The 244,925-nt window shown below is 33.2% G+C and overlaps 3 protein-coding genes and 1 long non-coding RNA gene across 4 annotated transcripts; 3 read left to right on the top strand and 1 right to left on the bottom strand.

Annotated features, from left to right (window-relative positions):
• Nucleotides 1–7,499: 7,499 nt before the first annotated feature.
• LOC126748330 (leucine-rich repeat-containing protein 4C-like) lies at nt 7,500–197,882 on the bottom strand. The gene is made up of 4 exons (XM_050457481.1): nt 197,567–197,882; nt 87,153–87,247; nt 23,583–23,781; nt 7,500–9,450 (listed from the first exon to the last, which is right to left on the bottom strand). Exon 4 carries the CDS (start codon nt 9,420–9,422, stop codon nt 7,689–7,691), a length of 1,734 nt encoding a protein of 577 aa, XP_050313438.1. The 5' UTR covers nt 9,423–9,450; nt 23,583–23,781; nt 87,153–87,247; nt 197,567–197,882; the 3' UTR covers nt 7,500–7,688.
• Nucleotides 74,807–75,590, top strand: LOC126748332 (uncharacterized). Its single transcript, XR_007664699.1, has 3 exons — nt 74,807–74,858; nt 75,135–75,265; nt 75,322–75,590. It is a non-coding gene; the product is annotated as an uncharacterized LOC126748332 (long non-coding RNA).
• Nucleotides 180,788–184,456, top strand: LOC126748476 (uncharacterized). The gene is made up of 3 exons (XM_050457727.1): nt 180,788–182,276; nt 183,467–184,022; nt 184,082–184,456. Exons 1-3 carry the CDS (start codon nt 182,227–182,229, stop codon nt 184,454–184,456), a joined length of 981 nt encoding a protein of 326 aa, XP_050313684.1. The 5' UTR covers nt 180,788–182,226.
• On the top strand, nt 184,493–186,546 carry LOC126748331 (uncharacterized). The gene is made up of 2 exons (XM_050457483.1): nt 184,493–185,805; nt 185,862–186,546. The coding sequence occupies exons 1-2, from the start codon at nt 184,579–184,581 to the stop codon at nt 185,997–185,999; spliced, it is 1,365 nt and encodes a 454-aa protein (XP_050313440.1). The 5' UTR covers nt 184,493–184,578; the 3' UTR covers nt 186,000–186,546.
• Nucleotides 197,883–244,925: the final 47,043 nt, after the last annotated feature.

Here is a 244,925-nt window from a genome sequence, read left to right on the forward strand (position 1 = left end):
TTTGCCTTAGAGCTATGTTGGATTCTACAGGGTGTTTCAGAACTATGGGATCAAACTTCTGGGGGTTGTTCAGTGCAACAAAAGAATCCATTTGAGTATAGAAACCCATGTCCGGAAATGCGTCACTACGCCACTACGGCCCTAAGACGCGTTAAAATTTATAAAATATATTAATTACCTAAATAGGATCTGCTGCATTTCTTTTTAACTTTTGTACATGATACCATAACAGCAATTGTTTAAAATCAATCAGAAAACTTTACCAATCAAGAATTGGCGGATATGCATTTGGCATATGGAGCAACGTGCTTCAGCGAGTTGCCGATGAAATAGCAAATCAAATAGCACACGTGACGTCGCTAAAAATATGAATGCGAGTAACGCTTCTGTCTGGCGGGTACTACACGAGTAACAACTCCATCCTTACCACTTCCAGAGAGTTCAAGGTATGACTGCAGCCGATTATCATCCTAGAGTTCAATTTTGTCGATGGTTTTTGGATCACATCATGGCACAACCAAATTTTTTACGATATGTTTTGTGGACCGATGAAGCCTCTTTCACAAGAGACGGTATTTTTAATAGTAGGAATAGCCATGTTTGGGACGAAGAAAATCCTTATGCAATTTTTCCAAGAAAACATCAGAATCGTTGGTCTGTCAACGTATGGGCAGGCATTGTTGATGATTATTTAATTGGGCCATACGTTCTACCGGAACGGTTAACAGGACCTATTTATCTGCGTTTCTTGGAGGAAGTTCTCCCAGAACTCCTTGGAAATGTTCCACTAAACGTTAGACAGCAAATGTGGTTTCAGCATGATGGAGCGCCGGCTCACTTTGCTGTACAAGTACGCGAGTATTTGGCTCAGCGGTTTGGGCACAGTTCGATTGCCAGAAGTGGAGCAGTTTCTTGGCCTCCTAGGTCACCCGATTTAACGTCGCTCAATTTTTTCTTGTGGGGACATATAAAGTCTTAAGTCTACGAAACTCCAGTAGAATCAGAGCTAGACTTAATTGGACGAATAACAGCAGCATTTGAAATAATTCAAAATGAGGATCAAATTTTTAGTGTAGTCCGCCGAAATCATATGCGGTGTTTAAATCGGTGTATTGAGGTTAGAGGAAGACATTTTGAACAATTGTTGTGATGGTATCATATACAAAAGGTAAAAATAAATGCATCAGATCCTATTTAGGTAATTAATATTTTTTCTAAATTTATACTCAAATGGATTCTATTGTTGCACTGAACAACCCCTAGAAGTTTGATCCCATAGTTTTGAAACACCCTGTATAGACGACATCATTAATCCTGTTTACTACCGCATATGGACCCTCCCAGGCTGGCGTCAACTTTGGTGATTTCCCTTTCTTTCTTTAGGGCCAAAGCTTCCAAAGCCATACTTTATCACCTTGCTTGAAATCGTAAATAGTTTGCTTTAACTATTGTCATCCGTATGTTTGCAATCCTTAGTCGCATTCTGAGCAATTCGTGAACATCTTGCAGTTTCATTTTTATATTGTCCACATAGTGCTTAAAACCTGGACTGATGTTAACCCATTTGTATCAACCGCAGACCTATAGGCCAGCAAAAACCTTGGCAAGTAAAGATCACAATTCTTTTGATGCTTATCCATCACCTTAAAGAGATGAATGAATGAATCTTTACACCATGTTATCGGATTGTAGATTTAAGGCAGTTCACAGAGTTTTTAAAACAGCTTAGATTCGAAATTCCATAATTTGATCAGAATGCAGTTCTAGAGGGACCTGCTAAAGAGATTGTTCACTGAAACCTCATCGCACACCGCGTCTTGATTGGGGAGAGCAAAGACTTCCGGTCATTTACTAAAATAATCTATGGCGACCAGGATGTACTTATTTCTTTGTTGATCCCGGGAAATGGGAAAGGCTATATCGATACATCTATGATATTACGTCTATGATCTACAAACATAGACACAGCTCCAATACCAATATATTATTTGCATCTGTAGCCAAAATTAATTTTCCTTATTGTTGTAGGTATTCTAATAAGGGACTGAACATAAAGTAGCTATTAGCCTTTGAAAAGCAAGATCGCATTCCGTGTTCCATGCAAAACTGGACTTGTGTTCTGTCAACCTATACAAAGAGGCAGCAATATTGACAAATCTTCGGTCGGCCAAAAGACCTTCTTCACTTATGTTTAACTCTTGGTCGCGGCCAGTTCTTTATGCTTTCAATTTTTTCTGTTTTAATTTGTATTCCTTCTGACGATACCACATGCCCAAGAAAATTCACTTTCTGTTAAAAGAACGAGCACTTCTTTGGGTGCAATTTAAGCTGGACATTGGTTTTGGATGGATTTTGTTAAAAATTGCTTTTAGGTTTTCGAGGTATTTATCAAATTTTTTTCCCATTACGAGAACAGCGTCAAGGTAAACAAGGCATATCTTCTATATAAGTCTTCGTAGTACAAATTCCAATACCCTTTCGAACAGCAAACTTGGTCTTCATACAGCAAAGTTTCTCATTATTTTATACATATGGAAATTGGAAAAATTTTTATATTTTATTTAATATTTTAACAAGCATGTATAATTGTTAATTTTGATTGTTTAAATTGTGATAATTTTTTCTATAATTTCTTTATAATATATTAATGCATTTGTGAATTTTTATCTTTTGTTTCTGCTGCTATAATGTTTACTTGTTTCTCTTTCATTGCTAATTTGTAGATAGATTTATTATAAATTTATAATATTTACTAAGGAGCATTACTGGTGAATTGAATATGCAGTCTTTTTTTGGTCATTTCATTAAATTTTTATTGACTTTTATACATTTACTATTACCTTTACATTTACTATACAGGGTGTCTCGAAATTACATCGCAATATTTTACCAGCCGCATCTTTGTCTAAAAATAAGACAAAAAGTCCATATACAGTATGGTTCAAAAGTGCATCGTTTTTAAGTTACAGTGTGTTTTATGAATCATGTTAAAGATGGTTTTTTGTTAATATATCCGGAACGCCTAGTTGTAATCTTTTGAAATTTTCAACATTTACTATTGGTTTTATTAAAAACTGATATTGCAACCATTTTTGCCAAAATGTATACAGGGTGGTGTAAAATAAGTGGTCGGTAAAGTTTAAATTGTTAAAACTTTTTTTCTAGCAACTCCGTGATAATTTTGGAATTAGAATTGAAAAGAACAAACATTTTTACATAAAAAAGGTGCTCTTGTTTAATTTCGATAGGAGCTTCCGTTTTCAAAAAAAATTAGATGTAAATGTTTTGCAAAGAGAACGCGTAAGTTATTTTGGTAACAGTTAATAAAATTAAAAAGCATCTTAAAAATCCGTTGGGGATAAACATGACCTAAGACTATCACAAATACTTTATTTAAGATCAAACATTTTTTTTTTGCGAGTTCAATTATTTTTTTTTAATGTAATTGAATAGGTAAAAAAAAGGAACAATTAATTTATTACGTAAAAAAAAAACATAAAAACACCAAACAAAAAAGCACGAATTACAACAAATGTTCAAAGTGGTTTCCATTTTGCTGAAGACACAATCTTGCCCTACGCGTTATTGCGCGAGAAGCCCTTAAAACAAAAAATGGATTTCTCTTTATTTCATTAACAGCCCAATTAATCCTTTGCATCAGTTGTTCACGGGTATTTATCTCCACGGCATATACCAACTCATTTAAATGTCCCCATAAATAATAATTTAACGAAGTTAGATCTGGAGATCGAGGAGGCCAATTTATAGGACCACCTCGACTAATCCAACGTTCAGGAAAATGGTTATTCATCCACTCACGCACATTGCGACCAAAATGAGCAGGCGCTCCGTCTTGTTGAAAAATTATATTTTTGGCGTAAGATAAGAGGAACTTCCTCTGCTGAGCCTTCCGCCTCTGGACCTTGTTGTGCAATTCGAGGCAATGAGGACTGCGTACAGGCTATACGTCCTCGGCGAACTACGTGCTGGCGAGACCGGTCACGCAAAAATTTGGTCACGGGCCATACAGGAATGTCCTCTCCTTCTGATGGGCAGTGACTGCATGGCTCCAGTGACTGTGGACTGCGAGGGATTCGTGACGCACATTGTAGGCAGAGAGGAGTAGCAGCATTCCAACAGACCTGCATTGCTAAATAGGGGAACCATCTGGTACACAGATGGCTCCAGAATGAATAACAGAGCTGGATCAGAGCTGGATTAGTGGTGGGATCCCACATACCAGTAGGGCATACTCGCTGGGGGAGCACGCCACTGTCTTCCAGGCCGAAGTATTCACTGTATTAAAATGCGGACAGAAAATCCTAAGCAGCGGACACCGCAATAAAGTTGTATCAATATGCTCGGACAGCAGAGCTGCCATTAAGGCTATCACGGCCGCAAAGGTAAGCTCCAAGCTTGTACTAGAGTGCATAAAAGTCCTGAAAAAACTGGTACAGGTTGGATGCAGGGTCCAGCTCGTCTGGATACCTGGCCACGCTGGCCATGCAGGTAATGAGGAAGCGGACTCTCCCGCCAGACTGGTATCCGCGAATGTGCCGATGGGGCCGGAACCCATAGTTGGTATCGCCAAATGAGTTGCGGTCGCGTCAATAAAGGGTCTGCTGGACAAGTGGACCCACCGAAGATGGACTGAGTCCCCTGGTATGAGACAGGCCAGAGCGCACATAGGTGGGCCCTCTGCCTGTCTCACCAAAAATCTACTACGCCTAAAAAGACGCGAAATTCGGCTAGTGACAGGTTTTTTAACTGGTCACTGGCACTTAAGAAGCCATCTCCATACTATCGGTATTGCGGACAACCCGAAATGCCGATGGTGTTGTGAGGAGGATGAAACCGTTGACCATGTAGTCGGGGAGTGCCCAGCACTCACGCGCACCAGGTTCAAATACTTGGGTAACACTTTCAGTGTACCGAGCTACTTTAAGTCCTTCAGACCAGAGAGCCTTATCGGTTTCTCTAAGGACGTTGGGCTCTGGTAACCCCCGGTGGGGCATGACGGGTCCATCAGGAGACCTATATGCACAACTGCCTTGGCAGCCCACTGTTTCGTCAATTCAAGAGGAACTTCTTCCAGAAGCTCCACAAGATTATTTTCCAGCATATGAAGATAATTCTCCGAAGTTAGCCGATTGGGTAATTCTATCGGGCCAATAAGTTGGTCCCCGATTAATCCCGCCCACAAATTTACCGAAAACCTTATTTGAAAATTACTACGCCTTATGGCTCATGGATTTTGATCTGCCCAAAAATGCATATTATGCATGTTAAATGAACCATTTCGTGTGAAAGTGGCTTCGTCCGTCCATAAAATGGAAGGAATTAAGTTTGGATTATTAATTACCCATTGACAAAATTGGATCCTTAATGGAAAATGGTCTGGCTCTAAATCTTGGACCCGCTGGTAATGAAACGGATGTAACCCTTGGGATCTTAGCATTCTTCCAATCTAATAAAAATTAAATTACTATCGTAACAATAAGAAATTTTTTTTATTACTTACTATAGAGCGATGGATATGTGTGGCTCTTGACACATTTCTTATACTTGCCCCCGGATTTTCTTCAAAAACATTTAAAACATTTTCTAAATTATAATCTTCTTGTGGCCTGCCTTGTCCACGAGCTCTTTGAAAACTTCCGTTATTGCATAAATTTCGGTGAGTGTTTATAAAAACTTGACGATCTGGAACATGTCTTAGGGGAAATCTTCGGCGATACTCACGGACAGCCGCTAAAGAACTGACATTGCACAAACCATAAACAAAATGCATGTCAGCTAACTCTTGATTAGTAAATCTATCCATAATTTTTGAAAAATTAATCACAAAAAAGAACTAATTTACTTTGCCAAAGCAAATTTAAAAAATGTGAAATGTCAACAAAACGTTAAACAAAATTTAACAAATAAACTAATTGTCAACAAACACAGCCAACTATTATTTTACAAGATGTTATTTGTAGTTACTTTTTGAAATACCAATTCATGATTTATTAATAATTGATTTTTTCGAAAACGGAAGCTCCTATCGAAATTAGACAAGAGCACCTTTTTTATGTAAAAATGTATGTTCTTTCCAATTCTAATACCAAAATTATCACGGAGTTGCTAGCAAAAAAGCTTTAACAATTTAAACTTTACCGACCACTTATTTTACACGACCCTGTATACATTTTGGCAAAAATGGTTGCAATATTTTTAATAAAATAAATTTTTAATAAAACCAATAGTAAATGTTGAAAATTTCAAAAGATTGCAACTAGGCGTTCCGGATATATTAACAAAAAACCATCTTTAACATGATTCATAAAACACCCTGTAACTTAAAAACGATGCACTTTTGAACCATACTGTATATGGACTTTTTGTCTTATTTTTAGACAAAGCTGCGGCTGGTAAAATATTGCAATATAATTTCGGGACACCCTGTATAACCTTTTGTAACACCTTAAATAAACCCTTTTACGCAACTTACAACATTTGATCTTGATATAACCAAGTTTCCAATTAAAATTATAAGTTTATACATTAAAGAATATGGAAGAATTTTTATATTTTTAATGTTTTAACAAGGGTGTACAACTGATAACTTTTATTGCGTAACATGTGAATTTTTTGCTATAATGTCTTCTCGTTATATAGTAGTACATTTTGTACCTATGATGACGTACCTAACCCAGACCTATGATGCATCTAGTAGGAAATGTATGGGTCTTTCAGAAATTATAGTACGCAAACAGAAAAAGGGACAAATCGAGGAATTTATTTAATATGAGGACAATAAAAGTCCCAATTTAACACTTTTTCAGGCAGATTAAAAAAGTGTTTTTTGTTCCTATATTAAATAAAGTCTTCGATTTGTCACTTTTTCTACTTTCGTACTATAATTTCGAAAAGAACCTCGCATTTGCCGCAAACTTTAACCGCACGGTATAGTAGAGCGAAATTCAAATTTGGCGCCATAATCAAATTTTAAATTACTTGCTATTATGACGTCGCAAACCCATTTTCCCTTCCGGTTAGTACTACTCGAAATCAGGGTGCGCAAGAGTCAATCTACGTTCAGTGTTCTATTTGCTCTTACGGGAATTTCCTGCCTAAGTAGTATTAATCTATGGTCGTGTGGACTACACAAGTCGACACGACTCGACGTGTTGTCTTTGAGTCGTGTTGAAAACAGTACACGGAATGCCAAAATATCAAAAACGATATGTCGCCTAGAAGTCAAGAATACACGGAATTCGCGCCCTGGACTGTTCAAAGGGTCAATTCGGAGAAACATGGTTGTAGGCCGGATACGTTTGAGAAGCATTTGCCCTACAGTAGACTCGAACAGAGGTTGGTATTCTTTGTTTACTTTCATTTTTTTAAGTGAATTGTTGGTCCAGTGTATTGCTATTTTAGTATTTCCGTCAAATTAATTGGAATACCTAATTATGTTGGGGTAGAAATAAAATTTTTACTCCTTTGTTTATATTGGAAAGACATAAACATTTTTATTGCATTTCCTTTAATTCATTAATAATATAAATAATATATAAGATTTTTTTATTTTCCAGTATAAATATTTTAACTAATAATTAGTTTACAACCCTTAGTATCATTTTTTATATGAAAAATAAATGCAATTTAACCTATTTTTAATATATTACAGTATAATATAAAAATATTTACACATAAACAATATGAGGTCGACTACGATGATCATTAAGTTGTTCATATATATTACAATTTATACTATGCGAACCCTGTTCATATGGGTCCCAAAAGGACGAATGTTGATTTTCATGTACAGTTTGAGGCATACTAATATATTTTTCGTGCTGATGGTCATGAATATTTGGTAATATTCTTTGAGGCTGTGGAAGTGGTGGGGGAGTATTATAGTTGCTTTTTATAATTCTAGAAGGTTCCCAGTTAGTGTTTCTCCTATTGGAGCTTTTTCTAGGTAAAAAGAAAAATAGCCCAAAAATTGCACCAACAATAATGATAGTAGTCAATGTTATGGATATAATAACTGCCCAACTCATTGAGCAATCCATTTGGCTTTCAGTAGCACTTATTAGTTTCCTATTATGCATCTCTTCAGGACTTTCACAAATAATATCATTGATATCTAGCTTTAATTCATTTTCAAGCCTTACAAGAATCTTAGAGTCGTTGAACGGATCGGAATAATCGCTACTGTTTTCATGATTTTGAGGTTTTGATTCTCGAAGAATCATCCAGAGCCATCCCATTGAACAGTTACACTCAAGAGGGTTTCCACCCACTCTTAAGTGTTCTAGTTGGTCGAGAGGAAAATGTGAGGCTACTAAAAATCTTATCGCATTATATCTAATGGATAGGTATCTTAATTTTCGATTACCGTGAAATAGTCTGGAAGGCAATGATTTTACTTTATAATTATAATCCATGCTAACTTTTTCTAAATTTATATTATCTACAAATGCTCTCGAATCTATGGTCTCTAAAGTTTCAAGTCGATTTAGCATCAAAAATTTTAGGTGGAAAAGTCCTCTAAATGCAACTGGAGTAAATTTAGTAAATTTATTTCCATTAAGCCTAAGATACACAAGTTTATGTAATTTGGATAATTGAAGTGTAGGTAATGTTGTTAAATTATTGTCGCTTAGATCCAAGTGAGATATATTTAGCATATTATCAAAACCTTTAAATGTAATATTCTGAATAAGGTTTTGATCTAAGATTAACGAATGCAGCTCTTGGAGATTGGGCATTCTTTCACCTTCAATGATCTCAATTAGGTTCCTTGACATTGATAGTATTCTAAGATGGGTTAAAAAAGTAAGTTCTAGAGGTATTTCTATAAAAGAGTTGTCATTTAAAAATAGTGCTTTAAGGTTTGGCGTTTCTTTAAAAGTTTTTTCTTCCAGATAATCTAATTGATTTCCATCCATTCTAAGGATTGTTAAATTGCTTAAATCTTTAAAAGCACTCTGTTCAATCTTTTCCAGTCTATTATTGCTAAGATTTAACTCCTTCAGTTGCAATAAACCTTCAAAACATGATTTATATAAAATATCAATTAGATTGTTACTTAAATCAAGTATCATTAATTCTCTTTGGGTCTTGAAATTACCGCTTCCAATTACTTTGACCCTATTATTTGAAACATTTAAATATTGAAGCTTTTCGTAGAACGTAAATGTATAGTGCAACTGGGTGATTTTATTACGTGATATATCCATCACATGTAATTCTGGATTAAGTTGTATTGGTACCACTGATAGTCCCGCTCCCGAACAATTGGTTTTAAGAATCTCATTTTCGCAAGTACAACCACTTGGACATATTGTACAATCAACTGAACTAATAAAATACAGAAGACATGCTATTTGAAGTAGAGTTATCCACATCGGATGCGCTTTTTCATCGCCCATTGCAGAAGCACAACATGGTTAGTTAAACCTGAAAATAAATAAAATATAATTAAAGCAAAGTCATATAGGATTGTCATATTTAATTAAAAAATGCTAGTTGTGAGCACCCAAGGCAATTAAAAAAATAGGATTGAGCTTTTCAACTTTTGATGTTGGAGACTGAAATAAACTATTTACTTTCGAGCAAATCCATAGTTGCAGTGACAACAAACATTTAGATTAAAGGTTTTTGGACACCGATACATATTATTCTCCGCCATTATTTCACGACAACCAATCAAAATATCGAAAATTAATTATTCTTAATAATAAACCGAAATAATCTTATGAAGGTTTGTAGAATTTCAAAAGAAGTAATTTTATAATCCTTTTGATAAGGGTGTGTTTGACCCTAAAGAGTAAAAACGGTTCTGCCCCTTATCATCTTATTAATTTTATTGCACTTAACAAAAACTATTTGGCCGTTTTACCAAAACATTTTATGTAAACTCTCTAGATACAAATTTCAGAAAAAAAAATTGTGACATGGTAGAGTTGTCTGGCATTAATACAAAAAAGTAATGACAGATTTTGACAAGCTGTCAACAAAAATGACGTCAGGGACTTATGCTGGACGGTAATCATAATCATGGTTAAATAAACCTGAAGCTAGAATATATTACTTAAACCCGCTTTATAAAATTATCAACTAGTTGTCACTCCTACTATGGGTTAAGCATTCATGGAGTGAAAGACTAAAACCTAAAAGATAAAAAAAAATCTACCAATATAAAGCTGAGAAGTATCATTAAAATAACACTGATGAATTCGTTTTTTAATGTGGTAGACAGTGAAGAAGTAAAACTAGTAGTAAAAGTATGTCGGACTTGCATTGTCTTTATTCGTTAAAGATAACATGACGTTTCGGTTGTCACGCCTCTCCAAGTATCAGCTGTAAACTAATAGTAAAGGTTATCGAAGAGGTTATTTCAAATAAACTTTCTAATATTTATATTTAATAAATACCATACATCATCTTTCTGCTTTGGGCATTTGTGGGCAAAAAGAATGATCTTATTTTAATTTATTGTAACGATATTGGCAACGCCGCGTATATCAGCAGTTCTTTGTCATTCCAGAATCATCGGGACATCTCTAGAAACGCGTGGAAGGATATATATTTTTACATATGAAGTTTAATTGAAAATGCGATGTGGCTTACAAATGCATTAAATTGCATTATACAATGAATAAAACACTTACATCTATATTTACCAATATTTAATATTCTAAAAGACTCTTCAGACCTAGAATGGTCATCGTCAGTCCGAATTATTATTTGGTGTTAAAACCATATATTCATTTTCTATTTTAATTACGTATTCTAACCAATTTTTTCTTGCATCACTTTTGAATTCTGCAATGTTGCACTTTCGAAGCTGTTTCTTTAATTTACCTCAAGCTAATTCAATAAGATTAAAGACACAATAAAATTGAGGCAATCTTTAAACAGTATTGTCTATTCCTTTGTCAATAACATACTCATTTTTTAAGTTATACCCTTTAATTATTTTTAACAACTCCTTTTTAATAGGATTTTGTCAGGAACAGGAATTTTCTTAATTTTCATAAAAGTTATGAAATCTTGTTTCTTGAAACTAGTATTTGGTATTTTATTTCAAAGTCTATAACCGCAAGGTGTATTATCCATAAGAATTTACTGAGTTTAGAGGAATGTTTGGTAAGAGCTGATTAGAAAACCATTTTTTAAATAATATCGCAGTTGTAAAATATCCTAAGTTAATTTAATATATTTAATAAACGTATATTTTATAAACACCCTGTATTCGTTTAAAAGTGTCTCAACCGCCCGAGAATTATCTTACATCCTTGAAAATCTATACCCCAAACATAAATAATAATATAAGCAGAGATTGAGAGAGACCCAAATAAATAAAAGAGACAGGCACTTCGGCTTATAAAGAGGTTTGTATATAGAGTGGTCATAGTTGACCACTCTAGGGTTCGTGAGGTGTGGTGGTGTTTCTCCACTAGGTGGATATTAGAATGGTTCTGATTGTTTTGTGCACAGTTTAATCATGTCGACATGTGAGTAATATTTTATATTGTTGTTGTATAAGTCCATGGTAGAGTTTTATGGTATACTAGAGTTTGTCGCTGTTTAGCGAGGTATTACCAGGTTGTGGTCGATTGTGTAGCAATCGACAGGGATGCCCTCTGAGCGCGCAGTTCCTTTGAGTTGGTCTTGTGAGTTATAGAGGGCTCTCACTTGTCTTCTCGATTGACACATTTGGATTCTAAGATCTCGGTATATATTATCTTAGTTTCCGAGTGTTGAGATGTTTACTGCTTAGCGGCAGTGGAGTGTCTGGGGTAGCCCGAACTATTTTAGGGGACACTAGCTAGTCGTCGAAGAAAGAGGATATATATATGTAAATTATTAACAAACATAAAGTAACTATGTTGATGGTTGTTGGTATGACTGGATCAAGGGGACTGCGGTTCCCCGGTGAGTAAACTTAATTTTTATTAGATGAATCAGTACAGTAAATCGTAAACATTTTTGTTTCATGGTACTCTCAGCCTCTTGCTGTATACATGGTGGAGCTCGCTGAATGAATTGCATTGTCAATACTCACGTAAGTTTAATTTTAAAATACCCAAATTTTACAATCAGGTGTGGAGTGCAGCAATCAATTCTTTTACGAGTTCATAATGTACAAAGAAGCAATATATATAACGACGTTAAATATAATTTAATTTGAAATACTTATACGGTCACACCCTGTAGCCTGGTTCATATAATCAATACACAGGCATATTTTCTTAGAGTGGGCACTTGACAAAAAGGATGCAAAGGCTTTCGAAATATGATATTTAAGTTCGAAAAAGGTTTTAAGAATTGTACCTAAATGAACAAATGGGGGTCTATTACATAATTCAAAATAATCATCCATTACTCTCAAAGAGACTTAAGTATATGACCAAAGGAGGGAAAAAAGTAAACTCAAAGTCCAAGTCCCATAAATCAGCGTCTATTAAAGCTTACGCGTTTTGCCGCATTAGGAGATCATCAGACTTATCGAAATACAAAAACCACACACTGACTCACACTAACATAAATAAAAAAAATATATATATAAAATAAAATACGTTTACACCATCGTGCATCGTATGAGTCAATAACGATCAGACGAGTCAGTTTGTGGTTTTTGTATTTCGATAGGTCTGATGATGCCCTAATGCGGCGAAACGCGTAACCTTTAATAGACGCTGATTTATGAGACTTGGACTTTGAATTTACTTTTTTCCCTCCTTTGGTCTATTACATGTTTAATGTTCGTGTTTTCTTGAAAAAACAAAACTAAACGGTAAGAGGCATAAAGGTCGATAATAAAAAAAAAGTAATTTATGACTCTAGAAAGACAACTTAGGTAGTGATTTTGATGAAAGCAACCAAAAATATTTGGTGTCGTTATCACCTGTTCTTAGTTTTGAGCGTTTATTTCACAGATTAATTTGCGGGTATAAAAAAAATTATTTTGTGTAAAAGTATACATTGATTGGACAAGTTGTTTGAAAAACTTTAATAATTAGTGACTTAGTTAAATAGATTTGTTTGTGTTATTGGAGTTGAACTAACCTAGCTAGCTGAGTTTTTTTTTAAGCGATATAATAATTTGTGATAATATTTAATTATAGTAATAATAATTTATGGTGGTAGATTGAGATTAGTGTAGTCAAATATTCTTGTTTTATTTTTAAAGAAAAGAAAATGGATCAGAGGATAATAAAGAAAAAAAGAATCTGTCAGGTACTTTCGTCCTCGGATGAGGAAGATGTAGTTATGCCTGGGACTAGCGAAAACTCCTCCATAGTAACGTCACAATTATCAGCATCGTCTTCTGCGATGCAAGAAATTTTATTGTTGACTGGTGTCGTAAAAGATTTGGTAAAAGTGCTTCAAGTTAGTAACAAAACAGATCAACAAGTAACGAGGGTTTTTAATTCTCGAGATAATGTGGTCCCTAACTTTAACCCAGAAGATCGTCGCCAGTCAATTGACAAATGGCGTCAACGGATTGACGAGCTAAGGCATTTATACTATTGGAATGATGAAATGACCGTGTATAATGCTTTGTCGAGATTAACTGGCTTAGCTCAGATTTGGTACCACAGTTTGCCAACAATAAATTATTCTTGGGAGGAATGGAAGGTACAGCTGCAGAGAGCTTTTCCATCAAGACAAGATTTTCATGATATTCTAATGGAAATGGTGCAGCGCGTCAAACGGTCGGAGGAATCGTATTTAAATTATTATTACGAAAAGTTTGCTTTATTAAGCCAGTGCCAAATATTTGATAAGAGTGCAGTGTCATGTATGGTAGGAGGCATATATGACCCTACAGTAAAAGCAGCTGCTAAAGCCAATGATTTTCAGACATGTGAAGAGCTTTTAAATTTTTTAAAGACCTGCGAAAAACCCCAGCAAAGTGGACCTAATCGCGAGACAGTTAAAGCGCCCATTTACAAGATTCAAAATAAATTTCACAGAAGGAATTTTATAAAGCATTAATCACATACCAAGACATCAAATGGAAGTTGTTATCAATGCGGCTCCTTAGGGCATTGAGCACAAAATTGTGTAAAGTCAATTAAATGTTTCAAATGTGGGAAAATGGGACACAAGAAGGAAAAACTGTGCATCAAAAGGAACTAAACAGTCTGGTGCAGAACAAGTATTATGACTGGAGACTCAAACAAATAAAAAATATTTAAAGGATATTATTATTATAGATAATAAGAAGTGTAAAGCATATATTGATTTTGGTTCCAGTTGTAGTATTATACGCGAAAGTGATGTAAATAGATTAAATTTATCCATTGAGAAAAACTGTGACGTCATTATAATGGTCTATGGATTAAATCAGGTAAAAGCGTTAGAAAAAACAACGTTACCAATACAAACTGATAATGTACATAGAATTGTAAATTTTTTAGTAGTACCTGATCATTTACAAAAAGTTCCACTTTTAATTGGCCAGACCTTTACTGATCTGCCGGGAGTGATAGCGGTAAAAGACAGTAAACAGTTAAGATTTAGTGACAATTTTAAACAAGCTGCTTCGAAAAGCAAGATAGCTTTATGGTTAATTAAAGTCAACTGTCATACCTGCCGATCATATTGGCAATCTTCAAGTGATCAGTAAGGTGGACTATGAAGGAGACCTTCTTATAGAAGCATCTGCGAGATATGAACCTAGAAGAGAACATGCTATACCCAGAATTATTGTTCAGTTAAGTAAAAACACAGAATGTTATATTCCTATTATTAATCTATCTGGGAAGGACTTGGAGTTATCTGATAAATATCCACTAGTGCATGCATTTCATTGTCAACCAAACGAAACTCCTATCAATGAATTTGTGCTAAAATTAGATCAGGAAACTAAGCAGTTACCACCACTAGAGAGAAAAGATGTGAATTTTGGGACTTCCGATGAGACTATTCAAGACCAATTATTTCAGCTACTAGACGACTTTAGAGATAGGTTTGGGAATACCATTAATGGTTTAAGCATGGCGAAATCAGCTGAGTTAGACATAGTGCTGTCTGATGAAAAACCTTTTCGGTATAGACCTTATCGACTAGCTGAGACTGAAAAATAAAAAGTAAGAACTACAATATTCAGTTAATCCTAAATGCTGTGTCGATACAAGGGCAAATGGGCAAGTTTAAAGACTTAATCGAACAATTTTGTCCGCGCTTATGACTACTAGTACTAGGGAAGATACATGGGATATATCCATTGACCAAGTTCAATCTTCCATAAATAATACTGTTCACCAAATCACTGAAAAATCTCCCAATCAGTTACACTCCACGGTACTTACTAATGGGTTACACTCCACGGACCACAAGTGACGCAATAATATCTGCAGAATTAGGTTTGCCACAAATTAATAGAGATATTGATACACTTAGAAAAGAAGCCTCAAATAACATAAGGAAAAATCAATTAAAGCAAAAGAGACGATTTGATCAACATCGTAAGCCCGCAAGGAAGTATCAAGTAGGAGACCTTGTTTTAATATTAATGAATAAGACCGCGGATGGTCAAAGTAAAAAGTTAAGTCCTAAATATGCTGGTCCCATGGTCATAAAAAAGTATTGCCCAACGACAGATATAGAGTACAAGATATGCCTAATTCTACGCGAAGTTCTACTAAGAAATACGACAATGTGATCGCAGTTGATCGCATGAAGCCTTGGATACCACCTGGAGGAGTTTCAGATGATACCCAAAGCGAAAGTGGAAAAGATGGCGTTCCCTTGCCATCTGACTCAGAATAAAGTGGCGAGTTGCGAGGACGCAACTTTTTCTCAGGTTGGCCGAATGTAAAATATCCTAAGGTAATTTATTATATTTAATACACGTATATTTTATAAACACCCTGTATTCGTTTAAAAGTGTCTCAACCGCCCGAGAATTATCTTACATCCTTGAAAATCTATACCCTAAACATAAATAATAATATAAGCAGAGATTGAGAGAGACCCAAATAAATAAAAGAGGCAGGCACTTCGGCTTATAACGAGCTTTTTATATAGAGTGGTCATAGTTGACCAGGTGTGGTGGTGTTTCTCCACTAGGTGGATATTAGAATGGTTCTGATTGTTTTGTGCACAGGTTAATCATGTCGACATGTGAGTAATATTTTATATTGTTGTTGTATAAGTCCATGGTAGAGTTTTATGGTATACCAGAGTTTGTCGCTTTTTAGCGAGGTATTACCAGGTTGTGGTCGATTGTGTAGCAATCGACAGGGATGCCCTCTGAGCGCGCAGTTCCTTTGAGTTAGTCTTGTGAGTTATAGAGGGCCCTCACTTGTCTTCTCGATTGAAACATTTGGATTCTAAGAAAGCGGCAGTGGACCGTCTGGAGTAGTCTTAACTATTTTAGAGGACACTAGCTAGTCGTCGAAGAAAGAAGATATATATGTAAATTATTAACAAATATAAAGTAACTATGCTGATGGTTGTTGGTATGACTGAATCAAGGGGACTGAGGTTCCCCGGTGGGTAAACTTACTCTTTATTAGATGGGTCAGTACAGTAAATCGTAAACATTTTTGTTTCATGGTACTCTCAACCTCTTGCTGTATACATGGTGGAGCTGAATGAATTGCATTGTCAATACTCACGTAAGTTTAATTTTAAAATTCCCAAATTTTACACAGTAGTATCTTAGGAATCAGCTGAAGATTAAGAAATATTTTTAGCAAACAATAACGAATTTTAACAAATCCTTTTGTATTATTGGCATGACGTCGGCATACTATGTCATGCTTATCAAATCACGTTTCTAAATATACTTGTTTAAGTTAAAGCAAAACGACTTTTACATTTTTACCTTAGAATATCAAGATCTATCCGAAGTCGCACACCTCAACTTATCTAACAGTATGGTGCTTGAGCTAAGAATCATACATAGTAGTAATGGAAAAACCTAATAATTGTTTCAAGGGATGTTTGAACTTGAACCGTTTTGACGTTGCACGCTTCAAAATATTAAAAATGTCCGTTTTTAGACGCCACTTTCTTAAAAACTTTGGTTTTCAAAAACTAAAAACGATGCATATAAAATTAAAAGCCCTTTCTAATGAGGTATTGACCCCATTTCTAGGGAAAATTTTTTGGAAAAAAAACTCCTATTTAATGAATTAAAGGTTTTGTTATGTTTTTGACATCAAAAATTGTCTTCCCCTTCCCAAACAAACTTGATGTATGTTTTGATTTCGAAGAAAAGTTTTTTCCCTACCTGTAATGCCTTGTGGGAAGTCTTCGATGCGCCACCCTGTATATTCGACATCCGAATTTTTAATAGACTCTTCGATATTTCCGACCTTTTTTTATACCTGAGAATTCTGGAACAATGTTATTTTTATAGACGAAAAGATTTAGCAATCGACAATTTCGTACTAAGTAAAAGTTTATCGTCCGGATAACACCCGATACGATCCTAAATAATATATTTGTCAGAGACCACGAATGGACGATTCTCAGTCCATGCTTGTGGTTGGATGTCTCTGAATGGTCCTGGAGTAATTTGGCAAATAGAGAGCAATCTGATAGGAGATCAGTATAAGACCATTCTCGAAAATATGTTGCTGCCATCCGTTGATATCTATACCAATGTGTTTAAAATAATTCACGACAATTTACTAATTCATAATTCACGAGTTGTCAGGGAATGAGATGGGCGACAAGAAAATATGCAGATGCAACTGGACAGACCACTAGACATTTTATGCCATATTCATTAGTATTTTTTGGAATAATAATTTTGAAAAAAGTTTTAAATAGGGTTTTTTCAAAAACTTTTGCCAATCTGCTTTTAGAATAAGAAAACATTAAATTAATTACATATTCAGTTCTTACACAATTTTATTATTTCTAAAAATGTCTTTTTAACCTTAAAAATTAAGGTATAAAGTGTCTTATTTTATTAATCTACATAAAGATAATAAATTAAATGCCAATAACTTTCAGTATTTAATTATAGGTGGTGGGTATCGGCTTCTACAGTAATATCCTGTCTTAAAAATATATTTAATTATTATTGACATAAAAAATAATAGCGTTGTTTTGTAAGTTACACTATTAAATCGTCAAAACTCTGTCTAAAAACATATGGCGATATTTTTGACGTTAAAATTTGCCTACCACAAAAATTAATTTATTCTAACAGAGATACGGTCGTTTGGTGGGGCAAGTGAGGCGCAAAAGCAAGACGTGCATCTCGGCGCGGCGTTGCCGGTGTTGGCGTGCGAAACCGTTCTCACGGAAAGGCCTGAAACTTATTACTGATGGAACCTGTACAACATTTTGGGATGGGCCATACTATCAACGATGTTCTTTACAGAATAAAAAAGCCGGCGTCCATCTAGAGTCGCATTAGATATTGGATAAATTCACGGCGCATTATTCCAATAGCCGAAAGAGTCGATACGGCTTAATCTGTGAACTGCAGCATGAATTGTTTAGTGCTCCAATTAAGTATGCTCTGGAACATTGTGTGGCTAAGGATTTACGAATACCTGAGGTTTTCCGTAGAATGTTCAAAAAAATTCAACAGTTGAACCTGTCTCCTGGCTAATCTAAGTAGATGGCGTATCAAATATTAATTTTAGATAAACCGTTGTTCTTTAAGATATTATGTTTATAGCAACACTATGAAAGCTACTAAATAATATTAAATACCTATATTTAACACAATAGATTTTATTCGGATACTTAGAAATTATAGCATTTGTGCTTACACAATATTCTTGATTACAGCAACAATGTAGATTAAGAGAAAGAGGGAAAATGCAGTGACTAATGAAATCCTACGTAACTACTACGCTCAAAGAGCGTTACTCCACACGCTAGGTATTGCAGATAAACTGGAGTGCCGTTGGTGTTGGGATGAGGAAAAAATTGAAGATTATGTCATCGAGTGGTGTGCAGTTTCCACACGCGTTATGTTTAATATATGGGCCACACAATTTGCTTAAGAACATAACATTTGTCAGAGTGGACCGCCTTATTCGCTTCTCCAAGGCGATTGACCTCTGGTAATCTTCGGTCGGACATGACGGATTTATCAGAAAAGCTCTCTGGCGGTCTACTGTTCCACTTCACCACCACGTTTTCTGAATGACCTTTAAACGGTTTCTTTATTTGATAGTCAAAACTCAATAAAAATCTCACTCAAAATATACATCACATTTTATTTTCTTTAAACATATTGTAACGATATAGGAAACGCCGAGAATACCAGCTGATTTCTCCGGAATGACAAAAGTGGCACACCGTACGACATCTCTGGAGAGTGTATAAGATCAACAAATCTTCCGAAATCATGGTTGGCCGAGTATATAAGCCGCGTCACCGTTGGGAATCAGTTGACAGTTCAGTGCAAAGAACTTCGGACTCTTGGCGCACTATTTAAATTGGAGATAAATAATAGTAAATAAATACGGTGAAAATAAATATTTCTAGTAGCCGTAAGTGATCATACAAGTGTGTACATAAATGAGTTAACTATTCTCGTGCATCGATTATTTAAATTCACAACTTTACGAAAGGTAAAAACGCTACATTGGTGTCAAGTGTGGGGTAAGTATTGAAGGTTAACTGGACATTGCTGAAAAATAAATAATAGTGCATTCAAATAAATCGGCCTAAAATATTTGAAAATGCCAAAGCTGGTGGATTTAAAAATTGCTAAGCTGAAAAGGGTACTGGAGAGGGGCTGCTATATAACGAGAAATAATGCCAACTTGCGGGAGCGACTTTGTAACGCATTACTTCAGGAAGACGATGACCCGGACAGTTTTGTTTTTGCTGGTGCAAGCGATATCGGTAAATTGTTGCAAGGTTTGAAAAATTATTTGCCTAAATATGCTGCAAAGTTGCAAGAAAATTCTGTCAACCTGAAAGTTAAATTGCTTAAAAACACTGCAAAGGTGGAAGAAGGTTTGCAAAACGAATTGCTGCAAAATTCTTCCAACCTGCAAGCTAAATTATTGAAAAATTCTGCAAAACTGGAAGGAAACTGTGCCACAATAAGGAAGTATTATGCCAGTTTGGAGGAAAAGATTTTGGAAAAATAATGCTAATTTTGTGTAAGCTTAAAGAGAATTCGGCCAGATTGGATGAAAAGATTTAGGAAAACAACACAGAATTAAAAGACGAAATTCTGAAAAAATGTTCTCCAGTGGAAAAGCGGATTCTTTCACTGGTGGACAACAGAATCCAACAAGGTAAGAATAAAATTGCCCAATTGGATGTCAACACTATCAATGAGCTGCTGTAGACCTTCAGCAGTGGACCATAAGAGCGAGGTTTGTGCCAATACGGAATCTGTTGTCAGAGTGGCGATGCATGCTGCGAAAGTATAGTCTTAAATGACAATACCTTTACGTTTCACCTTACTGTCTAGCAAAATTAAGTGATTTACTCTGTCGAATACCTTATAAAAGTTAATATAAAATATATTTGACCAGACATTTGTATGGCGTTAAACAACATGACAAACGAATAAATTGACTGCGGCTTTGGATTGCACACCTTGAGCACTGCAAAATTCGCATCGCCCCCGCTTTTCAATAAATTTTAACTAGTAGTGACCTGTTTCCAAGACGAATATGCGATGACACGCTGTAGTTATAATGTCGTTTCTTCTGCGATATCTTGACGAAGAAGATCTTCTCTTTTGCTAATAGTTTGGAGCTTTGCTGCATAAATATAAAGAGACTTTTCTTCTATATTGGAACAAGTTCTAAGATTAGTAATATGTTTAGAAAATATGGCAGAATTTTTGTTAGATTAATAAAAGAGTCTATGGCATTTTTTTGGACCGCCTATCAATAGCATAATATTGGCGCAATTGATTAGTGGTCAACACCACCCATGAACTTATTGTAATAAGTCCAAGGTGTAGACTTTAATATGTGATTTATTATTGTCCATTTAAGTCTGACCTTAAGTAAGTCTGACCTTGATTTAAGTTTAACCTTGACCCTAAAGTAAGTTGGAGTTATTTCAAAACTACTCTCTTCGAACTTCTGGACTAGTATCCAGAACCCAGAGGAGCACAAAAAAAAAGGAAGAAAATAATTTTAATAATTTTATCACCTCTAGTATCAATGTAAGCACGAATTCGACGAAGTATGCTATCTATCACGTTATTAATTTCTCCTTGGGGAACATTTCCCCGTTTCTCTAAAACCACCTGTATAAGTTGGTCTGGGTTTTCAGGATTATTTTGATGAGCTTTATTCTTCCTTGCGATCTTTTTCTGTGCTCTATAGGATTAAGATCCGATGAGCGAGAAGGCTACTCCAAAACTACAGTACCATAATTTTCTAAAAAAACTTTTTGCAACTCTGCTGGTATGTGAAGGTACATTATCTTGCATAATTAAAAAAAAATCGCCAAAACCAACTCTCCAGAGCCTGACTACAGGTACAAAACATACCTTTGATTGGTTAGGATTTGTCGAATGGGAATTAAAGAAGTTCTTTCAATAATCATAATTCCTCCCAAAACATTACAGTACCTTATTTATATTTCGAGATAGGTTTGGCAGCACGGATGTAGCTTGTCATCGGACCGATTTTCATTTTATCCGAAAATAAGACATTCGTCCCATTTCCTAAACAGGGATTATATATACTTCTAGGTTGCAAAAGTTCCATTTGATGCTCTGTATAATATTTTGTAGGATTTCTTCTTGATATTTGGGCTACAAAGCGTTTCTGCCCTTCTGTAGTGACTCTTCCACGACTTCTCCTCGGTCTATTTTTTAGGACTCTTGTGCAATATCCGCAATTCCGATTTAAAAAAAATCTTAATTTTAGAATTGTTCATATTCTTGGGTATACAATTTTATCGATGATATATTTCCACTTTCTTTCCACAGCTGGATTAGTAACCAAATTTTTAAAAGTCCACATCTGCCTTCTATGCCGATTTTTTTATGTACTTCGTCATCTATTTCCCTTAATGTTTTAACACATTTTATCAAAGCATTTAAATTATTACAATCAATTAAATTTTTATTGTTGTTCGAAGATATCCTTTTTTAGAACGCGTCACTTAGATTGTTTTAATTTCAAAAAATACATCAAGCTGTTCTTTTAAATTAGGTTAAAAAAGATATCGGTTATTGGTAGCAACGCGCAGTGTGCTATTAATACTCTGAATAGCTCTGCTAGATAAGGATAAGTTTGTTCCCTATAGCTGATACATATTGGGCAGTAATTGGTTTTGCCAAATTTATCTTCACTCCTTTAGGACTTACTACAAATTTAATAGGCTATACATTTCTTTAAGATAATACCAACTTATTTCTAAGGGAATTTTGAGAATGATTTGATGGATTATTTTTCATGAAGTTTCTTATTAACTGCTCTTTTTTTTAGGACTCAATGTTTTCTCTATATGGTCTTCAACATTATTATAAGTGGGCGAACTGGTACATGTATGATTTATGCCGCGAGAAGTCATGGTTAAACACGTTGAATAACGTAAAACTTTTAAAGCTTTTCACTCTTCTGATCAAATAAACTTGGTAGGCACGAAATTAAATTTACCTGAAATTCCGATACATTTCATATAAATAACAAATACATACTTGTGTATCAGCTGACCTTGTAATTATTTAATTCGTACATTTCCAATTAAACTGATCCGGTAATTTTGAGGATCCTTTACTGCTTTAGATCTTACTTAGTTCATTTTTTAAAAGTTTCCCATTTATTTGCAATATCTTACTACTTTTCTTTAAACATATTAAACACATCATGATCTTTAGATTATCACATTGATTTTGTTTGAAAGGTTACAAGTAACTGACTGTTAGTATGTTGTTAATACAAAAATTTAGTTGCTAAGATACTATTTACTCATTTCTTATTTTCTTTAATGTAGTCCTTTTAAAGCATGAAATCTAAAATATAAATATCTAGTTCTAAGATTGCAAAAACATGTTAAAATGATTTTTTACTGCGATATTCAATTAAATTTAGTTTATGCTTGTGAATGTAATGCATATGTTTAAAAGTAAATATTTTAATAAATCATGTATTTAAAGAATATTTAATTATTTTTAAAAAATTTTTTATACAATTTAATTAGAAAATAAATAGCCAAAAAAAATAAATTTTTTAAATTCTTTGAGAAAATAACCTTGAAAGAGGGTTTAAAAAACGGTCCATTTTTTGTTTTTTTTTTTGGAAATGTTTCTTGTAACTGCCATTTAAAGTTGATTCAAGCGCTCTGTGGTGGTTAATGTTCCAGACTTAGCTTTCAGAGTGATATTTGAAATATGGCAAAAAAATTTAGGAGAATAATAGAGTTTGTTTATATTTATTGTTACTATTATTACACTTATCCCCTGCATTCATTCAAACATAGTAAATTTATTAAGGTGTAGCTCACATACGTAACTAAAGACAGACTTAAACTTTTTGTTGAAATGTGAATTTGGTCGGAAAATCTATATATAGTGCAACGTTCTCATTGGTTATTATTACGTTGCTTTATTACTACCAACTAAGTTTTGGAATAACTAAAAATTAGCAACACAATTCTTAACTAAAAATTACCTTTTGAAGCACATGTAATGAAAATGGCTTCAGTAATTGGACAGTTTCCTTTGGTTGTAGTTATTTAGAGAGTAACGATTATTCTGGCCCCTTTTTCTTATTAAGTAGTTCTTACAGCTCTGCATGCGTTCTTAAAATCATCTTATGTCCAGTAGCAGTAAATCCTGAATTTTATCCACTGTGACTGCATATTCCTAATCTGCAAACAAACGTGATTTTTAAAATGTGAGGTTACTGAAATAATTATTATAAGCTTATAGCTACACGTACTCATATTAATCGACGAAATATTGTACGCTAAGGGACGCTAAACAGATGCCATCTGGATCACACTTATACCAGAAATACTAAAAGAAATATATTAAAAAAAAAATTATGTACTTAGAAAATCTAAGTTAAAACCTGAGAGCAAAATAATTATTAAATAAATTTTTTTGTATATATCTTGATCTCGAGGTCATAGGGCGCCTGGGTGGTTGTTGGTCGATGTTCCTCTTCACATGTTCACATTTATATTACTGAATATGTTATTATATATGCTTGTTTCCTGGCTATTTTTTTCTTTTTCTTAGTTTTTTTTATTATTTATTTTTCTTAGTCTATCAGTTACATAATCGTGAAAGAATCCTATTTTGTCCATATGTCAATTATATCATTATTAATAAGTTATTGTTATATTATTGTTATGCCACGATACATTGTTTTGAATTTGAATTTGAAACAAACTTTTATGCCAGGAACATAAACTATTTATTTAAAACGTCAGATTACAAAACCTTCACCTGACTCGCTTTCGTATAAAACGCAGTCCTTTTTACAGACCCATGGATTTCTATCGATAGAGACCAGTAATTTTAAGACAATACTGTCTGACAAGTGGAAGTTGTAAAGATTTTGGTTTTTTATTTAATTTAGCTTAACTTTCTGGTAATTAATGAAAACATCTGACTTCCACATAGTCTAATTTATTTCTGTTTTAAGCAGTATTACAAAGGTGTCAGTGTGTATTTGTGTCAATACTGAGAAATGCAATTATAACATACTTTATATTTACTGAATCGACATACGTGTGGTCTATAATATTAATTATTAAATCTACTGGATATTTTACCGCCACTTTTTCTGAATGTAAATTTCTGGAGACTGTAATATAAAAGTAAAACTCCTGTAGTAACTTATATAAAATAAAATAGAATAAAATATAATTAATCCTTTTTACCTTACAATTACTTCTATAAAAAAAAAACATAAAATGCTATTGCTAAAATTGAACCTAGAGACTTATTTTTGATAATATTGTTTAGTTCTATATTTATGAATGAATTACAATGTTTTTATTGTCCTTTACAATTATAACATTTGGAGATTCATTCATCATTTTAACTACTAAATAGGGACCCAAGAAACATGGACTTGAGAAACAATTGGCAGTGTTTATAATATTATTTTTATCCTCGATTTATAATAGGCGTACTTATTTGTTTTTTTGTTATTTAAATGTAAGTATTTCGGAAACAGTTGAGTTTTGAGATAAGATGTGTTATACGAAACTTGCTTGGAATGTCGCCTATATTTCATAAATGCAATAAAAAATATAGCATTCCATTTAAAAAAATGACCGATGACGTCATATCTTTTTTTGTTCCACCCTGTATACAAAAATTTATGTGAAATAATGCGCAACTTAAAATAAAAATCGACGGGTCCGAGCGTTTTTTAAAAAAATCATGTCTCTAATTTTTATCGAATTTATGCGGAACTTAGGCGGTCACTGTAGGTTCGTTTCACTATTGTTTTTCACTTATAATACGGAATGGGCTTGGTGGGGAAATAAACTGAAAACATTTCAGATACTGCTCTAAAACTTTTTCCCGCATAATGCCACTTAATTATGGCTATTTTCTCGTCGATTGAATAATTCATACTTGTTTTCAAATATCGATAGTCACTGATTTATTGACATTTTTCCTCAGGTCAGTGACAATATTCATTTTACTGGTGCCCGTTTGGTTTTACCCGAACCGAAAATTTGCTAACATTTAATTAAATAATTCAAGATTCGCTTATTAAAATTTTTTGAAACTTTGCACGAGGGTTTGCCAAATTGGTTTCTTCAAAAAGTTATCTTAAATTTTTTCTGTAAAATGTACAGGGAAGCCAATAACTGACCCCCTAAAAATTTACATGGGATTTCCTACGTTCTGCTCGGCGACGCACCACCCGGTAGAGTTAATCATATGTATAATAATATCTTCTATAAAAGAGCGACACATTTTTAACATTTTTAAATTGATTGAGTCTATACCAATAATAAAATTGAATGTATTTCCTGAGAAGTTGTTGTAAAATTATAAACATTATTGTTGTAGTATTCTATCTTATCCCTTCATTACTCCGGTACTGTTTGTAAAAACAAGGTGAAATATTTATTTATATTTTCAGCGTTTGATAGATTTGGCGGAATAGTACTGTTATTTTGTGAAGTAATATTTAAGTCTTGGAGGTTTTCCAAAGCTTAGAAGTATTTTTAAGTTGAGAAATATTTAATATGTGATTACTGATTTCTTTTCTAATACAAGATAATGTATGATTTCCTAAAGTCTTATAATAATTGTAATTAGTTTCCATTTTAGTCTTTTTATATTTTTGCCATGCTTTATCTCTGCAATTCACGAATATCTCTGGTAAGCCAAGGAGCTCTAGGTTTTGTTGCTCTTACCTTTCGAATTGGAGCATGTTTATCAAAAAGCGAAATGATAAGATCATTGAAGATATTAACTTTTTTTTCTATGCTTCTTTCCCAAAAAATTCTATGCCATGCTATTGTAACGAAATTCGGGAACACACTTTTATTGTCAACGTCAAAAACACTAACCTAACTCGCCTTGACTGTCGTTTAATTGTTTCCAAGGTAAAAACTGACTAAACAATTATTAAAACTGAATGAATTGTCACGAAGCGCGTCCTTTTTAAAACCCGGTGGAACAATTTCGAAATATTTAGATATTTATCTTCATTGTTTTTGCTCAAAAAGACCAATAATTTTAGGAGAATACTGACAATCAAAGCAAGCAAGTATACAAATTCTAGAAAATTATAACTACAGGGATTTACAATAATATAACCTAAATAACCTAAATTGGGGCCAAAATTGGGCTCTCGAACAAGATGAACTACTTAAAAACTAAACACTATAAATAAAAATAATAAACCAAGCGTAAGTAGAATCCTAAAGAAACCCTACGAATCAACTTTAACTACAGAACACTAATAAAATTGTACAAAAACTAGGAGAATAATTAACGTATTTACATTTTCATGATACTTTGTTTTGTAAATCATTTTTAAAAGGATTTAGATTAAAGTTGTCAAAAGTCCTACTTTATAAGTTTAATAGATATTTTAACAAAAAGAGAATATGATAATAATAATAACGTTTATTAATTCCCAATACAATTAATAATTCGATATTTACATTGCTGTAAAAGAAATAATAATAATATAATTGTGCGGTATTAAATGGCCTAATTTTCAGCATCATAACATTTACGTTGAAGCCACGAAGTAAACTGTTTATTTATTAATTTATTTTTTATAATTATATATATAAGAATATATTTATAAAATAAAAAGGGAGGAAGAGAGAGAGAGAGAACAGTAAGAGAGATCGAAAGAAAAGAAGGCGTAAAGAAGAGATGACACTATAAATGCAGCGCTACATCGTAATGTTTTTCCAAATTGATTTTCTAAATGAGCGGACTGACAATGTTAAATCACTAATTTTATACTTATTTATCAGCTTCGCAGCATTATAGGAAAAAGGTGATTTAAAAATTTCCTTATGATGTCTTGAAATGTCAATAAGATATCTTTGTCTTAGGTTTACATGATGTGCTGAAGTTCTTAGTTTAATTTTATTAAAAAGGTAGTGAGGGGTGCGATTTTTTTAAATTTTATAATAAAAAGAAACTGAATGTAGCTCTCTACGTCTTGCCATATCTAACCATTTTACATCTTTAAGCTTATAAGTAATACTGTTGCCTCTTCGTAAACCAAAAATAAATCTTAGACAGGAGTTTTGAACAACTTGAATTCGACGTTTTGTTTCATTATCCAAGCATGGGCCATAAATTGAGTCACAAAAGTTAAGGTGAGATAAGACTAATAAGGATTCGCATAATGTTTTTTTGTTGTTTGATTTAAATAATGTCTGTGTAGATAAATCATTTTTAGGGTTGAATAGGCTATTTTAAGTTTTGTAGTGATGTGTTCTTTAAATCGTAATCTATGATCTCTTATTAGACCCAAGTTTTTTGCACATCTTTAATTGAATCTTTTCATTTCCTATTATTAAATGTAGATCATTAACTATATTCATTCAGTGAATGTCACTGGCAAACACAATTGCTACAGATTTGGCTGGATTAAGTTTAAGCTGCACATTTGTCGATTTTTCGTATAAATACTGAAAATCACTATTTATTTTTAAATTGGCTTCCTCAGTACCAGGAACAGTGAAGCTGTAAATTAATTGGGTATCATCAGCATACATATGGTGATCACAGTATTGAAGGCATTTGTAGATGTTACAAGTGTAACTAGAATATAAGAGGAGGCCCCGAATGCTTCCTTGAGGAACACCAGCTGTTATTTTTGCACTACTTGAAACAGACTCACCGATCCAAACTCTTTGAAACCTATCTGTTAAATATGATTTAATTAGCCTTAATGCTATGTCAGACAACCTAATATACTGCAGTACTGCCAACAACAGTTCATGGTTTAAAGTGTCAAATGCTTTAGAGCAGTGTTACTCAAACTTTTTTCGTGACGGAACCTTTTTAAAAAACTCAATTTTTAACGGAACCCTAAACTCTAAGCTAAAATCAAAAGCAGTTATATGTGAATTGTTTATTAATAATCATACAAAAAGAGATAGATACAGTAAGTAGTGAGTTAGTAAACAAATGATAACACTAAGTTCATTTAATGCGAGGCATGTAATTGTTTTTTATTCCTCATCAACTGGGTAATGTCAGGCTTGATAGAAGAAAGTTAAATTCTCATGTCTGGTTCGGCATCAAGTCTATTGCGGTATTTTGTTTTTGTAGCTGTATATGCTGAAAATCCCGTTTTACACAAATACGTTGTTGGGAACGGTAGAAGAACATTCAAAGCTTCTGTGGCAAGTTGTGGATATTCATCACGAACCCTGCACCAAAAATCATTTAGTGAAATTGTTTTGAACAATGATTCCGTGCTTGTATCCGATGTCATTTCTAGAAATGATTCATAGATCTGATTTGACATATTTTCAGGCTTCTGCAATTTAGATGAAAAAGGGTTTTGAATCCATGAGTTTATTTTCAGTTTTGTATTCTGTTCTTCAGGAAAGTAAGATTCAAAAGTCCCTTGCAGATTATTGAGATATTGCACCAATTCAACAAATATTTTATTTTGAAATATTTCTGTATCACTAAGACTATGGTGACTAAGGAACTCACTTAGCAATGAAAAGCTTTCGATTTCTCTCTTACCAAAACATGTAATCAAAAAATCTAATTTTCTTTTAAAGGCAGTTATTTTGTTGTTAGCATTGAAAACTATTGTCTGTTCTCCTTGTAGTGACAGGTTTAATTCGTTGAGTTTTCCAAACATGTCTGCTAAAAATGCTAGTCTAAATAACCAGCTTTTATCGGACAAACGGTATTTTAAATTAAAAGGAGTATCTGTAAGAAAAGCTTCTAATTCTGTTCTTAGTTCAAAAAGCCTTGTCAAAGTTTTACCCCGAGACAACCATCTCACTTCAGTATGGAGCAATAGTGTTTTATGATGGCTACCATAATCTTTACATAATATTGAGAACAATCGGGATTGTAGTGGACGTGACTTGACAAAATTAATTATTTTTACTGACTCATCAAGAACCAATTTTAGATTTGGTGGCATTTTCTTAACCGCGAGTGATTTTTTATGCAGGATGCAGTGGCTGGAACTACAATTTGGCGCTTCCATTTTTATTCGTGATATTGCTCCTGCTGTTCTACCTGTCATTGCCTTGGCTCCATCGGCACAAATATCAATGCAATCATTCCAATCGAGTTGGTTTTCTTGAAAAAATATGTTAATCGTGTTAATAATGTCTTCTCCGGTTGTGTTAGTAAGCAGCGATGAGCACATAAGCAAGTCTTCTTAGAGTGAATGTTTGTATGGATATCGCACAATTACTAGCAACATGGCCAGTCCAGCAATATCAGTCGATTCATCCATTTGCAAGACGAATTTGTTATTTTGAAACCGTGAAACCAGTTCTTATATTATGTTTGCTGCGATATCCCCAATTCGGCGCGTAACTGTATCGTTCGAAAGCAGTACTGGATAAAGGTGCTTTACAGATTTTTCGTCGAGCATACATTTTGTTATGTCTACCACACATGGTTTTATTAGCTTTTCAGCGATAGTGTGCGCTTCTCCTGCTTGGGCAATGCGGTAACTAACCAAATACGATGCCTCCGTGGCCTCTTTTCATTCACAGTCTGAGTCGCATACGTCATAGTTTTTTGGCTTCTTAATAATTGTTCTTTTTTACGTAGAAAAAATTCTTTACTTTTGTTTTTGAAGTCGGGATGTACAGTTTCTAAATGTCGGCGCATTTTAGCAGGTACCATCGAACTATTAGGAAGGAGTTTGCTGCACAACATACAAAGAGGTGAGCCGTTGGAACCAACAAATCCGAGATTAATCTATGATTCGTCATACTTTCGTTTTTTCACCTTCAGTGTGTCATTAGATGTTTTACTACTTGAACTTGAGACCATAAAACTAGAACTTGACGCCGTCATATCACCTTGATTTGAATTTGACGCATCATTCAAACGAACCACATTTTTGCAACACCTTTAAGCCAGTGCTCCATTCTTCTTTAACACTAATTTGATTTGGTCAATTTTATGACAAATAGTATCTCTTGACGCACGAAATACAAAATTTTACAACCACTACGAACAAGAACAAGACAAACGAACATAATATACTGAGCGCGGTGTGAGTAAATTTTGCGGTATAATGCTTGATTAATAAATTCTCCGCGCCAAACAATCCTCCTTTATATTATACCCTCAACTATCGAATCATCTCGAATTCCTCAGAAACTTCGGAGAGCCAGACGATTTTCTCCGAAGTATGCGTCGACTCACGAGCACGAGAAACAGCGCGACGAACCGAGGTCATTCGATTGCTTATAGTCCGGGGGCGAATGGTGGCGTACGAGTAACGCTGTAACATTTCGATGTAATAGGTCGGGCATTTACTAAGGCTCGATGCACACGAGCGATTTCGTTCGCGACGTCATCGCGGCGAGATCGCCGCGAGAACGCCGTTCTACAGTGCACACGAGCAAGTTTATTTAAGAGAAATCGCGTTCAACGGACTTTAGCATGGATGGTTCAAGACGTGTTGCAGTGGCGTACCATTATTTGTACAAAAATTCAAAAAGAAAATATTGGGTACATCCTCTTGTCAGTGCTAGACTTCTGAAAGGAGCTTTTGTGACGTTATTTAGTGATATACAAGAAGATCCCTTAAAATTCTTTAACTATTTTAGAATGAGTATTCGGTCATTCAACGAACTATCTAATAAATTGGAAGATAAAATAAAAGGTGAAAATACAGTTATGCGACTTGCAGTTAACCCAGTAGAGATGTTGGCTGTAACATTAAGGTAAATAATTTTTGTTAGTTTGTCAATATTTTATTTCATCTCAACTCGTACAAATCATTTGAATTGTTTTATAATGAATATGTAACAGTAAAAGTGAACTAATACCTAACATTATGAAATAAAATATTACACAAAAAAAAATCAATTCTAGTTATAATGATTTACTTAATTGAAAATGACTAAACATACAGGGTGTTCATTTTAAATGTTACCACCTTGATTGTAGAGAAAATGTACATTAGAAAATTTTGAAAATTTGGCAACGTTGTAGGACCATTGGGCACATATATATAGATATCTTTGGCGATGAAGCGTTGCCTCTTCTATGACAAACCGGCAACGTCTTTGTTAATTTAAAAGGAATGCCCTGTATAATATGATTACATTTTTGGATTCTAAGCAAAATTTTAAGAATTTTAATGTATCACATTTCATAGTGTTATTCAACTGTTTTTAATATAATACACACCACTGATAATGACGCGAGCGCAAGCGACCGGGGCGAGCCGTGTGAATTGCTCAATGTTCCAACAAGTACTGCTTACCCGCAGAGCGAGGCTCAGCGAGGAATTTTGGCCGCGAAGTAGCAGCCCCCGGCGAGCGCCGGCGGTTAGCAGCGTCTACTCGGCGTATTCGCTGCGATTTCGCCTGCGCGTGAATCGCACCATTTGATCCTTTGCTCTGCTACATGCGCACGAGAAAACTTCGCGGCGAGCTCGCAGCGAAGAAATTTTGCTATGAAAATCGCTCGTGTGCATCGAGCCTTAATAATTCATATTTTAAATTTTCGTATATGTACCAGTAACACCTATAAGTAGGCGTTTCGTTTTGGTTGTTTATTTTTATCTTAGGTAACTTTATTCTTATAGGTTCCACTTTAATACATGCATTCATTTATTATGACTGCTGGCGGAGCCCTACCGGAGGTTTCGCAGAGCACCGGGGCTCCGCGGAGCACACTTTGAGTAACGCTGCTTTAGAGTAGTTTAGCATAACAAGAACAGATGCATTTTTCAAATCTGATGATTCAAATATTGAATCAGTGACCCCAGCAAGAGAGACGCCACTAAAAAGCACCCGATTCCCGCCGGTGATCGTGTATGTTCGGAGAAAAATTCGGTGGTTTGACGTAAATGACAAGAATAACGACACGAATGTTCCCGCTTTTTTTTGCGTTTGGTGGTTGTTTACTTTCGTAAAAAAGCTTTAACTAATTTGATCGATTATTGCGATTATACTGAACTTGTTTCTTTGTGAAATATTGACCATATTGTTGTTTATAGTGTTTTAAAATAATACCTGAAAAGCTGTATTAATTCCAATTCAGCGATTTTAGCTGTAAAGATAGACTGCCCTACTCAAAACCATCAGAATCAGGACCAAACTATCAACAAAAATATGTGCCACTTATGCAGTAAAATGTTTTCTTCCATTTCAGCTAAGAACAAACATATTAAAGTTATTCATAAGCAGCAGCTCCCAGATAACTCAAAGTCACACATTTCTTGTCCCTTATGCAAAGAGACTAAGTATTCTTGTGAGACTTATCAAAGACTTGAAGCTCATTTACAGGTAAGTCATGATACCAAAATAGAGTCCTCAACTTTTCATTTTTCCAGAGAAGAAAGATTTGAGGAATAGTTAAGAGAGCATAAAATAAGCACAAACTATGCACTTGTTCACACAAGGAAAATTGAAGACAAGTTGAAAAAGTATATTGTTGCAATCGGAGCGATTTTAGAGGTAATTTGTAGCAATTTCAAATGTTCATTATGGTGTGTGAGCAAAGGAAGGGAAGCGATTCTGTTTTACGTGAACTCCTTGGGGAATGTTCTTCCAATAATATTGATGCTAGCCATAGTCTAGAAATTGAAACGTTTGTTAATGAGAAGACGACTGAAAATCAACAAGTAGCAGTACAACGATTGAACAAGCAATCAACAAGAGAAATTGAAAGTGTATCAAACTTTTTAAGATCTTTAAATGATGAAACTTATGATATGTAAGTTATCTTTTTATAAAATTATATAAGATATATTAACATATACCTGTAAATGTCTAGGTGCATGAGACAACTGACATCAATGATGGAACAGATAAATAAGACAAATACAATTAAACGAAAAGTCGACAAACAAGTTTATTTTCCATCAAAGAAGAAGAAGGAGCAGTAAATAAAAATAATAAATTGTATATTTTTTTCTATTTATCAGTATTTTTTTATATAATAGTAGGTATATTTTTATAGGTTTAAATAAATATGTATGTATATGTGTATTATAATTTTTTATGTAAGTTTTAGGCAAATAATTGAAAAAACATTACCTATCTCATAAGTTTCTGGCAGTTTCTTCTTATGAGTATTAATCGAAACTGCGAATTGTAAATTAGTATTTTAGCATAAAATAATTAAGTTTCTTTTCAAATCAGTCATATACATGTGTTTGCAGCATTTATAAAATAAAACTTAATATATGATACATTTATATAACAGTATAACTAATTAAATCCATTGTGTTTTCACTTACCAAAAATTACCTCTCTACCTAGGTATAAAAGTTATTTAAAAAAATAGGTACTTATTTCAAAAAGATTAATAACATTTATATATTTAAGATTAAAATTAAGTACAATACTACAATATTTTATAAATTTTGTTTTCCTTTTGATACATCCACATATAGAGAACTTTAAAAAATAATAGTTATTTGTATAACAAAAGGGAGCAAAGTGCATAATTTCCTTAAGTGGATGAAGTTTGATCCAGCAAAAGCATCCACAGTGAGGAAATGACACTGCTCCTACAGTACTTCATATTCTACTTTCATTCTTATGAATAAGCACAATTTAATGTAAAAAATTAATTTTATAAAAAATAATAAGCAAAATATAGTCAAATAAAAAAATTCAATTATGCAGGGAAATAAAATTAAAAATTTTCTTATAAGGTAGTAGAAAAATAAAATTTTCAAATAACACTTTCTTAAAAATAAACTATAGTAATTTTAAATAATATTCAAAATCAAATAAATCCATGTCCGCCCAAAGAAATTTTTAAAAACATTTATTCAAAAAAAAATAATTCAATTTCCATTCCATTGGATCGTTCAACCAAACTGCGTTTTTTTGATATTTACATTAGGGTATTATGTATAAAATTAATAATTCAATTTTCTTGTTTGCAGCCTTTATTTATATTTAATTTATTTAAAGAATCAATAATTAAAATTATTCCAGAAACGCTATTTTTTATTTTAATTAAATTATTATTTACATTAATTCTTATTGCCAAAAACCGTTGCTTCTAGCAGCAAACATTGCTTTTTTGTTGGTTGCCCGCCATTCACATTATATTTAAATATCCGAATGGGACAGTCGGAGATAGCCGAATGGTGACGGGAATCGGGTGCTTTTTAGTGGCGTCTCAGCAAGAGTTGTCTTACAACTATGCCCTTGTCTAAAACCGGATTGTTTAACGGGTAAAATATTGTTAGAAATTACAAAAGTCTGACAATCTGAGTCTCCAATACTTTTTCTAAAATCTTGGATAAGCAAGGAAGGATAGAGATTGATCGAAGGTGGCTAAATTCCTTAGGGTTGTTACATTTGCACAATGGACTGAGTTTGGCTTGCTTCCATGAATCAGGAAATGTATCTGATATCAAGCAAAAGTTTACAAGATGTCTAATATGAGGAATTAAAAATGGACAACAGTATAAAATAAGATTTAAATTTAATTTATCTTGGCGAATTGTATTTGATTTTAGGTTATAAACTACTTTTAATATATCGCTATTTGCCACAGAAATAAAAGAAAATGAATTTGTAATATTGAGCTTGTTATTTAGATAGGATAATAATGTTTCATTATGTATATTTTGATTATTGGTATTCAACAATGAAAAATAATTATTTAATTCATGAACGTTGGACAGATGTTCTGGAATGTGGTTTGATCTATTTTTTATTATGTTTATTTTTTTAAGTTCTTGCCATTTCTGCTTAGTGGTACCTTGCTTAAAGACGGTATTCAGATAAGCTTTTTTTCCGGTCTTATGGCCGATGTTGTAAAATTACGAAATTCTTTATAGTAAACCTAGTGATTGGGGTTTTTAGTGGCTCGGAATCTATTAAGTGCTTTATTGCGAAGTTTTATTATAAGACGAATGTTATCTGTAATCCATGGTGAGTACGGTTTGGTTTTGCCATTGACACTGACGAGAGGGGCATGTTTGTCAAACAATCTTAATAAATTAAGGAAAAAGTCCATTCTGAAGTGGAGTCAATATAATATTGAAAAGTTAGTAGGGGAAGTCTTTTCTCCACAAATAAAATGCTAATCCTCTAATTTCAGGAGTGATGCATTTCGGCAAGTGTTCTTGCCATCATCAGACTCTAAAATATATTACAAACAGTTCAAAAACATATACGAACATTTTTTTCTTGACAGGTGACATAAAAAATTCAGATAAAATTATGAAATTGTAAAATACTTACTGAGTTACTTAACACATACACAAATTCTAAACAATAACAAATAATACTTGACTGGTACATTGCACGACATCTAGTGAACAGTTAAAATTATAACAAAATTGAACAATATGAGATTAGCAGATTTCTACTGAGTACTGGGAGCGAGTGAGAGAGAACTATCGGACTGTAGTGTTATAGGGTGTGAATAAATAAACAAATAAATGTGTGTTAATAAGTCAAATCAAATCAAATGTCAGTGTTACTGTTAGGACCCAAGGAATTAAAGAAAGTGTTGCTCTCAAATTGAGTTTGCTCATTAATGCAAGTGTAAACCGGTGATTTGATGGCTTTATTTATTTCCAGGATTTCCAAAAGATCTAACCTTAACCCCTTCTGACAAACATGGAGCACCTCGGTATCCGCCCCAGGCTCGAACCCATGTCCGATCTTAATAATACGATTGGCGAAAGGAGAAGAGGTATTGGTTATAAATCGGTTTCTATTCTTTTCAATGAGTTTATTATGTTCTTTGACTCTCGTCTCGATTCTCCTTCCGCTTTGTCCGATGTAGCACACATTGCAGTCAGGATGAGAACATTTTAGTCTGTAAACACCAGATCTGTGTGTGACGGGAATTTTATCTTTGGTGTTGACTAGAGATTTAGACGAATTATTCGAAGTCCTGAAACAAACACGCAACCGCTCATCGGAGTCCCTCGACAAACTCTTGGCAACCTGATGGGATATGTTTCCAAAATATGATATGCTTCTGTACACACATTACTGTAAAATGTGCCGGGCCATTCAAGTGTGGAATATTCAAGTACATGTTGTTTATTTTAAGGGTGGCATATTTTTATTATGTAGATTCAGTCTAAAGTCATAAACTGTCAAAAAGAAGGTAAAGATAAAAATTGATATTTTATATAAATCTAAAATCCCAAGGGAAACCACGGCAAGAACAAGAAGGAGTGATGCAGCTGGAGCCTTAAATACACACAGTCAACCGTCTTTTCCCAGGGCTTTTACAACAGCCAAGAACCGGCAAGAAATCATATTAAATAATCTATACAAAAATAAAAAATTAATTCTATGTTTATACAAAAACGAAAAGACCCAAATCTGAAGGCTTATGTTAGTACAGTACATCATACTCCCATAAACAGGGCAAAAGTTGGTTTAAAAAACAAATAAAAAGAAAAATTATAAAGCCCATTTTCTTATATAATCTTTAATAATAATCAGAGCAACAAATAAAAGTTTTAAATGGGATTTGTCCCTTAGAGTTTTTGAATTGAGGAAAAACTCGGTGAAAACAGTGAGTATAAATAATCCCAAGACAGCATAAAAAAACGAGGAAAATTCTTCAACACTACAATCTTAATCGACTGCAGGCACAAAATTTGCCAATTCCTGTCGCAGACAAAATAGACAAAGCTACACCGGACCAGTTCTTCGCAAGAAATAGTTAATATATGGATCTCTTCGTACTTTCTTTTGAACCAACTTAACATAAGACAAATGTATCAACACCAATAGAAGACGGTAAAGATCAAATAAAAAAAATCAAACTCGGAGGCAATAGACCTCCTTTATTTTCTCTTATTGTGATGCTAAATAAAATAAGCTAGTAGTTTGTGGACTGTATTTCTATATTTTTAAAGAGAGGACATTATTTATTTGTTGTTGACTGGCTGGCGGGCGTTGTGAGAGAGAGAGAGAGAGAGCTCGCTCTTGATTCTCGCGCGGCCTTACATAAAATGCGGGATTGCCAATATTCAAGAAAAATCTAATATTGCGAATTAGTACACTGCTACCCGAAATAACCGCCGGCCTTGAAAAAAAAACCTTTAGGCTCAAAGCTAATTACAAATAAGTTATGGCACTGGTCACTACAATCATTACCTTAACTCATTAGAATATAAACACCTTTGTACTTCACAAATTTAAATAATGGTAAATCAACTTCTATTCCTATAAGTATATGTTCATTAAAAAGTCAATTTTCGGTAATAGAAAAATGTTCGAGAGGATCTACGGGAAGAACACACAGCTTATGGATTGTTCGGCAAAAAACTCCGGTTGCTGTTCGCACACTGACAACACGTACTAGTCCGTCAGGCACTGGATGCACATCGACGACCCTGCCCAGCTTCCATTGTAGAGGAGCAACACCATCGTCTTTTAGCACTACCATGGTTCCCAATTCGACATTATCTGCAGCTCGCTGCCATTTAGATCGCTGTTGCAGCGTGGTCAAGTATTCTGTGGCCCAATGTGTCCACAGATCCTGGATCATTTGTTGTAATTGGTGGGGTTAATGATTGGACATCCTCAAAAGTAAGTGATTTAATGCCGATTATTCGCGTGATATGATATTTCACGGATTTTATCGCTGATTCCCATAATCCCCTCTGGTGAGGTGACCTTGGCGGAATAAATCGCCAATCTATGCTATTTTTCAACATAAGATTCGTTATAGCCGCATCCCTCTGAATCTTAGCTAAGTATCTTTGAGTCTTCAATCATTCGTTGCTAGCACCAACAAAATTGGTACCGTTATTAGAATAAATTCTCTAACATAATCCACGTCTAGAAACAAACCGTTTAAGAAAGAATGAGCGGTGAGATCGCTAACTGCTTCTATATGAACCGCCTTCGTCGAAAAACAAACAAACATACACAAATACCCCTTTATGATGCACCTATTTCGAAGCTTACCGTCTTTAACGTTAAACGGTACTGCAAAATCGATTCCACAGATTGAAAAGGGCCTATGTGGAGTTACTCTATCTTTGGGTAAATTGTCCATGTTTTGAAAAGAGTTATAAAAGACTAGGATTGACCCTAAAGCAAGTTCGGCACTTTAAAAGAACACTGCGAATTTTATTCCTTGCGTTAATAACCCAAGAAGTTGGTCTTAAAGCAACTAATATTGTTTGTATGCCCGCATGTAGGTGTTTGTGATGTTGGTCAGAGATAATTAGTCTGGTCAGTATATGTTTTTGTGGTAGTATTATGGGATGCTTGACACTATAATGACTACTTGAATGAGACAATCTTCCTCCTACTGAAAGCAATCCATTCGAATAAAATGGATCTAAAGACCTTAATTTACTGTTTTTAGCTACACAGTTATTATTATATAATGTATTATATAATGTTATTATTTACAGTATTATTTTTTATAAGGCTACGATTTCTGCTGCAAATTCTTGTTGCTGAGCTATTTTATAAGCAAGCTTAAAGCTTCATCTAATTCATCGATGCTTAATGATTTGTTTAAAGTCCATTTTGAATGTCTACATCTAAAATTTTTTGAAAATCTAACACACTATTTTCTTTAATTGAAACAGATTTCCTTTGATGCTAAAAATATTGTCTGAACGAGAAGTTACAAGAGCTATCTTTTTATTTTTCTTTTCAATTTCTGCCTTTGCAATGTCTAGTTGAGCTTTAGGCCAAGATTCTTGTGGTCCTTGCAGCCAAGAAGGTCCGTTCCACCATAACAGAGAACTAGGTAGTTAATTGCGCGGGACTAACTCCTCGAGAAATAATATCAGCAGGATTATCAAATGAGCGTACATGATTCCACTGCTCAATATGACTAAGAGATTAAATTTCTGCCACTCTATTGACCACAAAAATTTTCCAATTATTTGGTTCATCAGACAACCAGGAAAGAACTATAGTGGTGTCCGTCCAGTAGTTTTTACTATTTACAACTGTCTAAAGCCTTTTCTACACGGTCAAGCAAGCGTGCCAGCAATAGGGTACCACAGAGTATAGCGTTTTATTTTTCTACTCTTATTTTCACTAACGCTCCATTGATATTTCATTAATTTCAATAATTATATTAATAATTTCAGTCAACTTCTTTTATCGATATTTCTTTAAATTCACACTGTCAATGACACATTACTACTGTAACGCATCACTTTCCTGGTTTTATTATTCATGCTTTTTGTTGACGGTCCGTCACTCTTCTGGTTGGTCTTGATTGATGTTTTCTCTGATTGGATTGACATTGACAGCTCAGGCGAGAGGTGGGGTCGTAACTTATTTAGTCGATACTGCATCCATTTTTCGAGGACTTGTTCCCGTGTCGCAGGTAGAAGCGCACGTAAAAGGCCAGTTTTTTATTTTCGAAATTTGTGTAGCAGGGGAAAGTTCATGAACCTTTTTACCTAAGGCATATCAGCCTTAACCGAGTTATATCTACTTTACTATCAAAAAAGGTACTGAAAAATACTGAACAAAAAATAACTAAAATTATAGATAAGAAATTAACGTATTAAATTATGATACTGATTAAATATTTGTAGCAATAAATTGAAATTAAAAGTATATTAATAAAAATTTAAATAAGTGAGAAAAATCTATGGTTAGTAATATTTAAATAAATGGAATAAACTGGCCTGTATATTCCTCCAAGAAATGAACGGTTAGCCTTCAAAATCAAGGCTGTAAATGTGTGCCATTTGTAGCTTAGCTATCCGGACTGGGAATCTCTAATACTATCTCTAACTCTGGCTCCAGCTCCACTGCTTTCAGCAATTTCCCGGGGAAATCAACAGCCTGTAGCCATCAACAATTGAAGAAGAATAAAGAGGAAAACGGAAAAGTAAAACCCTAAAACAACGGTTGCCATTGTATTCACTGTCGATAAAAATGAATGGCGTTCAAAATGTGACACACTCACCTTGCTAAGTTTCATTATCTATCCATCAAAATCTCGGGCATCCTGCACCAGAATTATGAAATAAACAGTTCCCTAAAGGAACAAGATTAAGGACTACAAATTATAAACCATATTGGCCACTTCCTGCTTCACAAATTTCGAAAATAAAAAACTGGCCTTTTACGTGCGCTTCTACCTGCGACACGGGAACAAGTCCTGGATGCAGTACCGACTAAATAAGTTACGACCCCACCACTCGCCTGGGCTGTCAATGTCAATCCTATCAGAGAAAACATCAATCAAGACCAACCAGAAGAGTGACGGACCGTCAACAGAAAGCATGAATAATAAAACCAGGAGAGTGATGCGTTACAGTAGTAATGTGTCATTGACAGTGTGAATTTAAAAAAATATCGATAAAAGAAGTTGACTGAAATTATTAATATAATTATTGAAATTAATGAAATATCAATAGAGCGTTAGTGAAAATAAGAGTAGAAAAATAAAACGCTACAAGAGCTCCAATCTAGGTAACGAAATAGACTTAAGTGGAGCGATCCTAGATTTTGCGCAAAGCAACCTAATTCGGGTTTCTCCCACGATACTTGTTGACTTTAAATATATACAAGCTCACTAGCATCACTAAACCCATGCAATTTTAAGCTAGTAAGATTGCTAAGCAGACACATTCAGGGAATTTTAATTTCATGAAGGGTATTCAGTTGGTTACAAAAATTAATCTACCGAGTGTTTAACTCCACAGGAACGGATTCGTCCCAATCTAATTTCATATGCTAAAGCGTTTGCAGTATCAGCTTGGCCTGAATAACTACAGGGTCAATTAGACTTAACGGGTCAAATATTTGAGAAGTGAGCGATAAGATAATACGCTTGGTAACCTTACCGACTGACACCTTAGATAAATTTATTGTATAAATTAATTGATCCCCACTCGCAATCCAGGATAACCCTAGCGTCTTTTTAGTAGCATCATGATGACCTGCCGAGTCACTACTAGAAGCAGAGAGTGTTCTTGCCACGTCCAAATTAGTTGAGCACCATTTTCTAAGAGGGAAACAATATTGCTCCAAAATTTTAGATAACGATCTAGAAAGTTCTATGGCCTCTTGTACAGAGGGGACAGTTAGTGTAAGATCCGCACCAGCTTGAGATAAATTACGATTCTATAGGCTATCGGAAAGAGTATACGATAAACGATTATACCCCTATAAAACGGTTGCTGGGAACTAGAAAACTAGGGACGGATACTACTTACTGTGGCTTGTGCCCGCCGGCCATCATACTTTGAGACGTAAACACTACCGACACCACCGAATAATATCCTCAAAAACTTGCCTATTCGGGTCGATTGGGCCATAAAATGGGGGCAATAGATATCTCTTTTATTTTCTCTTATTGTGATGCTAAATAAAATAAGCAAGTAGTTTGTGGACTGTATTTCTATATTTTTAAAGAGAGGACATTATTTATTTGTTGTTGACTGGCTGGCAGGCGTTGTGAGAGAGAGAAAGAAAAATCTAACATTGTGAATTAGTACACTGCTACCGGACAAAACTCTTTCAACATCTTCCACCTAAATATTTCAAGTTTGGGTAAGCATTATGACGAATTTAAAATTATTTATTTTGAAAACCCCTTTCACGTTGTTTGTGTATCCGAAACTAGATTTATATACCACAAAAATAATTTTAAAATCCCTATTTATGAGATGTATTTTAACGAGAGGAGTTTATGCGATGGTGCAGTCATGTATATTCACGAGCCAATAGAGCATAAAATAAAAATAATAAATATAGGTGGAGTAAAAGCGATCAATGCAATTCGTACCTCTTTGAGTTGAGATCTTTCTAAACAATCTACCGGACGTTTAAAATAGTGTGTCAAAAAGCACCCACAACTTTTTTGAAGGAAATTTGAATTTTATTATTTTAAAACCACTGATGAGTAGAAAATAATATGTAGTACCACTGATGAGTAATTGATCCTTAGATAACCTGTATCAAAATGGCTATATCTCACTTATAAATAATGTAACACGAATTCAACATAAAACCTGTATTGACCATATTCTTTATAAGGATGAGATTCCAAAAAAAATATATAAATGCTATTATATTAGGAAACGACCTGACCGATCGCTATGCAGCAATATTCTCTGGCAACATATAACAAAAAACCAGGCAATAAAATACTAATAAACGAAAAAAATATAGAAAAAATAATAAAAGAGACAGCCTGAATTGACATCTATAATAGGCAATATGTAATAAAATAAATATTAAATTGACTGGTAAATACAGAAATCAACAAAAACAATTAAACAAAATTAATAAAAAAATGAAAAGATTGGATAACAGCAGAAATTTTACATGTCATGACAGTGAGAAATAAGCTCTATAGTAAACTTAAACTAGACTCCCAAAATAATCTTTTTCTTGATCAATATGATTAATTTCAAAATCAAATCAAATTACTCATCAAACAAAGAAAAATGCCTGTCTACCTATCAAATGTGACAAATGGAGATATTAAAAAAATATAGCAAATCTTAAATTTGGCAAAGCTACAAGATATGACATCGTAAGAGCAGAAATAGTAAATAAACTGTTATCACAATCATTATTACAATCACTCTTACATCATCCTCGAGTAAAATCTTTGAACAAGCACTTCAACCGAATCATAAACTATTTAGAAAAATTTAACATTTTATCAAAGAAACAATTCGGCTTTAAGAAAAAAACCTCAACAGAAAATGCAATGACATTTATAGAAGAACTAGCGAAGGCTTTTGATCTATAACTCACGAACACCTGCTCCAAAAGATCTATAGCATCGGATCAAAAGATCCTTTCGTGGTCTTGCTTACGAATTATTAAATTCTCCGCCTCTTTTTAAAATCTATATAAAATATCTATAATTGCGTTTGCGGACGATTGTGCTATTTTTATTCGAGGAGGCTCTTTGCTTGGCAAGAAGTAAAAAATAAAGCAGAAAAAATAATACAGCCGAAAAAAACTCCAAATAATAAAAGATTGGTTTGATGAGCACCCTTTAATAATGACTATCGATAAAACCAAATTTGTACCATTCTCCTCATATAAGCCGTCTTAACCCAATTTTACATCACTAAAGTTAGAAAATGAAAACTTAGAAATAACAACTACTTCGAAGTTATGTAAAAAACTGAGATATTTGATATATGAGATATAATGGGCTAGTCCAATCTACATATATTAAGATTTGGCATATTGGCATGGGAAGGAGTTTCCAAAACTTACCTCAGACCAATAGCCATATTACAAAAAAAAGTAAAAGAAATAGTCAAAAAAAAATTCGACATCCCAGCATAGAGCTTTATGTTAAAAATATAACATTTTTAACATACTTCAATTACATGCTGAATCATTAATTAAATATCAAATATCCGCATTCTTATAATACTAGAAATTGCATTGAACTGGCAACTCCTACCGTACAAAAAGCAATTGGTACAAACATTTTTGCATATTTGGCACCTAAAATATTTAATATGCTCGTTAAACATTTTATAAGCCTTTTAAAATCCAAAAAAAAGAAAGAATTCAAAAAGTTTGTTTTAAACCTAAACTTGGAAAACTTTGAAAATTTATTAAAAAATTGCAGTTTTCCATCTTTTTTAATCTAACAAAATAAAAGCAAAAGTCGTCATTAGACTTACTTAACTAAAATATAAACTTTTATTATTTGTCTGTCACTTTGAAAGGAAAAAATCTTATCTTTTATAATTTTTTTTTCATAGTGTTTTGTATTTTTTATATTTTTATTCATGCTGTTATATAGGTACCTTTTTAAATTTCTTGATTTTGTTTTTTTCTTATTATTAACACCCACGCACAGATCTGTAGTCTAAATGTCAGCTTAACTTTTATATGTTTGATTGGCTGTTAGTATCTGAAACATTCTTTAACTTTATTTATTTATTGTAGGTTTTGTTTTGATTGCTTTTATAATGTTATAATTGAATATTGTATAAAAATAGTACTGATCTCGACATCTTGTGTAAAGTGGGTTAATTGTAAAAAAATTTTTTTAGATCAACCTGACTGGGTTAAAAAGAAGAAAGTTTTCATACATAATAATTATAAATTGTTAATTAGTTTTATTTTAGGCAGCTACTTGAAATTATTAGAATCAAAATGTTAAACCAACATTAATTATACATTCTAAATCCCCATAGAGTGTCTTTTCATATTCCACATTTGTCGGAAGAATCGGTTTGAAGTCTTTGTTTATGCTTTTACGTAGCTTTTGACTTAAACTGCTTAAAATGTATCTGCGTTTATATTGTATATTTAGAATTATTTATTTTGCTAATTTTACACAGCAACTTTAACTTTCTACTACCATCTTTCTCTAATTTTTTACTGAAATTACTAGTATTTCTTTTTCCAACGAAATTGAATACCATTTTCATTTTCGCGTCTGGATCAGTCGAAAAGAAGGCTTTCTCTTTTGGGCAGTATTCTTACGATGAGCTAGATATTTGTGTTCTCCTATTTCCATCATTCAATGTAACCGAAAGTATATATTTCTTTAAATTATTCTCTATTATTACTTTTGCTAGTGCTGCAGCTAGCTGGTGGTAATAGAATTAATATCCTAGTGCAACATAAAACCATTTGAAATTTAAGTTTTCTTATTTAGGACTTCTTAAACCAGGATCCGACAAATCCGATTAAATATGACAGTTAATAAGCTCTAGTCAGCTTCAAGAAGCAAATGGATTACGTGTCCTTGGGCTGGTGGAAAAGCTTTTTTTGCATTCGTTGCACCCATTACAGGTTGAAAATGTTGCATCTTTTTTCAAAGTTAATATGAAGAAAAGCATTCATGTTTAAGGAAATTTTTGGATTAGGCACAAATAAAATAAAAACCCCTAATTTAGTTTTAAAAAAGAAAATTAACGCGGAGAGTCAAACGTTAAGCGATAAGTTTGTAGGGATATTCCGCAAGTAGAAACGCAGAAGAAAATAAAGGTGGTACTTGCCGATACGTGTTCCTGTTTATTGGCTTTTTGAGGGAGAAGCAACTAGAAATTCCATCTATAGTATCTAGATATATCAGCTATATTAGCTCAGGTCCGGAAGAAAAAAACAGCATCGACACTAAGAAAGCATAAGGTGCCTGTATGATACAGGTTCGTGATTTTCCTGTTCTGTATTTTTTTCTTTTTTCTTTTGGTTTTCTGGTTGCCTGTAATAGGCAGAATCACGTGTCGAGTATTACCTTGCAACCGACACATTCATTTTCTAAATCCCTAAAGTTTTCTTCACCACTGGAACTGTCATCAAGAGTAACGTCATCTTCAGACACTGAAGATTGACTCACCTTTTTCTTACTTTTTAATTTTCTTACAGGTTTTACGTTCTTTTTGAGTTGTGCATCTTACTTATTTTTTATAAATTCCTTAGCTGTTATCTCTCCGGATATTTTTTTACGAACTCTTTTCACTGCTGCAGATAAAACAGGTACAGGCGTTACTTCATCAAGAGCCTTTCCGGGAGTTATATCTTCATCAGGTACTGATGACTTGTTAGGGTTGATGGGTAAGGCTTTTAGATTTTGAATTCCGGAGGGGCCTGGTTGAGGAGACTCTAACTGATAAGTTATCCGTCTGCACCGTCTGTAATGTTTCTCTTTCAGGACTTTCAAGGGGTGTCTGTGTTAAAAAAGCATATTCCGGGATAATTAACGGATTAAATGGATAAATCCCACTGGATTTAAATGCAGAGGCCGCATTTTGAACAGTTGCTAAATTTCCCCATGCTCGACCTAACAGTTCACCAAATTGAAGACGATTAAGGACCCTGTTTGGGTTATTTTGAACCATAAAACGGCATTCAGCGTAGAAGTTGCTTTTATTAGAGATTTAAAGAAGGCGCGATCAACAGGCTGCAGGTAGTGAGTGGTATGCGATGGTAAACAAAACAAAATTATTGCTCAGCAAATTCTAGTAGGTCCAGGTTGGTCGTATGGGACGTGTGGCCATCTACTATTATAATTATTAACTATTACTATTATAATTATTAATCTACTATTATAGTAAAGTCTTACCCGAGGGCTTTCTTGGTAGAAAATGTGTTCGTAACCAATCTAAAAAAATCGCGCTATTAACTTAAACAGATTTTTCCGACATTCTAATTTTTGAACCCGATGGCATACCAATGCCAGTCTTCTTTTTTATTTTTTCCTTTGAAAATGCAATATGTGGGGATAAAAGTGCCTTCTGCGCTACAACATGCTATGACACTAATTGTCTCACCCTTTTTCCCCAGGGCTTACGCTTGGAACACATTTTGATCCTTTTTCAGCTAGTATCTGACCAGCCCTAGTGTTCAGCTGTAATACTGTTTCGTCTGTATTGAATATTTGCCCGGGTTTATCATAAAAATTTTGTTTAGTCATAATTCTCTGTAGATCCGAAAAGTAATTATTAACGGTTTCTCTTGACATTCCCAAAGCTCGCGCAATTGAGGTGTTCTCGGATTTTCTGATCGAAATTCCAGGTCTTCGCTTTAAAAACAGTTCTAACCATTTTTGGTCAGCTTTACCTAAAAAAGACGATAATAAGTTAGCAATGTGGTTTTTATTTTTTTTTAATATACCTTCTTTTTTATTAAATTTATTTGGAATCCCCAATCGTTCAGCTAAATTAAACGCCATGATTCTTACTTCTGTTCTGGTGGGTGCAAAGCCTGCCTTTTACAGTTTTTTTATGTGACTGACTATTTTGGTTTCGACGTTGCAGCCCAAAGAACAATCTGGCCCCAGACGATTACAGCTATCGATGTTATTTGCTTTTAATCTGCGCTTAAAAGTTGTTTTTAAGCGGCTTCGTTAATGCTCATACCGCCATTCATCACAGCATCAACTGCATCATCTAATGCTCTAGCCGTCCAAGAACCTCTTTTAGGTGCGTTTTGTTTTCGGATATATTTATTGGGCATAATCCTAAAACAAAATAGGCTGGTCCAATTCTCCTCCACTTACGTGGGCCATCTATCCTCCTATTTGATGATAGATCCTCAAATAGGAGGATAGATGGACCAGTGTCTAGCTTCTAAAATATGCTGGTTAGAGCTACGATTGGTGCTCTCTAGTACACCTTGTGTATGGTATCTAAACACTAATCCAACAAAAATTGGTTAAACTTACCTGATTAAAAAAAAAAACTGATATAAAATTTTTGCACGTGGTGATTTCAACTATCGTAAATAACATTCGCGAAGGTGTGTTATGATGCGTTCCAGTCGCCGTCTCAAAGGCAACTGACGCTAAGAAACAAAACGGGACAGGTTAGTCTTGCCCTGTTGCCAAACCTTGCCGAATATTTTGAGTTGACCGTCTACCCTCCTGGACCATCCTCCATCCTTTTACCCTATATTTTTTCTGCTTTCTGACTTGTGTGATATCATAACAAAAAAAAAATGTTATCATTTGATTCTTCGTGCTACTTTTATTATATTTTTAACTCTGTTAATCGGGTAAAGTTTTATTACTCAAGTAGCTTATGCTTTCCTATTTTTCTTTCAGAACGTAAAGCTGCTTACACAGATCGGTTGTTTGCTCTTGTTCGTAATCTTTTCGTTTTTTGTTATATTTAAATTTGGTTTTCTAGTTGCCTCATTTTGAAGAATTATGATCCTCTTAGTCAGGATACTACAAGTTGCCTTTTACTGTTGAATCTAAATATATTATATACAGTATATACAATAATTGATTATAAGAAGGATACAATATTTACACTTGTGTATACAGTACATACACAGAACTCAAATAATGGTTCTTACGTAAATTAGTTTCATTTGGATCCCAACTCAACAATTGCTTTTGGTAATTACAACTTTGGGTCGCAAAACTTACAGTTTAATTTAATAATGAAATCCTTTAATTTTAACACGTTCAAATTGAACGAAAGAAGAGAATATTTCTTCGTGATATGAATCATTTGTTAACAATGAATGAGCTTTAACGATGTTAAATCATTGGTAGAGAAAACCAAGGATAGGCAATTTGAATGCTTCTCTAAGTGTAAGTTTATTGTAAATGTTAACAATAATCAACCAGTGTTGATCAGTTTAATCCCGCAATTCCCGAAGCTCCCTAATTGACAAAATAGATTAATAACAAATCCGACAAACAAATTCCTTACCCATAATGTTACACGGCTTGACCTACAAAGTAAGCCTGAGGATCAAATTATATTTCTATGGTTCAAATAGCAATTACTCCTCTTGCAATTAAATATTGCAATAATCTGTTTATTCAAAATAAGTGTGCTGAAATATCATTTTAAAGTTAGTAAATGAGGATCATACTGAATATTTAAACGACTTAATTTTCTCTGTCAGATTTTTTAAATTTTAATTTTAAAACCTAATTTTCTTACTTCTCAATTATTTATGTAATTAAAAATGTTTTTTAGGTCATAATAAAGGTAGCAGTAGATATACTTTTTATAATGTAAAGTATAGTTTTAATACACAGCGCTTGTAAATAATTTTAGTAGATTTATCTAGTCTTTCTAATTTAAGTTCACCCCTATATAAGCTGCATATACCGCCAGCATCGAGATATAGATCAATAACACGACGGCCTAAAGCCATCGTAATGGAAGACTGAAATCGCCCTTAATTATTGCTAGCATATTAAATTTAAGGCATTTATTATACCACATACTGCATGCAGGTATTTGCAAGATTACTATTATTCGATTAATAAATTTTGGAATTAATTTAAGGTATTTATGGTTTTCACCTTTTATGTATCACCGTTTATGTATCTGTGTCAAAAAAAACTCTATGGTTAATGCTATTTTAATTGGTTGGTAGTGATAGTATTATAGGAATATGAGTACTGTAATTATCTACTATTTGAGCTTGAAGATAATATTAAAGTTTTTTTTGTAGACTCTGCTCCTGGGACTCCTAAAAATCTACTATTAAAATTTTATTCACAACATTACGACTGCCAAATTAATGTCGTCGTTATCGTAATCAGTTGTCCTGGTGTGGCGCCGCGCCGTCCTGTTTAAGTTAGAAATCTTTTCGATTTGTTCCAGATAAACTCTATTCTGATAGCGAATACTGGCACCTGTTTAAGCATTTTCATTTCAATAATCTTTCTGTGGATTTTCCGATCCTCAAATATGGCAATTATACGAATAAACTATACAGATATATAATCATTCAAACTGCGCCTATAGGAAATAGTCTATGAGCGTAAGGGAGTGGGGACATATGGAGTCCGCATGAGACAGACAGAGGGCACAATACATGCCGCTTCCAAATTAATACGTTTGGCAACACTGATATTTCTGCCGCACGGCTCTCCGCTAGTTAGTTCATCGAAAAATGAGACAATTCTTATCCCCACCACACTGCACCGCCAATATGATATTGCATTTTAAACGTTTAACCGTTGATTGAAAAGGGAAAAGATGCGCAAATACTGTATAAAATTTCGTGACCGCGGCAGCCAGCCGTTCTTTGCTTTATCTAGCAATTTAGAAGCTAAGAGGTGGTGCCCCCATACGTAGGAATTATGAAACTCGCTTGGCAGCCTTGGTATTAAAAATTACGAGACATAATATCGCAGAGAAATGGGAGTTTTCGCATTGCGCTATTTCTGTTTGAGGACATATTCGCATATTCTATAGTATAAATTTGGGAGAAAATATTGAAAGGTTTAGTTTCATATTTTGTTTTTTTTTTCTAATTTTTAAGCATAAGATCTAATAAGTAATATAAGTAATATAATTTTGCTTATTTTTAAAAGTACATTATATTATAGTTTGCCTACATTTCGGCAGAACCAGCAGAGGCTGCTATTTTTTATACAAGGTGCAAAAATATACATATGGTAAAGTGTTTTAAGCTTTTGGGCCTACGGCTTATAAATTAAAAAAAAATACCTTGAAAAAAAATTAACCTTAAAAACATATACAGGTTGTTCCGTTGATCATGTTACAAACTTCTATGAACGTCAAAAGAAAAACAAAAGTTCATATAAACATGGGTCCGGAAAAGCTTCCTCAGGGAGATAGAGCTCTATGAAAATAACCTTTAAAAACTAGTTTTTTTTTAATAGCTCTGGAACTACTTTAGCTACCGCAACCAATTTTGGGAGGTAAATTATTGTTAGTACGTTTATTCTTTTGAACCTACTAAATAAAAAAAAATTAACCAGGGGCTTCAGAATCAGGGGAGTATTTGGTAAATTTGGGCCCATTTTTTTAAGACTTTAATTTCTGCCCGTTTGGGTATTAGATTATGATGTTCCTATGCTTTTTATATAAAAAAGGTGCTCTTAGTAAAAGTCGGTAAATGGTAAATTTCACCGTTTTTGTGAAAATTGACGAAAAGCAAGTTATGAGATATAAAAATGAATTATCTATTGTTCTTTTTATCAATTATCACTTTATTAAATTGGTACTCAAATTAATTAACTGTCACTGTAATTACCTTGAGGCATAAAATGTTTAAGTGATTTTAAGTGTAATAAAAAACCAACGAATTAACAATTTTAGAAACGTAAACAAATTTTATTAAAAATTGGTATTACAAAAATAAACTTAAAATATTAATTGCTCAAAATGCCGGCCGCCACGATCGATACATTTATTGTATCTACGCACCATATTAAGATTGACGTGGTTAAAAATATCAGGCGTGGTTTGGATTACTTCAGCAGCTGCGGAAATTCTGGCCACCAGGTCTTCTTCTGACTCGACTGGAGTTTCATATACGAGACTTTTCATATGCCCCCAAAGAAAAAATCTAAGGGTGTCAAATCTGGTGAGCGCGCTGGCCAGGTGACAGGGCCTCCGCGGCCAATCCAGCGCCTTCCAAAATTTTCATTTATAAACTCGCGGACAATAAGTGGAAAATGACGCTGGCGCTCCATCGTGTTGTAGCCATAAGTTCTGTCGTATATTTAGGGGCAGATCATCTAATAGTTCTGGCAGTACATTTTTAAAAAAAAATAAAATAAATATATCCCGTTAAACGAGGAGGCAACATAATTGGACCAATTAAGCGTTCTCCAACAATGCCGGCCCACAAATGACCGAAAACTTATGTTGATAGCTGCTAAAATGAATACTATGGGTATTCATCATCCACCAAGGGTTTTCCTCACTTCACACATGATTATTCTTAGAATTAAAAATGCCTTCTTTTGTAAATAAAGCCTTGTCAGTAAAAAGGACATATTTTGGAAATTGAGGTTCTTCTGTACACTGATCAAGAAACCACTGGAAAAAATTCACGCGGGGCCTAAAATCATTGGGTCCTAATGATTCCACCTTTTGCAGGTGGTAGGGCCGAAGAAGCTGTTCATTAACAACGTTCCATACCCTAACATGATTTACATGCATCGCATCAGCAACTGCTCGAGTATTTACTGATGGGTTATCTTCAAATCGCTGAAGCACTTCTTCCTCAAATCCGGGATTCGGATGTTCCTTTGCGCGCCATTATCTTGGCGTTTTATTTTAACAGAGCCAGTCTCCCTGAGCCGTTGATTGACCCTTTCAAAAAGTGTGTGAGCTGGGATTCGCCTTTCGGGAAACCACTCTTCATATAGTCCAGAAGCAGCTCTACCATTACATCGAACTTCCCCATAAATTAAAAGCATATCGGCGTATTCAGCAAAAGTGTAATCCATTACTTAACCGTAATAAAAAGGGAATTAATATCATGTAAAAAATACTGACAGTGACAAATTTAAAAAATACTGACAGTGGCAATGAATTAGCATTATTATTAAAATAATTAACTCAAGATACAGCATCTTAGTTTGGTTTTAGTCAATTTCCACAAAAACGATGATATTTACCGACTTTTACTAAGAACACCTTTTTTTATGTAAAAAGTATAGGAACATCATAATCTAATGTCCAAACCATGTTGGGGCAGAAATTAAAGTCTTAAAGAAATAGGCCCAAATTTACCAAATACTCCCCTGATTCTGAAGCCCCTGTCAAATATTTTTTTTATTTAGTAGGCTCAAAAGAATAAACGTACTAACAATAATTTACCTTCCAAAATTGGTTGCGGTAGCTAAAGTAGTTCCAGAGCTATTAAAAAAAAAACTAGTTTTTAAAGGTTATCTTCAAAGAGCTCTAGCTCTCTGAGGAAGCTTTTCCGGACCCATGTTTATATGAACTTTTGTTTTTCTTTTGACGTTTTCTATCTGCCATAGAAGTTTGTAACATGATCAAAGGAACACCCTGTATATGTTACTCACCTTTAGATTGACTTTTATGTTTTATAAGGTAAGTTTTTAGCTGAAAACTTTTAGATGTATTTTTTTTAAATCTAAAAATGTCTATTGTAGGTTTGATAAAGGTCAAAAATATGAAGACCGAAACGTTATTAAGATTATATGTTAAAGCAAGATAAATTTTATGTTTTAACAATTACAAATATCCAAGAAAATAATTGATTTCAAAAATACCCAAAAACAAACCCAAAAACAATCCAACCAAAGAAAATGGTAAAATTGGATAATTTTTGGGTTAATATTCTGGTTTGATAAATAGCATCATATTTTTTAAATTGCCCGCGCATTGGGCATTATGAATAATCGCCATGTAATTACATTGTTCATAACATACGAGCCCCGTCCCACTTCAGTTGGCCCAATTGAAAATTCTTAATAATTTCTGTTTAAACCCCCAAAAAAAAAGACAAATTTTATAGTGTTATATAGTTTTAAACAAATAATAAGCTTTACTTACTCTATAGACACAACAAAATGAGAAAGTAAACTCATTTATATTGAACATATGTTTATTTTTTGAAACAGTCGCAATTCTTTGAGGCATGGGTTTATTAAGTTCTGATACTACCCCTGATTAAAACTATCCCAAATTTCTTGCTAGTGGATTTCAGACCTAATGAATAGAACCCTTGTATATGCCTAAAGAGTTAAAATAAAATAAAAAATAGGAACAAGAAATTTATTTCTACTATTTAAAATATGATTCAAAAATTTATCAATCAACCAAAATCTAATTTTAGAGATAACACATAATGTTTATATGAGATACTTTTTGGTATTGTAATATTGTGGAATAAAGATTCGATAAAAGAATAATAAATTCATTTTTTACCAAGCGGGCCAACTGTATATATTTTTAGCAGAAAATTTTACATAACGGAATAATCATAAATAAATAATAGTAAAAGTATTTTCATATAAAGATTATTTAAACAATCTTTATCAATATTTTTTATTTTATTTGTTTAAACGACTGAAGAGGCAAGATTTAATTTTCAGTCATTGATTAGATACGATACGTATTTTGCTATGCGGCTTCTTAGAAGTTTGTTTTTCTCTCGTTTGCTGGTATTTTTCAGTTTCCCATTTAAAAAAACTAAAAGAATTTTCAAAAAACTAAGAGAATTGTTTTTTCTCTTCCTAGTATTAGTACATCCCCGATAAGCACACTCGTTAATTTTGCTTGAATTTGACATAATTCAAAACAATAATAATACAAAATAATACGCCAAACATGCAAAAACTCCCTTAGACGATGCTGGCGAGCTCCGCTAAACAATAATGAGACACAAACGGCAAAAAGATTTCCGCGCGCGTTTGAGCGTGGCGCCATCTATCCGCCGCGCGCTTTTTGGGTCACGTTTTTGCTCGTAAATTTGCGTATCTTCTCGCCTCTTCAATCAACGGTTTAACGTTATTTTTATTCCTAGCTTCCTGTTTAAAAAGCAAAGATTAAATTTAAAACCGCTCGCTATTTTCTTTTTAAAATGTGTTCTCTTCAGGAAAAAAAAACTATAATAATTAAAACCTGTGAGCGTCATTTAAATAATTTTATAATTTTTAATACGTTAAATAAATTCAAAATAGTCCAAAATAATCAAAATAAATCATAAAAATAGAATAAACACCTTGTAAAACAACTGGGCGCTTGGGCGACGTGTAGACCTGAAATAATAAAAGTAACCTGAGCACACTTATTCCCGTAAAATTAATTAATTAAAAAAAAGTTACAAAAACTCATTAATATGAAAAATATGAATTAATATGTTTTAAACTTGCTCAGTGATTTTACTTTTACGATAACCATTTAATTCATGTTCACCAACATTTAACCACTTAACTTAAATATCCCAAAATTCATTATTCACCAACTTATTATTTTTATCCGATTGTTAAATGTCCCAGTAACGACAACGTACTGATATTGAATGATATACAATCGTTCAATATGCCAAAACGTGAGCACTACATTACTCACAAACCGTAGCCAAAATGCTACCAAAAACATTATCATAAAATATGAGATTGAGACAGCAATCTCCGATCTAGACCACCTGACGATAACACACTTTGTACTGAGGGGTGCAATGGACACCAAATCGCGAGGGTCCTCTCGAAATACAAAGCCTTGTTAAATACAACGAGCTGTGCAATGGTCCCAGACCAGCTCAGTATCTTAACAAGAAACAATAAACAATCGTCACAACAACACAAGCAAAACAAGCAACAATCGGTCATTAAAATATTTCATTAATCACATTTTTAATTAAAAAGGCAAAATAGCGATCTAATCAATAAAATAGAAATAAGCATACTCTGTGATAACACTCACCCTTTCTTGTAGTAAAACACTACACCAAACCAACACAGCTTATTTCACATCGCAACACCCTTTATTGTTTTTATTAAATAACTTCACTCTTTAGTGACCAAAACTCAAATGAATTTTATAAACCAAATATTTATCTCACTCTTATATCGAAACCCATAAAAATAATTCCCGAGGGGAAACGCTAAGTGTAAACCGTATTTGGTTACTTATGGTACCGCTGAGCTAGCTTTAGTTTTGTAAATATCCTGGACCTCTTTTCGGTCAGACCGATAAATTTCATCTTAATGACTAAGAAAAATATTTCAATTCTTTAGAAAATAAACAGGGTCTTACCTTCGGCCATCCTGCTATCAACTCGTCTCGAGTTGATCAGCATCTTCAGCATCAGGATCGGACAGAACTACCCCTTCTTCATCACTGCTCAGATCCGACTCACCAGATGAAACTTCACCAGCTGGTACCCAGGGTCGCATACGATCAACGGCAATAACATTTTCATATGTCGCTTTTCGAGTGAGACGACGTGACCCCATCATATCAACTACTATGTAGCGATCATTTGGTAGTACTATTTTTATGACCATTGGACCGTCATATGGTGCAGATAGTTTCTTGCTCGTTCCTGTGGCAGGTTGATTTTTCATAATCAGGACTAAGTCACCAACTTTATATCTCTTCGGACGCTTTCTTTTCTTATCAAAATATTTCTTTTGTTGTTCTTGAGATGAGGCTATCTTTTCAGCAGCTTCTCTTCTTATTTCTAACAAATTATTAATAACATCCGGAATTTGTTGAACTTCATCAAGTAAAATACTGTCACTAGATCCTCTTGGTGAATATCCAAATAAAAGTTGACTGGCTGTTTTTCCTGTTGATTTATTTATTACATTATTTATTGCAAATTGAATTTTCTTAACGTTATCATCCCAAGTATTTTCTTCTAAGGTGGAAGAAAGAAGAGCTCCTAATATGGTTCTATTTAGCCTTTCCACTTGTCCGTTGGCACGTGGAGTTGCAACAGCATTGAGTACAAGTTTTATATTATTTTGTAAGCAGAAATTTTTGAAATGATAAGCAGTAAAACAACTTCCTCGATCAGTAATTAATAACTTAGAAGATCCATAGATTGCACAAATATTCTTGAGGTATTCAATAACATATTTTGTTTTAGTGGATTTGACAGGTTGTAAAAAGCAGAATTTCGTAAAAGCATCAATGCCAACAATCAGATACACATTTGATTTTTTACTTTTAGGGAAAGGTCCTAGATGATCAATATGAAACATATTAAATGGATGACAATCTTTTCGAATTGGATAAAGAAATCATTCCTTTCTCCCAGAATTACGCTTGTTATACAAAAATCGAATGAACCAATAACATCTCAGAATGTGCAAACCAAATTACAGATACGATCTTGCCAGGAATGGAAGCTTATATCCCTTTTTCTACTAAATGCAGATCAAACAACAAGCAATGGTTCAACCTGAATTGCAAAAAGGCAGTAAACACTAAAAACGCAGCACATCGCAAATGGCGTCAACATCCTTCCACCGAAAATTGGAGAAACTTTTTAACCTCCAGAAATAGCTGCAAGCGAATTATTGATGAATGCAAAGAGAGTCACAACAACAGGATCATAAACAAATTGCTGAACTGCCCAAATGGAACAAGATCTTTCTGGTCGGTATCGAAAGCCGTTAGTCAAGGATTTGCTAAGTCGGCCTTGCCACCTCTAACAGTAGATGATGGTTCTATCGCAGTAACAGCAAGGGAAAAAGCCAACTTACTGGGTAAACTCTTCGCGTCCAATTCTACTGTGCACTCGCAAGGCAAAACACCGCCATATTTGCCAAGGGTAAATTCATCGATGGGAGAAATTTCGTTTCCCCAACGAATTATAAATAAAATTCTTAAAAGCGTAGACACAAACAAAGCTTCTGGACCCGATGGAATTCCAGCCCTAGTACTAAAACGTTGTGCAGACGAATTGACTCCTCCCTTATGTAGACTGTTCACGGCATCGTACAAACAGGGCTCATTTCCAACAAGCTGGAAAACTGCTCAAGTGCAACCTGTACCCAAAAAGGGTAAGAAGACGATGCCGTCCAATTACCGCCCGATTGCACTAGTTCCAGTTATATCGAAGATTATAGAGAAAGCAGTCAACCAACAACTGTTAAGATATCTGGAATCATCTAGACTAATCAGCGATCATCAATACGGCTTCCGAAAGCTTAGATCCACCGGCGATCTTCTGGCTTACGTCACACACTTGTGGAGGTCTCAATAACACTTGTTTTATTTCATTAATCTTAGAATCGGTAAGTTGTCCAGAGAGCACCCAATCCGCTTGTTCGATATGGAATATATTTAACGTATTTGGTGATTGTTCAGTAGAAGAAGGGTTACGACTCAGAGCGTCCACGTGTTTCATTCGATTGCCTGGTCTATATTTAACATCAAAACGGAATTCTTAAAGTTGAAGCCACCATCGTACAATTCTTGGAATAATTTGTTTCTTTTCACTAGTTGCTTTTAAAGAATTACAATCTGTAACTACAGTGAAATCAATTCCTAGAAGATAGCTTCAAAATTTCTTTAAACTTTCAACAACTGCCAAAGTTTCCAACTCGTAAGAATGATAATTCTGCGCTGCCCCTATGGTTTGTCTACTATAATAAGCTACTGGATGAAAACGTTCGTCTGGATGTAATTGTAAAAGAATTCCGGCTAAACCTAACATACTCGCATCGGTGTGAACTTCGGTAGGTAAAGTTGGATCAAACAATGTTAAAATTGGTCTTTTAATTAATTTTGATTGTAATTTTTTAAAAGCGTTCATCTCATGTTCACCCCAATTCCATTTAACAGATTTCTTCGTTAATGTGGTTAACGGCTTTGCTATTATAGCACAATCTTTTACAAAGTGCCTAAAGTACCCTGTCAGCCCTATAAATTGTCGCACTTGGTGCACAGATGTTGGGGGTTGAAATTGTTCGACGGCCTTAATCTTTTCTTTACCTGGGCGTACTTCACTTTGACCCACTTCAAAACCCAAAAATGAAACTGAACTCATTAAAAACGAAAATTTTTTTAGATTTAGTGTTAAACCTTCGGCGCGAAATATATGTAGGATATTTTCTAAACTGTGAAGTGCTTGATCTATTGTGCTATTATGTAAAAGACTATCGTTTAAATAAACGGCAGCGTAACTAGCAGCAGGTTTTAGTATTTGGTTCATAAATCGCTGAAAAGTTCGGGGTGAATTCGTTAAGCCAAATGGCATTCGGTTAAACTCGTATTGTTCGGAAGGTGTAACAAATGAAGTGTATCGTTTGGAATTTTCTGCGACTGGGATTTGATGGTAACCTGCTTTCATATCTAAACTGGTAAAGTATACACCACCTTGTAACCTATCAACCTGATCACTATCTTCGGGATTAAAAATCGGTATAACATCTCCCCTAACAGATGTTTCCGCTTTACGAGAATTAGAATTGCTCTTAAAAAATTCTTTGATCATTCAGTGAATCGATTAAAATCATTATTTTGATTTTCGCCCTGTCCACTACAAGTACTACCTACGTTATTCATGTCATCAGACAATGAAAGATCACGCGCTCGTTTACGACTCATGTTAACCAAGAAAAAGTATGTAAATGTATGCGGTATTTAAAAATCTTTAAAAGAGAAAACAGAAAAACAAAATAAATGCTCGTAATATTCAGAACAATGCAACACAAACAAAATATTATTATTATTATTTATTTATTTTTTTCTTTAAACCATAAATGTCTACCAACATCATCAAACCTTAGAGTCACGCTCGGTGTTTATTTGTTCTTTATCCCACTTCTGAAAAATTCTATAATAATTAAAACCTGTGAGCGTCATTTAAATAATTTTATAATTTTTAATACGTTAAATAGATTCAAAATAGTCCAAAATAATCAAAATAAATCATAAAAATAGAATAAACACCTTGTAAAACAACTGGGCGCTTGGGCGACTCCAAAGTAGAGATGGTGACGTGTAGACCTGAAATAATAAAAGTAACCTGAGCACACTTATTCCCGTAAAATTAATTAATTTAAAAAAAGTTACACAAAACTCATTAATATGAAAAATATGAATTAATATATTTTAAACTTGCTCAGTGATTTTAATTTTACGATAACCATTTAATTCATGTTCACCAACATTTAACCACTTAACTTAAATATCCCAAAATTCATTATTCACCAACTTATTATTTTTATCCGATTGTTAAATGTCCCAGTAACGACAACGTACTGATATTGAATGATATACAATCGTTCAATATGCCAAAACGTGAGCACTACATTACTCACAAACCGTAGCCAAAATGCTACCAAAAACATTATCATAAAACATGAGATTGAGACAGCAATCTCCGATCTAGACCACCTGACGATTACACACTTTGTACTGAGGGGTGCAATTGACACCAAAACGCGAGGGTCCTCTCCAAATACAAAGCCTTGTTAAATACAACGAGCTGTGCAATGGTCCCAGACCAGCTCAGTATCTTAACAAGAAACAATAAACAATCGTCACAACAACACAAGCAAGACAAACAACAATCGGTCATTAAAATATTTCATTAATCACATTTTTAATTAAAAAGGTAAAATATCGCTGTAATCAATAAGATAGAAATAAGCATACTCTGTGATAACACTCACCCTTTCTTGTAGTAAAACACTACACCAAACCAACACAGCTTATTTCACGTCGCAACACCCTTTATTGTTTTTATTAAATAACTTCACTCTTTAGTGACCAAAACTCAAATGAATTTTATAAACCAAATATTTATCTCACTCTTTTATCGAAACCCATAAAAATAATTCCCGAGGGGAAACGCTAAGTGTAAACCGTATTTGGTTACTTACGGTACCGCTGAGCTAGCTTTAGTTTTGTAAATATCCTGGACCTCTTTTCGGTCAGACCGATAAATTTCATCTTAATGACTAAGAAAAATATTTCAATTCTTTAGAAAATAAACAGGGTCTTACCTTCGGCCATCCTGCTATCAACTCGTCTCGAGTTGATCAGCATCTTCAGCATCAGGATCGGACAGAACTACCCCTTCTTCATCACTGCTCAGATCCGACTCACCAGATGAAACTTCACCAGCTGGTACCCAGGGTCGCATACGATCAACGGCAATAACATTTTCATATGTCGCTTTTCGAGTGAGACGACGTGACCCCATCATATCAACTACTATGTAGCGATCATTTGGTAGTACTATTTTTATGACCATTGGACCGTCATATGGTGCAGATAGTTTCTTGCTCGTTCCTGTGGCAGGTTGATTTTTCATAATCAGGACTAAGTCACCAACTTTATATCTCTTCGGACGCTTTCTTTTCTTATCAAAATATTTCTTTTGTTGTTCTTGAGATGAGGCTATCTTTTCAGCAGCTTCTCTTCTTATTTCTAACAAATTATTAATAACATCCGGAATTTGTTGAACTTCATCAAGTAAAATACTGTCACTAGATCCTCTTGGTGAATATCCAAATAAAAGTTGACTGGCTGTTTTTCCTGTTGATTTATTTATTACATTATTTATTGCAAATTGAATTTTCTTAACGTTATCATCCCAAGTATTTTCTTCTAAGGTGGAAGAAAGAAGAGCTCCTAATATGGTTCTATTTAGCCTTTCCACTTGTCCGTTGGCACGTGGAGTTGCAACAGCATTGAGTACAAGTTTTATATTATTTTGTAAGCAGAAATTTTTGAAATGATAAGCAGTAAAACAACTTCCTCGATCAGTAATTAATAACTTAGAAGATCCATAGATTGCACAAATATTCTTGAGGTATTCAATAACATATTTTGTTTTAGTGGATTTGACAGGTTGTAAAAAGCAGAATTTCGTAAAAGCATCAATGCCAACAATCAGATACACATTTGATTTTTTACTTTTAGGGAAAGGTCCTAGATGATCAATATGAAACATATTAAATGGATGACAATCTTTTCGAATTGGATAAAGAAATCATTCCTTTCTCCCAGAATTACGCTTGTTATACAAAAATCGAATGAACCAATAACATCTCAGAATGTGCAAACCAAATTACAGATACGATCTTGCCAGGAATGGAAGCTTATATCCCTTTTTCTACTAAATGCAGATCAAACAACAAGCAATGGTTCAACCTGAATTGCAAAAAGGCAGTAAACACTAAAAACGCAGCACATCGCAAATGGCGTCAACATCCTTCCACCGAAAATTGGAGAAACTTTTTAACCTCCAGAAATAGCTGCAAGCGAATTATTGATGAATGCAAAGAGAGTCACAACAACAGGATCATAAACAAATTGCTGAACTGCCCAAATGGAACAAGATCTTTCTGGTCGGTATCGAAAGCCGTTAGTCAAGGATTTGCTAAGTCGGCCTTGCCACCTCTAACAGTAGATGATGGTTCTATCGCAGTAACAGCAAGGGAAAAAGCCAACTTACTGGGTAAACTCTTCGCGTCCAATTCTACTGTGCACTCGCAAGGCAAAACACCGCCATATTTGCCAAGGGTAAATTCATCGATGGGAGAAATTTCGTTTCCCCAACGAATTATAAATAAAATTCTTAAAAGCGTAGACACAAACAAAGCTTCTGGACCCGATGGAATTCCAGCCCTAGTACTAAAACGTTGTGCAGACGAATTGACTCCTCCCTTATGTAGACTGTTCACGGCATCGTACAAACAGGGCTCATTTCCAACAAGCTGGAAAACTGCTCAAGTGCAACCTGTACCCAAAAAGGGTAAGAAGACGATGCCGTCCAATTACCGCCCGATTGCACTAGTTCCAGTTATATCGAAGATTATAGAGAAAGCAGTCAACCAACAACTGTTAAGATATCTGGAATCATCTAGACTAATCAGCGATCATCAATACGGCTTCCGAAAGCTTAGATCCACCGGCGATCTTCTGGCTTACGTCACACACTTGTGGAGGTCTCAATAACACTTGTTTTATTTCATTAATCTTAGAATCGGTAAGTTGTCCAGAGAGCACCCAATCCGCTTGTTCGATATGGAATATATTTAACGTATTTGGTGATTGTTCAGTAGAAGAAGGGTTACGACTCAGAGCGTCCACGTGTTTCATTCGATTGCCTGGTCTATATTTAACATCAAAACGGAATTCTTAAAGTTGAAGCCACCATCGTACAATTCTTGGAATAATTTGTTTCTTTTCACTAGTTGCTTTTAAAGAATTACAATCTGTAACTACAGTGAAATCAATTCCTAGAAGATAGCTTCAAAATTTCTTTAAACTTTCAACAACTGCCAAAGTTTCCAACTCGTAAGAATGATAATTCTGCGCTGCCCCTATGGTTTGTCTACTATAATAAGCTACTGGATGAAAACGTTCGTCTGGATGTAATTGTAAAAGAATTCCGGCTAAACCTAACATACTCGCATCGGTGTGAACTTCGGTAGGTAAAGTTGGATCAAACAATGTTAAAATTGGTCTTTTAATTAATTTTGATTGTAATTTTTTAAAAGCGTTCATCTCATGTTCACCCCAATTCCATTTAACAGATTTCTTCGTTAATGTGGTTAACGGCTTTGCTATTATAGCACAATCTTTTACAAAGTGCCTAAAGTACCCTGTCAGCCCTATAAATTGTCGCACTTGGTGCACAGATGTTGGGGGTTGAAATTGTTCGACGGCCTTAATCTTTTCTTTACCTGGGCGTACTTCACTTTGACCCACTTCAAAACCCAAAAATGAAACTGAACTCATTAAAAACGAAAATTTTTTTAGATTTAGTGTTAAACCTTCGGCGCGAAATATATGTAGGATATTTTCTAAACTGTGAAGTGCTTGATCTATTGTGCTATTATGTAAAAGACTATCGTTTAAATAAACGGCAGCGTAACTAGCAGCAGGTTTTAGTATTTGGTTCATAAATCGCTGAAAAGTTCGGGGTGAATTCGTTAAGCCAAATGGCATTCGGTTAAACTCGTATTGTTCGGAAGGTGTAACAAATGAAGTGTATCGTTTGGAATTTTCTGCGACTGGGATTTGATGGTAACCTGCTTTCATATCTAAACTGGTAAAGTATACACCACCTTGTAACCTATCAACCTGATCACTATCTTCGGGATTAAAAATCGGTATAACATCTCCCCTAACAGATGTTTCCGCTTTACGAGAATTAGAATTGCTCTTAAAAAATTCTTTGATCATTCAGTGAATCGATTAAAATCATTATTTTGATTTTCGCCCTGTCCACTACAAGTACTACCTACGTTATTCATGTCATCAGACAATGAAAGATCACGCGCTCGTTTACGACTCATGTTAACCAAGAAAAAGTATGTAAATGTATGCGGTATTTAAAAATCTTTAAAAGAGAAAACAGAAAAACAAAATAAATGCTCGTAATATTCAGAACAATGCAACACAAACAAAATATTATTATTATTATTTATTTATTTTTTTCTTTAAACCATAAATGTCTACCAACATCATCAAACCTTAGAGTCACGCTCGGTGTTTATTTGTTCTTTATCCCACTTCTGAAAAATTCTATAATAATTAAAACCTGTGAGCGTCATTTAAATAATTTTATAATTTTTAATACGTTAAATAGATTCAAAATAGTCCAAAATAATCAAAATAAATCATAAAAATAGAATAAACACCTTGTAAAACAACTGGGCGCTTGGGCGACTCCAAAGTAGAGATGGTGACGTGTAGACCTGAAATAATAAAAGTAACCTGAGCACACTTATTCCCGTAAAATTAATTAATTTAAAAAAAGTTACACAAAACTCATTAATATGAAAAATATGAATTAATATATTTTAAACTTGCTCAGTGATTTTAATTTTACGATAACCATTTAATTCATGTTCACCAACATTTAACCACTTAACTTAAATATCCCAAAATTCATTATTCACCAACTTATTATTTTTATCCGATTGTTAAATGTCCCAGTAACGACAACGTACTGATATTGAATGATATACAATCGTTCAATATGCCAAAACGTGAGCACTACATTACTCACAAACCGTAGCCAAAATGCTACCAAAAACATTATCATAAAACATGAGATTGAGACAGCAATCTCCGATCTAGACCACCTGACGATTACACACTTTGTACTGAGGGGTGCAATTGACACCAAAACGCGAGGGTCCTCTCCAAATACAAAGCCTTGTTAAATACAACGAGCTGTGCAATGGTCCCAGACCAGCTCAGTATCTTAACAAGAAACAATAAACAATCGTCACAACAACACAAGCAAGACAAACAACAATCGGTCATTAAAATATTTCATTAATCACATTTTTAATTAAAAAGGTAAAATATCGCTGTAATCAATAAGATAGAAATAAGCATACTCTGTGATAACACTCACCCTTTCTTGTAGTAAAACACTACACCAAACCAACACAGCTTATTTCACGTCGCAACACCCTTTATTGTTTTTATTAAATAACTTCACTCTTTAGTGACCAAAACTCAAATGAATTTTATAAACCAAATATTTATCTCACTCTTTTATCGAAACCCATAAAAATAATTCCCGAGGGGAAACGCTAAGTGTAAACCGTATTTGGTTACTTACGGTACCGCTGAGCTAGCTTTAGTTTTGTAAATATCCTGGACCTCTTTTCGGTCAGACCGATAAATTTCATCTTAATGACTAAGAAAAATATTTCAATTCTTTAGAAAATAAACAGGATCTTACAAAACAAATTGGTATTATGGCAATACAGCAGTTCTGTCGATGAAATATCAGGCAGAATTGCATTCACATTTGAAAATCGGCCCATTCCCGTATGCAGCACAATTTTTGCAATTATCCATAGGTTTGAGACCTTTGGGTGCTTGCAAAATTGCAGGAAATGCTACGCAAATGTGCAACCACCTGTTGTTAGATCGCTAGGCGAAGAAAGGGAGCTTCGAGAGGTTAATGTTTGTGCTGAAATTAACTTTCCTTGCAATAGTACAATCATTGCCAAAGAAACGGGTATTGAGAGTTATTTAAGGGTTAGAAGAATTTTAAAGAGAAATAAGTAAAAATGCTATAAGTTGCAAAAAACCCAAGAAATTTTCCCACAGAACGATGAGAGATGGATGGAATTCTGACATGAAGTGTTAGAAAGGGCAAATCGGGACGAAATGTTTATTAGTAACATTTTGTTTTCAGACAAGTCCTCTTTCTCTATTTGTGGTAAACATAATCCGTCCATTACAGTGGGTTATTTAAGGGAAAATAAGCACATAAGCATACCAACACGTACACAATACCCTCAAAAGGTTAATGTATGGGCTGGCATTTTAGGTGATTCAATTATAGGCCCTTTTTTTATCGATGGAAACCTTAATGCCAACAAATACCTTAATCTTTTGAGGGATGAAGTTCTTCCTGCTATTCGAGGCTTCAATATCAATTTAGAACAAGTTTGGTTTCAACAGGATGGTTGTCTCGCTCATAACGCATTAGTGGTACGTCAATTTCTCGAAACGTCTTTTCCTGATCGAACAATCAGTGGAAACGGTACTATTAAATGGCCCGCCAGAAGCCTCGATTTAGCCCCCAATGATTTTTTCCTTTGGGGATACCTAACAGAATAAATTTATAGGCACGAAAACGAACGGGCTACTAATTTAGAAAAGCTTTGTGTTAAAATTATGAAAGCATTTTATAGTATCTCCATTGAAATGTTGTTCGATCACGATCGTTCGTCAATCGATCACAAAAATCGTTTTGTGATCGATTGACGTACTGTACTGCTAAACAGGGTGGCCTTTTTGAACCTGACATAAAATAATTTTAATTTTTATTTAATATTATCAAATTTACATAATTTTTTGCTTTATTTTGAATTTTTTTTAATTTCCTGTCCAATAGTTAGTTAATTTATGTTTACAACATTATTGCAGTCGGTTTTTAGTTTATTTTTTGGTGTTAGGACACGCAGCAGCAAAGACTCAAACGAAACAAATATTTTTTTTTTAAATTTGCCACAGAGCAGCGCATCCCCGCTTGAACGCCTTAAGAATACTGAAAGGTTTCGGTTTCGGGCTTCGGCGGGGTCCGCTGCTTCGAGTATGTGAGGCATATAGGATCAAAACCCGCTAAATCCAATTTTAGTCAAAAATATGTTATATACATGATTATATTCGTCATAAAAATATCTATCCATATGAACAGAAATTCAGTAACAAAATCCATCTAATCCACTATAAAATATAGTTTAAAAACTCGGTTCAGTTTTAAATTCCCTTAAATCCAACTTGGTTTATTTTCAAATACCGCCAAATCCAAATTAGCCAATCAGATACTCAGCTAGGTGGTCATGTGGTCAAAATAGTATTCCGTTGATATTAATATTTTGAATTGCTATTAGAAACGTCTCGTTTGCGGTTGACATCAGTATATTTTCAAAGTTTATTTAATTTAAAAAAGTAAAGTATAATAAAAGTAATGTGCGATAACATGAAAGAAATCGTCGTGGTAAATCAAAATAAGGCTAGAAAGAGGCAGCGAGCTCCAGAAAATTGGAAAAGGAATGTGGAAAAGACCAGAAGGCATGAGTTTTGTTTACATTTTTAAAGTTAAGAAAAACTAAGGATGGTTTGTTCTTCTTTTAGATATTCTGCTGTAACTCTACCAAAATACCCAAAATATAAACATTGTACTAAAAGTTATAGATGCAGTACTTTGACAATGTTAGATATTAAAAAGTTTCATAATGCTTTTTACGAGAACCAAACTAAGGTGGGTCAGACAACTTTATCATAAAGTTCTCCCAGATAGAGGTACCACGTCGCCGTCGAAATAACAAGGGAACATCCAGTCGACAATTTGCGTGCAAGTATTTCATCCCAAAGAATCAAAATAATAATTTGGTACCAGTTTGCCGTGAAAGTTTTTTAGGTGTACTTTGCCTTCGCCCAGATAGAGTAAAAGGTGTTTTGCATCGACATTTCACAAGTCGTAATATGGCAAAAGAAAGGCGAGGTGGAAATAGAAAAGAAAGATCATTTCAGCCTAGAAGACATGCAATAATTAGCTTTATAGAAAAATTTAAGGCTATTGAGTCTCACTACTACCGCAGCAAAACAGCATGTAGAGTTTATTTACCCAGCAGCCTAAATATTCGGCGTTTGTGAAAATTATACAAAAGTGAGGCTTCTCTGAAGCCTCAGGTAAAAGAAAGTTATTTCCGATCAATTTTTATTACCCATTTTAACATAGGGTTTGGATCTCCACGTACTGATGTATGTTCAAAATGTTTGAAGCTTGGAGAAAAGGTAAAAGAGGAAAAAGATACGAGTGAGAAAAACAAGATAATGATTGAACTTCGAATTCACAAACTGAGAGCAAAAGCTTTTTTTTTGCAAAATTGAGAGAAAAAAAAGAAGGGTTGCTAATAATAAGTTTTGATTGTCAAAAGAATTTAACTCTGCCCAAAATTCCAGATCAGAGTGTATACTACAACAGACAACTGTATATGTATAACTTCACAACAGTCACAGGAGACTCTCATTCTTCACTTACTCCAGAAAATGTTCGGATTTTTGCATGGACTGAGGATAAACATCGCAAAGGAGCAAATGAAATTGCATCTGCTGTTTTTTATACTTTAAACCATAGTAATTTTGATGGTATTGAAAAAGTTCGTCTTCTCGCTGATGTGTTGTTGGACACTCGTATATTCCTCCGGACCGGGTATTTGGTGATATTGAGAAATCCATTAGAAATATTGAACAGATATAGTAGAACCTATAAAATACCTGGATATATTTAGACAACATGGAATAGTTGTTGAACTGGGTAAAGATGTGCCAGTTATGGACTGGAAATCTGCTTCACAGGAAGTTTTAAATCCCTCATCTAAGTGGCATTTTAAATTCAATATGTCCAAAAGGTTCATATTAAAAAGAGGGAGGAATAATACCGTGACCATAAGGGGAGAACCAAGTTATATGTCTGACCTTAATCAGAGCAAATCTGTCTGTAAAAAAGGAAAATCTCTAGATTCCTTAAATCCCTTGCCAATAGAAACTGGAGTACCACCAAAAATTAATAAACTACAGAATGTGTCATCGCTATTAATTAAACATTATGGAGCCCAGTGGAAAGATTTTGGTAGTCTAGATTATTATAAGCTAGTGTTAGAAAAATATCTAGGAGGGACTTATCCGCAAGAAAATTATGAAATCGATGTGGACGACCAAAACGATCTCTGTGAACCAGTAGAGATAGTTCCGGATTTAGTAGTTTAGATTTTTTACTTGAAGTCTGTCTTTTTGTGATCTGAAGATACTTTAAAAGCATATCTTTAAGTAGTCCTATATTTCTTTTTGTTATATCTGTTACATTTTCTTTGGTTTAATTTTCTATTATAACTTTTTTTCGTGGCAAAGTCCATTTTATTTACGATCAAAATCCACCAAATCCAATAGTTGGTTTTAAAATCCACTAAAACCACTTTTTATTTCCATTTTCTGAATTTTGGGTAAAATTCAGGATATTTTCTTTTACTTAAATAGAATCTAATAGTATCGAAGAATCTATAAACAAAACTTTAACCCTAAAGTTGATTTTAAAGTTAGTTAAATAGTTTTTGGGTTTTTCTGAAAATTTAAGTAAAGTGGATTTAGCGGGTTTTGATCTTATATGCCTCATGTTGTCACAACGTTGCCAGACCTACTGCGATATATAATTCCTATAGGCGAACTTAGAATGATCATATCTGTATAATTAACTGTGGATTTACGAATAAATCCCAAGGTAAAAATTTAGATAGTCTTTAAAGATTTTCGTTGAAAAATTTACTATTTGTTCTTTGTATTCGATTAATCTACGGCGCCGTTGACAGTCCTTAGAATTTTTTCTCTGTGATATTTGAATTCCGCATAGGTGTAGCTGCAACACTATCATTAAAGTTCGCTGTTTAGTGAAATAGGTAGTCCAATTGTTGCGATGAATGGCAAATCGATGTTTTTAGAATTTTGGTTACACTTTCATCAGAAATGCCAATAATGTGTTCCAAATGGTCTCAACGAGCGTGCCAAGAGATTTTCATAGTTTTGTCAGAGTTTGCTCGAATGTTTGTCTCCAATTCCAAATGTTTCCTATCCGAAGTCAGAAGGTCGGTTTTTGGTGCCAAAAAATTAACATCAAGAATAAAATGCATTTTTTATTGAACTGTAGTTTTTATAGTCTTTTTAGAATGTGTTCTGAAATAATCTGTAAAAATATAAAGTATTTTATACAAAAACCTATTAGAAGGAAATATTGATTGAACGTTAACACGCAGACTCAAGTGAGGCGCAAGAGCGGCTGATAGAAAGTATATATAATTTGAGAAAAGCTAATTTTTGATACCATCTAAGAAGAGCCCTCTTGACTTATTAAGCGAAGGCTATTAAGTGAGGCTGAAATATTTACGAATAATGTTAAAATAATATGATTACTTTAGCAATAAATTAAATTCTATAATATTTCACAGCTTATTTTTACAGCTTATTTTTATGTAAAATCTGTATCGTGAAGAATTCGTAATGAGTTACTTATTTTATTGGGTATTACGTCACTTATAGCAAAAATCAATTTAGAAATTACTATCTCACACGCTCACAAATTGAAAAGAATAAAGACTTATTTACGTATTTAAAAGAAATATGAACTCAAATCTATAATGATACCGTTTGATATACTTAATTTAATTTAAGTTCAATAAGTTTTAAATACAATAATTTACTTGAGGTATAATAGATTTTTTTATATACCTAGAAGCTGAGGTTTAATCGATTAATCTCTGAGCTCGTTTCTTCTTTTCAATATTTTACCTAACTTTGTTAAGAATATTAAAATTAAAAAACGATAAAAATAATGAGAAGACTACTTTTTAAAAAATACCTAATTTGAACCAACGTTTCGGTAGTTATACCTACTACCATTATAGTAGTTATACCTACGGTAGTAGGAATAACTACTATAATATGGTTTTATATACAGGGTTACTGGTAATTCGATACATTCCTTTGGAGATGTGATAGGGGAGGGGGTAAGAAGTAAATTGAACCCTAATATGTATTATGCAAAAGTTGATAGTTTTCGACATATCTAATTTTTTCTGTTTTTCTTCAAAATGTAGACCTTAGTGGTTTAAAAGGCAGTTTCCAGAAAATCCGCTGTATATTTTTTTAACTTTTTAGGCAAAATACATGCTCAACACAATAGTGTTACGTTTGTAATGGCAAAAGTCCCGCAAATAGTTGTAACCATAGGTAAATTCTCGATGCAAAGTGTAATTTTTTTTTCTTAAATAAAATACTACACTTTCTAGTTGATATTTTTTGAAAAAAAATTATGCTACATTCTTCAAAATTTACGTAAAACTTTCTTATTATCTAAGCTAACTCATAGGCTATAAATGCTACCAAAAATTATAACAGAAATTTGTATTTTTATTATTAATAGTAAGAACGCACTTGAAAAATGCCAAGTGGTATTTACTTCTATGGTATTTAAGTACTATAGCAACAATTTGTTTTTTTAATTTTATTGTTAAAAATTTGATGTGTAGATAGTCTGACAGCAATAATTGTTGTGGAAAGTAGTTAATTTACGAGTTTCGAGTTTATTTTTCTCGTGTTTTCAAAGAAGGTATTCTATTGGTTTCTGCGCTATGGCCACGTTTACTAACGCTGAATATGCAGATATTATGTTTGTTTATGGGTTTTGCAATGGTAATGCCGCGGAGTCTCGCCGAGAATACCAACGTCGCTTTCCGAACCGCCGCATTCCAAATGTCCGTGTTTTCGCTTCGACCTACCGAGCTATCGCTGAAACTGGATCCGTAAAACCAAGAAGAGGTGACGCTGGCGCTCCTCGCGTATATCGAGCAGAAGATGAGGAGGAAATATTAAGACATTTTGAAGACGATCCAACCGCATCCACTAATGCCGTAGCGCAGCAAACAGGATCATCGCAATGGAAAGTTTGGTCCACGATTCGGCAAATGGGAAGCCATCCTTACCATTATGCGCCTGTCCAAGGATTGGAAGAAGGGGACCCGATAAGAAGGGTAGAATTCTGCAGATTTATTATAAATTCTGATGCAGACAATAGAACTTTTTTAACCGACATTTTGTGGACGGACGAGTCAAAGTTTAGTCATGAGGGCATTACAAATTTTCATAACCTTCATTTTTGGGCCGAAGAAATCCCCGTTTAACAAGAGAAACCAGTTTTCAAAGAAAGTTTTCTGTAAATGTGTGGATGGGACTTATTGGCCGGGATGTAATAGGACCACATTTTTTCCCAGACCATTTAAACGGGGATATTTATGAAAATTTTTTACGACATGACCTACAAGATCTTTTTGACGATATTCCTCTCGCCGTTAGAGAACGAATGATATTTCAACATGACGGCTGTTCAGCTCATTTTCGGCGGTCAATTCGGCAGTTCCTGGATGAACGTTTCCCGAATCGTTGGATTGGTAGGTCAGGTCCAATAGCTTGGCCAGCACGAACCCCTGACTTAACCCCGCTTGATTATAGCATATGGGGTCAAATGAAAGCACTGGTTTATGCAACCCCAATAATTACCCGGGAAGATCTTATCCAAAGAATAACCAACGCTGCCCAGCAAATCAGGAATACCATAACAACTAGAACAACAAAGACTGAAATGAGAAGGCGCTGCCGAGCCTGTATTCGCAATAGAGGCTCTCATTTTGAACAAGATTTGTGAAGGTAAATACTGATAAATGCGTTACTTTACAATTTATAATAAAAATACAAAACCATGTCACCTAACTTTTAAGTATTTGTATTCTGTGAGCTAGCTTAGGTAATAAGGAAGTTTTAAGGAAATTTTGAAGAATGTAGCATAATTTTTTTTTCAAAAAATATCCACTAGAAAGTGTAGTATTTTATTTAAGAAAAAAAAATTACACTTTGCATCGAGAATTTACCTATGGTTACAACTATTTGCGGGACTTTTGCCATTACAAACGTAACACTATTGTGTTGAGCATGTATTTTGCCTAAAAAGTTAAAAAAATATACAGCGGATTTTCTGAAAACTGCCTTTTAAACCACTAAGGTCTACATTTTGAAGAAAAACAGAAAAAATTAAATATGTCGAAAACTATCAACTTTTGCATAATACATATTAGGGTTCAATTTACTTCTTACCCCCTCCCCTATCACATCTCCAAAGGAATGTATCGAATTACCAGTAACCCTGTATAGCGGGTTGGGAAGGGCGGGAAGACTTTTCTTTACAAATGAAAATGCCAATCTTTCGTCAAGAGTTATGCATTTCGATGAGTTCACTCATCATCATCAGACTTTAAAATGTATTTTTTCTTTTCAGAGAAACACATTAAAATAACAAATAGTAAGTTAAAATTAAAAGGTACAACAAAAATTACCGAAATTACAAATAAAAGTCAATGTTTTAAAAAGTTTAAAAATATCTTACCTAACACTACATAGCTCTGGTGTTTACATGAAAAACAATCATTATTATAATAAAATCAACAAACATGGCGCGACATCTAGTAAACGGTAAGGTTTGAACATGAAAGATGAAAGTATATAACTCAGTGTCTCATAAAACTTTTGGCAACTTGGCTGCATAATTTATTGAAATAAAAAATACTTCTATAAACGGTGGCTTTATCATCTTTACATAAGAGTTTTTTATTTAGGGATTTATTGAGGTGTTTAAAATAAATTTGATTAATGACATTGTCATTATTGTTGTGATTCCCATAACAATTAAACGCGTCTGAAGCGCCCATAACGGACCAATCTTATGACAACTGACTTTACTATACGGAGACCTGGGCTGGGATTCTAAAATCACGACTCGACACGATTACTCGATATGACTGATTCTATATAAAATTTTCAGTCGTGAGTGTTGCGGATTGCCTAATTTTTAACGATTTGTCGACGACACGCTTGGGTATATCGTATACACCAGACGATATAGCTTCTTCCTTTTTTAATACGTGCATAATGTAACAGCATCCTTTTTTAAACGTATTTGTTTCATTTATTGTTTACCAATAGTCATACCAGGCATTTTTAGTTATTATATATATTATCTATGATACCAGGTTTTCATTAGTATATCAAGAAGCTTTCTTAAACACAACAACTAATAGATTTAATTCGACCCTATTTTCCACAACCTTCTGTTAATAATAGAGGCAGAGGAAATAGAGTTACCATTGAATGGGTAGTTTTAGTACATATATCAAGATTTTATGCCACATATTACCGAAGAAGCATTGGACAAGATTTTAAATTTGAAATTAGCGAAACTACTACAAGTCATTGGATCCATAAAATTACTGAAATTATTGACAATCACCTTGCTGACCGATTCATTAATTTTTCAAATATAAGAGATTAGAGAAATTATTAAATTAACATTTATAGAGAGATCCAATTTCCCTGGTGTTCTAGGTCCTATTGATTGCACATATGTTGCCATATTAAAACGTTTAAACATACCAAAAGTGGATGAACACAAGTTTTTGTGATTTTCCATGAATTTAATTATGATTTTCCAATGGATAGTGATGGTTTTAAACGACAATTTTTTATCTTAAAGAAAGAATATATTTAAACAAAAAACACGAAGGCGAAAAAATTAACAAAATAAATGAAAACTCTTGTGTTTATCAATAGAAAAGACACTTGACGCTTCCATCTGTCAAATATTAGGGAAAATAACAAATATATACCAAGAAACCTAAATCAAATCGAATAAAACGAGTTTAGCCGACGATTGAAATTTAGAATCACCCTTGTCGTCACGACTGAGTCACGATCGAATTCGAAGTCGTGATCGTATCGAGATCGAGTCGTGATTTTAGAATCCCAGCCCTGTAAGCACACTGCTCTGTAACTACATCCTCATCGCCCGCACTCAATTTATCGATTAAGTTAGTCGACCTAATTATCTCAGGGGGTACACGCACAGGCTCTGAAAATGCGTTTTCTGGTGCATTTTGTAACAGTCTATTTTTAACCATTTATAATCAAGTGAAACTTTTAAACATTATATAATAATTTAAAGTTAAGTATAGTGTTTTATTTTTGTGCTAATCCCTGGAAGATATCCTAGGAAAATAAACAAAATATACAGTCCACTCTTGGTTAGGTGCTTGCTTCCACATGCCTTAAAACTACGACAGGAGGGAAAAGCTATCGACCCTCCCGTTCAATTATGTCATTGTCAGCATTCGTTAAAAGTTAAAAGACGAATATGCCCAGCCAATGAGAATTGAAGACGGGAACAAAAACCGATTGATCCCTTCGTTTACGTTCGTAAAATTTCGCGCACGATTGGCATTGGCACATTAATTTTGTTTTGTTTACCCCAACCTAGATTGCAGATTTTATTTTATTTGCTTTGCTTCCTGAATGATTTAGTTATCTCCGATATTATTATTTATATGGATTTTGCCACTATTTGAGTGCTCACAGCAATCATAGTGCTTAGTGTTGACTCCGTTGTCTATAATATTCAGTTCTACGCTAATTTTGAGTTCAAAAACAAACATTTTAGTGATTTTCAATTTCTAGTACACTGTCCAGTGATTTCTTTACTCTCTAATTTCTTGTTTAGCTTCTGGAGTATCTGTTTACGATAATTATAGCAACACTAAGGTAAGATATATTTTTTTTAGGTCTGAATTATTAAGTATTTTCCAGTCAACAAAATGCAATCTGCGAAGTCTGTGAGAAGGCATTTTCAAGCATATCAATGAGAAACAGAAATTTTAAGAAGTTTCACCCAGAATTTGTTGGCCAGGAATACAAGAAATACATTACATATCCAATGTGTACCAACAGTACCCAGGCATTTTCTTATTTTAATAGTTTAACCAAACATTTGCATGATATTCACAATAGAAAGATTAAACAATCATTTTTAAATTTTAGGAATTTTGAAGAATATACCTCTTATAGAGAACAAAGTAATAGGGAAGTCGATTATGCTTGTCAGACCCAAAATTAATTTACGAATGGAAAAGAACTTATTTTTTACAATTGTGACAGGAGCGACACCAGAGGTTGTATAAACTCTTAGTTATCAGACATAATTGTATATTTTGTTGTTTACTTTTAGGATTTAATTGCTCATGTAAAATGAGAAATATTAAGTCTGGAGAAAGCAGATGCATCAAGGCTAACATGCCCCTCAAGAATTTTAGTTAATGTTTTAAAGAATAGTAATAACATTGCATTAATTTTTATATTCCTAGACTAATTCATAATTTTAATACTTTGTAGCATCAGTTGTGATTAGAAGTGCTAGTTTACAGACCAAGCTTGATGGATTTAGTTTCTTCTCTACCATTTTAGTTTTAAGTTGTTGATATAATATAATATAATACATTTTAATATAGTATAATCTTAATATAGTATAGAATCCGTAGTATAGTTTATTAAAATTAAGTTTAAAAATTATTATTATAAAATTTGTTTTTAATTATTAAAAAGAATATTTGCTAAAAGTTAAAACATTTCAGTAAGCTAGTCAACATTAAGATATTTGATAATTATGATGGAAAATTTTTAATTTCAAAGTAATTTCAAAACTCGTCGCAATGATTCTTCAAATTATCTTTGAAAACTACTCAGCAAGTAAGCTGCCTCAAAATATTTATGGAATATTAACTTCTTATGGCCACTATGATGATGCATCACCCATGGGATTGTATCAAAACAATGCCTAAACAGTTATATAAAAATTAAAATAAATACACATATTTTTTATGATTATATGTTTTATATATTTTGATTTTAATTGTTGTTAAATAAAAGTTTATATGGTGTTTTTTCTTGAAAATTCATATATTTTTAGTTGTTTATCGCCTGGCAATCTTTATCATCTACCCGCTCAATATTCTCTGACCCACATATTTCAATCTCCTAAGTAATGTATAATTGGCTATTTAAATAAACTTCAGACGTTCATTGACAATTATTATATTATGCAAATTTTAAATTGTCGATACCTATCATAGGAATATGACATGTAAGAAGTAATTTCACACTAAATTTTAATATAATATCATAAAAAACATCTATAAAACAAGCTAAAATAAAAATACCAAAAAAACTTTAAAGTGTTTTCTTTAATAATAATGCCAATATTTTTGGATGATTTAATGTTTTATATATAACGTACTCACTCATGCACTTGTACTTATTTACTAAAGAAACCTAGACTTAGTGTCCTGAGGGTGACTGGTTTCTGTTTTTTTTTTTAATTTCTGACTTCATGCAACAACTGCCTATTTTCATGTTCTTAAAAATCTTGATCACGCTGTAAATACATATAAAAAAATCATTAATTTACTATTCTATAACAGCTACAAATATTTCTTTATTGAGCGTCTTTTATATGCACATCGCATTTCTTTTTCCATCTAAAATATAAATGCCTAACAAAACAAAGTCCTATATTAGCAAATATATTGGGCAAAGTTACCAAATCTCGCTGTTCAACTACATGCATTAAAAAATTCGTATTTTGAATTTTGGCGGCACGCAAGCCGCGCCTCTGTAGTGCCGGAATGCTCTCATTGGCTGGGCATATTCGTCTTTTAATGTATGCTGTCATTGTCATACACGATTGTTTTTCATGTAATCACCACAGTTATGTAGTGTTAGGCAGTGGCGAAGCGTAAACTTTTTTTTCGGGTAGACAAACAAAAATCGTTAATTAGAGAAAAATGTGTATTATATATTATTCACTTGAATGAAATAGGGAATAAAAGCGCATGAAATATTAACTCAAAGAGAAAAATTATGTAGTGATATAAAAACGAAAAAAATAATTACTACTAACTAAAATATAATTGCCAATATCAAACAGTCTTTCATAAATAACCACTAAAAAAACCTTTATTATACACCCAAAAATAAAAATAGTAATTATTAAATTCTTATAGCACGTGCCCCCACCAAATGCAGATTCATCAAAACAAAACTGAAGATGTATTGCGGCCGACCAGATCAAGCGTGTTCAGAAACAATAACCCTCAACAGCATAATAAAATAGCTGGTTAACTTCGATAGACAAAAGCTCGAATGTCTTTCCCGCGAGTAAGTTTTGCATACGTAATAGGCTGAATGCTGAGGCGGCCGGACCTGGGTAGCCTGCTTGATGCGGATTTGGTTCGATTAAATGCTTCAAATTTTGGAAGACAAAATAATATCAATGTGTCTTCCTGGGGCTTGTATACATTAATTGGGTGTCAGCCCTGTATTTTTATCTTAATCGGTGCGGCAGGCGGGGCGCGCCTTCGGATTAATTATGGTTAGATACTATATAATAATAGTAAGGAGAGCGACTACATTCTGTATTAATTTTTTTTAAATTTTAATCCAACAATTACATGAAATAATTACGTGATAAATTAATGACAAATAACTGGAAAATTTTGGGTAGACAGTGTCTACCTTGTCTACTCGTACGCTTCGCCACTGGTGTTAGGTAAGGTTTTTTTTTAAATTTTTTTTCGGCTTATTTTTTTTAACTTTTTAAAACTTTGACTTTTATTTGTAATTTCATTAATTTTTGTTGTACCTTTTAATTTTAACTTACTATTTGTTATTTTAATGTGTTTCTCTGAAAAGAAAAAATAAATGTTAGAGTCTGATGATAATTCTCATAGAAATGCTTAACTCTTGACAAAAGATTGGCATTTTCATTTGTGGAGAAAAGTCTTCCCGCCCTTCCCAACCCGCTATATTATAGCCACTCCACCTCTACTTACAAATGGTTTTATAGGTTTTATATTTGTAACAAGCAATCACTTTTATATAGAAAGAGGTCCTATAAGTAGTATACAGGGTGATTCATTAAGAATGGGCAATCTCTGAATTGGAGATACTACACATTAAAATATGGCGATTTAGTCTGATGATGGCAAGAATACTTGTCGAAATGCATCACGTCTGAAATTAGAGGATTAGCATTTATTTGTAGAGAAAAGACTTCCCCGACTAAATTTTCAAGATATGATCTTACATAACTACTTGTATTGTATAATAAATAAATTGAATTAAAAAATAAAGTTGATGTTAACACATGATTTTTTTATGAAATTGAATTAATAATTTTACAAGCATTACAAATAATATAAGAAACAATAGTGGTGCCATTTGAAAAAAAAGAGTTGGGGTGGTATTTAGTGGTAGTGATCCTATGACTATTGAAAATACAATTTTTTTACAAATTTTTATATTTAAAAATAAATAAGTTACAGCCTGTGACGTTGAGTGTGGGACATCCTGTATTCAGCCACTTTTTTACAAATTTTCTCCTGTTTTTTTTTTAGTTTCAAGACATCTTATCAAACATGTGCACTTATATAATATAGTTATGTGAGCTTATTACAAGCAACATTTTCTTGAATGAGGCTTTGTTTTTCAGGCCTGCCTTTTTGCAACTGAGCACAAAATTATCAAAAATTTTTAATGGTATCGTTCTTTCTTAATTGTCATAATAACCCTATTATTTCTTTTTTACAACAATTTATAACTGATCTTAAGACGTTTTTTGATATATTTTAATTTTCACTTATTCTTAATTTTCTTAGTGATAATTTTTTCGCCAAGCCTATTTAAGTAGACCAAAAACTATCTCAACCTAGTGAGCTTAGCTAAATATGCTTACATACAAGCAATATTTTTTATTCTTTCTTACTTTACTTCAGTCATTCTTACTTACAGTAGCATCAAAACTAGGAATGAGAGAGTTAACATCTCGAATTATCATCGATTATATTAGTGTCACATAAAAGCGAGATCTTTTCCACGAGAGAATTTCAAAACTTCTTTGATAGCGTAGCAAAATTATTCAGAATTCAGAATATCAGAATTTTTTCAATTAATATTAACCGACTGGAGCAGTGAAAATGAAGCAAACCGGTTGGCTTTAAAATGGGAATAAACCTATATAAACAGCAATTACATATTTAAAGGTGCAAGCTAATACTAAGAATTCCATTATTATGGCAATTTATACAGGGTTGATTCATTAAGAATGGCGAAACACCAAGGTATGGCGATTGAGCTTAATATGTCTCATACAAATGTTGCAGATTTACAAGATACAGGATATTTAAAGTTGGAATTTTAATTTGAAATGTCTTAATAATTTTGTGATTTTAAGCAGTATCGCCTTGAAAATTGGCGACTTTATGTGTTTTAATATGAAAATTACGAATTTTCTGGTAAATTTAGCATTATTTATACAGGGCGTTAGTTACACCCTGTTACTTAGGTAAATTACAACATATATTTTTTGCCTAATCAGTTATGGCTAAAACGATTAGAAAATCCAAAAGTCAGTTTAATTTTGAATAAAAAAGATACTCTTGTTTATTTCATGTAACTCTATCAGTTTTTAATTTATTTGCATTTTAAACATTCAGCATAAAGAATCCTAAGCCACCGTTATTATATTGACTATTTTCAAGAAGGCTTGTGTCAGCACTTATCAGTTTTTTATGTAGAGAAATTATATAACAATTTTACTGTCACTAAGTAAGAGTATATTATTTGTATTAAAAATCATAAAATAAAAAAATGCCACGTCATAATGAATATTCCAACAGTGAAATGCGTGATATGATTTGCGTTTTGGCTCAGTCAAATTTTAGTGGACTTGGTGCAGCCAGAAGGTATTTACAATTATACCCAAATCGAAGACAACCCAACACCAACTGTTCAGACGTATTTATATCCGCCTAGGCGAAACAGGGTATGGTAATGGTCCTAAAACCTTAAATGGTGCTTCAAAAAATATCAGCGTCGATGATGAAGAAAAGGTTTTAGCTCATATTTCGGAAAATCTAGATCTCAGTACTCGTCAGTTAAGTAGGGCAACAGGAATAAGCCAATCGCCTATCTGGAGAATTTTAAAGAAGCCAAGGACTTGGGCTCTAGACAAAATAATAAGATTTATCTCAATCACGATTTGACTGAGTCAAACGTAGAACTGCTTAAGGTTGCTAGAGAGTTTAAAAAAGAGCATGGTTTTAAATATCTCTGGATTAGAAATGGAAGTATATTTTTAAAAAAGGAGGACAACTCCAAAATATGCTTAATTGAAGACCGTTCGGATTTAAAAAACTAGAGACAACTTAACGCAAAATAAAAGTTTGTTATATGAATTGTCAAAGTATTAGAAATAAGATTGATCTATTAAAATGTTTTGTGGTTGAGAGTGAGTGTGATGTTCTTGTGACAACAGAAACATGGATAAAAGAAGGTGAGCAATTTATGTTCGACATCGATAATTTTAAGGAGGTACATTCATGTAGGACACAAAATGGGGGCGGTGCGGCAATTTATGTTAGGGAAAACACTAAATCTAGAGAGAACCAGTTAGCTGGATATGTATGTATTAGTCTTGATGAGCAAAATTTAAAAATTAGTGCTATGCCTAAAAATGCCTGTAAACCTCACTCTTATAGTATGGCTGAATTTCGAACATACTTGGAAGTAATACTCATTAGGCACTTAAAAAGGCACTAAATAATTGGTGACTTCAACATAGACCTTTTGCAACCCTTACAGTATGCGGATTACAAAAATTTGTTAACACTAAATAATTTTGAGATTGAGGAAAATGCCACAAGAGTTACAGCTAATACTAGGACAATTATAGATCACATAATTACTGATAAGCACAGTAGATTAAATTGTCGAATATCATTCTCTTTCAGATCACAGAATTTTATCAATTTATTTAGACTGTAAATTTAAGACCTATAAACTTAAGACTAAATATGAAAAAAAGGGAGTTAATTATAAAAAAAATGCAAACTTTGTTTGAGCAGGAAATTGCGTATGCGAATATCTCGTTATTTGGGAATTTAATTAATTTAATTTCAAGTACAAAAAAGAAAGCGGAATTTTCGTACTTTATATTGGTACGTGAAAATAATGCCTGGATGAATCAAGAGATTCTCCAGATGATGAGACAACATGATAAAATTTATAAAAAAAACTTCTAGACGTGAATAATGTGGAGTTACGCACAGAATTCAAAACAATTAAAAACGCTATAAACAATAAAATTAAAGTTTTAAAAAATGAACATTTTCGAAAGGAATGGGACAAAACAGGGAAAGATGTTAAAAAACAATGGAAATTTATTAATAATTTTTCTAATTCCTAAAAAGAGTCCTAAAAAAGCTTTTTATTGATTCGTTAGAAACAGATGATGGGAAAATAACTAACATCGTTGAAGTAGCAAATAAATTAAATGCCCATTTTGCTCATGTCGGTGTGGGTATTGTAAAAGAGTTGGAAAATGACGTTAGGTATTTAGGACAAAACATTTCATTTCCTGAGAATGACTGTAATAATACTGCTTTTGTAGAATTAACAACTGAATTCGAAGTAAATTAAAACATACTAACAATAAAGAAAAATTCTGCGGCGGGACATGATGGCATATCGGTATACGACATTGTTAATCTGAAAGAGAGTATTACTGGGGCTCTGGTAAGGTTAACAAGTAATATTTTAACTACTAGAACCTTTCCAGAAGAACTAAAAATGACTAGAATTTCTCCAATCTTTAAGTCAGGTAATAAGTCTTCGATGAATAACTATAGACCAATTTCGGTAATAAGTGTTTTTTTTTTAAATTATTGAGAAACCGGTGGATTGGGCGTAGCAGTGAATTTGTTTGGCCACCTAGAAGTCCAGACTTAAACCCTCTAGACTTCTCAATATGACCACGCAGAAAGGCCATGGTTCACAAAGATACAATTATTCCATAGAAGAATTACGACAGAAAATTCAAGAAGCTGCTAATATTACCAAAAATAATCCACAAATGTTATTTAATATTCAAAAATCTTTAAGTAGACGCCTTACAAAGTGTATTGAAGTGGAGGGCGGGTATTTTGAGCATTAACTTTGAAGTTTTCTTTTAATATTGTTACTCATTGTTATTTGTTATCGTTACTGTTCTTATCTTTACTGTTTGTCAGTATGCTGCCAGTGATCATTTAGCGATATTTTGCAAGCTTTGTAGTAGTTTTTCTAGAAAGAATTCTCTAGTATCGGTAGCATTATTCGCTTTTTTAAAAGATTTATAGGAATGAAAATAATTTTGCTACGCTATCAAAGGAGTTTTGAAATTCTCTCGTGGAAAAGATCTCGCTATTGCGTGACACTAATATAACAGATGATAATTCGAGATGTTAACTCTCTCATTCCCAGTTTCGATGCTACTGTAAGTAAGAATGACTAATAAAAAATTGTGCTTCTATGTAAGCAAATGTAACGCTCACTAGGTTCAGATTATTTTTCGTCTACTTAAAGAAGCTTGGAGAAAAAATTATCACACAATGACAAAACTAAGAATTACTGAAAATTAAAATATATAAAAAAACGTCTAAAGATCAGTGATAAATTGTTGTAAAACAGAAATATTAAAAGGGTTATTTTGATGTTGACAATTAGGAAAGTAACCTATTGTGCAAGTGTCAGTTAGAACAACAAATTATGGTTAAATCAAAAAACGAAGAAACTTCCTACAAAAACTCAATGGATATTCAGAAGCTTAACGATAGGTTAGAAGAAATGGCGGTAAAGTTTGACAGTCAACTTAAAATTTTTAAAAAGGATCTTGGTTCGAAAAATAAGGCTAAATCGACATCTACAGACCCATCTGACGATACAGATATAAGTGCAACCCTAAAGAAAAAATTTTTGGAGTTTGAAAAATCTACCATTAGTAGTCTACAGGACCTAAGATCAGAGATAGCTCAACTAAAGATGGAAGCAGACAAGGCGGCCATATCAACAAATCAAAACAATTTACTTATACAAGGCATACATGAACAACAAGATTCGTATACAACAGTTATTAAAATAGTTAACACTAATATTGGCATCAACATTACAAAAAGCGACGTAAATTTTTTAAATCGTCTAGGCGAAAAAAAAAACGATAAACTCAAACACCGGCGTTGATACCAAACCCAGGCCAGTTATAGTTTCGTTTTGTCAACGGTGGCTCCGCGACGATATTTTTTACAATAAAAAACATCTTAAGGGATATAAACTTTTAATTACCGAAGTCCTTAATCCTGCGGTAGGAAAATTGTTTAAGGTTGTAAGAAGCCATTTTAAGAATTCCTGTTGGACATCCCGGGGCAAAATTTATGTCATGGCTAATGGTGTGAAACATCAAGTGAGTTCAGAGGAAGACTTTCAGGGGCTCATTAGTGCTAACATGATTTCCGTTAGTGACTAAAAGTGATGTGTTTTCCCTCTTTTTACTTGGATTCAGGATTTTTGGGGTATGTCCTTCTAATAATATATTTATTTTGCTTTATGCAGGTCAGGGGTCTTATTATGCTGTTAGGGGTTCTTCATTGTATGACAATTATATGTTAATATAATTTTAATTTGCATTATAAATTATCCTGTTCTTGTATATGTCAGGTTTATTTCAATACTTCATGAAAAATTAAAAAAAAATTTTTGTTTATTAGTAGCGATTTCAATTTTAAGACAAGTTTTAATATTAATATTATTGTTATTATTATTATTATTATTATTATTATTATTATTGAATTGAGAGGGTTTAATTATGGTAATTAGGATAAGAATAAATTTTAACAAGTTTTATAACGAAAGTTCTTGAGCAATATGTTTATAATAAATTAAAAAAATAAATAATATCTTTTGGGGGCATATAATATAATATGGAATACTTTTGGAATATTATTATTTTGTTTACATCTGGTTTTTTGCGCGGTAGGAAGTGGATAAAACTTAGAGACCATCAGGCCACATTTTTTTCTTATTATATGTTTGCATTTTACCATATAGTCGACTGTTTTTTTGTGCATTTTTTTGTGGAATGACATGGAATTTGGAGGGATGGGGCGGTGGGGCGGTTTGGCACGGGTTGGGGTGGCGAAGAGTTGACGTATACAATGGGGGATAGTTTTGAAATCCTGCAGGATCGGCAATCTGAGGCCAATTTCAGTGTTATGACTATGACTTTGATATTTTGGGAGTTACAGAGACTTGGCTTACACCAGATGATGATAGCTTGATTTTTAACATACCTAATTATAATTTTATAAGGAAAGATCGGAATGGGCGGGGTGGCCGGGGTTGGTATTTATGCAAAGAAAGTCATTAAGTTCTCTTTAGTAACATTTCCCCATATAACTATTGAGTTTGAGTATTTAAGTATAAGGTTTATTGCAAATAAAAGAAATATTTTATTAGTAAATATGTATAGGCCACCCTCTTCTAGCATGCCTACATTTCTTGAACTTGTTGAAGAAATTTTTACTATATCTGTTCCATGCTATGATAGTATAATTTTTATGGGGGACTTAAATATAGATTTACTTAGACCAACTGCAGCAACTCAAAACTTTAAGTATCTTTTGGAAGTATTCGATCTTCGGCAACTGATTAATAACCCTACTAGAATCAACAATCGGTCTAATACCCTTATTGACGTCATTGTAGCTAGCAGTAACATCGAGTGTCTTAGCTCTCAATCTACCTGTATATCGGAGTCCATATCTGATCATAATCTAGTTCAAGCGATTTTAAACTTACCAAAATCTAAATTATGTAAAAAAGTTGTTAGGTCCAGGGACTACAATAGTATTAACATGACTTCATTTGGGGAGGAGGCCCAGCAGCTACAGTGGCATAATATTTATTATATTTCTGACATTAATCAAAAAGTGTCATTACTTAGCAATAATATTTCCTATTTAATAAATAAATACGCTCCGTTTAAAACAAGACTATATAAGGATAGACCATTTACGCCGTGGATAACGAGTAATATTAAACATCTAATTAAATTAAGAGACAAAGCTCGGAAAAAATATACTCGACAAAAAACTCTCGTGAATTTGTCATATTACAGGCAATTAAAGAATTATACTATCGACTGAGATAATTTATTTACTGAATTTTAGGTATATTTTCGAAATTAGTTTTTTTTTTAAATTATTTGTGTGTTTCAAAAGTAAGCTAGAGCCTTGTTGAATCTAACTAACATTTCGACCCTGACTGGGTGAATATTCAGACGTAAATCATACCACAGATAAATAAAAATATGTTTCGCGAATTTGTCCGTTTATCTGTGATAATACCTAGAATGAAAACATCTTGTCGGACTTGCATTGTCTTATTTATTTAATGTAACACGACGTTTCGGTTGGTAAGTATCTCCAACCATTTTCAAGTGTAAACTGAAATAAAAAGAAAATGGTTGGAGATACTTACCAACCGAAACGTCGTGTTACATTAAATAAATAAGACAATGCAAGTCCGACAAGATGTTTTCACTGTACCATTGTCTACCACCTTCAAAAACAGAATACCTAGAATATTGACTCAACTATTCAACTCATAGCTGGGTAGCCTCCCGTATGGGACCTCAGTACCTTCTAGTGATGGCTGGATAACTAACCCAACTCTCTTCAGTTTTAAATGAATAGTATGTATGAGGAATTAGAAAGGAACAGTAAATAAATTATCTTTTTTTTTTTTTTTGTTGTTACCGAAGGAAGAACTTATTACTCAGCATGATTCGATTTTTAGGGAATTGAGATCGAGGGTTTCTCTGCCGTGCTCTTTCCCCTCGTGAATTCCAGGCTGAGTACGGCATTATTTTTTTTACATAAATAAACTGAGTAGGTGTATTATCAAGACTGCATTTTCTTTAATGCCATCCTAATAATTCAAATTTCCCTAATTTTGTCTTGTCAAGCGCATCCGAGATAAGTAAAAGAGAGAGTGATTCTGTTACAAAACACAACGTGGGGAGGCTATTGGTTTCTTATTTATTTATTTTTTTCTCGTTTGATCTTTTCTTATTTATTAAAAAAAAACTTATCTCATCCATTCTTTATGGACGAACCTGGGTTTGTTATACTACACATAAAAAATTTTTGATAATTTTGTGCTCAGTTGCAAGCTCAGTTACAAAAAGACAGGCCTGAAAAACAAAGCCTCATTCAAGAAAATGTTGCTTGTAATAAGCTCACGTAACTATATTATATAAGTGCACATGTTTGATAAGATGTCTTGAAACTAAGAAAAAAACAGGAGAAAATGTAAAAAAGTGGCTGAATACAGGATGTCCTACAATTAACGTCACAGGCTGTAACTTTTTTATTTTTAAATATAGAAATTTGTAAGAAATTTATTTTTAATCGTCATAGGATCACTACCACTAAAACCCACCCCAATTCTTTTTTTTTCAAATGGCACCACTATTGTTTCTTATATCGTTTGGAATGCTTGTAAAATTATTAATTCAATTTCATAAAAAAATCATGTGTTAACATGATTGACAAAACATCAACGTAAGAAAATTTTAAAAATTAAGTCTTTCTGTTATAAAAATTAAAATAGCAACTTTCTTTTTAAATTCAATTTATTTATTATACAATATTTTAAGATCATATTTTGAAAAGTTAGTAGGGGAAGTCTTTTCGCCACAAATATAATGAAAGAGATTCAATTTGAATCGTTTTTCTTACTATAGGTCTTACATTAAAGAGGATCTATTGCTATTGGTTATCAATAATCCGAAAGAATCCTATTTCGACCATATGTCAATAGATACCTTTCATAAACAAAAAATAGCCAGAGACCTTCTAACTCTCAAAAGGAACAAATTAAGAATAATTATAGAGCTTTGAACAGGACCTATGGCAATCAAGGTACACCTAAATGGAATTGATTTACGAGACACTATGTCACTGAAAGCATCACATCTTAGAGGAGGAAATAGGCTAAATAAGCACTATTATCACCTTTAGTATTAAATAATAAAATACCTTAAGCTGGTAGAGGGAATTGTTGAGTTTGTAGTTATTGCGAACCGCAATGATATACAAATTACTACTTAAGCGAAATGAATAAGCTCACCCAATTGCAGCCGGTTAACCTTCTAACTCATCCGGGCATCAGATACTCCACCAAATTCCATTTCCATTAGGTGCGATAGACAATCCAATTTGCTCCTGTAAATTTTAAAATAATAATTAGTATATATTACAATAAAGCTTCAAGTTTTTAATAAACAGGCTTTTCATACAAGTTAAGGTAAATTATAAAATAACCAAGCTACGTCGGGTCGGAATCGGGGCCAATGACTCTTTTTCAAAAATTTACGCAATTTATAAATTGACGAGCATCTTTAGGCTTGAAATTAAGAAGTGCGTCAAACTAAAAAAAAGACTTTAAGAAGTGTTAGTAATTACTATTATTATGTATGTATCATACATGCGTAAATGTATGCTTCTAGTTTTTGTACCATTTTATTTGTATTTTTTAGTTAAAGTTTAGTAGGGTTTATTTAGAGTTCTACTTATGTTTAGTTTAATATTTTAATCTATAGTGTCTAGTTTTTAAGTAGTTCATCTTGTTTGAGAGTCCCATTTTGGCCATTTTAGGTTATATTATTGTAAATCCCTGTATTTTAAATTTGTATACTTGTTTGCTTAAACTGTCAATATTCTCTTGAAATCATTGGTCTCCTTCGGCAACAATAAGAAAATTGTAAACATTTCTAAGTTGTTCCATGAGTCTTTAAAAGGGACACGTTTCGTGACAGTTTTTAGTTTATTCGGTTTTAATTATTTAGTTAAGTTTTTATCTTGGAAACAATTAAACGAGAGTTATCGCGAGTCAGGTTAGAGTTTTTTTGGCATTGTCAATAAAAGAGTGTTCCTGAATTTCGTTACAAAATTATTGCTATACTTATGATTTAATTAGAATTGAAACTTTATCCAAACCTTTGAATCGCTTATCGCAATTGCGAACCTTAGGCTTTATAAGCTACTTTATTAAACTATTCTATTTAATTAAAATTTGTAATTTTTATTTAAGCAATATTTACATACTTTTATCAAAAATTGCCCTGCCTCATGATCCTTATATCTGTTCCCCGCCCAGCTTAACAGTCCTCAGGCACAATTTGCAGAAAATGGCAAGAGAAAAACGGGCACGCCGTACAAAAAAAATTAGGTGACAAAAGACCTAATCTAAGATGCCCTAATATATAATTTAAAATAATAAAATACACCTACCCTGAATTAACAGGACGAAAAAGATTGAAATGCCCATGTGATTAACATTGCAAAGAAGAAGAAAAAACAAAATTACTTTGCTCTCATAATAACTCGAAACTTCAACAAATAAATTCCACTACACCATTACATGGTAAAATTCATTAATTAATCACTTATCATTCAATATAATAGAATGCCATAAGAGAAAATCAAAACATCCATAGTATTTGATATGTTAGACCAGTGTTATTCAAACTTTTTTCGTAACGGAACCCTTTTAAAAAACTAAATTTTTAACGGAACCTTAAACTCTAAACTAAAAGCAAAAGCAGTTATATGTGAATTGTTTATTAATAATCATACAAAAAAAATAGATACAGTAAGTAGTGAGTTAGTAAGCAAATGATAACACTAAGTTCATTTAATGCGAGGCATGTAATTGTTTTTTATTCCTCATCAACTGGGTAATGTCAGGATTGATAGAAGAAAGTTGAATTTTCCTGTCTGGTTCGACATCCAGTCTATTGCGGTATTTTGTTTTTGTAGCTGTTTATGCTGAAAATCCCATTTCACACAAATACATTGTTGGGAACGGCAGAAGAACATTCAAAGCTTCTGTGGCAAGTTGTGGATATTCATCACGAACCCTGCACCAAAAATCATTTAGTGAAATTGTTTTGAGCAATGATTGCATGCTTGTATCTGATGTGATTTCTAGAAATGATTCATAGATCTGATTTGACATATTTTCAGGCTTCTGCAATTTAGATGAAAAAGGGTTTTGAATCCATGAGTTTATTTTCAGTTTTGTATTCTGTTCTTCAGGAAAGTGAGATTCAAAAGTCCCTTGCAGATCATTGAGATATTGCACCAATTCAACAAATATTTCCTTTCGAAATATTTCTGTATCACTAAAATTATGGTATACGTGTATAAAACTAAGGAACTCACTTAGCAATGAAAAGCTTTCCATTTCTCTCTTACCAAAACAAGTAATCCAAAAATCTAATTTTCTTTTGTTAAGGCAGTTATTTTGTTGTTAGCATTAAAAACTGTTGTCTGTTTTCCTTGTAGTGAGTAGGTTTAATTCGTTAAGTTTTCCAATTCCACGTCTACTAAAAATGCTAGTCTAAAACATTAGAAAATGAGTCTTCAACCTATAAGACTGAAATAAACTTGCTACAAAAAGACGTAAACGACTTAACTAACTTAAATAAGAAGATGTTAGACTCCGTAAAGATGTTGGAGGTTGAAAAAGATACCTGTTATTCCGACATTTGTGCATTGAAGGAACAGTTACAGATATCTAAATCTGTTGTTATTAATTCTCCAACACAGCTACCAACTAGGCCAAATACACCTGACGATAGTCGACCTCGGCTTCTCTTTGTTGGTGGAAATTGTAGCAGAGTGTTCCTAAAACATTTACGTTTAAAGTTTGAAGCTTACTACAAGGTCCAGTGTTTCCTAAAGCCGGGCAGTTCAAGCAGTGAGGTGATTAGGACAGCATTAAATTTAGTTAAGGACTTTACGAAAGAAAATTTTTTAATAGTAATGTTAAATGAAATTTGTTCTTCATCTGATGTTTTAAAAAATTTAATTCAAAATCATGTTGATACAAACACTTTAGTGATGACAAGCCCTTATACTTATTTAAACCATAATGTTATCTATAATAGTAATAAGGCACTTTATCGTACTTTTCATGCAAATAATATTAATCTGTATGAGATTTTAGAGTCTAATCACGCTAGTAACTTTGGTTCAGACTTGGCATCATTATTACATACACATATTTTCAAATATTTTAAAATTAATATTTCATCGAATAAATTGTCTTTGAACCATCAAATTAATGAGTCTGAACTGACTACTGATCGTGAATTGAATTCTTCTTTTTTATAGACATGTTCACGAAGGTTGAATCTCATTCATGTTCATATTCTACTGGTAAACTTGAAATTAGCTCTTCGAAAAGCTTAAGTATCTTTATTCTTAATATACAATCCCTAAGAAACAAGATGGATGAGCTTCATCTTTTGCTGGACACATGTAATTTTCCTGATATTGTACTTCTGACTGAGCACTGGTTGAGGCCTAGTAAATGTTTTTTAATATCTGATTATGTTCTTATATCAAATTTTTGTCGTCAACAATCTATACATGGAGGAACCATGATCTTGGCTAGGCAAACAATTAAAACGATTTTTTGTAATATTGATAAGTATGATAATCTTCTGTTAGAGAATGTTTTTGAATTCTCTCTTTCTTTTTGTAAGCATTTAAATTTATATATTCTTTGTGTTTATAGGCCACCTACAGGAGATATTGCTATGTTTCTGGACAAACTTGATTCTCTTTTATCCCAGTTGTCCCTACACTCTAAGGTTATATTGGCTAGTGACTTTAATATCAACTACACTGATGAAACCTTGCCACGTACTCTTTTAAGTATTTTAAATTCTTACGACTTGAAAATGCACGTTCTTTCTCCCACACGAATAACTTCTTCATCTGCAACTATAATTGACTATTTCTGTACAAATTTTGATGACGTTTTATGCACAGTACTCCCATCTGGTATTTTCGACCATGAAGCTATTCTTGCTAAAATGCCATATAATACTGTATCATCTTCATCTCATTATATAGGAAGAATTTTCAGCAGGAGAAATTTCAATGCTTTTTCTGCTGCTACAGCTTTGGTAAATTGGAATGCACTTGAAACGGCTTCTGATCCACTTACTTTATTTTTTCAAGTTCTGTGTGATAAGATCAATCAGTGCTTTCCTAAAATGAGGCTTAAAACTAAGAAACGAAAACCATGGGTTACAAGAAGCCTTAGAATTTTAGCTAAAAACCTCCGTTTTTTTATTAAATTGTGCAAATATACCACAAATGAAAATATCCTTGTATATCTTCAGAAATACCGTAGTCTGTACAGAAAGACAATTAAAGCAGCAAAATCTAATTATTATAGGGATCGCTTAAATATGTCATCAAATAGGCAAACAGAGTGTTGGTCGATTATTAATGATTTTAGACATAGAAAAGTATCTGAACCGAAGTTAAGACCTAACATTTTAAACGACTATTATTGTGATATACCTAATATCTTGCTCAAGGGCATTCGTAGTAACATTGATCCCCTGCACTATCTTCAACAAGTCGGTTGAGCATTCATTTTTCTTTCATCCTGTCGAACTTACCGAAGTAAAAAATGAAATCAAACGCCTAAAAAACCATAAATCATCTGGAGCTGATGGGATATCTTCGAGGTTGTTACTTTTTTGCCTGATTCAGCCTTAAATGCTTTAGTTTCTGCCATAAACAATTCTTTACATATTGGCATTTTTCCTTCATGTTTAAAAGAGGCAGTGGTTATCCCTCTTTATAAGGGTGGAGATTTGGATCAGCCTTGTAATTTCCGTCCCATTTCTATTTTGTCTACCCTCTCTAAGATAGTTGGAAAACTTGCAAAAAGCAGAATTTTGTCCTTTTTACATCATAATGGCATTTTGTCTGCAAATCAGTTTGGATTTCAAGCCGGTAAAGGGACTCATGATGCTGTTTTTAGCTTTTTGGAGAGCGTCTATGTGTCCTTGAATTCTGGAGAGTCATCGGCGGCAGTGTTTTGTGATCTATCCAAAGCATTTGACTGTGTGGATCATGGAATACTGTTATCTAAGCTCGATAAATATGGTTTTAGGGGCGTAGCATTGCGATGGCTTGAGTCCTATCTATCAAAACGTACTCAGAAGGTTATAGTGTCTGGGCGTTTGTCTGCTTCTAGATCCCTAAAATGCGGTGTTCCCCAGGGTTCAGTGTTGGGACCACTATTATTTTTACTGTATGTGGATGACTTGAGTTCATTGAAACTGCAGGGCAAGGTGGTTCAGTTTGCTGATGATACCACCATACTATGGAGCCATAAAAATTATGATTATATTAAGACTTGTATCCTTGAAGACCTTCAGATTTTATCAGGGTAGTGTGCTTCCAACAGGCCCGTGTTTAATGTAAGAAACACGTCTATTATGGGGTTTAAGTGCGATGTTCAGGGTCTGATGTTTGACGAAAATTCCCTCTTGCAGAATAAAGAGTGATGCAAGTTCCTAGGAATTACCATTGATGGTCGCCTTCGGTTTGAAGATCATATTTTACATTTAGCTGGGAAATTATCTTCTGGATGTTTTGCAGTAAGAATGGCAAAACAAGAGCTGGGAGGGGTGGTTGCACGTTCAGTGTACTTTTCACTTATTGAATCTCATATTTGGTATGGCTTGCCTTTTTGGGGTTTAATCAATAAGGGCTACTTAACATTGTCTTTGTTATTCAAAAAAAAAAAAGTTAGATACCTGTGTTCCGCTAAGTTAAGAGATTCTTGCAAACCCCTCTTCATTTCTGAAAAAATCCTAACTCTTTTTTCACTCTTTATCTTAGAAACAACTGCTCTTATTCACAAAATTCGCAAACTACCCTCTGACACTGGCCATTTGACTCGTCGGGTAAATGATGTTCCCCTACCTATTCCTACGTCTTCCCTTACCAAAAACTCATTAATTTGCATAAGTAAAAAAATTTACAATCATGTTCCTCTATGTGTTAGACATATATCGGATGTTAAGAAATTTAAAAGAGAATTAAAGTCGCTTTTATTGGCTAAGGCATATTATAACCTTGATGACTTTTTTAGTGATAGGTTTTAACCTTGGACATGTTGGAAAGTTTTTTTTTCTTTTTTCTTCTCTAGTTTTGTCAACAAGTTTACCTCTATTTAGTAATTGATTGTTTTATTTAGTTATCTTTAATTCAGGTTTGTTCCAAAAGTTTTGTCTTCTGTTGTTTAATTTTGTTCATTGTTTTGTCAATTTTTGAAATTGTATTTTTGTTTTGTTTTTTTAGCTTGTAGGATGCTTGTACACAAGATTATTCTTACGTAATATAGCACATTTTATTTCTTTCTTCTTTCTTAAATAACCAGCTTTTATCGGACAAATGGTCTTTTAAATTAAAAGGAACATCTGTAAGAAAAGCTACAATTTGGCTCTTTCATTTTTATTCGTGATATTGCTCCTGCTGTTCTACCTGTCATTGCCTTGGCTCCATCGGTTGGTGTTAAAAAATTTGTCTCCGGTTGTGTTAGTAGGCAGCGATGCGCACAGAAGCAAGTCTTCTTCGAGTGAATGCTTATATGGATATCGCACAATTACTAGCAAGATGGCCATTCCAGCAATATCAGTCGACTAATCCGTTCGCAAGACGAATTTGTTATTTTGAAGCCGTGAAACCAGTTCTTGTTTTATATTTACTGCGATATCTCCAATTCGGCGCATAACTGTATCGTTCGAAAGCGGCGCTGTAGAAAGATGCTTTACAGTTTTTTCGTCGAGTATATATTTTGCTATGTCTACCAGACATGGTTTTATTACCTTTTCAGCAATAGTGTGCGCTTCTTCTGCTTGGGCAATGTGGTAACTAACCGAATATGATGCCTTTCTCATAGTTTTTTGGTTTCTTAATAATATTTTTTTTTACGTAGAAAAAATTCTTTACTTATGTTTTTGAAGTCGGGATGTACAGTTTCTAAATGTCGGCGAATCTTAGCAGGTACCATCGAACTATTAGGAAGGAGTTTGCTGCACATGTTACAAAGAGGTAGCCGTTGGAATCAGCAAATCCGAGATTAATGTATGATTCGTCATACTTTCGTGTTTTCACCTTCAGTGTGTCATTAAATGTTTTACTACTTGAACTTGAAACCATAAAACTAGAACTTGACGCCGTGATATCACCTTGATTTGAATTTGACGCATCATCCAAGCGAACCACATTTTTTGCAACACCTTTAAGCCAGCGCTCCATTCTTCTTTAACACTAATTTGATTTGGTAAATTTTATGACAAATAGTTGACGCACGAATTACAAGATTTTACTCCAAACATTGGAGACCAGATTTGACATCTTGGCCTTAAATAAAATAAAAAAATGCTTTTCCTCAAAAAATAGGAGATACAAATACTTGTGCAAACATTACAATTTTTTTTAAAAGAGATATATAGAAATGAAAAATATTGACAATTTGTAGATAGATTAAATATATTTGTCCAAAGGATTTTCTCTCGAATACCAAGCGAAATTTTGGATACTTATAAACAAATTCTCATAAGCCAAGTTTAACACACATCATCAGTACTTATTTTAGCTGAATATAGCCTTTAATTAAAGCTTAAAAACGATTCTAATGTTAAGGTTTACTAACTATTCTTAGATGAAGCTTTAAAACATACACAATTATGATATGATCATATCTCAGGTCAATTTTACAAATAAACTACTCAAAACGAAAAAGGAGCCACTACTCCATAGGGTTATATTCCACGTATTTTGTAATTAAACGAAAATATTATTTTACGATCACAATGTATAGACTTCAGCCTTATTCGTAGAGTTCTAAACAATTTTTTTTTTGACTGGATATCTTCAGAAAAAAATATAGACATTTTAATGTTAAGAATTCCTTATCAGCGCAAATTAACTTTGCGCCTGTTTTTATCAGTCTTAGTTAAAATTTTACAGTGAAAACATAAATATTGATGTGCTAGGTAGAAGAATACGCCATAGAGAGAAATCGCTAAGGCCGTAACGTTAATTGACGAAGGTTATTCCAGAAGAAGACTCGCAGAAATTCTCAATGTGAGTCGGGCCATTATAAACAGAGCATGGATTCGGTATTTAATTTATGGCATCAGAAGAAGGTCCTATACACATACCTCGTGAAGACCGTTTATTAAGTCTGTGGGCGATTAGGAAACGAACCACTACTACAGGAGCGCTTCAAAATCAGTTAGCAGCCACAACGAGAATCAGAATTTCTGATCAAACAGATCTGATCAAAAAGACCGAGACTTCCGAGACTTTCGGCAGTCGGCATACACGAATTTAACATTTATAAAATTGAATCGGAAATTAAAAACAGAAAAGCTCAGCTCAGGTCTGTTATAATATTTCTAAAATTACATCATCATATAATAGCAAAGTCTATATATTTCAACAAAAATAAAAGCAAATATATAGACTTGAAAATATATAGTTGTATTAGCAAATATATAGTTAAAGTAAATACAGACTTTGATAATAGACTCCTTAACAAAGAGACTCTTTTACTTGCGAACACGTGCAGTTTTGTTTATTTTAACACCATAAAAATATTTCTTGGGACTCAAGTCAAAATGCAAGCAAGGAGAGATTTTAAAAGTAAAGGGATCTTTTTGGATGGTGTGGTGAACACTTTCAAAGTCACAATTAAATATTTGCACCAAATACGCTATTCACTAATAAGTACGAATCGTGCTTAATGATTACGTAAGCAGCTCCAGGCGCGAAGGAGGTCTTTAGTAGCTCTTCATCTCTCACACTGTCGATGCGCTCGATCTCTTTATAAGAAATATTTCCCGGAATTTCTAAAAATAGTAAAAAGTTTACATATTGGCTTTTTTACTAGCAGTTTTTCTCTGTACTCAAAGTGTTGTTAAAAGTGAAAGTAATTTTAGTATTAGAAGTTTGCTGTACCCTTAAATGTAAGTGTTGAGTAAATAAGTGTGAAGTATTGTCCATTTGAAGTAGTGTAAAAAAACGGATTCTTTTTACAATATTAAAGGGATGTAAAGAAGTAACCCTTATGTGTGTTTTAACTTTTGCCTTTCCTGGGATAAAATTCAACCTATGGTCCTTCGAAGTCAATAGTAGAATCAGTTACGCGGTTCTACGTGGTGTGACATTAAGTGTTGCACTCCCCTTAGATATTGGGGATTCAGGAAAACCCTACCCCTCCAGATGATTTGTGCTTTTTTAAAAAGGAGTCAGTTAATGCGATGTCGTTGTTTTGAACGGATTAAAAGTAGTTGCTTATCAATTGACGTGTTTAATTTCAATGTAACGTACCATCCATAAAGCAACCACTCTGTATACAGTTCTTTATTTACTTTTGTCATACTTATATTATTCATATTTAGTCGTAAAATAAGATACACTATAACTGCTATCATTAACCCTTATCATTAATATTATTTATTTAGGAACCTTTCTATCACAACACCCTTATTTGCACTGCACCTCGCAATTATACTAATAATTAGATTTTAAGTACCCTTTTCACTATTCTGTTTAGTATAATTATATTTGCGAACATTAATGCAACCTAAGATTGTTGACATATCCCTTGAGAATGTTATCTCAATCTCTTAGGGCTTTAGTTAAAAAGTCAGTCAGAAATCAGTGAGCCTAGAGTTAACAATCTATAATAATATAATCTATATCGATTGAGTTTGTAAATTAACATATATCTTAAATGTACAATCGCTTGCATAAAACGTAGCGATTACGTTTCAAGTGTTCTTCCAAGTCACATTACAAAAATTTTGTGTCACAAGTGGGAGTGAACATTCTGAAAGAAGAACCAAGCAGCACAAGTAGACAGGACAACCAGTTGCAGATCTTCGACAACTTCCAGTCGAATCCAGCCAAACCTTCTCTATATAGTGAATTTGGACAAAAACATGAACTTCGGCACCTTAGTAGTTACAGTGTAAGTTATATTTAAGATATATACTATAATGGACCTTGTGGAAAAGATGCACTGGAGGTTTCTTTTTTTATTACTTAAACATTACATAGATAAAATTTACATTAAAGAAACTACGTATATTATTCTAAGATCTGTACTTTACCAAGTCTATGAGAATACGACTATGTGTATTTTTACAAGTGAATTCAAACAAAAGGCAACTTACAATCATAAGACAGTAATTAACTTAATTACCTTTAATCTTAAAATAATATAATCGCTTATCATAGGGATAATTCTATTTAATATTATTGATCAAACAAGATCGTACATTTTAATAGAAAAAAACACACAAATAATATATAATTAAAACTTTATATAAATTACTAGTAATCTTGTGGATAGGAAAACTACATAATTATACTAAGAAAGTAAGAATATTACTGATTAGTTGATTATACTATTTAACTAATCAGTAATATACTTATATTAATCTTTGAGGAAGATCAACAATAATAAGATTTGATTTAACATAAAATAAGATAAGGTATTCGAAAATCTATTAGGGACAAAAATAAGACGAAAAAGTACAAGGGTGTACTTGTGAAATATGTAAGTCGGTACATTACATCTCCCTGCTTAAAATAAAAGTTGCAGTGTTAACAAAAACTTTTGTTTTTTTTAATTCTAAAAAAACTAATAACTAAAAAGATATACATATATAATATATGCAGTGCACAATAAGCATTTACTATCAATTTGTTATTTGCGAATATTTGGATTCAATATCATGCGAATATTTTATAACCTAAGTAGATTAAAGCAATTTTAAATAAGGATAGAAAAATAAATGCTGAATATGTATTATTAGTAACTCGATTAAAGAATGAAATTGTTGATTATTCTTCTGATATTTTGTCAAGTTTACTGCTAGCAAGATTAAGTGAGTCAGAATCAAGAGTTTTTATTATTGGACTTAAATATTATCTTATTAAATTTCTATCTAGATGAATTTTTTGGTTTTTCACAATAGTCATCGTTTAGTTCTAAAGTAGGAATAACGGAATTACATGAACTTTCGGAGATAACCGATTCTAAAGTAGGCACTATGGAGATAGTGTGGCGTTAACTTTACAGTGTTACCATTTTGCCAAGAGTTTGCAGACGGTAGCTCAAAATGATTGGAGGCTTGCGATTGTTCGAAGGTTCACTTATGACTGGCTATTAAAGAATCTAAACTTGATTATAACTAAAAAATAAGAGGGCGCCACTTAGTTTTTTTTATAAATGAAAGAAAACTAAGAAAAAGACTTGGTATATAGGTTTCAATTAACAATTAAATGACCCGGGATAAGGTAGATTAAAAGAGACAAAAAAATCTCAACAGTACAACCAAATTATATTTACATCAAAGATTTGTACACACCTTATGTTCTAATCTGATAAATGTTAATAATTTGCTATGAATTAAAATATTAATAATATTGATATGATTAAAATAAATTTGTTAAAAGTAACATTTAAATTATGATTTCACTACTAGGTAGATTTCATCACTTGAAAAATAAATTGCAGTTGCAAAGTTTTTAGTATATATTTGTATTACGCAGGGGAAAGTTCATGAACCTTTTTACCTGAGGCATATAAGCCTTAATCGTGTTATATCTACTTAACTACCAAAAAGGATACTGAAAAATACTGAACAAAAAATAATTAACATTATAGATAAGAAATTGACGTAATAAATTATGACATTGATTAAATATTTATAACGTTAAATTGAAATAAAAGGTATATTAATAAAAATTTAAATAAGTGAGGCAAATCTATGGTTAGTAATATTTAAATAAATGGAATAAACTGGCCTATATATTCCTCTAAGAAATGAACGGCTAGCCTTCAAAACCGAGGCTGTGAATGTATGCCATTTGTACCTCAGCTATCCGGACTGGGAATCTCTAATACTAGCTCTAACTCTGGCTCCAGCTCCACCGCTTTCAGCAATTTCTCGGGGAAATCAAAAGGCTGCAGGCTAGCCATCAACAATTGAAGAAAAATAACGAGGAAAACGGAAAAGTAAAACCCTAAAACAACGGTTGCCATTGTATTCACCGTCGATAAAAAATGAATGGCGTTAAAAATGTGACACACTCACTTTGCTAAGTTTCATTATCTTTCCATCAAAATTTTAGGCATCCTTCACCAGAATTATGAAATAAACTGTTCCCTAGAGAAACAAGATTAAGGACCATACATTGGCCACTATATTGGCCACTTCCTGCTTCACAAACTTCGGAAATAAAAAAACTGGCCTTTTACCTGCGCTCCTACCTGCAACACGGGAAGAAGTCCTTGAAAAATGGACGCAGTACCGACTCATTTAATAACGACCCCACCTGTCGCCTGAGCTGTCAATATCAGCCAATCAGAGAAGTGACGGACCATCAACAGATAGCATGGATAATTAAACCAGGAGAGTGATGCGTTACAGTAGTAATGTGTCGTTGACAGTGTGAATTTAAAGAAATATGAATAAAAGAAGTTGGTTGGTAAACTGAAATTATTAATGTAATTAGTGAAATTAATGAAATGTCGATGGAGGATTAGTGAACATAAGGAATAGAAAAATAAAACGCTACATTTGTGTAAATTTTGCAATTTTCGAGTAATTTAATTATTTCTGTGTTATTTAAGATCAGATTAACTGCTTTTCCAGATTCATAACTTATTGTAGTATCAACGGGCTAAGAAGTTAGTTTAGTGTTAACATTAATTTATGCCGCATTTTTTAATTTTTCGGAATATCATAAGAGTTGATAGAAGTTCGGTTAGGATGATAGTTTGTAAAATACAGGGGTTCATTATTTACGCCTAGGATATTTACAGAGTCTAATTTCTTACAATTATCTAAAGAGGTTAAGGTAGTGTGAGTGTTACGATTTTCAGATAAAATTAGAAATTTAATTGAGGGAAGAATGAATAAAAATCCTTCCAGTTTAGGGTTATAAACGGGTAGGGATACTAAATTATAAAGGAAAAATCTAATTTGACTAAAGGAAATTTAAGAGTAAAAATTATACTGTCGTCTGAAAAGTAATATTGGACATTTACAATTTCTAGTATAGCATGAATATTTTCATTTTTAAGAGGCAGGGTATATGATAAAGAGTAAGATAAATGCGGTAAAGTTTTTGTTAGTTCAGATAATTAATTGTTGAGTTGAAATTACTAAAGGATGAATTAAATTAAATTTAGCAAAAAGTATAGTGTTAGTGATTGTTGAGATTTCGTTTTAAAGTTCACAAACGATTAAGGTTAATAAAGCAAAATGTTCTTAACTTTTTTGTTTAATTTCGAGGTTAAATACTTTATTATTTACCTTTGATGAGAAGTTAGTTAATTTTTCAAAATTATCGTTAAATGTTACACAATTTTTATCTAAATTAGTAATTGCGTTATTTAAGCTTTAAATTGTACTTTTACCCACTTGAATTTGTTGAGAAAGTAAATTCATATTATTCAGCATATCACTATAGTATTTTTCATCATTTTCGTCTAATGTACCAAAAACTGTATTAAATGCTTATCCAATAACATTAAACCAAGCGCGTTTTTATTTATTATCAAGTCCTCAAGCGATTGTTCTTTAGCAAAAAGCTTTCTGCAAATTCTATGAAAAATGTCTCTTCTTGACATAGTTTGGACGATTGTTTAAATGAATTTTCGACAAATCATAATTTCTCATTAAAATGGTCTGAATTTAAATAACTTACTAGATTCCAATGTCTTTCAATTCAATTCAATAAATTCCGGCTGGTTTACTGATGGGAGCATTCACAAATTGGCCAGAGGTTGAATATATAAACCAAAAGATTATATATCTGGACCAAAAGCGTGTTTTAATTTAAATGTATTTTGGATTTTTTATTTTTTATTTGAATGACAGCGTTAACAGGAGGATTAATTTTTATAACTTTATATAGTCCATCATAAAATTGAGTTAATTTTTTAAATCTACCTAATTTTACCTTTTCATTTAATACTTATACAAGATCGCCTACATTAAAATTAACATTATTAATCTTTTTATCATAGTAAATTTTATTTTTTTCTTTACTTTCTATAGCATATTTTCTTGCAATTTCTGCATTCTAAGTTTAAGTTCGTCTAAATAATCATCACAAGTATATTTAAACTCTACTACTTTCTTTGTTATGGAACTTGGAAGATTTGGTTTTGTCCCAAAGTTTAGTTTATAAGGACAATAGTTTGTGGTAGTGTGAGGAGTGGTAGTGTAGGAAAACATTGCACAATCAATCCATTAATCCCAGTCTGTTTGATCAATACTAATATAATGCTTAAGACAGTCTGCTAGAGTAGCATGGCTACGCTTAAGAGCTCCATTGCTTTGTGTGTGATAGTGGTACAATTAATGTGTGGAATTTTAAAATATTTTGCTACTTGATTCAAGAATTAAGAAGTGAAATCTTCACCTTGATCATGACTATTATTTTTGGAATACCAAATTTACAAATAAAATATTTAATAAATTTTTAAGCAATTGTAACGGCTTCATGATTCGGAATAGCAGCTTCGAGCTTGAGAATATTTGGTGAGATCATCTTGTAGGGTTAATATATATTATATATATGTCCTACGACATCTAAAAAAATCTTTTCTAGTGGATTTGAACTGGTTGTGGTTATTTCCATGGGTTTGACAGTTTTTTGTCTAACTAATTTTTTTTTTGGCAAGATTCGCATGTATGAATAAAGTTTTTTAAGTCATTTTTCATGTTGTTCAAGTTTGTTTAATACGATTATACGTCCTATGGAATCCAGAATGTCCGGAAGTTGGATTTAAATGATTTTCTTGTAATATAATTGGTATATTGGATGTTTCAAGAGTTTTAAGGATATCGTGATAAATATTAATTTGAATGTGTGTATTTTGAAAAATATGTCTAATTATAACTATTTCAGCTTAATTTATTATAAGATAGTTGTATTCGAGGCATGCTAATCTCTTTTCTTTGGTCTGTTAATATACTTTTTAATTTTGATAAGATATTAAATAATTCTCGAGAGGATACCTTTTCCCAACAATTTTCTGTAATAAACCCGTAAAAAACAGATATATTATTCTTTAATCTCAATTATGTCGTGACATTTAGGATTATAATTTTTAAGTTTTGTGTCGTGTATAAATTTGTGTAATATTTCTTCTCGGTAACTTTCTTTATGTTGCAAGTCACATGATATAATTTTAAATATACACTGGTGGCCAAAAGTAGATTGACAACTACTTATTTTTCAAATTTGTTTATATCACGGTTTAGGAAATGATAAATTAGGTGGGACAGTACCTGATTAAAAAACAACGGAGCCTATTTGTAATGTTTAATTATATTTAAACTATTTATTCGTAATACCAAATTTTATTAAAAAAAAAATAAAAAACTAAACAATTTTCAAGTGGCCAAAATTAAATTGACAAATTCAAAGTTTACTTAAATAAAAATAAGTATAGAAAATTTAAAGGGTTTTATTCAATAATGCGTTGCATAGCCTCTATTTCTTCTCACTTCCACCAACCTTTTGGACATTGACCTAATTAAATTGTCCATATAGGACGTGCTAATGGATATCCAGCATGCCTTCAAAGCTATAAAAAGTTCTTGGTTATTTTTGACATTTTTACATCGGATGTGACGATCAATGTAATCCCAAATGTTCTCGATCGGATTCAGGTCCGGTGACTGTAACGGCCATTTGATAACATTAATTTTTTAACTTCATCAGCGTAAGGTACCATAACATCCTGCAGTATGTCTTTTATACATGAAACGACCAATCGTGCCTTCTATCAAGTGTAGTGGACCCATCCCATAGTCCGAAAAACATCCCCACACCATCACGGAACCACCTCCATGCTTGACTGTGGACACCGTATATTTAGGATCATACCTTTGGTTCACAGAACGCCTAACATATCTTTTGCCATCCGAATTAATCAAATTGAACTTTGATTCATCACTAAAAATAACCTTTTTCCATTCGGAGACTGTCCAGTGACTACGTTCTCGAGCAAAGCTCAATCGCGCCTGTACGTTTTTAAACTTAGCAGTGGTTTCTTTGCAGAGCGTCTTGTTTTTAAATCACTATATTGAAGTCTCCTTCTAATGGTATGACAACTAACTGAACCCTTCTTTTGAAGTTGCGAATGGGTCAAGTTTTGCTTTTTTCAAAATTAATTTGTCAACACGACTAGTGGTCTTCTTTGGTCGGCCAGTTTTTTTTAGAGGAACAACACTTCCATGGAGATTACATTTTTTTATTATTTGACTTACTGTTGCCCTCAAAAGAGAAAATTTTCGAGCAATATCCGCCTGTTTAACCTCTTTCCGGTTATCGTCGATTATTCGCATCTTAATATCGAGCGATAAAGTTATACCACGTGGCATTGTGAATATTTTTCAAAACTAATAGTGAGGAAAGTCAAATCAACAGAAACCAACGCATAAAACTCAGAGACTGAATAAATATGTTGTTTGTCAATCCAATTTTGGCCACCTAGCAGTCAAACAAAATTATTGGAATTTGATAAAAAAAATATTGAGAAAAAGTGCAAGCAATAAAAATCTATGGAATTTGTTTCTTCAAACTATGTTGTTTACATTCCTGAACACTAATAAGCTCAACTGGTTTTTCCTTTGCTTCAGATAAAATATATCCATAAAAATGGAATTTGTCAATCTACTTTTGGCCACCAGTGTATCGCTAGATTATTGTTTATTATTATTGATTTTTCGACTTTTTCTGCAAAATGTTGGTATTAATATTGGTTTTGAGTAGTAACTTTTGATAATTGAAGAAGAAATTTCTTGATTCAAAGTAGATGGATTAGAAACTACAAGAGGTGGTCGACTTAAACAATCTGCATTTTAAGGCAAAATGAAAATCCTGCAGTTTCCCTTGGTATAAGATATAAAAACTAATAAGTAATTTTAAACCTTTTATCCCCTGATGATGGACACCACTGTGTCCGAAACATGTAGGAAATTTTTTAAAACTGAATGTTTAATAAATAAGTGAAGGGAGACTGCAGGATTTTCATTTTACCTTAATCTACGACTCCACTGCAAGCGTGAACTATTTCTTCACAATCTGTATTTTCATTAATTGTCCCAGGTTTATAACGTATTTGATAATCGTATTATTCCAAAGCTAAGCGCCCACGTACTACTCTAGATCCAGGATCTTTAACGTTAAAAAGCCAAGTAAAAGTTTTGTGGTCAGTAAAAATAATAAACTTGCGTCCATAAAGATAAGGTCTTGTTTTATAATATTATATATAATATTATATATGAAACATTTATTTTATAATAAATATTTTACATTCCATATAATAATTAAGAGTTCGCGTTCAGTTGTACTATAATTTGATTCTGCTGGATTTTGTGTTTGTCTTGCATAATATGCTATAATTAAATAACTCGGAAGTCAATAATTGTAAAAAAAAAACTATTTATTGAACAATCGAGTACAAAATACGACTTATACTAAAGTGACTACGTATAGTACGAATATAAATTAGCAAGTAACGGTAAAGGTCTTAGGTTCTACTTAAATATTAACTATAATATAAATACGTAAACAAGTAACCACATTATGTCCTTAGCATATCTTGTCTAAGGGTTGATGATTGACAAGTCACATTGTTGAGTCACATAACTCCTCCCTCCTCAAGTTCAGAAAATGCAGGTTTACTAATTTTCTGAGCACTTTCCTTTGGTAGGGCTTTCTTGAGCTTCCATACGATGAATACCAAGGTTCCAATGATTGCATTCGGAATTGTGAGAAGTAACCATGTAGATCTGGGAATATGTGTTTTTTTTTATATTTGTATCTACAAACTTTAAATTATCAAGTGCAGTTTGGGCGTTTTTAATTTGGTCCAAATTGACTTGTTGAACTATGAGATTCTGGTTTGCATCGTTTTGTTCTTGTGGTAGGCTGAAGTCTGGAATTTCAAGGACGTACTGGAAATCCGTTTTTTCTTCTTTTTCGTATATCTTTCCATTTATTTCTATTCGGCATTTTAAAAGTTTGATTATGCTTAGTTTTTCTATTCCGAGCAGGTAGTTTGGACGGCAATTTGTCTTTACGGTGATCTTTTCCTTTGGGATTACTAGAAGTTCTTCTCCATGAAGTCTTTCGATTATGGTTTCCATAAACTGGATGTTGGTAATTGAACATTCATTATTTCCTGTAGATAGAAGTTTCTGGATGCAGGTCTCCTTGTTGAATAGTGATTCTTGGTTGCAGATAAAGATGCCTTCGATTGCTGGACTGGGTATGAAGGTTGACCATTGAATTTCTCCATTGAGTAATACATAAGGTTTAGAAAGGGCTATAGTTTGGTTAAGGATAGGTATAGGATATACTTTATACAGTGAAAATTGGTTAGCGATGATAATTGGTATGTATATTGAAAAAATTAATATTTCGTCTTTTATTATTACTTGTGTGCTGAAGAGGTTGAAGAAATTAATAAGTTCATTAAAAGATATTATTCTTTGTTTACCGTATAATTCCTTAACCAGAATTCGATCAATTCATTAAGTTGATTAGCATTCAAAATTGAGTTGTGCATAATATTTGCTTTAGCAAAAGATATTGCATTATCGATGTTATCTATTAAATATTTTAATTTATTTAATTCCGATAAAATATTATCTAACATAATTAATAATAATAATAATAATAATAATAATAAGCCTTTATTTCCAACAGGCAACTTGCCCAATAACAGGAAACAGTTGCAAAACAATGAAAAATATAGTTAAAAAAAACACAAAACAAACCTAAAAGAATGAAAAGAAAAGAAAAAAAGTAAAGTAAAGTAAAGTCACAATCTCAAAAGTTACTAACTATAACTTAAACACATGGATCTTAATCCCATGAGCAAAGATCCACCAAGATATCGACAATCACATGAACCGGAGAGAAATTTATATCGCACATGTGACAGATCCGATTAAATATAGCGCATATTGTATATAGTGGCGATTTCAACAGGATGTTAGTATGAGGCCTTGGCAGGAAGAATGTTAGGGGATGTCTAGCATTAAGCCTAGGCACCATGAAACGTACACCAGAAAGAAGTACAGGACTATCAATTAATATATTTAATAACCCATGCAGAAATTTTACAGAGAAGATCATTCTTCTGAGATGTAATGGATGTAGATTGAAGCGCTCCAATAGTTGCCGATGATCAAACCCTCTAACTGGATATATGCCATCCTGCCTGAAGGCCAAAAACTTAACAAATCTACGCTGAACAGATTCAAGGAGACCAACATGATTCTGATAGAGCGGGTTCCATATAATGCAGCCAAACTTCAGTTTTGATCTCACAAAGCAACAGAAAAGCAGTCTTAATGTAGATTCCAAAGTAGAACTCTGAGAACTTCTAATTATGAACTCAAGCCTTCTCAGGGCTGACTTGACTATGTTGTTAAAGTGTGGAACGAATGTAAATTCAGAGTCAAAGTTGATCCAAGATCAGTAATTTGCTCTAATCTAGTCAACATAGTATCATTAATAAAGTAATCTAAATTTAAGGGTATTTTTGATCTAGAGTAACTGACCACACTACATTTAGCCGCATTCAAGCCTAACCTGTTAACAGCGCACCATACCTATAATGTATTTAGACAGTTCTGAAGAAAAACACAATCCTCCAAACCATATACATTTAAATATAGCTTCAAATCATTGGCAAAAGCCAGCCTATGACAAGTGAGTGACTCAATCAAGTCATTTATAAAAAAAAACTAAACAGGAGCGGACCCAGGTTCGAGCCCTGTGGCACACCCGATGTTACGTTAAAAAGTTTCGATTTAAAGCCCTCATATTCAACATATTGAGATCTACCAATCAAGTAGGGATGAAATAAATTAAATAATCTGCCTAAAAAACCATACTGAGTTAATTTATGCAGCAAAATATAGTGATCTATGCGATCAAAGGCTTTTTGGAAGTCGGTATAAATAACATCGGCTTGAGTATTAACATCAAGTGATTCACAGATGTGGCTAGACAGACAGGATAAGTTAGTAACACAAGATCGCCCGCTAAAAAATCCATGCTGGTCTACAGAGATGAGTTCTTTTGCGTGACTAAATAGCGACCGATTCAGGATAATTTCGAAAATGTTTGAGAAGTTACAGAGTAATGAGATTGGCCTGTAGTTCACGATTTGATCAGAGTCCCCAGCTTTTAAAATAGGTATTATTTTAGCAGACTTCCAAATTTCAGGAATCTGTTCTGTTGACAGTATTAAGTTGAAAATGTAGGTCAGGGGATCAGCCAGGACACCAATGCAATCTTTAACCAAGAAGCTAGGCACACCGTCTACACCAGATTTTAACTTATTTTTAAGTTTTTTACTAGCCAAAATAATCTGGGAAGCATCAACGTTGGAAATGTCAAAGTGGGGCACATTATCAAACGTCGACGAATGGTTAATGAAATTTGATTGTATAAATGCCTCACCAAAGAACAGTGCAAAAGCATCAACTAAGTCTTGTGGGTCTTTAATTACCACGTCATCGGGTAGCCTCATCATACCAGGAATCCTGGTGCCAGCCTTCTTAGAACCAATAAAATTCCAAAAGCCAGATGGGTCCAAAGAAATATTCCTTTCGGTGTTTGATATGTACAACTTATATTCATTGCGTATTTGTAGTTTGATTGAGGCGTCTAAGAGAATAGAATTTATTTTGAAAGAATGGAGAATTGTACATTTTAAAGTCCTTGAAAGCCTTTTCTTTCCTATAAATGTTCTTAATCAATTCTCGAGAATAATAATTTGGAAATCTTCTTTTACGTTGCTGCTTAAGAGGAATGTGTGCGGCAAATATGCCATTCAATATATCATATAGGGCTCCACATGCATCATTAACGTTAGAGGATAAATACACAGTAGACCAATCAGCTTCAAGGATCGAGTCATAAAGGAGATGGAAGTTGGCCTTTCTAAAGTTAAAAGAATGAGATAACTTTTTATTAAGCTGAAAATTATGGGCACGTTGGCCTGAGATAGTAAAATCAATTTCTAGTGCAGGGTGATGCAAATCCTCCAAGACAAAAGGCACGTCACTACGAGAAACAGTACAGGTGAAGTTAGATAAAACAAGATCCAATAGTCTGTTATTATAGCTTAGGATGTGATTACACTGAACAAGATTAAAAGTGTTAGCAAAATTATTCACAGCAATAGACTTTTGACTAAGATAATCACCTGTAGGTGAGTTAATAGAGAAATCAGACACGTTAAAATTATAATTGAAGTATAAAGGGCGTGAGAAGCATCTAAGGTTTCTTTTTCCATTAATTTTAATTTGTTTGATATTTGATTTTGATTACCGTTAATCTTGATTATTTGTGATTTAAAACTTTTAATTACGTTGGTCAAGATAGTTTGTTCTTTGATAAGATTATCTCTAACTAATAAAATATTTTTGTATTGACTTAAACATAATTCTATGGTACTACTATTTACATGGTATAGCGCCGTATGTTTTAAATTACTAATGAATGCGGCTCCTAGGGAAACGAGAAGGATTGGGTTTTTTATTTCTGTTATCTCCAAAGCTGGTGCTAGGTGTATTGAGAGCATGATAGCCAGAAGAAAATGGTGGGTTTTCATCTGAAAGAAAACGTTGATTTTTTTTATAGATAGCTCTTTGATTTTGAAAAACAGCATTTTCATTTTGTTTAATGGGCGATGAAAGTTTTTCGTACTTATTTTGTCTTATGTCTTGTGAAAAATTTTTTTCGTATAATGGTTTATCGAGATCGATCGGTATATCCTTCTTACGATTTTCATTTCTTTTTTCTAAAATATTCGTTTGTTGGGAAGTAAGTGAGTCGTGAAGTTGTTTGTTGATTGTTTGTAGATTTTCTGAGTGTTCCTGTATATAATTACTTATAATATGTTCTTCTGATAATTCTAAGGGGTTTCTAAAGTTTAGTTTTCCTTTAATTATCTGAAAGGGAGTATATTTTAGAGCACAATGGGTTGAATTGTTATATGATAGAATAGCATAGCGCATTAGCTGACTAATGCTAGAATTTTTATTCCTACTATTATTTTTAAGGGTTACTATAGTTTCTTGTAATGTTGAGTAAAAGCGTTCAATGGGGCTATTTATATTTGGGTTTCTAGAGGTAAAATAGTGCATTTCTATATTATGAAGTGAGGATAAGTTTTGTAAACTTTCGTTTTTAAATGTTTTTCCGTTGTCTGAGGTAATTTTTCTGGGTACTCCGCAATGATTGAAATATATAATTAGTTTGTGAACGACTTCAGCACTCATCTGAGTATTTAAAGGGAAAGCTTGTCTTAAGTTAGAAAAACTATTATTGTTAAAAATTAGGTATTATGAGTTTTAAATGTGTCTATGTAAATGTGGTCAAAGGGTTCATATCCGATTGGGGTCGGCTTAAACACTAATTTATGAGGATGTCTCTCATATTTAGACTTTTGACATATTTCGCAAAGATTTACGTATGTTTTTATATCGTTCTCGAGGTTAGGCCAGTAATAAACTTTTTTTTGGGAGGATATATTTTCTGTGATTCCTCTATGGGAAGTTTTTGTTTCGTGATAAAATTTTATTTACTAATTTTTATATACATTTAATGGTTTTTTGACGTAAGGAGCTCCTAGAATAGGGTTTTGTGAACTAGAATGTATAGTTTCTAAATCGTCTTTGTCTTCATCTATTTCTTTTTGTTATTCTTGTTTAAAGTGGGTTGGTTCGGTTAGTAGTGTAGTTTGAAAAGCTCGTCTTAAAAGGATATCAGATATTATATTAATTTTTGTTTTTGAGTTTGCATCTAAGTTATTCAATATTTCATCCAATTCGGAATTTGCGGTAGTACGTCTGAGTCATAGTTAGGGAAGATTGATTCTTCGTCGTCTTGATCATTTTTATCTACTGCATTTATTTGTACTCTGGATAGAGCATCGGCATTTGTGTTGCTTTGACCTTTCTTACAAACTATTTCGTAATCGAACTCTTGCAACTTAAGGCTCCACCGGACTAATTTTGAATTTGGTTCCTTGATTGAAAAGAGCCATTGGAGTGGTTTATGATCAGTAGTCACTTTAAATTTTGTAGTAGTATTGGGTAGCCCATACTATAGCTAGTGATTCTTTTTCTATAGTACTATAATTAGTTTCTGCGGGATTTAGGGTTCGAGATGCGTAAGCGATAGGGAGGTCGTTTCCTATGTGTCCTTGAGATAAAATTGCACCAATTGCATAGTTCGATGCATCGGTTGTCAAATTAAATGGTTTGGAAAAGTCGGGGTGTTGGAGTATTGGATCGTTAGTAATAATTTTCTTGCAAGTTTCGAAACAATTTACGAATTCTGGACTATGTACAACTTTTTTATTCTTTTTTAGGTAATTAGTCATAGGTTTGGTTAAGTGAGCAAAGTTTTTAATGAATTTCCTATAATAACCTACTAGCCCAAGGAAATATTTAGTTTCCTTAGGTTTTTTCGAGATAGGGAATTTTTTATGGCCTCTATTTTCTTTGGATTTGGCTTAATGCCTGTCTGTAGTTACGACATGTCCTAAAAATTCTACAGTTTTTGCGAGAAATTCGCATTTATCCAATTGAATTTTTAGATTATGTTCTTGCTTTTAAACGCTTTTTTTAAATTTGAAAGATGTTCTTGAAGGGAAGTGGAAAAATTTTGATTATGTCGTCCATGTATGCAAGGCAAATTACTCCTATAAGGTCTTTTAAGACTTCGTCCATTACCCTTTGAAATGTTGCGGGCGTATTTTTAAGCCCAAATGGCATTCGGATAAACTCATAATGTCCGTTTTCCTCATTAAACCTCATTGGTGAAAACCTAAAGCTTCTACCTAATTTGTCGAGTATGTCCGAAATGTTGGGTATAGGATATCCGTCACTTATAGTTTTGTCATTTAATTTTCTATAGTCCGTGACTATGCGCCATTTTTGTTTACCTGAGGCATCCATTTTTTTTTGGACTATCCAAACAGGGGCGGACCAGTACCTGGATGAGGGTCTGATGATCCCTTCCTCTAACATTTTTGAAATTTGTTTCTTTACTTCAGCTTTATGAATGTAAGGGTATCTATAGGTCTTTGTGTGGATTGGTATTTCATCCGTAGTTTTTATTTCATGTTTAACATGGTTGGTAAATGTAAGTTTATCGTCTGGTTTGTATAAAATATCTGGAAATTCTGAAATAAGTTTCTCTAATTCGTATTTTTCTTCTTTATTGAGGTGTTGTGATCTTATTAAAGAGAAATTATCATTATTTTTAATTTCTGAAGAAATAATATTCAATTCGACAGCATTTTCTGTTTTATGTTATTTTGTTTCTGTTAATGGTGTATCTAAAAGTTGTTCCATATTAAAAATTTCGAAGTCATTTGATTTAAAGTTTTGGGTCTTTTGTCTAATTGAGTCAGGGTAAAAGTGGACTATAATACTTTCGTCTGTCAGGTTTTTCATTTCTGAATGAACGCTTTGATTTTTTACTTTTAGTAAGCAAGGTGGAATTTCAATGGTTCCATTGTTTTAGTAAGGGAATACAAGCTTTATTTTTTGTTTTTTGTTACCAGTCCTTATGACCAAGGTGTGGTTTGAATTAAAAATTTTATGTGGGAAATTTTGTTCAGCTACAATGGGTCTTACAAGTGATGTGTGACATCCTGTAGGGTTTTTTTTATTCTATGTATGGCAGTGAGTTGACTTGAAAACTATTTAAACTATATGCGGGTTTTCCGAGGCTGTTTCCCAAAAATTTTGATGGTCGTTTGACGCCTGGTTTTCCGCACAATGATAAATTTCGGGATCATAGTCTGTGTTGTTACTGTAGGCGTACTCATGGTCTGGGTACATGTTATAACTGTCTTCGTAGTTGCATTTATAATAGGTGTCAATTGTTGTGGGGTTGAATCTGATTTATTTGGTTTTATTGGGGTCTGGGGCTTTTTTCATTTGTCAGTTCATTATCTATATTAGTTATTCTGTAAAAACATGGGGATTTTCAACAAAGGGGTTTCTCTGTTGGTTTTCGAAATGGTTTCTTCTGGAGTTTTGTATTTGTGAAGAAGGAATTCTGCTTGCTGTTGACATTGGAGTCTGTTTTTCCGTGGGTTTGTGAGAGTTTTCGGGTGCAAGCACATTTTTTGGTTCGCCAAACACTTGTCTATTCATTGGAAAGTGGGTATTTACTGGTCTGGGTTGTATTGGGACAGGTTGGCTTGGAAATTGAGGTGTCGAAGAGAAACTTTGGGAATAACAATTTTGAGGGAAGTTTTGTCTAATTGGGATAAAATTTGGCTGAGTAGAAAAAATATTTTGGTAGTTCGGGGTATGTGGGGCCCTTGGTTTGGGTTAGACCTATTGTAAAAATTATCAAACCTAGGCCTTAAAGAATGTTGAGGGGATGTCAGCCTTGATAACTTGATCTAGAAAAAATTTGTTGTTCAACGAGGCTATGATTGAATACGAGCTTGTTTGCGTCTTCCAAGGAAGGGGGATTATGGATCATTAAAATGGTTGTAAGTTCGCTAGGGACATTAGCAAGGAGTACAGTTATAGCTGTGGCTTCAGCTTGCTCTTGTAGTGCCTGTTTTGTTCCTACCGATAATGATATGTCTGCTTGGGTCTTAATACAGATTTTGGAAAGTATTAATTTAAGTCTGTCTATAAATTCTAGAGGGGATTCCTTCTTATTTCTACATAAAAAGTTTAATTGTTGTAATATACAGTCTATCGGTTTTATCGCCGAATTTGAGTCTTGGGCGTTTTTTATATCGCTCCAAGATTTTAAATCTGGTCGACATAAAAGAAAATCGCCAGCTTCGTCTATAATTTTGCATGTAATTGAAGCAAGTATAAACTCCTTAAGACTTTCGTCATTTGTATTTGCTCCGTACCTATTAAAAAAAGTATCTACGGTGTTAATAAAATATTCTAAATGCTCTTGTCGACCTGTGAATGGTCTGATTGTGTGAGCAATTTCTTTTGCGGCAGTGAGAGACTTGTTGTTGTAGTATTTTCTACTAAATTTAAATTAGAGAGCCTATCAACTAATGAATCGATATTCATAAAGGTTTTACTTGTCCACTAAATTTTACTGCGATATCGAAAATAAAATTTGGAAAATAAAGGTTAAAAGAGAAAAATAATAACAATATACACACAATTTTACAAAATAAAAAAAATGGAAGGGAATGTATCACTTACAGTTTGCTGTCCGGGTGACTCTTCCTGTCTTGTCAATCGTGGAAAATTTTGCAGAGTTTGAATCTCGGATTAACAGTTTAAACTGAAAAGTGCTCTGGTTTCAGGAACGTTGCTTTTCCAAACGCAATGCACTTTTCCAAGATTCTACCGACTGCGCTAATTAAATAACTCGAAAGTCAATAATTGTAAAAAAACTATTTATTTAACAATCGAGTACAAAATACGACTTATACTAAAGTGACTACGTAGAGTACGGATATCAATTAGCAAATCACTGTAAAAGGTCTTAGGTTTCACTAAAATATTAACTATAATATAAATATGTAAACAAGTAACCACATTATGTCCTTAGCATATCTTGTCTAAGGGTTGATGATTGACGATGTGGCTTGTGAGTCACATAACTCTATTACAAGAATCACTTATACTAAAGAGACTACGAACTATACGAAAATCTATTAGCAACTGCATGTGAAAAGGGCTTACAACTACTTAAGTATAATTATAATGTAAACAAATAAACAGTCATTATCATAATCTTAAGGGCTAAGGGTTACAATTTAGATAAGTGGCTATGAGTCATATAACTCTATCGGTAAATCATGAGGTGGTTCTCCTTGTGATAAAATCGCTTCTATAGCATAATTACTTGTATCGGTGGTTAAATAAAATGTTTGAGAGAAATCGGGTATTGAAGAATAGGTTCTGTGCATAAAATGGATTTTAATGTATCGAAAGCTAATTGTTGTTTCTGTCCATAGAAATTGTTCGTTTTTCTTAAGGAATGTTGTAAGAGGTTGTGTAATTTTACTAAAATTTTTAATAAAACGTCGATAATAACCAGCCAAGAAAGGATTTTATTTATATGTTTAGTATTTTGAGGAATTATAAATTCTGATGCTGCTTAAATTTTATTCGGGTCTGGTTTAACACCTTTATCAGTAATTTAATGTCCAAGATACATTACTTCCTTGCGGAGAAATTCGCATCTATCTGCGTGAATTTTTTGGTTGTATGCAGAAAGACGGTCGAAGACTTCAATTAGGATCATCTTTTATTATGATTATCTGCAGGGTGTTTCAGAACTATGGGATCAAACTTCTAGGGGTTGTTCAGTGCAACAGTAGAATCCATTTGAGTATAGGTTTGAGTATAGTAGAGCCACTACGGCTCTAAGATGCGTTTAAATTTAGAAAAAATATTAATTACCTAAATAGGATCTGATGCATTTATTTTTACCTTTTGTATATGATACCATCACAACAATTGTTCAAAATGTCTTTCTCCAACCTCAATACACCGATTTAAACGCCGCACATGATTTCGGCGTACTACACTAAAAATTTGATCCTCGTTTTGAATGATTTCAAATGCTGCTGTTATTCGTCTAATTAAGTCTAGCTCTGATTTTACTGGAGTTTCGTAGACTAAAGACTTTACATGTCCCCACAAGAAAAAATCGAGCGACGTTAAATCGGGTGACCTAGGATGCCAAGAAACTGCTCCACTTATGGTAATCCAACGGTACCCAAACCGCTGAGCCAAATACTGGCGTACTTGTACAGCAAAGTGAGCCGGCGCTCCATCATGCTGAAACCACATTTGCTGTCTAACGTTTAGTTCAGTTATTTGGGAGAACTTCCTCCAAGAAACGCATATAAATAGGTCCTTTTAACCGTTCCGGTAGAAGGTATGGCCCCATTAAATAATCATCAACAATGCCTACCCATACGTTGACAGACCAACGATTCTGATGTTTTCTTGGAAAAATTGCATAAGGATTTTCTTCGTCCCAAACATGGCTATTCCTACTATTAAAAATAGCGTCTCTTGTGAAAGAGGCTTCATCGGTCCACAAAACATCGTAAAAAATTTGGTTGTGCAATAATGTGATTCAGAAGCCATCGACAAAATTGAACGCTGCAGTCATACCTTAAACTTTCTGGAAGTGGTAAGGATGGAGTTGTTGCTCGTGTAGTACCCGCCAGACAGAAGCGTTACTCGTATTCATATTCTTAGCGACGTCACGTGTGCTTTTTGATGGTTCATCAGCAACTCGCTGAAGCACCTCTTCTTCAAATTCGACCGTTCTTACGATTCGAGCAACACCAGTATCATGCATCTTGGTCTTAAACATGCCTGTCTCAGCGAGCCGCCGATGAACCGCAATAAACTTTTTGTATCCAGGATGCTGTCGTTCGGGATAACGTTCATGATACAACCGCGATGCTGCTCGTGCATTGCAGTTTGTTGCTCCATATGCCAAATGCATATCCGCCAATTCTTGATTGGTAAAGTTTTCCATTAGCAATAAATGTTTAAAAATTGTAAGCTATAACATTTTTAAACATGACATTGAGAATTGACATTAATAAGCGTTGATTTTAAATAATTGTTGTTATGGTATCATGTACAAAAGGTAAAAATAAATGCAGCAGATCCTATTTAGGTAATTAATGGGTTTCTATACTCAAATGGATTCTTCTGTTGCACTGAATAACCCCCAGAAGTTTGATCCCATAGTTCTGAAACACCCTGTAGAGTGTCTGCATGAATAACGATATCGTTGAGATATACAGAAAACCTATAATTCTTAGCATTTTTTAACCCAAATGGCATACGATTAATAATGACCTGATGGAGTAGTGAAGGCAGTTTTAGATGCATCTGTTTCTGAAATTTTAATCTGATAGAAACCGGAGGTGAGATCAATTGTAGAAAAGTATTTAGAGTGACCTAATTGGTCCAAGATATCGAATATATTAGGAAGAGAATAAGAATCGCTGACTGTAATATCATTTAGCTTGCGGTAATCTATGACCATTCTCCATTTCTTTTTGCCTGAAACGTCTTGCTTTTTGGGAACGACCCAAACAGGTGAATTCCAAGGGGAAGTCGAAGGAGAAATGATGTTGTCTTCTAACATTTTGGAAATTTGCTTGTCAACTTCTTCTCTATGAATTTGAGATAACGATAAGATTTTGTATTAATTGGAATGTTGCAGCTTGCAGAAATCTCGTGAATGATGCCATTATAGTCGGATTACCGAACAGATGGAGTAAATGATGTGCGCGAAATATAGGCCCGCCCATCGATGCAACCTTGGCAGATTTAGACGAGGAGAATTATGCGTACCTATTTTAAATTATTTTACCGTACAGCTTTGCTTTGTAAGCAGCTTTTTTTAAAATATAATACGGTCGCCTGTAAAATGGGTCCAAACCGATTTTGAGGTTGTGCCAGGTAATTATATAATAATCCCTTTTAAGTATTTTGTATAGTTTTTTTGAGTAGGTAAAGTAGTATTTCTAGGCATGATGTAAAAAAACTGTATAAGAAAAAGTTGTTTAGAATGCAAAATTATGCCCGAATATCGAATTTCATAACCATAGGCCTACTTTGATTTTTACAAATTTCAATCTCGTATCAAGGCAAGGTTGATTTAAAAAAAATAATAATATGCTAAATTTTATTTTTTGTTCAAGCAGGGCTGGATGCCAAACGGTCAAATTTTAACCACAACATTTTTTGTCATTTTCACGTATAAATTCGCTCATCCTGGGACACACTGTATATTAAAAATATTTATTACCTGCCGCTTCTGCTGTAAACTGGACTTTTTGCACTTTGTTGTATGCTGGATGCTCGTTATCACATGTTTTATATATGTTCATAATCACTTCCTTTTCAGCAATGGTCAAATGTTTTCGTACTCTTTTCTTGGGGGTGTACGTGGCGCGTCAGCCATTATTTGTTAACAAACAAATTAACAAAAAAATAAACACAATCTCAACTTTTCAATATTGCGAAGATTCAAATATTCGAATAGCAGAAAATTCAACCAAAACGATCTAAAGCCGCTCGACTAATAAAATTAAATAAAACCCCAATTCATGAACCCTATCGAGGCTCTAGGCCACACCTCCGGCGCAGAACGATCACGTGACCACTCCATATGAAACGCGTACGAAATTTTGTCGGGCTTCTTAATTTTGATTTTGTAAGGCTTTCCCTTTAGAAATATTTAATATATTAGATTCATTTAATTTCGGAATTTCATCAAGGTTAATGCCAATATTTTTTATTTTAATTGGATTTTTCATTGTATTTAATATAGAAGTTATAGCAGTTTTATCGGAGTTTACTTTTACTAGACTAGGACAAATATAAAGGCCATCAAGAACAGTTACTTCAGGGCATACACCTTCTTTTAACTCGGAATTAACAATATTTATTTTAACAATAGTTTCACAGAATTATTGATTGGTTCTAAAGCGAAATGTTTTTGTAAATTATCTGGATTAGGAAGATAGAATAATGGAGTTTCGTCGTTGTGAAATCATGTGAAATTCTTTCTTGGATTCGGAGATTCTTAATTTGGATATTTTGTAATCTAATAAAGAATTATATTTAAAAAAAATCGTTGCTAATTATTCCGTCAAACTAAATAGGAAAATCATCAATTACAGCATGAAATATATGAAAGTAATCATTGTAACCTATGTTGAGGTTGAGATATGTATAAAATAATGTTTTATTAGGCTTTAAAATATTTTTATCAATACCTTTTAATACTACAGGATTATCGAAGAATCTTTTTAATTAATTTGAATTTAGTTTAGAAATTTTAATTAGAGAAATATCGGCTCCCGCGTCAATAAGTAAATTAAGAGAATTATTTTGGATTTCTGAGCTTTGATGAGATACATGAGTAGTTATTCTAGGATTTATAATTGGGATTCGGCCTGAATATGATGGATATCCCTCGAGAATCAGTTAAAGATATGCTAACTAAATTCGATGGAACCAAATCAAAACTGCAAGAATTCATAGATAATTGTGATGAAGCATACTCAATAATTAAAGAAGAACAGAACCGGAAAGGCATTCATTTAAATGGATAATGAATAACCAGTAGGAGTAGAGAATGCGGTCTTATCGGCATCATCGGGATGGATCTCGACCTGATGAAACCCTGAAGTTAAATCGATTGTGGAAAAATATTTGGAATGTCTTAATTGATCCAGTATTTCTGTAATGTGAGGTAAGGGAAGAAAGTCTTCGATGGTCATTTTATTCAGTTTTCGATAATCTCTATTTTTTATTTCCTAAAAAGTCTCTATTTTTTATTTCCTGAAGCGTCCATTTTTTTGGGGACAACCCAAACAGGGGAACTGCATGGGGAATTCGAGGGCTCAATTATGTCATCTAATATTTGGGAGATTTGTCTGTTAACTTCTTCTTTATGCATTTCTGGATAACGATACGACTTGAGATTTATAGGAGTTAAAGACTTTGCAGGTGTTTGTCGTTTCCAAGATAGAAAATATTATTATACTCGTGGCAAATTTTAATCAAGAAATTCTTTTCTTCATTGTTCAGATGGTCTGTCCTAAGTAAATTCGTGATTTTTGTGAGTCTTTCTGCGGAATAATTGTTGTGATGGTCAGATTAGAGAGATATTTGATTTATCTGCACTTGTTCGTTTTCTTCTAGAAGAGGCTCTACGGATTTTTCCATTTGTGAAATTTTCACACATTTTTCTGAACCATTGAGAACAGTTGTTAGAGTATGCCCGTTTTCAACTTTGACTAAGCTTGGAAATTGGTATTTAAAAGTTGCAATTGAGGACAGATACCTTCAGTTATGTTGTTATTAATTATTTTGATTTTCACTAACGTTTCGCATCTGGGTTTTAAAATTGTTTTTTTACTTTCGATATGTGATTTTGGAATTGGATCTTGGAGAGTAAGTTTTTGTTCGATATGATTACGATTTAGAAATATAATATGATTTAGAATGCGTTTATCGTTTTGATAGTCGAGTTGGCAGAAATTATTTTTTATGAAATCATTTCCTATGAGGAATTCGATGGTATGGAAAATTGTCTTGAACGACGTGGAAACAATGTTCTAGAATTTGATTGGGAAATGGAAAACATAGAAAAACATAACAAATAGTTTTTAATGTTGTTTAAACATTATGCATACGTTTAGGAGTTCTACATTAATCTTCGTAGCAAAGTACATTGTCACAGAATTTACTTAATTTGATGAAGGATACGTCAGCTCTTGTGTCAAGCAAAAATAAATTAGAGTTTCCTAATAAACTAGAAGACTTTTGTCCTGCTCGTTTAAAGAGTGAGCGTTAGTAGATCGGATGATTTTGGTTGTCATTATTGTTATTGTATTGTCGTTTGCGATATTCGTTTGTTAAGTGACCAGAGGTTTTACAGTAGTTACAGAATTTAGGATTTAAATTATTAGGTACTATATATCTGATAATGACTACCTTTGAAATATGGCGTAAATTGGAAGCATCTAACAATTGGCTCTATGTTTTACCAAAACCAACCGACTTCAATATCATTGACGACGGTTGGGTTGTATTGCGACGAACCCAAAACTAATCAGAAATGAAATCTAACATTTTTAAAATTAGATTTTATATAACCTACTAACTTAGATAAGGATTCTCTAAATCTAGCGAGTAAAAATTTAAATCAAATTGATAAAATATGTGACAAAATGTCTACAGAATCCAAAATAAAAATAACCTCAAATTTTTACTTTATCTACATCGTTTGTACAATAATTAAATTAATTCTCTGCTACCTCAGATATCGATTGTTAAAAAGATGTTGTCATAGGAATAAAATAAATAAAAAAATATCAACATTTTTGGACGAAGACAATTATAATAATATGGATCAAAAATTGTTAAATTAAATTGTCGGACCTTTATTATGTGCAAGAAATCTCATGCTCCAGATATTAGTACCATACAAATTGAATTCAATTCCTCAAAAAAATCTTGAAGTAACCGAGGCTAGCTTCGTGAGGAGAAGCAATCGTATAGCCAAACTAAAAGATAATTCCTTTATATAATCGTTAGCTTATCCTAGATGTATTATGGATAAATGTTGTTATTGGGCATAGTAAAAATTTCATGAAGTAAATCTCAAAAATTTTCCTTTTACGGAGGGAGATGTAATGTACAATCCTTAAAGCAAACACTTACACACTGTATATAGTTCTTCATTTACTTTTGTTATATTATTCATATTGAGGACTTAAGATAAGATAGTCGTAAGATAAGATACATTATAATTGACACTTATGATTATACTTGTTTATTTAGGAACCTTTATATCACAACACCCTTATTTGCATTGTATCTCGCAATTATACTAATAATTAGATTTTACGTACTCTTTTATGTATTCTGATTAGCATAATTATAACGAGCATTAATGCAGCCTAAGATTGTTAATATATCCCTTGAGAATATTACATTATTATCTCCTTTAAAACTGTATAAAGGCTTTAGGGTTTTAGTTAGGAAAACAGTCAGAAATCAGTGAGTCTAGAGTTAAGAACTATAATAATATAATGTGTATCAGTCGAGTTTGTAAATTAACATATATACAACAACATACATATTATGTTAAATGTAAAATCGCTTGCAATAAACATATCGACCACATTTCGAGTGTTTTTCCAAGTCACACTATACCAATTTTGTTTCCCATTCTTACAAAGGAGCTGTGGGATAACTTAAAACCAGTTAGTTTTTTTTCGATGGTAGTACACGTTTCTAAAAATGATTAATTATTATGCGACATGGGAAAAGGTAAATCGAAAAAGGTTATGGGCGAAAAACCTGACCATAGGGATCGTTCACCCTCGTCTTCAGAAGGTAATAATTCTAGTACGAGTTCTAGTGCTTCCAATAGTAGACCTACGAGAAAACGGACAAGAAAACGTTTAAGAAGACAATCAAGTGAATTGAAAAGACGTACGTCAACGTTGGGTATTCGTGCAGGGGACGAAATTTTTGGTTTCGATTTTGACTCTAAATGGGATGATGTGATTATTGATAAATGGTTGAGCAAGGTTGATAGTTTGGCAGAACGCTATCAGTGGAATAACGACACGATTCTTCGGCTAATTTCTGAACGATTACGAGGCAACGCTTGCCAGTGGTATGACGAGAATGTAGAACATGACTCTAGTTGGACTGATATTAAAACATCTATGAACTTGTATTTCCATGAGTCTGTTGTATTTTGGAAGCTATTGAAAGACATTGGTATTTACGAGACGAGGCCGGGGCAAAATTTCGGTGAATATTGTTTTAAGAAAATATCTAAATTAAGGGCGCCTAATATAAATATACCTGACGCTTATTCGATTCAGGTCAAATTTCAATCAATTATAGAAAACCACGTCTCGAATGTAGTAATTGGAAAAGACTGGGTCACACCAAAGAAATGACCCCTTTTCAAAAAAAAAGAAATACAGGTTTAGTTAGTAGCAAAGGAGATTTTTAATAAGTCCGTATGGCCGCTAAATTGAAAACACCGCTTTCGTAACCTCTGATGGCCATTACGAATTCTTAAGGATGCCCTTTAGACTAACAAATGCCCCTTCTCTTCAAGATTTAATAAATAAAGTTTTAGTACCATTAAAAATTTTTTTTTGCCTTTCATAATTTGCCTTTCCATAATCAACGATATTATAATTTCTTCATCCATTATTGCAGATGGGCTAAAACGGTTAGAAAACGTTTTGATTTAACTTCGTGCATATAATTTTTTGCTAAAAATCAGTGCGTATGTATTTTTAGGAATAACTATAGAATATTTTGGGAGGGAAATCAGTGCAGCAGGAGTAAAGGCAGGCCAAAGAAAATTTCAAGCGGTTTTAGATGTGACATATCCATCCAATGTTAAGCAAATACGTCAGTTTCTTAAGCTAGTAAGTTACTTCCGAAAATTTGTGAAGAATTTCTCAATTAATGCGGAGCCCCTGACTAGATACTCGCAAAAACGTGATTTGAGTGTGGAACACACTACAGAAATTAGCATTTCATCAAATTCAACAGGCGTTTACTTCTTGCCCAATCCTTGCAATACATAATACGATGTAAGTTCTATTGGTTCGGGAGCAATATTACTTAAATACGATGCTGAGGGCTATAAACATGTCGTCTCCTATTTTAGCAAGCAAGCAACCTGTGATCAAGGCTGCAGTTTGCTCATTAAAATATTTTCGAGTCTATTTGTTGGCATATTCTTGAAGGTCGTTACTGATTGTATGTCTTGCGAATGACTTGATTCCGCATTAAAAGATGGTGGCTGGAGATTCAGGAGTATAAATTTGAAGTTGAGTATAGGGTCGGCATACGGATGGCACATGTTGATGCTCTTAGCATAAACCCTATAGTCAGCAATAATTTCCAAGCTGAAAATGTTCAAATAGACCTGACAGAAGCTGATTGGATTACGGCGGCACAAATCCAAGATGAAGGAATTTGTAGAATTCGGAATATTTTAGCAAAGAAAATACGAAATTGTGATACTAAAATATACTTTAATTAGTACGAACTGAAGAGTAATTAATTATACAAAAAGAAAATTAAAAAACGAAGCCAAGACATGTGTTTTCTCGTTTGTGCTATGGTGATTCCGGATACCTCGGAGTCGAAAAAGTTTTTGAAAGAATGCGTAAAATTATTGGTTTGCAAAAATGAGGTAATTTGTTACCAATTATGTAAGGGCATGTCTAAGTTGCATATATTACAAACACATATCTTCAAAACCAGAATGTAAATTGAACCCCATTGAAAAACATCCCATTCCCTTTTACACATTACACGTGGGTCACGTAAGGCCATTTGTGACAAGTAAAAGGAAAAATAAGTTTATTTTCGTAATTGTTGACGCATTTACTAAACTTACCATAATTGAGCCAGTTCATAGCCAGAAGAGTAACACGGTATTAAAATATTAACCGACTTAATGTATCTACTAGAATTATAACCGACATAGGAACAGCTTTTACATAACGAACCTTTAAAGCAGTTTTGTAATACTTATGGGATTAAGCATATATTAAATGCCGTTGCCATACTAACTATGTATAGCAAGTGCAAAGTGCACTTAATACGAGCTTAAATAGGGGTATTAATTCGACCCCTATGAAGACGCTTATTGGTTACAACTCAAAACATGCGGCAGAGGCTACAGTTCTGAATGAAGTTCAAGGTGAATTAGATAGACTAGATCTAGAAGAGCTTAGACGTAAGATTTCAGATCAAATAACGGTTCTAAAATTACGATTACTCGATATGATTTATTCTAAATAAAATTATTAATCGTGAGTGTCTTGCGGATTGCCTAGTTTTTAACGATTGGTGGACGACATGCTTGGGTATATCGTATGCACCAGACGATATAGCTTCTTCCTTATTTAGTACGTGCATAATGTGTCAGCATCCTTTTTGTTACTAACCAATAGTCATACGGTTTTCATTTGTATATCAAGAAGCTTTCTTAAACACAACAACTAATAGATCTAATTTGACCCTATTTATCACAAACCTTTTCTTAATAATAGAGGCAGAGGAAGTAGAGTGACCATTGAATGGGCAGTTTTAGTATGTCAAGATTTTATGCCACAGATTGTTACCAAAGAAGCATTGGACAAGATTTTAAATTTGGAATTAGTGAAACTAGTGCAAGTTGTTGGATCCATAAAATTACTGAAATTATTGACAATCACCTTGCTGACCGATTCATTAATTTACCAAATATAAGAGATGAGTAATTAATTAATTAAATTAATAAAGTAACATTTATGGAGAGATCCAATTTCCCTGGTGTTGTAGGTCCTATTGATTGCACCCATGTTGCCATATTAAAACCAAAAGTGGACGAACACAACAAGTTTTTGTAATTTTCCATGAATTCAATTATTATTTCCCAATGATTAGTGGTCGTTTTAAACGATATTTTTTTATTTTAAAGAAATAACAGGATATATTTAAATAAAAAAATACAGAGGCAAAAAAAATTTATAAAATAAATGAAAATTCTTAGTGTTTATCAATAGAAAAGACAATTGACGTTTCCATCTGCCAAACATTAGGGAAAATAATAAATATATACCAAGAAATCTAAATCAAATCGAATAAAACGAGTTTAGCCGACGATTAAAATTTAGAATCACCCTTCTCGTTGCGATCGAATCGAGATCGAGTCGTGATTTTAGAATCCCAGCCCAGGTCTGAAATTAATTTAGATGAAGTGCCAGGATTATGTTAAGACTTATCTATTTGACTTGTCCAAAGAATATTCAGATGTATTCGTGTTAAAAACAGATAAGTTGACGATAAACAATTTTTATACGCAATATCTAAAATTATGTAGGAGAAACTGGGTAACAGTGAGACACGGGGAACAGTAACACATTCGAAATTGCTCCAGTTCTTTGTCCAGTCAAAAGATGTCATTACTTGTGTATCTTAGCTACATTGACAGTTACCGATTTCCTATGCGTTTGATTTTCATTCGTGTTTGAATTAAATTCTGTCGCGTTCACGTGCCTTTCGTGTGCAAAAAGGAAATATCAACAGGTAAGTTGAGACTTTTTTGTAAAATTAAGTTGAATATTTAGCAGTCTGTTAGTATTACCATACAAGTTATGTGTATATTAGCTAACAGAATAAGGCAGTTTAATAGAGCAAAAGAAATTTGAGGTTAGGGTTATGATGTTTTTTTTAGCTTTAGCGACAATGGGTAACAGTGAGACGGGGTACATTGAGACATGTCTTGTTACCCAGATATTATTAAAAAATATAGAACTCGCTTCTTTTTTTTAGAAGTTTATAAAAAAAGTGTTCAGAATGCCGAGGAATCCACCAAGGAAAAGAAACTATGGAACATTTTCCGAGGAAACTATGAAAAGGGCAGTTGAAGCCGTGCTTAGCGGACGTAGCACTAGATCTGTTGTAAAACAAGTAAATTTCAGTTTCCAGACCTTATCTAGGTAAAAAAAGTTAGTTTAATCATACTTACCAAATACATACAATATCTATTTTTAGATATGTGCGAAAGAAAAAATCCAGTCAGGATGAATTGATTCGGTATACACCTAATTATGCAGTAAATAAAGTATTTAATACCGAGCAAGAAAAAATGCTGGCTGATGATAATATTAAATGCTCTCAGATGTTTTATGGGCTCCCTCTTCGTGATTGCCGTAAATTGGATTATAAGCTAGCATTCATAAACCATTTTAAGATGCCCCCGAAATGGTCCGAAAATGCCTCCAAAATGGTTAATAAAATGGCAGGAGAGGAGTGGGAGAAATTTCATAAGAAGAAATCCAAAGGTTTCTTTAAGAACTCCAGAAGGATGTAGTCTATCACGGGCCACATCCTTTAATAGGCATAACGTTAATATGTTTTTTAATAATTTATGCAAAGCCAAGAAACGCAATGAAAGATTTAGCGATGGGACGCGTATTTTTAATCTTGATGAAACGGCTACAGTGACTGTTCAAAAATCGGCTAAAGTTTTAGCCGAAAAAGGAGCAAAACAAGTCAATAAAGTTTCAAGTGGAGAAAAGGGCGTTCTTGTAACAACATGTGCCATAGTAAGTGCTGCAGGAAATCATCTCCCTCCTGCTATGGTTTTTCCACGGGTTCATTTCAAAGAACACATGATTGTTGGTGCTCCGCCTGGTACTTTAGATCTGGCGTCTCCGTCTGGTTGGATGAATGCCGACTTGTTTTTAAAAGTAATGGAGCTCTTTATTAAGCACACCTCTAATTCGAAAGAAAATCCAAGTCTTTTACTTTATGACAATCATAAGAGTCATCTATCCATCCAGGTTATCAATCTTGCTAAGGAAAATTGCGTCACTATTGTGACATTTCCACCACACTCGACCAATAAGATGCAACCTTTAGACGTTGGCATTTTTAAGCCTTTCAGTATTGCTTATAATGCTGCTATTGATAGCTGGCTGATGCATCATCCTGGAAAGCCAGTTAGCATTTATCAAGTTGCAGGTTATGTGGGGGAAGCATATCAAAAAGCAATGACATCAGCAAATATTACCTCCGCCTTTAAAAAATGCGGAATATTTCTCTTTGACAGAGAAACATATAAAATAAAAAACATATAAAAATATTGACTTTTTGGCATGCTCAGTCACTGATAGACCTCAACTAGAACTGGGTAATCAAACTCCTCCTCAGGAACCAATTGATGATCAAACTAAACTAAATGCAAATAGATTTGAAGAAATTCCCCAGTTCCCTAAAGCTGAGCCGAGAAAAGAGACATCCAAAGGTAGACGAAAGGGAAAAAGCATGATACCCACCGATTCTCCCGAAAAACTTGAGCTGGAAGAAAGACAGGCTAAAAAAACAATACCTTCAAGCTCAATAGATGTACAGAGAAAGAAAAGTGTAAAACGAAAGATTCAGGACAGTGATGAAGATGATGAAGAATGGTATTCTGATGCATCATCTGAACATCTTGAACCTGAAGTGGATTCAAGAGTGGATCCCACAGCATTTGAAGATCTGTCAAAATTTCCAGAGGTTGAGGATTATCTTCTGGTTGAATTTAAACCAGAAAACACAAAATCAAAGCCTGTTTACTACATAGGAAAGGTGCTTTCTTGTGTTTGACAAATGAGGCGAATATTAGTTTTATGAGGAAAAGCCAAAAGACTGATTTAAAATTGTACTTTCCCGTTATCCCAGGCATTGCCACAATACCAGTTAAGGACGTTGAAATGATTTTACCAAGACCCCTTAATTACGGTCATATTAAACGACAAAATTCATTTTTTTTCATTTGAATTAAACTTTAATTTAATGAATATGCGTTAATCTTCTTTTAAAACATGTTTTCTTACTTTAAAAAAGAAAGTAAGCTTAAAGCCACAATTTCCTTTGATGTTCTGTTTCAAAATCAAAATTGAAATAAATTAAGTTGGAGTTTTTATTTTATTTTAATCACTAATATTTGGCCAATTACATATAGTGTCTTACCGCAGTGTTACCCATACATGGGTAACACTGAGACAAATGACAACTGAATTTTATGTGTCAAATTCAGAGATCTTAAAACAAGTACTGCTAAATTCTATACACATTGTGTTTTTGTTTATACATTTAATAGTAATAAACTTATAGTAAAAAGAAAAAAAAGTGTCACACTGTTACCCAGTTTCCCCTAATAATAAACCTGTGTATATAAAAACTTATAGGATAGCGAATATTAAAAGACGAAATAAGCAAGTTCAGCAAATGCTACGTAACGACATTATCAAGCCATCTATATCTAAATCTAATAGTCCGGTATTATTGGTACCGAAAAGAGCACAATCGGTAAAAAAGCCTGGAGATTATGCATAAACTTCCGACGTGTCAACACAGCTCTTGTTACGGACAAGTTGCAACTTCCTCGTATTGACGATATTCTAGATCAGCTTGGAAGAGCTAAGTTGTCGATCTCATGTCTGGATTTAATCAAATTTCTATAAATAAGTCAACGAGAGACATTACCTCTTTTAGTGTTGACGCAGGTTCTTTTAGATTTACAAGGCTTCTTATAGTCCAAACAGTTTTCAAAGAATGATGTCTTTGGCTTTTGCCGGTGTCACTCCAGAAAACTCCAGAAAAGGCTTTTCTATACATGGATGATCTGATCGTAATTGGAGGTTCATCATTTAAAAAATTAAAGGGATGTTTTTAGTACATAATAGTAGTACATTTAGTACATTTTTAGGAAATATTGTCTAAAATTAAATCCTTAAGAAAAGTTACCTATCTTAGGCATAAAATAACAGACAAAGGTATTTTGCTTGACGAACCAAAATATGACATCATCAGCAAATACCCAATTCCGGCTACATCAGAAGACGTAAAACAGTTTGTTGCATTTTGCAATTATTATCGTCGATTTTTTCCCAATTTTGCTACTATTATATATATATTAAACAAGCTGACAAAGAAAAATATCAAATTCGATTGGGCGGATTGGTCTGACCTAGAAAGGTAAGACTATCGACCGCTTATTTATTTATTTTCTATGCAGGATCCTAGTTGTAATTCCTAATTAACTTCCGCGAATGCGCTTAGATTTGGAAGAGTTTAATTTTGATGTTGAGTACATTAAAGGTAAAGCAAGATAACGTTAGTGCGCATGCATTTTCAAGGATAAGCGTAGATAATTTAAAAAAAAATTCATAGTGTAAACGCAGTTTTTGCGTTAACTAGGTTAATGTCAAAAAAAATAATTATGACGATACGGCGAAGAAAAGGCGAAAAAAAGTCGTTAAGCAATTTTTGATAGTAAAAATTCAAAAGATTTATTAATTTCATTTATTATTAACAATTGAAGCAAGACAGAAATTAGACCCATGGTTTAAGTCTCCATATACTGTTATCAAGGTTAATTGTGTTAATTGCGATATTTTAGATAAAAAAGTCAAGCAAATGACAGTACATAAAAATCGGTAAAACCCTACATATTATAAAACTGTTTATTTCAGTAATGTTTAAATTTTGTTTATTGTAATTCTATACTTAGTAAATTAGACTTAAGGACTGAAAAGTGCCAGAGTAAGTAAAATGACACCAAAAGTTTGCACACAAGCCTAAACAGTGTCTAGTCCAGTCTAGACGTCTGAAACGACATGGCCTTTTGTTTTCCTTATAATATATAATTGTATTGATCTTATGGTTCAACAAATTCTTTCTATTTTTGGGAAACAGTAAATGTAATTTATTACTATTATTATTTTAAGTTTTACACACCGTATCTCTCAAATAAAGCTATTGCGGATAAATGGTTATTCGGGTTTTTAAAAATGCTCATTACTTTTTTAAAGTAACTCATAGAATCGCCTGTTAAATTTACTGGACATAGATATATAACACCCTGGATAATTATCATTTTAGCTTACAGGCAGTACTGCTGACGCTGTTGAAAAAATGAGAGACGTAAGAAGAGACGGGACCTTGTATGCTTCGTAAATGATTTTCGTTGTAACTACTACAACTTGTTAAATACTAAATATATCACCTAAAGTCCATATTGTAAGAATAGAAAGCACTAATGACGGCGGCGCCGCCAATTCTAAAAATAAAATTAAAACGACACTCTGAATATGTCTTAAGTTAACCAGCCTATAGGTTTTATGTCATGTCTTGACTTTAACATGAAAAAGGTTTTCAAAATGATTTACATACTTGTTATTACATTTCATAGTACGTAAATTATTCAGTGTTATTTTTGGGCTTAAATGTTTTATAAATAATCATTTAGACAAAAGTTTTCTTATAATATTATAAAGAACAAAATAAATTAACAAATATGATTTTTTCAGATTATAATATTTTGAGACAACATAGGGTAGATGGTAAGGCAGGAGTTTTCATAGCCAAAAATCTGGCTTATTTACCTTTAGAATTTGTTCTTAACTACAATTCTGGTATAATGATATCTGTTGCAACAATATTGTTTAATAATAAAAAAGTGATATTTGCTTCAATCTACAAACCACCTAATATTAAGACAAGCTATAATGATTGTTTTAATTTAGAAAAACAAATACCTTTGCTATATTTTATCCTAGGTAATTTTAATGCACATACTATGGGGCTCTGGACAATAGGTAATGACTCCTTAGGCTTTGATAACTGCCCAATCCTTATAAAATTTGAATGCAATCATACTATTCTATTAAAAATAAACCCTAAAGTTAAATAAAATACTAAAAAAGCCCAATGGCAAGAATATTAAATGTTTATAGATAACTGTATTTCTAATAGCTTATTAGCTGATAACAGCACGGATAAGTATAGGTTTTTAATAAGCTACATAAATGAAGCAGCAAAATTATATATTCCTATAAATAAATCTCATACATATAAAAAACCTATTGATCCTTCTGACCGTGACCCAATAATTAAAAAAAAGGAAATCTGCTCTTCTACTGTATAAAAGAAATCCAATTCTAGAAAATTATGTTTTATATACTGAGATTGAGGCAGAAACGAACAAATTTTTTAAAGAAAAAGCAAGAAAATCCTGGATTTTATGGTGCTCAAATTTGAACAAAAATTCAAACTCAAAGCAGTTATGGCAACGAGCAAAAAAATGACTAGAAAAACAACTTGTTTAAAACTCGCCAATAATAAATGGTTGAAGAATTTTTTGACAAAGTGACTCCCCAACAGTCAGCCGAGAGATGCAAAAAAACTATTTTGAGTACCCAAAAAACTATTTCCTGTACAAACCTTTTAGCATGAATGAACTTGAAAGTTCGGTAAAAAGCACTCGAAACCTAGCTCCCGGAATTGACAATATTCAATATATAATGCTCTTATACTTATCTAAGAATGCAAAACAAGTTAAGTTAGACATACTTAATGATATTTATTTAAAGAGCTATGAAATCGAGGATTTTCAAAAGGTAGTTGTTTCCAAAAACCAGGCAAGGACCCTGATATTGGGAGCTCTTATAGTCTAATATCCCTTTTCTCTTGTATTTTAAAGACATTAGAAAGATTTATTAAAAATCTCTTAGAATATTGGTTAAAAAATAGACAACTCTTACCTAATAATCAGTATGGATATAAAAAAGGATTTGGCTCTCTATACCGGGTGGTGCGTCGCCTAGCGGAAAACCCATGTAAATTTTAAGGGGGTCAATTATTGACTTCTCTGTACATTTTATAGGAAAAATGTAAGATAACTTTTTGAAGAGACCAATCTGGCAAACCTTTGTGCAAGGTTTCAAAAAATTTTAATAAGCGAATCTTGAATTATTCAATTAAATATAATTGCAAAATTAGCAAATTTTCGGTTTAGGTAAAACCAAATGGGCACCAGTAAAATGAATATTGTCACTGACGTGAGGAAAAGTGTCAATAAATCAGTGACAGTCGGTATTTAAAAACAAGTATGAATTATTCAATCGACGAAAAAATAGCCATAATTAAGTGGCATTATGCGGGAAACAGTTTTAGAGCAGTATCTGAAATGTTTTCAGTTTATTTCCCCAACAAGCCCATTTCAACTATTAAACGTATTGTCAATAAGTTCGAGTCCAAAGGTACCGTAATAAATAATTGTAAATGTTCAACTCAGGATATCGAAAATAGAGCCGAAGAAAGAGAGAACAGAGATCTTAATATTCTACTGAGTGTGGAGGAAAACAAGATGGTTAGTACGACGGTTCTTGGGCAAGAGGTAAATAAATATCATACAACGGTATTGCGCACTTTAAAAAAACACAAATAATATTCGTAAAAAATTTGAAAAACATCAAGAGCTGCAGGAAAGAGATGAAGAGCGAAGAATGGCATTTTGTTTTAAAACGATGGAAGGAGCAAATAATGATAGGAATTTTTTAAGAAATATTTGTTTTACCGATGAATGTACATTTACCCTCAACAATGAACCAAATGTTCAAAACTGCCGGTATTGGAGCCAAGAAAATGAACATCGCTTTCTTCATACACGGACACAATATCCCCAAAAAACAAATGTATTCGTGGGAATTATCGGACACCATATCATTGGACCCTTTTTTATGGACTATAACCTAACAGCTGAAATCTATTTGTACTTATTTCATTTATAAAAGTGTAAAATTGGAGAATCTAAACCAGTTACAAAACGCTATTTTGTTAGAATGTAATAAAATTTCCCAATATCAACTTATTAACGTTAGAAATGAATTTTATGATCGGTTAGGATATTGTTTAGGTATTAATGGGGGGTTGTTTGAACATTTGATTAATTGATGTTTTTATGTAATTCTCTATTATTTTACAAAAAGTTATTGTATTTTATTTAATTTTATTTTATTTTTCCGTACTTAGTAAAATATTAAGAGTTTTGTTCTCTCTTTTTTCGGATCTATTTTCGATTCTTCTGAGTTAAACATTTACAATTATTTATTGCAATATCTTTAGACTCGAATTTACTAACAATAGGTTTAATGGTTGAAATGAACCAGATAGGCTTGATGGGAAAATAAATAGAAAATATTTCAGATACTGCTATTGGTTTAATTAAATTCTAAGTATGATAAAACTATTTTTTTAATAATCGATAATAATAATTGTTATTGGTTTAACTTCATCGTTATATTAAATAAAAGTTTAGATAAAAAAGTAATGTTAACGTGTCTTACTTTGAATGTATGGTTGTGAGATTGATAAACCGAAAAAAAAAAAATTTTTTGTATTTGGCTGTACGTCAGATTTGACAAAGTTTTATAACAAATTGTTTGCTGGTGGCTGGTGTCTGGTTTTACCTGAACCGAAAATTTGGTAATTTTGCAATTACATTTAATTGAATAATTCAAGATTTGCTTATTATAATTTTTTTAAACTTTGCACGGGCGACGCACCACTCGGTATATCAGACACTGGTTGGCACTGGATCATAAAAACTACTGGAAAAAACTGCCAAAGCTGAAACTCTACAAACTTTTGAGCAACACACACAGGAAGGAGGAGAACATACTGGACCAGGCAACAACTGCGAAAGGAAGAAGGCCTACTCAAAGGTTCTGCACCTTGCAGGATACCAACGCGGACTCGGAAAACCAGACCGGTAACCAGACCAGGGCAATACCCTTGAGTGAAACCAAACCCTCACCAGATTTAAAGGTGATATGCCACAAAAACAAGTTTAATTTGTGTAGCTTTCTTTTTGTTTAGCTAACATTTATGGTAGCTTAACACATATCTTCCTTTCCAGCTATACTTAGTTCTTATTTTTTTAAGTTCGTCATGCTTCCCTATCAGCCTCTTCTGTTCTTTCTTGTTTGTAACTATTTGAGGATCATTATACAATGCAATATTTATATTCTTTAATGTGAATTAACCAACTTCCTTTAATTAATTTATCGTGCACGTTTCAAAGATTTAGTCATTGATATTCGTTGAAAGTACTTAGTTTGTTATTATTATCAATTTTTTCGAGCTGAGCCAGTATTTTTTCTAAAGAAATAATCTCGTTGAAATTTTTTTTCATTTAAAACTCTTGAAATTTCATTAAAATTTTCCTTTTTACCCACTAGTATCCTAAGATATTTAGGTCTAAACTCAAACTTAAATGATTGGTAGTTTATAATAATAATAATAATAATAAATATTTTTTATTTGCAAACTCATCATAATTACATAAAAAAAAATACACATTTATTATTTTATGCAAATAAAAGGCCAACAAATTCAGAATTCTGCCAAGGCAGATTCTGGTTTTTAACATTGTGGCCAAAACTTAAAAAAACTAACTAAAAAATTTAGAAACGCTTGTAACAGACTAAGTTTAATCATACACACCTACTAAAAAAATTTAGAACAATAACATAGTACCTCTCACCAAAAAAAAAAACACGCACATTAGTTACCCACACTAAACACAGATTTTTAGTTTTCACCCATACCCAAACTAACAATATTGACCCTTCAATATTTTACGCAGATAGCTGCTGACTCATGAAACTCACCATCATTCCTCTGCGAAAAGTCTGAACAGATACCACACCCAACTCAAAATTTATGCCCAAAGAGTTCATCTGATATGCAAAATTATAGGAAAAGGACCTTTTAAATAATTGAGTCTTATGTCTTGGAATATGAATTGTGTTTCTTCTTAAGCCCAAATGGTGAACATCATTTCTAAAAGTAATCTTAAGGTATAGGTAAGGTGGACTACGGTATTTAAGAATTTTATGAAAAAAAGTAAGTGAATGAGCAACCCTACGATTTTGCATATTTAACCATCCCAGCTCGGAAAGTCTACGGGAAACGCGATTACGACTGCGTATGCCAAAAATTAGGCGAATACATGAGTTCTGAAGCTTTTGCAATCGGCACCTGTCATTATAGTCTAGGCACCAACCGTTAACAACATCGCAATAATTGCATTGTGACAGCACTAAAGAGTTACACAACATTTTTTTAATATCTTCACTTAGATAATGCCTATACAAATAAATTAATTTTAAAGCAAAATACCCTTTTTTTAGAACATTAGAAACGTGTTGATGAAATCGCAAATCACTATCCACTATTAAGCCCAAACTTTTGCAATTATCTACAACAGGAATCACGCATCACCTATCTTAATATTAATAGTGTTGCTGTTTAAAATATGGTTAATTTTTTGCTTATTACCAACAAACATTACAGACGACTTAGAAGGATTTAATTTTAGAAAATGTTTTGAAGAAATATCGCATATGGCTTGTAAGTCTTGATTAATTTTGGCTTCCGCATTTTAAGCATCTTCTGACAGAAAAGAGTGATAAAGGCTACTGCCTTTATCAAAAATGATAAAGGCAGTTTTTTAATAAAAAATTAAATCTAAAAGTATAAATAATAAAAAATAAGGGTCCTAAAATACCACCCTGAGGCACGCCATTATCAACTTCCAAGAGTTCAGATACATTTTCCTCTATCTTGACTCGCTGCACCCTACCGCTTAAATAAGAATTAATGAAATGAATAGCTTTTTCAGAAAAACCTATATAGTGAAATATAGGCTTTAAAATTTCATGATTAACAAAATCAAAGGCTTTCGTATAGTCCAATAGAACAAGGGCAGAAATCATACCATCATCCCTAGATCTTATGATGTCATCAATAACATCCGCCATTGCTGAAGCACAACTGAAATTCATTCTAAACCCAGACTGTTTAGGGGGCAAAATATCATTAACATTTAAAAAATTTCGAATTTGAGTGTCTAAGATTCTTTCAAGAATTTTTGAAAATGTAGGCAGAATCCTAATGGATCTAAACTGATTAAAATCTGTTGGATTATTTACCTTTGGCAATGGCATCACAAAGGCCTCTTTCCAACATTTGGGAAAATAGCTGCTTTCAATGCATTTATTAATTATATGCAATATAAAAGGTATTATAAAAGGGCAGCACATATGAATTAATGTTATATTAAGATTGTCAATACCAAATGCTTTGGATTTAATGCTAAATAAAATAGAACATATATCATTGTAACTTACTGTGCGAAATAAAAATAAATTTGAAACGGGCAAGGAATTATTTTTATAAAAATTAATTATTTCTTGACTATTATCGCTGCTAGGTACCTTATTGCTGTCAACAAAACAATTATTGAAATTATCGGGATTCTTAAAAGCTCCAGGAATCTGTTTTTGCTTACAAGGTAATATTTTTCTTAATTCATTCCATTTTTCCCCATATGTATGTACATTGTACTACTTATAAATAAAAAAATGTAACCAGTAATAGACAAATGTTTTATGATTTTTCTAACGATATGCAACAAATAATGAATACATTTTAAAAATAACGAAAAAAGCAAATAAATTAACGCATTTTATAAATTTAATTTAAAAAAGGTGTTCAAACAGGTTTCCGTTATTTTCTAGACATAAGTATGATCTTCTTACAGTAGCAGTTAAAACATCACGCAATATCTCTGGCGTAATACTTTGAAAAGCGGCCGTCACACATTCTCGTAACTCCTGCTCAGTTCCAAAAGAATGTTGATAGACTCGGTTTTTAATAAATCCCCAAAGGAAGAAGTCCAAAGGGGTTAAGTCCGGGGATCGCGCTGGCCAAGACACTTCACTGGAGGTTCCAATCCACTTTTCAGGAAAACGCTGCGAAAGGTACTGTCGAACTTGCCCAGAATTATGTGCAGGAGCCCCGTCTTGTTGAAACCAACAGCTATTGACTTGTGCCAGAGGTAAATCATCTAAGCAGTCTTCTAAATCATTTTGCAATAAATTAAGATATCGTTCTGCTGTTAATGAATAATGGTAAATAAATGGACCTAGTATTTTGGTTCCTAAAATTCCATACCACATATTAAACCCAAAACGTTGTTGATGTTTAGATATTTTCTTAACACGCGGATTTTGTTGGACCCAGTAATGACTATTGCGGCGGTTAACGATACCATTATTAGTGACCATACTTTCGTCGGACCATATTATTTTTGATGGAAAATTAAAATCCTCTTCACAGGCACGTGTATACAACTCACAAAAATGCCGACGTCGTTCGAAATCCCCAGGTTTAAGTCCTTGGCAAATTCTAAATTTGTAGGGGTGATATCTGTTTTTACGTAAAATAAACTGAGCTGTAGATTTGGCCACTCCTACATTTTTTTCAATTTGCCTGGTTGATACTTCGGGGTTTTCAATAACTGCTTGTAAAACATTATTTTGAGTTTCTTTAAAAAATTCCTTTTTTCGAGATAAAACAGGCTTTTTAAACGAACCATATTCTTTTAAATTTCGAGCCAACTCTAAGAAAATGGATTTACATGGTTGCTTTCTATCTGGAAATTTATTAAGATACATTGCTGCTGTATTTACAGTATTTTTGTAGCACAAAATGTAGCACGACAGCATGCCAAACTTCTCTTCATGACTATAATGACCACCAGGCATATTTGAAGATAATAACACAATTTTAGCAATAATAACGACAACAGTAAATAATAATAACAATAATTACTCAACAAACAACACCTCGACAATCACGGTAACAACAACGGCAATTAATATTTAATAAAAAATATGTGACAGGGTAAAAGGTATTTACGTCAAAGTGTTAAAGCATTTGTTTCCAAAGCCTACTTAATAATATGTTTAAAAAAAAAGAAAAATTGTATTTTTCCTTATTATTATTTTCCTATTATTAACTATTTATTTATTATTTATTTTTCCTATTTATTAACTAACAAAAAAAATGTGACATCGTTGAATTTGTAATAAAAAATGGAATCAGATACAGGGTGTACTTTCTTTTCGCGCCATATAAAAAAATAAAGTTGATGGTGGTTTCTCGGAAACGAAACGTCGGATATAAAATTTAAAAGCGCCATCACATACTACTTCAAAAGTGTCAATGAGAAAGTGTCAATAGTTTTTTGATATCTTTTAAGATAAAGCCAGGAAAAAATAAAATCGATATTGGCAAATTTCCGTTTTTTCCAAATATCTCAGCAGGCCATGGAAATTTTTGAAGTTTCTCAACGGCATGTAAAGTGCACAACTTTTTCCTAATTTAACCGAAGCTGTATCTCCAACAGGTACCGAGATCCCCATGCTTAGGATTCTTATCTTGGACACCCTGTATATACTTTTGGTTTGAACTTTTAATATAGATTTAAAAGATGTGGTTTTACTAACGTCGCACGGTATGCTCCTTCGAACCTATTTCAACAAATTTCAGTTTTTACATGGCGACCCTGCCAGTTACTGCGTGACGCGAAAAGTTTAAAAATTGATAATTACGTGCTAACAAAATTATAAAGAAAAACCCGTGTGGTAAAAATTAGGTGAAAACGAACTTATTCTTGTATTCTTATTTTGTGATCATAACAATGGGTAAAGGCCAGTCTAAAGAAAGGGAGGAAATAATCATTGCTCAATCAGGAAATAGTGGCGGTACCACAGCAAATACAAGTACTGGACTTTCTGTCATGGAAGTTGTGGGTGTAGCAGCTTTAGTGTTGGCCATCGGATGGTACTGCTACCGAAAATCTAAAAGGGCTCTCAGAACACAAATAACTAGAGAGATCGCAAGGAGCCAAGAGATTGCATAAAAAGGGTAAAACTGGTCGTTCCACACCGGGACCAGCACCGAGGGAACGTTCCTAGCAGTTGCGCAATGCGGCTAGGGCGCAACGAGGGATACAAGGAGTAACAGAACAACTACAGGCGATGTTATAACTTCAGAAACGATAAAATGTATATAGAATAAGTAGTAAGTCAACTTTATATTTTTAATAATAAGAGGTATTATTTAATTGCATATTATATATTTTTTTTGGGGTATATTGTTATATAGCTTATATTATAATAAATTTAAACTTATGAGCGCCGAATTTATAGAGCTTTTAGATATAGTTGAAAAGTTTAAAAGTACATTAAAAAAAGAACCGCAAGCTCGTAGAGAATCAGTCGATAGGAATAAAAAATTACAAGATGAGCTTAAAGGGTTAGAAAATAATAGAAATAAAACAAAACTTTAACAAAAACGTTCATAGTAACCAAGTCGTAGTAGATGTCAAAAGAATAGCTGCTGATATTAAATTTGAATTTAGTTTGTGTAGAGAAATAATATTAACTAGATTAAAAGAAATAGAAAGCCTAGAAAAACAGAGTAATGAAGTTGTATTGAAGCGTCTCAAGTGTAGAGAAAAGTGAAAAAAGTATTGTGTTAGAAATAGCCAGCAATAAATTAGAGGTAGGAAATATTAATTATGGATCTGAAAAAGACATTGTAAAAGAACCCTTAAACATGACTGAAAAATTTGATTTAAAAACCGCTTGTTCATTATTACCTAACATGGATGATACGGACGATACGACCAAACAGCTAATCGGTGGTATTGAGCTTTATAATGGCATGTTAGATAATAATGGAAAAGAAATGTTAATTAAATATGTTTTGAACATAAAATTATCTTAAAATGCTAAACTAAGATTAAAATCACAATACGCAACGACAAACGAATTAATTAGGGATATTAAGGTTCATTTGTTTACTAAGCAATGGGCAACTACACTTAACACTTTATTAGTTAATACCAAGAAGGAAAATAAAACATGCGTGCTGACTTGTAAATGTGTATGAATGTAATTATATATACTTTTGGTTTGAACTTTTAATATAGATTTTGACTTTAAAAGATGTGGTTTTACTAACGTCGCGCGGTATGCCCCTTCGAACCTATTTCAACAAATTTCAGCCTTTACAAAATTCAAAAAACACATAGCCATCTACACACATTTATTATATGATAAGAACACATAAAATGCAGAACTGATAATTTACTGTCAAGAATATCAGCATACCTTTACCGTAAGACTTCTTGATTACACTGAAATATGGCCAGCAGAAACAGTACCTATGTATAGGTACTGGCAACCACATGATGTTTAAATAAAGAGGTAGAAAAGGCAATTATATGCAGCGATTCATTAAGTGCAAATAACAGGATCACGAATCCAATAGAAGACAAGAACATAGATTATTTATAGAACAAGAAAGCAATTTATTACCGCAAGACACAATGGTATAAAAGTCTGATTTGTATACCAGGAAATGAACAAGCAAATAAACTGGCACTCTTGGTAAAAATCTCAATAGCCCACTCAATATAGATATAGACAAAGCAAAAACCATACCAGTACTATAAGAAAACACTGGAGAAGATAAGCAGAGACATGGACGCAGATGTTAGAAATAAAAGGGAAAAATGTACGTACCAATGTCTTCCAGATTAACAAGAAAGTCATGGTTGGAAAAATAAATTTTACAGATAGAGCTGCCATAACCACGATGGTTCGCCTTAGAATACGGTATTGTCTAACCAAGTCTAACTGGCTACCAAGAATTAGGGAATATCAAACATATGTTGCGAGTGTCAGAACTTAACTAATAAACTTTACTATAATCTAATTGAAAAACACCATGTAGCATGAATTAACTAGACAGTACCTCAAAATTAGACGATAAAATTTACAATGAAGCATTTGAAGTCAAATAATATAAAAATTTAGAATACTTATCAATGATCAAAACACAAAACCATCCTATCCGAGGCAACCCTCTTCTGATAGGCTCCTGTATTGTCCTGGAGATAGAAGAGTCTTAATCTTTGTTTGTAAATATTTCCTGTACTTATGGTCAATATTAATAAAAAATACTACGAAGAAGCCATCAGCGCAGCCCTAAAGAAGCTATTACAAGAAAAATAAGAGTTGACAAAATTATTAAACAAAGGATTATTCGATTCGGGAAAAAGAGTACATACGCGGCTGCTTCCCGAATCACTTACTGAAGCTGGCTAAATTCCTTAGTTGGAGAGACCACTAAGAAAAGAAGATGAAGAAAATATGAAGGACTTTTTTTACCGCGGCGTGAGTTTTGATTTGGCTTTAAAGACCGATGCCGACACAAATCTGCACCGGCATAGTATGATGCCGGTATATCGCAATCTAGCTGGTACTTTCGTTTAAAACAGTGTATAAAACTGGCCGGTTGTAAGATAGTTTAAGCGTACTTAGTTATTATACCTAGTTCTAAAATTATTTTTACTCATTGTTAAATTATTTATATTTTCATAAGAATATAAATAGCAATACGAAAATAAAACATTCAGAAAAAACACTACAGAGAAATTTTTTGCTGCGAAAACAATTTACTTGCTGGGCATATACCTGGAAATTCTGGATCAAAATTAATTGGTTCAGTAGACAGTTTGTTCGTTATATATTTAAATAAAGCATAAAAATATGATTAAATTCAAAAAAAGAGTTTTAAAGTTACTAGTAAAAGGATGGTTTTTTCACAAAGAAACTTTTTTTATTTATTTAAATTTTTTGTTAAATCAATCTATATTTTGCTGAAAGGAATCTGTCCTGGGCTTTTTTACAATAACTCATTAACAGATTTGATTAAAAACCAAAACATAGGGAATTAAAACATCTTAAACTTAGCCGAGATGGGTGGCTATATGACTGCTTTAGTTCAGAAGAAATAAAAAAGCCAGCTTTAATCCTTGCAATTTATATAGCTTTCATCATAAACCACTTAAAACTGAGTGTACATCTTTTTAAAATACGTAGCGGTTACATCAATACGATTAACTCTTCAGTAGTCAGTCTTGTATAATAGTAAACATTCCAATTAAAACCAAATGTTCCTCATATTGCCTAATAACGTAGTAAAACCAAATCATTAAATTATATTACAATAATATATACCGGGTGGTGCGTCGCTGAGCGGAACATAGGAAATCCCATGTAAATTTTAACGGGGGTCAATTATTGGCTTCCCTGTACATTTTACAGAAAAATGTAAGCAAACTTTTTGAAGAGACCAATCTGGCAAACCCTCGTGCAAAGTTTCAAAAAATTTTAATAAGCGAATCTTGAATTATTCAATTAAATGTAATTGCAAAATTACCAAATTTTCGGTTCAGGTAAAACCAAACACCAGCCACCAGCAAACAATTTGTTATAAGGCTTTGTCAAATCTGACGTACACCTGAATACAAGAAATGTATTTTTTTTCGTTTTATCAATCTCACAACCATACATTTAAAGTAAGACACGTTAACATTACTTTTTTATATAAACTTTTATTTAATATAACGATTAAAGTTAAACCAATAACAATTATTATTATCGATTATTAAAAAAATTATTTTATCATACTTAGAATTTAATTAAACCAATATCAGTATCTGAAATATTTTCAATTTATTTTCCCATCAAGCCTATCTGGTCCATTTCAACCATTAAACCTATTGTTAGTAAACTCGAATCCAAAGACATTGCAGTAAATAATTGTAAATGTTTAACTCAGAAGGTCGAAAATAGATCCGAAAAAAGAGAGAACAGAACTCTTAATATTTTACTAAGTGTGGAAAAATAAAATAAAATACAATAACTTTTTTAAAAATAATAGAGAATTGCACAAAAACATCAATTAATCAAATGTTCAAACAACCCCCCATTAACAGCTAAACAATATCCTAACCGATCATAAAATTCATTTCTAACGTTAGTAAGTTGATATTGGGAAATTTTATTACATTCTAACGAAACAGCGTTTTGTAACTGGTTTAGATTCTCAAATTTTACACTTTTATAAATGACACTTTTTAAATGACCACACAAAAAAGAAGTCATTCGGTGAAAGATTAGGTGACCTGGCTGGCCAAAGTGACCGTGGACCAATAATATTGCCGTTAAAAGCATTTTTCAAGCACTCTCTAACCATACGGACATTATGTGGGCCAAACATCCATTTGGTACCAGATCATGTGATCTTCCTAAACAACTTCTTTCAAGGCGGGTCCAATTTGATATTGAAATAAGGCCAAATAGGTTTCAGCTGTTAGGTTATAGTCCATAAAAAAGGGTCCAATGATATGGTGTCCGATGATTCCCACGAATACATTTGTTTTTTGGGGATATTGTGTCCGAGTATGAACAAAGCGCGGTTCATTTTCTTGGCTCCAATACCATCAATTCTGAACATTTGGTTCATTGTTGAGGGTAAATGTATATTCATCGCTAAAACAAAATGCCATTCTTCGCTCTTCATCTCCTCCCTGCAGCTCTTGATGTTTTTCGAATTTATACGAATATTTGTGTTTTTTTAAAGTGCGCAATACCGTTGCATGATGTTTATTTACCTCTTGCCCAAGAACCCTCGTACTAACTATTTTGTTTTCCTCCACACTCATTAGAATATTAAGATCTCTGTTGTCTCTTTCTTCGGCTCTATTTTCGATATCTTGAGTTAAACATTTACAATTATTTATTACGGTTAGGGTTTCACGAGATTCTCGAAATTCGAGATTTCTCGTCTCGTTCGATAGATCGAGAAAATCACTTCGAGATTTTTTGTCGAGATTTCTCGATCTCGAAAGACTGTAGATGCTGCAATAACTTAACAGCCTTTAAAAGGTTAGAAGGATGAAAATGAAAAACTATGTTGGGAAATAAATTTAATTCATTTTAAACATAAGAAAATTAACAAAGCAAAAGAAACATAACAAAGGTAAAAACTCAAATAATTTTATATTTTTAAAGGAAAAAAACTTCTAAACTAAAACATAAATTCCAAACATTTAAAAATGAACAAAACATAAAATAAAGATTAATAGAAATACGAAAAGTATAGATAACAAAATTATTGCTTATGCACTCATAAATATTTCTTTGTTGCATAGCCAAGAATTTAAACATAGTAAAAATTGAGCCAATTCTCCAGTCAATCGGCTTCGTTCTTTTCTAATTGTCAGTGTTGCCCTTGAGAACAGTCTTTCTGCAGGAACTGAAGTGGCTTGTATACCTAAAAAATCACGAGCCATTTTCGATAAATTTGGATAAATCGTTCTTTCTCTAGTTCTCCAAAATATCTTGATTGCCTTCAGCTCTCTTAGATAAACAATATTCATCAATTTCTTTTCTCCAGTTCTCTCTGTCGCCATTGCTTTTTTCAAACAAACTTTGCAGATTAAGGTCATCAGTATTGTCATCAATATCATCGGTTAAAAGTTTGAGATGCTAAAGGAATATCAATATTAGAGCTAACGTAATAAATTTCTTAATACAAGTTTTCGAATTTAGTTATGGCTTCTTGTTTTAAGTTTTTTTCCCAGTTCGTAAAGTTAAATGTCTCAGTCTTATGTCGTGGATCCAATATAAATGCAACACAATATATCTAATTGGTTTTTGAATAGTGTTTGACGATTTTATCCCTTGCTGCTTGAAGAGCTTCTATAACTTTTTCGTCGGTTGTATTCCTATTTGGAAAATCCAATCCAAGTACATATCCAGTCCAAAAGCCCAGGTTTCCAATTTATCTAGAAGCATATTAACTCCTAAGACGACCATAGGTAATGTGCAGTATTTTTCGCCTTGAAATGAATCGGATAATGTTTTAAAAACTTTTAAATTGCCATACAAAAGCGCGCTGCTTCTGCAGGTGTCAGCTATAAAACCTATTAATTATTGTTGTAAAAGACACAACGATAATTAAGATAAGAGGCCCCGCTCAGTTCGAAAATCGCGTGAAAAACGGGGCATTTTTTTCGGGGCAACGGGACCTTCAAACTCGGCTAATATGTAAAAAATTAAAAAAAAAACAACCAACATCATCATTTGTCCTTCTCTTTAAGACCCATTAAAAAAAACATGCTATTCTCTATAATTTAGTAGACCTTGTGTCCAAAAGAAAAGAAATTGTATTAATAGAAGTATTTGGAAAGGTACGCACATAAATGTTTATTTCTGCACTAAACCAAAACGATCAGGGCAAAATACATTATTATAAATGAAAACTTAACCTCTTTATAAAAAAGAATCAATTATCAAGCATAATCAATTAAAAGCGTTTTATTGTTTAATAGATTTAAGTGTTCTGTGACTAAAATGGATTTTTTACCGCGCCTATTAAAATAATAATACCTACATTAATAAAATAATAATTATCAAAGTCATGTTATGTTAATCAATAAAGAACAAGTAGTGCAGTGCGCAGTCTGTGTATTTAACCAACTAAATTTTAATTTTAAACAATTTTAAATCCATGGATAAAATATTATTATTAAAAAATAAACGATTCGTTTGGATTTGTACTTTTTTAAACAATATGTTTTTATTTTCGAGTCAAATTTTGCGTTTTTTTTGGTTACGCGTAGCATGTAGCATTTAGTTCATACTATACCTATAGCTCTGTATTTTTAAGTATTTTTTTACAGAAAAAAAAATCTAGTATAGACTTTATATACAACAGGATATTTTTTAATAATAATCAATTGTTTGTTTAAATTGTATGTAATTTGTAACAATTTAACATTTCGAAATTTCGAGAATCTCGAATCGAGATCGAGAAATTGTCTTCGAGAAAAACATCGAGACGAGAGTTTGTCAAAATCTCGTCTCGATGATCGAGACGAGACGAGAAATCGCCTAATTAGGTTAGGTACCTTCGGACTTGAACTTATTGACAATACGTTTAACAGTTGAAATGGACGGAATGGGCTTGGTGGGGAAATAAACTGAAAACATTTCAGATACTGCTCTAAAACGGTTTCTTGCATGTCAATGATTTATTGACACTTTTCCTCACGTCAGTGACAATATTCATTTTTCTGGTGCCCGTTTGGATTTACCTCAACCGAAAAACCCGGTATGGACTTTTCTCGAAAAAGTATATAAATCTCCAATATTCTGAGCATATTTCACTCTTTATCATACATATTGACTAGAGAATAAATAGATGTTTTTCATGTATTTCTTTATAATTTATGCAACAATCTTATGGACTACAAAAACAACAGCTCCATTTTCCAGAGCTTAATCTGATTTTCATGCATAATTCCAGGTGAAAACGATACAAAAACTATAGAGAGCTCTAAGATCAATGAACTCAATAGAAATTATTGCGTGTCATTTTAAACGACAATCAGGTATTTAATGATAGCAAAACGCAATCTATCGAATTTTCAATACATATATAACATAGATAATAAATATACATATAGGCACGTTTAAGACTGGCCTGAAAGATATTAGTTTCTCCAGTAATAAAGAAGGTCTTGTGTTTACAATAGAAAGTAAAGATCTATTTTTTAATGTTCTTAGGTATTTTCGTGTCGGGGATTTAGATGCGTTTTACTGATAGGAGAATATTTATCTTCTTTTTATTTACCTACTTATTAACATCCCGGGTGGTGCGTCGCCGAGAGGAACATAGGAAAACCCATGTAAATTTTAAGGGGGTTAATTATTGGCTTCCCTGTACATTTTATAGCAAAATGTAAGATAACTTTTTGAAGAGACCAATCTGGCAAACTCTTGTGCAAAGTTTCAAAACATTTTAATAAGCGAATCTTGAATTATTCAATTAAATGTAATTGCAAAATCAGCAAATTTTCGGTTCAGGTAAAACCAAACGGGCACCAGTAAAATCAATATTGTCACTGACGTGAGGAAAAGTGTCAATAAATCAGTGACAGTCGATATTTTAAAACAAGTATGAATTATTCAATCGACGAAAAAATAGCCATAATTAAGTGGCATTATGCGGGAAACAGTTTTAGAGCAGTATCTGAAATGTTTTCAGTTTATTTTCCCACCAAGCCCATTCCGTCCATTTCAACTATTAAGCCTATTGTCAATAAGTTCGAGTCCAAAGGAACCGTAATATATAATTGTTAATGTTCAACTCAGGATATCGAAAATAGAGCCAAAGAAAGAGAGAACAGAGATCTTAATATTCTACTAGAGTGTGGAGGGAAACAAGATGGTTAGTACGAGGGTTCTTGGGCAAAAGGTAAATAAGCATCATACAACGATATTGCGCACTTTAAAAAAACACAAATATTATTCGTATAAATTAGAAAAACATCAAGAGCTGCAGGAAGGAGATGATGAGCGAAGAATGGCATTTTGTTTTGAAATGATGGAAAGAGCAAATAATGATAGGAATTTTTTAAGAAATATTTGTTTTACCGATGAATGTACATTTACCCTCAACAATGAACCAAATGTTCAGAATTGCCGGTATTAGAGCCAAGAAAATGAACATCGCTTTGTTCATACTCGGACACAATATCCCCAAAAAACAAATGTACTCGTGGGAATTATCGGACACCATATCATTGGACCCTTTTTTATGGACTATAACCTAACAGCTGAAATCTATTTGGACTTATTTCAAAATCAAATTGGACCAGCCTTAGAAGAAGTTGTTCAGGAAGATCAAATGATCTGGTACCACATGGATGGTTGCCCGGCCCCTAAAGCCCGTATGGTTAGAGAGTGCAAATGCTTTTAACGGCAATATTATTGGTCCACGGTACCGGATACTTGGCCAGCCAGGTCACCTGATCTTTCACCGAATGACTTCTTTTTGTGGGATCATTTAAAAACTGTTATTTATAAAAGTGTAAAATTTGAGAATCTAAACTAGTTATAAAACGCTATTTCGTTAGAAAGTAATAAAATTTCCCAATATCAACTTAATAACGTTAGAAATGAATTTTATGATCGGTTAGGATATTGTTTAGCTGTTAATGGGGGTTGTTTGAACATTTAATTAATTGATGTTTTTATGTAATTCTCTATTATTTTTAAAAAAGTTATTGTATTTTATTTTATTTTTCCACACTTATTAAAATATATATTTCCACACTTATCTCTCTTTTTTCGGATCTATTTTCGATCTGAGTTAAACATTTACAATTATTTATTACAATGTCTTTGGACTCGAATTTACTAACAATAGGTTTAATGGTTGAAATGGACCAGATAGGCTTGATGGGAAAATAAATTGAAAATATTTCAGATACTGCTATTGGTTTAATTAAATTCTAAGTATGATGAAATTATTTTTTTAGTAATCGATAATAATAATTGTTATTGGTTTAACTTCATTCTTTATATTAAATAAAAGTTTAGATACAAATATTACCGTGTCTTACTTTGAATGTATGGTTGTGAGATTGATAAAACGAAAAAAAAAAACATTTCCTGTATTCGGCTGTACAAAGCTACTAAATTTACACGGGATTTCCTATGTTCCGCTTGGCGACGCACCACCCGGTATAGAACGACTATAACGAATGACTTAACAGGCATTTAATGGAAACTGAAGCACACACTGATATATTTAAGAAAGCATTGCATGTATTTTACGTTTTAGAGCAACAACAGCGGCAGAGAATCAAACTTTGCACGTACAACCTTTGAGAAATTGCATTACTACAACCAGAAACAAGAGCTCAACAAGATTAGTGCTCAAACAGTTAGGAACAGACTTCAGAAAATCATCAAGACCATGAAAAGCATCAACGGCACGCCACTCATTAGTTAACACTTTGCGGCAAGATTAGCGTTCACCAGAGAATACTTAATCGGGTTTCCTGATAAATGGAGTATTATACTGTTCTCAGGTAAGTCTTGGTAAATGTTCAACGCGTAAGGTAGTATATACAAGGCTTTAAACCAGATATCAATAATGCAATATGTTATAATGCAGCTTTGTAAGAGGTTCCATGGTTTGGAAAGAAATACATTTAATATTCCTAGTGATCTCCATAATTGTTAACAAGGTACTTTGACCCTTTCGCGTCGACTTTATTTTGTAAATTAATAGCCTGAAATTATTGTTGGGTCATATATGTCCCATCCAACTTTTAAAAAAATACTGATGGTACATTATGCAATGATTTTTATATAGCGCGATGTCCCATCCGCATTCAGCAATGCTTGTCAACAAAATATTCAAGCAGCGCAGTCAATTGTTTTAGAATAGGTAGTAGTACAGTCATTTAACCGACAGCGTGCTATTGTTTTTGCTTCAAATTTAGCAAACATCGTGTTATACAGCTTAAAATAATTACGGATATTTTTTCGAATATGTCTAGGTTAATTTTTGAAATTATTTCTTAAAGTTAAGTGTTTATATTTTACATATAAATTAGGAAATTCTTGTGGGACACATATATCCCACCGACTTTTACTTTGGTTTATTATCGTCCCATCAGAATTTTTTATATAAAACTCTTTTTTAGGAAACGTTTAACACAAAGAGAACTAGAGGCTTTAGCAGACGCAGGTTTATCATCAGATGAAGAGGAAGACCCCTTTAAGAGCAGTGGATCCGAATACAAGCAGGAAAAAACGGATTCCAGTGATGATTCAGATTTTCTTGAGGTTAGTAAAAAACGCACGAACAAAAAAATTGCGATAATTAAAATTGATTTTAATGAACCATCAACGTCACCTTTCAATCCAGATGGTGCCTATGAATCCCCTGATTCATCTAACAGTTCGGACGAAAATATCGAATTTGATATTCCGGCCTCTTCTCCTGCTGACAGTTCAATTGTGATCTAGAAAGAAATTGATAATTTTTCACCCCGGTATAAGGTCCCAGAAAAGACAATAATAGCTCAGGTCAATCGTGGAAGTACAGAGCTGGATATTTTTTTCAAACTAATGCCACCTTCTTTATTTATTTATATTGCCCAGTGTAGCAATGAGCGCCTTAATGATTATAACAGGGTGTTTTTTTTAAATGGCTTATAATAAATTGCCCCAAATGCAGCATTATTGGGCTTCCCATAAGTCTTTGGGCAACCAGGCTATAAAAGAAGCTATCTCTAGAGATAGATTTAGGCTTCTGGCTAGTAAACTGTATTCTAACCATCCACAAAAGCCAAATAACGCCAGTAAAACTTATTATATTGAAGATATTATTGCGTGCCTCAAATCGACGTTCCCAAAAGCAAGAACCGAAAGCAAATTTCAATCCATAGATGAGTCTATGACAAAGTTTAAAGGTCGTTCATCATTAAAACATTACTTACCATTAAGACCAATCAAAAGAGGCATAAAAATTTGGGAACGCTGTGACTCTACTACCGGTTATGTTTATGACTTTAATATTTATTCTGGAAGAGAACCAGGTACCCTTGATGGCACCCTAGGTGAACGAGTAGTAAAAAAATTGACAGAAACTTTAAGAGATAACCAGGTAGTTATTTGTTATGACCACTTTTTTACTTCTATAAATTTAATGAACGCTTTACCTTTCCCTCAAGTTGGAACTTGCATAGCCACTTGAAAGAATATGCGAAATTTGAGCAATTTGATAAAAAGACAGTGAAAAGAGGAGACATGCAGTGTCTTTACAATAATTATGGTACAATAGCATTCATATGAATGGATACTAAAGAAGTAATGGTCCTGAGTAACTGTCATACTGATCACGTAGTTGAGGTTGCAAGGGCTGGTAAAGATGATAAAAAAATGACACTAAGTTGTCCCGAAGCAATACACACATATAATTCCTTTATGGGGGGCGTAGACCTGTCCGATCAACTTACAGGCCTATATGACATTGACCGCAAGTCATTAAAATGGTGGAAAAGTTTATTACAAGCTATTGTTAATCACAGCAGTTAATGCTTGGATAATCTTCAAGGAACTTCGTAACAGAGATACTCCGTTTTTGACATACTTGGTAAATCTAGCAGAACAACTGATAGGAATTGGACGTGAAAATGCTGCTTTAATTCGCAAGAGATCATTTGGTAGGACCACACTATCCTCTAAAAATATGATTAATGTTGGAGACCATCAACCTATCCTATCCAACCTATGCTCCGCTTGTGACGTACCACTATGTAAAGAATGTTTCTCATCTTATAACTCCTAATGTTGTATTTTAAGTATGTAAAGATGGGACAGCGCTACCCTGTAGTATAAGAGAGGTAGCAGTACTAAATATTACATCAAAATAGTCTAAAGGGCAATGAAAAAAAAAACATTTTACTTTTAGACGAAAAAGTTTGTGTTTATTATTTCTTAGACAATCCTTTGAACGCTTATCATATCATATTAAGTTATTCTTGTTTATATTAAATAAATAGTTCAAATGCATCTAAGAAGTGGGCTTCAAAATGTTCATGGCGTTAATATCCCTGCTCAAACAATAAGGAATATAAAATACATAATAACAATACTTACGGCTGACCGCTCGTTAGAGCTCCAATTATCCGTTAGAGCTCCAGTTATCACCATTCTTTTTACCGATGTATCAAGGTTTGGTTTACGTCCTAATTAATAAAGCCTGGTAGGCGAACAATTTGGTGAAAATTTTGTGTTTATGCACAACAATGCACGTCCGCACGTTGCAAGAATCGCTAGAACCTTTTTAGAGCAACACAATATTTAAGTAATGCCATAGCCTGCACAATCTTCTGACATAATCCTATCGAGCATATCGGGGCTATGTCGAAAAGGCGTGTTTTAAATGAGAAAATAGTGTTCCAGACAAGAAAAGGTTTCTGTAATGTATTGCTCAATTTGTAGATATTACCAAACTGACATTGATAATTTAATTAGAAGCATACCAAACAAATGTCGAGTTATTATTATTATTACATTCTATTAATAAAGACTTTTGTCCATTAGATACATACATACCTTTGTCCGCTAGACCAATTTGATGTCTGTAGTTTTTAGACAGAACTATTAATTTTATTTAAAAATTATGTAAACCTTCAACCAACGAAACCGTAAATAAAAATATAATTATAAACTCTATAATTGAAAATGGTAGGGAAGTAACTGAAAAAGACAAAATATCTCATAATTTTCTGAACTATTACTGTAATATCGGGAAAAACCTTAGTGAAAAAATACCTAAAAATAAATATGTGTTTAGGAAGCCTACTCCTTGTAATCCAGCGAGTTTCTCGGAAATCACGGTAAATGATAATGCAAATAAATTCTCTTAAAAGCAAGGTTTCATGTACAAACGATGGTATTTCTGTATTGATAATTACTCAAACTCAAACTCAAAAAATGCTTTATTGTCAACATAAACATAGAAGTTGTAGACAAAGCCAATAGACTGTACATTAAAGGAATAAAAACGAGAAACTAATTTAAAATAAAATAAAATTATATAAAACTTTGAAAAATACTTAACTGCTAATCATTAAAAAATTTACTTAAACTATAGTACGCTTTACTATAATACGCTTTTACCATATACGCTTTATAGCAAGAAATATTTTCGTCCTTATACGTAGGCTTTTTTCAGTCTTAAGTTGTCTTATTTCTAGTGGAAGTTTATTAAACAGCTTTTTACCTCCATATATGATATATTATAGTGGCTTCCTAAGTGGAGTTCCTGTTTATATTTTTTTTAAACTAAGCAAACTGTTTCCAAAAAAGAATACAACACAGGGTTAAAATATTATGACTTACAAAAAGCGGGCAACATGAGGCACGTGGCTTGGCCCCACATAGATATCTAATGGCCCCTTTCTGGAGTACAGACACTGAATTAAAAAGTGAATTTAAACATGAACCCCAAAAGCAAATTCCATATCGAAGGTGCGACTCGATAATCGCGAAGTATGCAGATCTGGCGATGGAGAAATTAAGACTGGTGACAATAACCCTTAGGACGTAGCAGCCTGATGAGACTTTTCTACATACATTCACAATATGGTCTTCAAATCTAAGGAATTTGTCTATGGAAAGACCCAAAAGCCTACTGAACGGTGGCATGGTGATAGCTTCATGATTCCAGCATACAGATCGTGTTATCGTGAGCTACGTATTACCCAAAATAATGGCAACACCGCTTGGTTGTGGCTTGCAGGCGGCGGAATTTTTCGTTTTTATTTTTTGAACCGGGAGTCAGCAGGCCTCACTTTGCTGTATTATTGCACGTTGCATTAATAATTTTTGAGCGTTATTTTCGTGTTTTTTTCGCTATGGCTGTTTATACCCGTTCCGAAAGAGTTCAACTAATTAAATGGTTTTATGGAGGCAATTCGGCAGTACAATGTAGAGATTTGTTTTTAGTGACATTTGAGAATAGACCAATTCCTTGTGCAAAAACCGTTTTAAATGTGGTTACAAATATTGAGAAATCTTTTTGTCTTCAAGATTATAAAAAATGCCACACAAAACATCAAGAACCACCTGTTGAAGTGGTCCAGGATATAGAACGGCGGGAAGAAATGGTTTGCAGTACCCTAGAACTTGATTCGACACGGTCCACTAGAAGTGTTGGAGAGGAACTGGGAATGAGCAATAAAAATGTTGCTCGTATCTGGAAAAAATATGGGTACAAATGTTGTATGGGTACAATAATGTATTTGTACAATTGTATGAGTAAATATGGGTACAATGGGTACAAATGTACAAAAAAACTCAGGAAATATTTCCTGAAGACCAGTGGCGAAGAATGGAATTTTGTGAAACCATGATGGAAAAGGCAAATGAAAACGAATAGTTTTTAAAAAATATATTGTTTTCTGATGAATATTCTTTTCCATTACGTGGCAAACACAATCCTTCCATTGTTCGTTATTGGTCTCAGGAAAACGAGTACAGAAGTTTTCAGTTTCGTACCCAGTATCCTCGGAAATTGAATGTTTGGGCAGGTATTTTGGGCGACAATGTTATAGGGCCATTTTTTATTGATGGCACTTTAAACGCCTAAAAGTACCTTGAGTTGCTGCAAAACCAAGTTCTTCCTGCCATTCAAATCCTACCTGATGTAGACCTGGGATCGGTTTATTTTCAGCAAGATGGCTGTCCTGCTCATAACACGGCTAGGGTAAAAGAATTTTTAACAAATACTTTACCCAACCGCCTTATTAGTGGGACTGGCGATATTAAATGGCCTCCTAGATCTCCAGATTTGTCTCCAAATGACTTTTATCTGTGGGGTTACCTTAAGCAGACCATTTACAAGCATGAATTTAGTAGTCCAACAAAATTTTTGCGAAATAAAATTGTCGAAGGTGCCAATTCCATTTTTAAACACGATAGGTTAAGTTTTTGTTTAGCGAAAGAAGGCGGTTTATTTAAGCCTTTTATTTAAAAAATGATATGTTATTAAGTTTGTTTATTAGAGTTTTATTTCTGATTTTTTATTATATTTTTATCAGAGTTGATATTTTATTTTTTATTAGAATAACGCTTTAATTTTCATTATGCAAAACACAGCATATTAAACATTTTAAGATTACAATTCTATGCGGGTCTTGTCATGTCTTTTGAAAAATTGTCTTTGAAAAATTTTTGGTTAAACTCATTTTACGTACTTAAATCTTATAGTTAAATTAAATATTTTCTTGCTATCAACTATCCTGAATTTCTAACTTAATAAAACTAAACCCAAAAATCCCGAATAATAAAATTTTAAATACAAATAAATTTTAAGGCCGGACCTATGTAACTTTTCACGCTTGAGTGGCTGCGACTGAGGTCAGACATCTAACAAAATAGTATGTGGGCGCATGTAGTCAAATTTTACTAATCAAATGTATAAATTCTTTAAAAAATGCTTAAAACATTTATTTATTTAATGGACTGATTAATTATCGCTTAGAATATTACTTTATGACTCTTTCCACATAATATTTTGCGATTTAAACATGCATGTCATGTGACAATACAAGCAACACCGGCACATGTTCTATTCGCGGCACATCAAAGATTCTAATAGATCTCTGAACTGAACTATATGTACCCTGTTCCCCGAATCGATATTTTCAGAATTTTTAATACTGAAATGCACGGTGACGCCTCCCCTAAGATGCATCCGGCGTGAATAGGTTCAGCTACCACTGGCAAAGGGCAAGGCAGGAAAGGGTCTAGGAAGGGTTCCAAGGGATAGGAAAGGAAAGAACGACCACGTGTTGACTGGGTGCAGGATGACGCGGTGTGTTAGTTTAACTTATAACTTAGTTTTATAACTTAAGTGTTAAGTTATGTGTGTGACGTCCGATGTTAATGCAGTTAATTATAAGATTCTTTCCAACCTCCGCCTGAACTGTATGTTGTATAAAAAAGTAGGATACTGGTATGTTTGCTTGGAGTTTTTACTCCGACAAAAGTCTTTAAACCCTGAAATTCTTTGACTTTTTTCATAGCATTTAAGAGCTAATGAATTCTTTAGTTACTTCATTAAGATTTTCTTCTGTAAACTGAAACTTTCCATCATTATAGACATTAAAGAAGCAATATAATACACCATTCACTAACATCGCTACTGTGAAATTTTCCTAATGTCAAGCAGGGCCGTTCTAGGGTATCTGCCGCCCGGGTGCGAAAAAAATTCTGCCGCCCCTCCTTTACCCCACCGAATCCGGCCTTTGATAAACATCAAAGGGGCAGGTAGCTAACATATCCAATGATTATACAAAGTTTGCTTTTCTCGCTTTTTTTTTAATGCAAATGTTTTAACAATGTTAAGACACATCTATATTTTCTGCAATTTCTTTTTCAATACTAATTATTGATAAGTCAGAAAGCCTCTCTTGACCCATTGTGGATCGTAAATAATTTTTTATTAAATTTTAAAAATATTTAGTTTTTTTTGACCTGCCGCCCGGGTGCCCCGCAACCCCGGGTCGGAACGGCCCTGATGTCAAGTCACCCTGAACCTGATAGCCGCCGTTCGAAATTCCCGAGAGTTTTGGCGAATCAAGTTTTATGGGGCTGTTCCCAATATTCAACCAACGATTGTATATTATAGAATTGCAAAGAAGACTTATCCCTTTACCAAAACGGGCATTTTTTGTCCATGAGAATTTATTTTTAAATTTCGTAAAAGGGGTCAGTTGACCCCATCCAAAAATTACCAATCAGATATTCGATTGAATTATTGACGGGTTCGGGGGGTTAGGCTGATCGACGATGGCCAGGATTGTGTACCTTCAGAATTGATCTATGGAGATATTTAGATCAGTTCAGCAAATCAGACATAGCAACATCTAGATGCTTGCGCCATCTTTTATTTCACCCTGCGCAATCTTCAATCTAACCCTGCGCAAGCATTCTTCTTTACCGGCACAAACGCCGGTTTGTGTATGCATTTTTAAGGTTATGGCCCAATTAACCAGGTGGGTGTTTTTTAGGAATATTATTTTTACCTATAATAATAATAATAGTTGGATCAATAGATCTTTGCGTTCACGTCACTAAACTATCATTCAACTCAACACAATTGTTTCTCATCCGCTCTCTTTCTAATTTAGACAAATCAAATGAGAAAGGGCACAGAACGTAAGTCTTCAAAATACTCGACCTACGTCGGACTCGTACTGTCGGAGCGACAGTTACGAGTTAGACAAGGACAAACATCCGATCGCATGTGTATGATAAACTTTCAACATCATTGGCTCCCCGTCGGGTTTTAAAATCGATTATTTCCTTCCGGGAGGGTGCCCGTTTTCGCAAAAATGTACTAAATATAATAAATTTTTTATATAGAAGTATACTGGTATAATATATGTTTTATGTTTAGATATTAAAAAAATAACTTGTTTTCTTCTAATGAACAAAGGAAACCATGGCTTATATGGCTTTATAACTGTTTATTTCTCAAATATCCATATTACTTGCTTAATTTAGCTTATATAGGTGGGTCGTATGTGCTTGATTCGTACCAATAATACGAATCTTATTTGCCTGTTGACTTATACGAGTATTAAACATTTTTTCGTATTTATTAAATCAATAGAAGTGTGAAGTCCAGTTCAGAGATCTATTAGAATCTTTGATGTGTCGCTAACTAGTCCGTGCGCCTATGTCATATTTATTGTCGCATGACATACATGTTTAAATGGCAAAATTTTATATTGTTTATCTATGAAATCATTTTAAAAATACGTAAAACCCCATGTTTTATACTATTTTTGATGTTTCTTTCGAAAATGTCAATTTTTAGAAAGAAAAAAATATCAAAAAATTGACCGCGGACTAAAATCCAAGCATCTTACAAAATATTTTAAACACCTCCAGCACTCACAGACTTGTCACCTCTTTTTAGCCAGTCTATTAAACAAAGATGAAACACTTGCGTTCTGGCGATTGCTACTTTAGGCTGTGCAAGTTATTGTGTATCTCTCTCTATCCCACTGATTTTGAGAATTACGGGGCCGTACCTAAATAAATTTTTGGGCTGTTTTTGTATTACTGTCGACGTGTTTTTAAAGAAATCTTTAAGGATGGGTCTATCGCCTTTAAAATAGTTGTTGGATGGGTCTATCACCTTTAATAGTTGGGAGGGGGGTCATGTGAGATTATTTGATGTGTTTTGCCGCTTATGCTTTTTACACGTTTATGAAAGTAAAGAATTTAGAATTTGGCCTGTATTTGTCTAAATTGTTTGCAGTTTTTACTGTGAGTTTTTTTTATTTGTGTTTGTGATTTCTTTTGGTATTATACCTAAAGACCTTAAAATGTTTCGACCCTGGGAAAATAGGCAGGAAAATTCGGCAAATGAAGAGGAAAGTGTTTGTGCGGACTTATGGAGACCTTGGGTGTACAAAAAAGACAATAACATTTGTGATGAAAACAATAAGAGTGATCTGGACAGTGATTTAGACTTACATATTTCATTTTCTAGTGTTGAGGAAGCAAAAAGAAGCAAGGGAAGTACAAGCTACAGGGGAAAATCAAGCAGTTTTAAAACGTAATTGTTTAAGTACAGACGCCAAACAAATTTATCTAAATGTCTATAACAATCTAAGGAATGATCTTGAGTTCACAAATGATTGTAGTGCTTTGCAGAAAACAGCGTTTTTAACAGGGGTTACCTACAGTACAATATGCCTGTAAAAAAGGGATTAAAGACAGAATAAAAAGGAAAGATGCAGGACAATCAAAGGGACTTGACACGGATATTGCCAAATTGCTAAAGAAAGCTGTGTATTCTAAATACAAAAAAAATGAGGTTCTGACCATAGAGATGGTTAAGGACACCTTATCGGCAAGGGACTAACATTTCTCAGTCTTCTCAACCTTGCGGAAATACCTGATAAAACTTGGATTTAAACTTAAGATGGTTAACAAAAGAGCTGCTGTAATGGAATTGTCAGGTGGTGTATAGAATATCTGAAGAAAATTAAAAAATTTTGGGAGGAAGAAAGATCCATATATTATTTAGCCGAAACATAGTATGATACATTTATGATTGATGTATGATTTCCATTCTCTGGGAAAAAGTCCCCTTTTTGCCATAGTAAGAAAACCATATTTTTATTAATTAAACAAGTTTAAAATTTTGTTTTTTACAGCTTACTGCTCCTGTTTCTCCTTCAGTGACACAGATTAAAAAAATAAAGACTAAAAATAATAAAGACTGCTTCTTCCACCATTCTCTGGAAAAAGTCCCTTTTTTGCCATAGTAAGAAAACCATATTTTTATTAATTAAACAAGTTTAAAGTTTTGTTTTTTACAGCTTACTGCCCCTGTTGTCCTTCAGCGACACAATAAAGTATATATAATGTTATGCTTTAGTATCCATATGCTGATGTGCCGGATGAAGTTGGAATCCATAGCGGCAACACAAAAACTGTTTCCTTCCTTAATGGAAGAAACTGCTAAAGAACAAAGGCAAAAAAACAGAATTTAGAAAATTGTATTAACTCTTTGCGCCAGATTCAAAAGAGTGGTTAAATTTATAAAAGTATTTAGTATCCTCACTGTAGTTTTAGGATCCAGTATACTTAAAATGTAGTGTTTTGTATAAGATTTTTAGTTTAATCATTAATTTTTGTTAATTTTCATCTAATCTCTCCTAATATGAACAATAACTAAATATGAGGCAAACAGATTAATAAATATTACATTCAGGATGTAAAGTGTGTTTTTTTTATAAGTAAAACTTGTGTCTTTTACACGCATAAGATATAGACAGCTAGATGATTTTTAATGTAAAAGTTTATTTTAAAAAATATACTTCCACTTCTACATAATTACTTTTTATCAAAAGAAGTTAGTACTAAATATAGAGATGGGGGTTTTCAAGAGTATATTATTATAATAATATATCATAATATGTATTAATAAAAAAAAACAATAATAAAGGACATAATCACCACCAAGTAAAAATAAATCTCAATACCCAAAAAAAGGAAGACAAACTTATATATAAAATTTGAAGACAAACCAAAACATTTTACCCTTCTGTGTCAAAAAGTAAATCTTTAATATTTTAATCCACAGAATAAATGGGCCTAAGTAATTCGTATCACTTATTCTCTTATCACTTGTTATAAACACCCCACTGATGGCGCTAAAAACTAAACTTACTAAATAACATTTTTTCAATTAAAAATTTTTGGTTAAACTCATTTTACGTACTTAAGTCTTATAGTTAAATTAAATATTATCTTGCTATCAACTATCCTGAATTTCTAACTTAATAAAACTAAACCCAAAAATCCCGAATAATAACATTTTAAATACAATTTTTTTTTAAGACCGGACCTGTGCAACTTTTCACGCTTGAGTGGCTGCGACCAAAGTTTACTGAATAAAATATTATTTATACGTGGGCGCATGTAGTCAAATTTTACGAATCAAATGTATATATTCTTTAAAAAATGCTTAAAACATTTACTTATTTAATGGAATGATTAAATATCTCTTAGAATATTACTTTATGACTCTTTCCACATAACATTTTGTGACTTAAACATGCATGTAATGTGACAAAACAAGCAACACCGGCACATCAAAGATTCTAATAGATCTCTGAACTGAACTATATGTACCCTGTTCCCCGAATCAATATTTTCACAATTTTTAATACTGAAATGCACGGTGACGCCTCCCCTACGATGCATCCGACCTGGCTACCGGCGTGAATAGGTTCAGCTACCACTGGCAAGGGGCAAGGCAGGAAAGGGTCTAGGAAGGGTTCCAAAGGATAGGAATATAGTATGTTGTATAAAAAAGTAGGACACTGATATGTTTGCTTGGAGTTTTTACTCCGACAAACTAAGTCTTTAAACCCTGAAATTCTTTGACTTTTTTCATAGCATTTAAGAGCTAATGAATTCTTTAGATAACTTGAAATAAATTAACGTTAAAAAAACAGCATTTTAGAAACATAAACACTTTATTTTATATTAAATCATAATTTTAATGTAATGTATTTACAAATAAGTTGTAATTAAATACATACATACATATTATTTACATACGCAACATGTACTTTATAATATGTATATGTATACATAAAGGGGCAAGTAGCTAACATATCCAATGATTATACAAAGTCTGCTTTTCTCGCTTTTTTTAATGCAAATATTTTAACAATGTTAGACACATCTATACTTTCTGCAATTTCTTTTTCAATACTAATTATTGATAAGTCAGAAAGCCTCTCTTGTGGATCGTAAATAATTTTTTATTATTTTTATTAAATTTTAAAAATATTTATTAAAAAAATATTTATTTAGTTTTTTTTGCCGCCCGGGTGCCCCGCAACCCCGGGTCGGAACGGCCCTGATGTCAAGTCACCCTGAACCTGATAGCTGCCGTCCGAAATTCCCGAGAGTTTTGGCGAATCAAGTTTTATGGGGCTGTTCCCAATATTCAAACTGGCGGCTAGCGACAAGTTTTACACTTTGGCTTTCACATTGTGCGCACGTGTTAATATTTGGCGCGATATTTAAATAGAGAAATATACTTAAGTAACGTGCATAGGATTAAAGGAGAGGTTAGAATTTAGAACTTTTTATTTTTAGTTTATATTCACACTATACACCAGGTGTATGTTAGTTTATATAAAAAAATGCGCTGAAACTTGAAGTCGAAATCTAAAATCGCAATAAATGATTTTAAATATATATACCCTAATAGGGTATTGGTATGTCAGTAAAAATATTAAATTGGATTAATTTTAATTAACCCATACTATTGGAAAATTGAACTTTAAGATTTCCATTAAGATTTTTGGAAATATAATTGTTTTTAGCGTTTTAATATTTTAGCGCTTAAAATACGTTTTAAATTAACGCCTTTCGTTACATTTTCTTTTAGTTCGAGCATAAACATTATTTTGAGAGATAAAAATGTAATATGTTAAGAGCTCTTTTTAACTTAATTTTATTAAAGAAAAAATAAAAATAAAACTACTTTTATCTGATTAATAAAATCAAATTTTATATAGATTTAATAACATATCAAAATAAACAGCTAAATTATTCTCCAAGTAGCATATTTAGTGAAATTCTATTGACTACTTCGCTATCCGGTTTCGTTATCCCATCTTTTTTTGAGCCTCCTACATGTTTCTTTTTCTTCTTAAACATTCGTCGTTATTGAGCAATGTTCTTATTATCAGGTATGACATTTTTATTTATGTTGCTATTTTGTTTATTCCTTAAATCTCTGAATCTCTGAATGCTCTTATTTTGGACACAAGGGAAACTAATGTTTGTTTTGCTATATCCAATTCTTTATAACTTTCAAGACTGTTAATAGTTTCTGATATTTCCAGTTTTAATTTCTCTTTGTCATTTTTAAAATTTTCAATTTGGTTTTCCTTTTTCTTTGATAATGCATTGATTATTGGTTTTTCCTCGTTAACTTTTTCGTCAATCATCAATTCGGCTTTATCATCATCTACGAAAAAAAAACTTGGAAATCTAATCAAGAAGAATAAAAGCCAGACTCATATTTTAATCCAATCCAATAAATCTAAACTAAAAAATAGTAAAAGGTTTGTCGTACTTAATGATCTTCTTTATTTTTTAAGCAATACCTATAGGTATATTACCATAAAATTACCATTAATAAAGGTACCTAAAATATGTTGCGGTTGATAAGTAAGTAAGCAGTATATTATTTAACCCGTATCATTCTTATCAAGTGAAATAAATGGCTTATGGAATATAAAGGCTATTTAAGTTTGATAAACCTCTATTGTACTGGGTGACTTCGTATAAAGTACTACCCTCAATTATTGTGGCTCTATTTTTACAGGTGAAAAATTTATTTTTTGTAGGTGTAAAATAGGTAAAAAATAAAATATATAACATATTTTGACGTATACAGGGTGTTCACAAAAAGTCTGGCATTAAAATGTTATACTTTTTGAAATGGAACACCCTGTATATTATTTTTATAAAATACCAAGTATTTATTATAAAATTCCAAGAATTTTAATATATCACATATCATACTTTAATGCAACTGTTTTGAAATACAGGGTGTTGAAAATGGAATTTTTATAGCTTTGAGGGTTCTAAAGCTGATACTGTTAAAGATAGAGAAAAACGGATTTCACTTTCCTATCTTAACTCTTTAAGATCTTTTGAGGTTAATGTCAAATATTATTATGTAAGTAAAAAATTCTCATTTTCAAAGCTCTTTATTTTTAAAACTGGTTGAAAAAGGTTGAATTAAAGTATGACATGGTTTATTTTAAAAGATTATGATCATCTAATGTTTATAACCAATTTTACTACCGTCACTAACAATGTGTTGTACTACTAACACCATTACACCAAACCAACCCAAAAACATTCAAAATACCTTGTACTTATATTCATCCTATTTCGTTAGTTTTTCTTGAAAAAAAAATATATAATTGACATTTAAATATAAGGTTGAAGAATTGCTTGAAAGGGCAAGTTTTTAAATTCATTGATATTTGAATCCTCTTATACGTATAATGAAAGGAAATCATTAAAACTAACTTGCCATCAATGAATTTAAAAATTTCAGGTTTTATTTTTCAGATAATACATATAGTTACCTACCATAATACTGCCCCATTTCCTGATAATCCTGATTACCAGTCCCATTAACATTTTGAGATTTTAAAAACCTGCATAGAAGGTGTAAGACGTATGTATTTGCACATGTTTCATTTGATTGAAGAATCCAAGCATGAACAGGTATACCTATGAATACATTTATTTTGACACTGACTACACACCAATTTGCAGTTACAATCTATCTGCCGTTCTTCAATTTGATATAGATCATTTGTGGACGATGATGGTATAATCCAGCCATTTTTATTTACTATTACTGAAGACACATTTAAGGTTTCACTGGTTTTATGTCTAGTTCTTAATTCTTTTAATTTGCTGGAAACGTTTCCCTTATTTAAGACAATTAAAGATTAAATAGCTTGTCCCTGACAAACTTCATAAAAATATAAATAGCATAGTCAAGGCGCTTATTTATTTTTTAGTGTGTTTACCCGCTCTCTAAAACTTTATATAAGGATTCAGCTTTACAAAAATTACCATACAAAAACTTCAAAACAACAAAAATGTTAGGTTATGGTTCACCAAATTTATGCGCAAACGTACAATGCGAAAGCCAAAGTGGAAAACTTGTCGCTAGCCGCCAGCAATATTCAACCAACGATTGTATATTATAGAAATGCAAAGAAGACTTACCCCTTTACCAAAACGGGCATTTTTTGTCCATGAGAATTTATTTTTAAATTTCGTAAAAGGGGTCAGTTGACCCCATCCAAAAATTACCAATCAGATATTCGATTGAATTATTGACGGGTTCGGGGGTTAGGCTGATCGACGATGGCCAGGATTGTGTACCTTCAGAATTGATCTATAAAGATATTTAGATCAGTTCAGCAAATCAGACATAGCAACATCTAGATGCTTGCGCCATCTTTTATTTCACCCTGCGCAATCTTCAATCTAACCCTGCGCAAGCATTCTTCTTTACCGGCACAAACGCCGGTTTGTGTATGCATTTTTAAGGTTATGGGCCAATTAACCAGGTGGGTGTAATTTTAGGAATATTATTTTTACCTACTGTTTATTTCTCAAATATCCATATTACTTGCTTAATTTAGCATATATAGGTGGGTCGTATGTGCTTGATTCGTACCAATAATACGAATCTTATTTGCCTGTTGACTTATACGAGTATTAAACATTTTTTCGTATTTATTAAATCAATAGAAGTGTAAAGTCCAGTTCAGAGATCTATTAGAATCTTTGATGTGTCGCAGATGCCGCACTAACTAGTCCGTGCGCCTATGTCATATTTATTGTCGCATGACATACATGTTTAAATGGCAAAATTTTATATTGTTTATCTATGAAATCATTTTAAATATACGTAAAACTCCATGTTTTATACTATTTTTGATGTTTCTTTCGAAAATGTCAATTTTTAGAAAGAAAAAATATCAAAAAATTGACCGCGGACTAAAATCCAAGCATCTTACAAAATATTTTAAACACCTCCAGCACTCACAGACTTGTCACCTCTTTTTAGCCAGTCTATTAAACAAAGATGAAACACTTGCGTTCTGGCGATTGCTACTTTAGGCTGTGCAAGTTATTGTGTATCTCTCTCTATCCCACTGATTTTGAGAATTACGGGGCCGTACCTAAATAAATTTTTGGGCTGTTTTTGTATTACTGTCGACGTGTTTTTAAAGAAATCTTTAAGGATGGGTCTATCGCCTTTAAAATAGTTGTTGGATGGGTCTATCATCTTTAATAGTTGGGAGGGGGGTCATGTGAGATTATTTGATGTGTTTTGCCGCTTATGCTTTTTACACGTTTATGAAAGTAAAGAATTTAGAATTTGGCCTGTATTTGTCTAAATTGTTTGCAGTTTTTACTGTGAGTTTTTTTTTATTTGTGTTTGTGATTTCTTTTGGTATTATACCTGAAGACCTTAAAATGTTTCGACCCTGGGAAAATAGGCAGGAAAATTTGGCAAATAAAGAGGAAAGTGTTTGTGCGGACTTATGGAGACCTTGGGTGTACAAAAAAGACAATAACATTTGTGATGAAAACAATAAGAGTGATCTGGACAGTGATTTAGACTTACATATTTCATTTTCTAGTGTTGAGGAAGCAAAAAGAAGCAAGGGAAGTACAAGCTACAGGGGAAAATCAAGCAGTTTTAAAACGTAATTGTTTAAGTACAGACGCCAAACAAATTTATCTAAATGTCTATAACAATCTAAGGAATGATCTTGAGTTCACAAATGATTGTAGTGCTTTGCAAAAAACAGCGTTTTTACCAGGGGTTACCTACAGTACAATATGCCTGTAAAAAAGGGATTAAAGACAGAATAAAAAGGAAAGATGCAGGACAATCAAAGGGACTTGACACGGATATTGCCAAATTGCTAAAGAAAGCTGTGTATTCTAAATACAAAAAATGAGGTTCTGACCATAGAGATGGTTAAGGACACCTTATCGGCAAGGGACTAACATTTCTCAGTCTTCTCAACCTTGCGGAAATACCTGATAAAACTTGGGTTTAAACTTAAGATGGTTAACAAAAGAGCTGCTGTAATGGAATTGTCAGGTGGTGTATAGAATATCTGAAGAAAATTAAAAAATTTTGGGAGGAAGAAAGATCCATATATTATTTAGCCGATAGATAGTATGATACATTTATGATTGATGTATGATTTTCATTCTCTGGGAAAAAGTCCCCTTTTTGCCATAGTAAGAAAACCATATTTTTATTAATTAAACAAGTTTAAAATTTTGTTTTTTACAGCTTACTGCTCCTGTTTCTCCTTCAGTGACACAGATTAAAAAAATAAAGACTAAAAATAATAAAGACTGCTTCTTCCACCATTCTCTGGAAAAAGTCCCTTTTTTGCCATAGTAAGAAAACCATATTTTTATTAATTAAACAAGTTTAAAGTTTTGTTTTTTACAGCTTACTGCCCCTGTTGTCCTTCAGCGACACAATAAAGTATATATAATGTTATGCTTTAGTATCCATATGCTGATGTGCCGGATGAAGTTGGAATCCATAGCGGCAACACAAAAACTGTTTCCTTCCTTAATGGAAGAAACTGCTAAAGAACAAAGGCAAAAAAACAGAATTTAGAAAATTGTATTAACTCTTTGCGCCAGATTCAAAAGAGTGGTTAAATTTATAAAAGTATTTAGTATCCTCACTGTAGTTTTAGGATCCAGTATACTTAAAATGTAGTGTTTTGTATAAGATTTTTAGTTTAATCATTTATTTTTGTTAATTTTCATCTAATCTCTCCTAATATGAACAATAACTAAATATGAGGCAAACAAATTAATAAATATTACATTCAGGATGTAAAGTGTGTTTTTTTTATAAGTAAAACTTGTGTCTTTTACACGCATAAGATATAGACAGCTAGATGATTTTTAATGTAAAAGTTTATTTTAAAAAATATACTTCCACTTTTCTGACTACATAATTACTTTTTATCAAAAGAAGTTAGTACTAAATATAGAGATGGGGGTTTTCAAGAGTATATTATTATAATAATATATCATAATATGTATTAATAAAAAAAAACAATAATAAAGGACATAATCACCACCAAGTAAAAATAAATCTCAATACCCAAAAAAAGGAAGACAAACTTATATATAAAATTTGAAGACAAACCAAAACATTTTACCCTTCTGTGTCAAAAAGTAAATCTTTAATACCTTAATCCACAGAATAAATACGCCTAAGTAATTCGTATCACTTATTCTCTTATCACTTGTTATAAACACCCCACTGATGGCGCTAAAAACTAAACTTACTAAATAACATTTTTTCAATTAAAAATTTTTGGTTAAACTCATTTTACGTACTTAAGTCTTATAGTTAAATTAAATATTATCTTGCTATCAACTATCCTGAATTTCTAACTTAATAAAACTAAACCCAAAAATCCCGAATAATAACATTTTAAATACAATTTTTTTTTAAGACCGGACCTGTGCAACTTTTCACGCTTGAGTGGCTGCGACCAAAGTTTACTGAATAAAATATTATTTATACGTGGGCGCATGTAGTCAAATTTTACGAATCAAATGTATATATTCTTTAAAAAATGCTTAAAACATTTACTTATTTAATGGAATGATTAAATATCTCTTAGAATATTACTTTATGACTCTTTCCACATAACATTTTGCGACTTAAACATGCATGTAATGTGACAAAACAAGCAACACCGGCACACGGACTATTCCCGGCACATCAAAGATTCTAATAGATCTCTGAACTGAACTATATGTACCCTGTTCCCCGAATCAATATTTTCACAATTTTTAATACTGAAATGCACGGTGACGCCTCCCCTACGATGCATCCGGCCTGGCTACCGGCGTGAATAGGTTCAGCTACCACTGGCAAGGGGCAAGGCAGGAAAGGGTCTAGAAAGGGTTCCAAAGGATAGGAATATAGTATGTTGTATAAAAAAGTAGGACACTGATATGTTTGCTTGGAGTTTTTACTCCGACAAACTAAGTCTTTAAACCCTGAAATTCTTTGACTTTTTTCATAGCATTTAAGAACTAATGAATTCTTTAGTTACTTCATTAAGATTTTCTTCTATAAACTGAAACTTTCCATCATTATAAAGAGACATTAAAGAAGCAATATTCACTAACATCGCTACTGTGAAATTTTCCTAATGTCAAGCAGGGCCATTCTAGGGTATCTGCCGCCCGGGTGCGAAAAAAATTTTGCCGCCCCTCCTTTACCCCACCGAATCCGGCCTTTGATAAACATTTGTAAATAAATAACTTGAAATAAATTAACGTTAAAAAAACAACATTTTAGAAACATAAACACTTTATTTTATATTAAATCATAATTTTATTTACAGTTTATTTGTAATGTAATGTATTTACAAATAAGTTGTAATTAAATACATACATACATATTATTTACATACGCAACATGTACTTTATAATATGTATATGTACACATAAAGGGGCAAGTAGCTAACATATCCAATGATTATACAAAGTTTGCTTTTCTCGCTTTTTTTAATGCAAATGTTTTAACAATGTTAGACACATCTATATTTTCTGCAATTTCTTTTTCAATACTAATTATTGAAAAAGATGTGGATCTCTTGTGGATCGTAAATAATTTTTTATTTTTATTAAATTTTAAAAATATTTATTTAGTTTTTTTTGCCGCCCGGGTGCCCCGCAACCCGGGGTCGGAACGGCCCTGATGTCAAGTCACCCTGAACCTGATAGCCGCCGTCCGAAATTCCCGAGAGTTTTGGCGAATCAAGTTTTATGGGGCTGTTCCCAATATTCAACCAACGATTGTATATTATAGAATTGCAAAGAAGACATCCCTTTTACCAAAATGGGCATTTTTTGTCTATGAGAATTTATTTTTAAATTTCGTAAAAGGGGTCAGTTGACCCCATCCAAAAATTACCAATCAGATATTCGATTGAATTATTGACGGGTTCGGGGGTTAGGCTGATCGACGAGGGCCAGGATTGTGTACCTTCAGAATTGATCTATGGAGATATTTAGATCAGTTCAGCAAATCAGACATAGCAACATCTAGATGCTTGCGCCATCTTTTATTTCACCCTGCGCAATCTTCAATCTAACCCTGCGCAAGCATTCTCCTTTACCGGCACAAACGCCGGTTTGTGTATGCATTTTTAAGGTTATGGGCCAATTAACCAGGTGGGTGTAATTTTAGGAATATTATTTTTTACCTAACTGTTTATTTCTCAAATATCCATATTACCTGCTTAATTTAGCATATATAGGTGGGTCGTATTTGCTTGATTCGTACCAATAATACGAATCTTATTTGCCTGTTGACTTATACGAATATTAAACATTTTTTCGTATTTATTAAAGCAATAGAAGTGTACTAAGGTAATACTGTAGTAAGGTAATAAAAATTACTATTATAAATAAGTATATGCAGTATGTAAGGAAAATTAAACTTTCAGTTGTCTTTTTCAGTTATAGAAATTGATTTATCATTTAAAAACATAAATTATATGCTCATACGGATTTTACTATAATACTAAATAATTATTTTACACTTATTCTCTAGATGAAAGGAATAAGGGATGTTTTTGATGACTTTTTTAAAAAATATCTGTTACAAAGTGTTGACGTATATACGGATGTAATAAATTATTATCTAAAATAAAACATACACATGCGCCAAGCATTATAAGAACAAATGAGATCCATTGAAACTACGTTTAATTACAAATACACTAATAAATATTTACGAAAAAAAGTCGTTGTTTTTCTTCAGTCGATTTAAAATTGCGTAAGAGGAACAAGGAGGGATACCTATAGCAATAAAATTCTACAATCCACAAAGTCCTATTAGGATTTTACAGGAAAGGCAGCAGGTGGCTGAATGGAAATATCCCTTTGATGTGAAGCCCTATGGACTTTTCCGTTAGAAGTACCTAATTAGAACAAAGTTTGTTTGGAATAAACAAATATAATTTGATTCAAAATAAATTAATAAAAATATTTATTAGAAGAAACAATTGTTTACAAGGCAACATAACATACAGACCTAATACTTTCTTGATAATTATTGATTGCTCTATTTTTGTTTAGGAGAGTAAAATATTTAATTTTACAAAATATTCTCCAAATAATTTGAAGATTTTTTTTTAATTTCTTAAAAGGGGTTAGCTTGAATTAATGTGACCCCACCCAAAAATTATCAATCAGGTATGCGAATGGACCAACCATTAATGGGCTGGCCCACCGCCGATTGCGAAGCGAGAGCGTGTGCGGATTTTTAATGTATGCAGATATTTAGACCAATTCAGCAAATTTAGATATGGCAGCATCTAGACGGTTGCGCCATCTTTAATTCCACCCTGCGCCAACTCCAGTTTAACCCTGCGCAAAGTTTTTTACTATACCATAACAAACGTCAAAACTCGACGTATGTTTGAGTTTGTTTTTTTTAGTTTATGTGAATGTGGATTATTTATAGGATGGATATAATTTTGCGGATATTCTTTTTTACAGTAAGTATTAAGTCTTGTTATTTAATTCTTAATATCATTATTATGTTGCCGTAAAAAAGTGAAGATTTAGTGAGTTTTATGTTTCAGCTATAGGAACCATCATGGACTAAACAGTATTGCAATCATGCATAGTATAGGAAAAGGGTAATTTATAATACCAGAGAAATGTATTCCTTATATACTAAAGGAATGGATGGGGACAATTCCCAACCACAGCTAAGCTATTAAATTAATAAAGAACGATTTCAATTCTTCTTGAATCCAATCCTCATTTACTCTTTACATGATGAATATAGTGTCTCAAACCAGTAAATATATTATAATATTTTTTTTAAATTAAATGCTCTGTGACTAATAAAATGTGAACTCCATCAGGACCTCAACTGCCTGGAAGAGATTACTGATTTTCTTTTAAAGGCAATTTATGAATTTTATTCGACAGTTGTTCTTTTTTTTCTTTTCCTTCTGTAAGTACCTGAAATAAATCCTTGATTAATTTACAGAAAGCTCATTAATTTTATCTTCTTTTTTTATTTCTTCTTCTTCTGGTTCTTCTTCTTTAAGCACATGAAAGACATTAAGGAATTTTATATAGGCAGTTGAGTTACTGCTGGACGAAATTTTTGATTTAATTTCTTAATTGTTTTCTTGAACGAGTCACTAAGTTACTACTATTCGTATGATTCGATACAAATTCGAATAGCCCAACTCTTATACCATATGCTTGTGGTGGCGAGACATTGAAAGAGTAACTATTCGTTACTCCAGTACTCGGTAATTCTTGTAATATATTATTGTAATAATATTTCTTTTATTAAGGAAGAAGTCCATTCTGAAGTGGAGTCAATATAATATTGAAACTTGAGTTACTTAACACCTGACTCAAGTCTGATGTCCTGAAATTAGAGGATTAGCTTTTTATTTGTGGTGGAAATACTTCCCCTACTAACTTTTCAATAATACTTCTTTTCCAAAAAATTGAATTCTTTTACTGCCTGAATTAGATCCTTTTCTTCAGACAGTTAAACCAATGCCTGGAATAGACAAATTACAATTTTGTGAAGGTATATTGGCCTCTATTTGAGAAACCTCAGAGTCGTGCCAGAGGATGGTAGTATCATCGGCAAACAATGTAAATTTACCAGTTACCTGCAGTTGTGGCAGATCGTTCACATAAATGAGAAAAAGTTGAGGACCAAGTACTGATCCTTGCGGAACACCCACATTTATATTAAGTTCCTTAGAGATATCACAATTAAGTTTGACAGCCTGGACACGATTTGATAAGTAGAAACGAAACCACTCAAGGGTAGTTCCTCTGAAACCATAGAGCTCCAGTTTCATCAGCAGCACTCTGTGACTCACGCAGTCAAATGCCTTGGACAAGTCACAGAATACCGCCGCTGCAACTTCACCAACATTCAGTCGGTTATACAGGTGCTCTAGAAAGCAAAATCTGTAGCTTTCTAGAGCACCTGTAGAGGCCAATATACGTGCAGATTTGTTAAAAATAAAAGACTGATGTGATGCAAAAATTTGACAAAAAAAACTTAATTTTAAATGTAATACAAATGATATACAGATCTTGTTTTCGTTCGTTACTTATAGGAAACTGCATAGAGGCGAAATTTTGCAACGTCGCGCGTGTATGAGTGCCTGCGACAGAGCACCGTCCCGGCCGGCCCGAGAACGGGATTAGTAAACATCTGACTTTCTGGAGCTGCGTCGTTTGGCGACGAAATGTCCCAAAATATTACGCGACAATCCAGGCATTTTTAAAATATTTATTCTAATGCGGGTTTTACAGACATGACAATGTGACGACCTACAAAAAATTGTAATTTGTCTATTCCAGGCATTGGTTTAACTTTCTGAAGAAAAGGATCTAATTCAGGCAGTAAAAGAATTCAATTTTTTGGAAAAGAAGTATTATTGAAAAGTTAGTAGGGGAAGTATTTCCACCACAAATAAAACGCTAATCCTCTAATTTCAGGACATCAGACTTGAGTCAGGTGTTAAGTAACTGAAGTTTCAATATTATATTGACTCCACTTCAGAATGGACTTCTTCCTTAATAAAAGAAATATTATTACAATAATATATTACAAGAATTACCGAGTACTGGAGTAACGAATAGTTACTCTTTCAATGTCTCGCCACCACAAGCATATGGTATAAGAGTTGGGGCATACGAATAGTAGTAACTTAGTGACTCGTTCAAGAAAACAATTAAGAAATTAAATCAAAAATTTCGTCCAGCAGTAACTCAACTGCCTATATAAAATTCCTTAATGTCTTTCATGTGCTTAAAGAAGAAGAACCAGAAGAAGAAGAAATAAAAAAAGAAGATAAAATTAATGAGCTTTCTGTAAATTAATCAAGGATTTATTTCAGGTACTTACAGAAGGAAAAGAACAAAAAGAACAACTGTCGAATAAAATTCATAAATTGCCTTTAAAAGAAAATCAGTAATCTCTTCCAGGCAGTTGAGGTCCTGATGGAGTTCACATTTTATTAGTCACAGAGCATTTAATTTAAAAAAAATATTATAATATATTTACTGGTTTGAGACACTATATTCATCATGTAAAGAGTAAATGAGAATTGGATTCAAGAAGAATTGAATAGCCTAGACGAAAAAGGGTCCATCTGTGCAGTTTGTCGAAAACCCGTTTTTTATGAATTCTGATTCCTTGTCAAAGTTGGCATATACCGAGTAGAAGAAAGGCCCACTAAACGTACTCTAAAACGGATTGAATCAGCTGTTTTTCTCTGCTGAGAAGAATAAGGGCCCATCTGCTACATTTGGGCCTTTCTTTCGCCAAGTTAAATACCCATAATTTGTGTTGATATTTGTAAACATAACCTTCAAATCATAATAATAACAATAAAATGTGATAAAGAGAAATAAAATCAGTGTGGTTTTTGGATTTTTGTTTCTTGATTCATATAATCATGGATGTCTTAGAAAATGAGGAAGCAAGTGTTATAAAATTGCAAAGAAAGAGGAAAATTGAAGAGTGGAAAAGTGTCAAAAATAAAAAGTTAAAGGCAAAAGGGGAGGAGTACATTGGTAAATCAGGAAGAAAAGCTGCTAGACAAACAGGTCAAAAATGCAGGTAAGTTAGGATTGTAAAGAATGTTGTATATAGTTTAAAATATATCTTATTTTTGTGTAGATGTAAACGAAAATGTCTTACATCATTATCAAAAGAAGAGATGGCTCGTATATTGAAAAATTTTAATGAGATTGGAGATCATGGGGCCCAGAATGTTCACTTACAACCTCTTATCACAGTATCGTCAGTAAACCGAAAAAGAAAGGGAGTGTTCAAGAAGAAGTTTAATTTTTCGTATAAAGTGCATGTCGGTGAAAGGGTCTTATCTGTATGTCGTGAAGGCTTTGCCAGTTTGCATGGAATTGGAGTCAAGAGGGTGCGAAATATTGGAGCATGCAAGACTTTAGCCGCTGTGCCAACCGATAATCGTGGCAAGCACACTAACCGAAAAAACAAATTATCTGGTATTGTTGTTCAAAATATTGATGCACATATACAAAGTTTTCCATATTATATTGTGCACTATGGACCAAGCGGTGAGCGAAGAAGGTATCTGTCACCACAGCTGAGTGTTTTGAAAATGTATGAAATGTTTCTGGAAAAACATTACCCAAAAGTCCTACTCGACGCCAAACAAAATGATCTGAATTTCCAAAAATTGAAATGTGAAGTGAAATATTCTTTTTATCTACAGTATTTTCGTGACAACTACAACTACACGTTTGGTCGCCCTCGTTCAGATGTTTATACTACGTGTTCAGAAATAGAGGCCAAAATTTCCCGCGAAAAAAATGGCGCATTAAGAAGAGGTTATGAAATAGATCTTAAGTTACATAAGAAAAAAGCAAAGCTATTTTACACAAAGATGCAAGAATGTTTGATGAAAGCTAAAGAAAATGAAGATACAGAAGTTCTCTGCTTCGACTTTAAACAAAATATTCCCTGTCCACATATGTGTACTAGTGATGTCTTTTATAAAAGACAACTTTGGTTGTACTGTATGTCCATTTACTCTGGCAAAAAAGCAAAGAGCATTATGTATACTTGGCCTGAAAATATTGCAAAGCGGGGCTGTAACGAAGTTCTCTCTGTACTTAACCATTACATAGAAGCATTCCTACCTAGCACTGTTAAAAAGTTATATATATTTACTGACGGTTGCAGGGGCCAGAATCATAACCAAAACATGCTAAAATTTTGGCAGTCATTGGTACTTAATGGAAAGTTTAAAAATGTTCAGCATTTTTTTCCACAACGGGGTCACAGTTTCCTGCCTTGTGACAGGCATTTTGCTGTTATAGAAAAAATGCAAAGAAAAAGGGAAGTAGTTGAATCGCCTTCAAATTGGAACAGCATCATAAGTACCAAATTTACCGTTGTTGAGCTTAAAAGCAATATGGTAAAGGACTTTGTAGCCGGATTGTCTGAACCGTTTTTTAAAAAAACCTTCACCACAAATAAGTTAAAGTTTCAAATAACCAAATACAAGTTCTTTGACTTTAAAGCTGAATCAAAGTACTTCATGTTTGGCAGCTTTTCTTTGAATGGTGTGTGTCCCGATGTATTTCGTCTTCTGAAACCTGGCGTTGAACGTGTCCCTATACCCGAAAAGCTTGCTTATTCTGGTGATATACCAATAAATGCCCTAAAACTACAAAACATCAAGGAGCTTTGCAAGTTTTTGAAAGATGAAAATGCTATCGCATTTTATGATACCTTGTCAGGTGCTACATGTACACACGAGGATGATCAGGAAGACCCTTAGCTCATGGAAAACATATTTCTGTATAAAAAAACGTAATTAGATTTTCAAATCTAATCAATTTTTCATTTCCTGTTTTTCATTTTATTTTCTAGTAGTTCTTTTGTAATCTTCAATAGATTATCACTTGGAAGAAAAAGGGCCCATTTTTAGAATTTTTGTAACCCTGTATATCCTGTAGACATATATTTTCAGAAAAAAATTTGGTGTAAAAACATTTTGAAATATGTCACAAATACATAGGTCAATTTCATATATTACATTTTTACTTTCTTTATCCGAAATACAATTTTTTGCATTTCCTGAAAAATCCACTTTTTCAAAGATGGGCCCTTTTTCATCTAGGTCATTCAATTGAAATCGTTCTTTATTAATTTAATAGCTTAGCTGTGGTTGGGAATTGTCCCCATCCATTCCTTTAGTATATAAGGAATACATTTCTCTGGTATTATAAATTACCCTTTTCCTATACTATGCATGATTGCAATACTGTTTAGTCCATGATGGTTCCTATAGCAGAAACATAAAACTCACTAAATCTTCACTTTTTTACGGCAACATAATAATGATATTAAGAATTAAATAACAAGACTTAATACTTAATGTAAAAAAGAATATCCGCAAAATTATATCCATCCTATAAATAATCCACATTCACATAAACTAAAAAAAACAAACTCAAACATACGTCGAGTTTTGACGTTTGTTATGGTATAGTAAAAAACTTTGCGCAGGGTTAAACTGGAGTTGGCGCAGGGTGGAATTAAAGATGGCGCAACCGTCTAGATGCTGCCATATCTAAATTTGCTGAATTGGTCTAAATATCTGCATACATTAAAAATCCGCACACGCTCTCGCTTCGCAATCGGCGGTGGGCCAGCCCATTAATGGTTTGTCCATTCGCATACCTGATTGATAATTTTTGGGTGGGGTCACATTAATTCAAGCTGACCCCTTTTAAGAAATTAAAAAAAAATCTTCAAATTGGCAGAATATTATACGTTCTGGTGTAGTGTTGGGAGTTGGGACAAACCTGCTATTTTCGTATAGCGAATGCTTTTGCTAATGGAAATCAAAAATAGCAGTCGAAAATAGCTGCTATTTAATAGCGGGTGCTATTTGAGTTTTATTCGATACGTACATGTCGTACATAGCTAGTCCTAGCTGTAAACAGTGTAAACTTTAAACTGTAAAATACTGTAAAAAAAGCCATGAGCGAATTTGCAAAAGGAACAATTAATATAAACTATAAACAGACCGAGTGGACAAAGAAACATCGCTAAAAGCTTTTATTTTTATTCCTTAATTTTTAAAATATTAAAAGCCGACTTCTTTCCGATAACGCTATCGCCGACGCCGCTGCAACCAACGAGACACCAGACAATCAGGTGCCGAGGTGCCTGCGTAAAAAAATTCAGTTGCTATTTTAATAGCAGCGATTCTTAAACTCATAGCAGATAGCAGTTGCTACTAAACCAAATAGCAGTGAAAAAGTAGCAGACTGCTAAATAGCAACCCAACACTATTCTGGTGAAGGCGCTGAGATAACTTGTCTCGAATTAATTTCGGGACCCAAAAAAAACTGCTACCTTAATCAGGCAATTTCTTTATATTTTTATATGAGAAATTAACAATTTCCCATCCTGCTATCCAGTGTTGCCAACCGGAGTATCTTTCACCAAAAAACGAAAATTTTTATGTTTTAAAGAGAATTTAAGGAGAGTTTGTTGTTTTTTTTTATTTGGAGAATATTTTGTAAAATTAAATATTTTACTCTCCTAAACAAAAATAGAGCGATCAATAATTATCAAGAAAGTATTAGGTCTGTATATTATGTTGCCTTGTAAACAATTGTTTCTTTTAATAAATATTTTTATTAATTTATTTTGAATCAAATTATATTTGTTTATTCAAAACAAACTTTGTTCTAATTAGGTACTTCTAACGGAAAAGTCCATAGGGCTTCACATCAAAGGGATATTTCCATTCATCCACCTGCTGCCTTTCCTGTAAAATCCTAATGGGACTTTGTGGATTGTAGAATTTTATTGCTATAGGTATCCCTCCTTGTTCCTCTTACGCAATTTTAAATCGACTGAAGAAAAACAACGACTTTTTTTCGTAAATATTTATTAGTGTATTTGTAATTAAACGTAGTTTCAATGGATCTCATTTGTTCTTAATGCTTGGCGCATGTGTATGTTTTATTTTAGATAATAATTTATTACATCCGTATATACGTCAACACTTTGTAACAGATATTTTTTAAAAAAGTCATCAAAAACATCCCTTATTCCTTTCATCTAGAGAATAAGTGTAAAATAATTATTTAGTATTATAGTAAAATCCGTATGAGCATATAATTTATGTTTTTAAATGATAAATCAATTTCTATAACTGAAAAAGACAACTGAAAGTTTAATTTTCCTTACATACTGCATATACTTATTTATAATAGTAATTTTTATTACCTTACTACAGTATTACCTTAGTACACTTCTATTGCTTTAATAAATAATAAATTTTTAAATAACGAAAAAATGTTTAATATTCGTATAAGTCAACAGGCAAATAAGATTCGTATTATTGGTACGAATCAAGCAAATACGACCCACCTATATATGCTAAATTAAGCAGGTAATATGGATATTTGAGAAATAAACAGTTAGGTAAAAAATAATATTCCTAAAATTACACCCACCTGGTTAATTGGCCCATAACCTTAAAAATGCATACACAAACCGGCGTTTGTGCCGGTAAAGAAGAATGCTTGCGCAGGGTTAGATTGAAGATTGCGCAGGGTGAAATAAAAGATGGCGCAAGCATCTAGATGTTGCTATGTCTGATTTGCTGAACTGATCTAAATATCTCCATAGATCAATTCTGAAGGTACACAATCCTGGCCCTCGTCGATCAGCCTAACCCCCGAACCCGTCAATAATTCAATCGAATATCTGATTGGTAATTTTTGGATGGGGTCAACTGACCCCTTTTACGAAATTTAAAAATAAATTCTCATAGACAAAAAATGCCCGTTTTGGTAAAAGGGATAAGTCTTCTTTGCAATTCTAATATACAATCGTTGGTTGAATATTGGGAACAGCCCCATAAAACTTGATTCGCCAAAACTCTCGGGAATTTCGGACGGCGGCTATCAGGTTCAGGGTGACTTGACATCAGGGCCGTTCCGACCCGGGGTTGCGGGGCACCCGGGCGGCAAAAAAAACTAAATAAATATTTTTAAAATTTAATAAAAATAAAAAATTATTTACGATCCATAATGGGTCAAGAGAGGCTTTCTGACTTATCAATAATTAGTATTGAAAAAGAAATTGCAGAAAATATAGATGTGTCTAACATTGTTAAAACATTTGCATTAAAAAAAGCGAGAAAAGCAAACTTTGTATAATCATTGGATATGTTAGCTACTTGCCCCTTTATGTATATATATACATATTATAAAGTACATGTTGCGTATGTAAATAATATGTATGTATGTATTTAATTACAACTTAAATGTATGTATATTAATTAAATGTTTGTATTTATTTACAACTTATTTGTAAATACATTACATTACAAATAAATTGTAAATAAAATTATGATTTAATATAAAATAAAGTGTTTATGTTTCTAAAATGTTGTTTTTTTAACGTTAATTTATTTCAAGTTATTTATTTACAAATGTTTATCAAAGGCCGGATTCGGTGGGGTAAAGGAGGGGCGGCAAAAATTTTTTCGCACCCGGGCGGCAGATACCCTAGAATGGCCCTGCTTGACATTAGGAAAATTTCACAGTAGCGATGTTAGTGAATGGTGTATTATATTGCTTCTTTAATGTCTCTTTATAATGATGGAAAGTTTCAGTTTATAGAAGAAAATCTTAATGAAGTAACTAAAGAATTCATTAGTTCTTAAATGCTATGAAAAAAGACAAAGAATTTCAGGGTTTAAAGACTTAGTTTATCGAAGTAAAAACTCCAAGCAAACATATCAGTGTCCTACTTTTTTATACAACATACTATATTCCTATCCTTTGGAACCCTTCCTAGACCCTTTCCTGCCTTGCCCCTTGCCAGTGGTAGCTGAACCTATTCACGCCGGTAGCCAGGCCGGATGCATCGTAGGGGAGGCGTCACCGTGCATTTCAGTATTAAAAATTGTGAAAATATTGATTCGGGGAACAGGGTACATATAGTTCAATTCAGAGATCTATTAGAATCTTTGATGTGCCGCGAATAGTCCGTGTGCCGGTGTTGCTTGTTTTGTCACATTACATGCATGTTTAAGTCGCAAAATGTTATGTGGAAAGAGTCATAAAGTAATATTCTAAGAGATATTTAATCATTCCATTAAATAAGTGAATGTTTTAAGCATTTTTTAAAGAATATATACATTTGATTCGTAAAATTTGACTACATGCGCCCACGTATAAATAATATTTTATTCAGTAAACTTTTGAATTAAGTAAGATTTTGCTTTCTAGAGCATCATTTGTGCTCACAGACTCACGAAAGCCAAACTACTGAAGACTCAATAGGCCAAACCTATTTAAAAATGAACCCATCCTCACCTTAACGAGCCGTTCCACTATCTTGGCTAAAGTAGGCAATAACGCTATAGGTCTAAAGTTAGAAGGACAGTCGCGATCGCCACCCTTGTAAAGAGGAATAATCATTGATCTTTTTAAGAACTCTGGGAAAACTCCAGACATAAATGAAAAGTCAATTGACTCGGCCAAGATTTGCAAAGCAACAAGAGGTAAAGCAGAAAATATTCTAAGAGAAAGCCCATCCCAACCTGATGAACTGTTATTCTTAATATTAACCATTAACTGTATAAGCTCTTCCACACTTGCGGGGACAAAAAAGAAAGATTCGGCTACTACCACATTGCTGAGATAGCTCCTGGGATCTATCTATCATTAAGATCGCCAGTCAGAATCAACATCGCATTAACCGCAATTTCACTTAAGAGGATCTCCAACCTTTCTAAAAACAAATCTAATTTAGCAGATGACGATCGATACAATCCTAAAATATACAAATTTACCTTACTGCTAAATAGAAAACTCGCACACCTTTTCAATCAATAGATGATCAAATCTGTCAATAGTAATAAACATAAACTTAGTTAAAAAAGCTTTCTCTAACATAATAAAAGTACCACCATGTGTATATTGCTTGTGTGAAAATTTGGAAATTAGTACATAACCAGGGATATCAATAGGCTCGTCAGATCTCAACCAGTGTTCAACAAGAATTAACACACTAGGAAAGCTAACCGATTCTAAAAATAGTTCTAATTCGCTAACTTTTAAACGCACAGATTGAATATTAAGAAATGCTAAGGCAACTTAATTATGGTGGGAGTTTCTATTAAAAAAGAAGAAGATCCAATAGCAAGGGTGTCTATAGATTGGTTTAGTTGAGGCGTAACCGAAGCGATGCTAATACTAATTTGGATGACAGAAAAGTATTTTTAACATATAAAGATAAAAGTTTGCATATAGATTTGGCAGAGTGACGGTACCTGAAATTTTGTCTGACATCAGTAATTATTTTCACAGAAAAGTTACGGTTACAAATGAAAGAATTCTTAAAATGAATGTTATTGTAATATTTGCTTTTTGAGCACTTATTAAAATCGCAATTAATACAAACAATTACATTAGTTATCCTGCCCATTGGTAGCAAGGATTTCATTTGGGAAAAAGATGGCAATGTACAAGAAAAATCAAGACAAACAACAACAACATCATTCTTCGTATAGTTAACAATTAGAGGTAACGCATAATTACATAAGGTCTGGGCTGTAGCATTACTAAACACATAACCACAGATGTTGTATGACGAGCTCAGAATACCTGAGAGAAGAGAAGAGAAACCTCTAGCACTAGAATCACCATAAATTAGTACATTTGATTTTGCTAGTGGGTTGAAATGCGCTTTTGCTAAGCAGTTTGTAGATTTTGATTGAAGATTTGTAGTCATCAAATCTTCTCCGCTTCAAGAGTTGTAGCTATTGATGCTAACATGTGCGTATTGATTCAATTTAAGTTTTCAATCTCTGTCTGCATACTCTCAATTTTGTTTTTGTGATATTCAGTTTCCTTTTCAAGCATTGTAATGGTATTAATCAAATTTTGATTAAGATCACTTAGCTCTTTTATCTTCTCTGAAAGTTCCTCATTTACCCTTGTATATGAATCCACTTGTAGCTGTACTTCTTTCTCTTTAGTTTGTAGATTCTGAATTTCATTCCTTAACTAATTATTTTGTTCATTTAAAGTTGCAATATGCAAAGAAAAATTAGCTTCTGCTTGTGAAACCTCGTCCTCAAACACTTGACTATTTCTACAATTTTTGACAATCTCTCTAAATACCTGTCTCTTCCTTCCAGCTCCTTTAGCAAATGTTTAAATTTTTCATTTTTTTTAAAGACAATCATATAGCGTTAATAAAGCTCTTACTACACATTATAAATCTAGTACTAAAAACAGGCATGTACCCAAAGATTCTGAAAAACTCCATAATAACTCCCATATTTAACTCTGGTGATAGCCAGTGCCTTGAAAACTATCGGCCTATTGCAATAATGAGTATCCTGAATAAATTACTTGAAAAGTGCATTAAAATTAAATTGGAAATTTAAGAAAATAATAAATTATTGTCAGATTCTCAATTTGGTTTTCGAAGTAAAATGAGCACCGAAGATGCAATTCAACAATTAACAGAGCGAATATTGAATGGGTTTAATATTGGTTATAAGTGAAGCGCGGATTTATAGAAATAATGCCATACGTAATTTCTGATGGCTAAGCTAATTTAAACATACATACATATGAATTACAAGAAATGAAGCCCTTTACACTATATACTTAATACGTTTTTTTCGTGCCATTTTGCCTATTTTTTCTTTGTGCTTATTTTCATGCATATTTGGAGCAGAAGTGATATATATGATGCATATTTTGCACTTCATGTGCCAACATTTTTTTTTCTGATAAATAATCTGATATCTTATTTTAATAACAGGGAAATATTAAGCAACAAATCCCCCTCACAAAGCTTATTTTCCTTCCTTAATAAATGCCCAACATACGCAAATATCTTGTAGAGCCTGCTATCCTTCTGCGGCCATTACGTCGCATCGTATCGCGCGTTTTGTTTTGGATCAGTTCGGGAATTCCTGAACGAGAGGCCAATCGAGAAATTCATAGTTTATATTAAAATGCGGACAGAAAATCCTAAGCTGCGGACACCGCAATATAGTCGTATCAATATGCTCGGACAGCAGAGCTGCCATTAAGAGCGTTCATCACCCCCTAATTTCTATTACATGGATAACTCTTTTGCTTTAAAAGATATTTTAATGAGATCTTCACTAGTATTTTTTAAATATTTAGCAGAAGAAGCGAAGTTATTTGTTTATTATTTTTTTTTAAATATTGATATTTTTCTTTTTAATAAAAAAAAATATAAAAAAATAAATAAGTTCGCCTCTAGTAAATGCGTTTTTAAGAAATTAACCCTAATAACATTTTATGAAATTTTTAATAATAAACCTAGCAAACGTGTAATAGCAAAATATGGCAATTTTCATCAAATTTTAGAATATTTACTACGTCTCGGCATACTTGGCAGCATTGCTTTATGCTTTATCGATCCAAGATCTACTGGCGAGCGTCGTTCCCGTGTCACCCCAATGTTAAAAAATATTAATATATAGTAATGTAATAAATTATGTAGGTTGAATATTAACAAATACGAAAAGTTTGGACTACCTGATTTTAGTTATTTTTCGAACTTTTGCCCACAATCCTTTTTGGTTTGTGATGTAGCGTTGATGTGTTTATAAATTTGCCGTACGCTGCAATATTATTAATAATTGTTATTAGTAGGCAACTAATAACAATTAATAATATTAGGTACTTAGGTTAGATTAGTAGGATATTTAGTAAATTTTGTTTTTTTTTGTTTGAATTTTTAAGTCTGTCTGCAAGCGACTGTCGCCGCGCCATCGCGTCGCCTCGGTGCCGCCTTACCCCATTGTTAAACAATAATGTTATATTATACACAGGTAGAATAATGAAAAAAACGAAAATTTTAGACTGGGTACCTGAATAACTGTAACTTTTTACGTACCCTAACACTTTTTAGTTTGTGATGTGCCGTTGCATGTATATGGAAGTCTGTCGTGTGCTATTTTTGTGAAAACTGTGAACTTTACTGTTATAGTGTTTTTGTTTTTATTGTGCAAGAGCAGTTATTTTTTGAAAAAATGGGAAAACGTAAAGACGGTAAATCCAAGGTTTACTATTCGCGCCGGAAATCAAGGAAACACAAAAAGAGTTATTATATAACTAATACCAAAAAGTAAGTATGGATTTTAACAATTTTTTTTTGAAAAAGTAGATTTATTAAAAACAATTAGATAAACAGTAGATAAATATTTCCAAAAATTATTTTATTATTTTGTCTCATTGTAAACATAAAAATATAATGTATTAGCATCTTACTGGAAATAAGATTTTAAAAATAGGTTCTTTTCAAAGATAAAATCTTACTATTTTTAAAAATTATCAAATGTCTTAAAATCTGTACATACATTTAACATTTTTTTTAATTTAATTTTTTTTTTATATTATTGTATTAATCTCTATCCAAATCTATATTTTAGATTTGGCCATTGCAAAAACATACTAATTTTTTGTCATTTATTTTAGTACTTTCCGTACTTCTGCTACTGAAAGTATGCCAATTCATAACACATCTGAAGAGGAAATAGAAGTTGAAAGACAAAGGTTAGTGCTTTATAATTATCTATTATTTTATGCATCGTAACTGGAAAATTCAAACATAATATCTATTTTATTTTTAACGTGTTTTTGGCGCTTTTTATTTCATACAGAGTGAGCCAAATGAAAAATGCATTTTTTGATAGCGTTTGAGGTTTAATAGTACGTCAAGTAAAACTGATTTTAGTTGACGCTTTTAATTAATTTTATTAAGTTACCTATATTAAAAGTATTAATACATTAAATTCCTAAACCAACATATAATGCTATAAAATAATATAATGTATAAATTTCTTGGAATTTTATGTAAAATCTAAAAATCAAATAATATATAGGGTGTGTAATTTAAAATAAGAAAGTTGACATCTACTTCCGGTATAACCAATCGTAATGCGGTTTTCACCGGCTAGTAAGGCTTTGTTCCCTGCTTTAAATGACGTAAGAAAATATATATAGTTGTATTTGACTTTCTTTAAATAATCCATCAGAAAGGGTAAATCACAAGTAAACGCCCTCTAGTGTATTTTAGGGAAAGTAATTTGACAATTTTTTTTGGTAGAAAAAATAAAGCAACAAAGGACTTTTAAACAAAATTTGTTGAAAAAAAATCGGTTCAGTCAGTGCCGATTTTCAGCTGTTTTTATATTTCAAGATAAAAACTCCCCCCACCACTTTATTTGACATTTGACAGAAATTTTTGTAAAAACTTTTTTGTGAGAAAATTCTTCTAGAATAGTAATATAATATTTTGAGGTGTAGGTTGTTAGAGATTTTTTTGGCAAAAATGCAATTTTAAGATTCAAAGAAGCTGTAGCGCCCTCTAGCGGCCGACCAATGAACTTCAAAATAATTTCCGGCTTTTTTTTTGGGCCACTTTTATAACATTTTTTTTTCAAGGCAATACGATTATTAGGGCCTGAGATATAGCCGGTGAACATTCTTATTTGCCCACCCGGTACATAATATGTACCCAATTGGCCCATATTTCTTATTTTCTAATGATTTGTTTAAAAAGTGAATATGGAATGGTTTGTAACAAATTATTTTTAAAAAATTCGATGAAAAGCGTAATACCTAAACTCGTGATAAAAACTAAACTTTCATTTTGGCCATATTTTTTTTTATTATTTTTTAATTAGTTGAGTTTTTTAATTATTTATTTTTTATTAGTTTTCATATCAAAATATTACTTTTAGAACATCTCCTGATACCATAACTGACTACGTTATAGAAGGAAGGAGAATCGTAGATATTCAGAAGCTTTTTAAAGAAATCCAGAATTTATCCAGACACCCTCCATTTAATTGCACAATTGCAGATATGAACATTTTGACGGAAAATAGAAAAGGCTTAAAAAGTTCAATTTTACTAAAGTGCAAAATGTGCAATTTAGAAAAATACCTCAATCTGTTTACTCAAGATGAGTCTGAAACATCCATGGACATAAATGCCGCAGCAGCCTTAGCAACCATTTCAACGGGTATTGGATTTACTGCCGCGGAAGAATTTATGGCCATACTGGATGTCCCTTTTATGTCTCCAAATACATATCAGCAGCACCATGAGTTTGTGGGAGAAAAGATAAGGGAAACGGCTTGGAAAGCAATGGAGGAAGCCGCACAAGAAGAGAGTTTATTGGCCAAAGAATTAGGAGAAGTAGACCAATATAATCGCCCCTGTATCACTGTTGTGGCTGATGGTGCTTGGAGCAAAAGGTCTTATAATGTTAATTATGATGCTGCTTCAGGAGTTGTAAGTTTACTATGATTTAGTTAAATACTTAATTTTGTTTGATTTTTTTTGTATTTTAGGCTTGTATAATTGGACAGAGGACCGGAAAACTTTTATTTCTTGGAATCCGAAATAAATACTGCAGCTTTTGTGCATACGCCAGTGCCAAAAACATGGAAGTCATTCCAGATCATACATGTTATAAGAACTGGTCAAATACATCCACAAGTATGGAATCCGACATAATTGTGGAAGGATTTCGAAAAAGTATTGACATGTATAATATTATTTATAAAAGACTTGTTGGGGATGGTGACAGTAGCGTCTATAAAAAACTGATCGAGGCTCGCCCATATGGAAGTTTACATGTGGAGAAAATTGAGTGCAGGAATCATTTATTAAGAAACTTTTGCTCCAAATTGCGTGAAATATCTAGTAAGTTTATTCATCATTAGCATTAATTTTTGAAAAAGCTATTAATTGTTCTTTATTTATTTTAGGTAAAAAAAGAAGCAACAGTACAAATAATCCGGTTTCACCATACCTGCGCAAACATATTTTGAACAATATACGAAGGATGAGAACTGCTGTTGCAATGGCTGTTACTCAAAGAAATAAAGAAGATAAAAGCTTTAGTATTAAAATAGAAAATCTTACTAAAGATTTAAAAAATATACCATCCCACGTATTTGGAGAGCATCTAAACTGTACAGCCATAGGATATTTTAGATGTGATAAAAAGTTTGGAGAAAAAAATTATATTGAAGAAATGAAGGCATGTGGGGTTTTGCAAGACATTGAAGTTTGTCTAAATAGACTCATATTGCATGCTTCCAGTTTGTTAAGAAATATGGACAATAATGTAGCTGAACATTATAACTCTGTGGTATGCAAGTTTATTGGCGGAAAGCGCATCAATTTTTCAAAAAGAGGGTCTTATCAAATACGGTGTGAAGCTGCAGCCCTATCTTATAATCTTGGAAGCGGAGAATACCACAGACAAATTTTTAAATCAATTGCTGAAAAAAGTCCTTCTGGTCATACAAAAAAATTTATTAATAGAGTTAAACAAAGACGTATTAATACTCTTAAAATAAGACCAAAAACCCTATTTAAAAAACGAAATAAATCAATTGCGCTTCCTGATAAAGATTATGGGGATCAGGAGGCAGATAATAGCATACAGCCAGACATGGAAGAAAATTTATTTGAAGAAAAAAAAAAGGAATTTTTAGAAGAACTCGAAAAAAATGAAAATGAGATTAAGGATTTAGAGATTAGTACCAGAGGACAAGGAGGAAATCCAAAGTGGTATCAAGAAAGAAGTTTAAGGCTTACAGCATCAAATTTTGGAAATATTTGCAAAATGCTAGAAAAAACAAATTGCAAAAATAAAGTAAAAGCAATTCTTTATTCCAAGTTTCGGGGCAATAAACACACTAAGTATGGCACCGAAAAAGAACCATTTGCTATTCAACAATTTGAGGAAACCTACAATTTAAAAGTTGAAATGTGTGGTCTTTTTATTGATTCCGAATGTTGTGCTTTGGCTGCTAGCCCTGATGGGCTAGTTGGCTCAAGAGGATTAGTAGAAGTAAAGTGCCCATCAACAGCTTCAGCAATCAGCCCTACAGAAGCTATCAATAAAAAAATAATCAAGTTTGCCACCCTTGATGAAAATGGACAGATGCATTTAAAACAGAACCATGATTATTTTTATCAAATCCAAGGCCAGCTTCATATCACAAAAAGAGATTTTTGTTATTTTATTTTATGGACACCTATGGGGATGCTGGTAGAACAGGTAAGCTTTTTGTTTTAAGTAGTAAGATATTTGGTATAACGAATTTATTATTTCAGATTTGGCGGCAGGACTCATTCTGGAATGACAAAATGATAGGAAAATTAAAAAGTTTCTATTACAATTGTTTATTACCGGAAATTATCGACCCGCGATATAGTAGAGGACTGGAAATAAGAAATCCATCGAGAAAATAACATTTTAATTTTAAAATAGGTATATTAATAGATTTTTGCAAATATAAAACTGTACTTTTAAAAAAAAAATTTTAAATATAAGTATGTATATAATTGTTTTTTCAATAAGATTAGGGTAAAATGTATAACAGTTCAAAAAAAATGTTTAAAAAAAAAACATTTATACATAGATTTTGTATAACTAATGTATATTTTTTTAAAAATGCCTCTTAAAAACTCCCCCGTACATCATTAACAAAAAGTCTCGCAAAAAGTTTAATAATAATTGTAGCAAAAAAAAAATTATATGAAATAGGATCGAGCACCCCATTTCAAAGAAAAATTTTGCCAATAATCGACAATCGTAATGTCTCATTATTCAAGTTTCATAATTCCCTGCGCCATGCTATTCCATCCTCACCAGATTTATATGACACGCGAGAACCTATCGGTTTGGTCGCCGCTTTGAAATGACCCCTTCCCTTCATCCTTCCGCTGAGTGTTGCCATATGTTGGGTGAGCCAAAAAATCGCCTATATTTTGAAATCCGAGTTGGTCACGTGCTGATGGATGCTCTTAAGGCTATCACGGCCGCAAAGGTAAGCTCCAAGCTTGTACTAGAGTGCATAAAAGTCCTGAAAAAACTGGTACAGGTTGGATGCAGGGTCCATTTCGTCTGGATACCTGGCCACGCAAGCCATGCAGGTAATGAGGAAGCGGACTCTCTTGCCAGACTGGGATCCGCGAATGTGCCGATGGGGCCGGAACCCATAGTTGGTATCGCCAAATGCGTTGCGGTCGCATCAATGAAGGGTCTGCTGGACAAGTGGACCCACCGAAGATGGACTGAGTCCCCTGGTATGAGACAGGCCAAAGCGCACATAGGTGGATCCTCTGCCTGTCTCACCAAAAATCTACTACGCCTAAAAAGACGCGAAATTTTAAGACACTGGCACTTAAGAAGCCATCTCCATACTATCGGTACAACCCGGAATGCCGATGGTGCTGTAAGGAGGATGAAACCGTTGACCGTGTAGTCGGGGAGTGCCCAGCACTCACGCGCGCCAGGTTCAAATACTTGGGTAACACTTTCAGTGTACCGAGCGACTTTAAGTCCTTCAGACCAGAGAGCCTTATCGATTTCTCTAAGGCCGTTGGGCTCTGGTAACCCCCGGTGGGGAATGACGGGTCCATCAGGAGACCTATATGCACAACTGCCTTGGCAGCCCACTGTTTCGTCAATTCCATTCAATTCATAGTTTATATTTTGTTAGTCAGGTCAGTGCGTGTAAATATTGTTTATCATGTAGGACTTTCGTTAGTATTGCGAATTTACTTGCTGACGTAAGATATTAAATCGCAGAATTAGCTTTTAAAGTGAGTTATTTATTAAGATATAACAAAAATAATGCCAAAAGTAAAACCAACTGTGAAAGAATGGATAAGAGGCCATTCAGAATTAAAGTATGAAAACAATAAATTGTTTTGCAGAGCTTGTATAAAAAAGGTTTTTTATTTATTTTGTGTTTTTAAAAAACAGCTCATAAAAGATTATTTTTGCAGATAAATTGCGAAAAAAAAAAATATACAGCAGCATTTACAGGACTACAGGACGTGTAGAAAATTAGAAAAAAATTAAAGATAAATCAACTCAACAACAAACTTTATTGGAATCAACATCAACAACTCATCTACACAGGATGAGCAAAAACAATTTTATTTTGATTTGTGTAAAGTTCTGGTTTCCTGCAATATTCCACTTTATAAATTAAATAGTCAAAAATTCAGTTCCTTTCTGCAGAAATACACTAGTATACATATTCCAGCCGAATCAACTTTGCGCAAAAACTATATTGATCTAGCTTACAATAATATAATACAAGAAATTAAAACAAAAATAGGATGTGTCAGGGCCTAAATTCTTAAGAGGGCGTAATATAATACTTCCAGTTATTTTTATTTGATTTTAATATATGTACAACATCTTGTCAGGATGTATTACAACAATAAACTTGTAAACAGTAAACTTGTAAACTGTAAACTTTTAAACAGTAGCAAAACGAATAAATGTACTTACAGTAACTTGTGGTGTATATTTGGAACGTGTAAGAAGATAGAATGATAGATGTATTGCTTACGTCAGGATTCGAGATAACTGATATGAGATGATACGATACTACATACCTAAAAAGTAAAAAGTACTTGTGAGCAAATATTTTACCCTAGTTATTGTGATTGGTAAATACAATTAAAATACATTTACACAAGGCCATTTCAGGTTTATAGCACCTATACACAATATTATAAAACTATCAATAAGACTAACATCCTTCAAATTATAGACATCAGTAGACCTTGTTAAAGAGTTGTTCTCCAATCCAGGCAGAACAAAACCTGATGTCCAGCATTAGAAATCGAATGGATGGGATAGTGCTAGAAGCACTCCACAAAACAACACACTGATGTAATGGCCAATTACACAGTCTACAAAATAATCCCAGGTGCCAAAACACACTGGGTTGCACTAGTGCCAAGCACCTACTTACACTAGCTAGCGTTGTTTTACGTACCAAGGTATCAGGGCACTACACTTAGTACGGAAGGATGCGTATTTAAGTATTACTTTCTTTATACTGATAATGACTAAAATAATAAGAAAAACATAAAATAAAACATTGCTCAGTGAAAACTCTCACCTCTGTAATTTGACAGGTTTGATAGTTCAATAAAGGCACTAACCACAACACTAGAGAAAAGTTACGGGAGAATAAGTGGGCACTACTGCGCGACTGTTTTCGAGTAAAATTACCGTCGAACTAAATTCTAAAAAGGATCATATTAGAAATATCCCTTAAAAGAATCCTGGTAAACATCATCGCCTATGTTTTTGAGAACTTATAAATACCAACATTCCCACACATTATAACTTTCTCCGAAGTGACCTTTTTACCCTTTTATAAGTACTAGTAAGCGCGATTTCTGTTTATTTTGTTATCTCCGAACAACCTCTTAAAATCATAAAACTTAAAGATTCTCATAGATCGTCCTTATCTTTATATGTCAGCCCTTAACATTCTGATCGGTTATCGTTGCCTTTTTTATAAATTTTTGATGATCGACAAAAACCCGATAAAATCTAATAAGTAAAATAAATTCACGTCTTACAGATGCAACTACATATGGTTTTGCGTAGATGAAACGACGGATTCATGTGGTCGATACATGGCTCATTTAATGATTGGAATATTGAGCCAAGATAGCTCATGTAATACTTTTTTAATTAGCTCAAAGCAGCTGGACAAAATAAATCATATTACCATTACTAGATTTGTTCATGATGAGCTAACGAAATTCTTTTTGCCAGACCCTGTTCCTAGTGAAAAAATATTACTAATGCTCTCTGATGCAGCTGCATACATGTTAAAGGCATATTCTAATTTAAAAGTTTGGTATCAACATCTAGTCCATTGTACATGTCTAGCTGAAACTATTCGTACCCAGTTCTCTTTGGTAAATAGTTTGGTAAATACAGAAAAAAAGATTTTTTTTGTAAAAGCACCATTAAGAGCTCAATTATTTCGAGAAAGGATGCCAGGCATACCACTACCCTCTGAACCCATTATTACAAGGTGGGGTACTTGGCTGGACAAGGAAATCGTATTAGATCTTTCTGAATCCTCCTCCGAATCAATTTTAAAGTGCCAAAAGATAGTCAAAAATGAAGAACTTAAGCAGAATTTGGCGTTTATTAACACAAACTATAACTTTGTAAGCAAGGCCATCACGCAATGTGAAGAAAAGGGTCTTGCTCTAGTCGAATCTATGGAAATAATTGAAAATTTTAAAAATGATTGCCTAAAACAACATGGTGGACCTGAAAAAATAGTTTATAATAAGCTTAATGAAGTTTTAAACAAAAATACAGGGTATGAAATTTTAAAACAAATTTCAAATGTGATTAAAGGATATTTTGTTGAAGACCTTGCTATATCTGATGCTGCTTTAATTCCGAAATTTAAGTATGCTCTAATTACCAGCGTAGATGTTGAAAGGAACGGGATTTTCAGTGGATAATTTAGAAAAACATTTAATTATTGCATCATTTAAGCATGAATAATATGAGCTGATGTTTCTTTTGTAAAAAAGATCATTATTAATGATGCGTTAGTTATATTATTAAATATTTATTAAGTTAAATAAAAACTACCGTAAATTTTTATTGTCTTATTTTTTGCCTAGTACATATTTCAGTTTTAGAAGTATTTTATATTGTATTCCTATAGTGCATTTTTTAGTTTTTATGCCATTTTTTATGCTTATTTTAGGAATTTTTCGTGCTTTTTTAAATGCTTATTTTTAATATTTTTATGCTTATAAATCCGCGCTTTAGTTATAAGACCTTAGGCATTTTTATTAATGTCGCAAGAGCCTTTGACACTGTGGCACATCACATTTTCTTGCAAATACTTGGTGACGTGGGTTTAAGAGGTACTGAGTTATCACTCTTTAAATCATATCTTAGTGATCAAACACAACAAGTAAAAATTAATAATCTTGTTTGACAGATAGGTAGAGTTAAATGTGGTGTGCTACAGGGAATAGTCCTGGAGCCACTCTTATTTTTGATCTATATAACCAACCTTACAAAAATTTTACCTGAAATAAATTGTTCTATTATTTGTTACGTTGATGATACAGTAATTCTAGTAAAAGCAAGATTATGATCAGAAGTGCAAAAGCTAGCTGAAAAATATATCACATTAATTAAACTTTGGACGGATCAACATCTTCTAACTCTAAATAGTAATAAAACCCACTTTATAAATTTCTCGATTTATAAAATAAAAATAATATTTTCAATTTGTGACATTTTACGACTAATTAAATTATCAGCTTTTCCGATACAAAAACCAATAAATGATTGTTATTTTTATTTCTTTCATCCTTCTGCCTGCCTAGATTCCTAAAGGTCTTGAGTTAGGACAGTCTGTTAATAATTTATTAACTTTTATTACTTGCCCAATGCTTTCGTTTGAAGATAACGTTATTCAGCCGTCCAGATTTACAGGTACGACCTGTGATATTTCTAATGTTAAACTCATTATTTTCAGTACTTCTCAAGATACAGGATCTGAATATTTGGAAGTTTCAACAAATTCGAGGAACATTTCGACAAGAGATGAAGGTAGATCCGAAAACGAAGAATCAGAAATCTCCAGCGTAAGCCACACCAGTACTTCTACATTTGCTACTGCCACTAATCAGGTACAAAGTAAACTACAGAAAACACAACCCAAAATTGATAGCGTTTTGTCTACCGTACAAGTGACCAAGCAAAAACAAGAGATTATTACTCAGATAATTACAAAAAATGATTTGCATTGACACCCTACCTGTTTCGTTTGTGGAAAATAAAGGTTTTAAGAAATTATTTTCATATCCCGATCAATGGAAAGAAGCCAATGTTATTCCTCTGCCCAAAATAAAAAATTCTGTTGAATTTAATGATGTTCGCTCAATATCTGTACTTCCTATACTATCAAAAATATTCGTCTTCTTTCTTGTTTAATCGAAAACAAAGAGTAGTGCTTAATAACAATAAATCAAATGCACTGGATGTTACCTCTGGGGTGCCCCAGGGTAGCATTCTTGGTCCTTTGTTTTATACTCTTTATACTTCACAAATTACTAAAAAAATTTTACACTGTAAGCACCATTGCTATGCAGATGACACCCAGCTATTTTATTCATTTCATCACACTAATGTTGTCCAAGCTAATCAATATATAAATGAGGATTTAAATACCTTAAATATAGAAACTCAAAAATTACTTCTAAAGATTAACCCCACTAAATCAGCAGCTATTCTTTTTTGTAGTGACAATCATCGAACTAATATTTTAAATAATTTAAACGTACACCTTAATAACAATGTAATAAGTTTTAAAAACTCTGCAAAAAATCTTGGACTAATAATGGACTATAAACTTAGATTCAAAGAACATGTTACCCTTAAACTAAAACATGGATATTCTGCCTTAAAAACAATATATCGTCAAAGACATTTTTTAAGCTCAAGTATCAAAAAACTGCTCTGTGATGCTTTAGTACTATCACCGTTAAATTTTTGCGACACAATTTATGGACCATGTCTCGATAACTCCGACTCAGGTAGAATTCAAAAACTTCAAAACTCTTGCTTAAGACTTATATTTGGTATAAGAAGACGGCAACATATTTCTTATAAATTAAAAGAAGCAGGTTGGCTAAATATGCACAATAGACGAATATTACATATTTTATGTTTTTCTTACAAAATTCTTAAATCAAAAACTCCTTACTTACTTGAAAAGCTTACCTATTGTACTGATGTGCATAATCTTAATATAAGACGTAAAAATCTTTTAACAATTCCTTGCCATAGCAAAGAACTCTTTAAGCGATCCTTTTCTTATGTCGTACCAATTTGATTAATAAGTTCAAAATAATTAATTTTACTGTCACTGAAAAAACTTTTAAATTAAAAACCAAGCTTCTTCTTTTAAATCAAACTTAATTTTTCTTGAATGCCTTTATTTATTAAAATACTACGCACATGCTAACTAACTGAATGCAACGTAAAATATTCTATTAACATTTATTATTCAAAAATTAACTGTTTAAAAAGAAAGAAGAAAAAAGGAAGAAGGGAAAAGAGAAAAAAAAGAAGATTTTTTTCATTCCATTTCATCCATTTTTCCCCCTACTGCTTTTTCCCCTCATAAGTATATGCCTACCTATTTGTTTTTTTTTTAGTTTGTCTATAAGAATTGTTTTTTTTTCTCTCACTTCTTCTATTATAAGCCTTAACAGAATCCAGGAAGTTATTTCCTTCTTTTCTGGAAGTCTGAATGCATGGCTTATTAGTTGCCTTACTTGTGTTAATTAAATTCCTTATATAACCTATTGTTTTTAATATGCTCTCTTTGTTTAATATTCTAATATTCAATTCCATGTATATACCCATATTACCTTCTGTAATTATGCTTTTTTTTTGTATTGGTGGCTAATAAACGTCTTATCATGCATAGGCCTAACAACAGACTACTGGAGTTCAAGAGCAAATGAATCCTATATCACTGTGACTTGCCATTTTATCAACAATATTTGGCAACACGTTACGCGAAATTTAACAACAAAAAGTATGGAAGAAAGACATACAGCCATAAATTTAAAAAACTAGTTACTAGATATAATAAATGAATGGGAAATCGTGGACAAATGTGTCGCTATAGTGCACGATAATGCCTCTAATATTGTTTTAGCAACTAGGGATTTACCGTTTGATTCAGTTTGTTGCTATGCCCATTCATTGCAGTTAGTCTTATAAAAAAAATATTGGATCAAGATTCTATTAAGCCAACAATAATCAAATGTAGCAGCGTAGTTTTTCATTTCAAACATTCTAATATAGCAACAAAAGCATTAACAAACAAACAAATTCAAATAGGTTTAGAGAAACATAAACTAATTCAGTCCGTAAAAACTCGTTGGAATATATAATATCTGCATATTATATAACATATAATATGTAGATATTATATGTTAAAACGGTTAATAGAGCAACGTGAAGCTGTAATAGGTGTTTTATCTGACAGAACAATAACTTCAAAAACACATGCTGGACAATTAATGCTTAACGAAGAAGAATGGACACTAATAGAAAGCATTATAATAATATTAGCACCTTTTGAAATTGTTACCAATTTGTTTTCATCGGATTCGCAACCAACTATTTAAATGATAATGCCTATAATAAAGTCTTTAATGGAAAATTTTATTTTGAAAACTACTCCTGAAGAACCTATTTTCTTGAAAGATATTAAACTTTCATTACAAAAAGAGTTTGAGTCTAGATTTAATGATTTTTTTTTGTATCTCAGTTACTGGTGCCATCGATATCAATATTTTTGACATGAGCACATTTTTGGACCCGCGGTTCAAAAATAAAGAACGGTTAATTGGTTCTTTGATTAAGGTACAAAGATATTTTCAAAATCTAATGGAAACCGATAAAATTGTGCCAAAAAAACCGCCTTGGGCCTCTTATTTCCAAATGAACAGCCTACAATATTTAATGAACTTGATATGTATGTTTCCGAATGCGTTATTTCCAAAAATATGTGTTCCTTGCAGTGGTGGAAAAATAATGAAACCAAATATCCAAATCTTATAAAATATGTAAAACGTTATCTTTGCGTGCCTGCAACATCTGTTCCATCAGAAAGAGCTTTTTCTAATGCTGGTAATATTGATAATACAAAACGAAGATGCCTAAAATCTGACAATGTTAAAAAGCTTTGTTTTCTTCATGTAAATTTGTAATATTTAACATTTTTTACATTGTTTATCCTGTAACTTACTTCTTCATTATTTTCTACTTTATCCATTTTAAACTATTTGTTTGTTATTTTGAAACCTTATTGTACGTTTCTATAAAATGTTATTTTTTTGAGTTTATTTGTTTGCGTTCTTTTGTTTAAGAGTTTTTATTTGTGCTCATCTATTTTTAAATGTTTATTTTATAGATTTATTGGTATTTCTTTAATGTTCCCATTATGTTTCGATAATATAATATTTAAAACAACTTATTCGGTATTTAAATTTTAAATAAACAGCTGTTCAAATATTTGACTACCAACCTAATTGATTAATTTTATTGGAATATTCAAATAATTCGAATATTTGAATTATTCGACTATTTGAACAAATCGAAAAACGACTAATTGAATACAAAATTTCAGAAATTCCGAGCCCTACTAACAATACATACTTATCCTTATTTTTGCAAATCAGATGGAAAATCGGCGTCTATATTGATAGAAATTTAAGATACAATATTCACATTGATTACATAACTAAAAAGATAAGGAAAACAATTTATACATTTTATCAACTACGCGAATTTATGCCTCGTGAGTTGTTGCAAGTGGTCTATCGGGCTCTGGTTGAATCCATTCTAAATTATGGTATAAGAATTTGGGGTAGTGGATGTAGCATAATGTTAACAAACAAATGGTTATCACTCAAAAATATATACTAAAAATAATAAATAAAAAACCAAAAAGATACCCAACAGTTAATCTGTTTTTGGAAAGTGGTGCTCTCACTGTAAGAGAATTTTACCTGAAGAGCACCCTTAACTTTATGAAGAATAAAAACATTTATAAAATTCTACCCCAACGTCTTAATATTACTAGATCTATCATGAGAGAACATGTTTTTTTTTACTAAGGTAGATTTTACAATTTATCAACGTCATATTTCTTATGTGGGGCCAAGAATCTTTAGTTTTATACCACACGCTTTTAAGGCTATAATAAAAAAACTGTATAATATACGCATAACCGAATGGATCAGGTGTAACTATGAAAATATTTTATTAAAGCTACCTTTTCTAACGTAAACAAATGTTATATTTACAGGTATATTTGCAAATATAATTTATTGATAGAATAAAAGAACGAATTAATTTAAATATTACTTTTACAAATTTAATTTAAGTTAATTTGATTTGGTTTTTATAACAAGCTCTCAAATTTATTGTTATATTATTATTGTATTCTGAAATATTGTGTCCCGACAAGTCACTTGTGACTTGGGGCACAAACATTAACTTTGTAACAATACTGTACAATTTTAAGTAATATATTTGAATTTGAAAATTGAAAAAAAAAAAAAAATTAATGTGTTCGAATTTTACGATTAAAATTCGATATGTTCGAGAGAAAAAAAAATTTCCATGCTGCATATTATTATAAAAATCTAAAATAAATTATGCTTCATAAATATAAGAAATCAGGTTTGTCAGGATTCTTCGCAAGTCACTTGACTACTTCTTTGGGTTGAGGCAACCCACCCAGAAAACCAAAGGAAAAAAGAAAAAATTACAAAGGCATCACGAGGAGCGAACAACCGATCTTTGTAATTAGCTCTGGTACCCCCGGTTCTGAAGGAAAAAAAATGCAACAAGGAAGCATAAGCTACCTGTGTGATACAACCTTACATGAGTCATAATAGTTTTAAAAAAGAAAATCAGAACTCAGAGTCAAATGATAAGAGAACAGGTTTCAGAATACTCCGCAAGTCGAAAAGCAACTAATAACTTGACTTGTATTAATTGTCTTTCTTAAAACCTGTTGACATAAATGAGGTTTATCGTAAAAAAAATATAGATCTATATTAGATACTAACTAAAGAGTGGATGGTTCTCACTAATTTCTTTATAAGCAGCCTTACAACGCCCTTATAGAGCATAATCCGGAACGGGAGTCTTGAGAGACTGCAACCAATAAGTTTTTAATCTTCCTGATTTTCTGAAGTTAAGTATTAAATTTCAAAACTAGTTTGGTATTTTTTTTATAGTAATCAAATAAATCAAGTGTCATTTTCCAGCTTATTCACAATTTAATCTATTCGATTTTTTTACATAATAATAAACAGAAAAAAAACTTTTTCATGGTCATACCAAGTGCAGTTTAGCTTAAGTCTATAAATTAAGTAGGAATAAATGTAAAACTTCCAAATCTATCATAAAATTGATACAATACGATAAAAAACATAATTTATTTTACACTAATAGACTTAACCTAACAGCATGTGAATGTTAAGCAGTAAAGAAAAAACATAAACAAAATATCATATTAAAAAACTACTTACTACAATCAAAGACAAAAAAATTAATCCTGTGAAAAAACACAAAGTAAATATATAAAAGTTAATCATTGTGCTGCTCATCAGAAACTATTTATATCGTTTTTTGAATTATTCTTTATTTGAAGATTTAAATTTAGAAGATATAAATAGTTTCACAATTTAATACTGTTATACGTAAAACTTCTCTGAAACATAGCAGCTTCTTAAATGATTTCATTTTAAATCACCTTACAAACTTCGTAATTAAAATAAAGAAATGTAAAATGAAGTATGCATTTTTAATTATTAAAAAGTTTTAACTTTAAAAAATAAGTGAAATTAAAAGTGTTTATATAGATCGATCAACAAGCATCAAACACTTGAACTAAATTCTAGTTTTATCAGATTGCCGATTTTGCTGCATTAATGCTTGCATATTGTACGTACGTAGTTATTTTGAATTTAAAATTCATTATACAGTCTAAGTGTATAATGACTGCTTCACAGATCCAATTTTGGATATATATTGTAAAATTTATTATTTGTTCGCCTAAAATTGCTTTTAATTGCGGTAAGGCACTCCTTCATAATAAATAATTTTATTACGTAGCACTATTCGGTGTTTTCAATTAATATTTGTTAATTTGCAATCCCGGTGAATAGCTTTCTTTTGCAGAATTGAAATCCCTGTATATCGTTTCTATTATTTTACGGTCCAGATATATCCAACAATCGTATTTAAAAAACGAATGACAAAATTTATATTTATTGTAAATAGTAGGAAGACAAGCAATCAAAACAAAATAATGGATCCCGTAGTCGGCTTCAAATAATTGTTTTTTAAATTTACTTCAGCTGCTATTATAGTAGAGAAAACAACTATATAAATAGATTGTGAATAAATATGTATTTACCTTTTAAAAATGTGTACAAATATCCAGAATGGAATATAAAATAGAGCGCATCACGACACAAAACATTTTCACTCTTATACGACTAGCGATATTTTCGAGGCGCGGCACTAAACAGACTAAAGAGGTGAGGTGGGTGGGCACGGCATCGCATCGGCAGCCAGAATTGGCAAACACGACTCGTGAGTTGCCTGAGTTACGGAGTTCCTATAGTCGTAGCAGGGAGAAGCTCTCCTGCCTGCTGCAATAATATCCCGTCCGCTCGACCTGCTGTGTAGAGAAGTAAAGTAGCGTCAGTAACAACGTTTAATCGTAAAATTCCAGCAGTAGGAGCGGCAGAACAGAAGAAGCGCGGCACTTACTGTGGAAAGCAAAGCTTAGGGAAAGCAGACGTCAGCGTCGTGAAGGGAAACTGGAACCGGAAGCTTCGGTTTTCACGCATCTGTTTACTATGTAATTAATAACAGCAGGAACTCGCAATCCTTCTAACAGTTTTCTCCGTTAAATTTTTTTTTCTATAAAGTGCTAATTATTTATAGTAATATTACAATCCACCACCACCAATGGTATTTAAGAAATATAAATTTATAGACTTATAACCGCAAGGGTGTAAAAAGATATTTAAGAAATAAACAATTTAATCAGTTTACAGAATTTAGTGTTAGTTAAGTGATCAAAATGTGCTCCGTTATTAGCGTTCAAGAAATTTTGTGTACAGAACCTTTAGAAATATTAGTTAACTTTGCGTCTTTGGAGGTAATGTTGAATCCATTGCGAATTGTGCTAGTATCTCAAATTGGCATACTTCATTAACAACCCTTTCTTCAGAACACTTTTTATTGCAAACAGATCGCATTTACTCAAGGTTCCATTCCAATTCTAGTACATATTTATGGCCTAAGTTCTTGTCCGGTTGTCTGTCAATAAATACCTTCGCGGTTCTCCAATCGCGTCGATTTTCAATGTCGTAAAGAAAAATAATTTCTATTATTTCGGCTATTATATACTTCATTTTAAATTATTCGCACTTCTGAATTTTGAACTGAGCGTCATAATGACAATTTTAACAATAATAATAAATTTTGAGAAAGAGTTTTAAAATAGCATTAGTTATTGTATTGTTTATTTATAGCATTAGTCTTGCGAATAATAGATGCAAATTAAAAAAAAAATTGTCCTTAATGAACTGTTTATTATTACTGTTTATTATTTATACCATACATTTTTACTGGTAAAACTTGCATCAATTTTTTTGTCAAAGAAAGATGGAAAATTATTTGTCATTTAAAATGTGTGTGACACTATGACGCAACCATTTAACCTACCAAAGTATTCCAATAGACCTGCATTGCTAAATAAGCGGACGATCTGGTACACAGATGGCTCCAGAATAAATAACAGAGCTGGATCAGGGCTTTGTGGTTGGATGCCACATACCAGTAGGGTATACTCACTGGGGGAGCACGCCACTGTCTTCCAGGCCGAAGTATTCGCTGTATTAAAATGCGGACAGAAAATCCTAGGCTGCGCAATACAGCCATATCAATATGCTCGGACAGCAAAGCTGCCATTAAGGCTAATACGGCCGTAAAGGTAAGCTCCAAGCTTGTACTAGAGTGCATAAAAGTCCTGGAAAAACTGGTGCAGGTTGTCTGCAGGGTCCAACTCGTTTGGGTACCTGGCCACTCAGGCCATGCAGCTAACGAGGAAACGGATTCTCTTGCCAGACTGGGATCCGCGAATGTGCCGATGGGGCCGGAACCCATAATTGGTATCGCCAAATGCATAGCGGTCGCGTCAATAAAGGGTCTGCTGGATAAGTGGACCCACCGAAGATGGACTGAGTCCCCTGGTATGAGACAGACCAAAGCGCACATAGGTGGGCTCTCTGCCTGTCTCACCAAAAATCTACTACGCCTAAAAACACGCGAATTTCGGCTAGTGACAGGTTTTTTAACCGGACACTGGCACTTAAGAAGTAATCTCCATACCATCGGTATTGCATACAATCGGGAATGCCGGTGGTGCTGTGAGGAGGATAAAACCGTTGACCATGTGGTTGGGGAGTGCCCAGCACTCACGCGCGCCGGGTTCAATTACATGGGTAACACTTTTAGTGCACCGAGTGACTTTGATTCCTTTAGACCAGAGAGCCTTCTCGGTTTTTCTAAGAGCATTTATCTCTGGTAACCCCCGGTGGAGCATGACGGGTCCATCAGGAGACCTATATGCACAACTGCCTTGGCAGCCCACTGTTTTGCCAATTTCAATTTTAACCTAGCAAAGTTTAAGTTGATAAAATATTAATTATTCCCAGATACTTTTGTTCACTATTCGCTGGTACGGGAATAGATTAAATTTTTTTGGCACTATTCAATAGACATTTTAATGCTGCTTAGAATGATATATCACCCGATGGAAGTTCCCATCGTGTGTCGTCAACCGTTTTCCCCATAACTTCAGTCGAAATATTTTTGACATAGATCACCATTTTTAACGTTTCTGAGAAATCTTATTGGAATGTTTTTAAAATATCTGAGTAATGGTTTCCCAATATTGTGTATTTACCATAAGATATTATACCAGGGGTCGTATTTTTGAAACCATTCGACTTTGATTCGCATACGAAATTAGAGGATTTCGCACGAAAAATCGATATTCGTATTTTCGACCGCTTCGTATGCGAACTTTTTCGCATGCGGTGTATCGAATGGGTATATACCATTCGAATTTCAAGTTCGTGTGCGATTCTGCCACTTGTCTTGTTTTGATTTTAAACTAGCTTTGTTTTTTTGTTAATTTGTTGGTTGGTTAAGTATTTTCGTAGTGTTTTTTTATTGTTTATTGAAAAAAAAATAGCAATAATCAAATGGCAAGATTAAACAATCTTGTGCAAAGAAACGTCGTCGATGCACTGGAAGAGACTAAAACTCTGGCAGATAGAAGGAATAGGATGTACTCTTCATTTCTTGACCCATTTGAAATGTATGCAGATGCTTAATTTAATAAATTATATAAATTAAGCAAGCCTATTACGATAGAATGATTAAGCATATTACAATGATGTGATCTTTATGTGCTCCTGAGACTGTGTAATCTATCCACTAGTTTTATATAAGGCTTGTGCAGTTTTAGCCGAAAAATTTTGGGTGAAATTGCCCGACTTTAATTCCGGGTGCTCTTCCATAAATGAAATTAGTTCTTTCTTTCGCTCACTCGACACAAAACCGCAATATTTTTTTATTTTTTGAATTCATTTAAAAAAAAGTCAATTCGCAAAAACCCAAGAAACGCCATGAAAAAACCTGAAAATTCCCTGATGTTTTTAAACTTAAATTTTAGGTTAGGTTAAAAAATCGTTATCGTCTTCATCCCGGTTGACACGGCCTCCAATAGCACTCGACTTTGCTACGTTGCCACTACATTTCATGTTCGCATGCGAATGAAATTTCGAATGCTGTTCAAAAATGCACTTTTTAATTCGTGTGCGAATTTTGCCGCTCGACTTTGTTCGCATTCGAGGATTCTCGCATGGTTTCGAAAATACGGCCCCAGAATTGTTTTCTGAACGTGATTATCAATCAACGTGGTTATCAATTATCGGAATGTTTTTTTTGTTCCTGGAGCTCGTTTAGTCTCCTTGTTGCACCTTAGCCTTTGATTTCTTATTGTGCTCACCCCTTGTTTATCCTTTCTATCCTTAATACTTCCTTGCCTTATTACAAGTGTACAAATCTTTTGCTTTTAGGTCTCATATAACTTTTTCGAATGTTTTTTGTCTTCTGCAATAAAGTGCCTCACAAATGAATATTAAGTATCATTTTCTTAGCAAAAACGATAAGTTTAGTCTAGTTTCTATAATTGTTCTCAGTTTAGAATTCCTAAAAGTAAGATCTCCGTCTGTTTTTTTAGTTTATGATAACATGTTGCCCCTGTCAAATAGTTGTATTTCTTTCCAGTTAATTTAGTGTTATTTTTTAACCCAGATTCGTATTTTTTAGCGTCTGCTACTACTCTTCAGCTCCCTTAATGTAGGCTCTGATCCAATAAAGCAATTAGCAGATCCTCTTCTAACAAGTTTATTCGATTTCTTAGTTTCTTGCACCGCTATATACTGGTACTAGCACATAAGTTTCATATTACGGCTTCTTTAATTCCAGTAGGTATTTCCATATCAGCTTCGATGTAAGCCTGTTAGCGTCAAGCGATATTTTTGTTAATAATCCTGTAGTTCTATGTTATTATTTGATTTATTATAATATTGAGATAAATATACAAGCTTATTATTATATTAATAATAATATGGGCAACGAGATGCGATGCCACTGTCTAAAAAATGCAAGTCCAGGTAGTGATTCTAAGTAATGCGATGCGTTAGTAAAAATAACAGAAATTTTTACCAGCGATCAGTAGAGAATGACTACGTGCCTTGTTTGAAACGGTTGTGGTGCGTCTCCTATAAAAATATTATTTTTATCTAACATCAGAAGTGTGATAAAGAATCCCAAATATATGTGCCGTTTTGCTGTTTATATTGTGCATTGTGTTATCCCTAACATAATTTATTTATGTGTTATTTAATTTTTGTGTGGCGTCTCAAACGTTAAAATTATAGTGGGGGAAGAAAATTCGGTTGCGTCCACTTTATTACGTGGCCTATTGGACCGAGTGGATTTGCGAGCAAATAATAGTGTTCCTGGTAATGTGCCCTCTGTCTCTTATGCTAGTGGCTCTATAAAGTTACCTACTTTTGTGCCTGGAAGAGACGAACCGCAAAGATGGATTGATGATATTTCTGAGTTGGCTACTGATTTATGTTGGAACGATGGTATTCTGATGGGCAGAATTGCAAACTGTTTTGAAGGGGAGGCAGGTGAGTGGTTTTCTAATTGGCCTCCTATAGATCGCCGTTCTTGGGTTAACCTAAAGCGAGATTTATGTGAAAGTTTTGCGGGTTGTACTAATTTTGGAAAATTAGCACATGACGCAATAATGTTTACTTCTGATGGATGTCCATCTTATGGCTTTTATGGTCGCATGAAACTACAGAAAATAAATTTTTTGCGTGTAACTTTTTCTCAAGAACAGCTGATAAGCTTAATTTGTTTTGGGGTAAAAGATTCTGTTTTGCAGGCACAGTTAACACAGTCAGGTCATGAAAATACGACTTCTTTTATTGCTCATTTATCACGTATTCAGTCTAAACCAAATAATCGACGTGATAACCAAAACAAAGGTGTTAATATTGCTCATAATAACAATAATGTCTCATCTGGTAACATAAATAATATCAAATGCTTTAAATGTGGAAAACTAGGCCACCGAAAAATATCTTGTCCAGAGCGAGGTGTAAAACGTGAACGGGATATCACTCCAACTCCCAGTACTTCGAAATCCTTTAATGATCCAATAAATAGTTGTAGTTTTTGCAAGAAAACTGGACATAAGGAAATATCTTCGTTGCATATTTCAGTAAAGCCACATCTGATGCCGAGTCACGCTACCACTCATACGAGTTGGAAGCGTTGGCCGTGGTTTACGCACTGAAAGAGTTTAGACACTATTTTGTAGGTATCCCATTCATATTGATCACAGATTGCAACTCATTAAAAAGCTCTCAGTATAAGCGTGATTTAGTTTCGCGAGTAAGTCGTTGGTGGATTTACCTACAGGACTTCAATTTTATTATTGAGCATAGGGCGGGTAATCAGATGTCGTATGTGGATTATTTAAGTCGCAATCCACCAAAATCAGTATGCATTAATCGGATTTCTGAGATTGTTGATGGTGCCTCACCCGAAAACGCATCCCTAAACCATCCAGCTATAAAATCCATTCAATAAACAAAGTTGACATTCCATTCAACACTCTTCACATTGATTGTTTTGGACCTTTACCTAAGACTGAAGACGATTTTGCTCATATTTTCGTAGCTGTGAACAGTTTTTCTAAATACTGTTTCTTGTACGCCTTGAAGAGTCTCAAAACGGATGAAATTGCTGATTGCATAATGGACATAATATATCTTGTAGGAACTCCAGCTCGAATAATAATAGATAATGGTAGTTCTCTTCGTGCAGTCCAGAACCATGAACTCTTACGTGAATGGGATATAGAATGGCATTTCATTACCCCATACGTACACCAAGCTAATGGTCAAGCTGATCGCTACATGAGTTTCATTGCAAACTTATTGCGTGTTCAAGCAGACATTTTATCTCATTTATGGAGTGCACTTGTTTCGCGTATTCAGCTGATTATCAATTCTACTGTTTATAAAACCACAAAAAGGACACCCCTTCAAACGTTATTTGGATGTAATAACAGGATACCCGAAATTAAGCGTATCATTGACAATGCGTCGGAAGATAAACTGCCTCCTTCGCCTATTCAGATGGAGAAATGGAAGCAGTTTGTAAAGAAGCGTCTTAATGAAAATGCAATTATTCAAGATACGTACGTGAATAAACGTGCAAAAGTACAAAAAACCTTTAAAGTTGGTGATTATGTACTTATTAACAGAGAGGTTATTAAGCCAAAGAAATTTGAGTCTGGATGGTTGGGGCCATATAAGGTAACAAAAATCCTATCTACGAATAGATATGAATTAAGGAAAGTGGGAGATGTTGCTGAATCTACTAGACTTACAGCAGCAGCGTCTTACCAGATGCGTTTGTGGTCAAAGGAATGGACTCCTGAGGACTGCTCAGAGTTACTTGAGTCATACGTATTTACTGACAATGATGATTGCCAGGTAACTAATATTATTATAATTGTATGACCGTGTTAGCGGTAATTATTGGTATAACGCTGTCTGGCGGATATCTCACTGGTTTAAAATATTTTTAGTGTAGATGCCTGGGCATGGTATAATGCTGTCTGGCGGATATCTCACTGGGTTAAAATATTTTTAGTGTAGATGCTTGGGTATGGTATAATGCTGTCTTGCGGATATCTCACTGGGTTAAAATATTTTTAGTGTAGATGCTTGAGCATGGTATAATGCTGTCTGGCGGATATCTCACTGGGTTAAAATGTTTAGAGATAGATGCTTGGGCATGGTATAATGCTGTCTGGCTAATATCTCACTGGCTTAAATTATTTTTAGTGAAGATGCTTGGGCATGGTTTAATGCTTTCTGGCGGATATCTTCACTTGTTAGATTTTAAGCATTGGTGTTTGAGCATGTTAAATATATATGTGTATTTTGAAATAAAGCGCTCTTAAGAACACTTGATTATGAAACTGTTTTCTGTTGTCTAGAACATGGATCAAACCAACACTGATGTTGACACGAGAACATCCAGTACTAGTAGTCAGGATGAAACCGAGCAAAAAAAAAAGGGAAAACATTGGGCCGAGAGCGTCCCAGTGTCAGGCTGGCCGTGTTAGCGTCAAGCGATATTTTTGTTAATAATCTAGTAGTTCTATGTTATTATTTGATTTATTATAATATTGAGATAAATATACAAGCTTATTATTATATTAATAATAATATGGGCAACGAGATGCGATGCCACTGTCTAAAAAATGCAAGTCCAGGTAGTGATTCTAAGTAATGCGATGCGTTGGTAAAAATAACAGAAATTTTTATCAGCGATCAGTAGAGAATGACTACGTGCCTTGTTTGAAACGGTTGTGGTGCGTCTCCTATAAAAATAATATTTTTATCTAACAAAGCCTATGGCTTGCAAATGCCTGACTGACAATAAGATATTATCTGCTTGTTATTATTTTCTCTCGTAGTTCTTAAAGATCTTTGAAAGGCCGATGCAGAATTCCTTAACCGATGCCTTTATCAGTGCTCGATCAGTCTGTGTACCAAATCAGATCAGGAATATATCATCAGATCAAATATCAAATTTTCATGGCTTACGTCGTACGTCTTTGTTTACGTGCTGGCCTTACTTCATCTGGCTGCTAACCATCGAGTCGTCGAGATGCGCCAAACGTGGCTGTATTTAAACACATTTAATAGTTCACTCTATCTTACTAGCGCCACGCCATCTGTTACTCATGTTAACTAAACATAAGGTAGAGTAAGTAATTACTAATATGTGCTATAATCAACTCTAAATAACTAAATAGTGCTGTCTGCTTTTACCTTAAATAGTCTAATTATTTAAAGTAGCAAAAACATTAAATTTATAAATGTAGGAGAAGTCTTCTATTCAATGAGATATTAATCAGTTTTGTCAGCTTTGGCTGGTTTTCGTTTTAGTTAAGATTTTGAATTCTGAAACGTCACGGTGATGACGTTACAGAATCCAAACGGCATTTTTATATGGGCCCATCCATAAAGGGGATCCAGGTCAGCATCACAGCGGCACGATTTGTTACAGAGGAGGGATGGAGATCGCGAGCTGCGTTAGGTTACGCCTAATACCACATTACCTTCTTTTATCAAACTTTCAAATATATAAAAGTATATAATTACGTGTCATCCTTCACCCAGTCAATACGTGGTAGTACCTTGTCCTTTACAATTCCTCGTATCCCGTTCCTAGACCCTGCCATTGGTGGCTGAACCTATTCACGCCGGTAACCAGGTCGGATGATCTAGATACATCGTGAGCGAGGCGACAACGTGCAAAAGTAATAAATTTGCCATTGTGAAAGTTTTAATTAAATATTGTGACATTTTCAATTCGGGGAACATGGTACATACCTGACGGCCTTTCCTGAATCACCTGAATGACAGATGGAAAATAACAAATATAGGAAATATTAGGAAAAATAACAAATACATCTCAGCAAACCTAAATCACATCGAATAAAACGAGTTTAGCCGACGATTAAAATTTAGATCACCCTTCTAGTCGCGATCGAATTCGAAGTCGTGATCGTATCGAGATTGAATTGTGATTTTAGAATTCTTGTGCACATTCTAAATTAAAACATGTGTTGGAGATTAAAATTGTTGAAATGAGTATAATAAAAACCAAATGATAGAGTTTCAATAACCTTTGTTTTTAAATAAATTCGTTTTTTAAAATCAAATATTGAAATGGCTAATGAATAAAGTAAATATGTCTGTAATATTGGTAAAGAACCCAATAAAATATCCCTACCCAGCCCTAATCAATGCACACCAATTATTAGAAGGATCTGCTTAAATTCAATATTTTTTAGACCTTTATCCAAAAATGAAATTATAACTAAATTAAGAAACTTGAAAAACAATTCTGCTCCTAGTTTTGATGGAATCACTATCAACACTCTTAAGACAAAATCACCTTTACTTGCTTAAACCACTAAAATGCTTAATAAATCTTATCTTTGAATCGGGTGAATTTCCATGCTGCTTCAAACACGCTATAATATCACCGACTTAGCGTCTTCTACGCATCAATATGGATTTAAAGAAAACTCTAGCACTAAGGATGCCGTAATATCTCTTACGGAATTTGTCAAAAAAACTTTTCGGGAAAGGAAAATGTGTATGGGCATATTCCTCGATTTAAGCTAGAAGTAAAGCTTTCGATACTATGACTCATCGAATTCTACTTAATAAACTAGATAAAATAGGCATAAGAGGCGTTGCGTTTAAGCTCTTTTCCAGTCTTATTTGAGAAACAGAACCCAAAGTGTAAAAGTTAAAAACAGTATAAGTGAACCTTCATCGGTTGAGTTGGCTGTGCCACAGGGTACAGTCTTGGGACCAATTTTGTTCCTTTTATATGTAAATGAATTACTCGATTTATTGTCGGGTGAAGAGGGAGAAGTGATCTTCTTTGCCGACGATACGGCCATTCTAGTGAAAGGGAGCAACTGGGAGGAGATCAAGAATAAAGCAGAAAATGTCATAAAAAAATTTAAATCTGGCTTGAACAATTATTATTCAGCGATAAATGCAAATAAATCTATCTTTATTTGTTTTTCAGTAACTAAATATAAATCTGCATTTCCAGATAGCCTTACGATTATAACTGCTCAGATCATTTTCAGTGTGAATGTCACTTAAAAATTTTAAAAACAACAGAAATAAAATATCTGGGAATAGTTATTGACTCAAATATGAATTGGTTGGCGCATATAGAATATGTATCAGCCAAAATCAGAAAGCTCATTTATAAATCCTACCAAGGCAGTTTATGGGCATCATTTACTAAGATTAGTTTATTCAGCTCTCGTAGAAGCTATATTAAATGTGCTATATGGGGAGGGACAAATAAAACAATTATAGAACCTTTAGTTATTACCCAGAAATATATATTAAAATTTATTTAAAAAAACCTAAATTGTACTCATCTACTGCTTTTTTCTGTGAAGCTAATGTATTAAAATTAAATTAATTATATGTTAAAGCAGTAATTAGATGCATATCAAGAGACAAATCATTTATAAGTTAACTCATACTTAACACTAGGGCAAACTGTAAAAAAGAAGCAGTAAGACAGAATGTCAAAAAAGTCTTTTTATATAGTGCCAAAAATATACAACATGTTACTTTGATATAAAAAATAAAAACTTTAATAAAATAAAACGCAAAATTAATGCATGATTACTTGTAAATAATATAGAATGGTTTACTAAATGACTTTGTTCGTGCTTACTTGCTACTCTTTTTTCTGGTATAACTTATTCCTTTCATCATTTACATATTAAAGTTTTTAGTGTAACATTATATTTACCATTGCTTATAATTAGTTCTTTTTCTGTATTTAAAATCAATGCACACATCATTTATTTCAATAAACCATATGCACACACAGATTGTAATCCATTGTGCACTCAATAAGGTTTTTATTATACAGGGTGTTCATTTGAAAACTTCCCACCACGGATTTATCGAAAACCACAGTGTAAAAAAAATGCCGAAATACGTCAAAAGGTTTGTCAAGGGGGACAACTTTCTAACCTAAAATTACTTCACCCCCTTTTACCCATTGCCCCCCAGGGTCATCCCCTTAAGAATTTTAAATGGCAAGGGGTATCGAGTAATAGCTTGTTTAAAAGGACTTTCGAAGTCTTTTATTTTGAAGTTTGATTTTTTAAATCGGTCGATTCGTTTTCGAGAAAATTAGAAAAATCTTTGTTTATCTTTATTTGTTCAAAATGTTGCCCGTTTTTGGCCAAATAATGATATAGGCGATGTTCAAATTCCTGACGGACATTTTCAAAAAACATGTGAGATATCGTGGCAGCTGTCGATGATGCGTTGACGAAGTTCATCCAAACCTTTAGGTTGGGGAGTGAACACAATAGATTTCAAATGATCCCATAGAAAAAAGTCTAACGGCGTTATATCAGGAGATCTAGCAGGCCATTCTATAGGCCCCCTTCGCCCTATCTATTTATCTGGAAACTCGTCGTCTAGCCATTGCCGAACGGGAAGAACATAGTGAGGAGGAAAATACTTCTCTGATATAAAAATTAACGTTATTTTTTACATTTTTTAGAGAGTTGTTTTTGAGGTTGTTTTCATTAATCGTTATTTTTTTCTATTTTCTCATAAATGGCCGCAAAAAATTAAATTAAGAAAAAACATTGAAAGGAGAATTGAATGCATTTTTTTCAAAACTCAAGTGATAACCTCATAATAAGGCTATCACTTGACTTTCACGTGATTAACATGTTGGGGATCGATATTAAGAATTTATTAATTATTTATTTTTGGGATTTACATTAAGAATGCTTCTCCTAGTCAAACTATCGAACTCTTAAAGAGGGCGGACTTGACTGGGGAAGTATAAACACCTCCCGAGCTCACTCCCGGGAGGGGGTTAATATTGCAAGGCTAATGATGTACACAAAATCTTTCCCCCTCGAAATAAAAGTCGATGGGTCCGAGAATTTTTTTTAACAAACGATGAAATCTCAATCTTGTTTCGTTTTGATTATCAATCAAATTCATTAAGCCAAGACAATTTTAGGACGCCGGCCCGAGACAAGTTAAAGGACAAAACATATTTATAACACATTAAAATACAGCATCTTAAGGTTAAGAACAAAGTTAAATTATTATCATAAAACGAAGAAAAAAAATGTGTTTAAAACAGAAACAAAAATCTTTGAACGTAAAGCAATAAACTGCGGATAGGAACAGACAATTCCGTGCAAATAAGAGGCAAAGCTCAGGAGGAATATGTTTAGAAGCGTGCGACTCTTCATTTAAACAGTTGAATGCAGTTCCTCAAACTGAATATGGGTTCACTATTAGCAAGAGTGATTTCTCGTCGTGTTGATTTGACACAGCGAAAACCGAATCTTGACACTGTTCCATTACAATTGACTAAGCCATAAAATGATTTACACAAACAACATGTTGACGCACACTTTTTGCACAATGAATCAAATATTCGATATTAGGAGTAAATGAAGTTGCATTTATTAGTAAAGATGATAAATTTTGGATGCCCATAGTATCGCAGGGTATTTAAATTTAACGTTAATATTAATTTAAATTTCCTATACGATCATTGAAAACAAATTGTTTTTTGTTGTCACATTGTCACTTGCAAAGAAATTGTTTTTTGAAAAATACTTTTTGTTAGTTTCGTTAAACATATTTTTCTTCATTTGTATAGTCACATTGCTGAATAACTCATATAGAATAAACCAAACTAAGACAAATAAGAGTCCAAGATAAACCATTATTCTAAATACTAAAACAATTTGAAAAAATGTACATCTGTTTATGCAGATGACAACTGTCACTCAGAACCCATAAAAAAAGATAAAATCGCAAAAAAAATCTCAGTATATGTAAAATCATAGTATAATGTTTGATCGACCACGTGCCCTTCCCAAAATTTCCCTTAACAAAAGTGGCAATTATTAATCTAGGATAATTCCTGCCACTGGTGATTAGCCTCTACACCTCCACAATCTAACAAAGCCTGTACAACAATCGCCTACCTTTGAAAATCTCTCGAGAGTCAGAATTAAGATTTTTAGAAAAAGATTTTATCAAAAAACTGATTAAACGATGACTAGATCGCCATTTATTAGGTAGCTCTAGAACCAGTTAAACCGCTATTAGCACTGTTGTTAACCTTTTTTTGACATACTTAGATATATTCTTGGTCCTAAGTATGTAATAACAAATCAATAAATCTCATTACCTGTAAATAATTATAACCCTAAAAATTACACCTAAATTTTCTTTAAATAGGGCTGTACATATAAGCCCGGCATAAATTCTATTTCGGCTATTAGGCAGATGAGTCGTTATTTTATCCGATTTTCCGCAGCTTAAGATCTGTCTGGTTTCCATAATAAGGAGCCAGTCGGTTAAAGTAAATGATCCAATTTACTCGATAGGCGGCTTTCCTATTCTGTAAAGAATATCGTAGATGGCTTCCAGCATTTTGTATCGGCCATCCTAGGATGTTTAGTGCTTCAACGACAGACCTTTCTCTTATGGTCATAGAGCCAAACTAAATAATTGTTGTTGTACCTCTGGCCTTTGGCATTGAAATTATATGCGTCCTTCATCCGATTGCAGGCATCTTGAATGAAAATGCGTACTTGATAATGAATGGCCTTTATTATTCTACGCAGCTCACTGACGTAGTGCTCCCCAACAACATCGACAACATCGATACCTGGCGGCAACCAAACTTCAGTTCGCATAGGAGACGAAGATCTATTCCTATCATTATTCATAATATCATGACGAAAGCAATAGTCCCTACGTGAAATAATACTTCGAGGCAAATGTTATCGATTTCAACAGCACTTTAAATTTGTTAAGTACTTTTTACGCTAGTTTGCCCGATACCGGTCATGATAATAACATTATTAATGCGCTGACCACTTAATTTAATAGATACAGATTCTATAATAAGTGAACATTCAGCTCCCGAATCATAACAAAATGAAAATGACTCACCGTGGTGACGCAGAGTCCCCATTGGCGTGTTTATCAAACACATGTCTACTCGTCTCTCGTGTGATGGTCTTGCTCCGCTGCTACTTCCTTGTTTGCTCTTAAATTTAGAGCAGTTAGAGGCAAAGTGTCCCACTTCGTTGCATTTGAAACATGTAATGTTTCGCTTTATTGTTGGTGATTTTCACATTGTTGGTGACGACATTCCCTTTATTGCAATTCCATGCGTTGATTTTGACCTGCTGGGTTGCCCACCTTTTGCGCGACACACGGACGATTTGTGTCCCATTTTCCCACAAAAATAACATTTTATTTGCAATGGCACGGGTGGTTTAATCTCTTAAGATCAGGCCCATCGCGATCGTTGGATTCGTTCTTTCTTTTTGAGAATGACACTGCTAATAGTTCTTGTTGCAACCTACTACGAGTTTTGACATTTGTTGTGTAGGAAATTCGCCTGACGCGTGGCTCAAATTGAGAAATATGTGCAAGAACGGTGGCCGCTGCAATTTCCTCAATTGTTAGCTTTTTCCATCGTGCCATAAGTGTTTTCTTTTGTTCAGCACCATATGCAGCCAAACATTATCTGTCTTTGGGCCTACCATTGTTTAAATTGATAAAAGATGCTGCTGTGGTTTCATTATCGCAATATCTTGCCGAAAAAATATCCTTAAATTTGGTCCAAGTCATACCAGCATAAGATATTTGCGATAGCCAATTCGAGGCCTGACCTTTAAATGCTTTGCTCAGCACAATCATAAGTGGAGCCCCATTAAGCGTTTCTTCAGCCATGCAGATATCTGCTGTCGCCAACCAGGATTGCGCGTCAGCGTTTTTGCTGTCAGGGTCAAATTTAGGTAGATAAATATCATTGGGCGTTTGACAGCAGCAAGCAGTGGTAGCAGCCACTACGACACATAAATATATATATATGTGTCGTAGTGGCTGCTAAACGTATATGTCGTAGCAGCCATATATATATATCATTTTTAATATTTGTAATATATTTGAATTTGAATTTGAATGTAGTCTACTTCGAGATACTAAATTAAAATAAATAAACTCAATATAAATACGGAATTTCTAAGGAAAAAAATACTACAAATTTGTAAACACAAACGGCATTCGACTATAGAAAAAAAAATAGTAATTCTTTTTTTTCAGGTGACTTACATTAAGAGTTTTAAGCGATATATTTAGAAAATATTAATATCGTTGGGTAATGTTAAATATGTTAAAAAGAGAATTGATGACCATTAAATTGATGTATTATACGTTGAGCCTTATTTTCATTTAAGGAATGAAGTTCACAGAAGTTAAAGTTCATAAAGTTAGTGACAAAGTTAAAAATAAAGCACCAACTACTTCTGTGGTATAAAAATTAACGTTATTTTTTACATTTTTTAAAGAGAAATCGTTCTTTTCATTATTCATTATTTTTTTCTATTTTCTCATAAATGGCTACAAAAAATTAAAAAAAAAAAACATTGAAAGGAGAATTCAATGCATTTTTTTCAAAATTCAAGTGATAACCTCATAATAAGGCTTGACTCATCACTTGACTTTTTCGTGATGAACATGTTGGGGATCGATATTAAGAATTTATTAATTATTTATTTTTGGGATTTACATTAACAATGCTTCTCCTAGTCAAATTATCGAACTCTTAAAGAGGACGGACTCGACTGGGGAAGAATAAACATCTAGGAGTGAATACCCACACCACCCACAATAGACCCAGGGTCGCAGTGTGTCGCCTACTCACAGCAAATCTAACTTAAGATGTTGGGGTTGGGGCTCACTCCCGGGAGGGGGTTAATATTGCAAGGCTAATGATGTACACAAAATCTTTCCCCCTCGAAATAAAAGTCGATGGGTCCGAGAATTTTTTTTAACAAACGATGAAATATCAATCTTGTTTCGTTTTGATTGTCCATCAAATTCATTAAGCCAAGACAATCGTAAGACGCCGGCCCGAGACAAGCTAAAGGACGAAACCTATTTACAACACACTAAAATACAGCATCTTGAGTTTAAGAACAAAGTTAAATTATTATCATAAAACGAACAAAAAAAGTGTTTGAAACAGAAACAAAAGTCTTTGAAAGTAAAGCAATAAACTGCGGATAGAAACAGAAAATTCCGTGCAAATAAGAGGCAAAGCTCAGGAGAAATATGTTTAGAAGCGTGCGTCTCTTCATTTAAATAGTTGAATGCAGTTCCTCAAACTGAATATGGGTACACTATAAGCAAGAGTGATTCCTCGCCGTGTTGATTTGACACAGCAAAAAAGGAATCTTGACACTGTTCCATTACAATTGACTAAGCCACAAAATGATTTACACAAACAACATGTTGACGCAAACGTTTTTCACAATGAATCAGATATTAGGAGTAAATGAAGTTGCATTTATCAGTCAAGATGATAAATGTTGGATGCCCATAGTATCGCAGGGTATTTAAATTCAAGGTTAATGTTAATTTAAATTTCCTATACGATCATTGAAAACAAGTTGTTTTTTGTTGTCACATTGTAATTTGCAAAGAAATTGTTTTTTGAAAAATACTCTTTGTTAGTTTTGTTAATAATATTTTTCTTCATTTGTATAGTCACATTGGTGAATACCTCATCCCTCATATAGAATAAACCAAACTAAGACAAATAAGAGTCCAAGATATACCATTATTCTAAATACTAAAACAATTTCAAAAAATGTACATCTATTTATGCAGATGACAACTGTCACTCAGAACCCATAAAAAAAGATAAAATCGCAAAAAAATATGAATGTCTTTTAGTTAACGAATAAAATATTAAATTTCAAATGTTAGGGATTGCTTGCTTTAACAGGCGGATACTAAAAAAAATATTTAATTATGTTTAATTCGAATTTTTAAAAAGATAAAAAAAAATAATAAAAATTAATAGTCTCAGATAACCAGTCCTGATAAGCCCTTATAAGGGTTAGCAAATCATCATTGATTAACCCTACCCAACACCTTCTGAGGAAAAAAAAACATATTTTTTTTAATAACTTTTTTCTATTTTCTTTTCAATAACTAGCCGAATATTTTTACCTTTGGCAACCATCACATTTCATTACAAATTTCTTAACATAATTTCGTAACCCTGTCCATACGTAAAACGTTTTTATATTGTTATACCTGCGGCTCCCGTAGGAATCAAATGAAAATCATTTAGAATAATTTGCTTAGTTTCACAATCTGATACTTGTTGTATGTCTTTCAAAACATATATTTTTATACCGGTTTTATCTTATTTTTTAGCATATTTTTTAATAACTATGCACATAATCTCTTTTAATAATAACCAATTCGCGAATTTCATATTTTAAAAAAATTATTTGCAGGTCTCTTAACGATGCAGCTAGTGTCAAGGTCAATACAGGATCCTGCTTCATATAAATTATAGATTTATTCTTAAAATATACAAGATTACCTGATTTATAGTCCTATTTTTTACTCTTAGAAAACGTATTAAAGCTTTGTTCAGGAACTGAAAATAGTTCGCAAGAGTCATCCCGCTGTTTAATCAATTCTACAACTCCCGGGTGATCAAACCGTTTGTTATGAATCAAATCTTAAATCATTTTCAGACAGAATTATCTACGTTCGCGCCTAAATTTTTAAGATCTTCTGTTGAAATTTATATGCGTTAAAGCGCGCCTGCTGTGACGTTTTTCTTACTTTTGATAAATTTTATTACAGTCATAACTTTGTAAATCTACTGGATGGGTTTGTCATATTAAATAAATAAGATGAGGTCTGTGGTCTGTGTCATCAAATCATAAATTTGCATTCGCATAAGTAAGGTCTGAAACGTTTAACCTCCTATGGCTGAAAGGTTTTTTTTCCACTATGCAACATTTTCTTCTGCCTTGTTTAATGACCTACTTGCATAGGCATTGCATTGTCATTGCCGTTTGACAGAAAAGCTCCCAGAGCGAATTCTGAAGCGTCTGTTCTTAGAATAAATACGTTAGATTCAGAAAAATCTGTGAAATGGGTGGATTTATTAGTCTAGAATTAAGTTCTTCAAATGCGATTTGACAATCTGTATTCAAAATAAACGAAATATTTTTTCGAGGTAAGTTATTTATAGAAAACTCACATTTCGTTTCAATGTGAGCAAAATTAGAAATAATTTTTCTGTAGTAATTAACAAACGCTACGAATTTCTTTGCTTCATTTACATCTTTGGGCACAGGATATTGTTCGACCACTTAAATTTTCTCTTTGTGAGGGAAAATTCCTTTCTCTGATGTCACATGCCCTAGGTAAAAAATTCTTTTTTTAAAAATTGACACTTTTCCGGATTTAATTTTAAATTCACTTTTCTTAATCAGATATTTTAACAAGATTCTTATTATGCGTTACTAAGTTATTTTAAACACAATCACAGTCACACAGTCATTTGGTACTGTCTCCGGTCAGTCGTATAAGTAGTATGTGGTCTACTAGTCTTTCCGAGTTCTATTTGATAATATCCCTGCGAAAGATCCGAATGTCAAAAGTACATTGGATCTGATAATGAATCTAATATTTCTGTAATAGCGGGCAAAGCATGTTTTTCATCGTCTATTATTCTAGAGTTAAGCAATCGAATATCTATTATTACCCTAAATTTCAGCAGCAGCCGCAACAATCCTTCCTACTAACTCTTCCTCTGTTTGAGCCGGAGTGTCGTACACAAGCGCTTTTATGTGATCCCACAGTACACAAATATAGAGAAATGCATGTTGCCTAATGAACAGACAGAAATTCTGTTGACAGCTTTATTGACGTTGTTGACAAAGACGGGGGCAGCGTGGCGTTATGGTTGGCGTGTGGCGGGAAATTTAAGCCTGATCTATTACCAGCTATTTAAATTTGAAGTAATTTGCAGAATTTCAAAAGTTGATGCGTTAACTCACGAGTGATGATATATATTTAAATAGAATTTTATTTTATTTTAAAAAATAATATGCTTATCAGTTTAGAAATACCCACATTTAATTAAAATCGTTAATTTTAAATGTTGAGAAAAAAATAAAATATGGCATCTCAGACATCCCTCATCAGTTTAATCAAGAATTAACACATCAACTAAAATATTATTTAATTTAAATTTGGTTCTTAAGACATTGCTTATTTAAGATATTAAGCTATAGATACTTACCAAGAATTATAAATTGGCACGATAGATATGGGACCAAATTTTAAATTTAAAAAAAAAAAACTATGAAACGAATTAAAATAAATTTCATATATTTATATATTCTAAAATAATTACTGCAAACTGTAAGTATGGTATTAATACGGCCTTTTATGTAAAAAATAGAACTGTTGCAGGTATAAAGCATATTTTAACTGAAAATCCTAATTTCTGATTTTCAGAAAAAATTACCTGCTTTTTTTTTATTTCCATAAGTGTATAAAACATTATAAGAAACATGTAACAAACATACCTAAATAAAAAATTAAACATATATATTTTTTAACCATCTATACAAATGTAACAAAATAATATATATAATATAACATATTATAAAATATAAACTCTTATAAAGACAGAAACTGAACCTATCTCTTGAAATAAATTTGACACAAAGACACATGTACAAGTTAATATGCATGTTTTTTTCCATTTTGTTTTTTTAGTATAAGCAAATAAAAACAAAATATGACTTGATTTTTGGTTAGTCACAATCGGGTAAAGATGTCACAAGTCAGTGGGGTGATCTCCAGTAAGTATGGAACATGAAACATATTAAAACAGATTAATGCAGTATATTGTGTATACAATATATCCTAATCGGGTTAAACTTAATTATCTTAATAAGTATTTCATCTTAATGATTCAAAATATGTAAGTCTTTATTATTAGTAAGTATTGGTTATCACAGTAGTTGTGATTACAATTTTATTAAGGTTCTAAATAATACTTTAAAGGGTTTTATATTAGTCTATAATTTTACTTTAAGCTAATAACATGACTTTAATTATGGGTCAAAACATATAATTGGATCATGAGTATTAAATGAGGATATTTAAGATTTTTGTTTTTTTGAAGGCATTTTAGATTGTCAAAACTTTTTCTGTTTTCTAGAATGACCAACACTTAAAGATTGTCGTTGTGGTTTTGAAGTTGGCTTTTGATTTTATCCTTTAAATATTAATAATCAGTTTTTGAGAAGGATATGTCAATCTGGATGTGTCATCATTTTCTTTAAATTGAACAAATAGGTGTTTCTACTCCATGTGAATATCATTTCTACTCAAGAACCAGAAAAGTGTTTGGAGCAAACTCGATAATTGGTGACATTTTTAGTCATACTTACATGACAGACAAGATTTTTGTAAGGATGGATTCAATGGAAATTAAAAAAATCTAAAATTTCTGTGACTGTCTGGGCAATTCCTAATATACAAACTAGTGCATAAAGGATATTTGCATAAATATCTTAATCTAGATAAAGACAAGGAAAAGGAAATACTTGATATTTTCCCAGTGAAGGTGCAAGAATTAAAACTGAATTGTAAAAAAAAGTTAAATTGAGAACAGTGACATAGATATATCCAAAATAGGATTAAATCTATAATTAGATCCTGGAAAATGATAATTCATCCAAGATGCACCTAGACATTCTTAGAAAACAGTTAGGTATGTCATAATTGAAATTTACCTGTCTCCTGGTCTATATAGTCGCACGATGATTCGATGTTGGCACGTTTGAAAATTATTTATCAACCGAGGACTCAAAAAAACTACAAAAAGCTATAAAATTACTTAAAAACTTTAAAAATTGAAAAATTTGAAAATCATGAGGCTTGGCTTGTTTTCCTCCCAAAGAGAACTTAAAAAAGACAATCGTCAAATACGACAGTTAAAATGTCAATATTCTCATATTTGATGTACGTCAAAAATTAGACAATCAGAATCAATCGGCCATCTTGAGTGGCAGACTATTCCGCCCCGCCACATTCAACCTTCATACCGGTGTGTGATCCCATAAAAAGAAGTTGTATGCGTCAGGTCTCGTGAACGTGGAGGCCATTTAATTAAAGCGCCCCTGCCAATCACTCTTCTCTGATATGCCTGGAAAGACGTTCTCTTACGGCTAACAGGTAGGTAACCAGTGGAGCCACGAAATTTATCTGCTGTATCTACAGACCACCAAGCGACACCCAGTATAGGCGGCTCTTTTTGAACCTGGTTGATTGCATTAACCAACTCCAAATTGACTACCCAAGCGCAGAAATCATCGTCATGGGTGATTTTAACGTTCACAATATCAACTGGCTGCGCTTCTGCAACAAGAACGACGATGAAGGACGAGAAGCTGAGCTTTTTGCCACCATATGCGGGCTTACGCAGCTTGTAGAGGAACCTACCAGAATCCCCGACCGAGACGGCGAGTTCGCGAGTCTCCTAGATCTGGTCTTGGCTTCAGACCCTGACTCGTACACTGTATCAGTACAGGCCCCCCTAGGAACATCGGACCACAAATTGATAACAGTCTCTTGCCAGTTGGATGTTAAAACGCAGGATCCTCCGATGCCGCGGAAGGTATGGCACTATAAATCAGCAGAGTGGAACCATCTTCGGGAATTTTATCGCTCATTCTCTTGGAAAGAAGTCTGATTTAGAACCAATAACATCTCAGAATGTGCAAACCAAATTACAGAGACGATCTTGGCAGGAATGGAAGCTTATATCCCTTTTTCTACTAAATGCAGATCAAACAACAAGCAATGGTTCAACCTGAATTGCAAAAAGGCAGTAAACACTAAAAACGCAGCATATCGCAAATGGCGTCAACATCCTTCCACCGAAAATTGGAGGAACTTTATAACCTCCAGAAATAGCTACAAGCGAATTATTGATGAATGCAAAGAGAGTCACAACAACAGGATCAAAAACAAATTGCTAAACTGCTCAAATGGAACAAGATCTTTCTGGTCGGTATCGAAAGCCGTTAGTCAAGGATTTGCTAAGTCGGCCTTGCCACCCCTAACAGCAGATGATGGTTCTATCGCGGTAACAGCAAGGGAAAAAGCAAACTTACTGGGTAAACTCTTCGCGTCCAATTCTACTCTGCACTCGCAAGGCAAAACACCGCCATATTTGCCAAGGGTGAATTCATCGATGGGAGAAATTTCGTTTCCCCAATGAATTATAAATAAAATTCTTAATAGCGTAGACACAAACAAAGCTTCTGGACCCGATAGAATTCCAGCCCTAGTACTAAAACGTTGTGCAGACGAATTGACTCCTCCCTTATGTAGACTGTTCACGGCATCGTACAAACAGGGCTCATTTCCAACAAGCTGGAAAACTGCTCAAGTGCAAGCTGTACCCAAAAAGGGTAAGAAGACGATGCCGTCCAATTACCGCCCGATTGCACTAGTTCCAGTAATATCGAAGATTATGGAGAAAGCAGTCAACCAACAACTGTTATCTAGAAGATATCTAGAATCATCTGGACTAATCAGCGATCATCAATACGGCTTCCGAAAGCTTAGATCCACTGGCGATCTTCTGGCTTACGTCACACACTTGTGGACGGAGGCCATGGAGAAGCACGGCGAGTCCCGCTCAGTCGCTCTTGACATTTCCAAGTGTGGCATGAGGGACTACTAACCAAGCTCTTCTCAATCGACATACAAAACTCATTATTGAATTGGATTAAAAGTTTTCTTGAACAACGAACAATCCAAGTAGCCGTCGATGGACACCTCTCCGACAAATTTAACATTAACGCTGGAGTCCCTCAAGGATGCATTCTATCCCCCACCCTTTTCTTGATATATATCAACGATTTGCTAGGAACCACTGTCAATCCAATCTACAGCTTTGCGGACGATAGCACACTTATTTCCACATTTAAGTCCACCAAACCAACGACAGCCGCAACTTCTCAGAATCTTAGGCAGCAACAAGTAGCTTCAACCAACAACGATATTAGAGCAATCTTGGAGTGGGGCGGTAACAATCTGGTCAATTTTAACGCCAAAAAAACGCAGGCTGCAGTATTTACGATGAAGACTAACGTTGATGGCCCGGAGCTGGTTATGGCAGGGAAAACATTGCCAATGAAATCATCTTTACATCTTCTAGGAGTCGAAGTCACCAACAGTGTGTCCTGGCATGACCACGTTGCCGAGATCGCCAGGGCAGCTTCCAAAAAACTCGGAGTGCTTTTCAAAACGAAAAAACTGTATACACCAGAACAGCTACTGACTCTTTATAAGGCTCAAATACGCCCTTCCCTTGAGTATTGCTCGCATGTCTGGAGCTCTGCACCCAAGCATAGTTTAAAGCTGCTAGATTCTATACAGAAGAGAGCTATTCGTCTTATCGACAAACCAGAACTGACAAAAAATCTGGATAGTCTGGAGCACAGGAGAAAGATGGCTGATCTCTGTTTATTCTACCGTTATTATCACGGTAAGTGCTCCTCTGAGCTGGCAGGCCTGATTCCACCCAGGGCTGTTCCGGCAAGAAGGACGCGTCTAGCAGTTGCGGCTCATCAACATCAAGTCCACCTGCCTACCCCAAGAACGTCGCTGTATCGGGACTCATTCATCTGGAGAACTTCTTCTTTGTGGAACGGGCTTCCACCTCACATATTTCCCGACGCATACAAATATCTTCGCGCAAGCACCACTCCAAGAGTGACATAGGACTTTTCCTCTTGTGCTTGTGTTTACCATAAAAAAAAAAAAAAAAAGGTAATGTGCTGGAGCTTGGAGCTCCGTCGTGTTGGTACTGCATGTTTTGTCTGACATTCAGGGGAAAATTTTCGAACAATTCGGGAAGCGTTTCTTGCAGAAATCTCAAGTAAATTTCTCCATTTAGTCGTGGTGGTAAGAGATTCGGGCCAACCGGAGTATTATGAATAAGTCCTGCCCAAACATTCACCATAAATATTTGTTGTAAATCACGCAAGTGCAAAGCGTGGGGATTATTTAACCCAAACGTAGCTGTTACAGCTGTTGAAAATCCCTTCGTAGCTAAAGGCGGCTTCATCTGTAAACATCACTAAGGACAGAAATTCGGCGTCGCGCCTCGTTTGTTGTAAAAACCATTAAGCGAATTCAACCCGACAAGTTTAATACTCAGGCAGAAGTGCATGCACCTTTTCAAACGAAAATGAATGCAGTTGTTGTTCGCGTAAACTCCCATACCCAAACATGGTTTACTCGCAACGAGTGCGCTACAGCTCGGGTACTTGTGAAAGGAGAATCGTCAATTTGCGCTAAGATTTCCCGTTAAATGCCTGATATACGCACCGTGCGTGATCTTCCGCCTATATTATGAGGCTTCTGCAAATTAAATGTTTCGTCGCCATAAACCATCCGAAAGAATAACACTTTATTAACAAATCTTACCCTTCATGATCCGGTCTCTCGCAATCTTGAATGCAAACGTGCAAGTAGTCCCCGACTTGGTAAGCGCCGGTGCGAAAAGCGTTCTTGCAAAATCCGCAACGCCATAAGCCAGATGTAGATCTGCTAATTTAGTGAATGTAAAATTTTTCATTTTAATTTAACCATTTAACCCTACAATTTGGATTAAGTTTGGTTTTATACATTGCCACGACGCAATAATAAATGAGTAGCATACGCAATGCGAGTTTCCGGCGCGCGGCGATTGGTCTCGAATGTCAAAATCGGTATAGATCGATAATCACTTGATATCGATGATAGTTGTGTATATACATATGTTAAAATGTTTCTTATGATACTAGTACCGAAATAATAGGTTAATAAGTAAAAAACGTTTATTTTGGCGAGATCCCACCCTTAAATTTTGACACATTTGTTTCGGAACACCCTATATAGATATTGTATTATCATTCCTAAAAAAATACTTATTTTTCACCCACAGCAACCGTGTTTTTATACCCTCTAATTGTCGAACATATCGAATTAAGTTTTTTCTTTTAGCAGAGTAAAATAATTTTGGTTTTACTCTGCTAAAAACTAGTACTAAAGCTAGTTCTTACGTCGGGTTTCTCAAACGGCATATCTAGTAAGAAACTATAGATATTGTGTAATCTTCTCAAAAAAAGCAAAGCTTCCCAAAAAAAAACAAGTAAACTACCAATTTTCATAAGCGCCACTCCACATTGCGCGCTTTCTCGTGAGCGGGCAAGCGCCAGTGCTAGTATTCCGTTGCTAACATTACTCCGGTAATAATTTAATGAGTCCCTCTGGTTAAATATAACGTGTTTAGTATAAGAGCATATACATTTATTTTTATCTATTTTCTACATAATCATTAGAGCGACTTTTATTAATAAAAATGCCTATAATAGCAATATGTTTATAAATTTTTATACTTCTACTGGGAATCCATCCATGGACACTACATACCGGGTGGTGCGTCGCCGAGCGGAACATAGGAAATCCCATATAAATTTTAAGGGGGTCAATTATTGGCTTCCCTATACATTTTACAGAAAAAATGTAAGATAACTTTTTGAAGAGACCAAACTGGCAAACCCTTGTGCAAAGTTTAAAAACATTTTAATAAGCGAATCTTTAATTATTCAATTAAATGTAATTGCATAATTACCAAATTTTCGGTTCAGGTAAAACCAGACACCAGCCACCAGCAATCAAGCCTATCTGGTCCATTTCAACCATTAAACCTATTGTTAGTAAATTCGAGTCCAAAGACATTGCAATAAATAATTGTAAATGTTTAACTCAGAAGATCGAAAATAGATCCAAAAAAAGAGAGAACAGAACTCTTAATATTTTACTAAGTGTGGAAAAATAAAATAACATACAACACCTTTTTTAAAAATAATAGAGAATTACATAAAAACCAATTAATCAAATGTTCAAACAACCCCCCATTAACAGCTAAACAATATCCTAACCGATCATAAAATTCATTTCTAACGTTACTAAGTTGATATTGGGAAATTTTATTACATTCTAACGAAATAACGTTTTGTAACTGGTTTAGACTCTCAAGTTTGACACTTCTTTAAATGACCCCACAAAAAGAAGTCATTCGGTGAAAGATCAGGTGACCTGGCTGACCAAAGTATCCGGTACCGTGGATCAATAATATTGCCGTTAAAAGCATTTTCCAAGCACTCTCTAACCACACGGGCATTATGGGCCGGGCAACCATCTATTTGGTACCGGATCATTTGATCTTCCTGAACAACTTCTTCCAAGGCGGGTCCAATTTGATTTTGAAATAAGTCCAAATAGGTTTCAGCTGTTATAGTCCATAAAAAAAGGTCCAATGATATATATGTATAATTCCCACGAATACATTTGTTTTTTGGGGATATTGTGTCCGAGTATAAACAAAGCAATGTTCATTTTCTTGGCTCCAATACCGGCAATTCTGAACATTTGGTTCATTGTTGAGGGTAAATGTACATTCATCGGTAAAACAAATATTTCTTTAAAAATTCCTATCATTATTTGCTCTTTCCATCATTTCAAAACAAAATGCCATTCTTCGCTCTTCATCTCCTTCCTGCAGCTCTTGATGTTTATCGAATTTATTCGAATAATATTTGTGGTTTTTTAAAGTGCGCAATACCGTTGTATGATGTTTATTTACCTTTTGCCCAAGAACCCTCGTACTAACCATCTTGTTTTCCTCCACACTCAGTAGAATATTAAGATCTCTGTTCTCTCTTTCTTCGGCTCTATTTTCGATATCCTGAGTTGAACATTTACAATTATTTATTACGGTACCTTTGGACTCGAACTTATTGACAATACGTTTAATAGTTGAAATGGACGGAATGGGCTTATGGGGAAATAAACTGAAAACATCTCAGATACTGCTCTAAAACTGTTTCCCGCATAATGCCACTTAATTACGGCTATTTTTTCGTCGATTGAATAATTCATGCTTGTTTTAAAATATCGAATGTCACTGATTTATTAACACTTTTCCTCATGTCAGTGACAATATTCATTTTACTGGTGCCCGTTTGGTTTTACCTGAACCGAAAATTTGCAAATTTTGCAATTACATTTAATTGAATAATTCAAGATTCGCTTATTAAAATTTTTTGAAACTTTGCACGAGGGTTTGCCAGATTGGATTCTTCAAAAAGTTATCTTACATTTTTTCTATAAAATGTACAGGGAAGCCAATAATTGACCCCCTTAAAATTTACATGGATTTTCCTATGTTCCGCTCGGCGACGAACCACCCGGTATACCTGACGCAAAGCAAATAAGAAGTAATATTTAAACCTCGTTTTGATTTCAAAAAAATAGGGGATCATGCCGAAAAGCTTTTTCTCATCGTGTAGTGCCTTGCGGTAGGTTTTAATTGTGTGCGAGTATAGATAAACCACCAAATTTCATAACTTTTTATTCAGTGATTTTAAAAATAAGTGCAACTACTTACAAACGAATAAACAGAACAAACAAAAAAGTATTAAAAATAGATACAAAATATTTTTCTAAACTAATACGTCAATTTTTCTTAATCCAATGCTTAAACAATCCTACATTTACCGTCAAACAATATCCTAATCGGTTATAAGATTCTGTTCTTACTGATACATTATTAAGCTGATATGCAGTTATTTGGTTACATGCTGTTAAAATTGCGACCTTTATTTCTTCAAAATGTTGATAATACACATCTTTATACAGGGTGTCCCGAAAGTAATGGGACATAGAACAACAGTAGATTCCTTACGTCAAAATAATGTGATTGAGGTCAACTTGCCTTATTCTTACTTTAATAGTAACTGAAATACAGGGTGTCAAAGTATTATTTGATTTATCGTTTTTTGTCTCATTGGTAACGGTAGAGGGCACTCGTTGCGTTAGTTTTTATTATTTAGAATCCCTTTTTTTCAGCCGCGTATATTGGTTTAAAAAGTATCAAACTAAATTCCTTTATTAAATTTACATAAAAAATTTATACCTTATTAAAGTCGCAAGGAGCAACCATTTTCAAAATAATTACCATGTTTCAAAAAAAAAAATTAGATAATATTTATTTACTACTTTATTTAAATCGCATCTTTAGCAGTTGGCGTTGGAGACAAGTGTTATTTATGCCAAACTTTTTGAATGTCATGTAAAACTTTTAAAACGAGTAAAAAAGTTTTTCTCTTAAGTTTAATCATTTAAAGTAATGCCTAGGCATAATTTGTTTACCAATTTGGAGATGCGTGATATGCTTTGTGTTTACACGCAAGTAAATTTTAATAGCCGGCATGCAAGACGCAGGTATTAGGAAATATTTCCAGATAGACAACAACCAAACCATGAATTATTCCAAAGAATTTATAGCCGACTAGGAGAAACTGGATCATTTCAGCCAAAAATGCCTGTTTTGGGCCGCTCAAAATATATCTCCCAAGAATAGGTAGAAGAAATTTTAGTCTACCTCGCAGAAAATCCCGGGTTAAGTACTAGAAGAATAGCGGTAGCTACAGGCGTAAGCAAATCATATGTTGTAAAGTACTTCAGAAAAAAGGCCTCTATCCATACCACTTTACACCAGTTCAGTGTTTGATCCCACCAGATTTTCCAGCCAGAATGCAGTTTTGTCGTCAGTATAAAAATATGGAAAATATAGATCCAATGCTTATTAGCTGAGTGTTATTCACAGACGAGGCTACATTTACTAGACGCGGCGTATTTAACTTTAAAAATGCTCATATGTAAGATACTGAAAACCCCCATTCTGTTGTCAGTCGCGTTAATTTAAAGGTAACATTTGGTGTGGTATTATTGGAAACCATATAATAGGCCCCCATGAACTACCACCTAAATAAACTGAGACTCGTACTTACATTTCTTACGAAATGAAATTGGAGGTCTTTTAGAAGATATACCATTAAATGTTAGACAGATCATGTACTTTATGCGCCAGCGCATTTTTCTCGACAGGTACGTAATTACCTTGACGAACAATATATCGAATGTTGGATTGACCGTGGAGGATCATTGCTGTGACCTGTGCGTAGTCCAGACTTTGATATTTGAAATCAATTGTTTACGATAGTCCTATAAATAATCTAAATAAATTAAACATAAAAATTGTAAATTCTGTAAATATGTTAAAAAATAATGAGGATCTCCTTTTTAAAATACAGCAGTCATTTGTTAGGCGTATTTCAAAATGCACTAAAGTTAATGGAGGGATTTTGAACAGTTGTTATAGTAGCGGCATTTGTATGTGTCTTTGTTTATTATTATTTTTGGGATATTTGTTTGAAAATAAAATAAATAAATATCATTTACTTTGGTTATGATATAAGAATTATCAAAAAAGTCGCAATATAAATATAAATTTATATTACGTATACAGTCGTAACATAATTTTTTTTTATTTAGTAACTATTCTAATGTTACATAAATATCAATAATCTTAGGTATTCATTTTTTTTTATTTAGGATTGTATTTCTAAAAATGTCGTAAATTTAAGTCATTCACATATTATGAAAACCTAAAAGTGCAATTATTTCGAAAATGGTTGCTCCTAGCGACTTTAATGAGGTATAAATTTTTTATGAAATATTAAAAAATAAATCATTTTGTTACTTTTCAAACCAATATGCAAAAACTAATGCAACAAGCGCCCTCTACCGAAAACACGAAAACTGTAAAGGACATTTTATTTTTATTTTTAAAAGACTAGTATGTTTTAAATTTCATGTCAGTACATATTTTTGGTTCAGGACCTATGAGCAAAAAGCGATAAATCAAATTATATATTGACGCCCTCTATTTCAGTTACTATTAAAGTTAGGATAAGGCAAGTTGACCTCAATCACATTATTTGGACGTAAGGAAACTACTGTTGATCTATGTCCTATTACAATCGGGATAACACTTTTAATTAACCACAGGAAAAAGGTCGCTTGGTGAAGGGTCCGAAGACCTGGCTGGCCAATTAATAGTGTAATTTAGCCCAATTACGCGTCCATTTGAAACCAAATATCATTTTCAGGTGCAACTTCCTTCAATGCTGGTCCAGTTTGATTTTTTAAAAGTTCGAAAAATACGTCTCCTCCCAAATATTTTTCCAAAAAAAAAAGGTTCAATAATTTTATGTCCAAAAATACCCCCCCAAACATTTACTTTGAGGGTACTGGCCGTAAAGATGAAACGGATAGTTGTTTGGCCGGATACCGGATACCGAATATTCGGCGGGCAGCGAGGCCGGAGGGCCGAATATCCGGTGGTCGGATATCCTGCCATCGAAATCGGGTTTATTCGACGTCTTTCGTTTAAAATTCGATTATATCGACCGGGGGCATGTCGTGGCGTCGGTTCCATATTAGTTTAGTTTCTGCGTAGTTTGACCGGGCGCGTGTTGTTGGTGACGTTTCAAAATCGGTTTAGTTCCTGCGTAGTTAGAGTGCAGATAGTTTTATTGTTTAGAAGTTCTAAATATGTCGTCGAACACAAAAAGGTCGCCAATATGGCAATATTTTGACATAAATAAGGACAACAATAGGTTGGCTGACTGTTTGCTGTGCCAGCTTCAAATATCTCGGGGCGGAGAAGGAAAAAAGGCTGGTAAGTGTGTGTATATTTGGTTATTTTCGGGTAAATTTAGAAATTACCTATATTCTAGGTACTTCCGCCATGACTAACCACGTAAAATCAAAACATTCCGAGAAGTTTGCTTTGCTTAACAAAGCTAAAGGCAAAGAAGAAACTACCATGCTTGAGAAGTCTGGTGCCTCTAGTACAAGTTCGTTTTTAAGAACGACAGAAAAGCAGCTAACTTTATCAGAATGCGTTGAGAGAAAACAAGTTTGGAATGTTAATGATTTAAAGACAAAAAAATTTCATTATTTAATTGCAGAAATGATTGCACTAGATAATGAGCCGCTAGGTATCGTAGAAACAGTTGGATTTGAAAGACTTCTTCAACATGCTTTACCTCGCTATGAATTACCAAGTCGCACATATATAACCCAAAAAATTATTCCAGATATCTACAACAGAATTATTGAAAAAATCAAAGAAAGCATTTCAAATGCTGTCGCAATTTCTGTCACTTCTGATATATGGACGTGTGCGTACAATAACTCTAGCTTTCTGAGTTTCACAGCCCATTGGGTGTCTCCAGAATTCCAACTTCAACACGGAGTTCTTGCTATGAAATCATTCTTCGGAGCCCACACAGGGGAAAGCATAGCAAATGAACTCAATGCTATTGCAGCTCGATGGGATATTCACCAAAACCAAATACATGTACTTATTCATGACAGCGGTGCAAACATGGTGAAAGGTGTTCGCATGGCAGAGTATAGTTCTGCCAGATGTTTCATTCATTCGCTTCGGAGGGTTGTTACTGGGTCATTAAAGATACAGCCCGAAGTAATCGAAATGATAAGCAAAGGCAGACGTCTCGTTACACATTTTAATCATTCGGGGTTAGCTCAAGAAAAACTGTTGGCAATTCAAAAAGAGTTGAGTTTACCCGAACATCAATTAGTGAAGGATATCAGCACAAGGTGATATCATGAGTGGTGTCTGATGGCACAATGTGTCAAATTTTTGAAGCCAATCGAAGAGATAACTAAAATCACAAGTGATGGTCTCTCCTGCATATCCGAAGTAATACCGCATCTAGCAGCATTGAAAAAATACCTATGCAAAGATGAGACTGCGCAACGAATAGCTGATTTACTTCATATGAGAGCTGCCTTAAAATCAGAATTGAATTCTCGTTTTAGCTCATTATCTACAGATCCGAATTATCTCATTGCAACTTTCTTGGACCCCAGATTCAGAACAAACTATTTAGGGACTCTCGAAGCTGAAAGAGCGCGACAAAAGATCTTGTTAGAGTTTTTAAAAATGACTTGCGACGAGTCCTCCAGCAGCAGTGATACATCGCCATCATCCACACCACCACCTTCTAAAAAAAGCAGAAATGAAACTGATTCCAATGTGTCTCGCGATTCCCATGACACCTTTTGGGATTGTTTCAATGAAATAGCATATGAAAATAACAGTCAAAGTCATCGAAGTCAAAATCAAGCGAAAAACCCAATTGCAAGAGAGGTTGACGGTTATTTGAAGACAGTTCGAATTGATCACAACCGGGATCCATACGCTTGGTGGTCGGCTAATTTACAAGAGTATCTCAATTTGATGAAATTTGCCAAAGTATACCTTTCAGCTCCTTGCAGCAGTGTTTTCAGTGAGAGGCCGTTTTCCGAAGCAGATTTGGTTTACGAAAACAAGCGAAATCGCCTGTTGCCGGCAAATGCTGAAAATTTGGTTTTCATTCACCATAATTTACCTTAATACTTAAAACTTTTAAGTGGCTACAATTTTCTTTTTTTAGTTTTTACTGTTTTATAACGAATAATTTAGTTTTTCAGATAGTTTCTATGACTTTGTTATCTTTAATAAAAGCTATTAGAAGTATAGTTCGACTATTTTTTATTATTTACATTACTGTTTAAATATCCGGTATCCGGCCGGATACTGAGCCAATATCCGGCATCCGGCCGGATAGTAATCTCCGGATAGTAAAGTTTTAACAAAAAAATATTTTTTTTTCGATAACTTAAATACCCTTGTAGATATTTGTCCAAAGATTGGTACAAAGGGTCTGTGTATCCAGAGCCATTTACCAACATACTTTTAACATTTTTATGTTTTGTGTGCGAAAACCGTGCATATAACGGACAAAGTCCAAGGGATCAAAAATGTTGCAAATAAAACGGGGAATTTAAAAATATTTTTTAATACAAGAAAAACTAGTGGCATACCATTTTTCTTTATAAAAGTATTCAGCGGAAAACCCGCACACACGCCACTGGAGAACATAAAAATGTTAAAAGTATGTTGGTAAATGGCTCTGGATACACAGACCCTGCATACCAATCTTTGGACAAATATCTACAGGGGTATTTAAGTTATCGAAAAAAAATATTTTTTTTGTTAAAACTTTACCACCCTGTTACCCCTCAAAATCTAAAAGGTTTAGGACCTATGTTTAATGAAATTTTTTGCGAATTTTTGTCCAAAGAACACGTTCCTGAATTTTGTCGCAATATATAAAAAACACCTTGTATAAAGGATTTGATTCTAAATCTTATTTAAATTTTTTTCAATTTCTGTTGGCATTTGACTCAGGCATTTTACCAATGTAAGGTTGAGGTTGAGAAAAAAACAACATTTTCAGTAAATCGTGTAATTCTACTTATTATCATTAAATTTACATTATTGTTTTTAGACAATTTGTCAGTTTACAAATATTTTAATTAAATTATAATATATTTCTTAAATGATCTATTAAAAGTTATATAACAAAGTAATTTGACTTAGAGACGAGCTTATATTTGTATATTATTTGTATTAGTGGAAGACCCATTTTAAATCCATAGTTTATATAAATAGAATATATAAAAAACCAATAACACAATACAAGTACATACAATATCTTAACAGCAACTTTCGTTTAAATAGAGTAAACAATTTGTCGATTCCTAAAATCATCTGAATTGTTAAATATTTATCATCAGATTTTTTAATATATACCTTTCGTAATACAAAAGATACTTTATTTTGATAGATGTATCTAATAACCCCGATCCAAAAAGCTACCGTACCTATGGTACTAAAATTTAACTAACTTTCTTGCAAAAATTCATATCCACAAAAATCATTTGAAATTCATTCCGAAAAAGAATCGAAAACTATTACCTATGATCAATTCAAAATAAAAAAAATTGTAGAGATTAAGACTTATTCTAAATTAAATATGCACATAATGTGATAGGATAATGGCCAAACCTCTCTCTTTATGTTTGATACAATTAATATGTATAAACCCAAGTACTCCTATGTATTATACATTACAATATACTACACTATAAGAATTTTTTTACTGATTTTAAGTTGCGACTCATCATAGAAAAACATATATGCAGTAAATCACTAATGATCAGTACTTATATGTAATGGGCAAACATTTTAGGAAAGCCTTATATAAATAATTTTCTAATAGTACAAATGCATATTTCTTGCAGGTCTTACAAATTGTAGTCTTTTTTTAGAAGATATATTTTTAACATATTTCCTACAGTATCGATTTATTGTCTGAATTTATCTACAAAGTGTTTAAAATATGTGGAAAATGCGAATAGCAAAACTAGGATTTATTTTGATAAAAACATTTATAATAAACTCAATGACAGTTAACTTCTAAAAATTAAAGAATTTTAACGTATAACAAAACTTGACGTCATCGGAGATGTTGATGAGTCAAGTACTTCTTACTAATAATTTGAACGAAGCTTGACGTCTTATTTAGGGCAACACATGTGTAGGTACAAATCCAAATTTGAAATTCAGAATATTTAAAATTTACTTTTTTTTTAGTGTAGGTAATAAATTATTTGATAACTAGATCGATATATTTACTTTAAATCTAATAAATTACTTTAAATATTATATTTATATATTATACAGGGTGATTTTTAAGTTGATACTTTTTTTTTTACTGTGTATAGACTCGGTAAAATATAAATTTTTTTCAAATAACTTTTTTCGATACACTCAAAAGCAAGAGTCATACAGAATAAAAAAAGTGAATATAGATTTGTTTTTCATCGTCTGTTTATGTTTAGTTTTTGATCGAATTTTTGTATTATTGATCACGCATTGTACCGATCAGTTAGTCTTAGAGACTTTTGGTTTATTGTTGTTAATTTTGAATTTGCAAATCCTAAAAACGGCACATTGTTATGAAAACAATGAACTTGTGGATATGTTGCTTATTTATGGAGAGTGTCTTCAAAGTGCTGCTGCTGCTTCGGTATTATACGCAGACCGCTTTCCTTTGCGGAATCATCCTACACCCAGAAGTTTCATAAATCTTATTCAACGGGGTAGGGATACTGGCGATTTACGGGAACATCGTGGAGGGCACGCAGGAAGAGGAAGGAGACCTGAAAATGTTCATAGGGAAGAACAAATTTTAAATCTCATCGAAGAAGATCCAACAACAAGTACTCGAGTTGTTGCAGGATAGGTCGGATTAAGTCAAACAAAAGTATGGACAACATTGCGCGAGAATCAATTTAATCCCTTTTGCGTTCAACGTGTCCAAGCGCTACTGCCTGAAGACTTCCCCCGCAGAGTTCAGTTTTGTGAATGGTTCCAACAACAACATGCTAATTTTCAACATTTTTCAACAACGAGGCCACATTCACCCGAAACGGAATTAACAATTTTCGAAATACGCATGTTTGGTCTGTTGATAATCCCTATGCAATTCGCAGAACCAATTTTCAACACCGCTTTTCTGCTAATGTGTGGGCAGGAATTGTGAATGGGATACTTGTTGGACCAGACCGTTTGACAGGCGATGTTTATTTGGACTTTTTGCAAAATAATCTGCCTGTTCTGTTAGAAGACGTGCCACTGAATATCAGGCAAGCTATGTGGCTCCTGCAGGATGGAGCACCTGCCCATTTTAGACGAGAAGTGAGCGATGTTTTGGATATAAGTTATCCAAATCGGTGGATTGGCCGAAGTGGACCAGTTGCATGGCCACCAAGGTCGCCAGACCTAAATCCATGTGACTTTTTTTTGTGGGGGTATATGAAAAGTTTAGTTTTCAAGACGCCTATCGACACACAAGAAGAACTAATAGCACGCATTGAGCAGGCTGCGGCAACAGTTAAAAAACTAAAAAATCACCCTGTATATTATATTTACTTTAAATTTCAGTCGAACTTATATTAACCTAATATTCCCACTAGACAGGTAGCGCGCGAATTGAAAGTGAGCCAGTCTTCAGTAGTAAGGGTTCTTGAAGCAGAAAAATTTCATCCCTATAAACTAACAATTCTCCAGGAACTCAATGAGGAGGATCCAGATAGAAGAATTACATTTTGTGAACAATTTATGGAATTAATACAGAATAATAATTTTATTACAGAAAACATTCTCTTTTCCGATGAGTCGAGATTTATGCTGAACGGAGAAGTAAATCGTCAAAATTGCCATTATTGGGCACAAGAAAATCCATGTTGGATGAGGCAAGGCCACACTCAATACCCAGAAAAACTAAATGTTTGCGGAATTCTAAATCAGGAAGCTATAGGCCCAATTTTCTTCAAATAAAATTTAAATGGAGCAAGGCACTTATAGTTTTTACAAGAAGAACTAATTCCAAATCTAGCTGGTTTATTCCCTGATCCAACAGAAGCTGATATGCTGAATAGAAAACATCTGGTTTCATCAAGATGGTGCGCCTCCCCATTTTGCAAGACCTGTTCGAAACTGTCTGGATACTATGTTTCCAGACAGATGGATTGACAGGAGAGGACCTTTTGAATGACCACCAAGATCGCCCGATTTGACTCCTTTTTTCCTATGAGGATATTTGAAATCCAAAATTATGTCACCAAACCGGCAAATATTAAGCAGTTAAAAACTAGAATAGGGCACGGGTGTCAAAACATTTCTCCAGAATGCATAAGAAACGTTCAACATGAATTTGTAGTACGTTTTAATGCATTGCCAAATAGTAAATGGTTTACATTTTGAACACTTATTAGAGAAAAAGATTTCAAAGAACCCTCTTTAAGTTTATGAAATTCGTTTTCTTTACCGACCTGTATCTTAAAAACAATCAAATAAAAGTATGGCATATATACATCAAAATGTTTGGAAATTTATGGAAAATCCAAAAACATAATAACATATAGGGTGTCCCATTAAAAATAAGAAAGTTGGTATTAGCCCCGCCTACAGGGCACAACCTGTATAAAATAAACATTTTTTTATAAAAAATGCGCAACTTACAATCTCAATTGACGTGTCCGAGGGTTTTTCCGAACACGCCCCCATACGTGCGCGTTACAGACTCGCACTGTATATTTATTATTGTATTTTTATTGTATATTTATTTATATATGTATATCGCGGTGCTTGATTGCGACTGTGCGAAGTGTTAAAACAGAAAAAAAATTTTAGTAGGGGGAATGTTAATTGAGTTAGAGGGGCTAACTTTTAAAATTAGATACAGGGATTAGTTACAGGGTGTCCAAAAAAAGCGTAATATATAATTTGAACTTTTTCTTACATGGAACCACGTATATTTTTTTCTGAAATGGGAGTCTTATTTGACGCTCTCTTTAACCCTAAAACTGTTTTGCCCTAAAATGTGACGTTGCCTATTTATTAATAATTTAAGGAAATTTTCACGAAAATCAAAATCTTTTTGAAAAATCTATGTAGAGTCCTTGGCTTAGTTCATTTTATCTTGCGAAGTTCCAAAATTTATTTTTTTTTATACGGGGTGATCAAAATCGTTACTGAAATAATGATATTTTCAATTCAATTTTGCGCTATTTTTTTAAATGAAACACCCTGTATCTAGTAACCTATTTTGATAAAGCATTTTCCCATTTCGAAAAAAAATATAGGTGGTTCCATTTAAAAAAAGTTAAAATTATGTACGACGCTTTTTTGGGATACCCTGTATCAACCAAACTAATTTTAAAAAATAGCCTCTCTAAATCAATTAACATTCCCCCTATTAAATGTGTTTTCCGTTTCAAGATTTAGCCGCAATCGAGCACTGCGATATTAAATGGACACCCTGTATATCCCGCTATTATTAGAGCGTCCAGGTGCATGTAATGTCCATATACAGGGTGTCCGGAAGCTAGATGCAATCCTTTAAGGGGGTGATAGCTGACTTAATTTCAAACATTTTAAGCTAAATATGTGTAGGTCGAAATTTGTTTATAAATTTCTTATGGCAATTTTTGCATTTTTTTCAAGAAATACCAAACTTTCACACTTCCACACAAACAGTATTGTAAAATGGAATTTACCAACCAAGAGTACGCTGACATTGTCTTCACATATGGACGCGCTAACGGTAATGGAGCTTTGGCACGACACTTGTACCAGGAACGTTATCCAGATCGGAGGTTACCAAACTTCAGGGTGTTTCAAAACACCTTTCGCCGTCTTATTGAAGTTGGCATTGGGAATAATCCAGCACGTGGAGTCAACCCTGGCCATAATAATGTAGAGATTGAGGAGCAAATACTGGAAGCTTTTACCGCAGACCCTACTGCAAGCGTCAGAAAAGTAGCTGAAGACCTTGGCCTTTCTAGATGGAAGGTGTGGACGACCATGAAGAAAGATGAACAGTATGCCTTTCATGGTACGGGGGTGCAGGGCTTACAAGAAGACCCTGCAAGACGAATTCAGTTCTGCCGCTTTTTATTGAACATGGACATCGAGGACCCGTTATTCTTAAGAAGTATCTTGTGGACAGACGAGTCCAATTTTTCCAGGGAGGGTATTACCAACTTCCACAACCTCCACGAATGGGCTGCCAAAGATGCAAATCCGCACGGGAAAAAACAAAAATCATTTCAGAACAGATTTTCGATCAATGTGTGGGCCGGAGTAATAATGGTCCTGTTATTGGGCCACATTTTCTACCAGAGAATTTAAATGGTGCCAACTATTTAGATTTTCTACAAAATGATATCCCCGTTCTTCTAGACGAAGCTGGATTATTGGAACGAGAAATACCAATAATCTTTCAGCAAGATGGTTGTCCAGAGCATTGGTCCTTGGCTGTCAGGAATTACTTAGACGACTGTTTTCCGGACGGTTGGATCGGTAGAGGCGGAACCTTTCCTTGGCCTCCTCAATCGCCTGACCTAACTCCGTTGGATTTTTTCATATGGGGCCGGGCAAAGGCGCTTGTTTACACCACCGAAATAAGAATAAGAGAAGAGTTGATTTGCAAAATAAATGAAGCATTTGACAGGATGAAAGAAGATATGACCATAAGAGAATCCACCACCGAAGTAACAAAAAGGGTTCGTGCCTGTATTAGAAATAATGGATTGCATTTTGAACATGAACAATAAATAGTTTAAACAAAATTGTGTTTTATTTAACATTAAAACCTAAAATAACCCCACAATCGGGGCTCTAATGCTCAGTAGGCTTATGAGAGGTCTCAGTCTAATAATTTTTGTTTACATGACCTGCCGCACAAAAGAGGCCATAATTCTGAGAATTAGCCAGGCATCGGCATGAGTGATATCTAAAAATAAAGGGCGTTTCAATGTCTCTATTTTTTCTATAAGTTTACACAGAAGCTTGGAATTGATCGTATTTTTATTAATACACATAACTTGCGCTCTATTACCGTTTAAGTGTGAAATTTTGGTATTTCTTGAGAAAAATGCAAAAATTGCCATAAAAAATTTATAAACAAATTTCGACCTACACATATTTAGCTTAAAATGTTTGAAATTAAGTCAGCTATCACCCCCTTAAAGGATTGCATCTCGCTTCCGGACACCCTGTATAAACGCTCTATAGCTATCCTATGTAAAACTTCCTAAACTCCTTCCCAGATGTTGTGACACCCTCCCCTAACCCCCCTGACAAAAATTCAGTCGAACGATCTTTTGAAGTTCTAGTGAAGAAAAAAATACAGGATTTGTATATTTTGGGTTCCTTGAGCGTCCTTTAAATTTGACATCAATGCATCTTATTGTTGCAGAACCTACGTTAATATTTTTCTTAATATGATATATTTTAAACTGTGAATTTGGATGGTTTATACAGTTTGCCGCCTACAAAGCATCCTCGGCAAAACGTATTTTTTTTCCATTTTATTAGTTCCGTTATTTAGTTTCAGATTATGTATTTCAGAAGGCCAAGGTTTCTAAGCTTCTTCTACTAATGGAGAAAGGTGCTGCATTACAATATAAAGAAAAAATCATTAAATGAAATTTATGATGACCTTGAGATTGGCATAAATACAGATAGTGACGACGAAAATGGACTGTTTTCTGAAGAAGACTTAAATTCCTGCAGTGATAAATCTAGACCTAAATCCAAATGAAGTAGGAGAAGCTTGACACTCAACTGTACCAACATAGGTGAATCAAATTCAAAAAGACTGCTCTATTCAGTATCCACTAGAGATGTCAGTAAAGTCTACATTATTTAAATATTTTCCGAACCTATACGCAATAAAAAAGCTCCAAAAAAATTAGAATGCGATGCTTTTAAAGAAAAATATCCCGGTTTATGTGAAAATAAAACCTGGCCTCAAATGAAAGTTCAAGTTCAAAAGTGTTATAGCATGAAATAAATTGACATCTATAGAGTTGTACATTTAAAATAAAATGTTATAATGATTTTTTAGGGTTCTTTGGTGCTTCTCCTTTTGAATTTTAAAATTTAGTTCAGAAACCTTCCCAATAAAATTAAATTAAATTTTATTTAAAATTTTTCAACTGATTTCTAAAATTCACTGACAATTTAACTTAGCTCAACATTTGATGATAATTTGTTGTTTTATTTACCGTATTCAATATACTCTTTTCAATATAGCAAGCAAAAGGTACGTTTCCTTTTTCTTAATTAAATTTTTTAATTTCAGAGTTTTTGTGTTTTTTTAAATAAATTTGCCTTGAAACCTATTACCTACTATCTACTTTATTTACATTTTTATTTTGTCAACTGCTCTTCGTATTATATAAAAAAATCTTTTAGGTATGTACACTACACTGTGTCCCAATTTGAATTTAAATGCAGGGTCTGTCTATCATTTTTAAAAGTTGTGCCGCAAACAAAATCGAGCTCATTTTCTTTGTTTTCAAAATACAGCGTAAAAAACGAAAATTCTCACTTTTGAGGGTGCCGTTATAACTTAATGACTAGGTGCGTTAGAATAAAAGCAAAAGCTATCTTAGAATTAATTTTCGGGTATATTCAAGTGACGTATTTAAAAGTTTAATTTCTTGCATGGTTTTGGAGATACATCTCAAAATTGCCTTTTTTAAAAAAACAGCCAGCGAGAGGGAGAGACCTTTCTCTGTTCCTCTGATACAACTCTTATGGGCAGTACCTGAGCTACTTTCTAATATGCATATGTGATGATTAAAATGTATGATATGCATTTCGACCGGAATACCAGTCATCACCAGATACAGTAAAAACTATGAAGTGAATAGTGGTTACATAAGCAATTTTGAACGAAAAATCATGATAAAAGGTAAAAAGATAAAAGGTAAAATTAAAGAAACATTAAATTAAACGATCGAATTGAGCACTGTTAACAATTTGATAATAAACAAGGCAATTTCAAAATTCTTTTTAAATATTGTCAATGACGTCTGAAGTAATATTTCTAACTTCCTGGCGTATTTGTTCTTTTAAATCTACTAAACGTGTTGGTTTAGTGACATACACTTTACTTTTTAAGTATCTTCATAAAAAGTAATTGAGGGGAGTTCAATCTGGCAATCTGGGTGGTCAATGAACCCTCGTCTATCTATCCAACGATTTCGAAAAACTTCATCTAGATAATTGCGAACGGGTACATACTGCATAGTGTGGCGGGGCTCCATCTTGCTGAAAAAAAGATTACGTTGGTGCATGTCGATTCTTCCAAATCCAGATACAAAGTTATCAGAGCGAGGATAAGATCATTTTTAAGAAAGTCCAAATACCTCTCACCAGTGAGAGTGTCATCAAAAAAGTAAGGTCCTAAAACTCTTCCTTCGACTATACTGCACCACACATTTTCTTTTTGAGGGTATTGTGTATCACATTCTGTGAACCAATGAGGGTTTTTGGTCGCCCAGTATCGACAATTCTGTCTGTTCACATGGCCGCTTAGAGTAAACGTTGCTTTGTCAGAAAATATTATCCGTTTTACAAAATCATTGTTATCATTACATAATTGCCTCATTTGATCACAAAATTTATTTCGGAGATCAAAATCATCTTCCGATAGTTCTTGAGATAAGAATATTTTATAAGGGTGGAACTTTGCTTTTTTCGATACTTTACGCACACCAGATCGCGATAAATTAACATTCAAATTCAAATTCAAATTCAAAACGTTTATTTGCCAATATCAAAAATTACAAAACAGTTGTACTTATGATGTAAGTGAAGTTAGCAAATAGGAATGCATCTCGATTATAAAAACCGTTTCTCAAAAGTACCTCTGCAAGAGGCAATCAGGATGAGTTGCATTAAACAACTAAATCATCTTCTTTTGAGTACGCGACATATCTCCGAAACCAATCATGCACAAGATTTCGGTAATAACAGTAGGTAATAAAGTGTAGTTACTAATGAAACGCAGGAAACTAGTAAAACGCTGTTTTCGCCTCTCAAAAAGAATAAACACCACTTGCAAATGTAAAAATACTTAATAATTGCACCAAAATACATTCACTTTTTAACACTGACAACAACAACTAAAAAACGAAAATAACAACATTTAATTTAGATAGGTATTTCTTTAATTTTACATTTTATCATCATTTTTCGTTCAAAAGTGCTTATGTAATCACTATTCATTTGTACGATATCCTTTGTAAAAAATGCGTTCTTTCTGATTCTGCATTGAAAAATGGTGGTTTCCATTAAAAAAATATTTTAATGACGTCATATCTTTTTTTTAGTCACCCTGTATATTTAATTTCCACGTAGAAAAACCCTAAGCCAAATATTGAAATCGACGGTTTTTTTTTAAACGGTCCATTTCATTTTTATTGAACTTATCCATACTTTACGGATGCACTGTATAAGAGTTGAAAATTCTACACTCGTAAAGCCCTTTCCTTTGCATAAAGGCTCAGGCAATACCCTTTCCACTTATGTAGAATTTTGCTTATTTTTTATACTGGTTATAGGATATACTATTCTTAGAATTTACTATTTCCCTTGCAAGTCGATTTAAGTTTATAATTTCTTTAATTTTGCAAATTTAAATAAAAATATTATACATAGGCGAGGAATGATCGAACAAGGCATGGCACAAAGGCAGATCAGAAGAACAATGGGGGTTATCCAAGGGATTATTTCAAAAACCTATTTAAGGTATCAAGATACCTTAAATAGGTTACTGGGAATATTAAAAAATAGACCGAGGAGAAGTCGTGGAAGAGTCACTACAGAAGGGCAGAAACGCTTTGTAGCCCAAATATAAAGAAGAAATCCTACAAAATATCATCCAGAGCATCAAATGGAACTTTTGCAACCTAGAAGTATATATAATCCCTGTTTAGAAAATGGGACAAATGGCTTATTTTCGGATAAAATGAAAATCTGTCTAATGACAAGCTACATCCGTGCTGCCAAACCTATCTCGAAATATAAATAAGGTACTGTAATGTTTTGGGAGACATTATGGTTACTGAAAGAACTTTTTTAATTTCCATTCGACAAATCCTAACCAGTCAAAGGTATGTTTTGTACCTGTAGTCAGGCTCTGGAGAGCTGCTTTTGGCATTTTTTTTTAAATTATGCAAGATAATGTACCTTCACATACTAGCAGAGTTGCAAAAAGGTTTCTTAGAAAATTATGGTACTGCAGTTTTGGAGTAGCCTTCTCGATCATCGGATCTTAATCCTATAGAGCACATATGGAAAAAGATCGCAAGAAAGAATAAAGCTCATCAAAATAACCCTGGAAACTCAGACCAACTGATACAGGTGGTTTTAGAAGAACGGGCAAATGTTCCCCAAGAAGACATTAATAACGTGATAGATAGCATGCTTCATCGAATTCGTGCTTACATTGATACTAGAGGTGATAAAACTGATTATTAAAATAATTTTCTTCCTTTTCTCTTTGTGCTCCTCTGGGTTCTGGATACTAGTCCAGAAGTTCGAAGAGAGTAGTTTTGAAATAACTCCAACTTACTTTAGGGCCAAGGGTACTTACATAGACAATAATAAATCACATATTAAAGTCTACACCTTGAACTTATTACAATAAGTTCATGGGTGGTGTTGACCAGTAATCAATTGCGCCAATATGCTATTGATAGACCGGTCCAAAAAAATGGCATAGACTCTTCTATTATCTTTTAGATATTGTGCCATGCTTTCTAAAAATATTACTAATTTTAGAACTTGTTTCAATATAGAAGAAAAGTCTCTTTATACTTATGCAGCAAAGCCCCAAACTATTTGCAAAAGAAAAGACTTAAGATATCGCAGAAGAAATGACATTATAAGTACAGCGTGTCATCGCATATTCGTCTTGAAAATAGGTCATTACTAGTTCAAATTTATTGAAAAGCGGGGGCGATACGAATTTTGCAGTGCTCAAGGTGTGTTATCCAAAGCCGCAGTCAATTTATTCGTTTGTCATGTTGTTTAATCATAAAAAAGTCTAAACGCCATACAAATGTCTGGCCAAATATATTTTATATTAACTTTTATAAGGTATTCGACAGAGTAAATCACTTAATTTTGCTAGTCAGTGAGGTGAAACGTAAAGGTATTTTCATTTAAGACGATACTTTCGCAGCATGCATGTCCATCTTAGGTTTTGTTTTACTTTCATATTTCTATTGTATGTTTCTAAGTATTTAATGTCAATGCCACTTCAAAGCAAAATTATTTTCACGTTTCGGGGCAACGGCTTAACCCTCATTAAATAATTTTGATTTATTCTATTAAATTCCATATTCTCTCCATTTTTCGATTTTATTGGTTCATGAACTGAAAAAATACAATTCTTACAAAATGTAACTTTTTTGTGAAAAAATTACAGATTTAGGCAGCAATGATTAACTATTTCTTAAAAACAGTCGTAAAAAATGTAATAAGCTAAGTCGACTCTATTGAGATCTGGAAATCAGCTGGATAAGAGAATTTTGAATTAAATCCTCAAGAGGGAAAGGTATGAAGAATTTTAAGAGTACTTTGAATACAGTTTTTTTGAAAAGATGAATTGAGTTTTAGTTCACTTGAATGTCTAGCTCCGTTGCTTTTCATGGATTTTTTTTTAATTACAATTAATAAGAAAGGCTTGAAGTAAAATTCAAAATAATAGGTAAATATAATGTAATATGATTGGGAGGAAGTGGTATTGACAATGATAAGCGACAAGACCGACTCAAGAAAATAGCATTGGCATTTCGGTACCTTCCAGAAAGACCGTCACAAGTCCGAAAAATCGATTTTTCGGTTTTCCACGACAATCGATTCAGCAGAAGTTGCTTCTATTACAAAAAATATCGCATCAAGCTAATTTCGACGAATAGCCGCTTGGCGGCGCATGTGGTCAGTGTACTAAGTGAGAACCTTTCCTGTTTTAACACGCAAGAGCGTATCAATTTGTGCCTGGTCAGTCACAACATAAAAGTGACAAGTGTTTTTTTAAATATTTGTGGGAAAGACCGTCCAATATAAGTTTAGGTCGATTTCCTGTGAAAAGGTAAATTCTTTTTTTCTTCAGTCCTAATTAATTTTAATAAATTTTTCACAAGTTCATAACATAGAGCAACCATCCTGGGAAATTCAAAATTGCTTAATTGAAACAGAAAATGAAGAAAGTAGCAAAGATACTCCTGATTCTATACGTAAGTATTTTGTTTGTTTTTTTTTAGATATTTTTATTTTTTGTTTTTTTTTTAAATTTTTTTAGTTGAAGAAACTGGCGATTTAAAAGAACAGTCTCCAGAGCCAAGTACATTATCTGTAGTTCACGACGTGCTCGCAGTGAGTTGCAGAAATGTTCCGATATCGAGTTTGGAGACTGAAGGTTTGTATTTTAAATTTTTATTATTTAAATCAGTTTCTTTACTTTTTTTCTTTTGCAGAGAAAGAAAATACCAAGCCTAGTTCCTCCAGAAGTTTAAGTCCTTCTGGTAGTTTTAATTCAAGAAAACATACCACAGGTAGGTATATGGTTTGGTTACCTTTTACTTTTTATTTTAATGTTTCCTATTTTTTTTTTAGTCGAAAAATCTCGCCCCAAAGTCGAAAAATCCCAACCCAACCCAGAAGAACAGGTGGTGGTAGCAGAATTATGTGTAGAAGCAGCTAAAGGAGGAAGATAAAAATTAAATTCCTGAAACAAAAAAAAGGGAATTATGCAGTTACTAGAGAAAAACATAATACCCGACTTTTATTATGGTTTCTACCAAAATTTATTTAAGTAGATTATAGATTTTGACTGTTTTGTTAGATGTTTTTACTTAAGAGTTAAGAAGAAAATAACTAGGTATAAGAGTTAAGTTTTTTTTAATACGTTTTAAAAATACGTTTCTTTTTCTTTAATACGTTTGAACTAATATAAGTGTAATCTAGTATTATAAAAGTTCAATAATATAATTTTTTAAAATATGTTACCAAAAATTTGATTTAGGTTTATTTTTCATAAGGTTTGTTCCAATCCAACGCGTTAGAAAACCGTCATCAAACGATCACGCTTATGCGCAGTAATTAAAATTCGACGAATTTTAATTACTGCGCATGACCGTGATCGTTCGGTGACGGTTTTGAACGCATTGGAATACACTATAGTAGATAATAAACAAGTTTCGTTTACATGAATTCAACTTAGTACTTTCATTAACTCAAATTGAAATAAAAAAACGTCCTTTTTTTCAGCAAAGACTGTCACATTTAACTCTATTTTTTGTTTGATGACACAGACTAAAAAAATTATCATCAAAAAATATTCTCCACAAGGGTCTTTAATAATACCAAAAAAAAAATTTAAACATATTTTTCAAAATGCAGCGTAGCCCTATGAAATAAATATTGGATATTTTTAAACGCCTCTACTGAAAAATAGCAATTTTCGAGTTGTGACGGTCTTCTTGGAAGGTAGCGATTTGCAAAGTACAACAATAATATCGGATATAAAACTATTTTGGATGAATTAAACATTTTGACTGCTACCTCGTTCTTTAGATGGTTCTATAAAAGACAAACAACATATTCTATTGCATCTTAAGCCAAGCGTGCTTATATTTGTTAATTATATGTTTATATTTCCTTTTTTTTATTCTACTTTCCATATTTTTATTACATATATATATTTCATTTGGTTTGTTATTTTAATATTGTTTGTTAGACTTCATTTATTTTTCGTTTTTTTCACTGCATTTCTACTATTTTTGGTACTTTTTTTTATTTTTCTAGGTTTAATATGTTAGCGTCATTTACCCCTGTGAGATAAAAAACACTATAGTCCATTTAACAGCGGAAAGACCCCACATAAATTTTGTCCATGCGAACTGCACCGCTTTAATTGTTCAATGCGCCGTAATATTCTAGCGGGGAACGTTAACGTTAGTTCTTGTCTTTGGTTTTGAGTGGGCTATACAGATTTTAAAAAAAGTGAGGTTTACTATTAATTTAGATGATTAGGATTAAAAATATAGAGGTATTAGTAAATATACGGCACGACAAGCTATTGTTGATTTTATCTCACCACAGCGAACGACAGTTATTTATTTCTCACTGCATAATATTAAATACCTACCTAAAATTTTAAAGATTTTTTTTTATAAATACTTGTTACACTCAATTAAGCATTTTTAAAGCCAAACCACTAAAAAGGCGCTAAATTTTTAAAAGCTTATTTTTCTTATTTCACTTCTTTTAAAATCATCTGTACGGATTGTGTATTCAACGATTCAGCTATTAAAAGAGACTGTTTATGCTCATTTATATTTTAACGGTTATTTTTTGTTATACGAAAACATATGAGTAAA

This window comes from Anthonomus grandis, chromosome 22 (genome assembly GCF_022605725.1).
Source record: "Anthonomus grandis grandis chromosome 22, icAntGran1.3, whole genome shotgun sequence".
In the NCBI taxonomy this organism is placed as follows: domain Eukaryota; kingdom Metazoa; phylum Arthropoda; class Insecta; order Coleoptera; family Curculionidae; genus Anthonomus; species Anthonomus grandis.

Excerpts from the sequence above, each read along its gene's own strand:
- LOC126748331 (XM_050457483.1), top strand. The coding sequence starts at position 184,579 with ATGAGAACTGCTGTTGCAATGGCTGTTACTCAAAGAAATAAAGAAGAT. Across the intron at positions 185,806-185,861 it reads TGGGGATGCTGGTAGAACAG|ATTTGGCGGCAGGACTCATT; the intron begins GTAAGCTTTTTG and ends TTATTATTTCAG.
- LOC126748330 (XM_050457481.1), bottom strand. The coding sequence starts at position 9,422 with ATGGGCGATGAAAAAGCGCATCCGATGTGGATAACTCTACTTCAAATA.
- LOC126748476 (XM_050457727.1), top strand. The coding sequence starts at position 182,227 with ATGCCAATTCATAACACATCTGAAGAGGAAATAGAAGTTGAAAGACAA. Across the intron at positions 182,277-183,466 it reads ATAGAAGTTGAAAGACAAAG|AACATCTCCTGATACCATAA; the intron begins GTTAGTGCTTTA and ends TATTACTTTTAG. Across the intron at positions 184,023-184,081 it reads ATGATGCTGCTTCAGGAGTT|GCTTGTATAATTGGACAGAG; the intron begins GTAAGTTTACTA and ends TTTGTATTTTAG.